Consider the following 288,358-nt stretch of genomic DNA (forward strand, 5'->3'; position numbering starts at 1 on the left):
ACAGTACTATCATATAATATAATATGTAGCAAGTACACAGCATCTTAATAGATCCTCAGTTCTTGTGAAATTATATGTTCTTTCCAACATAAATCTATATTACCTGCCTAGTGAATCTAGCATAAATGCCGGTAGACCAAAATTGGTCTGTCTTTGCATGAAATTGTCCCCACACCTTGACATCAGGTGTGACAACAAATTGTCAATCTTGGCGCTGACCATGGGGTCTCTTTTTTATAATTTATTCATTCATTTTTTTCTCCCAATTTGGCTATCCAGTTGTCCCACCCCTTTGTGCGTTCAAATCACCAGTGGTGCCTGGGATCCTAGGAGGATGCTGACGAGCGCATGCCTCTTCCGAAACGTGTGAAATCAGTCATCCCTTTTTTCGAGCTGCTGCCAATGCATCATTGCCTGAGTGGTTAGAGCGCTCGGAGGAAAGCACAGCTTTAGGTTCCAATACATCTGCTCACAGACACCTTGTGCCACCCGGTGCCACCTTTTGAGTGTGATGGAGAGAGAGCGCCATCTACCCACCCGGAGAGAGCAAGACCAATTTTGCTTCCTCTGGGCGCAGGCAGCTGATGGCAAGCTACATCAACAGGATTCGACCTGCAACCTCCTGTTCATAGTGGCAGCGCATTAGCATTAGACTGCTGGACCATTATGGTGTCTCTTAACACAAATTGTCATCTCAAACAGGACAAAACTGAAGATGACCCGCTCCCAGGTTTCATTCCTGTTGGTTTTATTTATTTATTATGTGTGCAAATATTTTTCCATGACAAGTGTACCAACATCTAGTGTAATAAGGGAAAATGGACAAGCCTGGAATTAATATCTCTGATTTCTATACAAAGTGATAAAACAGGTCTACAGTCTTTTAGATGTATTATTGTATGACACTGGACTTGCAAGAATTTCACAATTTCTTATTCTGAACGTCTTCTGATTCAGCAGGAGGGATTGGTGCAGATCTGTACCTGGAAATCTGAGTTGAGATTCATAATGATTGTCTTTTGTTTTTAAACTCCCAGCTGTTGCACACTGTTTTAACACGTCATCAGAAGTCTTAATAGAAGACTGATAGGCTGGACTGCGACTTGCTGTTTCTCTAAGGAAACAGACTGAGTTGTTTATGACCATGAGCCGTGTTTGTGTCAATGACGTTTTTTTAGAGACAGGAGATTTACTGATATTTCATCATAGTGGAAAAAAGGTTTGTGTTCCAGCAGCTGTTGGCCTCTGATGGTAATATTTGACTCCATTTTTGTTTACTTTCCCTTGCACTGTATCAATTGCACCTCCAGAGTAAAATATAGCTCACTTTGGATTGCTGCAAAGCTCGCCATAAAATTATGTCTCAAGCTGATATACTACTACTTGCAACCAGAGGGCACATGAGCGCTCTCAGAGGCTTCTGTTGGCTAGTGTACCTCTTGGTGAGAGATTGGTGACAGCTTGAGTAATACAGTATATCATCGCTTTCTAATGAAAATCACTTATCTCCAAAACAGCAACTTCACAGTAGAGAGACAAACACTTATAAACCTTCAATGGAAGTCAATGTAAAAAGAGTTTAATTTAGGTCATTTTGAAGAGTTCCTATTGGTCCGTTCATCAAGAAATGTTGGTACAGTGTAAGGGACAGTTTGTCTGTTCAAATTCTGTAGTAAACTAAAAATCGACACAAAAATGGAGATAAGTGTTTTTCATAGGACAGCGACAATATGGAATATAGTCCTGTGCCACAAAGATACTGTGGCAAGAACTGCAAGTCTCACGGAGTCCCTCAGGAATGTAGACATCTAATGTGAAGCAAATCATTGACATGGTTTGTAACTCGTCCTCTCACTCACTCACTCACTCACTCACTCACTCACTCACTCTTAGCATGCTAAAAAATCTCCACAAGGGAGCGCAGTAGTACTTATATAGCCTCCAGTTCTGTTTGTCCTTTTTTCAGTGTTTGTCCTTGTTTTTTATAACCCAGTGCACACAGTTCTCAACAAAAAAAACCTGGCCGCCACAGAAATATAAAGAGATTCCAGTCACCCATTCAGATACTATTCCACCTTGATGGAAACTGATCTGTGCAGTGGGTCCAAGATTGGGAGTAGAATAATAAAATGTGATTCCCTTAAGAGCCTCCCAGGGGAGTGCTGTGTGAGGGATATTATTTTAACCAGGTGTGATTACACGCAGGTCTTCTTTCTCTGGAGGAAAACTGAGCTGGACGGGAAGAGGGGAAGTCAGAGTGTGGGAGAAGAACTAAATGGATCAGACAAATATAACTCATTCAACTCCTCATCATTTAATGCATCTATCACATACATTATCCTCCTGGCAACTTTCACAGAAACCGAGACAACACATTCCACTTACACATCCATTACAAAGAACAAGCTGGAGATGTTAGTACAGGTGTTAGAATAGCTACAGAGTTCTGTTTAATAAGGTAACTTGTCAGAAAAAGCCCCTGGGAATAGGTGGGAACTGGAAAATGTTTGGGTCATATGTAATTTTAACACTTTTACTAAATGGCTATACTTAAGTATTTCACCCCGATCACTAGATTGCTTTTTTTGGGATTTATTCTTGTAATATCTTTTTTTCCTGGATCTATTGTTGTTTTTATGTTGGATAATAAAAAAATATAAAAAAAAGCTTCTCTGGCGAGCTTTTGTTTACATACCTTCCCTGTCTCTCAAACTTAATTTTCCTCCTATTCTCGTTTTTGCACCCATTCTTGGGCTCCCTATCTCCTTATACGGGCCGGCCTTATCCAAGTTCACTAGCTGGGGCAGCGGTAGTGTGTTGGACCACGACCCTTATGACACATTTTCAATCCCCCATTAGCGGTGTGTTTATTTATTTATTTTTTTCTTTCTTCTTTGGTTTACCTGCTTTGAGATCCACTGTTCTGCAATCGGTTTCAACAACCATCTGGGCTGGAGAGCTACTAGTCTGTAGCACTCCATCCCATTACATTTCACTTTCCAAAACTTTTATTTTTGTGGCCCGCCATGTAATGGCTTGAAAAATATCTGAAAAACTTAATTGCCAACCCCTGATCTATATATATATTTTTTCTATATAGAATCTGTTTTTTGTTTTTTTTTTTGCATCTATCACAATGTGATAACCACCAAAAACATCACCCTCAGACTGCAGTGCATCATCGGGTCTGCAGAGTGGACCCTTATAAGTACTCACAGGGCCGGATCTGCACACCTCAGAAGAAAACTTCCTCTAAAACTACCGATATTAAATAATAATAAAAAAAAACATGATGTAGTCAACACCACTTAAAGCTCCACTAGGTAGGATTGAGATTTTGTGCTCGTGGGCTCCCCCTACAGTTGTAGAATGTAATAAATTTTTCAGGCGGATTAGTTTCTTTTTCTTGTTTTCTGGCTTTCACAGACATATTCGGTCTCTTTCCAGCTTCTGCCAGAGTGTCTGTATGTTAGTTTGTAAAGAATGAACCAGTAGTCCTTGTAGAACTGTTAGAACTAAAGGTCGGAAAGCAGGTCGCAGTTCTCGCGAGCGTTGGTCGCGGCCACCTTGTAAAACTTACAGAGTCTGGTTTGAGCTCAGAGGAGCTCCGGCACAGACACGAGAGAAGTGCTGTTCCTCCTATTACGCCTTAATGGAGCTCTGCAGTGAGTTTCAAGCTGTAATTTCACTTCTTTAAAAAGATCAAAAATCAAGGAAATCCTACCTAGTGCTGCTTTAAAGTTTTCAGTTTAGAAACGACATTGTACCTTAAAAATTACAAGCCATACTGGTTTAGTTGAATGGTTTGTAATTAGTCCATATTAGTTAATCTGACATTAAAGGGTTAAAGTTTACATTCTGCTTAAATCTGAGTACCACTGTTGCATTTTAAAACAAGTGCACTGACTGAATGAAGAGCTGCACAAATTGTTCTCTCAACTACTTACATAATCACATCCTTAATCTTTAGATTTATTGCATTCATTTCAACTGTGATAGTTTCACAGGGAGACAAAAGGTCTGGCCAAGTTCTGACAGTGGATCATCATAAATATGGGAGTGCGCCAACCACAGTGTCCAAAGAAGTGTCGCCCCTCAGAGAATACCAGTCTGCTTTACAACAGACTATCTCTGAGAAATCTCATAACAAGATGTTAAGGACGGGAACTTGAGTTATGCCGAAGAAGAGCCGTCCTATTCTCAGGCTGGTTATCTCCTTGAGAAGAAGTGAATGCTGAATATGTGGCTGCGTTTCAGGAAGGAGAGCCAGCGCCACCCAGATTCTTTCCTTCCAGCAGTCTGCAGCTGTGGGCCTGACACTGAAGGCAGAGCAGGAACAGCTGTGGAGGCCTCTGGCCTTCTGCACAGAGAGCAAGCAGTACTCTGGGTTTGCAGGAAAGAGTCACATATCTCTGTGCTTCCATAGCTCCATCATTATCAGCAGAATGACATTTCTCTGTGAACCGCTTATGCTCCTTACCTTTACATTATATTTGGCAGACACTTTTGTCCTAAGCAAATTACAATAGTGAAGTACAAAAGTAATAGAAGTTTAAAGGTAAAACATCTTTAGATAGGGCCTAAAGGAGGTCAAATGGAAATAATGGGATAGAGGAGTGAAGGAGGGGAAGAAGGATATGAGGTTAGAAGTAGTTAGTGTGTTAGAGGTGTTAGGAGAGTAAGTGCTCTTTGAAGAGCTCTGTCTTCAGGAGTTTATTAAAGATAGCTAGAGATTCTCCTGATCTGGTAGTGGAAGGTAGTTAGTTTGAGGTGTTAAGGGAGTAAGTGCTCTTTGAAGAGCTCTTTATTACATCCTAAGGTTAAGTTATTGGTAAATACACTTATCAACAAAAAATTGTTGCACGCTGAAGGAATCACAAAAATCTGAAAAAAAAAAACAAAAACATGAAACCTGATGGACAGTCATGTGGAGGCATTGTGGGCAGTGCTAAGATCGACAAATTGTTGTCCTGTAGTGTGATTTGAACAGGACAATGCTTGTCCACATACTGATGCTGTCTCAGGAGCATGCCTTGAAGACACTATGCCATGGCCTTTCACATTGCTGGACTGAAAATGCGTGGGATTCTGCTATCAGACATGCTATTAACACTACTGCAGCACAATCTGCAGTAACTGCATGAATATTTAAGCTGCATGGTATGTATTATTGCTGGACAGCATTAGGAACCTCTACAACTCCACAGCTTTTTGCTTTTTTCTTGCTATGATCGGGTTGCTGGTTTGAATCCTGATTATGTAGCTTGGCATCAGCTGCTGGAGCCCTGAGAGAGCAATGAATGGAAGGGAAAAGCGACCTAGCTAAATTGGGAGATAAATGCTAGAAAATTATAAATAAAATTCTAAAAAAAGAATGTTATAACGTTAAGACATAAAAGACATTAAGAAATAAAACTGGTGGAACATTTTGGTGGATATCCTCAGACAATCACCTTTAGAAGACCCAACAATGGTATGGTTCTATATTACGAGCAGCTTCATTTCCCCCTATAAGTAAATACAGTAACAGCTGTCTTGTGGCAGCACCAGCTTTTCTAAAAACAGTTTAGCTACGCATTCCCTATTTTTTAGGGCAAAGAGCAGGCATACAAACTGTGTAATGGAAATTTACAGGAAGGAAAGGTTTGGGTTTTGAGAAAAGCAGGTATTTGAACCATAGCTAGGAATGCATTATGCGCTCATTCCCCAAAGCATGGGTTAATCCATTATAGCTTACTTCTTCCCTGAAAGAAAAACACAAGATATTTTAGGATTACTCAGATGCATAAAAAAATTCAGCGGCTGGCAACTTCAGAGCGCTCTTAAAATGTCAGTTTATTCAGCGGAGCTCGGTTTGGACGCCATTCATGGAGGCCTGTCTTTTGATTGACTCGTGTACAAGTTTTTACAAGGTTTTAATGCTTTACTAACTATGTATGTACATGAGCTACAAAAATAGCTGTTAATAGTGTGTTAATTACATCACTTGTTTAGGGTTATATAAGGCAAAAGAGTTTGAGTGAGTGACTGAGTGTGTTTGAGACTAAGGAAGTGGAATGACTTTCTGAAAGGAAGAGACAAGTTTGGAAACACTCTATTTGCAAATCCGACCGCAGCTTTCTGGAAAGGAGACCGGTCAGCCTGACATGCCAATCTTAACCCTGGTTTGTGTGCCTGCCTCTGTTCAGGACACAGTCATCCACATCAGCAAATCCACAGTGGCATTATTCATCAAAACCAGAGAACCAGCGAAACCATCTTTTCAACACAACTTCTCTATAACCATCGACTCTCTCTCTCTCTCACTGACAAAGGTTGCTAGGAACCTGGGTGTTATGGTTGACGACCAGCTCTCCATCATGCACCATGTGGCCTCAGTTGCTCGATCCTGCCGCTTTGCGCTTTATAACATCAGAAAAATTAGACCATTTCTGACGCAACAGGCCAACCAACTCCTGGTACAATCAGTGGTACTAACTGGCCTCCCAGCCTGTGTAGTAAAACCACTCCAGATGATTCAGAACGCAGCAGCACGTCTGGTCTTCAACCTGCCAAAACGGGCACATGTCACCCCACTGCTCATTGAGCTCCATTGGCTACCAGTCCTGCTCGTTCCAAATTCAAGGCTCTTCCAATCGCCTACAAGGTGATGACAGAACAGCTCCTTCCAACCTGCACTGATCACTCCTGAAGGCTTACGCTACCTCCCGGCCGCTGCGCTCCTCCAATGAACGTCGCCTCGCTTTACCAAACAAACATTCACACACAGCCAAGAACAATTCAGACTGTTCTCATACAGAGTTCCCCAATGGTGGAACAAACTTCCTTCCACTACCAGATCAGGAGAATCTCTCACTATCTTTAATAAACTCCTGAAGACTGAGCTCTTCAAAGAGCACTTACTCTCCTAACACCTCTAACAAACTACCTTCCACTACCAGATCAGGAGAATCTCTCACTATCTTTAATAAACTCCTGAAGACAGAGCTCTTCAAAAATCACTTACTCTCCTAACACCTCTAACTAACTACCTTCTACTACCAGATCAGGAGAATCTCTCACTATCTTTAATAAACTCCTGAAGACAGAGCTCTTCAAAGAGCACCTACTCTCCTAACACCTCTAACACACTAACTACTTCTGACCTCTTTTCCTTCTTCCCCTCCTTCACTCCTCTATCCCATTATCTCACTTTGACCTCCTTTAGGCCCTATCTTAAGATGTTTTTACCTTTAACTTCTTTTACTTTTGTAATTCACTATTGTAAGTCGCTTTGGACAAAAGCATCTGCCAAATGTAATGTAATGTAATGTAATGTAATGTAATGTAAAAACAACAAGAAAAACGGATACTAACATGTTTTCACTGATAGAACCAATGGTGTTACAATGGTCTCTATAACTGCAACTGTACTATATGTTTAAATGTTAATCTAATGATTGCTTTCCCCCTACTTTATAATGCACTCAAATACACACACAGAGCTTGTCTGTAGAAAAATACTGCCAATAGAATAGGACTCTCTAGAGCAGATGAACCTATGAACCCATTATCACCATGCCAAAGCCAGGTGTGGGCTAAAGAGGTACAGTGAATACATAAGTGGAACTGTGTTTTACAGAAGGATGGTGATTCATCCAATACTTTTGAAAGGAGCTGGGAACTGGTGATGAGGTGTGTGTGTGGGTGGGGACACTCTTGTCCCAGCATGCAACCAAACCCTCACAGCAATGCTTCAAAATCGAAAAGGCTTCGAAATAGAAAGTATTTTCTAAATGGTTACTGGAAAGTAACAAGTTGCTAATGAAAAGTTGCTTAAATTCACAAATAACTTGTTTTTAGCCATTTCTAAATCTTATTTGTTCTCTGAGTTTAACACATTGGACTTAATTTCTTAGTTTTTTATAATTATAGTGTCTGTAGAAGGTGTGTACACATTATCTCTCTGGACATTTGTTCACACCTGCACTTTGATGTGGACCAAACCAAATGCACCCAAACCCTTTAAAGGAAGTGAACTATGGAGTGTTTAATTAGAGTTACAGTTAGATACATGATTGTACCTCGATCTGACCCAACTAGTAGGTTTACTCCATGAGTATAAATGAAATCGCAATGCAGGTGTAGTTTAACCTGATATATTACCCAGATAATTATTACAGCTATGTAACTTATGCAATCTCTGCGGATGTTCTACGCTAAATTACAAAAAAATATATCCATTAGTTGAGAACGCATGACCTCTTTCCTGCTACTATTCCAAATAGTTCTAGCCAATAACTAGAGAGAACATTTTCATGTGGTTGATTGTGATGCATTTTGGTCAACTTGAAATTGAGCCTGTCTAAGTAAAAAAAAAAAAACAAATCAAAGAGAAAATGCTTCAAGTTCACAAACCTAATTCAAACAGGAGCAAGCAACTGGGGCAAAGTGCCCTTTGAAACTTAACAAACCATGTATTTGGACCTACTAGGCTCTAGGTAGTTTTAAAATCAAATCTGTTTAAAAGAGTTATTTTCAGGGATGCACCAAAATTATTTTTTTTGGTCCTAATCGAACAAAATAAAACATTAGAATTTTTATCTTGCTTTTCAAAGAAAAAGCAAGTACAGCTACAATTTAAAAAATATATATTTATTGAATTTGCATTATTTTTAACATCACAGCAGATATACCAATAAAGCGTAATATGACCAAATAAATTGGTCAATGTTGTTGTAAATTATTCTGATAACAAACAAAAAAAACAGCTTTTTTGCTTTTTTAGCTGAACGATTTCAGATGCTAAATTTTTGTTGCACTCACTTCTCTCTATTTCCAAAAAAACATGTGGAAACATATGGGACTTAAATATAATATAAGGGACATTCCAGGATTTTGGTACATTTCCTGTCCCACAGCTTAAATTTCAAATGTACATATCCAAAATATCTAAATGACTATTTTTTGTGAAAAATGTACTTGTTATAGGACAAACTGTAAAATATGATGGAAACATAAGCTCCTTAGATATTATTCAAAAGAACGAATACCTTTGGACCACATCAAAAAATGTTCGTTTTCTTTTGTGCCACTCATTGGGTGACCAACTCCTTTGGCAATTTAACAATTAAAATAAGCTCTAAATAAATGACTTCCTCTTGTATATTGTTGATGTGCATCTCCTTTACTCATGAAAACAACTTCTTTGGTCTACATTGTTTTGCATGTTACAGTTTTTATGCTATTAAGTTGTGTCCCACAACATGCGCTCAACCCTGTTACCATAAGGAATTTTACCTGGCAGAGAAAGAGTTAAAATATTTGTCTACTGGCACAAAGGAAGTTACATCACAAGAATATTTTCTGCCCACATGGCAAGACCAAGAGTCTTCCTCTAACAATTTTCAAGTTTTTTTTCCAAATATGTTTGTCCAAGTTGTGTGCGTCACTCAGTGAACGCAACCCTGTTACTCATATTGTAAGACTAATAATGAGTAGAGTCAGAATTTACTTTATATACTTATATAACCATGCTTGTCCTTGATCTTGTATACATAGCTAAATTTTACAGTTAGCATCTGTTCCTGGGGTAAACCACAACTGAGCCTAGATTTGCAACCCTGTTACTCGCAACCCTGTTACTGTAAGTTACCAAATATATTGCATAATCTAATTTAAAAAACTGCTTTGATACCTGAGCTGGACTAATCAAACTTTGTGATAGTCTATTACCTGTATTTTATAAATATATGACTAAAAATCATCAAATTGAAGATCAAATTTTCAGAAGTGACCACCCCTGAAATGTACCAACATCCTGGAATGTCCCATGAATTAAGTATAATATCATTTATTTTATGACTTCAGTAATAAACTGTCAATACTTCAGAATGTGCTTATTACTGTTAGTAATGTGATTCTTAAATGACTGAATGAGCCTCACACTGAACATTATCTCTGTCAGTTAAGCCAATATAAATCATAATATTTGACGTTTTTTTGCCATTATACTTGTAGAGTACAGTTAAACTTTTCTATTCACTAATCCAGATTAGAAATCTAGGGTCATAGCTCAGGGTCAGCCATGCTACAGCTCCCATTTAGCAGAGTGCACTATAAAGGCCTTGTTGAAGGACTCAACAGTGACCTTCCTCTACGTTTGGTGCAGTTTTTAGAAGCTTTACACTTCAAATCCAGAAAAAAGACTTTTTTCTTAATGTAAAAATGCTTCAGTTGTTTGCCACACATTTGATTGGGTGGAGATGCAGTGCTTGCCAAACCCTAGTCTACTGTTCCAGTCTGCTACAGTTCTCTGTTCTTACTGTAAAAGCATGGTAAGTTAACTGACTGGCTGAACTAGATAGACAATGACTCCACTTTGACTTCTGACTCCACTTTAGCCACAGATTTGGAAAGAGGCACTTTGAAAACAGAAAATATGACTTATAAATAATGATGATCGCTTTATCATCCCTTACTACCATAAAAATCCCAATTCTTTCATGACAGTGGAAACTGATAATGTGATAATCTGAAAAACTTCCAGCCAATTTCGATTTCTAAAAACATGGGCTTAACTGAAAGTGAGTCTAATGACTCACATGAGTCTAATGACGAGATTCCATGGTGTCTGCCAAAATTTGTCTCGGCTTGAACTGAGAAGGACCACAAACAGAAACCCAGTGACGTAAAAACAATAATTAACACATCGTCCTGGTTAGTATTGCAACAGATTAGTAAGAAATAGACTTCTAGCCTTTTACCACCAAACAGTGTTGCCTGGGCAAGCAGCACTACAACACAATCAACACTCTTTTTAGTAGGAGGACTGTTTTAAAAAGCTAAAAAAAATATGGTATTTATAAATGAAACTTCATATTAAGCTCTGTCCGGATGGAATTGTTTTTCTCAGGGGGTTACAGGCTGAATTACCTACAGTTTTTAGCTGAACTCTGTGATTCTTTCGGTAATTTTATTTCTGCCTGAACGCTTTGAGGACACGTTTCCACAGAGATTTGCGTAAACACAACAGCGAGTGGAAATGGAGGAGCTACTGAACGCAATGTCATGTGACCGAAAAAAGCCTAAAAACCCACTGGTCCTCCTGTTTTTTCAGTTGCTGTCCAGATGCAGGAGTTTTATCACTGAGTAGAAGTGTGAAATATTTTTCACAGACGTCCCACTGAGAAATTATTTCCGTCCGGATAGGGCTTTAGGGTGTTTGACAAATGACAAATGTTTGCCAAGCTAACCCCTTGTACATGTGGTTCTATCAGGCTCTATCAGCTCTATTAACTTTTTATACGAAGATAATTGCCAACCGCCTGTTTTTTTGTATTGTGTTGTAGACCTGAAACACAGGAATAGATGTGTCTTTTCAAATTGAATTGATTTGACCAGACAAAACATGCAATAATTTGGGCTCATACAAATTTATATAATAATACAGCTCTGGTAAAAATTAAGAGACCACTTCTTTTTCTGAACCAGTTTCTCTGGTTTTGCTATTTATAGGTTTATGTTTGAGTAAAGTGAAAATTCTTTAAATTTAAAATTTTTATTCTATAAACTACGGACAACATTTCTTCCAAATTCCAAATAAAAATATTGTAATTTAGAGCATTTATTTGCAGAAAATGAGAAATGGCTGAAATAACAAAAAAAAAAATACAGAGCTTTCAGACCTCAGATAATGCAAAGAAAACAAGCTCATGTTCATAAAGTTTTAAGAGTTTAGAAATCAATGTTTGGTGGAATAACCCTGGTTTTTAATCACAGTTTTATGTATCTTGGCATGTTCTCCTCCACCAGTCTTACACACTGCTTTTGGATAACTTCATTTCACTCCTGGTGCAAAAATTCAAGCAGCTCAGCTTGGTTTGATGGCTTGTGATCATCCGTCCTCCTTTTGATTATATTCCAGAGGTTTTCAATTTGGTAAAATCAACGAAACTCATCATTTTTAAGTGGTCTCTTATTTTTTTGTCCAGAGCTGTAGAAGTATTCTGTTACATCTCAAACCTATGAAGAGTAATCCATAGGATAGGGCAATAAACTGCTGCTTTTAAGGGGTTACTGGCTAAATCTTTGGCTTTGTGCCAGCCACACTCAATGTCACCGCTATAAAGCAGCGATTAGGATAAGATTGAGTGTTGTTTGGAAAGGCCGCTGCCTGAAAGTGGCTATACAATGCAGCCGGGCTGCTGTTTCTAAGAGTGTGTCACGAGCTTATCTCATTAGATTGAGCAAACCAAAGCAAAGCAAACACAGACAAGTGAGCCACAGCCAAGCCACCCCAAGACCTACACACACTCCAGACAGCAGTAAAGCACGCCGAGGTTTATCTTGGACAGCAGCTGCTGCTAAAGAGGTGAAGCTGGTTACTCTAAAAGAGTTTTTTTTATGTGTAGATGGTGCTCTTCAAGGCAAGCTTATCTGTCTGAAATAAATCATCCACATATTTTAGGTTTCTTCCAAGACATACAGTGCATACAGTCATTACACAGATTACAGCAGCTTTGAGTGAAGAGCATTGCACAGAGCAGAGGTGGAAAAAGTACTGAAAAATTGTAATTTAGTAAAAGTACCTTAACTTTGATAAAATTCTACTCAAGTAAAAGTAAAAGTACCCATCTAAAAATCTACTTGAGTAAAAGTAAAAAAGTACTCAATTTAAAATGTACTTTGAGTAAAAGTTACATAGTTACTTTTAATTATGTGATGTAAAAAAGTTTGGATCTTTCAGGCAGTGTTTGTTCAGACCACCCCATAAAACATTTTCAAAAACAAGTGGCATAGGTTTCTCTAATCCATTTTTCTTTCTTTACTGTTAAAAATGTATGGTCATATAGGTGAATATAAACTGTATTTTTAAAAAATAAAGTATTACTGGAACTTGACTATAATTTACAATGAACAGTTTTACAGAATACCTCAAACTTGGCATAATAATACATTTATTACACATTTTAAAGCTTCTATTACATGGTGTGTATTTGTTGTCTGTGACTTTTGTATATTGTGTGTAGGTACTTTGGTATTTCAGTATTTTAAACATATATTTATATTTTGTTGCTGTCCAATCAAAAACATGTATCTCCAAAACAGCAACTTTACAGGAGAGAGATAAATTATTAACTTTCAAAGAAAGTCAACGTATAAAATGTTTATTTCAGGCAGTTTTGGAGGATTTCTATTGGTTCTTTTATCAAGACGTTTTGACAAGGTATAAGAGACAATTTGTGCATTCAAATTATGTAGTAAACTCAAATTAACAAAATTAACAACAATGATTTACACTTATTATTTAATTTATTTGTAATATTTACATTTATATTTTTGTATTTCATTTGATAGTACCGCAGTCTGTCTGTTATATTCATTATGTATACTTTCATTGTGAATCTGATTTAGAAATATTTTTATTTAAACAATAAATTATTTGATTATGACGATTATCATGTTATTACTACTACTACCACTACTATTATACTACTGATATATTATCATTGATATATACTAATATTATTAATTACTCTTATTATAACTACAGGGGTTGGACAATGAAACTAAAACACCTGTAATTTTAGTGTGGGAGGTTTCATGGCTAAATTGGAGCAGCCTGGTGGCCAATCTTCATTAATTGCACATTGCAGCAGTAAGAGCAGAGTGTGAAGGTTCAATTAGCAGGGTAAAAGCACAGTTCTGCCCAAAATAATGAAATGTACGCAACATTATGGGTGACATACCAGAGGACAAATTGTTGGTGCATGTCTTGCTGGAGCATCTGTGACCAAGACAGCAAGTCTTTGTGATGCATCAAGAGCCACGGTATCCAGGGTAATGTCAGCATTCCAACAAGAAGGACGAACCACATCCAACAGGATTAACTGTGGATGCTGTAAGAGGAAGCTGTCTGAAAGGGATGTTTGGGTGCTAACCTGGATTGTATCCAAAAAACATAAAACCACGGCTGCCCAAATCACGGCAGAATTCAATGTGCACCTCAACTCTCCTGTTTCCACCAGAACTGTCCGTTGCCACAACACATTATTGTTGTCTAAAACCAGGTGTTTCAGTTTCATTGTCCAACCCCTGTATATAGGAATGTAGCAAAGCTTCAGTGTGCTTCTGGTAAGGAAATGTGTGAATGCTTCCTTACTTCTGATCACATACTTTTATAAGTGTTTTCTGAAGTTGATACTAATGATGTTTACTTAGATCTTTTTGATTGGTATTTTACCCAGCTGTATATTAAATTGTGATGAAGGTAAAGGCCCTAAGCAAAAGCCTCTTCTGTCCTCATGACTCCAGTGAAGGTGTGCTAAAGTGACACCTCAAGACTCTAGATAGAAAACGAGTGCAGTAAAACAAATGATTTCCTGCTGGTTCTTCCTGAAAAACTGCCAGTTGTTAGTTCAAGGAAGGAGACATGAATGATTCTGTAAATCCTTTTATTCTAATGGATTAAAATCTTACCAGATTACTAAAAGGTATGAAGCAAGAATATCCAGGTTTATAGGAAGACACCTGTAAGCAGAGAAAAAGATGACTGTATCAATAACTCGGAGAACAAGTTGATGCATGACGCATCCAACCAACAGTCCACATCAAGCTCTTCCATAGAACAGTTGATCTATCCTGCAGTGCAATAAGTCCAGTTGTGAAATTGACTCAGTACTAAATATTCCACAGCCAACGGTCAGTGATAAAATAACACAGTGAAAGTGACCGGAAACAACAGCAACTCCCTCTGTCTGGAGTTGCTGTTGATAACATAAAAAGTGGGGCATATTTTGGTTAGATTTGCCATAATGCAATGATTGTTTAACCAGTAGCACTAAACTTAAGTCTTTAAATAACTTTTTTAATATTTACTAGAGAACTAGAGTAGAGTACTCTACAACAGTCAGGGTAGTGGTACTTCTGGACCAGGACTGAGAATCACTGGTCTAATCATCCATTTGGCAAATAGTGTACCCTGCTCATAATGAATGTGCACACAGTTTATTCAGACAGAGGAAAGACATTTTGGAATCTGAATCTCTGAATCAGGTGTGAATCATTGACGTATGAGGATGACAAAATCAAATACTTAAGTCATTTGTATTGAAAACCCAGAAAACGAAAAAAAAAAAGTCTGGGTTTGAGGTCATAAGTGCTCTTGCTTTGTTGATACATCTCCGCATGACTAACAGTCAGTCATCTGTGCAGCAGACACCAGGAGCGTGACATGGCCGACTAGTGCTTCCACCTAGAGGAAGCCCAGTGTACTGTGATGCATGTATAAAACCACATTAAAGAAAGGGCTGTTATGTTTTTTGAGAAAACACAATTTTATAGACTGAAAATGACCAAGTATGAAGCTTCTAAAATCTACAAACTACAAAATCAACAACACAATTAATTATAAAAAAGTCAAGGTCAGTGTCTGCTGAAACACCAGAACTGCCTCTGTGTTTAGCCTTCAAGTTGTATTTGTTTCTTATCTTTACACAGATCTTTTTATCTCTCTCTCCCTCTCTCTCTCTCTCTCTCTTTCTCTATCAGAAAACATGACCCTTTACGAGGCACAGAGTTACAAACTACACATACAACACAATATTTGTTCAAAATCTCCAGAAGGAGTGCTCCAGATTTCAGAAGAAAGCCCTATTGTTTACGGAATAGTTTCAAATAGCAGGAACTGATACTCTCCTAAAACACACACCTACTGTTCTACTGGAAAAACAGCTCATCAGAGGCTTAAATACGCCTCCCTAAAAATACAACAACGGATTAACACACACACGAGGACCTCCTGTTCCTGACCTTTCTGCAGTTTTTATGGTTCACACAGCAGCAACTCATTTGCCATTTTATCAGACTTTGATAAGCTGCTTTCAACAGCTGAGCTGCGGAGATACAGTAAGACAGAACAGTGCATTAACACTGGACTTTCCTTCATTCCTGACCTTCACAAGTGCAAATATCACAGCGACTTGAGCAAATCAAGTGCTTCCTGAAAAAATATATTTAGGCCTCATTTACTGTGCTTGGATTATTTTTAATTTAGTTTAGCTCAGTACACTGAAAAAAATATTTATTGGCTCAACCTAAATCAGTCAAGTAATCAGATTTTAGATTTGACTCAGTTAAGTTGTAAATATATAACATTTTAAGTTCATTCAACTTAACTCATTTAGATTTGACTTAGATATGCTGTAAATATATTACATTTTAATCTATATTCAACATAACTGAGTTAAAGTTAGATGATAACTTAAATCAGTTAAGTGGCCACACCCCAGTAGGTATAGATCCCTCCCTCAGACGAAGCACAGTGCTTAAAAAATTATCTGAAAAGGTGGATCTCCAACTAATCTAATGAGTGTGGTTGTGACATCTGATGTCACAATAAGAAAGACATCCAGATGTCTCAATGATATATATGATTCTTGACACTCTCTTTACTGATTTACAGAAAACAGAGGGATGTATTTTTCTGAGTTTTGAGTGTTTATAGGGGCAGTCGAGTCCCAAGTGGAAATACAAAAGTGTACAAAAAGTAATATAAGTGCTAACAAACTGTGTAGCATTATTGCTTTTACTAGTGCTGATGTGCAGAGCAGCCATCTTGGATTCTGACCCCGTGGTTGGTGAGACTTGCTTTCCCAGAACTTTCCGAGAATCAGAGGCATCCCAGTATCAATTGCGGATGCGTTCCATATGTGATTTTATACTGGAAATTAAAGGTAATTAAACATTAGTTGATAAGAGAATGTTACCACAAGTTGACAGATAATGCTGATTAATTTAAGATTAATAAAGCATTTTCCACTTATTTTAAATTGACAATTACTTGGACATCTGTTGCATTTTATACAAAGTTCTGTTGTGTCCCACTTATAAAAAGAAATTCTGCATTTCTTGGCAGAATTTCTCTATATTTAGTCTATAAAAACATATCTAAACACAGTAAAAAAAAAAAGCTGTTTATTTCAAGCTGTTTGCATGTTTGCATCCTGATGCATCTTTCCTGAGGCTACAGAAAGGTACAGAGGGTCTATTGTAAGAACAGCACTGACGCAAGACATCTCGTGCTGTAGATAGAGGTATCTCTCTGATAGCAGCCTGCCCTTTCTCTGTTGATAGCTGTGACTTTTCCTGTATAAATACACCAGCAGCACTGCCTCCTGTGATACCAGCAGGTGGGTGTAATTCACATTCAGCTGCTTCCATCGTTACAGGAAACCCCGCATGCTCATTAAATGAATCACTCTCTCTGTAACAAACACAGACGCATAAACACAAAAACACAGATACACAGATACAGTTTATTGGTTAAAGTCAGAGGAGTTTATTTAATGGCAGGCTGTGTTTGGAGTGTTTGTAATGATGCTGCTGGCCTTGCCCTGTGCTGACGCACGCTCTATTGTAGTGGAATGCTGCAGCTGTAGAGCATGGAGATGTAATATTACCTTGTGATACCTGAACAAGGACATTTTGAGACATTGTCTTAAGTAACCCATATTAAAGTTTAGGAACCCAAACCTATGTTTTATCCTTTTTCATTTACATTTCCATTTTTTCCACACTGGAAAAGTTTTTAATGGTAAAATACTATTTGCCTATAGTAGAGTTTGTCCACAACCTTCTGACATGAAAAAAAGAACCAAAAGGGCCTCTTAGATAGGCAGGATCAGTATCAGAAAGGCAGCAATAGGCAAGGCAAAAAGAGTAGTCAAAAAACACAAAATGGGTCAGTAGCAAAGGCAAAAACAAATGAAACACGTTGCTGAAGAGCTAACAAACTAGATTCAACACTCTGGAATCTAGGAAACAGAGAGGTATTTATACTAAACAGACCAGGTGTGAGCAATCAGAAGCTGGGAGAGCGCGAATGCCGTAGAACCGAGGTCACTAATAGGCGGGCCGCGGTCCGGGTCCGGACCAAAACGTCGTCCAATGTGGACCCAAATTGACTGAGAAGGATTTAATTGTATAAGTGCTTTGCGGCGCAGTAAACTCACAGACCAATCACGTGTGGTGTAAGACCACCAAATGCTCTCCTCTGCCAATCAGATCTGTGTAGACACGGTAAGGAAAAAAAATAAATAAATAAACACACTGCTCCTCATGCGGGATCTAATCCGTGTTGTCAGGGTCGCGGTACCGCTGCTCCGGCTGTTGAATTGGGAATTGGGCCGTGAAAAAAACGCCTTTACATGGAGAGGGAGCCCAAGAAAAACACCCAAACGGGTGGAAAAACGAGAACTGGCAGAAACTAAAGTCACGCTGAGCGCAGCAGAGAGAGAGACAGGTAAGGAATGTAAACAAAATCTGGCCAGAGAGGCATAATTTTTTTTTATTATTATTATTATTTTTTTTATTATAGTTCAGACAACCTTACAGGATATATCACTGAATCATAACACAAGTAAAACATCGGTCCGGACCTTGGCCTGTTGAAATTTTCTCTAACTAGACCATACTGAATTCTAATTAAATACCCCTGCCGTAGCATCACGTGATCAGCAGAGTCAGAAAGGTCCAGCGTAAGTGCATGCTGGGAATTGGAGTCTTTGTTGTGTGAAACAACAAGTCGGGAGAAGGCAGACTGACAACGTCAGGACTTACAGGCTTTGCTGCATTGCTCTTTAGCAGCTCGATGTAAAATCACATTTTATACTCAACATTTTATTGTATTACATTAATTAAGTATATCCAACTTTCCTTCTGTTATGTTGTTCATATTTTACATTCTATGTTATTGTTCAAATTGGAATAAATGTAAGCATTAAAGAAGCAGACAAACTTTAAAATGATGTTAATAGATACACACCAAAAAAAATAAACGTCCCTGGGATTTACAATGATATCCCTATTTTTATACTTTTTTAACATTTGCTGTAGGACATTTTTATGATTAAATTTCTTAAATTCTTATCCTAATGAAACGTTCCCAACCACCTCTTTTTTAGGACATTATTTTTTAACCATAAGAGAACATCATGATTTGATTCAAAAGTATTAGAAAAATGAAGTGGAATCCTTTATTTTAGCTGTAGAGTGAAAACATTTAGACTGTGTGTGTAGACTGAAAAAACATTTCAGACATTTACAGTTCATTTACAGTTCAGCAGGGGTTTAGACTGACCTAGTCAATACTTGAACTTAAACCCTATAGACATAGACCCTAAATATCTTACCTGCTAAAGAGGAGACTGGAGGGAGTAAACCCCCAAAACAAAGATTAACAAAAGAGAGGCTGCAGTGAAAGCCTGAAAAAAACACCACAGAAGAAGAATGCAAAAGTTAAGTGATACCATCGGCTCACAGATTAATGCAGTTATTCAGGGAAGATAGTTTATCTGTTCCAATATTTTTGCTCCTAAGAAAAATGGGTGGGTTCAGACAAAACGTGCTGAATCTTCTGAACTATTGATCTTTTGTCTTAACCATTCGTATTATTTGTTTTCTTTATAGTTTAAGTTGATATATGAACTGTCCATTAGTCCTGTTTCATAACAATAATCTTCTTAATAATCGTCACAGAATAATGAGAAATAAACTCAGACCAGTCCATTATAATACAACAAAAAAGACAAATCTATTTGGAAAAAAAAATAATGTAGCATAATCATCATGACTGTGAAAATGAAGAGTCTTACACATTCTTCATTCATTTAAATGGAGGATTTGGCGTACGAATACAGAGGTGAATCATGTAAACACCATGGACGTCAATCTTGTTTTGAAATCTGTTTTATTGGCAGCACAACTGGAAGCAGATGGAATCAATGAAATTCACTGCCACTGCTGATTCATTCGTGTGTGACTAACAGAGAGTCATCTGTGTGGTTAACAAGAGGAGCATGTCATGGTGTAGTTCACAACTGGGGTCAAGGCTCCCACCTAGTGGCATCACACTGTACTGGAAATGCTTCAGATCAAAGCCTCGAAAATGCAACATCTGCTGATTGGCATATAGTCACTGATTTGAAACCTATACAAATTAATTGGCTCAACTTAACTCAGTCATGCAATCGTTTTGCTTTGGCCCAGTTAAATTGTAAATATATATCATTTTATGTTTATTCAGCTTAACTCAGTCAAAGCAAAATGATAACTTGAATCAGTTAATTGAGTCCTAATAAAACACATTAAATGAGAAGAGGTGTGTCCAAACTTTTGACTTGTACTGTATAATAATGTTTATAAGAACACATTAAATTAACACATATTGTGTTTTTAAACTTTAACCTCTACTGGTTTATTGACCTGTAACATAAAAGTTGAAGACCTGTAGGAAAAACTGATTTAGTGTTTTTCTGAATTCAGGAGCTCTTTTCCCATCTTCTACTGTTTTCACTGAAAGTAGTTTAGATTGTCTTCATTTAATAAAAGACTTTATTTTAGATCAGCTGTTTAGCATCTGTATGTACTATACATATTAAATTATGGGTGCGTTCCAATTGAGTACATATACAGTACATATACATATAAGATATATACTATATACTTATCTTAATAGTGTGAGTTACACTAAACTACCCTAAATATTCTTGTACTAATGGTAATAGGACATGACCAACCACTGCTATATTAACGTTCATAACTGTAGCCATTTGTTTCCTAATTTCCTAATTCATACATAGTAGCTCCTCTCTTTCAGCTTTACACTCTATTCTACTCCATTATTACTGTGTATACTGTAAGTATACTGTATATACTCTTGAGACCCTGCTTGCTCATAGGGGGACATTACATTTAAGCTTTACTGTACCATTATACTTTTTTGGCACCTTTTTTAAACCTTGACCCTTTGACCTCATATGAAGAGACTGCCCATACCCTCTAATGTCCAATGACAACATTACACTCAATCAATTGAATACAAGAGGGCAGGAATCCCAGACAAAAGTTTTTACAGCCAGGCCTGACAGAAATGTGGGTCAGATAATAATCTCATCCAATTTTCTGTTTGAAAATAGTTTATTTACTTACTGTAGGAAGCTAAAATGTAGTTTTTGAACTGTTAATGGGTCCTTCTGATCCCAAATGGCGAGAATATTTTTAAATGATAAAATAAACTACTGTCTCCATATATGGGCATTGTTTAAAAAAAAAGGAAAGAAAAGGCTACCTGTACAAAAACAGTTTAAGATACTTGTTAGATCCTATTAACCACAAATTTAAGAGAAATTAAAGGTCAAAAAGTCTGGGTCTCAGGAGGATATACTTATATCTGACGCTGTTATCTCTATAACATACTTCACACTCAAGATTAGTCAGTACCTACGGTTATTGGATCCCTAATCATAGTGCTGTTTGAGTTTTTTAAAGCTCCTTTATTTAGTTAAATGTGAGTTGAAATCAAGCTGAGATCTTCCCTCCACAGAGTATGTTATCAGTGATGGGATCCAGAAACCCATTAGATGACTTTTAAAGAGAATAACTGGGCCCAGCCTGATCATATCGCCATGATCTTCAGCTCATAAAATGCGCACACATCCCTATTCCTCCCTAATAGAACTGACAAGGCTTCTCTGTATCAGAAACAAAGCAACAGTATCCAGGTCCGGACGTCATCCAGGAAAGGAGACGCCAAGTTCCTCATTCTTTTCTTAATCAGAGGAAAATACACAACCAGCACTAGCTATAAAATCAAAAAATCATACTTTATTGGCAAGTATTCCAAATCATCCTTAATTTGTAAGTATTGAACATTTACTTTATGAGATTCATCTAAAATAAAATCAACAATATGTTTTTTTACATAAAGAGTGCAGTAAATTTAATTACAATAATTTCCCTCCAAAATAAATGTTAAACAACAGTACAAATAATAGCAGTGAAATAATTGTAAATGTATGGACTGTAATTCAGTTTATTCAGTTGACTGAATATAAAAAAACTACACACACACACACATGTTGAATTACTGTAAAAGTTAGTTTAGTTTCTCATGCATCTCATACAAAAACACACCAATAACAGCACAGTTCTTTGTAAAGAGGATGGATCCTTCATAATGCAGGAAAAATACATTTTTTGATAGAACTTTTCGGCAGATCTTGCTGTACAGCAATTCCACACTCTATTAGAGAATACAAATGACTTTTACCCAGCAGTCTGTGCCTCGTTTTTTCAAACCTCATCCATAATTTATAGACTTATCACACAGGAGCTTCTATCTTCAGAGCTAATGTCAAAAATAATGTAAAGCATACTACGACCTCCACTGTCTAAATTATTCCAGGTAATTACACAGAAAAATGATGGTCTGGATGAAATAAATACAATCTCTAATGTCAGGACAGCACTTAAAGAAATAATTGTGTGTGTGTGTGTGTGTGTGTGAGAGAGAGAGAGAGAGAGAGAGAGAGAGAGAGAGAAGGAAAGCCAGGTTTGGAATCATTCTCTGCCATGCTACATCAAAGCAGCAACAGAACAGCATACTGCAGACATCCCAAGTTGCCCCCAGGCGGCAAAAAAAAAAAAAAAAAATTCAACCAACTCACCAAATGATAACGAAACTTTAATTTTATATTAATTAATTTTACGTTTATTTATTTTATTTTACTTTTTTATAAAATTTAGAGTATTCAGAGTTGAAATAAAATGAGTTTTATCTTTGTTTCTTTTTGGAAGGCCCTGCCTCTGCTTTCCTGCCTATGCTTTTTTTTATTTGACAAAAATTGACAGTAACAATACCACAAGAAATTGCACAAAATCAAAAACATTTCATATCATATTACAATAATTATTAATATTGCCTCCGCCATGATCTGCTTTCTCTCACTCTCTGAACAAATCCCGTCCGGGAGGGGGGAAAAACACTGCCCGCCCACACTAAAAACTGATTGGCTGTCTCGCAGACTCTTTGCAGAGAACAGGCCAATCAGAACCCTCTCTGTTTTCTCTCTCTCCTTCCCACACACGATTAGAGAAAAAAAGTCTGTCGCCTGTGTGCGCATTTGGGGCACTCGTTCTGAATTCCGGGAGATTATATGTGACTCGCGGGCATCGGGGAGCCACTACCGAAATGCGGGAGACTCCCGCAGCTTCAGGGAGACTTGGTTTGTCTGCTACTGATTAATAATGATACACCTTAACCCAGTTAAAGTTTTTTACTGGTTTATTAATTCATATAATATGTGCATTATCAAAGTGAAGCAGATAAAACATTTAAATGGCTAAGAAAATGCAAATACAAATAAAAAGGTTTATTGACAAAAATAGCATTACTGGGAATATTCAGAACATTCAGGGTAAATACAGTCCTTTTCGCCGGAGTGCGCACATGCTACCTAAAAATGCTGCCCAGTTTTGGAAAGCTGCCTTTATAATGGGCCGCAACTAATATCACATTGTATCAGTGTATATTAGCACCTGAGTCACAGTCTGTACTGTATATATGTTTATTTCCCTTGTTTCTCCAATTGTACTAAACCAACAGCTATTGGCACTCAGCTACTATGCTTAACCCTTTAAACATTAGGCAGTTTTGGTGTGTTTTTTCTTCGTTTTTGTCAGGTCCTCTTTCAGGTCTTATAACACAGTAATTATAGATGGCAGCCACATGCCATAAGATCTTTTACTCCAGAAGACATACGGCTGCTCAAAAATATAATCATTTAAAATGTAAAAGGAAGCAGAATTGTTATATTTTCCTGGAACTGATCATGTTTTGGTCAAAATTTTACAAAGCTCCTTATTTTGTTATTTATATTTGAATGTATAGACTTTAAATATATTCAAACCTAAGATATCTTTTCAAAAATTGTTAGACTAGAGTGTATATGAGTTAAAAGCATAATAATATTAATGATAGTTCATTTAATGGCTTATTACAAAATACATGGAGAAGCAGCATCAGGCGGATTTATTTTTCTTGATAATCACACCTCTAGGATACATGTAGATTATTAAAAACCTGACACTCAAAGCAGTCTTTGCCTTTCAGTATTTTGAGGATCAGGACACACAAAGAAAACTACAATATATACAAAAATTTAACCTTTTTAGTCTAAATAAATTAAAATGTTTAGTGCCAAATAACTACTTAATAAAAATGTGCAAGTAAAATAAAAACTATATAAAGTAGTGCGCACACCATACCTAGCTTTAGTTTGAGTAAAACAGGTAGTGCACACTTTTGAGTCTCATATTTACTGATATTATTTGGTTTGAAACATCATATAAACATGTTTGAAGCACTAAAGGTAATTACTATTGGTTGGGGAAGGAGAGCTTACGGTTTTAGGTGTATTCTCTCGCAGATGCTTTACTGCACTGGGATGTGATCACTATTTTTAGAAAGAGTAAGTTCCACCCTTTCTAACCTTATATGGATTATATTTATGTGTGAAGGGATTCCTGAGTAATTAAGCTGAGAACGCAAGGTGCGATTTTGGACGGAAAATCCGCCTGTAGGGTTCTAAGGGTTAAATGTGTAAGATGGACAATAAAAAAATGCAAAACAAAATGCGAAGGGGATGGATTTGTAATTAAAGCAGCTTAAAGTGAAGAACATACTGAATTACAGCCAATATCAGACATTCCTCATGTGTAAAATATACAGCTAATCCCAGATATTCTCCACATGAAAAGAAATACATCTAAGCCTCTGTATGTTCATCTGAAAGCTGCACTGGTATGTGGAGGAACAAGAAGGTCTGAAAGTTATAACTGTCACTATGAAAGCACTGCTGCACTGTGGAGTTTAAATAAAGTGGGACTGAAGTAGAAATAAAAAGGCAAGAATACAAGAAGCATTTGAGTGTATCCAGCCATTAAGTACACATAAAGTACAACTACTAAATTACCTACCTGCACTTGAGTAATACTACCGTTATTGGCATAGGCTACTGCTTGTGCTTTTAGCATGAGGACCTGATTCTTGGTACTTGATACTTTATTTAGTTCAATTTAGTTCAAAGTCTGAATGTAATAGTATTGAAGAATGTGTGTTTAAATGGCTGATGCTTTTAAAGAGATTTTGATGATGTCACTTCCTCAAAGAAGTAAAAAAGGACGGCAGAAAATATTGCAATATTTAGAACAATTATGTTATTAAAAAAAAAAAAAAACAACAACATATGTTTGACAAAAGTTAATTATAATGTTATTAAAAATATAGTTCACCGAAAATCTGCTTAATTCTAATGCCAATTAATGGGGACAAGCCACCTTACTGATGTTTGTCAGGAAATAAAAGCTTTATTTTATATACGGCACCAGTTAAATAAAGAAATAGAGGATCGGTAAGTGTCCTTTAAAGGTGCAGTCCCAAAGACCATCAAAAACGTTGTGATGAAACTGGCCCTCATCAGGACCACCCCAAGAAATGAAGAGCAAGAGTAACCTCTGCTGCACAGAATAAGATCATTAGAGTTACCACTCTTGGAAACCTCTAATTAACGGCTCCCCAGATAAGAGCATCTAAATGCTTTAAAGAGTAATTTGGTTAGTTTAACACTTTTTTTGTTGCCTGGGTATGTTAAGATCTGGGGCTCAGCCCAGTTCAGTGGCGTGCACAGACATTTTGGGGGGCAAGTGCTTTTTAGTGCACTTTTAATTTTACTGCCCCCACAAGCAAATCAGTCCAGAACCAGGGCTGTATGTGGTCGTCCTCACGTTATCTATCATTGATTTGGGCTAGAGCGGCTAGTTTATCTGGTGACCAGTCGGCTAAAGATGCTTAGTATTTTGGTGCTGTATGAGACATTTTACTGCACAACAAAATGATTTCACGTTGGGCTCAGAGGGCAAACGGTAGGATTTTACTTGATGTGTATGTTACCTGGCTGGTGGCCGTGCGTGCTGTGCTGAAGACTTGCTGAACTGAACTGCTGCTGCAGCGCATCTTAGTGTGCCTTGCACGCGTCCGCGTGGGGTCACGTGACAGAGGAAGAGGGCATTCTGTTTTCACTCGTTTTTAATCGCTGAGGTTTTCAAAAGATCATTTCAAACCGGCCTCAGTAAAAATCTTAATAATAATAATATATTTTAAAAAAAAAATGGTTGATAAAGGGCAGAGTTGGTGGGCACCACCTGATGTCTATGTCTGCACGCCTCTGGCCCAGTTAATTATATATATATATATATATATATATATATATATATATATATATATATATATATATATATATATATTTTTTTTTTTTATAGCCCACAGCGCTCCGCAAAACCAGCCAGCTGATTGGCTGTTTTCTTGAAAGGTGGGACTTTTTATCCGTGATTAGCGTTAAGAGATTTTAACTGTCTCCTTATTAATAATACAGCTGAGCCACCGGTTTTTGGCAGCTTTTTTTCCAACCAATGAAAATGCAGAGCTTTGGGGAATTTAAGTGCGCGCGCACGCTCTTAAAACATTAAGAACAGACAGATAGTACACGAGAGGATTTATCCGAGGGAGAGCATGGTAAATTTGTGTGAGCACATCTATATTTTACACGTGAGCAAATAAAATCCGTAAGCGTTGCATGAAAAAGACTCTTGCATTCAAAAACTTCGCTATCGATTATTGACAGTAAAATAACGCAATAAAATAGAGCCTGCGTGAGGTGTCTGTAGTGTCCTGCCACAAGGGGGCACTATGTGAACAGCTGTTTTAGGGCAGATCTTTGGCTGAGCTGAAATGATTTCGTTATTCAGTAATATAGCGTGACAGTGGGCGGTCAGGAGTCAGGTGCACCACACCTGTACTTCACATTCCCAACCACAAAACCCCTCCAGTGTAAACAACTATTTCCTGCACTCTGAGGACTGTAAAACAGATTTACCAAGAATCTGCTTTTACATGATCAGAACTAGTAGTTTATGGTTGTGGTATTGATCTAAGTTTATCTTATTTGTCATATGTACATAATTTACAAATATACAGCTCTGAAAAGAAATAAGAGACCACTTCAGTTTCTGAATCAGTTTCTCTGGTTTTGCTATTTATAGGTTTATGTTTGAGTAAAATGAACTTGTTGTTTTATTCTATAAACTACGGACATTTCTCACAAATTCTGAATACATTTTTGTCATTCAAAACATTTATTTACAGAAAATGAGAAATGACTGAAATAACAACAACAAAAATAATAATAAATTAAAAATGCAGAGCTTTCAGACCTTGAATAATGCAAAGAAACAAAAAGTTCATATATATAGTTTTAAGAGATCAGAAATCAATATTTGGTGGAATAACCCTGGTTTTGTAATCACAGTTCTCATGCATCTTGTCATGTTCTCCTCCATCAGTTTTACACACTGCTTTTGGATAACTTTATGCCACTCCTGGTGCAAAACATCAAGCAGTTCAGCTTGGTTTGATGGCTTGTGATCATCCATCTTCCTCTTGATTATATTGCAGATGTTTTTAATTTGGTAAAATCAAAGAAACTCATATTTTTAAGTGGTCTCTTATTTTTTTTCTAGAGCTGTAAATACAAATGTAATGTATCTAGACATCTTATCTAAGTAAGATATCTGCTTTGTCTGGAGTGATGCAGCCCCACAGAATACCACTGGGAGGCGATGTTTATCGTGATGTTTATTCTGCTTTGCTGGAGGAGTGGTCTGGTTCTACATGGGTTAATGCACATGCATGCAGGTTAATGTGCAGGTTGTGAAACTTTAATGTGAGTAGTCTGGACTAATGGAATATGATCATGGCTATTCAGATGTTTATAGATTTTCACAGAGAGGCTGTAAGAGAAGCTTCCACTTGGGTGTTTCCGAAGTATTTTGGATTGTTCTTCTTATTCTTCTTATTGGCATTCTTTGATGATTGGACTCGTTACTAGCTTATCATGTCCAAAAGCTTCTTCCATTGTTTCTTTGGAAAGTAAGGCCTTTTATCTTTACAATCTTGAACAATAAAGGTCTCAAATGGTACAAAAAGAAATAACAAAGAAGAACCACTTCTGGCCCTGAAAAAAACTATGTTTGGATAAAAGATATGTGAGTGTGAAGAACCTTCTGAAGGTCTAAAGAACCATCACTTAAAGGTTCTTTACACACACACCTCTGCTACAAACATGGTTCCTTTAAATAAAGGTAATATAAATAGTAGTTTATAGATTTAATGAAATGGCTTTGCTTCAAAAATCATTTGTAGCATATTTTTTGTAGCATATATGTTTTTTCAGAATCTAATCTAATGTTGAGGTCTAAAGAACCATGTCATTAATCTGACAAGGTTCTTCAGACCTTAACGTTAGATTATACTCACAGATATACATTAGTTGTCATAGAACCAAAAGTGGACATCTTGGTTAGTTTTGGATCACAAATGGCACTCCCACTTATCCCAAACATTCTTAAATCATCACTCCAGAGATCACAGGTCTATTGCTTTAAAGCTCAGTGGCTTAAAGAGCTGGAGATGAGATGCATAGATAATCATACAATATCCAATATCTAAAATGCAATCAAACCCTCACAGCAATGCTCCAAAAACTGGTAGAAAGATTTATTTGGGCAGCAGAGACAGGTGCTTGGTGGTATATAGCAACCAGGTGTGGTTGGGTGGGTATTAGGGGGCGAGGCCAAACTGAATTGAATGTAAAGTGAACTGAACTGAATCAGATGAGTGATTCGCAACACGTGTGATTCTGGATCTGAATACATATACAGGTAATAAATCAAATGATTACAGATACTGATACATGTACTGGATCTGACACAGTCTCTGTTCTGAATTGGCTTTTTTCACTGTCTGAAGAAAATACAAGGGCGCAAAAGTGAATTAATTGAATAATATGTTTGGTTGGTAGCCAGACTGAAGTGCAGTTAATACCAAAGCGTATCTGCAGGAAGCATTTAGAGTTGCTTGGTTGTCAATAGCAACCAGGTATGGGTGGGCGTTAGAGGGTGGGGTCAAACTGAATTGAATGTAAAGTGAAGTGAACTGAATCAGTTAAATGATTCGGAACACGGGAGTCGATCTGAGACAGACTCTGTTCTGATTCTGCTTTTTTTTCACTGTCTGAAGGCAATACGAGGGCGCAACAGTAAATCAGTTCCCTGCAGGCACGTAAAAATATTAGTTACGTTATCTGACGTAAATGTTTTGTCATCTGATGTCATGACCAACATTCAACCTGAAATTAATGTCTATTGACGTTGGTGGCCAGCTGGATTGAATCATATTTTTGGTTGAGAGACTAATAGACTGAACTGCAGTTATTACCAAAGCATATCTGCAGGAAACATTCAGAAACAGGTGCTTGGTTTGTCAACAGCAACCAGGTATGGGTGGGCGTTAGGGGGCGGGGCCAAACTGAATTTAATGTAAAGTGAACGGAACTAAATCAGATGAATAGTTCGGAATGACTCGTGTGTCTGTTCTGATTTGACTTTTTCTTCACTATCTGAAGAAAATACGAGGGAGCAAAAGTGAATCAATTTCATAATATGTTTGGTTGATATGTGAACTTAACTGAATCAGAAATATATATATGGAATCCTGTTCTGATACAGGTTCTGACCCACGTTCTGGTTTTGCTCTTTTTTTGTCGTCGTCTGGAGAAAAAGTGAGGAAGCGCAAGTGAATCAGTTGAATCAGACGTTTGATTCAGATGAATCGGTTGGACCACTCGTTTAATTCATAAAGCTCGATTCTCTGATTCAACCTGTTCAAGTGAACCGGCTCGGCTGAAAGAATCGTTGGATCGAAGACTCGAACTTGCCTTTACAGTAAAATCTATCGCCCTGAGGAAGAGGAGCAGTAGCCCACCCCGCCCTTGCTGGAGTCGCGAGGCGGAAGACAGTCGACCCTCGGCGTCACGCGAGTTGCCGGGAGGAGTAAGAAGAGGAAGAGGAGGAGGAGGAGGGAGGACCGCAGATCTCGGTATGGTCGCTGAGTGACCGCTTGCCTCGCGCACTCGTTCCGCCAGGGCAGGGCAGCTCCCCAAAAATACGCACAGGTAGGCCGGCCGGTCCTCGCGCCTCACACACTCATACAGCCCACCGCAGGCGACATGCACGCGTTGCGAGAGATGCAGACGCGCGCGCAGCCTTCACTGATCCATCCTTTAGCTGCATAGTATGAAGCCCCATTCTACACGCAGGCGCGCGCAGCTCAGAAAGCTCCAAACGCGTCGGTTGCACTGTAGTAAACCGCTGCGTGTTGCTGCTGCATGTTACAGAAGGAGAGACCGACCCTCAACGGTAGCCCACTGTCACGCCAATGATGCATGCGAGGCTCTCGTGCCAATACATGCATGCAGATGCAAGGTCGTACAGAACCGTCATACAACCTGGCATCTCGCGCTCTAGCCCTCAATCTGCCCACAACAAAGGCCAGCCGCCTTCCTCCCGCTGCGCGCGCGCGACTGTCTCCTCCACCGCGCTCTGAAGGGTTAACGCAGCATCCAGCAGCGCTGGAGCTCACACACACACCCCACATGAATCACTGTGTTTTAAAAAAAGAAATGCTGCGCGTGGAAATATATGTACAAGCAGCCTTATGCAAACTGTGGCATACTCTACTATATACAAGGGCTGCAACTAATGATTATTTTGTAGTCGACTAATCTTTTAAGAAAATTTCCAATTAGATGATAAGTCAATCTTTAAAATTATCATTATATCTGCCATGTAGTCCACCTCTGCATCCTATGAGTATGGATCCTGTTCCTAGCTTTCTCTTTTGCTACAGAAACAGTAACAGAAAATATTTAATCTGTAGTGTTTGGCTACTTTTGGCAACAAAACTGAATGTAATTAAGCAGCCCTTAATTGCGTTTCTGTCCCCAGCTTGTTCTTGCAATCCTACTATATAATGCCATGCCTTTCTCTAGTTATCTGAAAAATCTCTTATGGATCGTTGACATCTCTAAAGTATAAATGGTCAAAATTTGATTGCCTTACCTCCTGATAATATACTTGTTGCAGTTTAATCTGGTGTTTGTATGGTTATTTCGGGGCTAGAAAATTCATGCTGGGTATACCCAGTAATACGGGTATAGGTATTGGGCTGAGGTCAGTAGAACATTGTGGATTGGCTGGTAGTCCAACCCATATTTTTTTTTACTGATCTTTTACTTTTTATTTTCCATGGAACACAGTGTTTTTAACTCTGAGCAGGAACACAGTTGACACAGTGTCCCATGACTTTTGCCATGCCCCCTGGAAATGCATGTGGGTCCTTCCAGAGTTAAATGCATGTCTGTTTGCATGTACAGTTCTAGCCAGATGCTGCAGGTCACGATTCTTACCACCCACGGAGCTGTACACTGTAAGTGGCATTGCCTTCTCACACAAGATTTCACCTCACAACTTATACAGATGTGAGCAGTCCCAAGCTGCCCTGAGCTAACACTTCATGATCAGTTTAAATATTGCTATCCCATTATTTTTGGCATGTTGGTATATGTCCACATGTTTGTGAAGTTTATAGTCATGAATATTGCTTCTCTCCACACTGATGATCATTTTTCTTTTTTAACTGTTGAAAGTTAGAACTTCCATTCTGTAGTTATTGTTCTAGTATAAACGATACAGAGTGAATTTTCTGATTTCCTGCACTTTCTCTGGACGTCTGGGCCTTTGCAGATGCTTCTGCTACCCACACATTTCCCTAAATATAGATCCATACGTCAACACATAGGGCACAGCGTGGCTTTAGGGTAAGTGAGTGGACAATTACAGCACATACACTCCCTCTGTATAGTGGTGTGCATCAGAGGCTTTCAGTGGGCTCACATGTGGCTGATTATTAAGTTTTGCTTGCTCAGAAATGGCTAAAATTCATAAATTTAGGTCAGTGTGTTGAAGCTCCATGGATGGAAACAAGTACTGAACAATATATGTATGTAAACAGTAGTGTCATGTGATATGGGACTAAAATTAGTGGTTATGGTTGGTGTGGCAGTGGATAACACCACTCACTCAAAGCATTTATTTGCAGAAAATGAGAAATGGATGAAAAAACAAAAAGATGCAGAGCTTTCAGACCTCAAATAATGCATAGAAAACAAATTTATATTTAGAAAGTTTTAAGAGTTCAGAAATCAATATTTGGTTAAATACTCCTGGCTTTTAATCAAGGTTTTCATGCATGATGGCATCTTCTCCTCCACCAGTCTTACACACTGCTTTTGGATAACTTTATGCCTTTACTCCTGGTGCAAAAATTCAAGCAGTTCAGCTTGGTTTGATGGCTTGTTTTCATCGACCTTCCTCTTGATTATATTCCAGAGATTTTTAATTTGGTAAAATCAAAAAAACTTTTCAGTTTTCTTATTTTTTCCCAGTGCTGTATATATTTTCAAATAAAATAGTATGTTTAGCATGTATTACAAATACTATGAAGTATTTTTCATCTGGTTGATGTTTACAAAGGGTGTAAAGAAAAGTGCCTATGGTGCAATACTTATAAACGGAACCAAACAAAGCAATCTAATCAGTGTAACTTCTGACAGATTTTTAAAATATTATTTAAGCAAACACTACCAGTACTTAGAAAGAACAGGGCCATTGAAGTTTATAATGCAAACGTAAATATCTACTAATACCTTAATATATTTAAAACATATCATTGATTTTCATTAATAAAATACAGGGGTTGGGCAATGAAACTGAATCACCTGGTTTTAGACCACAGTAATTTATTGTCTCGACGGACAGTTCTGGTGGAAACAGGAGAGTTGAGGAGCACACTGAATTCTGCCGTGATTTGAGCAGCCGTGGTTTTAGTTTTTTTGGATACAATCCGGGTTAGCACCCGAACATCCCTTTCAGACAGATTCCTCTTACAGCGTCCACAGTTAATCCTGTTGGAAGTGGTTGTTCCTTCTTGGTGGTATGCTGACATTACCCTGGATACCGTGGCTCTTGATACATCCCAAAGACTTGCTGTCTCGGTCAAAGATGCGCCAGCAAGACGTGCACCAACAATTTGTCCTCTTTTGAACTCTGGTTCACCCATAATGTTGTGTGCATTGCAATATTTTGAGCGAAACTGTGCTCTTACTCTGCTAATTGAACCTTCACACTCTGTTCTTACTGGTGCAATGTGCAATTAATGAAGATTGGCCACCAGGCTGCTGCAATTTAGCCATGAAACCTCCCACTTTGTTTCATTGTCCACCAACCCCTGTATCTAGCACAGGCAAAATGATCCTAGCTTTAGATGTACATTGCCTATTAAAGAGCATTGCACTTGTGTAATGTGTATGTTTAGAGATTCTAGAGGATCGCCTACTTTAACACACGCACTGCAACTCTGAAATGACTTGTTAAAGAGGTGATTAGTTGACTGTGTCAGCTCTGTTGGGAGAAGAACCAGCCATAAATATGCAGCACAGTAGATGCCAGAACCAAAATTGCAGAACCTTTCCCTATAGGATTAAAAGGGAATCAAAACAACTATGTCAGTATTGGTTAGTATTGATTCTAATGCCAATAATTTAGACTCATAGTCACAGTAATGGAAATGCTCTGCTCAGTGCTCAGACAGTATGATACAATAGCTCCACCTGGCTTCTCTAAAGAGGGAGCTTTTATGCAGTATTGATTATGGCTCTGGGGATATATCTTGTTTGTAAATGTGACAGAATAGAGAGAAAGGGCAGAGATATTAGATACTTTAGACTAGAGATGCGCCAATATGGGAAATCTGGGCTAATGCCGATATGCGATATTACATGTGTACATATCTGTAGATGCCAATGCCAATTTTGCTAGTATTGAAGCACGCCCTTGACTGGGCAGAGAAGAAGAAAAGAGGGGAAAGCGTAAAGCGTGAAGCTGAAGCCCCCCTCATACGAAGAGAAACATGAGGAAAAATAATAAAATTAAAGAAGGAGGAAGATGGGGAGGAGGTGGGTGCAAGGTTGTTCAAGAAGAGAGAACAAGAGAACAAGAGAGGAAGTGATGGTTTAAATAGGAAAGGAAGTGGGAGAAGTGAGGGCGTGGATCAACTCTCAAAACTAAGCTATAATACAAAGCTCTACGTATAGTGGCATGAAAAAGAATTTGCACCCTGCAGACATTTTCCATTTTTGCTTTTTTGTTGTACTGATATTTTTCCAATTATCAAACAAAATTTAATATCAGACAAAGATAATCTGAGTAAAATTAAAATAATAATGTTATTTATTAAAGGATTGGTTGTGTCACTTCTGGGGGCAACATCTGCAATCAAGCTTACCAATAACTGGCAATAACTTGGTCCACTCTTATTTGCAGAACTGTTTTAATTCAGCCACACTCGAGGGTTTTTATTTCGGGCATAAACGTAATGTTTAAGATCATGCCTCAACATCTTAAACAGACTTTGACTAGGCCATTCAGAGGTGGACTTGTTTGTGCGCTTTGGATCATTGTCCTGCTGCAGAACCCAAGTACACCTGAGCTTGAGGTCACGAACAAATGGCTGGACATTCTTCTTCAGGGTTGTCTGGTAAACAGCAGAATTCCTGCTTCAATGTATTACAGCAAGTTGTCCAGGTCCTGAAGCAGCAAAGCAGCCCCAGACCATCACACTACCGCCACCATGTTTTAAGTACAGTACGATGTTCTTTTTCTGAAATTATGTGTTAGCTTTCGCCAGATGTAACCTTCCAAAACGTTCCACTTTTGTCATGTCAGTCCAAAGAATATTTACCCAAAGTCCTGCTCTTGGTCCACAGCCTTAGAAATGACTTTGTAACCATTTTTAGACTCACAGATGTCAATGACTTTGTTTTCTAATTTGTTTTTGAATTGTTTTAAATCAGCTTAAAACAATGGATTTTAAAGTAGCATGGCAAATATCGGCCAAGTGCTGTAACGTGAATAGTAAACCATTCTGGATGCAGCTATCAAACAATCTATGTGTATGAGGTGATTGTCTTTGAGTAATTGTTTATTATCTTTATGACAAGGAGAGTATATACAGAGTGTTAAGACTACACAAGGGATAATGTGTCTATTCTCCCTAGTATACCTGACTATTTTTAGGCCAATGGTGTAATACTGGTGTAATGGTGTTACATTTTCTGTAAACCTTTGGTTGAAGAGGTTTCAGCGCAGCTCGCACCACCACAGATACCAGCGTCCAGTACCAGTTGTTAGCTGGAAGTCATGGTTAAGAATACGAGTTCATGTCTATAAATGAAATAGAATCATGTAGGCTTTGTTTTCAGCGCTCAGCTGTTGTGGATGCTGTGGATGTATTCTGATCTCAGTGTGGATAGCAGGATGTAGAGAGTATGTTGAAAGCACTTATACACATTTAGAGTGAATGAGAGCCTGTTTCTGCACACTCAGGTTACAGTGCCACAGAAAACAAGTGCTTTTAGTGTTTCCTCTTCCCTCTGGGCATTTGGAGATGTTTCGATATTGTTTAAGTTCACTGATTTCTGTTTAGAAATGGTCAGCGATGTGTTGCTGCTTTGAAATTATAGACGTTACAGTCATTACTGGACAAACATGGAGTTTTTAACTGTTATTTCTGAGGATGTTTTGTGGTTGTAGTTTGATTAGATGCTGCAGTTCTCCCTATTAGACAGTACTGCCTGCCTGGGCCACTTTGTAGATTTAACCCTTTCAGACCCTGCATCTGTTACAATGGACATCATGCCTTTTTTTTCTTTTTTGTGTATTCTTGCACTGAACACAGATAGAGACACATTGCCCATCAGCTAAGCCCCGCCCGCTACATTGAAAAAAAATAATCTTCATGCTAATGTAAAGTATGGCAGCATTCTAGCTAAAGAGTCAGAGTAAACACTTTTCCCACATGATGTCATGCATTTTTACTGCTTAGTAATTTTTTAAAAGTAAAATATGTTTTAAATTTTAACTAAAAAGTTATATAGAATAGAAACAATCACAGTTTCATCACATAATTCAGGTCTGAAAGTGTCAGGCAGGGCAGGCAGGGAGACGAGGAGGTGGATGTAAGTGGAGGTAAGAAAATATTTACTAAATAAATAACAAATAAACAAAGAAACAAGGAACAAGTAAACACGTAACAAAGAAATAACAAACACAAACAAACGAGGGGGTAACGATAACATAAAACAGGGAGGCTAAACAAAGAAACAAACGAGTAACTGAAACAAGACTAAAATAAACAAACAGGGCAAGGAAAACAAAGGAATAAACAAAATACTAACAAGGGGAATACAACTAGGATAAACAAGAAATAAACAAGAAGATAAATAAAGAACAAGGACAAGGGCTAAGGCTATGAAAAACGAGGGCTAGATAGAGAACACAAGAAACGCTGAGAAAGACAAACGACAGGAGTTGGTGCAAAGACCGACAGAAAACACTGACACAGAAGGACTATTTAACACACACGGGAAGTGGAAACACCTGGGGCGAGGGGGCGGAGCTACAAATTGACACAGGTTGAAAAATACTGGGACACCCATGCATGAGGACAAACAGGAAACAGGGCCAGGACATGACAGAAAGCGTTAAAGTCTAAGACATAAGCTCTAAAAGTCCTTTACCAGTGGTTACCGGACACTGCTCATAGGCTGCTGCTGGCTGGATATTTCTGGTTGCTATACTATTTTTAGTTCAGCCTTAAAACTGAGGTGTTTAATAACTCCAGCAGCACTGCTGGGTCTGATCCACTCGTATAAGCACAACACATTCTACTAACACACCACCGCTATGTTAGTGGCACTGCAGTGCTGAGAATGACCAACCACTCAAATTAAACCTGCTCTGTGGAATCTCCAAAGATAATTTGGTCGGTTGCAAACATCTCAATTTTTGAAGATTGATTACACTTATCAGAAATGCAGTTGCACTTAGAAGGAAGTTTCTGATTGTAATTGCATATAGAAGGAAGATAAAAGTTGCCAGGAACAATTTGAACTGATTTGGGCAATATTTATTAGGCTACACATACAGAAGTAGTGTGTAATGCAACATGACAGAGTTGTAGAGGTTCCTAATGGTGTGTCCAGTAATCCACCCCATACAGCTTGAATATTCTTGCAGTTTCTGCAGATGTTGTGGTGCAGTTGGAGTGTGTCACATCGTATCGTATGCAATAATATCGGCAACATTTTTGAATGTCGTGATTGATACATTGATATATTCTGTAATATTGTGCCATATTATCCCCCTAATTATCACATCAGGGTACTACTTTTTTACTGTTTTTGAAGAAGAAAAAAATCACACTGTTTTCATTTCCCATTACACATCTACTAGAGACTTATTATATATCTACTAGAGATTATATCTGTGCAGATATCATGACATTCTGGATCATTGACTTCAGTTAAAAATCTAATGAAATTCTTGTATTTTTAAATATCTCAGTTGGGGGTGTAGTGTATCATATCGTATGCAAAAATAATGAATGTATGTGTAAATGTATGTGATGATGAAAAAGACCCCTAAAAATCATATTTCTATCAAATTTTAATGTCTATTTTACCATTTAAAGCCCTATCTGGACGGGATTAGTCTCTCAGGGGGACGTCTGTGAAAAATATTTCACACTTCTACTTAGTGAAAAAACAGGAGGACCAGTGAGTTTTTTAGCTTTCTCGGTCACATGACATCGCATTCAGTAGCTCCTCCATTTCCACTCGCTGTTGTGTTTACGTGGATCTCCGTGGAAACGCGTGCCTGAAGTGGGGGTGTAACGTATCATATTGTATGCAAAAATAATGATTAAAACTTCATTTTAGTGCAGTAGCGTACTCTTGAAATATATATTTCTTTTAATTCAGTGTTTTTTCATATCGCCAAGAGTATGGTTATTGCAAAAAATACCATGAAATATTGTGATATTATTTTTAGGACCATATCTCCCACCCTTAGTGTACAGTGTTAATTTAGCAAAAACAAAGAATGACTTTTGAGTTCTGGATTTTGAGTTCTGTTCTGTTTTGAAACTTCTGGATCTAAAAACTCAGTGCAGTCATGCCAGTGGAGCAGTTTTTTGGAATTGTTCTTTTAAATCAAATATTTTTCAATTTTTTCTTTTTTAAGGCAGGGATCAATCTGTATGTAGCACACTTCATTTCGTCTGTTCAGGCATGAGCATGCATGAGCCTTTACCGTGAACTCTGTGACCAGTGCCGTGACTGGTTCAGAAAGAGGCCAGGCCAATAATTGCACTTCTCCTCTATCATTATCACAGCGAGTGAAACAGAGCAGCCGGGTCACAGATGACGAAGTGTCCGAGTGCACAGCTGGCCTCGGCCGCTGCTGTTGCTGCATGACGGAGTGGGTGCTAGCGCGCTAACCCATGCATCACTCAGGATGAACTGAGCTCCCGAGCGCATGCAGAGGTGCTGTAATCCGGGATGTGTAGGCACTGTGCTGTCATCACACCTGTTAGAGACTCCCAGAGGCTTCTGCAAGCTGTGAATATCACACTCCTTCCCTCAAGACCAGTTCAAGGCGAGCGAGGTTTGCCGTGGGGAGATGCGCAGCATTCACTTTGGTGTTTGCTGGAGATGATGTGATAGATTAAGATGAAAAGGCTGTGCGGTGTCTAAACAACATTTCAGATTTTATTTATGTAGATTAAGATATTATAGGGATTTTGTCTTTTAAGTTATAAATTAGGGGTGGGCGATATGGCTATAAAATAATATCACGATATTTCAGGGTATTTTTGCGATAATGATATACTTGGTGTATATAGGAAAACAAATAAATAATTAATTAATTTCAGGAATATAGTATAATAGTATAACAGTATAATCATAATGTGGCAAAATAAATAATATAGCATACAATAATATAATGCAGCAAATAATATTGCAGAATATTTAGTGCATGCATATAAACTGCAAACTAAAACAATTATACAATAAATACACCTAAAGCTTCACAGTAAATAATAGACCACTTTTAAGACCGAACAGCCCTATTATCACGATATGGATTTTTAATATCATGATATTTCTGTGTCACGATATATTGTATACGATATAATATTGCCCACCCCTATTATAAATTATACATTTATTTTGTATTTCAGACTTTCATCTATCTATCTATCTATCTATCTATCTATCTATCTATCTATCTATCTATCTATCTATCTATCTATCTATCTATCTATCTATCTATCTATCTATCTATCTATCTATCTATCTATCTATCATCCATCCATCCATCCATCCATCCTGTTAAACCTCAAATCTTAATTACTAGATGTTTATCTTACTTTGTCTTTTTCATCATAAACATTTCTGTTAATACCTTTATTCTTTCAGCTATAAGATATTATATAATTAAACTGACTTTCTATATTATTTTAATACTTATGTTAAAAAGTCATTGTCACTGTTGTTCCTTCTATTTATGTGTTGTAAATGCTTATTCATATTTTATAAACTCCTTTATATATATTTTATAAAGTATTTATAAACCCCTTTATAAAGGAACCTTATTTTAAAGTGGTACCTAATGTTCTGTATATTCTTCTTTTCATAAAGGTCAACAAATACTTGAAGACAATTAATCTGGTAGTATACAGATTTTTATTTGAAGTCACTATTAAAAAAATACTTTTATTTAATTTTAATATCCGCTACAGAAAGTCCTATTCTTTTGGCAGTGCTTTTTTACAGGGACTTAATAATGCTGTGTGTGAGTATTTCCCCATCTGAGCAATAGGAACTTAAAGTAGCTGAATGTATTCATTGCAAGAAGGTGGACATTTAGTGTGGTAGAAATGGTTTTCCCCGATAATGTGAGTGTTGCACTTTTTTCTATTAAACAAAATGGTGATAATTATATAATATATTATGGTTGTTTTGTGGAGCGATTTCTTTTATGGACACAATCATGTCAGAGAGAGAGAGAGACATATACAGGGTGTTGACACAAATGTGTAAATGTATGTGATGATGAAAAAGACCCCTAAAAATCATGCCGCATCTATGCGCATTTTACATGCGCACATCTGGGCGCTACAAGTCTGCCCTGTCTTTACACGGGCAATTTATTCAGATTTTGAAATTCTGAATATGTTACAAAAATAATCAGAAAGACAGACGGACTTTGAACATTCTGATGAATATTTATTGAAAACACGTGCCACACAAGTAGTACTGTTCATGCAAGATGATGCAACAAAACAAAAGAAATACAGCATTAAACTAATAAACATATTTTCGTTTCTTTTGGAAATGTACATAACGAAAAAAATTATGATTGCTGTAAGATTCCAAAGATAAATGTTTTAAGTAGGCCTATGCCTTAATTAAAAAATAAATAACCGGCAATCGGTGAAACGGAAACACTTGAAACTCTAATAAACAGACCAAAGGGCAACCCTGATAAAACAAAAACTCAATGTGATATAAAATAGACAAACATAAATAGCCCTAAACGAATAAATAGGCCTAGCCTAATTTGAATCAGTGCAGATTAACAGACCAACGAGGTAGCGTTGCATAAAAAAAAAAAACTGAAACAGTGATTTGTCCTCAGCTCTGAGTTTTCTCAAATTGTGAGAAAGGAAGACCAATTTGTCAACATTGTCAGGGAGAAGTGAACTCCGCGTCTTGCTCACAATGAAGCCGGCCTTAGAGAAGATGCGCTCCGATGGTGTGGACGTGGATGGGATGGAGTGAATACGCATGGCTGCTCTGGCCAGCTTCGGGTAGCGCTCCTCGTTTGTTTTCCACCATGCTAGCGGTCCCGACTCAACTTTTGTTTTATCCTCCAAGTACCGTTTCATTTCACTGTTCTGCTCTTCTGCCTGCTGCTCCTCATCTGTACCCATCAGCATGGATATTTCGTCCTGCTTTTCATTCTTTTTTGTTTTCTTCTGTGGTACAGGCCCGGGTTCGTTGTCGTCTCCACTGGCGTGCTGTCTCTGGGCAGGCTCTTCTGCTGGAGATAGACTCTCAGCCAAATCCAACACTGTAGTATATGCCTGGTCGCGTTTCTCTTCCTCCATGAACGATAGGCTTTTAAAGCGTGGATCCAAGACAGCAGCTTTGATGTATATGCTGGACTGCAGCTCCTCATTTAGCTCCCACCTCTTGTCAATTTCCTCACTAAGTGTTTTCTTCAGTGCTGTCACGGCCGCACTGTCATCCTCGCGCAGCATCAGATGACGTCTTTTCATGTTAATGAGCATGGGCAGCGTGGCAGAGAGAGATGCATTAACATCTTGTGAAAGCAACTCGGTAAGTGTGACCATCGGCTTCAGCACCGACACTATGTCTTCTGCTATCCTCCATTGGACCGTGGTGAGATCCAAAACGCGGTCAGATCTGTGTGTGGTAACGGGGTCGGAAAGTACAGCGGTGACCGGCCACCTCTGTTCCAGAAGGCGCTCCAACATGCAGTGAGTGGAGTTCCATCTCGTGGAGACATCCTGGATGAGTTTGTGTTCAACGACGTTCTGTTGTCTTTGTTTTTCAGTGAGAGCCGCTGTAGCCTTGGCACTTTTCTTAAAATGTCCAACAAGACGTCTGGCAGCTGCTATGACACGGCAAATAGGGTCTTTTTTAAGAGCCGCATTGATGCACAGCTGCAAAGTGTGCCCTGCGCAACGAACTCCTTGGACGTTACCCCAGGACGGGTTACGAGATAACTGATCGGCGCACAGCACCATGTTCGCAGCATTGTCGTGTACAAGAGCGACCCTTTTTTCCGCGGGGATTCTAAACTCTGCCATTACTTCGCTGAGTCGCTCTGCTATGTTAGCAGCTGTGTGGCTAACTCCCAACTCTTCAGTTTCCAGCACGAATGAATGCAGTCGCCAGTTATCAGAAATAAAATGCGCTGTGACCGTCATGTAACTTTCCATCTGGTTAGACGTCCATATATCCGTTGTGAAGCTGAGTGCTTTACAGTTTTCGATCTTGCCCAGAAGTGTTTGTTTTGTTGTGCTGTATTTGCTCTTAACCGCGTGCATCACTGTTTCACGTCTTGGCAGGCTGTATCCGGGCTCGAGGCATTCAATTAGATTTTTAAATCCCTCACCACTGACGATATTCACAGGTCGCATGTCCAGCGCTATGAAGTCAGCTATTTTGTCAGTTATGTCTCTCTTCCTTTTTTCAGACAGAGGGGCTTTCATTACGAGCTTCTGCTGCGTTAATGATGAGGAGGATGATGATGAGGATGCCGTGGAGGTGGAGGGGGATAGATCGCAATAAAGTGGCGCCTGTACAGAGATTTAAATAATAAGTGACAGTGAAACAGTGCGCTGGATAATTTAGCCTTACCAATACTAGCGACAAAACAAAATGTACTTAATTATTTATTGCATTCAAACTTCAGTTCGGCATAGGATAGCTAGGCTAGTAAGCTACTTACATTTTTGAGGTGGTAAAGCATGTTCGTGGTGGACGAATGATAGGCGAATGTTTTCCTGCAAATTCGGCAAGTAACCCTCTTTGAGTCATCTTTATCCTTTTCAAAATGTTCCCATATTTTAGAGCTCCTTCCAGACATGGCCAGAATGCCTTCTGTCCTTGTCAAACAAATCGCCAACGGTAAATTCCTGTCACGTCTTCCTTTGTCACGCCGTTGAAATTAAAAGTCCCAGAAGCCCTTTGATGAGACGCAGCTTTTTTTCCTGCGACCAATCGACCAATGGAATTTGGTCGACTAGTAATTTTTTGGGTCGACCAACGATTAATCGATTATTTGCCGTCAGCCTTATTTCTGTCAAACTTTAATGTTTATTTTACCATCTAAAGCCCTCTCTGCACGGGATTAATCTCTCAGGGGGACGTCTGTGAAAAATATTTCACACTTCTACTTAGTGAAAAAACAGGAGGACCAGTGAGTTTTTTAGCTTTCTTATTCACATGACATCGCGTTCAGTAGCTCCTCCATTTCCACTCGCTGTTGTGTTTACGTGGATCTCTGAGAAACACGCGGCCAAAGTGTAATTACGGTGCATGGCAGTGGATAAATAGCTATTTTATTAAACCCAAGGTGATAAAACTCTTGAGATGAGATGAGAGTCCGGACGGGACTAAAATTACCGGAGGACCGGAGGAGTTCAGCGAAAAACAGTTGATAAGTCAGCCTTTAATTTTCTCAGAGGACGTCTGAGAAAAACACATACATGGTTGTTCTGGATGGGAATAAAATCACAGAGGAACCCCTTATAAAAGAGGAAATTACCCCAGGACTTCCTAAGAAACTAATCCAATTATAAGACCTCAGAAGACATTCCTATGTTTACTGGTTGTGTTGGGTCATAGATTAAATGGCATTATGACCCATGCTTCCCATCTATTTTAAAACTGGTACCATTTTATACCATAAAATCACTGTAGAAGGCCCTGGTTTGCATTTGGCTATAAAAGCTGTTTCACATCACAGTTTTTTTTGCATAAATGTGAGACACGTGTCCTGGTCGTGTTGGAAACTGGTGAAGTGTAAAACAGATAGCTTGGTTACCCCGTCAACCAGACAGCCATTAACCAGGCGCTTGCTATATTAACCACGCGTAATGCCTGCAGCTCTGGGGACGGTGAGAGTTGAGTGAAAGCAATAGCTTTATTTAGAGCATGGTGGCATGCCTGTCATTAGGCTGTGGATGAGCTTTATTTAGATAACCCCGGCTCTCTGCGTTACGGAGAGGCCGCGGAACGCTGAAACAATGGCCTGCTGGAGGCGAGCTAACGAGCACATTCCCTCCGGATTCCAGGCGCCTTATCTCATCAAGCTTTTCTATAGACTGCGAGAAGCATTCAAGCTAGCAACGGTCACCCACGTAACTAAGCCGGTCCTTCTGTTTGTTAGCTAATAGCATCACTTTTGAAGACAGAATGGATTCTCAAGGACTCATAGAGGTGGACTGTAGCAGCAGTTTCAAAAGGCTAGCGGCAGTGAAATTCCTCAGCCACGAGGGAATCATTTAAAACCATTACCTGAACCTGTCTTCGCTTTCACAGCCTAATTGTTGGTGTTAAGAAACCATTAGTACAAACATTTGACCTAGCAGACTGGAAAGAAGCCTAATGTGTGCATGGTGGATGATTTACAATGGGCTTTAAAGGTGATATGTGAGCTCCGGGAGGAAGTATCTGGCTTATTTCCTTTAGCATGCACATTCACAAAGCTAATAATGAATACATACATCTTGAGTGACTGCCAGTCTGTGCTGCTGACCCTGCTCTTGCTGTGCTGTACACATATATGGTCTTTATAATGTTCCATAATATAAGCTCTGAAATATTTTTGTTTTAGAGTAGTTTACATTGTTCACCACTTATAGTGTAGGTAAGGTTAATATGAACATGAAATCACAATGCATAGTTTTACAAGTATGTGACACTTTAAATGGTTTAGGTCATTAAAGAAATCTGGTTATCCATGTGGAAATGTAGCCTGTGCTGGACATAGCAAATTGTTGTTATGTATACTAGTGCTTTTCTAAAAAAAAGCAGAATACCACTGAAAAGTTACTTTATTTCAGTAATTCAGTTTAAACTGTAAAACTCATATATTATATAGATGTATTACACACAGAGTGATCCATTTTAAGTGTTTACTTATTTTATTGTTGCTGATTATGGCTTGCAGCCAACAAGAAACCCAAAAATCAGTGTCTCAGAAAATTAGAATATTATATAAGACCAATTGGTACTTTTCGCAAGTTGTGGACAGTGTGCCAAATCCTGCTGGAAAATGAAATCCACATCTCCATAAAAGTTGTCAGCAGAGGGAAGCATGAAATGTTGTAAGATTTTTCGGGAAAACACTGCAAAGACTTTGGACCAAACCATTATTGTTCATCAGTAAATTTTGCATTTAATTTGGATAATTGAAAATTAAGGATCAGAGTCTGGAGGAACATAAAATGGATAACTCTATGTGCAATACATTTATATAATATATTTCACATTTTGAACTGAATTACTGATATAAAGTAATTATATTAGGCCCACCATGCTAACCATTTTTGTTTGGTTGATATTTTGCCCCCAAAGTATTTGTGATAAACAATATAATTTCATTATATAACAGTTATACAGAACAGAACAAATATTAAGAAAAATGATTTTGTTTAAAATAATAGGTGTGCCAAATAAAAAAAAAGCAAATAGAAATTATCATAACAACACATTTCTACCTCAAAACTAAAGTGCAGCATATTTCTTGCATGCTTAAATTAATACAGAAAATAGCATTACAAACAAACCAGAATTTACAGTATATTAGTATATCACGATATAGAGTTTTGTGATATTATTGCGTATGATATGATATAGCTTCATATCTTTGGTGCCAACATACTAATGTGGATACTGAGACAATAACAGCACATCTAACATGCTAATATTTTGCTAGGCTTTAAAATAAGCATTAAAAGCATGTGTACGCTGGACTGTCTTGTGGCTGACTTGCTGTTAAATATAGGTATGCAAACGCTTGTTTATCTGTGCTGTTAATTAGTAGTGCATGTCCATGTCCACCTACTGTGAGCTCCATATTAAGAACACTTGGCTCGTTGCCTGACTTTGCAGAAACTGGAAGCATTGAAAGGAAAGATGCTGAGGCATTGTGGGAAATGTAGTGTCTGGAGTGAATTTTCATGGTCATAATATTGTGTGTAGTGAGGTATAGTTTAGCTTCACAATCAAACGACAAAGTGTATTTAAATTGAGTGAAGAACACTCCTCGATAAATGGGGTGCCATTGGTTCTAAGTAGCATTGTGCTAGAAACTCCTTTGTTAAGTCTTTGACATCATCAGTTTGAGAGAAATTTTGGCGGGAACTCTGGGATATTACATAACATTTTTTTTTATAAATATTGTAGATAAAAATATATTAAGGCTATAAAATGTATTTAAAAAGTAGCAAATTAACAGAAATCCTGTTAAGAGCTGTGTTCAGTACCTAGTCTTTGCCAAAAAATTACATTTTGTTTAGTTTATTCCAAAAATATTTATTTAAGTGCATCACTAGTACAGAGCAAACAAAACTATATTTGCAAAGCATAAACAGATCAGACTTTAATGACCAAAATATTCAAACAACCAGGCAGACAAAACAAACCAGAGAAAACTACTGAAGCCAGAATACACAGCCAGTTGGGTTGGCAATACTTTGCAAAGCACAGTACAAACTAAAGGGGTATTTATAAAGGTATATACCATATTTTATGGATTATAAGGTGCACCATATTATAAGGCGCACTGTCAATGAACGTCTATTTTCTGGTCTATTTTCATACATAAGGTATACCGGATTATAAGGCACATTTAAGGGACAATAGTAAGGGATAAGGCTGTTGTCATGTTTCCCTTCTAATTCAGCAGGTCTTGCCACTGAGGGGGTCTAAGTAAACAAAACTGTAATTCTTAAAAAAAAAACATTTTCTTTCAAACTCAAACGAGGACTGGATGTTATTCTACACAGATTTCTGAAAACTGAAACTCCTGAAAACTGTTTATTTGGGTGAGTAAAGCACTTCCGTTCATTTACAGTAAGCTTAGATTTCCAATATTTTAGCACTGTTAGCAGCAGTGCTAGCCGCAGTTAGCAGGGCTTAGTGCTAGTAAACACCGCCCGTCAGCGCTACACTGAGGAACCCTGAGTGTTCCGGTAAGCCAGCGCACTATTAGCTAGCAGTTTGTCCCACGTAGATAGTTTTAACAGGGTAAACACACAGACCACAGTCGGATATACTCACCTCTGAACGATGAAAGAGCTAATGCTGCAGTTAGCGGCTAATGCTAATACTGCTCCAGCCTTTGTGCTGGAGAAACTTCACTGCAACTCCTGTATAACGCTGTAATTCAGTGGAGTGGCTTTACTGCTCCTTAATACCTGACTAGTAGAATTCATACATAAAGGATTTTAGGTGCGCCTTATAGTGTGAAAAATACGGTAGATTAAACACATGTGAGTCAGATTTTAGGACTCTTTTAGATTAAACATTAGACAATGATTATATAAACAGTTTCTGACTGGATGTGGAAGAGACATGTAACTGAGTTGTAAGTGAGCGGTGGATGATGGGAATAATAGTCTATGATGTTGTGACTAGGGGTGTGCCATATCGTATCGTACGTGATAATATGGCAAAAAAAATTGAATATCGTGAACAATATTATACCCTGAAATATCGTGCCATACCACCCACCCCTAATTATCACATCAGATAGCTACTTTTTTGCTGTTTTTAGCAAAAGAAAAATTCACACTGTTCTCATTTCCCACTATATATCTACTAGAGACAGATTATATCTGTCCAGTATCATTTACTTTACTTTAATTCTGGATATATGGACATATTTCGAGTGCTTTATTGGTATCATGACATTCTGGATCATTGACTTCTGTTACAAATCTAATAAAATTATTTTTTTAATATCTCAGCCATATCATATTGCATGCAATAATTAAATTCTAAATCATTTATCTAATTCAGTGTTTTTTCATATTGCCAAAAGTATCGTTATTGTGAAAATACCATGAAATATCGTGATATTATTTTAGATCCATATCGCCCACCCCTAGTTGTGACAAATATATTCTATATATATAAAAAAATATTGCAATGTCAGTTTTTTTCCAATATTGTGCAGCCATTATATTATATTATATATTATTAAATTATTATTTGTATTTATATGTATTTATATGTATTGTTTAGTTGTTTTGACATTTATCAGTTTTGTAAAGTAACAACAATGCATGTTTACCCAAAACCCAAGCTTTGGTCTTGGCTCTGCTCGTTCCTTTATGTGATTTTTTGAGTGACCTCAGCCAATCTCTTTTTATACGCTCAGCTCAGCAGTGGGAACTCATGCTGACACGCCTCATAAATCATTTGTGGCTCTCTGATGGAGAGAGAAGGGAGGAGGAAGTGAAACTGAAGCAGTAGTCACATGCAGGAAACAGCTGTAGCTCTACCTCCATTTTTAATTTAGCTGTATTTAAGCCAGACCTGCACAGTTGTTGATACACTGAGTTGCTGGAGGCTGAGGAGATGCCTCAGGGCCTTCAAGCTGAGAAACACACGCACTGACTGGGGGTCGAAAGTGACTGAAAACTGGGTAACATCCAGGAAAACAGTTCTCATGCTTTTTTAAGGGGGATGACCTGCCCTCTCTCCTATTGCCCCACTGAGTAATTACAGACCAGAAATCCCCGGCATGTTTACATGGACGCAAAGCACCTGTTCTTTTCCCAGGCGAACACCAATCAGATCTGTCCGCTGTTGGTAATGCTGGGGTTATTAAATGTTCCCAAGATGCCTTGTGCGTGCATTGGTACATTAATAGCAGTTTTCCACTTGGGTTAATTGCGGAAGGCAAATGAATCATTTGAAAGAATCGCCTGGCCTATAAATACGCTTGCTAGATGGTGTCCCTGCTGTGTGTATCTGCTGGTGGCATTGAGGGATGGGTGAATGCCTGAAAAGAGAAGCTTCCTCCCAGATCCAGTTCTGACAGGAGATGCAAAGCAGGATTGAAATGAAGACATGACAGCTTTTATTGGAGCGTTTTATGTAAGCAGATTAATTTGATTTTAAAAATGCCGTGTTGTATTTGGAAGCGTTTGTGAATTAACCACATAATGCCATTTTAGCATAATAATTTCTATGGCTGTTAGAAAGTATTGAACTTTTGAAGTATTGTGATATTTTGTTTGTGGTGCGATACGATATATTGAATCTCTGAAACACGAATGATTTTTAATTGATAGATAACAGGTAGATTGGTGTTAGACAGTGAGTGTGTTTAAATATACTTCATAAGCCAGTTACTGCAGAACGTTGCATTTTGTCAGCAATGTGATTGACGCATGATTTGCTTAATTATGATGACTAGGGTAATCAGATAAAGGAAATGCTCAGAGTCGGACCATAATCGGATTATTGCTTCCCACCCAGCCAGTAAACTCACAGAACACGTTTACAACTCAAACTTCATGTTGCATCAAACAACACTTGTTTAACCCGATTATTTACATCTTTTAGTTCCATTTTCATCTCATCTCATTTTCCGCTGACTTATTTCTATATCTGTTTTCATGCATGCTTAATCTTAATATGATTTTCATACCTTACTTTGATATAAGAAATTGATTGTACCCTTTCTTTCACTCATGGTGTATTCTAATCACAATTCTAGTTCCTTTCTGAAGTGATCTACACAAGAAATGTGGACATGTTAAATGAGATATCAAACTATTTATATTGAAAGTGCTGTTGGATGGAAACTTCATAGACAGGATTAAAAACAGAGGGCCCTATTTTAGCGATCTATCTATAGCGCACTGGTCAATTGTGCGTCACGCTGCTTGATTTAGGGTCTGTGTTTGGGCCAACAGCTCATTTAAGGAATGTTATTTTATTCTTTATTCTGTTTATTGTTGATGTAAAAGCTGGATCATTTGTGTGTAACAAGTGGAGATGTACGTGCGCTGAGGGGGTGCAACTCCCAGAAGCGGCTGACTGTTGACTGTTGTCAGGGTTTTAATCGATCAGTGGCGCACCTGTATTGCCTGCTGCCAAGATAGAAACACTCCAGAAATTAACCTGAACACACCTCAATTTCAGACCACCACACCCATCAGCTCAGATATATATTTAGAAACTCTGACACTTTTTTAACAGCTTGTGCACAAGGCGTGAAAATAGACTGTTGACAGGGTGTAAGATAGCAATAACCATCTCAATGTGCCTTGTGCAGGGTGTACCATAGTGTGGGGACAGTTCCTCATTGGCTGACTAGAAGAGGAAGATTAAATGTACAGATGTAAAAAGAACATAGAAATGTGACACTATTACAGTTTTACTAAAATTGAATTCAAAACATTGCAATGTATTGCCTTGCTCATAGTTATCCATTACATTACAGTAAACCCTGTGTAATATGTATTGCATCACATAAAGCCTATAGATTCATCATATTTACATCACCCATACTGGCACAGTTGTGCAATAACCAGCTGAAAGTCACTGAGTGCGTTTTCACAGCACCGACATTGACATTTCCAGACTGAACTGTACAGTCTATATATACACTATACATGTATGTTATAGATTGTCATATGCGGTGCCTGGCTTTTGTTTGTCACTGATGACTGGCTTGCTGAGCTCCAGCAGTTATCCTGCTGTACGGCTGTGCTTTTGGCTGCTGCCACTGCCACAGAAACAGAACAGAAGCAAGACATGAGTCACCGGCAGCAGCAGCAGCAGCGGCACTCCCATCAGGGCTGTTTATCATACTGAGAAAGATGACACAAACGCACACACACACACACACACACACACACCGCCAAGTTTATGTACCCATCTATGAAATGGTATCTGTATAAAAAAATGAAGAGCACACTATTAACTTTGATCTGTATTAATACAATGAGACTTTATTCCAAGTCATTTAAAACTTCACTTAAAAATATTCAGCAGAAAATGATGTAACTAAACACCGTGAACACAGGAGGCATGTTTTTAAATGCCGTAAAATAGAAGTTATATTGCATCTACTCACTCAGGGAAGCAATATTCAGCTTGGGTTTTGCCCACTGGGCTCACTGTAATGTGTGGGGAAGATCAGTACTGTACATTACTGTACATTATCAATACAGTATCAGTACATTTTACTCCCATAAATGCTCAAAAGACATGTACTATATCCCTTAATTAATCATGGGTGTGTTTTGGGTGTGCAGCGCATCAGTGTAGCCAAGATAGGAACGGTTGGACGTCTGATGGTTGACCGTTGTCAGGGTTTAAATCAGTCAGTGGCACACCTGTGTTTTTCGCTGCCAAGATAGCAATACGGCAGAAATGTATCTGAACACACCTCACTTCCAGACCAACATGCCCATCAGTGTAGATTTATTCCTGAACTTCCTGTTGCTATTTTACCGGTGCGAGTACAAGGTGTGAAAATAGCCTGTTCACAGGGTGTAAAATAGCAATGAACATTACACGGTGTAAGATAGGGCCCAAAAGAGAAATCCCGGTCAAATCCTATTTTGATAAAGCCAAAGGTGACAAAAACAGTCCTCTAAACTAAAAAGAAGAAACTTTACAAGGAACCAAAACTAAAAGGGGAAATCATTCTTCCCTGATTCAGACCAGAATGGCTAAAAGTTTCTTTTCCATCCAACTTGGAACATGTCCAGATGTGTGAATGTAATGGATTTGTACAGGACAATTTGTATAATTATTACATATTGCTTCGGTTAAAAATAACAAAAACTAATTATGGGAGTTATGAGATTTAAAAAACTGAAAATATTATTCCCATTGCTCCCATTTGACTACAGTTTTTTACATTTCCTGTAAATTTCACTCATTTTCTAAAGTGTGCAACATTATGCAATAAGTGTCACAGCAGGATTTACATACAGAACGAGTGACTCACATCATTATTACATCATGAAACTGATTAGTTTTACCAGGCAGAGTAAATGCAATGCATGTGATGCATCTGTGTGTGCATTAATGTGCATCCCTAATACATCACCCCACCCACCCTCCCACACACACAAAGCTCAGACCATAACACAGTGACGGTGTTTTATGCATGTGTGTAATGTGACCCAGATTGGCTGGACTGAAAATAGGAACAGATGCTCAGTAGGCTGAGGTACTATTAGAGCCTTACCTTTTCTTAAGTGTTCTATTAAACGTGTGCATGTCTGTTTCCTCCAGGTTAAGGAATCATCTGATACTATATAATATTGTAGTGATTAAAACTGGGAGAGACCTGTTTTGCTTTGATTTCAGCTGCCAGACTGTTCCAGTTAATCTTGCTGGGACCCGGCCCTAGATTAGCCCTTGGCTCACAGGTGTGCCTGATAGCCAGACGACCAGCACCTGCCCAGGTGTGATCTGCATTTCAAATAAATGCCCTGCCTGTGAAGCAGCTGTGTGAAAAATGAGTAGTTTTATGGAACAAAACTTATATTTAAGACGAGAACAGTTGGCTTGACTCAAAATGTGTAAAAGGCATGTATTAATTATCTTAAATAATCATAAATGTGCTTTGGGTGTGCATGGGTAAAAATGTATTTTCTCTTGCCATTCCCTTTAAAAGCCAGGTGCATTCTGACTTTGGTGCACAGTGCAGCATTTCTGACTACTGTGAAAGTGTGCAAGCAGGTCATTTCAATGTTATTTCATTTGGTATTTTGTTTATTGTTGATGTAAAAGTTGGGTCTGTGCACTGCTGTGTGTGTCTACACAAGATGAACAAGCAATGAACGTCTGATGGTTTACTGCTGTCAAGGTTTAAATCGGTCAGTGGCGCACCTACATTTTCTGCACATTTTCTGTTAGTACAATAAACCTCATTTCAATCCTGAAATATTACTGTGTCCATCAGTTATTAGATAAATCAAACTGAAATGGCTGTTGCAAACACACAAATATTTGGAACTAAAAATGATTAAGATTAATAGGGGTGCCCAAACTTTTTCATATGACTGTACATTTTGTAAGATCACAGCTGGTGCTTTGCAGGTGATTATATACCAAAGACTAATGTCCTCTGCTTTTGGGTCACAGTAGCAGAGTAGCAGAGACATATTTGGTTTGGTTTGGTCTGAAAAATGTCCGTGGTGGTCTGAGTCACACGTCCTTGCTGTTTTCAGTGTTTTAAGGGCTGTTAGTTCTGGATATGGAGGAGCCTCTGCAGTGACTGTATATGTATGTGTGTGTTTTTGCCACCCCACAGGTTATGCCACCCCACAGGCTGACTGGAAACCCAACCGTCAAAGAGAAGGGCTGATCCCAGACCCCCCACACTCCCGCTGCTGTGCCCCTCCCTGTCCCCATGGCGACAGGAGGCCATGCCCCCGAGACAGATGTGTTGATTAACCTGCATCAGGTAAGACATAAAGAGGATGAGCATATTTACTGTCATTAAATGTAATCATGTGACTAGGGTTGAAACTGTATGAGATTTTCTTGGTATGATAACCTTCTCAGAAAATATCATGATTTTACTATACAGCTCTGGAACAAATTAAGAGACCACTTCAGTTTCTGAATCAGTTTCTTTGATTTTGCTATTTATAGGTGTATGTTTGAGTAAAATTAACATTGTTGTTTTATTCTATAAACTACGGACAACATTTCTCCCAAATTCCAAATAGAAATATTGTTATTTACAGCATTTATTTGCAGAAAATGAGAAATGGCTGAAATAACAAAAAAGATGCAGAGCTTTCAGACCTCAAATAATGCAAAGAAAACAAGTTCATATTCATAAAGTTTTAAGAGTTTAGAAATCAATATTTGGTGGAATAACCCTGGTTTTTAATCACAGTTGTCATGCATATTGGCATCATGTTCTCCTGCACCAGTCTTACACACTGCTTTTGGATAACTTTATGTCTTTATTCCTGGTGCAAAAATTCAAGCAGTTCAGCTTTGTTCAATCGCTGTGATCATCCATCTTCCTCTTGATTATATTACAGAGGTTTTTAATTTAGTAAAATCAAAAGAAACGCATCATTTTTAAATGGTCTCTTATTTTTTTCAGAGCTGTAAGATGCTTTGTCAGATTTACCCTAAAGCATTAACAGAAAAATGATAATGCGCAGAATTTTAAATGTGATTAATCACAGACTAGTACTTATCACATGCACTGTAGGATTTAAGACTTCTATTGGATTTAAAGTGGGATTTAATTCCTGTGAACAAGTGGGATTTAGTGGTTTTACTGAGCTGATTATCTCACTAATACTTGTTGACAGACTGAGTGGGTTAGCTGCAATGATAACAGTTGACAGTTGGGACTAGCACAATGCAAACTGTTTTTCTGAGCTTGATTACTTGCTGATAGTTGTTGATAGTGTTGATGATCCATGCATTAATTTAGTGGTTATGCAGAATAATCCAACACTGCTGTTTTAAGTTAGCCTTTTTAGTGGTTTGGAGGTTAAATCAGTTTTGCCTCTCTTTGCTTGCCTTGTTTCACCAATACCATTAATAAGCAAACATGCACAGCATGATAATCATGCATTTCTTACTACGGTATACCACAAAACAAGTTACTGATTCAAACCTATGTAATGATATTATAATAATGAATATTTAACATTTTATGATTTGCATCAATAAGTGTAAAGAAACATTTAATATTGTCTTGATTCTACAGTATATTGAACTATTACCTTTAGTAAAGAGAGCAGTGGTGTCTCAGTGTTTGGAGTGATGGGTTAGCGATTACAGGGTTGAGGGTTAAATACTCAGGTCTGATAGGATGCTACTGGTTGGCCTTTAAACAAGACCCTCAAGCCTCTCTGCTCCAGGGGTGCTTTAGCATGATTGATTTCAGCTGTACAAGCTGGAACAATGAGAATACTATAGTACAGGTCAATCACATGACCCCACGAGTGGACCCAGGAGTGGATAGCTTAAACCAAACCCCAGACCAGCGATGTCAGGAGGATCAGAGATTGGTTTTCTGGATCGTTCCACTGCTTAAAAACAGCTTTCATGGTTGACACTCCCAGGTCCAGATAAAAAAGGCTAATGTTGTTAATGTGAAATATTTGAAAGAGCCAATGGACACATTTATATTAACATTCATGGTGATCTTATCCATTCCAGAGTAACTTGTAGAACTGCTCATCCATTTATTCAGAAAGTGTAAAGACCAATAATATCTCATAAAAGATGGTGTAAAAGCAACCTTATATCAAAGGAACCAATTGTTTTGCCACGCATGGTTGTCCTTGGGATAGAACCAGCAATCTTTCAGGCCCCTCATGCTTCTCTAACCTTTAGACAATGGCTGCCCCTAACTGTGCACAAGTCAGACACTTTGGTGCCAGGGCAGAAAAAAGTCTAGATGCTTGTCTTTGATGTATGTCTGGATCTTGAATGTCTTTTGATCACTGCATCAGATAGGGAGGGTCTGGTCCATTTTGTCTTTGTAGACCAGTGTCAGCATTTTATATCTGATGCATGCAGCTATGGAAGCCACCAAAAAGAACACATAAAATGATAAAATGGCTGCATTTAGGAAGAATGAAAAGTATATTAGTGGGATATAAAATAATATCATAACATTTAATGGTATTTTCGGCAAGGACGATACTCTTGGCAATATGATAAAACCTTGAATAAAAAAAAACTTTTTAGCATACACTACTGCAACAAGATGAAAATTACATTTTATTATAGCATTCGATATGATATGGCACATCCCTAACTGAGATATATAAAAAAATAAGATTTCTTTTATATTTGTAACAGAAGTCAATGATCCAGAATATCATGATACTAATAATGCACTGCATATATCTCCATATATCCAGTATTATATTAAAATAAATGATACTGTAAAGATATAATCTGTCTCTAATTGATATATAATATAATGGGAAAATAAGAACAGTGTGAATTTTAAAAAGTAGTACCCTGATGTGATAATTAGGGGTGGGTGATATTTTCACGATATTTTCAAAAATGTTGGTGATATTATTGCATACGATACGATAGGGCACACCCCTAGTAAATTATACGTTTTATTCAAAACTTAATAAATTGAATAATTACACATGGTTACACCATAAAAATAAAAATAAATATTGAAGAGACACTGATATTGGATTGAAAATCAAGCTTTTAAAACTCAAAGCAATGTATGGCTTAAATCAGATTGAATAAGTTAAGAAAGATCTCTAGAGGTTATGTCCTTTGGCCTCGTATTTAGCCAGACTTTTCTACTTGGCCCTCGATGCTTCTGATGTTATCTCTGGGTCATGAGTGGCTTGACATAAGTAATGCGATAGTTGTAGCCCATGTCCTGAAGATGTCTTGGTCTCGTGTGGTGGCTCCTGAAGCACCGAATCCTTGTACTCCTTGTAAATCTCCCTAAAATTGCATTATTAAATGGCATTTTCTTGACAATTCTTTCATGTCTATAGTTATCCCTGTTGCTTGTGTCACTTTTTCTACTTTAGGTAGTAAAAGGTGCTGAAAACAGCACTCTGTGAACAGCCAAAGACTGCCTTCTAGACAACTGTCAATAGTCAATAGTCTGAACCAAACTGAGATACCAATAAAAGGATTAGGAACCCTTTGCAGGTGTTTTGTGTTGATTGGTTGATTAGAGTGTGATACCATGATGTAACAATATTGAACTTTTTCACAAAATTCAAATTTTCTGAAATATTTATTTTTGGGATTTTATTAGCTGTAAACCATAATCAGCAACATTAGATTAAATGATTATAATTTAATTAGATCACTATCGATGTAAAAAAAAAAAATCTGTATAATACATGATTTTTACTTTTTAAATTGAATTAGTGAATTTGTGGAATGCTTTGTTGAATACCCCTCTGGAAAGGCTCTAACAGAACAAAAGTGTAACAGGGCTCAAGATTGAACCCTGTGGTACTCTAGGTTTTGATATCCCAAATGGTTACCAAATAATTTACTATAGTTTCTGTATTCAAATTAATGTCTAAATAATAATAATAAACCTATTTTTGTTTTTTCTCTCTGTAAACCCTCTTCTTCGCCTCTTGATGTAAGAAGTGAACGGGTTGGGTGTATCTGCCGGCTCGCCATGCTCGCGTTTTCTCCAGTCTGGTCCGTCTCAGCCAGGTTAAGTGATACTCAGTGGCTTGTGTGTAATCATCTCATCCTGAGAGTGAGTGAGAGGTTGCATTCATGCTGATAAAGTGGAATGACTCAAATATCTCCAATTAGAGCCAGGGCTGTTTCTGTCTCCTGAGAGACGCCAGGGGAGCGCTGGGGGAAGGGCCGCTGGCAGTGTGCCTGATGTGTGGTAGAGGTACTGGGTTAGCATACGGTACTATGCTGTGGACAGTACACCTGTCATGGCGCTGTGTAAACACGGGGAACCAGATTATCAAGGTCCCTGTGCTCTGTTAAAGGTTACAGCAGTATAAACTTATGTTACTTTTTTTTTTCAGTCTGATTTATTTAATACAGCTCCTGTTTGAGTTGACCATTGCTCTCTGCACCGGATGTCTCTGGAGAGGAAGCAGTAAATAGGATTGTGTGTTCATTAGGTGGTGGAGAGCAAAACAGTGGCTGTCACAGCACAGACATGGCTAAAAACACAATTTAAAAATAGCAACTTTTCACTTTTTTCTTTCATTTACAAAAGTAGAATGATGTATTTAGCTAAGCCAGGTTTTCCTTTAATTTTCAAAAGTAGAATGATGTATTTAGCTAAAAAAGCAAAGACAGCCTATATATTTTAAGTTTTTCTACATTAAACAGGTTTTAGGCAGTAAAGATTGAGCAGAGCTTGAGCTGAAGCTGGAGTTACAACTAAAGCATGTTTAAAGGCTTATAACTGGAGTTTAAAAGCTTTACACATTGCCCGTAGTTCTGAACATATTGATATTATTCTGTTTAAGTAATGGTTTTGGTATTAAACATTTTTGGTGGTATATATATATATTTATTTAGTGAATTGAAAATATTTTTGGGGGCTTCTATTGAAAAAAAAATGCAACCTATTTATTAAGGGAAAAAAAACTATTTAACTTGAACTAAAAACTAATGAATGTAAACTAGTTATAAACTAGTTGAACTAGCTGTACACTTAATTTTAATATAATGAACTATGGACTTATATTAACTAATTTATTCAAATTAATATGAACTGAACTTCAAACTAGTTTATTTTAAATGTGATCTGGCACAACACTGGAAACACCTTCAAACAGTGGACCTAATGAACCTGGTGCCAGCCCTTTCAATTTACAGCCTACGTTAGCAATGTTGAAAGGTTTCATGTAGCTCCACACAAGATACATAGTGCTGCACTATGTGTCCATTTTCAAGCTGTTATTTTAAGGTACAATGCTACATAATGGAGTAATGATACAAAGTGCTGTTTGAAGCATTTTCATCTGTTCATATGTTACATTTTCCATGCAATCGCTGAGTTTTCATCTTTTTAGATTGCATTGATTGTGTATAAAAATATGTAGATCAGCTGTGCTAAAGAATCAGGAAAACAAGAAATTAACCAGAGAAAAATAAACACTCTGACCTTGATAGCTCTTATAAAAGGAACACTCTCAAACAGTACGATTCACACAAACTCTAAGACAACAAACAATGTTGCAACAAGTTACATCAGCCTTTTATGTCTTTTAACAATTTGAAGTGTATAAAGTGCAAGATTTCTTTTTTTATATCCATAGAAGAAATGGAATGCATCTAATTTCTCAGAAGCTGGCGATATCCTGCCACACACGTGGCTCTTGATAAAAGAAATTGCACTGATTTGGTGATGCATTCAGGCAGATTAGTTCCTGCGCTGCCAGTCAATGAAATACCTACAATCAAACACTCCGACACTCAGCAGTGCTGCGATTTTGGTCCTTATTTTTCTGCCTGTTCTATGTCCTCAGTAATGGGGTCTTTTAAGCCATTTTTTGGGGTTCAATACGTCCTTTTGTGCTTGTAATGTACCTGAAATGTAGCCCAGATACAGGAGGTTTGTAGAAAATGGGAATGTGTAATTGCACAAGACTAAAAGCTAAACCTGAGGGCCAGTTCTTCAAGGGCCAGGACTTCAAGGTACAGCAGTGGTGGGAAAGTGAGGACAGGTCTGGAAACTCTGTGGTTCTCTAAGATTTCTGCCTTCTTACAATCTCCTCCCATATTATTGTATGGTCTGAGTTAGTGCTGGGCGATATAGGAAAAATCATATATCAGGGATATGGAATTTTTTATATCACGATAACGATATATATCATAATATACCACATTTAAGTATGTTTTCAGTTAATCTTCGAAAAATATGACAAAAAATAATATCATTGCTTACTTTTTTCCAACTTTATTTCACAGTGACATCAAACCCAACTTTCACAAATGAGAATTACTACCTTTTACAGCAGCAATATATAGGTATCAAATGAAAACGCGCATGTCCGTCAAATAACGTAAAGCAACATTTTTTTTTTGCAAAGATTACTTTATTATCACTTATATAAACCGAGTTTATGCAAAGTGACCACGCCAATACATTTCATTGCAGCCTGCTTTATATATTTGCATGAATAATTGATGAAATTACTGTAGAATTGATAGAAGGTAAGTAGCACGATAGACACTTTTCTATCGTCCCCACAATATTTATTGTCATATCGCACAGCACTAGTCTGAGCTTGCAAACCATTAATTAGTTCAACTAGGTGTGCCATAGCAAAAAAAAAGTCATGAGAGTCTGTCCCTTCAGGACCTGTGTTCCCAACCACTGTTTTAGGAATTGGTGGGCCAAATAGCAGGCCAGTGTTCCTTTAATCATAATATGATTACATTTCAACACAGAATATCTTCACTTTTGTAGTAGTAAAGTCGGGCCATGAGATGAAAGCTGCGTTCATGTAAAACAAAAAGCTCTCAGTGTTTGCAAGCTTTTTTGAGGATTTTTCAAATGAAAAGTCAACTGAACAAACCTCTAAATCATCTTTCCAACAGGCTGGAAGACAGGAACTCTCCCGCCAGGCCACATACACAGCCTCTGCCAGCGCTGAAATGGAGCTGGCGCAGGGTTCCTGTAGAACACAAAGGCAGAGGGGCTTGTGTGTGCTGAAGTCTGGGCTTCATGTTTACCTGATGCATCTCAGTTGTCTGGCTCTTCCTGAATGATTCACTATTGCTCTAAAACATCGCTCTCCTCTGCATTCAGCTGTCAACTCCTTTCATCTTCCCTTCACTCCAAAGTGAGCTGAGTGTCCTACTCCGAGTGCTTGCTGTATCATCTTCTAAAAGGAAGACAAATGCTCAGTGCGGCTGAGAATGTGCTAACTGAAAGATGAAATGGCAGCTATAGAGCTTACAATGATTGTAGAGGAACCTGAGGTCAAATATTAGTTTTAATATTTAATTTACTTGATGGAATAATTCTGTTGAGATGAGTTGTGTCAGTTGGAGCATGGTATGTTCTTGATCTGTACTGCTTGACATTGATAGATGCAGTTCTGAAGTGATGTTCCAAACAGATTTTTTTCCAAATCATCCCAGTGTTTCTCACAATCAGCCTTTTAGCTCTCGCCATTCGGAAAAGGCTTGCCCTTTTTCATTGGCTCCGTTATGATAATGTCACGTCTGGTGCTGAAAGCGCTCCTGTTTCTCCCACACTCAGCTCTAACGGAGGTTCTTAGCCTAACAACTACACTACCCAGAACGCACCACCTGTGACATCACACACACAACCGATCACATGACACATCACCTGCTTCCTCCAGGAAGTCCAGAATACTGATTACCTGCACTATAAAAGAGCACACCACGCACACACCTGTTCCGAGTATTGTTGGTTCTACCTCATTACAAAACTTTCTATCTCTAGTCTCTGTTTATTTTGTGTAGACCTTGCTTTTTGTTTTTTCGATGCAGATTTCTGCCTGTTCCTCTGATATTGGATTTACTGTGTTTGACCTGGACTGTTTATCGTTTTCTGCCTTTTGGATTATCTCTGCTGCTGGATTCCCTGTGTACGATTCTCTGGACTGTCCCTGGTTATGGTATGCCTTTGTCTACGTGGTTCCTGTTTGCGGTGATTACCCTGTTTACGTTTCTGACAGACCTTGTACCATCGTTTATTTTTAATAAACAAATAATTAGCATCTGTACGTGTCTGAGTCCTATCCGCACTATGACAGATAAACCTACATGTCTACAGTTATCAGCATCGTGATTTCGTAGCCATAAGCAACTAGCCTGCCTCTCCCTATCTGCATGTCCCTAGTATTTGCTGTAAAGCAAGACTGACTCCAGATTCCATGCTGGAGACTTGTGAGCTGATGGTTTTTACTCTACAGACCACAAGAGAACTGTCATTTGCCCTGTAATGACTCATTTAATCATCTAAAACTGTATGAAGCACATTGAACAACTGAAAAATGTTGCCCATTGTGCCTTTAATACTGACCGTAGGCCAATAGCCATCCGATTTGAACATGCTGTTCTGTGGATGGTGTAGAATCAAAGAAAGCACTGCGGGTAGAACACAATACACACAATAGTGGGCACAATAGCGGGCATAATTTAAAATTAAAGAATAAAGATGGAGTGGGATTACACGTCCCCAAATGGATATAATACAACCCAATATTTTTTTCCAAACTGGGTGGATTTGGTGGCATGGACTAACACACATAGACATTTTAAATTTTTTTTACAGAATCTTAATCATTCTTCTTTGTAAATTAAGAAATGCTTTTAACTGCTGTTCTGTGTCTGTTGTCACTTCATCACATTTGCAACGAGGTTTTTAGCAAAGCTAATCTCAAGTTGTTTGTTTACTTAAACCTTTGGTTCCACCTTAAATGATGCAAGAGTTATATTATTATGTTGATGACATTTCGACAGAGCAATTGCTATTTAAGGTGGAATGGAGACTTAGAATTAGAAGCCAGTTTTGCAATTGTTTTGACGTCTAGCAGAACCAACACAGTAAGATGAATACAAACTTGATTTATGAAATAAAGTGAACAATTAAGGATCAGAACTGGTTTGGGATTCAAAAGTCAATACCTGATTAATTAATCATGCCAAAATTTGTCTCAATCCTGATTCACTCTATTGAATCAGGTCATTACTTATCTTCACATCTCCTACATTTTTCATGCAGTGTTAAAAATAAGCATTAAGGAATGCATACCCTAGATGTTCAGATTTTCAAAAATTGCAGTTCTGTATAATTATGAGCAGCAGGTGTGTGTGTGTGTGTGTGTGTGTGTGTGTGTGTAAGAGTGTTGGGCTGGGCTTTTTGTATTAATAAAGGGCCGTTAATCATCTGAAATGACCGAGCTCATCAAAGCCAGACAAGCCGGAGGTAATTGGTTGATGTTCATCCCCAGATCTCTGCTGCTGTCAGTATTGGACGCCCCACTGACACTTCTCATATTGATGTCAGGCTCTCAGAGGGCTCTTCACTTGTCAGAGCTGAAAAAAGGATGGGGATGGGGGGGGGCATCAATTCTCCAGTCCAACATAGCACTGAACTGTTCAGAAATCGAAAAGACAAAGACTGCAGAAAAGTGCCAGACAGAAAACACCTGCCAAACCCACCTTTCACATTTACTGCAAACTGATATGTCAGCTGTGAAGTCGCAACAGGTGTAGGGTTTATTCAGCTGGATTGGGGGTTGGAGTAAGGCAGGTGGCTGGAGAAGAACTTGATGTTGAGTTATTGAGTTAAATAATGAGCACTAACTTTGTTAAAAAAAAATCCATCTCAAGATCCGCTTTTGCTTGGCGCTGGTTTTGGATGGTTTGGATAGAATGGCTGCACACTGCTCTCAAAAGCATGATATACAGCTCTGGAAAAAAAATAAGAAACCACTTAAAAAAATGACGAGTTTCTTTGATTTTCCAAAATTGAAAACCTCTAGAATATAATCAAGAGGAAAATGGATAATCACAAGCCCTCAAATCAAGCTGAACTGCTTGAAATTTTGCACCAGGAGTAAAGGCATAAAGTTATCCAAAAGCAGTGTGTAAGACTGGTGGAGGAGCACGTGCCAAGATGCATGAAAACTGTGATTAAAAACAGTAAATAAATAACAATTTATTTGTTAACTGGAGAAATATAAGAATTGTGGGTGATTTTAACACTGTATTGCCTTGGCACATGGACCTAGTTGACCTAAATAAACTAAACTGGACTGGACTGATCCTGCCTGGAGAGAAATGAGAACAGCACTTTATCTGAGGAGCTCCTGTTGCTGTTCCTTGCAATATTGATTGTTTTATCTAATAAAATAGAAAAACAACATCACAAAGCAAATATTCACTCAGAAAGAGTTTAATGGAATTGCGGAATCAATCTAAAGCCTGAAAATTAGTTCCTCTTGCCCCCCAGATAAGCCTAGAATCAGTCCTGGGTGCAAAATCCTTTATTCAGCACAAGTGACAAAAATCCATTATATATTTATACTCTGGATACGAGGTGAAATGGTTCAAGAGCAGTAACTATAGCCCTTTTAAATATATTAATACTGTAGCTTAAAGTATAAAATAATGCACACTGAATTTAATTTATTTGTTAACAGGAGAAATAAGAGAATTGTGGGTGATTTTAACACTGTATTGCCTTGGCTTCAATAATAACATGGACCTAGTTGACCTAAATAAACTGAACTGGACCTAAATGTCACCTTCTTGTTATGGCGCTGGTTAGGCAGTTAGACAGTCTCGCTCTGTCCTGCCTGGAGAAAAATGAGAACAGCACTTTATCTGAGGAGCTCCTGTTGCTGTTCCTTGCAATATTGATTGTTTTTATCTAATAAAATAGAAACAAAACAGCAAACAGCAAATATTCACTCAGAAAGAGTTTAATGGAATTACGGAATCAATCTACAGCCTGAAGAATAGTTTCTCTCATCCCCTTTCAAGAGCCTAGAATCAGTCCTGGTCGAAAAATCCTTTATTCAACACAAGCGACAAAAATCCATTATATATTTATACTCTGGCTACGAGGTAAAATGGTTCAAGAGCAGTAACTATAGCCCTTTATAATGTAATAATACTGTCGCTTAAATGATAAAATAATGCATACTGAATTTAATTTATTTGTTAACAGGAGAAATAAGAGAATTGTGGCTGATTTTAACACTGTATTGTCTTGGCTTCAATAATAACATGGACCTAGTTGACCTAAATAAACTGAACTGGACTTAAATGTCACCTTCCTGTTATGCAATAGTGATGTGGCTGCACTTTCGATCAGATCACATTGCTGTTAAGCTTGTAAAGAGAGCATTCACTCAGAATAAAAAGCCTTAAGAGGAGCAAAATCTTTAGAAATAGAACAGGATTTTTCTTCTTAAGGCCCACAGAGAATCAACTTTAATCAGGAGTTGTAAACAGGAATATATAGGACAATCCCTAGTTTCAGTGTGTGAACTTTTTTTTGGCCATAGTTTTTTTTTTGTCCATTTTCCATGAATGTATTCCTAGAAATCGTAAGCAGGTGTTCAGAGATTTACACACACATTCTCTCTGTACATCCCACACCAGCAGTGTGAAATGCCTGTATGCAAATATTTGCATGAATGTAAATTTTATATAAATCAGGTGACCACATGGAAATCCAGATTTATTTCTTGACTTCAGTGTTCCAGTCCAAAATATCTGCAGGTGGTGATTCATTTTTCTGTGCAAAAATTAAACAATGTATATTACATGGACAAAAGTGTTGGGACACCTGCTCATTCATTGTTTCATCTAAAATCAAACATAATACAAAAGAGTACATCCTGTTTTGATTTTGGAACATAGATTTCAGGATTTGATTGAATTGTGTTCCAGGAAGTATTAGTGAGGTCTCCAGCTCATTCCAAAAGTATCAATGGGGTTCAGGTCTGGGGATTGGGCTGCCCATGACAGGGTCTTGCTCTGGTGGTGGTCTGGTGGGAACATTGCTGGAGTAGAAGGAAACAAGTTTCTCCCAGTTGAATTTTGAATGTGGCTTGATTCATGCGTCTTTTTCAAAGACGAATCTGCCTGCTTTCAGCCATGCTGAAATAATTAGATATCGTTACCGATCTTCCACGAAATTTTACAGCGGGTGCTAGACACTGTGGCTTTTTAGGTCTACGTCTAACCATTACAGCTGTTTCCAACTGTTTTCATGCATTTCAGTCCAACTGCTATTTGCCATTCTTTTTGTAGATCACTTTATGTCATCCTGTGGTTGCAGATTAACATTTAATTAAGTTGAGGATCAATCTCAAGACCTGAACTTGTAATAATTTGAAATGTAATTGAGACGGATGGTCATAAGCCATTAAAAAGGCTGAACTGCTAATATTTGGGTCCAAGGCGTGGCATAAGGTCATCCAAAAGCAGTGTGAAAGACTTAATAACTGTATTACTTGAGGTCTGAAAGCATTGCATTTTTTTGTTATTTTGAGCATTTCTCATTTTCTTCAACTAACTGCTATTAATTACCATATTGTTATTTGGAATTCGGGAGAAAAGTTGTTCGTAGTTTATAGAATAAAAGAAAAAGGTTTGTTTTACTTAAACCTATACGTATAAATAGTAAAATCAGAAAAACAGATAATTTTGAAGTGGTAAAAAAAGAACAGCTCTGAAAAAAAAACATATTAGACAACTTCAGTTTCTCTGATTTTCTATTTATATGTATATGTTCAAGTTAAATAAACATTGTTGTATATAAATATATTGTCATTTAGAGCATTTATTTGCAGAAAATGAGAAATGGCTGAAATAAAAAAAATGCAGAGCTTTTTGACCCCAAATATGCAAAGAAATCAAGTTCATATTCATAAAGTTTTAAGAGTTCAGAAATCAATATTTGGTGGAATAACCCTGGTTTTTAATCACAGTTCTCTTGGCATGTTCTCCTCCACCAGTCTTACACACTGCTTTTGGATAACTTTATGCCTTTACTCCTGGTCAAAAAATTCAAGCAGTTCAGCTTGGTTTGATGGCTTGTGATCATCCAGCTTACTCTTGATTACATTACAGATGTTTTCAACTTGGTGAAATCAAAGAAACTCATCAATTTTTTTTTAATTGTCTCTTATTTTTTCCAGAGCGTTATAAATACACAATGCTCTAGGTTATGAATGTTGTAAAGTGCACAATGACCTTTCTTGTGTTAAAATGTGCTGCAGGACTTAAAAACTGCAGTTTTTTAGCTTTATTACAGGCAGTGAAATGAATAAAACATGAGTATAGAATGTTGGCCTAGATTCCTGAGCATGACTGGCTCTGACAGTGGCTTAGTGCAGCTTGCAGCATGTGCTTACTTCTTAGCCAGTGCTGCATGGTGTTCATTCAACAGTAACGACACTGCAGAAGCCCTGACGTTGAATTAGCACCTACAGCATCCTGCAGCTGGTCACAGATGACACTTGGAGTGGAGAATTGTGGAGGATTATTCCCTCGCTGAAGGGAATGTCTCCGGCAAGGAAAGAAGCTTTGAAGTTTTTTGCTTATTAATGACAAATCAGCAAATTTCAGCATTTCAGTCTGTTGATGTTGACTAGGTGTTTCTTTTGTATGCAAGACACAAGATTAGATGTCATACAATCTAATGCATCTAGTGTAAAAACGTCCAGAAATATCACACCCTGACACGCTTGGAGGAGCAGAGCGTGAAGAATGTGGAATTAGAGACAGTCACAGTAGCAGCAGCTCACGGGCGAGTGAACATGACTTTGAGCATGTCTGAGTCAGCACAACTGTAGATAAGCACGGCCATGAAACTCTTGTCACTAATGCATTGTTTTCAAGTGTGTGTTACAATAGAGACAGGGCAGGGTGCAGGTTTCTGTTTGCTCTCACATATTTTGAGACCTGATATTGAAACCTGTTCTCTTAAATTACATAAATGAGCTTCAGATTGTACTTCAGGTGATGCTATAGAACAGGGGTCACTAATAGGCGGACCGCGGTCCGGACCCAAACGTTGTCCAATGCGGACCCAAACCGATAAAATACAGAGAAGGAGGTACCACTTTAAAATAAGACTACCTTTATAAAGGGTCTATAAATGGTTTATAATTAGTTTATTAATGGTTACTAATTAGGTTGTAAATGCCTTAAAATCATTAATAATTAGTTATAACGCATACGTTGAAAGGGCATCAATGACCTGTTGTTTGCCAAATAGTGAACCCACAGCCATCTATATTGTTGCCCTTTCTACATATGTGTTATAACTGATTATTAATGATTTTTAAGGCATTTACAACCTAATTAGTAACCATTAATAAACTAATTGTAAACCATTTACAAACCCTTTATAAAGGCAGTCTTATTTTAAAGTGGTACCGAGAAGGATTTTATTTTGACAGTGTTCATTTAAAGCGGCGGAACATTCCTCGTTCACACTGCAGCGACGCGGCATCGTTCCCTCTCGCCGCTTTGGGGCGTGTCGCCTGAAAGAGCAAGCAGTTTATCTGCCACTAGCAAGAATGTGTAGAGTTGTAGTTCAGTGCTTTGTATGAACCAGACGCTGTTCTTTTTTTTTTATCGCCCGGCGAACCCTGCTAAACCATTCAGTGCTCCCCTCTGCCAATCAGATCTGTGCAGACCGCTGCCCCACCTGCTGAATTGAGATGCGGCCGGGAAAATCCGCCTTTATAAAGAGAGCCCGAGAACTGGCGGAAAAACGAGAACGGCGGAAACTTAAGACACGCCGAGCGCGAGAGAGAGACGGGGAGGAATGTACAAAAAATCTGTCCAGAGAGGCATTTTATTATTATGAATTCTTTATATCGTAGTTCAAACAACCTCAGAAGTCAGATGTATCATACATTTATATATATATACAGTGAGTCCAAGAAGTATTTGATCCCTTGCTGATTTTCTTTGTTTGCCCACTAATAAAGACACTATCCTTCTGCACTTTTAATGGTAGATATATTCTAACATGGAGAGACAGAATATCAAGACAAAAATCCAGAATATAATTTTAAAGAATATATTTTAATTAATTTGTATTTCAATGAGGAAAATAAGTATTTGATCCCTCTTGCCAAACACACTCAATACTTAGTGGCAAAGCCTTTGTTTGCAAGCACAGCGGTGAGACGTTTGTTGTAGTTAACCACAAGTTTAGCACACACACCAGGGGGAATTTTGGCCCACTCTTCTTTGCAGATCCTCTCTAAATCATGAAGGTTGGTGGGCTGTCGCTTGGCAACTCTGACCTTCAGCTCCCTCCATAGATTTTCGATCGGATTGAGGTCTGGTGACTGGCTGGGCCACTCCATGACCTTAATGTGATTTTTCTTGAGCCAATCCTTTGTTGCCTTTGCTGTATGTTTAGGATCGTTATCATGTTGGAAGACCCAACCACGGCCCATTTTCAGATCCCTGGCAGAGGGGAGGAGGTTGTCCCTCAGGATTGTGCGGTACATGGCTCCATCCATCTTCCCAGTGATGCGGTGAAGTAGCCCTGTACCCTTGGCAGAGAAACACCCCCAAAACATTATGCTTCCACCTCCATGCTTGATGGTGGGCACAGTGTTCTTGGGGTCATAGGCAGCATTTTTCTTCCTCCACACATGGCGGGTGGAGTTGAGGCCAAAAAGTTCAATTTTGGTCTTGTCTGACCACAAAACCTTCTCCAAATAACTTGGTTCATCTTTCAAATGATCATTGGCATACTTGAGGCGCGCCTCCACATGTGCTCTCTTCAGCAGGGGTACCTTTCGGGCACTGCAGGATGTGAATCCATTGTTGCGCAAAGTGTTGCCAATTGTTTCCTTGCAAACTGTGGTCCCAGCTGCCTTCAGGTCATTTGCTAACTCCTGCCGAGTGGTTGCAGGACGATTTCTGACCGTTCTCAGCATCATTGCCACCCCACGAGGCGAAATCTTCTTTGGAGCACCGGGCCGAGGTCTGTTGATTGTCATGTTATACTCTTTAAACTTTCTGATAATTGCGCAAATAGTTGTTACTTTCACATCCAACACCTTACTAATCTTTTTGTAGCCCATTCCAGCTTTGTGAAGGTCAACAATTCTGACTCTGAGGTCCTGTGACAGCTCTTTGGTTTTACCCATGTTGGAGACTTGAAATCTGTGTGATCTGTCTGATTCTGTGGACAGGTGTTTTTCACACAAGTGATTAGTGAGAACAGGTGGCTTCAGGTCAGGTAACAAGTTGATTGGGAGTGTCTAACTGGTCTGTAAAAGCCAGAACTGCTAATGAATACTAAGGGATCAAATACTTATTTCACTCCATGAAATACAAATCAATTAATATATATTCCTTAGATTTATTTTCTGGATTTTCTTTTTAATATTCTGTCTCTCCATGTAAGAATACATCTACCATTAAAAGTATAGAATGATCATGTCTTTATTAGTGGGCCAACGAAGAAAATCAGCAAGGGATCAAATAGTTCTTGGACTCACTGTATATATATATATATACATATATATGTATATATATATGTGTGTATATATATATATATATCTATATATATATATATATATATATATATATATATATATATATATATATATATATATATATATACACACAGGTTATAGCACTGAATTATAACACAAGTTAACACTGGCGATGGTCCGGACCTTGGACTGATGAAATTTTCTCAAACTGGACCGTACTGAATTCTAATTAAACACCTCTGCTATAGAAGAACAATAGGGATGTTAATGTGGACGTTTAAACAGGTTAAGAATTCTTACATCAAATAAGATTTTAAATAAATAACATGCCATCTCTCTGTAGTATTAGTACTAGGGGTGGGCAATATTATATCGTATACAATATATCGTGACACAGAAATATCATGATATAAAAAAATCCATATCGTGATAATAGGGCTGTTCTGTCTTAAAAGTAGTCTATTATTTACTGTGAAGCTTTAGGTGTATTTATTGTATAATTGTTTTAGTTTGCAGTTTTTATGCATGCACTAAATATTCTGCAATATTATTTGCTGCATTATATTATTTTATGCTATATTATTTATTTTGCCACACTATGATTATACTGTTATACTATTATACTATATTCCTGAAATGAATGAATAAATTTTTTGTTTTCCTATATCGCCAAGTATATCGTTATCGCAAAAATACCCTGAAATATCGTGATATTATTTTAGACCCATATCGCCCACCCCTAATTAGTACTCAAATTTTGATATTGTTATCATAATACTGACTTCATCAATTAAGTATCAATGTACCATGTATCAATATGGAAATCTAATTGTGTTTTTTTCTGAGATAACAAAACATTGTTTTTCCGAAATTATCTCGAGTTGATATCTTACAAGCATTAGTACAAGAAATAATACATCATTTATTTTGACGTTAATACAGTTTTTAGTCTTCATGCCTGACTTTTTTTTCATTTAGGCTGACTTTGAAAAGATGCTCAGGGCTCATTTTATATAATTTGTCACTAATAACTGTGTAGTCACATATTAACAGCCCTCATTAACAGTAAGTGTTTATGTTTGCAGATTATAGGCAGCAATACATATTTTATAGGGGTGTAACGAGACAATAATATCTCGAGACGAGACGAGACATGATACTGGGTTCACGAGAACGAGACGAGACGAGATGAGATTTAAAAATACAATTTTAAAGTTAAAAAGTTTTAAAGAGTTTTATTTGACAAAATTTATTTTTATAAAAAATACAAATAAAAATAAGAATAAAAACTTTTCTAGGTCTTATATAGTGCAAACAACCACAACCAGTCATATTAAGCCTATGGTTTGTGTTTTTTTCTCCTACATCTCTTGTAATTTAACTATGCATAACCATAACCAGTCATATTAAGACTATGCTTGAAGTGCAAACAGAGACAGATCATGTTTTTTAATACAGTACAGAGCTAAGGGATTAGTACAACTGCCTATGAAACAGTCACGTGTAGGATTTACTTACAGTATTTATATATGGTTTGTGTCTTGTTGGTCACTCTGTTACCGTTTATTGTTTCCACTGGAGCCAAAATGCAGCCGGTCATACAACTTAAAAGTAGCAGAAGCATCTTCTATACAAATGCCCAAATTTTCCTCTTCTGCTGAGAGCTGCTCTCACTGCTCAGCCACCACACTCGCTGCTTTCGCTACTGGGTTGCCAGATCCCTCTTAAAAAGTCCACACTAAACTGTTTTTTTCCCCTGCGAGATTTAAGATTTAAGCTTGACGAGAAATACCGTCGAGTTTTATTCTAGCGAGATCTCGTCACACCCCTAATATTTTATACACTTTATTTATTATTTTAGTTTTGTTTATTTTGTTACATTGTTATTACACATTTATTACACAATTTACACAAATATTTTTCATCACATATTTTTTTATTAAACCAAAATATTGTAATAAATCGTTATGATCATATGGCTTTCCCCTAACCCCTACAAGGCATATCACAATCCTAACACCTATAAATGAAATTGAAATAAATCAGAATACTCATACTATTCAAGATCCTTCACACTTGAACACAGCCTTAAACACGCTGTCTCGTTCCCTCTCCTCTTTCCAGGTTGATGCTACATTCCTATATGTACAGCTAGAATTGGGCGCTAAATCGATTTTATCTAATAATTCGAATTTACAGTTAAGGACGATGTGTTTTTATGAAAATCGATTTTCTCTGAGGTTTCATTTTTACCACCGACGCTCCCCTGAGCTTAGCCCCGCCCCTCTATCCGGCACGCAGCCCTGCCCCTCTCTCCCTCCCTCCCTCCCTGCTCTTATAATATCATTTAACAACACAGCATTTATACAGATTTATGTAATTTACGTAAAAATAAAGTTATTTTTAGACGGGACCGTCTATTTAAAAAGCAACAGAAGTTGTTCATTTGTTGGAGTTCATTTGTATAATTTCTAACATATTTAGGGTGTTTTTTACTCACTTTTTTCTCTCTCACAATGTTAATCCTTTACAGCTTCAAAAACATGTATTATGCAAATTAGGTGATGACATCATTTAGCCACTTCTAGTGACTTTTAGGAGATTTTATTAGGGGAAAAAATCGATTTAAATCGAAAATCGGATTTAAAAAAAAAAAATCGTAGATTTGTTTTTTTGGGCCATATCGTCCAGCTCTATGTACAGCTATAATCATTAAACATCAATCACTTCAATTCATGCCATGAACGTTTGCTACACTTAAACACTGAATGCTGCTCAGCATGACTAGATTTAGAAAGCGATGGGTGTCTTTAATTTGCTGCATGTAATCAAATCAGTCGTGAACGAGCCTTGATGTAATTGAATGGATGGAGTCACTCCGGGAAAGAAATGAGGGATCACTGTCGGAATCGGAATATCATGAGCTCACAACTCGGTTTAAACATGCTGAATACACAAGCATGCAAATCAGTCTGCATCAGATTAAGTCAGATTGTCTTGCTTTCTGTAAGTATCTGTGTTTTTTTCCACTCATTTGATCTTTTTTGATGCTGATGGGCTGTCTTACAGAAAGAGAAGATTAGTTATTTTCTGTCTTTGAAATCTCTTCTTCATCGTGGGCTGGTATTAAAAGAGCTGGTAATGAAATTTTGTCGTTTTCACAGTGAGTCATCAGGAGCCCTTGAAGGAGATGTAGCTCTTCTGCTCAGTCAGCGGAGAATGAGAGCGATCTGTTGTGGTTTAGAGGTGGAATAATAATTGTTAGACCTGGGTAGAAGCAGATGTGCATGAAAAGTTGTGTTTTGAATATGTTGACAGGCACAGTCGTGAGAAATTGGATGATATTTATAAACAAATAATAACGATAATCATATTTGAGTCACAGAAAAAGGTTGACATTTACTGTATTCACCGACACAAACACTGATTTTTAATCCTTCACCAATAAAATCTTAGAAAAATGTTTTTTTTTTTCTGAATTTAGCCTTTACCATGGAAGCAGTGAGGCTCATAAGAAAAATAAAAATTACATTCAGTCATTTTTTTCTTTTTTTTAATTTTTGCTTCTAATTATTTTTATTTATTTTTCTCCAAATTTAGCTAGGCCAATTGTTCCCCCTATTCAGCTGCTACTCAGCTGTATATCCCCTATTACTAGTGATGCCTCAACACCAGGAGGGTCAAGACTAGCACATGCCTTCTCTGATACATGTGAAGTCAGACTCCGCCTTTTTTTAAAACTACTGCTGATTGCTGTGTAGCATCACAGCGCATTTGGAGGAAAGCACTGTGACTTGGTTCTGATACATCAGCTCACAGACGCAGCCTTGTGCTGATCGACATCACCCTTTGGAGTGATGTAGGGAGAGAGCGCCATCTAATGTCCCCTTCCAGAGAGAGCAAGGCCAACTGTGCTCTCCCAGAGCTCCGACAGCTGATGGCAAGCTGCATGACCAGGATTTGAACCAGCAATTTCTCAATCATAAGTACCTGCCATGTGGTCTAGCTAGCCTAGCTGATGCTAGCATGTTCTTATGTGTCTGCTTGCACCACCGTAATATCTGCTACCTTCTTTCCAGAGGTTTTCCCATAAACATCAACCTCTTACAGCCTCAGCCCAGGCTTCAGCTGGGATGGCGTTGGCATGACAACCAAAGTGTGGCACTGGTACCGGTAGCCAGCTGGAGCTGCAGTGATGTGAACAGAGGTCATATACTGTATGTAGGACCTTTCTAAAGGGCTGATCTAGGTTTAGTTTTGCCATCTATGCCTCATTAAAAACACTTACCATTATAGGCCATACGATATTGGTTCTTCTTTGGTTTAGTTTTTTTTACTGCTGGTTCTGCAGTCTAGCACATTGGAACAACATTTTAATGCTGAATTATGAGGATAAAGTGCAGTCTGTCATTTTTACTTGGAGGACAAGTACCTTATTAAGAATTTGACAGTTAGGCCTTTAGTTTGGGGGCTTTGTGTCAGAAAATGTCAAGAACTGAAGAAAGAAGTAACCTTTACAGTCCCTTCTGAAAATCCCAGCTATCATCCAGCTTTAGCTGGTAGCTGGTTTAGGCAGGCTAAGGTGGTTTTTGATGGTAAATGTGGTTGAAAAGCTAATTATCCAGGCAAAACCTTACCCTGTGCTGGTAAACTAGCTTGTTAACCAGCTCAAGTTCATCATTTAGTCTTACCCTTCTGGTCATGTTGCTCGGCCAGTGTGGTCCTGCAACCAGCATGGTCTTGGTGGTCATATTGGTCTACCAACTTGGTATATATAAGGTATATTTCACCCTATTATAGAGTTATAGACAACTCAAAGAGCTCCTAGCACTTTAAAACACTTGTTCGCTTGTGATGAGAACGTGATCCGGTCTCGATCTGACCCAGCTATTAAATATAGTCCATTTATTTGAGCTAAACTGCTGATAAGGCGCAGTTTAAACTGATATATTAGCCAGATAGCGCTAATTACCACAGCTGTGAATAAACGCTGTGCACTCAGAGGACATAGCCTGCTCGCGTGGTTTATTGGAGGACATTTTGGTGCGTTTAGATTTATGCCTGTGTGAAACCAAACCAAACAAAGGGAGAAAACGCTCCAAGTAACGAACTCATCAACTGATTCTGACCAGAGAAACAAACTACAGGTGTAAAAACTCCCTAAGAAAGAAACTAAACCAACTGAACTGGCATTCGCAGAAGAGCAGCAAGACAGAAATCACTACTGTGCTACAGATGCAGAAGCATCAGTGCTCATCTGACATTTGCAGGAACGTGTACCCTGACAATCCCAAAGTCTTCTGGGAGAAGGTTCTGATCCTGATTCTGATCTGTAAGGAGGACAAGTGTCTGTAAGTGATCTCAGAGGCTTGAACAATCAGGGGAGTAGTGTTGCTCTCGGCGTCTGGAGCTTTCCAGAGCACCTGCTCCTGCGACTGTGAACGAGCACACACACACACACACACACAGCACTCACAGCTCTGCACAAAGAGCTCAGGAGGGTGATATGATACCCGCACCAGCGGCCTTGTGGGGGACACCTGCTCTGAGTGAGAGCGCTCTCACGCACTCACAATGGCTCATTCAGCGCCCTACTTTTTCCCTGTAACTTTACAATTGTAGAACCAACACAGCGTCTAGCTTTCAGGAGAACTTTCGGCCGTGTCAGAGGGCTACTCCTGCCTCTGCTGTACATCCCTGACATCCCTGTGTCTTCTGCAGCCGGAGACGGAGAAGGTCTGGATCTGTAACTCTATCTGCAGTTTACCCAGCCCGATAATGAAGAGCGAACAAACACACATCTGTCAGCCGCCCCTGATTTCCCAGCCCCGTCTCCTCGTGTTTGCCTCAACGCCGCAATGAATAGAGAGGTGATCCATAACCTTTACAGCCGCCGCTTGCTCCCGATCGCGCTCGGGCCATTAACATTTGCACAATGAGACAGCACAGCAGCGTCTGAAAGCAAAAAGCAGAAACAAAAACACTGTTTCGGGCCCCCGTGCTTCTCCGTGCTCCAATACAGTAAAGAGAGATAGCAGGAGGAGTGGCATTTAAAAAGCAATCTGCTAAAAAAGACCTCCATTGTTTTTATGTTTGTATGTTATCCTTTGTTGTTACATGATGGTAATTAAGCTGCAACAATTACGGTTAGGAAACAGAGGAAAAGCCTCAGAGAACTGGCGAGGGGATAAAGATGAAGAGACAGAGTAGGAGAGGGAGAATGACAGTGAGACAAAGAGGACATAAAGAGAAATGAAAAAGAAAAACACTGAAAATTGTGCTTTATCAAAAAAAAAAAAAAACATTCTGGCTGCATTACACTGTGGCTTTATTGGCTCCCAAATAATAGGTTAATAGATCATAAGACAGATTATTGTTTTTTTTGTTCATTTAATATTTTCATTTAAAAAAAAAAGGCCCTATGAACCACGGAAATGAACTCTATGATGAGTACATTATTATTGTTGAATTGTTTAATCAAAGCATTAAAGCACACACTGGCCTTTAGATTTAAATGGTGGCTAATTTTCCACTTCCAATCGCTTCAAAATGATTATTACCAGGTTTGGGACAAAAGATCAATATTGGGAGTCGTATTGTTTTTGTTTGTGAAACTTTATTGATACGTTACATCAAATATTTCTATTTTTATTGTTATAATTATAATTATAATTGTATTAGGCGCTCTAAACTCTCTAATACTCGCTTGCCAATTTGACTTAAAATTAAAGTTACTGCTTCATTACTCTACATGGTGCCGCTAATCAGATAAATAGGGTAAACATGTGGTGAAGTAGAGTTGCAACTAGTTTCTTTTAAACCACTAGCTCTTGTTTTTTTTAACTGCTTCTACTGCCAGTGTGGCTTTTCACCTAAATATATACTAGACCCTTCTGTTGCTTAAGGGGAGGATTTGATAGTTGAAGGTAGTTTAGGGTAGTTTAAGGTACATGTGAGCCTTGGTTTCTTCCTCCTTCAGCTCTGAGGGACTTTGTCCTTGCCTCTTTTGCTCACTGGGAGTTTTGTGTTTAATGTTCAATGTTTTGTGACACGGAAACCAATAAATTTCAAATTCCTGATATTTGATTATTCAGGAGTATTTTATGCTCAACACAAGGAAGGTGAAGACTAGCACATTCATCCTCTGACATCAGTAACAAAGATGCTGTGAAGGATCGTGGAGAATTATGTTGAGATACATCTAATATGTATCACATTTTTTTTTCCTGTTTTCTTTCTATAATGGTCTGTCTCTGTATTTTTTTCCGGTCTTCCCCACATGTGTTTTGCTTCGTTTAGATCATGTCTCCTCCCTTGTCTGGCTTTAGTCATTAGTGTTTCAACCTGTTTCATTGTAACAATGCAACGCCCCTTGTTACCTGCCCCAGGTGTTTCCTGTTTCCCGTCCCAGTTCCATGTGTATAAATAGCTCCTTTGCCTCAGTGTTCCAGTTTCTGTGGTTGTACGTGTTTCACATCTGTACGGTTGCTCCTTGTTTAGTCCTCCGTTTTTTTTTTCTTCTTAGTTCAGTTAACTTGCTTTGTGTTTTTTTTTTTGGTTTGTTTCTCATCATTAAAATATTTTGCGTTCTTGTGCAGCTCCTTATCCTTGCTGCAACCGTGACAATATCACAGAATTACAGTTGTCAGTCTGCCTGCCATGGACTCTAGGACACTCACTAAAGACTTCAAGTCCCAGCATGCACCTGCGCCAGAGCTCCCGAACATTGGTAATCATGTGACGCTTCGGTGTTCTGGCTCGCCATCGTCTAGATTACTCACACCTGCTTCCCCTAGTAAAAATACCCCTTGTTTTTTGTCATTCCCTGCCCGGTATTGAATTTAGTTCCAGAGCTCTTCTACCTCGCGTTTCTTTTGTGTTTCGCTTCTTTGATACCGACTCATTTTTGTATATATTTTTTATCACTTTCTTGTGTAGCTCTTGTACTGTTTGTTTATTTGTTGTCGACCCTGTTTTAAATCTTCTCCCTTTTCCTAGCACTTCTACTCGTTTTGGAAATCCCGTGTATTACCCTTCTGCCTGCTCATGCTCTGGTACTTTGTTATCTTTCACTGCCATTTTAATTCTGACCCCGCCTGTCTCTGACCACCTCTATGTGTATGGCATGATATCATTATTATTGTAGGGAATGTATGGTGATAATATTGTATTGTGAGATTTATTTTTCAGTAAAATAGTGTATATATGGTGTTATAACACACTAGTCTTTCAACAAGTAGATAGAAAGTAGATTGGCTCAACTTTTCCTCCTTACTTTCAGCTGAGTGAGAGAATGAGATCATTCTGGCAGCTTTCTAAAGTGCCTCAAATACAGCTCATCTCATCAGCTTCCTCTGAGAGGGTTTATAAGGTGAGGATTCCAAAAATACTGGAGAATATGCAGCGGATCCCCTGGAAGGAGAAGCATGATATAGTGGTTTAATATAAAACAGGGCGAGTTCGGGGCATCGTGAGTGCTTTTACACTCTCTCAGTTTTACTGAGCTGCCCTGTGTGCCCAAGCCTGTTGTGCCTTTCAGAGGGTGTGATTTATCGTTTGACTCCACAGGTCGGCCATCTTTATGAAAGTCAAGCGTTTGAGTGGAGATGAAACAGCGGACGCACGGGGGGCAGGCGCCCAGAGCTTAATGAAATGTTGTCCTGATTAATTCACGCAAAGCCGAGGGACACGGACGACAAAGAGGACTTTGTCTGCCTTAATTAGTGGCTTCCAGTTCTGCCATCGCTTTCACGCTTTGCCGTGTTTGGCCCATCTGCTCTGATTAATTATCAGTAGGCACTTTAAGAGGCCAGCTCCATGAGGCCCTCTCTGATGGAGAGAGACGTTTAAGAGGGAGCCTTGTTAAATCCCCATTCGTCTGCAGAGCAGAGAATGTGTCACTTTCTGTGGCGTCGATAAACGCCTTGCAGCACTCTGGCACTTCTCCTCCATTTCCTCTTAAACACCAGCACTGTTGGTTTAAACTCTGAGAAGTCTGGAGTTATTATTATTGTTAGGCCTGTCACAATAGGAATTTTTTGTGGGCGATATATCGTCCCAAAAATTATTGCGATTATCGATATTATTCTCATTTTAATACCATTTTATGTCACTGATATAATGATAATAGAATATTAAACAAAGAAACAACTGACAACAAAAACAACAAAAAATAAATTATGCCATTTTAAAGAAAACTACATTTTAATAATAATAATAATAATAGTCTTGGAAATAAATATTTTTTCTTCACCTACTGCAGTACAAACATACAAATATACACAATAGACAATATCACGATATCACATAATATTGAGGTCATGTCCATTTATTGTACGATAAGTTGATAATGTGTTCATTGTGACAGGCTTAATTATTGTTTAGCTATAAGTTTTATTTACAGTATATTAGATAATTACACTTGTGTATTTACATAATGCCTTTTTATAGTTTAGGCAAGAATACACTGGAATAACTCTACATTATCTTCAGTTACGTTAAGTACATTATGATAAATACTACAGCAAGAGTCCAATAAAAATACATTATCAATAATTTGGAACATTTCAACAGTGCATTTTATGGTTAAAAATATTTTTGCTTTTTATTATTATTATTATTATTATTATTATTATTATTATTATTATTATTATTATAAATAGTAGTAGTAGTTAAGCTTCAAAATTAGGTTGCTACTGACTAAAAAAAGAGAATAATATCTCAATGTTTAACCATGAAAATATAGGTAATTTTTTCTACTAATACTAAAAAAAAAAACAGTTGCAAATGTCATGGAAAAGTTGCATGTAGAAAACCTTGCTTTTAAATATTTGTATTGAAGAATTCAAAATATAATAACATATCAAATTGTGCTTTTCTATATGTTCAAAATATGCACTTTCAGTAGATATCTCCACCTCTTTTAATCCACTAAAAATAAGAAATTATTCAACAAAATTCAAGGCACATGGTTCATGGGGAGGCATTTTTCTAGATCTTAAAGAGCAGTAAGCTATTTATTTATTTATTTTTATTCCTTTTGCTTTTGGTGACCAGCGGATTTTTGCACATTTTTTATTGTTTGTCTGAGAGTGGAGCTTGCGTCTGTGTGAGAGCAGTTGCGATTGTTGATGGCGAGGCTCCAGGCTTGCCGCATGCCTCCCACTGGGCGGGTGACATTTACTCTGACTGATCTGTCGGCCTTGTAGCCTGTCATCCTGCTTCCCTCGACCCGCCCCATAGCTCCTGGACCTCTTCAAACGCTGACATGAAAGCATTCGGGGCTAAGAGGCCAACAGATACTTGTCTCGCTGTTACCAGCGTAGCTGCTGCAGGGAGTGTTACTCATGATGAGGTATTAGGCTGGTGGTAAACTGTACTGCAGTATACGCTCTAGTACTGGGCCATAAAGTACTGTATGTGTTTGCCCAAGCTATCACATCTGTCCGGTGAACTGTATGTAGCCTAATACACTGCCTGTCTAAAAAGAAGTCACCACCTGGATTTAACTAAGTAAATGATGTGGGGATGATGGTTGATGCTGCAGTTGGTCTGCAGGTCTAGGTTCAGCAACAGTATGTGCTGAAAGAATGAGGTCAGCTGACTACCTGAATATACTGAATATAGACCAGGTTATTCCATCAATGGATTTTTTCTTCCCTGATGACATGGCCATAATCCAAGATGACAAAGTCAGGATTCATGGGTCTGGAATTGTGAAAGAGTGAGAATTCAGGGAGCATGAGATCATCAGTTTCACACATGGATTGAGAGAGTTCACCACAGAGTCCAGATCTTAACCTCATTGAGAATCTTTGGGATGTGCTGGATGGAGAAGAGCTGCTTTGTGCAGCGGTCAGACTCTACCATCATCAATGCTGCTGCAAGATCTTGGTGAAAAATGAATCCAGCAACACTGGACTGAAATAAATCTTGTAAGATCGCAGAAGCTTATTGAAACAATGCCACAGGGAATGCGTGCTGCAATCAAAGCTAAAGGCGGTCCAACGAAATGATAGAGTGACCTTTTTTTTTGGTGCCGACTTTTTTTTGGCCAGGCAGTGTACCAAACTCAGTTTTTTTTTATTTATTTTTTTATAATTTTTCCTATTTTCTCCCCAATTTACACGGCCAGTTACCCAACCCACTCATTAGGACTCCCCCTATCACTAGTGATGCCTCAACACACCAGGAGGGTGAAGACTAACACATGCTTCCTCCAATACATGTGAAGTCAGCCACCGCTTTTATGCTAATGCAGCATTGCCGAGCAGCATCACAGCGCGCTTGGAGGAAAGCGCAGCGGCTCAGTTCTGATACATCGACTCACAGACGCCCTGTGCTGCAGACATCACCCTAGGAGTGATGTGGGGAGAGAGCGCCATCTACCCACCCAGAGGGAACAGGGACAATTTTGCTCCCTCTGAGCGCCGGCAGCTTGATGGCAAAGCTGCATGAGCAGGGGTTCGAACCTGCGACCTCCAGCTCATAGTGTGCTTTAGACCGCTGGACCACTCGGCGCCCCCCCAAACTCTCAGTTTTGACTCAAATGCAAATCAAAATCAAATCGATCTCTTGAGACATCACAGATCAACATTTGAGCCATAAAATTGTCCTATGGGAATGTACAAAAGGTGTAGAGCATATTATTAGAAGAAATTTAGTTTACCATTAAATATAGGAACTTTACAACTAGAGACACAGTTACTCTTGTTCAGAAGGAGTATATCATTTATATTGTGCCTATTATGCCTATTATATTGTGAAGCTTTTAAGAGTATTTTGATTTACCGGGTTTTTACCAACAATGCCTGTCATCAAGCCATAGCAACAGAGGAACAGCAGCATCTGTAGGACAATCCCTTTTAACCCTTTATAGTTCATAACCAGACTCTGTTAAATGTCAGATACTGACGCAGTGGTTGTGTTTGTTCTGTGTTCTGTTCTGCAGGTTCTGGCTGAAGAGGAGAAGGGCTCCACAGAAGGGCTAGAGGATGAAGACTGGGAGAGGGCTCTGTCTGTGGAGCGGTTCGGGGACATTATTACAGAGTCAGGCACCAACGGTGCAGACAAAATGGGGCGCAGCTACAATGAGAAGGACTTTGAATGTGAGTCAGTGTGTAGTACAAGGGTGGGCGATATGGTTTTAAAAGCGATATGGCTTTTAATATCATCATATTATGATACTATAGTAGTTTTATTACTAGAAGTATTTTTGCTAGGCAATATGATAAAATACTGCAAATAATAAATGTTAAAATTGTTCCATTGTAACAGTTTCAAAGATCAGGTAGAACCAAAACAATAGTATCTTACCAAGACTGTGTTTAAAACTAAGCAAAAAAACATGAGAGTGAGTGCTATAACATGTAATATTGCTACTGCTGTGCTGCAGCCGTAGATCAGCAGAGCAGTGCCAATATTACACATTATAGCACTCCCTCTCGTGTATTATTGTGATTATACCACAGTTCCATTATCAATATTTAAAGAAAGATTTTGAGTTAAAGAGGAAGAGAAAATTAAATCTGTTTGGTTATAAACACTCAGTGAGTTAAAATAGTTCCATTGTTGCTCCGTGTGTAGCTTCGCTCGCTGTTTGGCTTGTAAGCGCTGCATCGTTGCTAGGTTACCTGTACGTGTCGGAGTAATACATGGAGAGCTTCGGTTACAGTGCATTACCGGCTGATAACGGCACTCATAGAACGCCTCTCAGCCAATCACATTGCAGGGTCGGAACTCAAACACAGTTTGGGATTTGAAATCAACCACAGCCCTAATTACATACCAGATAAGAGCTGTTGGAGAAACAGAAGTTTATGTACAACTAATTACACACACGTACAGACATACTATTACACATATACTATTACACATATGAAAGTACACTTACACACAAGACACATGTGCAATTACTTAAAGCAGCACTAGGTAGGATTTCCTTGATTTTTTTTCTTTTTAAAGAAGTAAAATTACAGGTTGAAACTCACTGCTGCGCTGCATTGAGGTGTAATAGGAGCAATAGCGGTCCTCTTGTGTCTGTGCCGGAGCTCCTCTGAGCTCAAACCAGACTCTGTATGTTTTCCGAGGCGGCCGCGACCAACACTCGCAAGAACTGCGACCTGCTTTCCGACCTTTAGTTCTAACAGTTCTACAAGGACTACTGGTTCATCTTTCAGACACTCTGGCAGAAGCTGGAAAGGATCGAATGTGTCTGTGAAAGCCAGAAAACGAGAAAGAGAAACTAATCCGTCTGAAACATTTATTACACTCTACAACGGGGGAGCCCACAAGCACAAAATCTCAATCCTACCTTGTGGAGCTTTAACCTGTACAACTGTAATAAATCTGTACCAGTGTGTTCTTATGTTACAGTAGTTAAAATGTTATTATAAGGATAGTGAATGTGTAACTACACAATTATTAGAGATATGTATTATAAATTTGAACCAAATAAATTAATATAACATAAAAAAAATTTATCAATGCTAAAGTGCAGAGTCTATGTGCATAATATACAATAATTACAAACAAATATACAAAAATACTCTTAAAGCTTTACAGTAAATAGCGAAACTTGCTAAATAGACTGATATTAAAAGTGATTATTGTTACTATTTAATTATATCAATTCTGTGCACGATATGACAAAGCACACCCCTAGTGGTTTTGTGCAATTAAAAAATGACTGTATATGTGTTTCTGTGTGTGTGTGTGTGTGTGTGTTTAAGGATGGGAAATCAGTGAGGTACTTTAGTCCTGACTGCTTTCCCAGTCAAATAGTGTCTGGCCTCGTTTGCTCAGCTTGCACAGAAACTTGCAAATGATCAGCCATTGTTTTTTATAATCCGCCCGTGTCACAGAGAGCAATCTCCTCTGAGAAATGTTGCACCTTTCCAGCACTTGGCCTCCACTGCCATAGCACTGGAAAACATTTAGACCTGAGGAAGAAAAAAAAACAACATGTCATACTGAAGCTCATCCTGAGATGGATGGGTTTCGCTCTCCCTCCTGCTTTTTCTGCGTCTTTCTGTTTCCTCCACTGGTGTCCTTTGGGACCACTTGTAAGCCAGTTCCTTCCAAAAGCCCTATAAATCATAGCGTGGCTGTCCTCTTACATGTTGGGACAAATGTGTGATGTGGGAACCAGGTTGTGATAAAGGAGACAGAGAGACCAAGAACAGCACTGATAAGAAACAAACATAAAGGTGTTTTGTAAAACATTTAGTTAAAAAAAAATATATATATAATAATAATAAGGTTTTAACAAGGATGTGTGTCTTAAAGATCTGATTCCATATTTTTTTCATTCATTTTAAAGTGTCTAATTGTGGTCTCTAGTATGAATGAATGCGTTGTGAAACAAAAGGTGCTCCGGTGTTTCTGTATAGCCCTGTTTCATTTCACTGAATTAGAGGTCTCTGAAGAAATACAGGATGTCGGCTCTTGCTCATGAATATTAATACATGCAAACATATCGCCTCTGGCTAACAGCACTGCAACAGAGAATGCCTCTCAAATTCAAATAAAGGCTCTGGTACTGTGCTTTGCTTGAATTGTAATATTAATAATATTATAGTAATATTAGAAATAGAGATGAAAACTTCACTCTAGACGTGCTATGCGTGGGTTTTGGTCAATTTTAGGTCAATCCGGAGAGCTTTGTCAGTCTGGACAGTTGATCAGATTACATAAAAAAAATAAAATAATAATAATAATAATAATAATAATAATCATAGCAGAGCTGCATGAGGCCCCTGGGTTACAACTGCAGAAACCAATTAAAGCCAGTGTTGTACTCCTGTAGAATGTGGAAAACTAACTGTGCCTTGTGGAGGAAGCCCTGAACACCACTATAAGTCCATCACTATAAGCAGTGAGTATCACGACAAACAGTTCATACCACATTTTATACAACAGTTAGTTCCGACCTCACAATCTGATTGGTTGAGAAGTGTTCTAGCCGTGTTGATATTTGTGATAACATCAAGCCTTCTCACACTAAACCTGTATTACTCCATCGACACGTTGCAGAGTAACGGTGTATATACACAGTACAGTATTGAATCACCGGCACCAGCAGCAGCATTAGCTTAGCACAGGCTAGCGCTCAGCCACGGCTCACTCGCCTGCAGCGGTGGCTCGTCCTTTGTGGAAAAAAGGGAAGGAAAATCGCTCGGTTAATGCCGTCTGACAGCCAGAACGGTAACCAGCCAGGCTAGGCTAAGCTAAGCTAATGCTGAGCTAAAGCAAGCAACGCTAACCTAACCAAAGTCCTGCCAGCTAGCTAAAACGAACACCACCCAGCAAAACAAGCAGAAATGCTCAAAAAATGTGCAGCGTTCAATGGAAGACGACTCCACGGAGCAGGAGAGGAGAGCATAAGAGTTATTTCACAGTCCTAATGTTACCATTTTCGCGTATTCCCAACTTTGCTTTCAAGCTAACTTTCGTGGTGTTAGTCTATGTAAACCATACACTGTAAAGTTAAGTTTCAGTTCCGTTACAGTTGTTGTGGAACTACTTTTTGGCGGAAGGCACAGTCCATATTAAAGCATATTCACTCTTAATTTCTTAAAGTTCTTTGATTTATTTTCTTAATTCATTTTGTAAAAAAAAACGAATGTATAAAAGCAATAGAACACTCGAGTTTGTGTGTTATCATGAATTACATCACCGCTGTGAGGATCTACGACAAATCCTAGCCGTGATGTTATTCGTGATAACACACTCCCTCTCGTGTTCTTTTGCTTAATAACGAATCATGTCTAAATTTATGGAATTGTTAGCGTTTTAAATGACCTTTCATCCAAAAAGAAAAGTGCATTTTTTTCTTGAGGGACAAAATGCAGAACATTCCAAATGCCCTTTATTATGATTCATTACTAACTAAATGTAGCATTTAGCTCCACCATTGTAAGTCTATGTTTATTATACATAGAAATGTAATAATTTACACAACAAAAAAAGAGGAGAAAAAAAAAACTATATAACATACAGGCATGCACCACGCATCTATTTTTTCCGCTACTGTATATTTACTCAGTAGTTTGTAAATGGAACAACATGGTCTACACAAACAAACTCTGATTGGCTTGACTAATATACTGATATAATTTCACAGTGCATTACTTGCACTCAAGGAAATAAATAAATAAAACCTTCTTGACCGACATAGTCTTGTAAATGAAAGCTAGCTGTCCCTCCACATTATCGCTAATATGGTATATACAATTATGAACTACAGTGTGTTTATCTCTCTTGGCTCTGGCCGTACACCAAGCAGCCATAACATTAAAACCTCTGACATTGGGTATGAACCGCTTGATTATCTGATAGCAATGGAAACTGTCAGGGGGTTGAGATATACAGCTCTGGGAAAAAATATGAGACCACTTAAAATGTATGAGTTTCTTTGAGTTTACCAAATTGAAAACCTCTGGAGTATAATCAAGAGGAAGATGGATGATCACAAGCCATCAAACCAAGCTGAACTGCTTGAATTTTTGCACCAGAAGTGGTATAAAGTTATCCAAAAGCAGTGTGTAAGACTGGTGGAGGAGAACATGCCAAAATGCATGAAAACTTTAATTAAAAACCAGGGTTATTCCACCAAATATTGATTTCTGAACTTTATGAATATGATCTTGTTTTCTTTGCATTATTTGAGATCTGAAGGCTCTGCATATTTTTTGTTATTTCAGCCATTTCTCATTTTCTGCAAATAAATGCTCTAAATGACAATATTTTTATTTGGAATTTGGGAGAAATGTTGTCTGTAGTTTATAGAATAAAACAACAATGTTCATTTTACTCAAACATAAACACTATAAATATCAAAATCACAGAAACTGAAGTGGTCTTCCAGTCTTCCAGTCTTCATTTATTAGCATGCTCATATTGTTTAACAGTTTTATAGTAACATTAAATCATTTAAAATCTTTCCTGTTATTGTCCCTTTCTTTTTTTTTTGGCCAGACCACCGCCATACGTTCCACCACACCCACCACCCCCTGTCCACCCACCTCCCCCCACAGCGCTTCAGGAAGAGGGTGCTCAGCATGGACCGCCGGCGCAAGAAGAAGCGCAAGAAAAAGAAAACCTCCATGCCTCCCTCTGAGGTCACGCCCACCATCCACGAAGTAGATGAAGAAGAGGTGGAGTCTGAGATGGAAGGTCAAGGCCTGGCAACCACACCCACTGAGGCTGCTGTGCAACAGATGGAGGTAATATATTATAAGATACAGGTGATATATTTTCACAGATTACTTCGGTCCACTTTAAAACTGAATGAAACGTGTTAAGATGCGTGTTTGGATGGCTGTTACTTTAAAACTATGAAGTTACTTTCACTCAGTTTATTAAGATGCCAGTTAGTCCTAGTACTAAAAAGTACATTATAATTCTTAAAGTACATTATAATACTAAAAGTATGAATGAAAGCTAAATGCATGTATTAGAAATGTGTCAAAAATCTGGAAATGTAGGGCCCTATTTTAGTGATCTATAGGCAAGCAGTCAACCGTGTCATTAAAAAATAAATAAAATGTCATTAATAAATCATGTGTGTGTTTTGGATGTAATGTGCTATAAATCAATAAGCTTGTCACTTACCATTCCCTGTAAAAGCCAGCTACGCTCTGACTTGGCGGATCGCTATTTCAGGGACGCAGTTACCTGGACATGCCCAGGGCTTCTTAGCCTAGATTTTAGACTAGCACAGATTCTCATTTCACAACAAATTTGCAACCTCTCTTGTCCACATAGCTTGCAGAGTCTGGAGGTGATGAGCTGCTCTCCAGTATCAACATCACCATATTTTCCTTAAGTTGTTGTCATTTTTTACTTCTATTCTACTTTTGACTTAGACTTTTACTAGTGGGCTGGGTACATATACATTTTGTGGGTATAAATGTTAAAATCTCAATAGATAGTAATGATTTATACAGTGGTTTTATGTTTTATGTGCTGTTTAATCCTTTAATCCACCAGATTTCTGTGCCACTCTCTTTCAAGATCACTTGTAAAAAGCACTAAATAACTGAACTAATAAATAAATAGATTTTTATTATTATCAAGGGTCAGCATTCTTTAGCCAATGATAATATCCATATGCTTTAAAAGTATGATGTGTATCATAATTAGTCATGATACAACAAAATACTGTCATATTGTCCAAACAGATATTGACTTAAGACTGGGGTTTTAAAGTTGGCCTCTTTTCCAGGACTTTTATTAAATTTGCTTAATTGTAACAGGATCCAGAAATAAATATTTACTAGTATACGACAGTTAGTTCTGACTCTGCAATGTGAATGGCTAAGAGGCGTTTTTTATAAGTGACATTATCAGCTGGTAACCGAAGCTCTCCATGTATTACTCTGCCACATACAGAGTGAGTAACCTAGCAACGAAGTATAATCACAATAATACACTCAAGGTTTGTGCTATAACGTGTAGTATTGGCACAGCTGTGCTGCGGTTTTAGAGCATAGACCATAGAGCAGCACAGCAGTGCCAATATTACAGGTTATAACACGAAACCTTAAGTGTATTATTGCTTAATTAATAATCTCTGGCACATAATGCTATTCACAAACCCATCACAGTCATTAGATTGCAGTATAAAAATGTGGAAATGTGATATTCTACAGAAGACAGTTAGAAACAGTTCCCAAAAGTGTGCAGTAAGTGAATGACAGAGGACACATTAGAACAAAGCCCATCTGAGATACGAGCACTTAACAGCAAACAAACAACAAATGGAAGATACAGATCTGCTGAATGTGTGTGTGTGTGTGTGTGTTTGAGGGCACTGAAAGGTGTGCAGGAGGGAGCTGTTAAATGGCAGATATAGATCTGCTTACAGAACATTGGGCAGCCGACTGTCCTAAAAGAGCAGCAGAGTGAGAGCTTATCAATATAATCAGGTGAGGGAAACGGCTGGCTGCGTGTGAGGTGATGAGAGGGTAACGTAAGTCGTCTTCTCTCAGTTTAGTTTGGGGAGTGAAGAGCAGCTGGTGCCCTCCCTTCCTCTCTCCAGCTTCCACGTGGAAAGTGAAACACCCCCCACCCCAGAGCAGCCCACCGCCAGTACTGCAGGAGCACAGCAGGAGGTGCCACATGACAGGCAGGAAGAAGAGGAGGAAGAAGAGGAAGTGTCCATCAGGTAGGCTGAGCTGCACCAAAAAAAAAACAAAACGAACTAAAAGTATTTACTGGTTATTCTATATTACCATATTATGGTGCACTTAAAATCCTTTAATTCTCCCATAAAAAATCGATAGTGCGCCTTATGTATGACTTTTTCCAGTCAGGTTGTAAGGAGCAGTAAAGCCACTCTGCTGATATGCAGCGTTGTACAGGAGTTTCAGTAAAAAGCTAGTTTCTCCAGCACCAAAGCTGGAGCAGTATTAGCATTAGCCGCTAACCACAGCGCTAGCTCTTTCATAGTTCGCATTTACTGTGTTAAAACAAGCTACGTGGGACAAACCGCTAGCTAATAGCGCCCTGGCCTAGCAAAACACTCAGGGTTCCTCAGTGTAGCGCTGTCAGGCAGCTTTTACTAGAGCTAAGCACTGCTAATCGCGGCTAGCGCTGCTGCTAAGCATGCTAAAATACTGGAAATCTAAGCTTACTGTAAAAAAAAAAAAAAACAGAAGCACTTTTCTCACCCAAATAAACAGTGTTCAGGAGAGAAATCTGTGTAGATTGACATTCAGCTCTTTTTTGACTTTGAAAGATTTTTTATTTTTTTATTTAAGATTTTTTGTTTTGTATACTTAGCTTAGCTTACATAAAAGTTGTCAGCAGAGGAAAGCATGAAGTGCTAGAAGATTTTGCGGGAAAACACTGCTTGATATAACACAGTGGATCAACTTTTATGGAGATGTGGATTTCATTTTCCAGCAGGACTTTAAGCACACTGCCAAAAGTATTAATTGGTCTTATACAATATTAAAATTTTCAGGCACTTATCAGCAATAAACGAAATAAACACCTAAAATAGATCACTTTCTTGGATATCTGTGAAGAGAATTTTATAAGGACTAACACTTCACCTTCAAGCATACATATCCTTTCACAGTCTCTAGACAAGAACACACTCAGCCTTGGGAAATAGAGAGGCTGCACCGTGAAAGACTGTAAAAGATTAACACAATATATTAAATCATTAAACTGCATGAAAACAGCCAGTGGCCTTTTTAGACTGACGCTGATACCTTGGAACTAATGCTATACTCTACCTCCCTCTGCTGGCTGCTAATGGGGATTGTCTTTTGCTGTTACTGCTTTACTGATACACTTACAGCTCTGGAAAAAAATATAAGAGATTTCTGAATCAGTTTCTCTGATTTTGCTATTTATAGGTGTATGTTTGAGTAAAATTAACATTGTTGTTTTATTCTATAAACTACAGACAACATTTCTCCCAAATTCCAAATAAAATTATTGTCATTTAGAGCATTTATTTGCAGAAAATGAAAATTGGTTAAGATAACAAAAAGGATGCAGAGCTTCCAGACCTTAAAGAAAACATTAATTTGAGGAGTTCAGAAATCAGTATTTGGTGGATTAACCCTTGATTTTAATCACAGTTTTCATGCAACTTGGCATCATGTTCTCCTCCACCAGTCTTACACACTGCTTTTGGATAACTTTATGCCACTCCTGGTGCAGAAATTCAAGCAGTTCAGCTTGATTTGATGGCTTGTGATCATCCATCTTCCTCTTGATTATATTCCAGAGGTTTTTAATTCGGTAAAATCAAAGAAACCCATAATTTTTAAGTGGTCTCTCATTTTTTTTCCAGAACTGTATTTCAGTCAGTTAAATAGGGTTTTAAAACATTTGGAACATGCATGGTGTTTGCATCACCTTTAGCGTCTATGATAATGTATTGTTTCTGCATCTGTTGCATCTGTGTCCTACAGGTTTAGCCCGTCTCCAGAACCGGCCAGCGTGAGCACGAGAGGGTGGTTCCGCCGGAAGCCCGTCCACCGGCTGACCGGAGCCCAGCGCACCAGCTATGACCTGAGGGAACGCATTTGCATCGGCAGCATGACGGCCATAGAGACGGCAGTGTACCAGAAAGTGCCCACAGATGAAGCAGAGGCCCAGATGCTGGCCACCGCTGACCTGGACGACATGAAGAGTAAGACGCCTGGCTCTCAAACAACATCTGCGCTTCTGACTCACTCGAGAGAAATAAAAACTATAATAAAACTAGAAAAGGTAAAGTTCGTGAACGAACTTTAAGTTGGCTTGGAAAAGAACGCTAATAACGTTAAAAAGTTAAAATGGTTGCTAAGCTTTTTCCGTCTGAAGAGTGTGAAGACTCATTGATTTGCTGTTAACGCTAAATGCTAAAAACGCTGAAATCTAAAAACATTTGGTTAAACGCTGAAATCTAAAAATGTTTGATTAAACGCTGAAATCTAAAAACGTTTGTTTAAACGCTGAAATCTAAAAACATTTGGTTAAACGCTGAAATCTAAAATTGTTTGATTAAACGCTGAAATCTAAAAACGTTTGGTTAAACGCTGAAATCTAAAAACATTTGGTTAAACGCTGAAATCTAAAAACGTTTGATTAAACGCTGAAATCTAAAAACGTTTGGTTAAACGCTGAAATCTAAAAACGCTTGTTTAAATGCTGAAATCGTAAAACTTTTGGTTAAACTTTTGATTGCTAATGTGTTGCTAGGCGGTTGCTATTATTTCTGAAAAAGCTGCTAAGCTGTTGCTAGGCAATTGCTAATGTTTTCCAGGTGGTTGCTAGGCAGTTGCTAAGTGGTTGCTAGGCAGTTGCTAACGTTTTCCAGGTGGTTGCTAAGTGGTTGCTAGGCAGTTGCTAACATATTCCAGGTGGTTGCTAGGCAGTTGCTAAGTGGTTGCTAGGCAGTTGCTAACGTTTTCCAGGTGGTTGCTAACTGGTTGCTAGGCAGTTGCTAACGTATTCCAGGTGGTTGCTAGGCAGTTGCTAAGTGGTTGCTAGGCAGTTGCTAACGTTTTCCAGGTGGTTGCTAAGTGGTTGGTAGGCAGTTGCTAACGTTTTCCAGGTGGTTGCTAAGTGGTTGCTAGGCAGTTGCTAACGTTTTCCAGGTGGTTGCTAGGCAGTTGCTAAGTGGTTGCTAGGCCATTGCTAACGTTTTCCAAGTGGTTGCTAGGCAGTTGCTAAGTGGTTGCTAGGCAGTTGCTAACATTTTCCAGGTGGTTGCTATGTGGTTGCTAGGTAGTTGCTAACATATTCCAGGTGGTTGCTAGGCAGCTGCTAAGTGGTTGCTAGGCAGTTGCTAACGTTTTCCTTGTGGTTGCTAAGTGGTTGCTAGGCAGTTGCTAACGTTTTCCAGGTGGTTGCTAGGCAGTTGCTAAGTGGTTGCTAGGCAGTTGCTAACGTTTTCCAGGTGGTTGCTAAGTGGTTGCTAGGCAGTTGCTAACGTATTCCAGGTGGTTGCTAGGCAGTTGCTAAGTGGTTGCTAGGCAGTTGCTAACATTTTCCAGGTGGTTGCTAAGTGGTTGCTAGGTAGTTGCTAACATATTCCAGGTGGTTGCTAGGCAGCTGCTAAGTGGTTGCTAGGCAGTTGCTAACGTTTTCCAGGTGGTTGCTAAGTGGTTGCTAGGCAGTTGCTAACGTTTTCCAGGTGGTTGCTAAGTGGTTGCTAGGCAGTTGCTAACGTTTTCCAGGTGGTTGCTAGGCAGTTGCTAAGTTGTTGCTAGGCAGTTGCTAACGTTTTCCAGGTGGTTGCTAAGTGGTTGCTAGGCAGTTGCTAACGTATTCCAGGTGGTTGCTAGGCAGTTGCTAAGTGGTTGCTAGGCAGTTGCTAACGTTTTCCAGGTGGTTGCTCAGTGGTTGCTAGGCAGTTGCTAATGTTTTCCAGGTGGTTGCTAAGTGGTTGCTAGGCAGTTGCTAACGTATTCCAGGTGGTTGCTAGGCAGTTGCTAAGTGGTTGCTAGGCAGTTGCTAACGTTTTCCAAGTGGTTGCTAGGCAGTTGCTAAGTGGTTGCTAGGCAGTTGCTAACGTTTTCCAGGTGTTTGCTAAGTGGTTGCTAACTGGTTGCTAGGCAGTTGCTATAATTTCTAAAGTGGTTGCTAAGTTGTTGCTAAGTGGTTGCTAGGCAGTTGCTAATGTTTTCCAGGTGGTTGCTAAGGTGTTGCTAAGTGGTTGCTAAGCAGTTAATAGGTGGTTGCTAAAACCTGGCTGGGGTGCCGGGGTGTCCAAACTTTTGACTGATAGCTGCTCCATACAGCAGCTCCTCCATACACTCACAGTACTGGAGGAGCAGGGGAGAGAAGGGGTTCCGTGCGCAGAGCTGCTCGTGTGTGAGATGGAACTCTGGGCCCCCCATTCATTTCTATGGGAAAACTTCGTACGACAATTGTACGAAAACCGTACGTTGTATCACTTCGCAACCTGCTATTCATTTAAAGATCTCGATAAGATCTATAAGCTCGCCGAATTTGGTGTTCGTATCTCAAAAATTGTGGCGGTTACGGACATTTAAAATTTGGCCCCATTCATTCCTATGGGAAAAAAATGCGTACGTTTACGAAGTTTTTACGAAAACCGTACGATGTATCGCTTAAAAAAGCACAAGCAACCTATTCGGGTATAGGTCCTACGATACTGCAAAGTTTCGTGGTTCTACGTCAAAAGCCCTAGGAGGAGATAGTGATTAAATTTTGCGAATAGAATAATAATAATAAGAATAAGATTACGAAGAACAATAAGTTGGCTTTTCCAAGCCAACTTAATTATAATTAAATCACCACAAGACAGAATTCACTAACATATAAAATACAGATGGGAAGCGTATTATTCTTTAAATACTTAGAAAACAATGATCAGGTCTGCTCTTTCTCCCCTTTTCTCCACTCTTCTTTATTTTTCTTATCAATTCTTTCAATTTGTTCTCTTTTTTAATGTTGAATTCACGTATTTTCTTACTTTTCCATTTGTTCTCCTTTATTGTTTAATTTTGTTCAGTCCTGATGTCTTATCTTGTTTTCCATTTCCATTTCTCATCTCTTTTATCTTTTATTGATCTCTTTTTCTTCTTCTTATCTGTCCAGTTGTTCTTTGTTCTCTTCATTTCATCCCAGTATTTCTCTGGTTCTATTTTATTCTCTCTACATTTCTTATGTCCTTTTCAATTATTGACTTCTCATTTGTCCTCTACTGGTGTCTTCATGTTTGGTGCCCCTTACTTCATATGTCTTTCATTATTTTCCCTGTTGTGTCTTTTGTCTCTTCTCGTGCACTGTAAAAATGAAAAAGTTGTGAAAAAAAAAAAAAAATCAAGGCAACTTACTGCACTAGATTTTTGAGTGTTGAGGCCAATTAAATCTTTTAAGTTTTGAAGAAAACCACATTTTAATGTAGTTCTTAATCTGCCTTTAAGTTCTACCAAATATGTATTGTACGTTTTGTTGACTATCCATTAGGGTCAACTAAAAATATTAAGTTGTGTCAATGAAATGTTTTACATTAATCAAAATCATTCAGTGGGTGCAACATTATATTTTTGTTAATTAAATGTAGCAACTGGGAATTGAGGACTTATGGCTGTTACATATATGCCATATTGCCAGTTATATAAGATTGCAATTAATGCAAATGTAACCAGCTGGACCCACCCAGCATATAGTCACACTCAGCTGCACCAAAAAAATCGTAACTTACTCTTATAGCCTACAACACTGAGACCAGACAGTTACTATTATATAACACATGCAAATTCCAAGAGAAGGCAGTCTGTGGGGAATGACTACACACTGATGGTGAGTGAGAGGTGGGAGGACACGCCCTATATGCAAATAGCGTGACAAACATCAGTTGAAAAAATCAGATTCAAACTGAGCATGTGCAGTAGTGCAGAGTAGTGCAGAGTAGTTGGCTAGGCCTCGACTAGAGTTCAACTGCAATTTGTAAATTTTGCAACAGAGATTATGTAGTTAGATCTTTTAACTTTTAACAAGAATTGTAATAATGTTAGTTGGGCTGATTAGTTTGCTTTATTTTAGGGTGCAATTCAATATTTTTTGTACAGCTTCCTTAAAAATTGCAATTTTAGGATAACAATTTTAACTTTAGTTTTTTACAGTGTGTATCTATTTTTTGTTCTCTTATTTTTCTCCAATTTGTTTTTTTTTGTTTGTTTTCTTAGGTTCTCTTGTCTTTCTTACTCATTCCTTTTTATCTATCTATCTATCTATCTATCTATCTATCTATCTATCTATCTATCTATCTATCTATCTATCTATCTATCTATCTATCTATCTATCTATCTATCTATCTATCTATCTATCTATCTATCTATCTATCTATCTCTTGGCTGTGCTGGTGCTGGGAATGACCGTTTGAACAGAAGACGTGCATGCTGTTTCTGGAATTTAGCATTTTTGTTGTATCTGTTTCTGTGCACTGCCACTAAGATCAGTGAGTAAGATGAATGCGAGCAGTAGGCCTGTGTTTTGGTTGGGAGGCGCTCCAGCAACTGGCTTTGCTGTGTCTTATTTTTGGTTGTGTCAGCTGTTCCTCTGCCATAGCCAGAGCTTTGTGCTGCAAATGATATCAGACCAAATGCAAATAAATATCAAGGATCTGGACGGCGATTTATGGACGGTATTTATCAATTAGGTTGTTTAGCCTGTGCTGCAGTACAGATACAGTACAAAATATTTCATAATAGTTCAAAATATGATCAGGTAGAATTTTCCTTCCTTGAAGTATTTATGTTTTTTTTATTTTTATTTTTTTGAACATAATATCTTTTTAATGGTTTTTGGAGGCAGCCTGTGTTCTCTGTGAGGCCCTGCTTCAGCAGCTCTCTGGTGGGCTGTTTGGAGAGCTCCTGCTTTTTTTGTATGTGCGTGCCCATACTCATAAACGTGTTTTTGCAGAGAGTGAGGCCAGTGTTGTGCTGGTAGTAAACCTACAGTGGGTCGATGATGGGCCAGTGTGACTTGAACTCCATTATAATACTGTAGTAAACAAGTCCAGAGAAGTAGAAATGTGGTCGGATCACTGGGACTGGGACATGCACCAGTGAGCCTTCTGTTATTTTTCCAGCAATTATCCTTAATAAAATCAGCCCAATTGAGTATAAAGCATGAGAAAACAAACCCCAGATTGCTCCCTCTCACTGCTTTGGTGCTCGGCCTGAGGGAGCGTTCGCTAACCGCTCGCCATTCTCCTTTATGCTTTGGGGAGAACATTAGAGTTTGAGACTTAAAGAGCAGAACATCAGAACATCAAATGTAGCTGTTATGATTTGGGTTAGAGCTTTCTGAGCTAACTGCTCAGAAAACAGCAATCATTTTTGGAGTATCTTCTCTTTTCTTCTCATGCCGTGCCGCTAATGGCTGGCAGAAGCTCCTGCTAGCAGTGTTTATAAAGCGTGTGTGTGGGGGGAAAGATCGAACAGAATATTTTTTTTTCTCTCTTTTATCTTTATCTCTCAGCTCTTGTACTTGGACTGTGTGTTAAATGTGTGGTAACCCTTAAATCCATTAGAGCAAGAGCACTGGGTGATCTATAGCAGTCAGCGTATGTAATTAAGTGTTTGTTTGGATATAAAACCTTTTAGTGCACCTTTAAAGTGACATTAAAAATAATTTAATGCTGTAAAACCTTTACACTCACAGTGTACACAGCAGTGCTGTGCAGTGAGGCCCTTCTAACCCTTCAGAGAAGGGGTGACAATAGGTGCATGTAAATCATTACATAATATTTAATTAGGAAATATATATATATATATATATATATATATATATATATATATATATATATATATATTAAAGTTATTGTAAACTGTAAGCATATATTTTATAAATTAACTAAAATAAAAAACAGCAACTAATTCAAAGCATTAGTCTGCGTTTTTCAGTTGCTACAGGACTCTTATCTGACTGACAGCTGTTTTAACCAATCAAAACTGCTTTTTAAAATGGCTTTGGCCCATGTGTCTGCGTGACCCTTTTCTTGATTTTTTGAAGGGTGTAGTAATGAGTATGAGTATATTAGCAAAGTAGCAGGACAATATAACCAATCAGATTCATGATTCTCACTCCGTGGGGCGGGGCCATGGCTGTCTAATCCCTTCTCTGCACTCTGCTGAAGGGGCTGGTTAATGTAAAACGGAGCGCATGCTGGATTAATATTGTTGCCGTAAGGCTGACTCAAAATTTTATGGCAATAAAAATGGTTTCATATTAAAACTGGAAGGGATAAACAGAAAATGACCATATTTGACTAAAACTGAACAAAATAAGCCTTTTGTCCAAACATTGTGTTTTTTTTTTTGCATGTTGTCATTCATTTTGTCACTTTTCTCACAATTTAACAAATTAAATACTTTAAATATTGTATTTTGTCTTACTATTCAGAGAAAAGACTATTACAAAACTTTCGATTAAAAAATGTTATTGAACATTTTTTAATATCCACTTATTCAGTTGAGTACAGACATGCTTTTTTTGCACTCTTCGACCAAATAATTTTGGTTGCCAGATCCTCTATCAATTTATATTGATAGAGGATGTGTATTGTGATGTGATGTGGTAAATTGCATGGTAGTATGCTCGATGAATCTCTGCCCTATTTCCCCATATGAATGCATGAATGAAAAAGAGAGAGAGAGAAAAAGAGAGGGCACTTCTAGGTAAGAGAGTTGTGGATAGGGTCCTCAGGCTGTAATTAACATAGCTGCTCTGATCGATTATCCTTCCCAGCACCCCAGCCTGTGGCTCTTCCTGCTTACATAGAGTAGGAATCATTGACTGCAGCACTGCAGTGAATTACAGATTTGGGCCTGGAACAAGCCATTGAATTTTTAGCTCTGCACTGAGAGGGAGGCCTGTCAACAACTCCTCTACACCCACTGCTTCACTTCCATGCTAATGATTTCATGTTGGCTGCTTTCATCTCGAGTGTGCTTACACTATATTGCTGTATGTGTTGCCATATCCAGCCTTTTAAAGGCCTTGAGATGCGAGAGATTAACTCCTTTTGTAAAGATTCAAAAAGACCTAAAGAGAAAATACAGCACTACATAAGTTGTGTAGTCTGATTAGATTCTGGAGTTTGCCTCAAGAGGGTGTAATAGTGCTTCTCATGTCTTTAAACTAAACTACTTTTGGCTAGTGTACTACTTGGTGAGAGATGATTAACTGCTTGACATGCTAATAGGACACTCTAAGACTATTTGTCCCTTTTTAGGCAGATATTGAGAGCGGGTCTCTAAAGATGCAGACTGAGAGCAGAGATTGAGATTCAGGATGGATGATTTTTCATTAGAATAATGCTTGCCCACACAGAGATGGATGTATTGCCATTTGAGCATTTTTGGGAAGAGCTGGGAGTAAGTGTGCAGGATCTGCAGACCCAGCTGCAACATCTGCAGGATGTTGTATGGAATTTGTAGGCCGCCGTACCCAACGTATATAATAATCTTCTGTCCAGGTTAGTGGTGCTACTTTCAGCTGTAACGTTTTCCCCCAAAAAACTATCCTTTTATTCTAATATTGTAACAACTTACATTCACACATACAAACTATTCTTGCTGGAAAAAAATTAAGAGACCACTTCAGTTTCTGAATCAGTTTTTCTGATTTTGCTATTTATAGGTCTATTTTTGAGTAAAATTAACATTGTTGTTTTATTCTATAAACCACTGACAACATCTCTCCCAAATTCCAAATAAAAATATTGTCATTTAGAGCATTTATTTGCAGAAAATAAGAATGATGCAGAGCTTTCAGACCTCAAATAATGCAAATAAAACAAGTTCATATTCATAAAGTTTTAAGAGTTCAGAAATCAATATTTGGTGGAAAAACCCTGGTTTTTAATCACAGTTTTCATGCATCTTGGCATCTTCACCTCCACCAGTCTTACACACTGCTTTTGGATAACTTTATGCCTTTACTCCTGGTTCATCTTCCTCTTGAATATATTCCAAAGGTTTTCAATGTGGTAAAATCAAAGAAACTCATCATATAACATTAAGTGGTCTTTTATTTTTTTTCCAGAGCTGTATTTAAACGTGAAAATAATGAGAATATAAGTACTTTAGCTCCTCCTTCTTGTAACAATGCAAGTTGCATAATAGTTACATAACTTCCAAATAATGCAAAATTGTAAAATCCTAAATCTTAAAAGAGTATAGCTTCATTTTTTTGGTCCTCTTACATTTTGAAGTGTGGGTTAACTTCTTGTTAGTGTAAGGAACAACATGACTGCTTCTGTATCTTAAGAAAAAGTTCTAGAAGCCCCTTTCAACCAGTAGAGGCTGGAAAAGTCCTTTTTTAGGCCCATTATTTAGAAATAGACATGTTACTGATGTAATCATAAACAGTGTGGGGAGCAAGGCAACAGATCTCAGGTAGTGGAGTGTCAGAGATGCGAGTGCATCAGAGACGCGAGAGCGCTAGGAGCAATCAGGGTTGCCATGGCAACCCAGCGAGGTAGACGCGGCGCTCTCCAGTGTGTGGCTGCATGCCGTGCGTCTGGACGTCGTCTGACTAAGTGTGATGTAGGAGCCGACGCCTCCACCTCCTCGATGCTCAGCTGGCGAATCCTGCGCCGGGTGCGTTCATCATAAATCTGGCAGCCTGGCGTCATCAGCCTCCCTCAGCGGCGCTGCTGCTGCTGCTGATGCTTCTGATGCTTCGGGGGCTTTGAGCGCTCTCTCTCTCTCTCTCTTTCTCTCTTGCGGGTTTTTTGGCCGGTAGACGCAGGGGCACAGGGGACTAGGCTCCAGGCCTCTGATTCATGGCAGCGGATGCGACAGTGAGGCTGTTGGGGGGAAAGCAAGGGACAGAAGGGCAGTGCCACGACCAGCAGCTGAACGATCAATCAACGACGTAATGGAATCTAGGCAGGGGAGCCAATAGAGTCGGAGAAGAGAAGAAAGTAGATCATTCGTCGCAACTTTTTTCCAGAACATGCTGAACTGAATCCAGCATGTCCAGCATCCCTTTTTCTCACGTTTGCTAAGAAGAAACAACAGCACGTCCCCTGAGAGCAGCACATCCTCAAGTCGTCTTCTGTAGGAACCCTTGTTGTAGCAACATCTGCCCTGTGCATCTGGATGCAACCCAGGTGGATCTAACTGAGGAGCGTCTTGATTTGATTTGATGACTTCTACTTCTTGACCCCCTACAGAGTTCCCATTTATTTCCCATTTCTCTACTTGCTGGCCTAATTTCAACTTGTTTGAAAGCTTATTTTTCGTGCTGAGTGCAGGATATGCTTGGTGTTCTCCCAATGGAATTGCTGAACCCCACCCACCGGATGCAGAGGATCTAAGAGGCTTAGACTCACATCATCAGTGTTTGATCCAGCAGGGGTATGCTGAGGGTGACCGGCTCATCTGCTGCATCCTTTTAACTACATTTAAGGACATTTAAACCTGCCTGTCTGCCTGTCTGTAGGAACCTCCTTGGCGCACATCTTAGCAAAGCCCAGAGCGCTGCACTGCGTTACAGTAACGTTATTTGGCCCTGAGCAGCAGTGTATAAGAGAAGCACACTGTGGATGACCAGGGCACCCCCCAGGGCCAGGGTGGGGTGGAGGCATCGGGTGTGGAGATGACAGACGTGGGGCAGCATGAGCATGCGGGCGTAGCAGCCAACCAAGATCACCAAATGGAGATGGAGACTGGGAGAACACACGGTGGAGAAGAGGGCTATCCTTCTCGGGGCTTTCCAGTGGAAGGGTTTGAAGACTTTGAGGAGTTTGTGCTGGACTTTGATGACTATGACCTTCTGGAGTCCATCCACAGCCACCTGGGTTCCCCCCTTGAACCTATTCGTGAGTATGGTACGAACTGCACAGTTTATTATGAAGTGAGAAATAAATGAATTGAGAAGAAGTTGTGGGTCGTGCCCTACAGGTTAATGTCAGTGGTTTTTGTAGAGCATTGAAGTTGCAGAGCTGCATAAAACAAATCAGAGCATTTTTAAATGTCACCAAAATGACATTTCCACACTTTCCGTTTGGCGCTGGACAGAATCCAATAGCTTTTTCCGTTTAGCTGACTGCGGTTACAGCACAATGAAAACTCCCTCCATCCTTTGGAGATTAGAGTGACACAGGAAATTGATCAGTGGGAATTTTGAACTGAGTTGTTTTATTGATCCTGTTGGGGAAACACAAGCTAATTAATGTGGAGCCCAGGCCTAGCACAGGTCTCAGTGCTGTTGCAATCGAAGTGGCCCAGCAACCGCAGTGATGTGGGATTGGCATGGTGGGCAAACGGCAAACCTATCGATCGGGCACCTCATCTTTTTTATCTTTTTTTACCCCCCAACACACACACACACACACACACACATGCGCATCCGTTTTAGGCTCAAGCTCACTGAAGCATGAACACATCTCATTGAGTGGTGCTGATATATCTGATACATCTCTCACCTTGTACATTTTATAGAAGTTGACATGATCAAATGTTCACTCAAACGGTTAGAAACTTTTCAAACTACTGCTTAGCAATGCAGATTATAAAGGTTTAAAGAAATTCCAGTTATCCAAAAAACCTTGTGTCTTTAAAATAGTCAATGTAAGATGTTTTTATTACAAGTAATTTCTTAGTCAACCTAACATTTTTACATATTTTAAGTAACAACTGCCAGATTTGTCTAATGTCAAAAAGAGGAAAATATATAAAAAAAATTGAGATACAAGGTTTTTGTTTATGATTTATTGTTTGGCAGCATATTATGTATTGATTAGGGATGGAAAAAGTGGATTTTTTAGCCAAAACTAAAGAAATATATTTAAGAATATAAAACTATAAAACAACAAAGCGCAAAAAAATTATACAAAAAATATAAAATAAATATTTGTCTGTTTTGTTTATTTCGCATTTAAATATTTTTGCACTATTTTAAATAATTGAATAAAAAAGGCTAAACGTACTTTTATCTTGCTTTTCAATTAAAATGTCCATTTTGTTTAGTATAAGTTATTCAATCTTCTCACTTTTTTTTTGGCAAACACACAGAAAATTATTATTATTCTTTTTTTTTTGTCTTTTTCAGCCAAATAGTTTTAGGTGCCACATATTTGGTGCATCCTAGTTTTAACAGTATATTTGCTCTATATCTAATATTTTAGACGTTTGAAATAAAAAACAGTCAAAGTAAAAGCATCCAGGCATGCTAGGTAAGATGTGGCACAGGCAGTTCTGTTAATGAGCAATCACCCAGAGATATTCTGGCATTCTTTTGAATGCTCACTGGGACCTTTGCATCTTTATAGACAATAATGGCGTCCTTGAGCGTGGTGTGTTTTTTGCCTTGCCGTCTAGACTGTGTTAATCAGTGCTCAGCCCCTGAGGCTTTTACCTCTCAGCACTTATTCAGCGGTTGAGCTCCTCTGCTTTCTCTCAGGGGCACCTCTGTTTGCACTGCAGCCGGGTCTCCCCATCCCCAGCCCTGTGTGACAATCAACAGAAAGCCTCCGTCTGAGACGCAGACACAGAGCGCGCTTTGTTGTTCAGAGCTGATGAGTTTATTCAGGTGGAGAATAAAACAATTGCTATGATTTCATTTGTTTAACTCAACTTGGCAACTCATCTGCCTCAGTCTCAGTTATTTTGAGGCCTTTCAGTTTGGAAATATTACGCTGCATAAATCATTCGTGCAACAACCAGGTTTTATAGTGTTATAAAGTCAGTGATGGATAAGTCCTCTACTTGAGTAAAAGTAGAAGTGGAGGCAATATGCAGTAAAACCTGTGTGCCATAAAAAGCAATTTTTTCATAAATTCCAACTGCTTTTCAATTTTGTGTAATGTAAAAGAGTGCAACAGTGCCAAAGCCAAAATTGCAAAAACTCGCCAATACATTTTAAAATGGTACAATAGTAGACTTACATATAGCTTTGGAAAAAAATATAAAAGACCACTTAAAAATGATGAGTTTTTTATTATTTTACCAAATTGGAAACCTCTGGAATATAATCAAGAGAAAGATGGTTGATCACAATCAATCAAACCAAGCTGAACTGCTTGAACTTTTGCACCAGGAGTAAAGGCATAAAGTTATCCAAAAGCAGTGTGTAAGACTGTTGGAGGAGAACATGCCAAGACGCATGAAAACTGTGGTAAAAAAAACAGGATCATTAGATCCACTAAACTCTTAAAACTTTATGAGGAATATGAACTTGTTTTCTTTGCATTATTTGAGGTCTGAAAGCTCTGCTTCTTTTTTGTTATTTCAGCCGTTTCTCATTTTCTGCAAACAAATGCTCCAAATTACAATATTTTTATTTGGAATTTGGGAGAAATGTTGTCTGTAGTTTATAGAATAAAACAACTATGTTATATTTTACTCATAAATTTACCTATAAATAGCAAAATCAGAGAAACTGATTCAGAAACTGAAGTTTTTTTTCCAGAGCTGTATTTAGTCAACCTGAAATAAATTAGCTAAAATTACCTTTTTAGCTAATTACATTTTGATTACTCCACCATTAGAATAAAAATATAGATAGTTAAAATATATGTGTGCATATTATTGAATGCTATGTCTGTTGGATTGAACATGAATGTGATTTGTATGTTTGCACGGACAATTCTAGGCAGACACCGCTAGTAACAATCATTACAACCCACTTCTCTACCTTCTTCCTCACTGTGGGTGGGAATGCCCACTGTAAGTCAGGGAATAATAAATGGAATGATCCACCTATCTTACACCCATTTCAGGAATTTTCACTAACCTGTTTTTAAAGGTGCAGTAGAACACATTTATTGTTTGCATTTAAGTTGTTCAGAAGTTTGTGACTTTGTTCGGGGGTAAAAATGCCCAGATGTGGTTTTACAGGCCTATTTACAACCCTGTTGTTTTGCCTCTAAACGAATCTGGCTGACTTGCTTTTATGACGGGATTGTGGAGGAGGAAGCAAATCTGATATCTGCTTCTACTGGCTGGTTTACATCACTGAAATGGCTAACAGGATCAATGCTATTTAGCATGTAGCGTAGCTTTGTTTTTAGCACTGTAACAAGAACACTGTGGTTATATTTCTGCTGATTATACATCAGAGAGATGTTATCCTTACAGAAGGTTATTGCTGTAATTTCTTTCTCTTCTAAACATGTGTCTGTGGTTAATAAGCGTGATTAACAGCTAGATTGTATCCAGGTCATCTTTTAGCCTAGCACAGCTACTTAAGCTAACTTCCTTGTCCTCACAAGGCGGTGGTGATGTGCTGCTTCTGTCTAAAAAATTAATCAAGTATTAAAAACTTCATATTCTGGTATGAATATAATTCATTGTTGTGAATCAATTTGAAAGAATCAATGTAGAGTTCAAATGTTGTATTATACAGATGGTTCATTTGATATGGGTGACTCATGATAATGATGACATGAGTAGGTGGGTTTATAGCATTACCTGCATCATTTATAGCTTTTATGGCCTGTGAGCTAAAACCATCTTAGTTCAATAAGTTTTCTGTAAATTGTGAGTGCTGACCTACTTTTCACTTTTTGTCACCATGCAAAATTAACAATATATTACTTTGCCACCCGCAGTCTTTACCAGTTACACATTAAAATTAAGTGCATTTACACTTCGTGTTCCGATTATTGCAGAACATTGTTGTTTGTTATTAATCCGATCAATGCATTTATGTTCCACATTATTCTACTTGACACTGTGGAATAAGGAAAGTTAAACGACTTGCCATGAGCATGCAGGCCAGTGTTGAGCCTCACCCCTCAACTTATGCACGTTTGAGCATTTTTGAACCATCCCCTGTGTTATTGTTCAGTGATCAATTTATACACTGTTATTCCAGGACTTATTATTGTACATTGCACACTTCAGTTTCTGAATCAGTTTAGATAGATAGATAGATAGATAGATAGATAGATAGATAGATAGATAGATAGATAGATAGATACTTTATTGATCCCGAAGGAAATTTAGCAAGAGTCTTAAAACGAAGTAAAAGTAAGGAAAAAGGCTAAAAAAAAGTACACAAAAGACGGAGCTACTGGAAAGGCTGCCGCTCAGTACGGCGCCGGAAGTAGATGTCAAGAAGATGTCAGTTTCTCTGATTTTGCTATATATAGGTAGATGTTTGAGTAAAATAAACTTTGTTGTTTTATTTTATAAACTACAGACATCATTTCTCCCAAATTCCAACTAAAATATTTTCATTTAGAGCATTTATTTGCAGAAAATGAGAAATGGCTGAAATAACAAAAAAAGACGCAGAGCTTTCAGACCTCAAATAATGCTAAAAAAAAAAACAAGTTCATATTCATAAAGTTTTAAGAGTTCAGAAATCAAAATTTGGTGGAATAACTCTGGTCACAGTTTTAATCAAAGTTTGCATGCATCTTGGCATGTTCTCCTCCACCAGTCTTACACACTGCTTTTTTTGATAACTTTTTTTTTTTTTTTTCTACTGGTGCAAAAATTCAAGCAGTTCAGCTTGGTTTGATGGCTTGTGATCATTCATCTTCAATTTTCAATTTGGTAAAATCAAAGAAACTCATACGTATTTTTTTACAGAGCTGTATAGTATAATATAATATAACGTACATACTTTTAGCCTATTATACAGTACTATGCGCACTGTGTGGAAGCTCCCCATACATGGATTAGGCCTAGTCTTGGACTACACAGCATTTAAATGGAGTTTTTTAATTTTTCTGCCACATTACGTATATTTCAGTCACATATGATTTGTATAGAGAAAGAGAGAGCGAGACTGGTTTATAACCTACTACCCACAAACAGTGCTAGAATATGTTTAATGTGGAATTATGGGCCAAGTTGGTTCCAGTCTCTTGTGTTTTGGCCCAACTTGGCTTAATCTCTCCTCTTTCAGAACTATAGCTCTTCTGTTACATGGGCTCAACCGAAGTCCAGCCAAAGGGCATGGCTACTGAGTCGTCAGGAGTCCCTTTAGGCTGAGATGACCACAGAGCCCGCAGAGTTAGCGAGCATTAGCCTGTGAGGAGGGACGAAGGAAAACAGCTCAGGGTAAAGGGGAGAGGGAGCAGAGTGAATCTGGGGGAAATAAAAATGTGATTTCACTTCTGTGTACAGCACGTCCTGTGGCTACAGTGACAACCCGATGCAGCAGGGCCCGTTGCGGCTTGGCCAGGCCCCATCCCTCGGGCCCCCGGGCTCTGGGCTGGCACACGCTACAGCTGCAGTGGGCGCGGGCTCCCATGAATGCACGCCTTCAATTATTCCAAATTCAATAAAATCCTTGGTCTGTGGGTTGAATTGATATACAATATTAAATCATGGTCAGTTTTTTTGGAAAGGCCTGCAGGCATAACGGCCCAGATTCATGTGCTGCTCGTAGATTTGAAGATCTCTGTGTTTCTTCGCTAATCGATGTATTTGTTTTTTTTTGCTCAGATCAACACTATTTATTCTAATTAATTGAACTTCCATTTTAAAGTGGTGGTTATTTTTTCTCTTTTTAACATTTAATTTGTTTGTTTTGATTATTGTAATTTTTTTTGATGACCCTCTCTAGGTCACCGGTTCGAGGACAACCCTGGGGTGAGACGACACCTGGTGAAGAAGTCGTCTCGCTGTCAGGTCACACGGACCGGCAACAGCTCTCCACCTTTATCCAGCCTAAAGAAGAGGAAGAAGATCGACAAAAAGACTCATGAGGTGAGGACTATCCAAAAGTGCTTTAGATGTAGATGGATTGGGTTTACCATCAGTAAAGGCTGGTGCACACTACGTAATTTTTAGCCTCATTTTAACCCAAATTTTGCCATTCCAACAATTTTTCAGTTGAAAGCGATTTTCTAATCATGATGAAAAGTGCTTTAGAGGTGTCCACTCACTGTCCACTCTATTAGATGCTGAGTGCTGTTGGATGGATATTTCTGTATGGTTGTATTCTCAGTCCAGCAGTGTCACTGAGGTGTTTAAAAACTCACTTATGCCAGCACAACACATACTACTAAATACACGATTACCCTGATATTGCATTCACTGCAGTGCTGAAACTAACCCTAAAAATACAGCAGGCCTCATTAACCAATAATAAAGAATTTTCATAGATTTGTTCTGAAGAAACCTCCTAAGAGCAATCTACGGTAGATTCACAAAATGTTCTTATGCAGTAAAATGTTTTTTTTTTTTTCAAATTAGCATAAAAAGGGCAGCTGCTTTTGCGTCCCATAAGGAAATGTAAGGTGAATCATTAACTGAATTATTACATTCACAACTTCTGGGAGCAGAAGCTGGACAAGGCTGGATTTTATCAACCAAGATTGCTGATTAAAAAAAAAAAATCATAATTTATATATAGGCTGCTAAAAAAAAGACCTATGCCCTACATATGAAATTCTTCTAATGACTTCTGATAAACAAAACACCTTGCAATGATGCACTGTATAAATGTGTGGAGGCCTCACATGTGAAATTATGAAAATCCTGTAGTGTGTACCAGGCTTAAGGGATAATAATGTGTAATTTGCCCAGTTTAAAAGGTCATAGCCTGGTGGTCTGCATGATTGTGATGCCACAGGCAATGCGCAGGCGTTGGATTAGAAAATAGCTTATTACTGAAGAAACCCAGGTTCAGTGAATTGCAGTGTCACATGTGGAGGGAGCTGAGGGTTAGTGGTGGAGATACAAGCAGAAATACAGTTATTAAGAGAAAAAAACAAACCTGAACACAGAAGGATAACAGGAAGAAGCATAGCATACCTGTGCAACAACAGACAAAACAGACAAACTGAACCACAGGGAGAAAATAAACACCTGATAAGAGATAACAAGGGGGCAGGGCTATAGAAAATAGAGAACACCTAGGAAACCGATAACAAGCTGGGGCAAAGGCGGAGACCAGGACCAAACAAAGACAGAGCCATGTTCTGGGAGAGACATTTTCTTGACAGTTATTGCTATCAGACTTGTTTATTTACAGTAAGCTTAGAATTATGGTATTTTGTCCAAGGGTGAATGCTAGCCAGATCTGGTTAGCAGCTCTAGCCAGTCATGGTAAACAGCGCTAGCCAGCCCTGGTTTGCAGTGAGTAGCGCTAGTAAATGCTGCCCAATAGCGGTAGACTGAGGAACCCTAAATGTTCTGGTAACCCAGGGCGCTATCAGCTAGCAGTTAGCGGTTAACACGACAAACAAGCAGACTACAGTTACGCTATGCTAGATATGCTCACCTCTGAGCGGTGAAAAAGCTAGTGCCGTGGTTAGCAGCTGATGCTAATGCTGCTGAACTTCACTAAAACTCACTTATAAGGCACGCTGTACATTTTTGGGAAAATTGAGATTTTAAGTGCGCCTTATAATCCGAAAAATACTGCACATATCTTTTATGGGGAAATTAATCCAAATGAAACAAGCCTTGAATCCAAAGTCTATGTTTATGACCCAATCCACAGCATGAGCTATGGTTCATATAACAGAAAGAATCAAACGTTCTGGACTTCACATACAGCAGAAAGGGATGAAATATAAACTCACCCACATGGATCAATGCGTGCAGATACATTTCCCTGTAGGCCTTTTCCCACTTTATCCTGTCCAGGTTCATCAAATCACACAGACATCAATGTTTGTAATAAAAGGAGATGAAAGCTTACATCCCTGCCCTATCTTTATCTTCTGCTCCCTACTGATCTGATCTGTTACCACCTCCAGTCATGTCTCTAACTCACACTTAGATCTGTGTAATGAATTAATTACATTAAATCTGCCAATTATTCACAACTGGAATCGTGTTATTAATTTACCAGTGATGATGGTCAAGCTGGTGTAGGCTTTACAAATGTTTGCTGCTTGCAATGTAATGTAAGATCTAAACTCCTCAGAGTAAAAATAATGATCATATGTCAGAGTTGGAGTTCAGCCTAGACTTTCTCTGTTAAACCTTTTATCCAACCAAACCTAAGCATTACTGTCTGTAGCAATGTTACATAAAAAAAATGTTTAAGAATCATTGTGATGCTCCACTAACTGTAATACAGTGATTGGTTTGTAATACTCCTGGTTTGGCATGCCAGATACTGCGCTATGTAACTTTGTTGGAGCTGCATTAGACCTCGAGTGAGAACTGTAACTTATTTTTAACTAGAATTATTCTACCACCTCAGTTCATGTGCTTTTTCACTTATTATGCTATTTTTGTATATCTCAGCTTGTCCAGAAATGCTTGTGTAAAGCATGTCCTTCAGCTGTACTACAGTGTAGCTGCCTCAGTGTAGCTTTCCATTGTTTTCTGTAGATACCACAAAACTGAATTAATATAAAAAATGTGTAAATGGAGGCTTTTAAGCTCTTATTTTTTTTTCTTTTTTTTTTACAAGTATAGAAATCTTATATTTTTTCAATTTTTCATTTATCCAAAACACACCCTTCACATCAAGGGACAAACTTTAAGGAACTTGTAGCTGCTATTAATAAATTAGTATACAAGTATTAATAAATGGCTGCTTCGTGTCACCATGAACTCTTTTTTCTTTAACTGAAAAATAAAGAACCCAGGAGCCTTCAGCTAGCTGGTGAAAACACATCATTCAGCAGTACAGCCTGACTCTCTGCAGGGGAAAGGTTTTATTTTGGAATATGAGGTCGATGGTAAATTGAGGTTTGTGGTTGGCGTTTGCTGGAGAGCTTTATGATGTGACTCTGGAACTGTGTGGTCAGGTTTTTGTGGAGCTGAATGAGTTGATCGTGGACAAGAACCAGGAGATGCGCTGGAAGGAGACGGCTCGGTGGATCAAGTTTGAAGAAGATGTGGAGGAGGAGACAGACCGCTGGGGGAAACCCCACGTTGCCTCACTGTCCTTCCGTAGCCTGCTGGAGCTCCGCAGGACCATCACACACGGTGAGTGTCCTGCAGTGTGTTTATGAATTAAAGCACATTTAATACACTGAAAGGACAGAGATCATGGGATAGCAGTATGTAAATTAATCATAAAGTGGTTTCCCATTTTCTCCCCAATTTACGCGGCCAATTACCTGATCCACTCATTAGGACTCCCCCTATCACTAGTGATGCCCCTACACAAGGAGGATGATGACTAGCACATGCCTCCTCCGATACACATCTTTTTCGAACTGTTGCTGATGCTGCATTGATGAGTAGCATCACAGCACACTCGGAGGAAAGCGCAGCGACTCAGTTCTGATACATCAGCTCACAGAAGCCTTGAGTGACATCATTGTTTGGAGTGATGTTGGGGGAGAGAGCGCCATCTACCCACCCAGAGAGAGCAAGGGCTCTGGCAGCTGATGGCAAGCTACATGAACAGGATTCGAACCAGCGATCTCCTGATCATAGTGGCAGCACTTAGAGCGCTGGACCACTCAGAGCCCAAAAAAAAAACATAAGCCAACATGAATTATCAGAGTTTGAGTGATTGTGCCTGATTGATTGTTGATGGTAGATGGATGGGCTGTTGTGTCACATGTGTACAGGGAATACATTATAGAAGGCATTACCTCCCATAATTGACAGTGCTACAAGTGGTAATGATCGTGACAGGTAACATCTGGCTAAAATTGTCCATGTGACCAGATAAACGACTCAGAAACTACATCCACATTTAATACTGGAGGCCCCCCACACATACTGACTTACAGCTTAGTGCAGCATTCTGTAGCTTCTGTAAGAAAATGCCAAAAGTTATTGGACACCATAATAGTCCAATGTCTCATCTACAGGGGTTGGACAATAAAACTGTGTGTGAAGGTTCAATTAGCAGGTTAAGAGCAAAAGTTTTGTCAAAATATTGCAATGCACACAACATTATGGGTGACATACAAATTGTTGTCTTGCTGGCGCATCTGTGTCCAGGACAGCAAGTCTTTGTGATGTATCAAGAGCCACGGTATCCAGGGTAATGTCAGCATACCACCAAGAAGGACCAACCACATCCAACAGGATTAACTGTGGACGCTGTAAGAGGAAGCTGTCTGAAAGGGATGTTCGGGTGCTAACCCGGATTGTATCCAAAAACATAAAACCACGTCTGCCCAAATCACGGCAGAATTCAATGTGCACCTCAACTCTCCTGTTTTCACCAGAGCTGTCTGTCGGGACAATACATTATTTTGGTCTAAAACCAGGTGTTTCAGTTTCATTGTCCAACCCCTGTATATGAAGATTAATGTAATACCTCTCTTTGGAAATTCCTCATTTAACAGACAGGTTTAAAGTGTTCCAGTATGCATCATTTTCTCTGTTTAACTCACTCAGGTGCCATCATGTTAGACCTGGACCAGACCACAATGCCTGGCATTGCCCACTTGCTGGTGGAGACCATGATCATCTCGGACCAGATCAGAGCCGAGGACCGGGCCAACGTGCTGCGTGCCTTGCTGCTCAAACACAGGTCAGAGAGGCACCAATCAATACTGCCAACAGGGCGGCCATCGACCTGCCCCGCTGCAGGCCTGACGGTCAGCACCATTTATCACACTCCCTGCCTCCATCCATCCGCTAACAGATTGAACAGTGTGATTACGCAACAGCTAAGCTTTTAAGGTAAAGAACAAGAGTGATAATTAGTGATAAGGACAGCTGTCCCTAATTAATGCCTAATTTGACAGTAAGAGCATTAAATGTTTAATGTTTGAAAGGATACGGTGGGTTTATTTAAATCTGTGGATTTGTGTGACTATGGCCATGCCCACCTGTATCAATATATATATACATTAAAATCAAAGCCCGTTCTCTGTGTTTTGGCCTCCTTTTCACACAAACATAACATTTTGGGGCACGTTTGTGTGGATGGGAGAAGTAACTCTTCAAGTTTAAGTTTTTAAACTCTTTAAAACTCATCAGAAACACCGGTGGTCCCTGTCTGTTTTCCACTGGTATCAATCAATCATTTAATCAATTAATCATCCTTTATTTTCACTCGGTAATACATTGAGGGTAATCCTCATTTTCAGTGGAGCCAAGCACTGAAATTTACAACTTAAAGGGACTGAAAAATAAATTAAATTAATTAATTAACTATTTAATCAGGTGAGCTAAAATAAGGAACTTCATAAACAAAACAATAAAAATAAATAATGGTAAAAGCATTAAAAAAACAACCAATATAAGATTTAATTAAGAAGAAGTAAAATAATTTAGAATAAAAGCAGAAGTGGACAGGGTAAAATGTGAAGCAATAAAATAAAGGGATAAACAATAGAATAATAAAATATAAACACAAGTAAAGAAGTAGAGTGCTAAAAATGGCGAAGTAGCTAAAATAACACAAGTGACAGAAATAAAATAAAGGGGAAAACTGAAGGACAAAATAAATGAAATAAAAAGGTAAAAGGACAAACATAAAACAGGTAATAAAATAAATAACATCATGAAATGAAAAAATAAATTAAGAAATAAAAAGGCTAAAAGCCAAAATAGAAAATTAAAAAGTAAAAAGACAAAATAAATAAAATAAATAAAAGGGAAAAGAAAAACGCAGCTTAAACAGTTACAGGCTGTCTAAATTTATGAACAACTCCAGTTTGCCAGTTAGCATTGCTTTACGATTATTTACCAAATACTAGGGATGCACTAAATGTATGGCAACTTAAAAATAAAAACACTTTATTGTTTGGACATGTAAAGACAAAACAATGCCTAATTTATTTTTAGAGTATAGTAATATTTCAGCATTAACTCTAACATTACTATTGTTTTAGCGGCATGCTCACACTGCACCTGCAAAAAAAATGAGTTTAATATTCTGTATTCAGCCTTTGGCCAAAAGTATCTTTTTAGGCAGTTTTGACTGGGAGATTGGGAGATCCAGTTATGGAGACCTGCTGCTTGAACAGTATACATTGAAAAATCACGTGCATATTGTATTTAGGTCTCTATTGGCTGTTACCCTTGTTTTTCTGTTTTTATTTTGTTTATCAGGTTTTAACTTTGTTAAGTGTTATAGCGTCTTCTGATAGGCTGGCCATGTTATTGAGTTGTTTTTTGTGGTCATTTAGCTGGATATTTTCAGAAATGCTGCAAGAGATTCCCAAATATCCAGATGTGTGTGTGTGAGTGTGTGTGAGTGTGTGAGAGTGTGTGTGTGTGTGGACAAGGCTTAAGAGTAAACAGTCTTTAGTGCTTTTTGAGTGAATTAAGTGAATTAGCCTCTCTCTAAACTGTGTGTTTGAGTTGTAGCTTGTGTGCATTCTTTTCTATTTGCGCTGGACCTCTGCTGCTTTTGGTTTAGAGTGTCCCTCAGGGCCTTTTTGGTAAGGTCAGGGCAGCACCCTGCTTTAGGACTAACAGGATAAATATTGCATGCTACAACCACCCCACCCCCCCCCCACACACACACACACACACAATCCCCCCCCCCCATCCCCCCCACACACAGACGATTAATGATTTGCAGAGGAAGCGGTGACCCTTTTAGAGAATGTCCTCTTTTTAATAAACAGCAGAAAACACAAAGCTGACATATGAGCTTAATCAGAGGTTGTTTAAAAACGTCTGGATTGGATGACGTCGTGTTTTGCTATTTTTCATTAAGATCGCAACCCTGTGATACATCAGCTTCTCTGTGCCGTGCCCTTGGGCCGATGCTCACACACGCTCACGGTGCCTTCATATTTCAACGCACTTCATATTTGGAGCTTGGTAGTTGGTGTGAGGAATGACCAGGCTTGCCGTGTATGGTTCTTCTAAAGATTTACAAAAGGCTTGAGCCCCTTGCGTGTGTGGGGCGTATAACACTGACTTTTGAAATGGTGGATTTCTCATGCAGGAGGTTTGGGTCAGTTGTGGTATTGTATACATCTGTACGGAGTTTCCGCGTTGGTAGATCGGCTCCAAAACCCCGGTGGTGAAGCAGTGAATCCTGCATAACAAGGCTGTAATCCTTTTTCCTCTGTGGGCACTTCTGTTTTCCCAGACATTACACTTGTTTACACATCTGATCTAAACGTCCACAATTCACCAACCTGGTCCAGAGCCAGATGGCAGGTAATTTAGTTAGGTTAATGGCAAATGGCTTTAAAAAGTGGCTGTGTGTGCTTAAGCAAAATCCAGGCGCACACAGAGAACAGACGTCCTTGCCCACAAACAGAACAGACCAGTCAAAACAGTCATTAAATACTAGTTACTACATTTGGTTTAGGAGATATTTCATGGGATATTAGATATTAGAAGACGGCAAAAAGGAAAACAGCAGTTTCCAAAACACAGAACTAAAAAGGATGTGTAGCTAATTGAAAAGATGTTATGAAGAAAAGGAAACAAATTAAAAGAAGGACAAAACAGAAGCTGCTGGCATATTTTACAACAATAGTCCAGATAGTTTGCAATTACTTTGATCAAGTTAAGCAGAAAATGTTCTAGTTTTGACCGTAACGGCTTAAATAAAAGGATCGAGCCAGAAGGTAACATAGACACAAGTGCACCCTGAAACTCTGGCATCCATCCGCTCTATCCGTTTCACTCATGCAAACAGCGGGGCAACAGCACGAAACAGCTCCAAAAAAGCTCAGATTTCCACAATTTCCTATGTCTACGAACCCCTGGTTCTGCAGCCTTTATGTAATAAGAAAGATTAATTACTAAAAGCTAAATTAAACTATGTTTTCAAGCTAGAATGTGTAAGTTTATTCCAGAGTTGTGGGCTAAAAAAAAAGAAAAGGCTCTTCCCCCTGAAGCTGAAGCTAAGGAAGTGAACGCAATTAATCAAAGAGGAAAAAATTATTAAAGGAACATTTTAGAGAGGACTAAATAACCTTCAATTGATGTAAAGGATCTTTACCACTTAAAAGCTACTCTGCTGAAATGCACTGTTATACATGAGTTTCAGTTTAGTTCTCCAGCAGTATTTCGCATTAGCCGCTAACTACACTAAGCACTAGCTCTTTTATCATTCAGAGGTGAGTATATCGTATCGACTGTAGCCTGCTGCTAACCCCTGCTAGCACTGCTGGAGTAGCATTAGCATTAACTGCTAACCATAACCCGCGTTAAGTGCTAGCTATTTTGCCATTCAGGGGTGAAAAAATTATCGGCCTGTAGCCTGCTGCTTACCCCGGCTAGCACTGCTGGAGCAGCATTAGCATTACCCGCTAACCGTGCTAAGCGCTAGCTCTCTCGCTGTTCTGAGGCGAGTATATCAGACTGTAGCCTGCGTGTTTTAAAAATGTGTTAAAACAAGCTACATGGGACAATCCGCTAGTGAATATCGCCCTGGCTTACTGGAACACTGAGAGTTCCACAGTGTAGCATTATAGGGCGGCATTAGACGCTAAGCGTGGCCATGCACTACAAAAACCTTGAACAAACATGTGAACACATCACCTATGTTATACATTTGAATTACTATAATGCGGTATACTGTATTATCATTAGACTGCCCAACTCTAGGTCTCAACAACAGCAAAAAACTTAGTTGTTGCTGAACTACAAAAAGATTCTACAGTTATCAAGTCAAATGACCAAGTCTGAACACAATCAAGAACCTGTAGTGCTGGTTACACCCTGATGTCGGCCTTACACCTAACGATTTTCAAACGATTTCACAGTCACAGACCAATTTCCAGAGTCGGGGTAAAATTACGAGAGTCTGGCTAGAGTCGAGCTGCAGTCGAGTCGTGGTCTATCATCTCGATCGTTCAGTGTGGGGTGGTTACGACTGAAAGTTTTAGTCAGTTGGGGTTGCATCCTGTCGCTCCAAAAACCTTAGCTGTTTTTATTTTTGAACTGCACACACCAAGGCAGCTGAGGCCGAGTGCTTCCGTTTCTGCTCCACTGTTAAACAGCTTCTCTTTCTGTTAAACTCCACCAGAAGCATGATGGGAAATAATCTTAGAAGAGTCTAGTTGTAGTCTTGTAAATAGGGACCCCCAGTCATTGCAAAATCTTAGGCTGTGACGAGCAGGGGCGCAACTACATACTTTTTGGGGTGTATGCCAAAGTAGTATCTGCGCCCTCAGGGGCAGAGACACGTTTTTAAATTGTCAAGGGTGGGGGGGGCGCAGAGAGACACGTTTTAAAATCGTCAGCGGTGGGGGGGAGGGAGGGTGTGTGTGGTGGTGAAACATGTTTTAAAATCGTCATCGAGGGGGGCAGAGATACGTTTTAAAACGGTCAGCGTCCTGTCATTCCTTTCCCACCGCGCTCCGCAAACCAGCAAGCTGATTGGCTGTTTCTCCGGAGAGGAACTTTATTTTGGGCCTTGAATTGGCTCCCCCTCTGGTGCAGCGCCCCTATGTGTCGCATAGTCTTTACATGTGAGAGGGTGTCAGACTTTAGTCTGTTAAAAGTCGTGTAGTGTATGGACAGCTTAAGATCGTCATCCTCTAGTGTTCTTCAAACAACCCGACCAACCTGGAGCACTTCTGCAAAAACGAATGAGAAAAAATCACCCCCAAACTTTGTGCAAAGACTTGAAGCTGCTGTTGCAGAGGAAGGTGGTTCTACAATTATGAGTCTAAAGTGTTGTCTACTCTCTTTTATCTAATATTATTTTTTTCCTAAAAAGTCAAAACATGAATATGATACACCCTCTGCAAAACGGTTATTAATAGTTACTTTATCCTTTAGTCTAGCCATTGGTGACAGACCCCTCTGCCACATTTCCCATCAGCTCAGCTGCGGCTTTCCATGGGAAAATGCGTCTAATTAGGCCCTCCATTCCAAGATATGTATTTATGAAGTGGAAAGAAATACTTCAAGGTGCAGTATAATTTTGTTCACCGGTTACTCATTCTATAAAGATCCTCGAGAAACTCTCTTGAACACAATTCACTTTCTGTCACACCTTGTCTTTTTTTCTGTAGCCTTTCGTCCATATAAGTGCTTTGGCTGGGCTCGGGCGTAACAGGGGAATTGATGTCACCGGCTGGACGCGGACACAGTAACGACAGCGTGTGCGTGAAGTGTCCGGGGTAAAGGAACACACTGCTCCGCTTGTTCCTCGCGTGGACGACGTGTCCTTCAAGATAGAATCATTTTCTTCTTCTTTTTCCATGAAATAATAGCTCTTCTCAGAGCCAGGGTGCAGTCAGATCGGTGTTCCTGTGGACACAGAGCTCAGGTTCTCTGTTTAAATAGTCAGTGATGTTATCAGGCTACACGCTGCTTTCTTGTTGCCTTTCGCATTTCTTATTGATTGCCTTGGCGTGTATTCCTTCGAGCGAATAGCGAGTGTGGTTTGCTTTGCAATTTGGATTTAGCTATCTTGACATGTGGAGCTCTGTGTTTGGTTTGCAAATATTGAAACCCAAGCTGGAAGGCAGCCTTTTTGGACATTGATAAGTGGAGAAATTGCAGCGCTCGCGCACCTAAATCAACACGACAGCATATTTGTTCTCTTGTCTCGGAGATCAAAACAAATGTTTCCGAATCGGTTTGGGGATTAAACAAAGCATAACACATTACTGAACACATGGGACAGTGATACAGTGCAGTGCTGTGGCAGCTGTCAGCACAGTAGTTCCCAGTTCTGGTCTTAGCCTGTTTTTTTTGCGTTTTCCAAGATTCCCGCTTGAACTCAGGAAGAGCTTGTTGGTTAGTTAATTGGTTGATTACCGGATTTTTGAAGCAGAGAGAAAACTAAATTATGCTGTGCAAGGGTAATTCTGCGTTTGACAGAGATGGACAGTGTTGAGTGTTTTCTTCAGGATGAATACACTTACCCTCGGCTGTAGTTGGGTAAACTCAGTTAACTAATTAACATTAATTAGCTAACATTGTTATGAAAACCATTTTTTTTTTTTTTATAAATTAATTTCTAATTTTTCCCATTTTCTCCCCAATTTACACGGCCAATTACCCAACCCACTCATTAGGACTCCCCCTATCACTAGTAATGCCACAACACACCAGGAGGGTGAAGACTAGCACATGCTTTCTCCGATACATGTGAAGTCAGCCACCGCTTCTTTTCGAGCTGCTGCTGATGCAGCATTACCGAGCAGCATCACAGCGCGCTTGGAGGAAAGCGCAGCGACTCGGCTCACAGACGCCCTGTGCTGCAGACATCACCCTAGGAGTGATGTGGGGAGAGAGCGCCATCTACCCACCCAGAGGGAGCAGGGCCAATTTTGCTCCCTCTGACGCTTGAAAACCATTTTTGAATCTGGGCAGAACAAAATTTGTCAATAAATAATTTACATTAAACTTATTTTTAACTTTTGTAAGTAATGTGACCCTTAGTTTGTTGCAGCCACCCAAACCTTGTATATCAATTTTTGAGATTTTTTTATATTTTGGCATTACTTTAACTCTAACGGTGTAAAGTTGTTATTTTTGTTATTTCAAAATTACATGATGAATGGAGCAATATAAATGTTCCTAAATGTTTTATGAAATCTACATATGCTCAGATTTTTTCTTAATATATCTTGATATTAGTATGTTTTGCAATACAGTAACAATTTTCCAAGAACTTTATACTATTGATTGTTTATTAATAGTTTTCATGCAAAGATTGATTACAGACAATGATTCATATGGTGTTGTGTTTGAAGCTTGACTGGTAGGTAGGTTGTTGTTCTGATTGGATAAAAAGTAAACTTTTCTTTTATTCAGTTTTCATGCGTATGATAAATGTGTGTACGTGTGTTTTAATACTGTAACAGTTATAAAAGTTGACAAAAATTATTATGCTTACGGTATTGCAATATGTCACCATATATATGAAGCGTATATAACGCATAACGCAAGCATAACAGAACTTTGTGACAACAAATACATTTACAATATCAAGTGACTTAAACTTGAACTTAAAAATGATGAGTTTCTTTGATTTTACCAAATTGAAAACCTCTGGAATATAATCAAGAGGAAGATGGATGATCACAAGCCATCAAACCAAACTGAACTGCTTGAATTGTTGCACCAGGAGTAAAGGCATAAAGTTATCCAAAAGCAGTGTGTAAGACTGGTGGAGGAGAACATACCAAGATGCATGAAAACTGTGATTAAAAACCACCAGGCTTATTCCACCAAATATTAATTTCTGAACTCTTAAAACTTTATGAATATGAATTAGTTTTCTTTACATTATTTGAAGTCTGAAAACTTCAAAAGTCTGCATCTTTTTGGTTATTTAATATTTTTATTTTATAATAAAACAGTAAAACAACATTTTTTTTACAGAGCTGTACATTAACATACATAGATAAAGAGCAGATAATCCAGTAATATCCATCATGATATGTATGTTATTTTTCCATGTTCTAAACAATACATTTAACATGAATATATATATATTTTTTTTATCCAGTCATCCAAACGACGAGAAGGAGGGCCTCTTCCACCGCAACCATTCGGTCAACAGCCTGGGAAGCCTGCGCCACAACCACAACCACGTCCACGACACGAGCCTGCCACTGGTGGCAGAAGACCACAGCGTGCCACTCGACACCAAAGCTGCAGAGCACGAGGTGTTTATAGTCTTGTTTGTGAGTTGCGTACCGGCGGCTACCATACACATGTGCTGTGGAGGAGGCTTCACTTCTGCTATTTATTAGAAGCGCTTTGTGGAACGCGCGACATCTGGATGACAATATCCACGATGCCGTGCTCTGACATAATTGGCCATATTTCAGACGACGCATTGTTTGAAGCTTGAAATGCGTGCGTGACCTTCGAGTGCTGCGTTTCTTCAGCGTTTCACACGGTCCAACACATACATGCGCGCGGCACAGGCAGTAGGATGTGAGTGTTCACTGCGTTAGGAAGACTGGTAATGGCCTGGGCTCACTTTAGCACATGTGCACGATTAGGACTGGAGTGAGTGTGCAGGTGCTTCTTGTTAAAGCCTCCTGATACAGTAACTGTGAAACGTTTAGTGCTCCCAATGGCTGGAAGTGTTGGCAAATTTAACCCCTTAAACCTTGAAACCCCTTGAAATCCTGTGTGTAGGCTGACACTTTATTACTATTGTAAATTACATCATTTTAATGGACCCTAAAGTAGAACCCTGTGGTACTCCACGAAATATGGTTAACCGAGCATCTATACAATGGGTTTGCTTTACGATTTAAAAAAAAACAAAAAAAAACAGAACCCTCGACTCAAGGGTTTAAGGGGTTAAAGCACAGCAAGACGGAAACGGGGATCATGTTAAATTGATTCAGAATGATTTACCATTTGGCGACTTTCTCACCTGGTTCTGTAGATTGGTGTCTCCCGATAAAACACAGGCAAAAGTGATTCATTAAAATCCAAAACCCGTTGCCCACATGTGGAACAGTGATCTCTTACACAGCCATGGGGAGATGTTTGCATGCACTGCCTGCCAATAATCCTCAGCCACAGCTCGGATCCAATGTTTAATGTTAACACAGTGCTGTTTTCTTCTGTTAACAAAAGAAAAACCTGCACTCCACTGCTGGCGAGCCCCACGCTGCAGTCAGATCTCTGAAACTGCTGGCAAAAATCCCCAAGGATGCTGAGGCCACGGTGGTTTTAGTGGGTAAGCTAAAGACTGACTGCCTCGTTCCAGTTTTTTCCCCTTTCTTTTTGTTTCGTTTTCAGGGCCAAAGATTATGTTTAGTCATCACATCCCAGTTTTCCAGTAACACTTTCCTCTGACCGTGCTGGATTACACAATTCCATTCAGCAGGGTCTGATTTTAATTTAGAAGAGTTTCATGCTCTGACTAATCAAGGCTTAAACGATAAATTTGTTTTGTGTTTGTATATATGTGTGTATATGTGTGTATGTTTGTGTGTTTGTGAATAGGCTGTGTAGATTTCCTGGAGCAGCCTGCCATGGCGTTTGTGAGGCTAAACGAGGCGGTCATGTTGGAGTCGGTTCTGGAGGTTCCAGTTCCAGTGCGGTTCATCTTCGTGCTCTTGGGCCCGAGTCAAACCAACATAGACTACCATGAGGTTGGACGCTCCTTCTCCACACTCATGTCTGATAAGGTTTGTCGTCAAATATACTGGACTTCTTTGTGGAAAATCATTTAAAAATGTTTTTTTTTCCATTTTTTTATTGTATAATTTACAAGATGCACAGTTAAGATGTTGCCTCTGAAATTTGGAGGGATCTTCGTAAAACACATTTAAAGACCGAATCGGTCATTTTAAGTTCAACATTTAATTAAGTTGAGGTGAATAAAAAAAACAATAGTGAGTTGAAGCAGCTGAACTTGCTTTTGATTTTTTTTGTTTGGGTTTTAACAAAACTTTCTCCCCCTTAATATGTTCATGGTTAGTTCCCATGTAGCTAACTTGCTAGCGTCGTTATGCAGCATTATTTCTAGGGGTAGTGTCAGGTCAAATAAGGTTAACACCTTATTTGGATGGTGCATTGTAGATGCTTCAAAGATAAATCAACCCAAAAACCCTACACCAATCCAAACCTTAACCTCAACATTAGATGTAAACATTGGATGTTAAGTTTTGAGTTTGGGTTAGATTTGTGTGTAGGGTCACATTCAACAGAGAATCATTGATGATGATAATTTCCTGTCTAATGACAATCTATACACTGGTATAGTTTTCCCTAAACGATTAACTGTGAAAACTCAGTGCCATATGAGCTTGATAACGTGTTTGGGTACAGATTAATGACAGATTTGTTGTTCTTTCTAGGATACAAACATTTATATTCATTCACAGCTACAGACTATGTTTGGGAAGAAACTAATGACAAGTTCAAGAAAACATTTACTTATGCCTTTTCAAGCTATTTTGTAGAAAGGGGGTGCATTCGCAGTGGATTTTGCATTCACTTTACTTGCATTGTTGACCTTTGAGTGCCAAGTGGTTCAACAGTTTAGTCTAAAGCTCTGCCACTATGATCAGGAGATCGCTGGTTCGAATCCAGTTAATGCAGCTTGCCATCAGCTGCTGGAGCCCAGAGAGAGCACAATTGGCCTTGCTCTCTTTGGCTGTATAGACGCCGCCCTTTCCCCTCATCATTTCAAATGGTGATGTTGATCAGGACAAGACGTCTGTGAGCTGATGTATCGGAACAGAGTCGCTGCGCTTTCCTCCGAGTGTGCAGTGATGCTACTCTGCAATGCTGCATCAAGCAGCAGTTAAAAAAAAAGAGGTGGTGGGTGACTTCACATGTATCAGAGGAAGCATGTGCTATTCTTTACCCTTCTTGTGTTGTGGCATCACTAGTGATAGGGGATATACAGATAAGTAGCAGCTGAATGGGTGGGTCTTGCTAAATTAGGGAAAAAAAAGGTAAAACATTTTTTATAAATGTGTATATATATATATCTCTTTCATTTTATTAATGATCTGAAAAATGTGTTAATGCTGCCTGATTTTGCCCAGCATAAGTATCTAAAATAAATATTTTTGATGAATTATTCAAACAGAACTACTCACTATTATGTAATTACAGTGTAATTAAAGTACAGTGATTGAGTAAATGAATAGGACTCTTCTTCACTGCTGTCTTTGACTCCCCTCAGAACTTCCACGAGGTGGCCTACTTTGCTGATGACCGGCAGGATCTGCTAAACGGCATAAATGAGTTTCTGGACTGCAGCATTGTGATTCCTCCCTCTGATGTTGAGGGCAAAGACCTGCTGAAGACAGTGGCCTCGTTCCAGAAGATGATGCTGCGCAAACGCAGGGAGAGAGAGAACAAGAAATGCATGAACACTGTGGTGGGATCTGATCAAGAGACTAAAGGTGAGAGACATACAAATGAATGGATCAGAACTCATACAGTTCCATTCATACTGAAGATAAATACATCTGTCTCAGTGACAAATGTGAGAAGTAGAAGTATAGATACTAGTGTTTAAAACGTTTCTGTAGAAGTTGAAGTATTAACTGAAGCTTTTTACTCAAGTAAAAGTTTAAAAATACTGGTTTCAAAACTATATATTTATCATAAGTATAAAAGTAAAAGTTATTTAAGGGGAAAAAAAAAAATTACCTCAAGAAGTAAAAAATTGTCTGAAACATAATTACTTAAGTAAAGTGTAGATACCAACATTTTTAGTTAATTTAGTTACACCTCTAGTGGGTCCTCTTTCTGTGTCAGATCTGTGTCGAGAAGAGCAGGAGGAGGAGGAGTCAGAGGTGGATCCTCTGAAGCGCTCCGGTATTCCATTCGGGGGAGTCATCCATGACATCCGCCGACGCTACCCGCACTACATGAGTGACCTGAAGGATGCGGTGGACACTCAGTGCATTGCTGCTGTTATTTTTATCTACTTCGCTGCCCTCTCACCCACCATCACTTTCGGAGGACTGCTGGGTAATGGAAGAGTGACATCATACTGTTAAATATAAATCCATAATAATTCATATCAGATAGGGGTGTAATGGTACGTGTGTTCTTTGCGAACTGTCACGGTATGGTTCACGTAAACACACACAGAATACACGGTACAGGTGCGCCCTCTCTCTCTCTCTCTCTCTCTCTCGCCCTCTATCAATCGTGCTCTTTCTCTTTCTCTCTCTCTTGCATGTCTTCTCTCTCTCTATTTCTCTCTTACACACCCTCTTTCTCTCTCTCTTTCTCTCTCGCCCTCTCTCTCTCTCTCTCTCTTGCATGCTCTCTCTCTCACGCTTTCTCTCTCCCTTTTTCTCTCTCTCTCCCATGGCCTCTCTCTCTCTCTCTGTCTCTTTCTCTCTTTCTCACATGCCCCTGTCCTCTTTCTCTCTCTTGCATGCCCTCTCTCTCTCACGCTCTCTCTCTCCCTCACTCTCTCTCTTTCTCTTGCATGCCCTCTCTCTCTCACGCTCTCTCTTTCCCCCTCTTTCTCTCTCTCTCTCGCCCTCTTTCTCTCGTGCGCTCCATCTCTCTCACATACCCTCTCACTCTCTTTATCTCTCTCTCACACGCTCTCTATCTCTCTCTCTTACTCTCTCTCTCTCGCCCCCTTTCTCTTTCTCTCTCTCTTTTGCACACCCTCTCTCAATATAATTAGGAAACAATATTAGTAGTTTAAGCTGTTAAAGTAATGCTGTTGTTTTTGTTTTTAATAAAGCGCCACAATCACCCCTAATATCACACTATGTTTTAATCTGCTTTAACTTCCAATGTTTAATCTGTAATCAGTAATGGAATAGCGCAATGTGATCGGACAGTCTGTTTATATGTTCTGTTCTATTTAGGGGAAAAGACTCAAGGTATGATCGGGGTCTCAGAGCTCATTATTTCTACGGCTGCAGTCGGGGTGCTGTTCTCCCTGCTGGCAGGACAGCCGCTGCTCATTATTGGCTTCTCTGGGCCTCTCCTAGTGTTTGAGGAGGCCTTCTACAAGGTACAGTCCCTCTGGAGCACGCAGCTGCTGAAACTACCCACAGCTCCATCACTGTTCAATACTCACTTCTTACCAGGCTTTGATAGGGAAGGTTTCACACCTAATTAAATTTCTCCACACACTTACTCCACACGAAATGAATTGGGGTTACTGTAACCTCTTGGACCTTGCTGTGGTGATTCACTCCTTGGATGTTGTCCAAGGGTATTTTTGTGCAGGACGAGCGGTGAAAGTCTATACCCCATCGAGTAGCCTTGTACAAATTGCATGCATTGATTTTCACACTCAAACCACTTAACTCAGACCATTAAAGGGGAATTGCACTGATTTTTAAAATAAAAAATAAACTGTTGCTCTGCATTATTGTTCAGATCAGTGTCTTTCAAAGTCTGTCATCATGATTTAAAGTGAGATATTAATATTATTAAGTTAAAGCTTTCGGTAACACTTTCTATGAATGTCATCTTTATTAGACTCTATAACTACATTCATAGTATATTATAGTGCATTCATAAGGCATTATAAACATTGCTATACATATATATATATATATATATATATATATATATATATATATATATATATATATACATATATATACAGTGCCCTCCATAATTATTGGCACCCCTGGTTAAGATGTGTTCTTTAGCTTCTCATAAATTGAGTTTTGTTCAAAATAATATAGGACCACGATGGGAAAAAAAAGTAAAGTCCAACCTTTAACTCAAGTAAATTTTAAGGGGGAAATAAAATCCCTGACTAAGAAATAATTATTCTTCATAAAATCACCTGTTCCACAATTATTGGCACCCCTAACAATTCTTAGGAAATAAATTTAATAAAAGTATTTCTGTCACTTCTACAGTAGTTTACGAAGTTGATCAGAGTATGTAGGAACATTTAATTAGTAATTCACAACTTCCTGTTTCCCTGGGGTATAAATATGACGTGACCTAGAGGCCATTTATCTTCAACATGGGAAAGACAAAGGAACATACCATTCAAGTGAGGCAGATGTGTGTTGACCTTCACAAGTCAGGCAATGGCTACAAGAAAATCGCTACTCGCCTACACCTGTCCATATCTACTGGCAGAGGAATTATTAAGAAGTTTAAAACAACTGGAAGAGTGGTAAACAAGCCTGGACGAGGACGCAAGTTTATTTTGCCACCACGCACAGTGAGGAGGATGATAAGAGAAATAAAAAGTTCTCCAAAGCTCACTGTTACAGAATTGCAACAAATGGTAGCTTCTTGGGGTCACAAAGTCTCCAAAACAACCATCAGGCGCTATCTACATGCCAACAAGCTGTTTGGGAGGCATGCACGGAAGAAACCATTTCTCACTCACAATCATAAACGCAAACGTTTGGAGTTTGCTAAGCGGTACTATGACTTCAACTGGGACCGTGTGCTTTGGCCAGATGAAACAAAGATAGAGCTTTTTGGCAACAAATGCTCTAAGTGGGTCTGGCGTAACACAAGAGCTGAGTATGCAGAAAAGCACCTCATGCCCACTGTGAAATACGGCGGGGGATCAGTGATGCTGTGGGCCTGTTTCTCTTCTAAAGGCCCTGGGAACCTTGTTAGGGTGCATGGCATCATGAATGCTCTAAAATACCAGGACATTTTAAAACAAAATCTGGTGGCTTCTGCCCGAAAGCTGAAGATGGGTCGTCACTGGGTCTTTCAGCAAGATAATGACCCTAAACATGTGGCCAAATCTACACAGAAATGGTTCACCGCACACAGAATCAAGCTCCTCCCATGGCCATCTCAGTCCCCAGACCTCAACCCCATTGAAAACCTGTGGGGTGAGCTGAAGAGGAGAGTGCAGAGGAGAGGACCCAGGTCGTTGGATGATTTAGAGAGAATGTGCAAAGAGGAATGGTCAAAGATCCCTCTTTCTGTATTCTCCCATCTTGTGAAACATTACAGGAGAAGATTAGGTGCTGTTTTGTTGGCAAAAGGGGGTTGTACAAAGTATTAACATCAGGGGTGCTAATAATTGTGGCACACATGATTTGATGTTAAATAATTATTTCTTAATGTGGGATTTTTTCCTACTGAATAAATTTACTTGAGTTAAAGGTTGTATTTTACTCTTTTTTTCCATCGTGGTCCTATATTATTTTGAACAAAACTCAATTTATGAGAAGCTAAAGAACACATCTTAACCAGGGGTGCCAATAATTATGGAGGGCACTGTAAATGCATAACCCACTATAGCCATGTTTATTAAGCATTATGACTTGTGATTATAATACATTATAAGCTATGCTTATGATATACATGTTAAAATAGTATATATCTATCGTTAATAATCCAGTCCTGCAATGAAAAAGTATGTCACTTTACTTAGAGCGCACAAAGACCTGTTATAATACATCATAATTGACTATAACTAATATTATATTCAAGACAAGTATAAGTCATAAGTGGTTAAAAAGATATTTATGGGATTACTGAGGGTGTGTTTATAAGTTGGAAGCTGTTTTAGTCATGATACAAGTCTACAAGCTGGGACTAAGTTTCTTGGTATTGACGTATAACATGTTATAAACACAGCTATTAATGCATTATAATCACAGTTCACGATGCATAAAAAACAGGGCTATGATGTATAAATATGTATAGCCATGTTTATAATGCCTTATGAATGCATTATAATGTGTTATGAATATGTTTATAGAGTCTTTTAGAGATGACATTCGTAGAAAGTGTTACCAAGCTTTCTTTTGATTACTTTATTGGTGATAGAACCATTAAGAACATACTGCAATGCCTACAACACAAATCTAGCCTTTTTATTTACTATCCAAAATGATGAGGAAAAACAACAGATCTTTTCTGAGTTTTTAGAAACAATTTTAGTGTGCATATATAGAGATAAAACCAAAAGAAAACAATACATTATTTTCCTTGCTATGATTTTAAAAACTGCATTTGCTTACGAATTAACTCATCTTAAACAGACTTCCTAACATCTTTCATCTCACCGTCTTCTTAACTTCCCTGGATCAGTTCTGCCAGGCGCAGGGCTTCGAGTACCTCACAGGTCGAGTGTGGATCGGCTTCTGGCTCATCTTCATTGTGCTGGTGATTGTAGCAGCTGAGGGCAGCTTCCTGGTACGCTACATCTCACCCTTCACTCAGGAGATCTTCGCCTTCCTCATCTCCCTCATCTTCATCTACGAAACCTTCTCGAAACTCTTCAAGGTAATGATTCAGTAGATAAAATCACAAGACTAGTTTTTTTGAAGTGGTTTGCAAGAGTATTAAACAGTCTGAATTTGTAAGTCACCTGTATTTAACTAAGTAAATGATCTGGGGACTTTTAACGTTATTTCTGTTACAGATTTGGGTCAGTGTAGTGTTAGGAGTCTTGCCCATGGACTCATATTAGTGTAGAACAGTATAGTCACCCAGATTAGGAATTGAACCCCAGTCTCCCACATGATGCGGTAGATCACTGGCACGCAGAGTTGTTATCCACTGCGCCACACCAACTACACAGCAAAAACAGGAGAGTTGAAATTTCAGAGTTAAACAGCTGAATTTGAGAGTTGATTTTCACTCTCAAAGTGTAATTTTAACTCTTTCAGAGTTAAATGATGTTCAGTGTTGGAGTTATTTGACAGAGTTGAATATGTCCGTGTTAATCTCACTTAACTCCACAGAGATTTAATTAAACTCCGCCCAGTTAAACATGTTATTTGCATAATGGGTGTGTCCCTCAGATCCTAACTTACCATCAGTGTGAAAGCTTGCCCACCAGGGCTACCTTCCATTGGGTATTGTGTTATATTTTGTTTAATGGTTGTTTGTCTAGCCAATATGTTGTAGGCTATAAGAGCAAGTTACCACCCTTTGTACAGTAAGTTGTGATAAAGTGTTATTGGTAATGCACTAAGAAATACAATGGAAAATTACACTCTAACCTGTCCTGAATAATAATTAAATAATAAAAAGTCATATCAATTGACTAATCTTCTTCTCACTTATATATTTTTTAACTCTTTTCTGTGTTAGGGTAACAATTTAGGAAGTTAAAGAAACACAAATGTGAGTTGCTAATTTTACTGCGTACGACACTCAGAGATAAAGGAGATGTTATGACCTTGCCCTGGTGAAACAAATCTATACTTAATATATACATAATTCATACTTAAAACATATTGAGAGAAATGTCTAAGTATGCTGTAAATATACTAACAGATTTATGTACTTACCTAAAATATATTTAAACTACATTAATATTATGCTTTCATCAAATGTATGAAAGTAATCTTTTATCATACTTTTCAAAAATACAATATATTGTATTGTTTAAAAATTAGCAGACTACTATGAAGTACACTTTTAGTTTAATGTACAATGTATCATGTAACATTTTAGAAATAAACAAAATTACTACAATGGTAAAATGTTTTAAAAAATATATTTAGGTGTTACATTGATATAACAGTTAAATATATTTCAATGCTCTGTAATTATAATTAGGAAAATAAGAGTATAAGTAAATTATAGGATACAGTGTTAAATAACACATATAAATGTCCAATAAAAAATGTAAAGTAAATTGGTAACATGCTAAAAATTGTAGTACATTTTAATAAAATATATTTTTACACCCAATGAAGTATACGAGAAGTGTGCTACTTACAAAAGACAGGAACAAGAAGCATATTTTTGTACTCTAATGTAAATATATTTAGCATCAATTCTTAGTACATTTCTAATATACCCGGTGTATAATAGTGACATAGTTGTAACACTCATTAAATGTATTGTATTATAATTTTACTTTAAGCATATTTAAAATATGGGGTTACATATATGAATGAATGAATATGTATTATGTTTAAATGTTACTTAAGTATATATTTTAAATAGTTCCATTTTAGTACAGTAAATACACTTTGTTAAATAAGTAGCACAATTTAAGTAAGACTTTTGGACTATTTTTATACAATTAAAGTATAATAATAAAAATAATAATAAGTAGACAAAAAGTTGTTTAGTTTTAGCACTCTTTAAATATATTGATTAATAAAGTGGCTATAAGTACACTTTAGTGCACTAAAGCATAATAATGCTAAGTATTCTACTTTAATTTACTGTTTTTCACTAGGGTGATTTGATGATCAGTGCATATGTGTGAAAAAGTTCAGTGCAGAAAAACATGCTTGAATTTGAAACAGTTTTATGCCGTTTCTACGCAATGTTTTTGCCGAAGTGTAAAAAAGTGAGTAACACTAATTGGTAATTACGACAGATTTATTGTTACGCCCTCGCTTTGTTCCCCTGTGTTTCTCCTGTACTTTTCCATCACGTGTGTGTAATTTGTAGCTCCGCCCCTTCCCCAGGTGTTTTAAACAATAGAGCCAAACAAACAATAATCTCACCAGATACAAAAGACGTAGTCGTATAAACAGTCCGTGTTCGAAACCAAAAGACAGTCCAGCCAAGCATTAAATCCAAAAGGGGCAAATCCAGAGACATAAACCAATAAACCAAAAACCAGGGTCGTAACGAGAGATCACACAAGAAAAACATAGAAGAACCGCTTAGTATGCAACAAAAGTCGACACTACCTCGCGAAGAATGTTTACATGGTGCTGCCTTAAATACATAAACATGATCAGCATAACCCGGAACTTCCTCAGAACACAGGTGAGTCTGAGCGTCGGAGCGTAACGTGATTGGGCGAAGGAGAGCGACTGACGGTAACGTCATAATCCAAAGGATTCTGGGAAATGGAGTCCGGCGGTGTGGAAGGAGAGTCGGGCTGCATGACATTTATGTCATAAAACCTTGTTAAACTGAATCTTTCTGCTGTAGAGCCAAGTAAACTAAAACCCACGGAGTGAAAGTGCCAGAACCGTTAAAGTGGGTTTAAGCTCACACTTTGAGCTAAACTAATTGGTTCCCGAAATCATTAAGCTGAATATAACTCATCTCCTCAGCTGGAACATTATGTGCTGGCTTCTTCTGTGTTCAGCTGGAAATGAGCCTAGAAGCTGCTCAAAACTCATACGAACTGACCTTCTCTGAATGTGCTCATGTCGTTACAGAGTACTGTAAAATAAAATGATGTATATTAATCGATCTGTTTTCGGGGCAGAAATCCTCACTTATTAAGTAGACTTTGTTCTTTAGCTTGTCGGTCGCTACCATAATGCTAATTTCTCTCTGCTATGTTGCTTGATATTGACTGTATTTATTTATTATTATTAAGGACACTATGATTTTATTCACTTTTATTCTAGAGAAATAAAGCCAAACATGTCCACTATTTTTGTCCACAAATTTGCAGGCCTCATTAAAGAACTATGTGTGGATCATGGAGTGAAAGTATGTGTACACACAAAAGACATGAAAATAAGATTTATGGAACTGTTAATACACACAACCACCTTGTGTTCCACCTTCGTAAACCCACATTTACCCATAAAAAGTCCATGCAAATCACTTAATGAATATTTAAATGTGGGATTCCCCATTCATTTTTGAATAAACAATGTAAGAACAAAAGTCAAAAAAGAGATAAACTGTGGAGCGTAAGTCCATACATATTTACTGTCTTTACTATTGAGCTCAATTTGTTCTTATTGCTTGTTCAAATTACAGTACTGTTAAGTTTTAATTGCCATTTGAACAAAATATTTGACATCAGTAATAAGATATAACAAAAAAAACTAATGAACAGTTTGTAACATTTGGCTCAAAAATGCACAAAAAACAAGATTTTTTGGCTTGTTATGGCTACTGCGCCTGCGCTCATCTCCACCACCAAGACAGAGCACGCTAAATCTCCTCAACTTTCTGCACAAGCAGCAAGCTGATTGGCTCGTTTTTTTTTGAAGGGCAGGACTTTATCCTTTTTATTGGCACAAAGATTAGCAAGAAATCCATGAAAAGGTCTCTGTTTATATACGACCCGAGCAATCAGGTTTTTGTGGACTGATTTGAGCTAAAAATGTATCCTCGTAAGCTTTCCCTTTAGTAAATAGATTGTTTAAAGGGAGATCCAAAATTTTGAATGTCTTAGTCAGAATGTAACATTTACCTGAGTTTGGTATTTTTTTTTTTTTGTTACAGGATTTAAAGTATTTTGTATACAGTATTTCACTAATTGAGATATATAGATGCACCAGCCTTGGATGCAATGTAATTAACCCTCTGGATGATGATGTGTTTTTTTTTAATGTCTGTTTTAGGTGTTTCAAGAGCATCCGCTGATGAGGAGCTACCCAGCCTCTCCAAACCCTTCGGCCCTCGGACTCCCAGGCGCAAATGAGGACAGTGTGCTGATTGAGGGGCCTATTCTAAACCAACCCAACACAGCCCTGCTTTCCTTCGTACTGATGCTGGGAACCTTCTTCGTGGCCTTCTTCCTCAGAAAGTTCCGCAACAGTCGCTTCCTTGGCGGCAAGGTAAGACGGTCCTGCGTAGGATCAGTCTTGAAACACACTGAGATTTTAGCTAATCATTTTAATCACACGGTTCTTTTTTTGTTTGTTTGTTTGTTTGTTTGTTTTTGGATTGCTTGAATCCAAAGGCCAGGAGAATCATTGGAGACTTTGGGATCCCCATCTCTATTCTGCTGTCGGTGGTGGTGGACTATTGTATCCCTGACACTTATACACAGGTACCACAGTGGAGTCTATGACAGCGTTCACAATAGAGGACTTATTTGCTATATGCTGTACTTATTTTCATTCAAATCCATTCACACAAACACAGCCCGTCTATTCCCTGTGGAATAAATCTCTAGAGCAGATAAACATGCACCTGTTGGCATATCTCCTTTGGAACAATGGTGCTCTTCAATCAAACCTTAACAGCTATGCTCCGATATCTAGAAGGAAGCCCTTCCTAGTCAGTACACAAATCTATGTGATTTGAGAAGAAAGAGTAATTGAGCATGCATCCAAATACATATACAGCTCTGGAAAAAAAAAGAGGCCACTTAAAAATGATGAGTTTCTTGGATGTAATTAAGGTGAAGATGAATGATTACAAGCCATCAAACCAAGCTGAACTGCTTGATTTTTGCACCAGGAGTGGCATGAAGTTATCCAAAAGCAGTGTGTTAGACTGGTGGAGGAGAACATGCCAAAATGCATGAAAACTGTGATTAAAAACCAGGGTTATTCCACCAAATGTTGATTTCTGAACTCTTAAAACTTTATTTGAGCATTATTTAAGGTCTGAAAGCTCTGCATCTTTTTTGTTATTTCAGCCATTTCTCATTTTCTGCAAATAAATGCTCTCAATTACAATATTTGTATTTTGAATTTGGCAGAAATGTTTTTAAAAGTTTGTAAAATAAAACATATACCTATAAATAGCAAAGTCTCTTCATTTTTTCCAGAGCTGTATATATATTGCAATATAAGAATTTCCCCCCGGGGATCAATAAAGTATCTATCTATCTATCTATCTATCTATCTATCTATCTATCTATCTATCTATCTATCTATCTATCTATCTATCTATCTATCTATCTATCTATCTATCTATCTATCTATCTATCTATCTATCTATCTACTGCTGCAATACTAATGCAAAATAATACATAGAGACATTGTAAAAAAGTGCTGTCTGTTCACTGTAACAGGGTAAACCCAACACACACAAAATGTCGTGTACCTCTCCTCAGAACAACAATATGTGCTCAGATTTCCTCTGCTTGCTCATAGTCTTATTAAATGCTTGCCTATAATTGAAGCCAGCTTTCTCTCAGAGTGCGTATTAGAGTGCGGTTGAAGGCTTGGCGTGCTGCAGTGAACAGCGAGGACTGGGATTTGAACACTTGTGTTTTGTGGTTGCAGAAACTGAACGTGCCCTCTGGTTTCTCCGTCACATCTCCCGACAAGCGCGGCTGGTTCATCAGCCCGTTCGGAGACAAACAGCCTTTCCCCGCGTGGATGATGGGAGCCTCTGTGGTGCCCGCCCTTCTCGTCTTCATCCTCATCTTTATGGAAACGCAGATCACCACGTGAGTTCAGCCTCGCGTTCAAAACATTACGTCACGGTCACGAGAAAACTTAAGTAACAGTGCTGTTTTACTGTTTGTCCTTTTTATTTTGTGTGGATGTTTCACGACAAATAGAACACGAGAAATTTTTAATTGTCCAATAGAAAGAAAAAAACCCTGCAACTAATATCCTAACTTTTTATGAAATGTGTATTAGGAAAAAGCTAGAGTATTCCTTAACAATTTAGACTGATACACTTGACCAGATTTGGTCTAAATAGGTAGCATATATCATATTTCTTATAGGCAAGTCAGTTCACTCTCAGTTCCATCTTGGCAATGAGGCCTGGCGCTTAAACGAATGGGGAAAGACCAAAATATTCTAAACGGAAGGACCAATTACCATTTTAACAAAATGTTTTCATCATTGATAAGATATGACAAAAAAACTCATGAATATTTTGTAACATTTAGCTCAAAAAAGCACAAAAGACACGATTCTTCAGCTTGTTATGGCTGCTGCACCTGCGCTCATCTCCACACCAAATGGGGAGCTTCCCCGCCAGCAGTATACCAATGTCCAAAAACACTAAAACACTGCACTGAACTGTGGGAACAGTCCAGGTCATTATAATTTATTGCGCTGTTCGCTGTGGGTGGTAATGAATTCTATGGTATACTATTTCTAGTACATGTCATGGATCGTACTGTGAATTGAGGAATGTAAATATCCGTTCAATTCAATTTTATTTTCATTGCGCTTTTTACAACACATGTTTTTCACAAAGCATCTTTACTGAGATACAGGTCCAAGCCTCTTGTGAGTAAACACCACAGTGATAGATAGTGCCAACAGTGGCAAGGAAAAACTCTCTTACAGTAAGAGGAATAAACCGTGCAGTGTCACTTAAGGCAATTAAATCAAACACATCATGTTGCAATGTTTTGATTCTTGGCACAAGAAATAGATACACAGCGCTGTCTCTGTGTCTGTGTGAGTGACCGGCTGCTGCTGCCTGAGAAGCACGAGGGGGAAAGGGAGCGTGAGGGGGGGTGGGATAGGGCAGAAGAAACACGAGTTAACCACATGGCCTCCATGCTTGTCGAAAGCTGTGCACCTCAGTCCTGCACAGTTTTGCACAGATATTTCCAGTTACAGTTGAATTCACACTTTTAATCCCAGAAAAACACTCTTTTAAAAGCCATTTAAATGCCTCTGCTCTTGATCACCTAATATCAGTCCTCGCTCCAAATTTGATCATGAGCACACTGGCCATTCAATGTTTGCAAAAGTATTCAACCTCACTCACAAGATAACACTCTCAGGGTCTTAGTGAATCTTATTGTTAGTGTAAGTGTTAGTGAATAAAGCTAAAAAACTTTTTATTTGATATTTCTCCCTCTCTCTCTCTCTCTCTCTCTCTCTCTCTCTCTCTCTTTCTTTGCAGTCTGATAGTGAGTAAGAAGGAGCGTCGATTGGTGAAGGGGTCAGGCTTTCACCTCGATCTGTTGCTGATCGTGACTCTGGGGGCGATATGCCCACTGTTCGGCTTGCCCTGGCTAACGGCCGCCACGGTGCGCTCTGTGACCCACGTCAACGCTCTGACCGTCATGAGCAAGGCTACTGCCCCTGGAGAAAAGCCCATGATCCAGGAGGTCAAAGAGCAGAGGGTTACTGGGATGTGCGTGGCCATACTTGTGGGTAAGAAGCAAACTCACACCGGCAGGATCTTACAAAAATCTTACACTTCTATTGCTTACAGTATATTTATTATATAAAATATTACAAATGCACATGAGTTTCTACTTGTGCTTTATTGCTGCATTAAGTATTGCATGTATTGTAGTAAATGGCTGAAAATGTGAAACGAAGTGTGTGCTATTTACAATCTTTGTTCATTTCAGGAACAGAACTTCCTTAGTTTTTATTTTAGCTTTAAAAAGTTGTTATAATAACCTGATAACCTGTTACAATAAATGTTTGTCAATATATTCAGTACTACTTTAAAATAAGACTACCTTTATAAAGGGTTTATACATGTTTTTTTACAATACGTTTATTAATGGTTACTAGTTAGGTTATAAATCCCTTAAAATCATTAATAATCAGTTATAACACATACGTAGAAAGGGCAACAATGACCTGTTGTTTGCCAAATAGTGAACCCACAGCCATCTATACTGTTGCCCTTTCTACATATGTGTTATAACTGATTATTAATTAAATTAATTTTTAAGGCGTTTACAACCTAATAAGTTACCATTAATAAACTATTTGTAAACTATTTATAACCTCTTTATAAAGGTAGTCTTATTTTAAAGTGGTACCATATATATTCTACCAATTTTTTTTTTTTGTAGATAAAAAGTGTGTCCTAATCTATACCCAAGGTTTCCATATACACTGTAAAATCTGGAAAAACCTAGACATTTTTTATTTTTATTTTTTACAAATACTGAGAGTTGGAGCGTTTTTACAAATTTCTCTAACCCGCAGGCATGTCCATCGTGATGACGGACCTGTTGCGACATATTCCTCTGGCTGTGCTGTTTGGAATCTTTCTATACATGGGTATCACTTCCTTGACTGGCATCCAGCTGTATGAACGCATCACACTTATGGTCACCCCTGCAAAACACCACCCCGATCACATCTACGTCACCAAGGTGAGAAGATATGACTGTCAGAATTGATACAAGCTTTCTATTTCTTTTTTCATGACTTTAGTTGGTTTAATGAAATGGCAGAACTTAACGAGGGAGAAGATTTAAAGTGCAGCATCTCTTTGGGGAAACTAGTGATCTTTGTGGTTCATCCACTAGGTGGTGCCCAAACCCTCAATTTCTTTGTGCTTCTTTCAGATAATCCCACAAATTCAAAAGGGAACCAATGTTCAAAATCAGTTCAAAAACTTATAAGGCCACATAGAGATTTCTGAAGGTGAAGAATGCCAAAATCTACTCTTTCCTTCTCTATATGTCCATCTAGGTAAAGACATGGCGTATGAACATGTTCACCATCATCCAGCTGTTGTGTATAGTGCTGCTGTGGGTGGTGAAGTCCACTGTGGCATCCCTGGCCTTCCCCTTCATCCTCATCATGACCGTGCCGCTCCGCAGACTCATCCTCACCAGGATTTTTGAGGAGAGGGAGCTAGCGGCGGTGAGTAAATATATATATATATATGTATGTAAATTCATCATCAAACATATACGAACTCAACAACTCACATGCAACCAATTTTGTATCTATTTACACTAATTCAGTTTAAGATATTTTGTTTTCCATGACTATCTAGTTCTCTAGATTTGGACTATATACAGGAAAGAATGTGATCCTAAATCTATCAAAATCAATGAGACTGTGAGTTGTAACTGATTATAAATGAGATCAAAGTCAATCAGAATGTGATCCTGAATCTACCTCAATGTCGGTTGGCCTGAAATCCTGCATCAATCTAAAATCTGTGACAATGTGATCCTGGACCAACCCAAAATCCATGATAGTGATCCTGGATCCACTCAAAATCTATGAAAAGTTGATCCTGGATCCACTCAAAATCTATGAAAAGATGATCCTGGATCCACTCAAAATCTATGAAAAGGTGATCCTAGATCCACTCAAAATCTATGAAAAGTTGATCCTGGATCCACTCAAAATCTATGAAAAGGTGATCCTGGATCCACTCAAAATCTATGAAAAGGTGATCCTGGGTCTACCCAAAATCTATAGAAAGGTGATCCTGAATCTACCTCAGTATCGGTTGGCCTGAAATCCTGCACCAATCTAAAATCAGTGACAATGTGACCCAGAACCAACCCAAAATCCATGAAAAGGTGATCCTGGATCCACTCAAAATCAATGAAAAGTTGATCCTGGATCCACTCAAAATCTATGAAAAGATGATCCTGGATCCACTCAAAATCTATGAAAAGATGATCCTGGATCCACTCAAAATCTATTAAAAGGTGATCCTGGATCCACTCAAAATTTATGAAAAGGTGATCCTGGATCCACTCAAAATCTTTGAAAAGGGGATCCTGGATCCACTCAAAATCTATGAAAAGGTGATCCTGGATCCACTCAAAATCTATGAAAATGTGATCTTGAATCTACCCTAAATCTATAAAAAGGTGATCCTGGATCTACCCAAAATCTTTAAAAATGTGAACCTGGATCAACTCCTAAATCTATGAAAAGTTGATCCTGGATCCACTCAAAATCCATGAAAAGGTGATCCTAGATCTACTAAAAATCTATGAAAAGTTGATCCTGGATCCACTCAAAATCCATGAAAAGTTTATTCTGGATCAACTCAAATTCTGTGAAAAGGTGATCCTGGATCCACTCAAAATCTGTAAAAAGGTGATTCTGGATCAACTCAAAATCTATGAAAAGTTGATTCTGGATCCACTCAAAATCTGTAAAAAGGTGATTCTGGATCAACTCAAAATCTATGAAAAGTTGATTCTGGATCAACTCAAAATCTGTGAAAAGGTGATCCTGGATCCACTCAAAATCTATAAAAAGGTGATCCTGCATCAACCGAAAAACTATAAAATGTGATGTTGGATCAATTAAAAATGAATAAGAATGCGATCCTTGATCAACCTTTAAACTTTAAATGACTGGAATGTCAAATTGGTTTAACCCAAAATGAATGAAAATGTGATATTTAATTAACTAAAAATTAAAGTAAATGTGATATTGGATCAACTTAAAATCAATAGGAATGCGATCAGTAAGAATGCGATCCTTGATTAACCTTAAAACTTAAAATTAATTATAATGTCAAATTGGTTTAGCTCAAATAGAAAAAAAATGTCATATTGGACATCAAAAATCAATAAGAATGTAATTGAACTTAAAAATCAATAAGAATGTGATTGAACTTAAAAATCAATAAGAATGTGATCCAGGATCAACCTTAAAATCTGTTGGCATGTGATCATGGATTTACTTAAAATACAGTATACAGTATAATTTTCCAAATCAGAATCAGAATTGGATCCTGAATCAAACCAAAACCAATAAAAATGTGATCCTGGATCAACTCTAAATCAGTCAGAATGTGATTCTGGATCAACCTTAGAATTATTGGGCATGTGATCATGAATCTACTCAAATGACAATGTGATCCTGCATCAACTTAAAACCAATGGAAATGGGATCCTGCATCAACTTAAAACCAATGGAAATGGGATCCTGGATCAACTCAAAATCAATCAGAATATTTACCCAGAGAACCAGAAAATCAAGGGAAAATTTACTGGATCAACTCAGTATGAATGAATTAATGTGATATTGGATCAACCTTAAGACAAAGAGAATATGATATTGGTTAACCTTAAAATCATTTGGAATTTGACCCTGTATTCTCAAAACGAAATTAAATGTGTTTTAAGTTACATCATAGTTATAAGTGATATGTGAAATGAGTGAAGAGTTTATTTGTTTAAACGTTTAATTGCCTCCTCTTACAGCAACACGGCAACACAGGAGGTACACATTATCATTTGTTGTGGATACAGGCTCGGATTCTGAGATTCTGTCTGAACAAGTGTCTCTGTTTCCTTCCTGTCCTCCGGTGTGTGTGTGTGTGTGTGTGTGTGTGTGTGTTTGTTAGCTCTTTTGGCTGACTTTGTGTCTGCAGGCCTATTTCAGTTTAGTAATGCTTTGTTGTTTTGAGGCAGGCACGTTGCACAACGCCTGTGTTGGGAGTTGTTGCGTTGCTGTGAGATTTGCTGATACGAGGCATGTGAGGTTGGGAGAGGAGGCTGAGAGACTCGTGCTCGAGGATGTGAGGTGACTTGATGTAACGCAGCTTCTTCTTGTCTTTTTTTTTATCTTTTCTTATTGCAGTTGGATGCAGACGAAGACTCGCCCAATTTTGACGAAGACGGCCGTGACGAGTACAACGAGATTCACATGCTTGTGTAGAAGCTGCTATCGGAGAGCTGCCTTTGGGGTGGCGTTTTTAATTCACCCTTTTACCACACCAACCAGTCTCAACGCACTACCAGTCTCAAAAAAAAAAAAAAAAACACACACAGGATAAACCACTTCTCTTCGCTTTTGTCTGTAAAGGTGACACTGACTGTGAGGCTTAGTGAGGAACTGATGATCCACTTCTTCATCTTCAGGATGTGTATATTGAAATATTGTATTTATTCTATACATGTAAAAATGGAGATATTGATGCAGATGATTCACGCGGTTTAGATAACGTTTGTTGATGTCGTTGTTCTTATTTATTTCTTTATTTATTTAATATTATTAATATTATATATATTTTTTAAAAAGAGAAAAGATCTCTCTTTGTTTCCTCAAAGAAGTGGCCTCCCTGAGTCTTTGCTGATGCCCGATGACTGAAAGACACAGAATGGACCATGCACCTTAAAATCCATGCCATGTGAGAGACTGGTAAGGAAGTGAATATTCTAGTCCTGTACAGCTCTGCGTAGAGCCTGTGCGTCTCTCTCCCCCCTTTAGAAGCCCCCATTGCCTGTAGATCTAAGTTGCCTTCTTTCTCTTTTGTACTGTAGGCATTTCCACAGGGTCTGAATCACTTTTAAGTAGCAGCACCTCAAGTACAGGACCCTCAGGGTGGATGATGATGCGTTTCTCTGTGCAATCCTTTCGCTTGAATGCAGTACTGCTGTCCCTGTAGACGTGAGCACACAAGTGAGGTCCCCACCCCCTATCCGGATGGACTGGTTGGGCATAGAGGGTTGACCCTAAACCTTAATCTTGTTGTTTATTTTGTGTCCTTTTGTTGTGTTTGTTTGGCCAGAGTTGCTCTCTGGTGGACGACATTATTCGTTCATTGTCCAGAGCAGAATTTTCCTTCTAAACAGAGATGCACTGATAAGGGCATATGTTATTTTTTTAAAGAGCGCTCTGCTTATAAGATGTAGGATATTGGTTGGAGATAATTGGTGTTTAGAAGATGAGCATTAGGGTGATTAGGATATACTACCCTCATAAATATTTAAATATTTAGTACTGAGCAAAAGTCCTGATTACTAATTTTTCTTTTACTATAAATGCAAATATACCATATTTTTCGCACTATAAGGCAAACTATCAATAAACGTCTCATTTCTGGTCTAATTTTACACATAAGGCGCACCGGATTATTAGGCGCGTTATGCAACACTAGTAAGGAACAGGGTGTCGGCATGTTTTTCTTTCTAATTCTGTAAAGTTAAGCTAAGCTAAGTAAACAAAACTGTAAAAGTTAAACAAGCGCTGGATGTTAATCTACACAGAATTCTCATCTGAAAACTGTTTATTTGGGTGAGTAAAGAGCTTCCATTTATTTACAGTAAGCTTAGATTTCCAGATTTCCATTAAGGCTGGGTACAGTAGCATTAGCATTAGCAGCTAACTGCTAGCACTAGCTAAGGTTAGAGGCTAATGCTGCACGACAGCGCAACGCTGAGGAATCCTGAGTGTTGTGGTAAGCCAAAGTGATATTAGCTAGCGGTTTCATCCCACGTAGCTTGTTTTAACATAGTAAACACACAGACTACAGTCTGATATAATCCCCTCTGATTGGCGAAAGTGCTAGCGCTTAGCGCGGTTAGCGGGTAATGCTAATGCTGCTCCAGTCTTGTTGCTGGAGAACTAAACTGAAACTCTTGTATAACGCTGCAATTCAGCAAAGTGGCTTTACTCCTTCTTACTCCCTGATTATAAGGCTCAATTACTGTTTTTTCTCGTAAAATGAAAGGATTTTAAGTGCGCTTTATAGTGTGAAAAATACAGTAATAATAATAATTAAACAGTACATTGTAATTTTGCATTTCCAAACATTTCCAAAGCTTTCCTCAACAAGAACCAGTATTTCCAGTTACATCCAGCACCTAGATTATCTAATTCCTCCTTCATTAAGTCATTAAACATTAAATCAGGTGAGCTGCTGGTGGAGAGAACAGTCATGTTCACTGCACACAGATACAGATAGACAGCATGGGAAGCTTACAAACTGGGCTGGGCCTGGTTTTCTTAGCATGGTTAGCTTACAGCCACAGAACTGTTCGGGGGCAGGGCTTCTTGACACTTGCTAACTTGCTAACCCTGCAGTAGACTGGTAGCTTGTGCGCTAATGCTGTGGTAGTGATGTGAGATGAGGCTGGTGGTAGCAATGCTAAACAACACCTGAAAAGCTAGTTGGTATGCGCCGTTTCCAGAGGTCCCACCTATCACTCAAGTTCCAGGAGTCTTCCACATTTTCATAGGGACTACCTGATAACGGTAATTTACATACAATATCCCAGAAATCATCTTTTTTAGCGCAAGTGAGACAGTGCATACAAGACAAAATGGAGAGAGACAAACACACACATTGTGAGAGAGTGACAAATCCTGAGCATCCTGATTGGCCTATCCTCATGCTTTGTTGACCAGTGAGGTTTCTGTGTGGGTGCTACCTCTCTGAAATATTTTATTTTTAAATTTTTTTTCAGAGTGGGATGTCTGCATTTCGCAACTCATTAAATCTCATTATAATTACGAGATCAGCGCACCCTAAGTTACAAGCTAACTTTATTCCGACCGAGATATCAACCAATAACTTTACTAATAAAAACTTTATTTTTTTTTTATTTCTACTCTCTTTTAATTATGTTTATATGTAAGAGTTAAAAGTGTTATATAGTGTATTTACAGTCAGAACACAAACGTACTTCTGAAGTTCATAGTTTCAAACAGTTTTCTTGACTTCCTAAGACTTTTGCACAGATTCTTATGTTGATAATGTGATCTTTTTAGAGACTTCTTACTGTATGCTCTGTTTCCTGTTGCGTTTTTGTTTATTCTGGGAACAGGTGAAGCCATAACACACTGGAATACGTTGATTTCAATTTGTATAGACTTATAGACTGTATTTCAATGGTAACCTAATGGCTGTCAAACTGCCAATGTCTGTTGATGCACTTAACTCTTTATAGCTTGAAATAGAAGCAAGGAAGTTTGACTCTACTTTCAAAATCCACTTTTTTTTCATTCTGCTGCCAAATGGGTGGATGGGGTCACTGGGGTTATTTGGTTTTGGTCCCGTCCGTCAAACGTTAACTAGTTTAAAGGAAGTGCATGACCTTTTAAAATCCACATCGTACCACAGGAGGCCAACAGAGCATTGCAGTGTTGCAATATCCAGCGTAATTGCCTTCCTCACTGTTTGTCCTGTATACAAAAAAGGAAGCTTCTTGGGAGTCGGTGGAACCCAGCGTTGGAGGTGGGTTTACTGGACCTCCTATCGTGTTTTTGTAGGTATTCCAACTCTTGCCTACTATCTCGCTGAAATAGTAAGGCTGGTCTATGAATTCCGAACCACAGTTCCCTTCAGAGAGAGCGAGTGGAGAATGGCATTAGAGAAAGGTGCCCTTTAGACTGTAAATAACGTTCTGTCTATGTACTCGTTGATTGTGTTGCGTGACTGTGTACATTACGCAAACCTCAAGAGCTCGGCTTCCCAGACCTGGTTCACTTTCCCACAGGCCATTACACTGAGGGTTGCTGTTTTTTTTTTACTTCATTTGTACTAGTTCTTTGTGTGGGCATTGTGTAATGAAAATATTATGTATTTCTCTAAATACATGTTTTAGTAGAACACGAAACCAAATGCTGCTACTCACTCTGCCAGGTTGCCCAACGAGGCCATGGTGAGACTTTAGATCAGACTTTAGGTGAGATTTTCAGAGAATTATTTCATACTCCTCAAACTTGCTGATCACTCTGCTGATGCCAAAATCTGTAGATTTATTTTATGCTCACCAGCTCCCAGATCTTTAGATCTTTTGGCATGAGGAGTATGAGGTGACCAGCTGGTCTGTGCAGCCATTGTACATCAGATAATACAGCGCTTATGGATGGTTAGGACTTTGTGTGCTCCTTCAAAGTCAGTAGAGTGATCAATGATGTTAGTATGGCATTTGAATAATGTTGCTGTTTGGTTTATTCTGGTTTTTGGTTTCTGCTTTTGCTGAAGGCAAGATGTTTGGTGCTTTACTGCACTTGCACTCTTACAGATACAACACTGCCACCACTTTGCCTCAGCCAAGTTCTTGTTGGCTTGTTTTTCGTTACGAGAAACACTGAATTCCGCAGAAAGAGTTGTGGTCAATGACTCTGTGAAAAAGATTCCCTCCCATCGCTCTACCGAGAGGCACCATGACATACAGAAAACACAGCACGTCCCTCACAGAGATTATCTACCCAGCTTGACCTGTGCAGTTTTCTAGTTTCTAGTTGACAATGCAGAGATGGCTTATATATATATATATATATATATATATATATATATATATATATAGGGCAGAAGTGACCAACTATAGAGCTCTGGTGAAGCTTTTAATTGAAGCATGTGAATTGTCCTGCTAAAACAACACACACTTCGTTCAATTTTTTTATTTTTTTACATGGTTTGGTCTAACAGGGAAATCCCAAAATCTAAAAAAAATCCAGGAAGTCCCCTAGATATCAGTGATATAGAGAATAAAATAATGATAATAATTGATAATATTGGTTGCTAATATTTAACCAAGCCCACTAATTTAATTTAGCTTGGCCTCACTCCCCCTCCAATTATTCACAATGCCTTCCCATGTGCAGAGTGTCCAGTGTTCAGCCTCACATTTTGTTTTTCCAAAAAAAATGGTAAAGTGGTTAAAGGAAAAAAATGGCACTGCAGATATTATGCATTTTCATATTGAGTCATATTGAGATATCACCCACACTTCTGGACATTTTTAAAAGGTGAAAATTTTCCTTCTTCCGTTTTTGAAAATATTCTTGAGACAAAAATGCTTGCATGAGCATGCTACCCCTGTATTTGGTGACAGTACCTCATAAAAAGAGACATCAAAACCACAAAGAAAGAAGAAAAAACAACACCAGGGGTTCAATCCCAATTTTCTCACTACTCCATAAGTTTTATTTGAAAATGTTCTGCACTGTAGATCAATACTAAAGTCATTAAAAAAGTCTAAAAAAGGAAATAATTTAACACTTTTTAACTTTTTTTAACACAGGTTTAATCGGTACTGTGCGTAGTTCATTATATAGGGAGGAATTTTTCAAAAATTACAACCATGTTTGACAAGATTTTAGTGAGTAAAAAGAGTGTTTTCTTGTGGACTGGAGGCCAAAATGTTTGAAAAGTTTAGACTTGCGACCTGCACCCCTCAATGGACAGAGGGGAACAAAAGGGGCTCTTGAGGAGGCGGCTATTGTGAGCACAGCTGACATGGCTCAGGCGGTGCTGGTGGTTACCGTGGCTGCAGACGGGTTGCTCATCCAGACGGCCAGACGCTCGATCTGCCGGGCTGGTGCTCGGCGTGGATGTTTTACAAGCTCAGTGAGGGCTGAGAATAGCACCTGTGCAGGCATGCAGGGAGTTCTCTTTCTCTCTCTCTCTCTCTCTCTCTCTCTCTCTCTCTCTCTCTCTCTCATTCTCTCTCTTAGTCTTCTTTTCAGGGTCATGCTGTATAGTGTGTGCATGGAATGTGGGGTGTGTATAAGTGTGTGTGTGTGTGTGTGTATATGAGTGTATGTGAGCGTGTGGACAAGGGCAGGAATGGTAGGAATACAAGCAAAAAGTTAAAAAAGGAAAAACATTCAGCCTTCAAAAGAATTCGGAAGTGAGGGTATTATTTAAAATAATATAAAAAGGGAGCAGGACTGCCACTTTCTACCTGTGGTTTTTCACATGTTGGAGAGAAAGAGGAGATGAAAAATAAATAGCTTAAACGACGGTTAAAGGACTTGGCGCGGCAGACATCGAGGCGGGTTTCAACGGCCCGTACCACCCGAGTCGCACGGACCACCCACTCAAACCCTTCAAGCGCTGTTATTGTTTAACATTATGTCTGAGGCGTTCTTTCAGTTCCCTCTCATTTCCTTTAAGCTCCGTGAACGCCGAACGTGTGCACCACTTTTCATAGAGCCCTATTGACCATTAATAGCAAGTAATGACAATCAGAAATGGATGGAGTCAGATTGTATTATTCCCACAGGTAGCCTCCAACAATATAACCCACAGTCAAAAACCTCCACCAGGCCCAGAAGCTAAGAAACTGTAGAAAGTGCAAAAGCAAATGTGGGTGTGTTTTTTTTTTTTCCTCTAACAGCTTTTTTTTTTTTGGTTAACTCTATAACAAAAAAACAGTGCAGTCGACTGAATGTGGATGGATACAATACATGGCAATACTAAGATTTTAACTCACAAATATACAGTAGATTAAACTCTTCTTCACATGTATGTACCTTGTACTTCATAAACAGTCTCCCTCTGTTTAAAGCACTTTCCGCACCGAAACGGGAGCAAACATGCCTAAAGACATGGAAGTGGAAATATAAATTAAAATTTCTCTGATGTTAAAAAAAATAGATTTGTTTTTTTAATACATGCAGCACTCACATGTACTCAAAATCAAAATGTCAAAATGTCACCACTCCCAAACAAACCTCCCGCAGAGCTCCAACCCAGAAAAAATAAATAAATAAATAAAAAGGTGTTGCCTGGTTGTAACTAAATAAATAAGACAAACCATGAGTTTTACATGAGTTCTTATGGTAAATAATGTATTATGTTAGCTTTAGCAATACTGAAAAATACAGATGTGGATATTTTAATAGCAGTGCCCATTGCTATTAATGTATAAAAAAGAGGGGGGGGGGAGAGTTTTCAAACCACTGTAAAACAAATGGTTATTTTTTTGTCTCAAAATAAATATTTAATATGTGTTTCACTCGCTTTTGTCAGAGAATATGTTTTATATATTTGGAGTTTTATTTTTATGTACACATGTGTTTGGATGCTGTGTTTGGTTATGTGTTGTCTGATAAGGAGACCAAATATGGCTGTGTCTCAACCGCAGCCATGTGGATCAACACCAGCAGATGACATCTCTCTCCAAACCATCACTGATTGGTGGAAACTTCACACCAGACCTCAAGCAGCTTGAACTGTGTGTCTCTCTCTTCTCACTCTTCCTCCAGACTCTGCTCCCTTGATTTACAAATGCAAATGCAAAATGCTAAATTTACTGATGATCAGTGATGTTTTGGAGAGACATGTCATCTGCTGCTGTTGATCCACTGTGTTATACAGTATCTAGTCTAAAGTCAGTGCAGTTTTGTTTTCCCAGAAAATCTTACAGCACTTCATTCTGCACTCTGCTGACAACTTTTATAGAGATGTAGATTTCATTTTCCAGCAGGATTTGACAGACTGACAAAATGTTTTGTTTTTATATAATATTCCAATTTTCTGAGACACTGCTTTTTGGGTTTTCATTGGCTGTAAGGCATAATCATTAACAATAAGAGAAATAAACCTTTAAAATAGACCACTCTGTGTGTAATACATCTATATAATATATAAGTGTCACATTTTGAACTGAAGATGCATCGTATTAGTGTCCTTCACCTGTCAGACCTCTAATTCTTATCTTCACTGCTAAGCTTATCTTCAATGTTAAGCTGAGCTAAAGGTACTTTTGCCATGTGGATCAGCCAGACATCTTTCTGTAACAGTTACTTTAATACTTGTAAGTAATTTTTGTTTTAGTAGTTACTGAGTTCTCTGCGTTTCTGTGTCTTTTTCTAGTTATTATGATGAAAGTGTAAATGTGCTAAAACTAAGGATTTGTAAACAGACATTTTTTTACTCAGTTTACTGCTGTTGCAGCTGTAAGCTGTTACCCAATTAATTGTTTTATAAACAATATATAAATATAGATTTTTCAGTGTTTAGTCCTTTTGTTTTCCTTCCTAAAGTCCCTGGCAGATTGCCCTCTGTATTTTGTACAATTTCCGGTTACTGACTGGACCTGAAGAGTTTAAATGATAAAAATAAATTGGAAAAAATTGCGGTGTTTTAAAACGTTAACCAGTAGTGTATGTTTTACAAAAAACTGTTGTACAGGTTGCCAGATTTTTAATGAAGAGCAGTCACAGAGTTCAGTAGTACTCCTAATATAACAAATATAAAACTTGGACTCTTTAATGCAGTGAAAAACAAATACGGTGTGATGAGTTCGGCAATGGGACCTCGAAGGGTCTAATTAGACTGACCTGAATTTTCAATATGACTGTGTTTACCTTTCCAGAACAGTTCAGTCACACAAAGGTTCAAAATGTGCTTCTATTCAGAAACGGCAAACACATAAGGCAGCACAGGCTCTAACTGCAAAGACAGCCCACAGTCTAGCTAACTAAAACCCATAGTCCACAGATTGTTTGGTGTTTTTTTGTCCATTTTAATGCATTCGGTGAAACGCTGAGAAGTTGATAAGTTGTCCAGGTGTTTTTCTCTCCACAGCCCCAAAGATCTTCCAATCCAGAACAGGGTGGGTTTCCTGTCGATTCGGTTTGTCCAGAAGTAACTGAGGTACAGTCAGAAGTCTTTGAGGCACACGCAGAAGAAGGGCATGAGGAAGGTGATGATGATGCAGGGCAGCGTGAGCAGCAGCAGGACGTGCAAGCCTGGGTCCTGCATGAAGAAGCAGAGGGGGAAATAGGTTTGATGGAGCTTCAGGAAGATATCGTTCTTCAGAGAGGGTTCTCCGCAGAAGGAGCGGGTTATCGCTTTCTTCACGCAGTCGTCCAGTTGGACATAATACCTGAGGACACAGAGACAAACAACGGAATTAGGACGTTTCAGAGCAAACAGTGAAACTGTAGTGCAAGTGCAACGTTCAGCCAAAATCTGAGATCATTATCTTTTTAAAGTTGTTTAAAGTTGTTTAAAGATGTTTTTAATCATTTTCTCTGATTTTGCTATTTATAGGTTTATGTTTAAGTAAAATAAACAGTGTTGTTTTATTCTATAAACTACGGACAACATTTCTCCCAAATTTTCAATAAAATTGTCATTTAGAAAAAAGATGCAGAGCTTTCAGACCTCAAATAATGCAAAGAAAACAAGTTCATATTTATAAAGTTTTAAGAGTTCAAAAATCAACATTTGGTGGAATAACCCTGGTTTTTAATCACAGTTTTCATGCATCTTGGCATGTTCTCCTCCACCAGTCTTACACACTGCTTTTGGACTTTTGAACTTTATTCTACTCCTGGTGCAAAAATCCAAGCAGTTCAGCTTGGTTTGATTTATTGTGATCATCCTTTCAATTTCATCTTCCTCTTGATTATATTCCAGAGGTTTTAACTTTTTTAAGTGGTCTCTTATTTTTTCCAGAGCTGTATTTCTCCTTTGATGTTATATACTAGATGTTTGTACACTGTTTAAATGATAAATTCCTGGAGGTGTTTTAGGGGGTTATCAGTTTGAAACAGGAGGAACACTTTAAAAAGCGATTTGAGGTACAGTACCTTTAAGAAATGTATTTTAGAAGCAAAATTTCCTTAAAGCACCTTAAATAGAAGAACCCCTAAAATGTACTCAAGAACTTGTATGTTTAAGTGATTTCTAAAAATAGCGCATTTTCTCCACTCCCTTGGGACAGAAATAAACTTAATATTTGCCTTTATGGATGATCTTGATTATTATTATTTTTTTTTTTTACAACCAAATTGACCGGTGGTCAGATTGTGAGTCTGCTTGAAATACTGTATGTATATGAGATTAAAAACAAATATGATTGAGAGATTTTACTAATGACTTTTTTGTGCTGGATGTCTACATTTTGAAGCAAAAAGCAATGATTCTCTCTGACCAATCAGAGCACCTACAGGTCACCTCTGTTTCTGTACTTCAGTTGCTTTGAACGTTCATGTACAAGATACCAAGTTTCTTCACATAAAATTTGGGTCACATAATGTTATTTTTATCCAGATTTTTCAGCATTTTGAAAAGTCAGTGCATGGTTAGTCACCATGTACAAAAACTGGAGAGTTAAAATTTCAGAGTTGATTTTCACTCGCAAATTGTAATTTTAACTCATTCAGATTTAAATGGTGTTCAGTGTTGGAGTTATTTGACAGAGTTAAGTATTTCAGTATTAAATCAAGTGTAAAGTCTTGCCCAGTAGAGCTCAATTGACTTGGGAATTTTAGTGAACGAACTCAACTGTTTTTGCAAGTGTTGTGGGCTCAACATGTGCCACATATTGTTATAGAACTGTCAATACAGACAGCACAATACTGGAACAGCGTAACAGTGAACTCTGCAGCTCCAAACCAACATCCTGTGACAACCAAGAACACAAAATAAAGGTAACTTGTTCTTACAGCCTACAATAACCTAATAACCAACACAAATATTACAATGAAGCATGCCTAGGATAAGGTAGCTTTGGGCAACAGATAACAAAAGGATGCTAATTAAGGGAGAGGCCACACCCAATATGCAAATATATTGTACCAGGAGCCTATGGGAAAGCTGTTTGAACCAAAACTGTAGAAAGAGCTTTGACATGTGTAGTTTACTAAAAGTTGGTTCAAGTCCTGTTTTTTTTCTTTGGCTCAACAATCATTTTTTAAGGTTTCAGCTTGAAGTTCTCTGAACTCATTTTATAGAGTTGTACTGACCCATAAGTTCACGCAACTTAATAATATTAATTCTCCTGAATAAAACACAAAATCACATTTTAGAGTGTAGGATCCATGCAGTGGAAAATCACTATAAGCTAAGCTACCATAGTAGCTTAGCTTATAGTGCTTTTCCACACTTCTATAGGAAGTGTACAGTAGACAGTTCCCTGTAGCTCACACACTACACTATTCCAAAGACCCGCATCCAAAAGACCTCAACAGCTACAGGCCAGTGGCACTTACATCTCACCTGATGAAGACCCTGGAGAGACTGCTCCTCATCCACCTTCGCCCCCTGGTGAATTCATCAATGGACCCACTTCAGTTTGCCAATCAACCTGGCATTGGAGTGGAAGATGCCATCATCCACCTGCTACACAGATCTCTGTCCCACCTGGAGAATGCTGGGAGTACTGTGAGAATCATGTTCTTTGATTTCTCCAGTGCTTTCAATACCATCCAACCCATGCTCCTGAAGGACAAGCTGGAGGTCACAGGATTGGACCATTACCTCACCACCTGGATTCTTACTAACAGACCGCAGTATGTGAGGACGCAGGGCTGTCAGTCTGACATGGTCATCTGCAGCACGGGGGCTCCACAGGGAACAGTTCTTGCTCCTTTCTTGTTCACCCTCTACACTGCAGACTTCAAGTACAGCTCTGCCAGCTGCCACCTGCAAAAGTTCTCAGACGACTCTGCTATCGTCGGACTCATCAGTGATGGAGATGACAAGGAGTACAGAGAACTGACGCAGGACTTTGTGAAATGGTGCCAGAGGAACTGCCTGCAGATCAACGCAGGAAAAACCAAAGAGCTGGTGGTGGACTTCCACAGGACCAAACACTCTCCTCCGGTGCCTGTGAACATCCAGGGCTCGGATATTGAGATAGTGAGGTCCTACAAGTACCTAGGTGTCCACCTTAACAACAAGCTGGACTGGACTGACAACACGGCTGCTCTCTACAGGAAAGGTCACTGCATCTCCTGAGGAGACTCCGGTCCTTTGGCGTGCGGGGGACACTACTGAGGACCTTCTTTGATGCCGTGGTGGCATCAGCCATCTTTTATGGAGTGGTCTGCTGGGGCAGCAGCATCTCCACCGCTGACAGGAAGAGACTGGACAGAATCATCAGGAAGTCCAGCTCTGTCCTGGGGTGTCCTCTGGACCCAGTGGAGGTGGTGGGAAACAGGAGGATGAGGACTAAGCTTAACAACATGCTGAAGAACCTGTCCCATCCCATGCACCACTCTCTGACAGCACTGAGCAGCTCCTTCAGTACCCGGCTGCTGCACCCACGCTGTGTGAAGGAGAGATACCGCAGGTCCTTCGTTCCACACGCCATCAGACTTTACAACACACCGCGCTCCCAGTAAACACTAGTTTACTATCTCAGGACTTCATACAAACCTACATACTACTCAGTGTAGCTGTAATGCTTACCGTGTGCAATATCCATCTCACTACGAGTACTGTGATCATCATTTGTGCAATTTATTTAATGTGCAATATTTTTTTTCTCACTTTAGTTTTTATCTATTATTTATTTGATATTTATTCACTGTTACTCTTGTGCAATAATACTGGTCCACCCTACCATAATCATATCTCTATGCACTAGCACTTTTTTAAACTATCTTTATATATTTTCCTATAATAGGTTTTCTGTATATATAGATTTATCATTATTTGTATTTACCTTTTCCAGACCTGTTTCTCTGTCCTTTACTCTGCACTGCTGTAACATGGTAAATTTCCCCATTGTGGGATTAATAAAGGATTATCTTATCTTATCTTATCTCACGCTGGCCTAAGCTAATGAGTGTGTTAAAAGCTGCCACATGTCCAAACGTCTATGCGTGAGAGTGCTCTACAGCCAAGGTGAGCTGTGTTGCATTCATTTATCAACGTGAAAACTTGGACTAGCAGCAGAGCGTTTTGGATTTTGTTTTGTTTTTTTGTTTTTCGTTTTCCACAACATCTGAGCTGAGCTAAATGGCTCAAAACGAGAGTCTAAATAGTGCAGTCAAGAGTTTGGTGGGGCTCTAATTAATTAAAACCTGAAGTAACAAAAAGCACTCCAGGGAAGCCGCGAGCCACTGCGTTCCCATGACTGCAGCCCATAGATCTTACAGGAGGAGTCTGTAAAAGCTGGAAGATTGTTATTTTTAGTCCATCTTCTCCACGCCCTCTTCCAGCAGAGAGATGTCATTGTGAGCTCATGGTCCCATCCATAACGCCATTAATGAGAGCGAAGACGGCGGGACTTATAGATAGAAGATAACCTCTATTAAAATGCCTGCAAAAATATACAAACCCAAACATGTACACGCACACACCCTTTAGTGTTGGGCCAAGGGCATTCCAGCTGGTAGTTGCTGGTTGCCATTCTTTGCCTGTACAGCGGTATGCAGTGGTTGTAGACCTCGTTGTCAAACGTAAGCCGGTCACAGGGAGAATACTTGGCTCCATCCAACCCTGGGAAAAAAAAAGAAAAGAAAAAAAGAAAGAAGAAAATCAATAATAAAATAAAATAAAAAAACAATGAGCAAAAAATTAGATGTGCCCCAAAACGGCTGGAAAAAAACACCCATTAGATTAGAGCAATAAATTACAGACAGTGGGTGCATGATTTCATGTCTGTGAAAGGCCATTTCCTCTATAAACAAATTACTTTCTGAATAAATCACACTCCATTACTAAAGCAGGGAAGAGGCACTGAAAATCTCCTACGACTAGCGTGCTGCGAGCTGCTTGCTGTGGGCGACGTTCAAAACGTGGTTTCAATTATATTTAGGTGGTACGAAACCCAACAGCATAACCGAGGAACGTTTGAACCAAGAGTCAGTCCTCTCCGCTCATCCAAAAGACTGCTTACTCGTTCTTACTCTCTGCCTCTGACTCTCAGAGCTCATCCCACATTTCCAGCCGTCTGTTTGTAATTACCTGTAAATGCTAGGCACATGATTAAAGTGGTAGAAATCACTGAGGTCACGCTGCCCTCCATCTCTCCACGCTTCTAGGGCGAAGAAACAAAGAAAAGAGAACGTCACAGTTAAGAACTCGCAGCAGTTACAGGAAGCTGATTTCATCTTCTGCTCGTGTTATTTATTTCGCCTCGTGACGTGCCTGATGGTGGTAAAGTCAGTGTGTGTGTGTGTGGTTGGGATGGTGTGGGGGTCTGAAGCTTCAGGGTGGTGTAACGCAGCAATATCTGTGCTGGCCTCACATGGTCATGGGCTTCCTCCTCATCACATTTCAAAAGCTCCCCGTTTTACTGTGCATTTGATGAGTCTCCCATGTTTCATGATTTATACCTCATGAATAGGCCTGACTTTTATTGACATTGGGAAGATGTGCATTTATGCTTGGCGGGCGGATTTTTATTTGGAAGAGTTTTTCCATAACTGTACTCTGAAGATTAAGGTTCTGATGCACACAAAGAGAGACAAATACATCAGTTTTGGATTGGAGCATCTTCTTATAAATATGCTGACTATGTCATATTTATATACAAAAATAATGTTGCACCAAAACATAACGCACCACAAAGGAGTGTCCGGAACGGAGCAAAACTTAGTTTACATGTATATATCAAAATATATAATTAACAATAATGCAAACATGACCAACTGGATCCATCCAGCATAGAGTAACATGCTCTTACAGCCTTCAACATAGAGGACATAGAGTTATATAAGTATATATTACACAACAAATATATAACTTCCAAGAGAAGGTAGCCTGTGGGGAATGACTACACACTGATGGTGAGTGAGAGATGGGATGACACACCCAATATGCAAATAATGTGACCAACATAATTGCTCAGTAGACCCCATTTAACTAAAGAGTTCAAATTGAGCACGTGCTGTAGTGCAGAGCAGTTGGCTTTTCCTTAACTAGAGTTCAACTACAATTTGTAAAAACTTGCAACACAAATAATTTAGTCAGGCCAACCTTTAACAACAATTGTACACTGTAAAAAAAAACATTAGTTAGCTCAACTTAACTCAGTCACCATTTTGCTTTGACCTAGTTAAGTTACGAATACATACAATTTTGAGTTCATTCAACTTAACTGAGTTTTTCTCACAAAACAAAAATTTAACTAACTCCACAGTTTTTTTTCAAGTTTTGTGGGCTTAAATAACTTAGTTTATATAAACAAAAGAATTCTCAACGCATTTAGTATATTACTATTGAACTTCCAGTACTGATAGTATAAGACTGAGACAGTATAGGAGTGCCACTGAGGTCTAACGAAGAACACATATGTTATGTTACTGCACACATAGGCTTGGGCAACAGACAACACAAAGATGGTAAGTAAGGAAGAGACCACACCCAGTATGCAAATACATTTTGCCAAGAGCCTTATGGGAAAGCTGTATGAAGCAACACTATAGAAAGAACATAGACACGTGTAGTATAACTAAAAAATAGGTTGACATTACGTTTTTCCATTGGCTCAAGAAACATTTTTACGTTTTTAGGTTGAAGTTCTCTGAACTCATTTTACTGAGTTGTACTGGCCGGTAAGTTCACTCAACTTAATAATATTAATAATATTAATTATATTATAAGTCCTCCAAAGAGGAGGGGTGGTGGCAGACATTCTAATGAAACTCATGCTGTGTGGGAGAGTATTATCCTGCTGAAAAAAAAAGCCAGAATGAAGCCCTGAAATCAGAGAAAACAGATGTGGCCACAGGATGTCCAGGACATGGACATCTGGACATCACTGAGCTGTTGGGGTCCCTTGTATCACTGCTAAAAATGACTGACTGTCTTTTGCAATGGATCCCCAGATCATCACACTACAGCAGATGGGGCAAGGCGTTGCTCCACAACAAGACACTTAAACCCCACCAATTTTTCACCAATACAGTTTCCTTGCCAATAGCCCTGCGATTAGCAATTGACAAATCATGACTATCTGTCTGTGAATACATATATATATATAAACATACATACTATTATCAGTCATACAAGCTTGCAGTAACACAAACACAACCAGCTAGACCCAACCAGTACATAGTAACAAAAAACAAAGCACAAACCGCAAAACCACAGTAACTTGTTCTTATAGCCTTCAACACTAAAAGCAAAAGAAGTAACTATCATATCAAGCATACCTAAATCCCAAGAGAAGGCAGGCTGTGGAGAATGACTACACACTGATGGTGAGTGACAGACGGGAGGACACACCCAATATGCAAAAAGCGTGACCAACATCTGGTGAAAACTAGTGGAACCCTGTTTAACTAAACTGAGCATGTGCAGAGTAGTTGGCTTGTCCTCAACTAGAGTTCAACTACAATTGGTAAATTTAGCAAACACATGATTTAGTTAGTTGATGCAATTAGTTTGATATAGTTTATGGTACTATTCATATTTCTTGTTCAGCTGACTTAAAAACCATTTTAAGTTTTATTTTTTTTTTACAGTGTAATAATAACCTCCAGAGGACGAAAAGAGCTGAAGGAAATCTGCAAAGAAGGCATAATGCTTCAAATGTTATATGTACACACACACCCACAAATACCCATATATACACGTACCTTGTAGATCCCCTTTGCTTCCTTCGGGATTAAAAAACACAAAGACTCTGGAAGCTTCCCTATCACTGCCTCATTAGATACCCCTACCTTGTAGCTCCACCTTGTTGGCTAACAGTCCATCTGTTGCTTTGAACACATCCACAAGCTCTTCCTTTCTGACCACGAGACCCTCTGAGCAAGAAACTGTCCTGTTACAGACCACTCTCAACCCACCCTGCTGTGACACTAATGGATAAAATCAAGACTGATGCACCTGGTGCCGTCGCATTAATGCCACTATGTTCTATCACATCACTATGTTCTGTCACTGAGTGCTGAGGTGCCTACCACCCAAATCTTATCTGCTTATCAGATCAGAAGACCTGTGATCAGAAACGGAACTGAATCTGATTGATAAATACAGGCATATATTTAAAGGAAATATAGTTGATTTCAAATGGTTTGATTATGGTTTGAAGATATAGAGGTCTTGGTTCTGTATTGAGCCATGTAATAGGGAGGTAAATATGAGTGTTAAGAAGATTTAAATTAGTTTAAAAAAACAAAAAAACATTTATATTAACTAAAGGTTTTTTACACTCACTTAATTCCTAGTCCCAATATATCATCACATCTAGGCCGTTCTATCTAGGCTATGTACAGATAAGTAAAAAAGGTACTTTATATAATCAATGAGAGACAAAATAAAAAAATAATTACAAAAAGCACTACAACACCATAATTAGATTTACAAGACTGTATGTGATTTAAAATATCTAATATTAGAAACTAAAGTAAATAAATTGAAGTAAACATGGAATTAACGCAAAATTCCGGTTAGCCAACCTTTTAGTACCATCCATTCTATCTATACGCTGAAAAAAAAAAAGTGATTGGCTCAACTTAACTCAGTCAAGCCGACATTTTGCTTTGAGTTGCAAATATATATAATTTTAAGTTCGTACCAAATGAACTGAGCCAAAACTGAATGACAATTTCAATCAGTTACATTTATTAATATAAATAGTTAAAGTCTTTTTCAAGTACTGTGGGCTTAAGGAATTCAGTTTATTCAAAATAAATTCTCAACATACTTAATTTTTTTAAGGAACTGCAAACACTGTAGTTCCAAACCAACATACTGTGACAACTAAGAACACAAAACAAATGTGATTTGCTCTTACAGCCTACAACAGTCAGGCCTACCAATCAAAACCAATACAACACTAATGCATGCACAGGATAAGGTAGCTTTGGGCAACAAACAACACAAAGATGGTAAGTAGGAAAGAGGCCACACCTAATATGCAAATATGTGGCACCAGGAGCCTATAGGAAAGCTGTATGAAACAACACCAAGGAAAGAGCTTTGACATGTGTAGTGTACTAAAAGTTGGTTAAAATCATATTATTTTTTAGTGGCTCAACAAACATTTTTGCAGGTTGAAGTTCTCTGAACTCATTTTATTGAGCTGCACTGACTGGTAAGTTCACTCAACTTGATAATATTGGTACTTCTGACTAAAAAAAAAAAAAAAACACTCTTTACAGGATTACTCTAAAAAGTAATTCCGATGGCCTTTAGCCAATAGTTAAATAAGTACTCTGTGTAACTAATATTGTTAATTTTCTTGGAAAATGTTGGTGTAACTGAATCATTTTTTTGGGGTAAAATGGACAAATTGTAGTTGAATTCTAGTTTAGCCCAAGCCAACTACTCTACTGCACTACTGCACATGCTCAGTTTTACTCTTTAGTTAATACTGACCAATGATGCAGGTGTTTTCACCTGATGTGGGTCATGCTATTCGCATATTGGGTGTGTCCTCCCACCTCTCACTCACCATCACTGTGTAGTCATTCCCCACAGGCTGCCTTCTCTTGGGTTTTTTAACATGCAAATTATGTGTTATGCAATTACTGCTTAAACTTCCATATTGAAGGCTGTAAGAGTAAGTTACTGTGCTTTGTGTTGCTGGGTGTATGTAGACTGTGTGCTGTCTGGCTTTAGTGAGTTATATTACTGCAATACTTATATGACTGACCATAAGAAGCATAAACAACAGTCATAAGTTCTTATTTAAACAAAAAAAAATAGTGTTGTGCTTATGTGAGCTTGGAAACTTTTCGTAAAACACATTCCATAGAACCTAAATGAGTCCAACTAACAACATAACGTGAATTATTAAGTTGGTGAGATTTCATATTTGAAGTTTTAAGCATATGAAAAATGTATTCTTTTTTTTTTTTTCAAAAAGTTTGAGTTGGCCTCAAAACTGCTGAAAGTCTAGTGCACTAAGTTGCCTTGAAAATTTGAGTTTTCTCAAATTTGACATTTTTTACAGTGTACAGATGTACAATTTACAATATAATTAAATATAATTGTATTGTATTTTTTATTTATTATATAAATAAGGCAACTTAATTTTTTGTGTAGTTAAGGTAAAAATATCTGTTGATGATCACAGTTATTAAGTTCATGCTATTTAAAAATGATTTCTACTATAACTGGAAAACTAATTCACTAAACTTAAAACACTTTTTGTGGATCAATGTTACAATCTACAAGAAGTTGACACAACTCAGAAAGTCTAATTTTTGTTGACTCAAGGCTTTATTTTTTAGAGTGTACCATAAAGGCCATAGAGCATCTAGAAGAGTAAACATTGCTCATGACTGAGACACCAACAGTCTGTGTTCTGTGTTTCAGTGTTAAGATACAAAGATTTTTTTTTATCATCAAGTTATTGTTATTTTTTTCTTCTTCCGGAGGCTCTGAGCCAGCGGTCCTCTGTTGGCATGGTAATAGAAAGGCATTAATTTCCCACAGCAGATGGCCATGTGTTTGCTCTGGTTTTACGTTTTCTCCATTAATGAATTTATCCCTGGAGACGGCGTTTCTCCACGAGAGCAGCTGTGCAACTACAGAACATTCCTGAAATACATTCCCGCGTTGAGAAAGAAAAAAGAAAAGATGCTGATGTGATGAACGAGGAACATGCACGAAAAGTCAATCAGTGAAATCAGGTTCTCTTCTAGACTACAGTCTAATATTACTTAATTCCCAACAAAATAGCATAAATCACATGTGACACTGCAGTGTCTGCTTTATTTCAGCTTCCATTACAGAATGACTTTTGGAAGGTGGAGCCGTGGTTAAAGCCCCCTTCAGTCCAGTAACTGACTGAAATGTGGGATTGCAATTGTGGGATTACTGCAGAGAACATTCAATACACTGCAATACATTGATCCATAGCCAATTCATAGCCAATTCATGAGCCAATTCATGCCATTTTCCAACAGCATTTAGCAAAAATGATCCTGTCAAAGTTTTTCTACACTTACCTTGAGCTTGAGAATCCTCTTTCTTTCCCTTATAGATATACCACCTGTTGAAGACTTTGAGGTGAAGCTCCTACTCTCCTCATAAGCTGCGGTGCATAAGAAATGTGAAATGCCGTGGCACTGCAAGAGGCACTTGGTGGGAAAGCGGTCGCTGAAGCCCTCTGGCAGTCCCTTCTGTTATCAATGGGACTGGGAACTCGCTTTCGCAATTACCAGCTCTGAGCCCCTGGACGTCTGCTTCCTTTCCCATGTCCCTTTGTGGCGATCTCCTTCTTTTCCAGGCATGTTCTAGCCTCTAGTTATTCCCAGCTGAATAGGACAATGTGGACCTCTAGCCTTTTACTATTTTCATAAGCCAACACTGAGAGAAACATTGTAAAAGATATACAAGCAAGATATACAAACGAGAAAAGAAATTCTACCAAGAAAAGAAGAGAATCCCTGGCTCCTCAACTACAGAGAAGCGTCTACGGATAAGTGGCTTCAACAGCTGTGTTTAAAACCCATTTAACAGCCCTCCTCTTCCACCCCTGACAAACAGATCCACCACTCACACACTCATGCTGTATGTCAGATATTTGACAAATGTGGACACAAGTGGTAAACACCACACTGGTTAGGAGAGCTTCATTGCTTTCGCTGGTCTGAAAACCGTTTGGACGCGACGGCTGCTACCTCGCAGAGGCTTGAGAGAAGTTCTGCACTGTGCTTTTCCCACTCGTGCCATCCCCTGAGCTTTAACATCCCATAAATCTGTGCTTTCAGGAGACCTCTCCTTGACCTACAACTCTCAAATGGGGGAGGTTCAGAGCAGTGTGCGAATGCACGAGTGTACGAACTTAATGTGAGAGAGTTTGGACATGGATGCTGTAGACGAGTGTGTGCGTGTGTGTGCAGTAAAAACACTTTGAAGGCATGTCTAAGATGGAATTTGAGTGAAATTGCAGAGAAAATAAGAGTGCCAAATCATGCAGGGCACTTCCTAGAACCACTTTCATAATAATTTCCCCAAAACTCCACTCACGAAACGTTCGGACAAGGCTGAGGCCAAGCCCTCAAGTGGAGCAAGCATCCTGTCTTTTGTTTCACTCTGGAGTCTTTAAGTCAAAGGCCCTCAGACTGGGATTAGCCACGGAAATAATGACTGGAGTTAGGCTGTCCACAGAATAACCCCCAAAATTGTTCGGTGATAAAGAAGTGAATGGAAAGAATTGGCCTTGACAGACACTAACCGTTACACTAAGGAGTTTACATCACTTATAAGACTTATCAGATTTATGCTAAGCAATGAGAAATGACTTTTTGAATCTAATATTTTATTAGAGATTATGTAAGTCTGCAGTATTTGACAGATAACATGCACTGTAAAAAATAAAACTTAAAAATGTTCTGCTTTTTGTGAATTTTAAGTCAGCTGAATGAAAAATACTGAATTGCACCATAAAATATTGCAAACTAATCACCTCAACGTACTTTATTAAGTTTCTTGTTAAAAGTTGTCAAAATGTACTAATTGTAGTTGAACCCTATTCAAGGCCAAACCAACCACTCTGCACTACTGCACATGCTCAGTTTGACCCTTTTTTTAAAGGGTTTTTAATCTGCAGGGGTTTTCACTAGATGTTAATCATGCTATTTGCATATTGGGCGTGTCCCTCCACTTCTCACTCACCATCAGTGTGTAAGCATTTTCCACAAGCTGCCTTCACTTGGACTTTGCATATGTGTTATATAATAGTATCTGTCTGGTCTCTGTAAGAGCAAATTACTATATTTTGTGTTGCTGAGGCCATCTGGTTACATTTGCATTAATTGCAATTGTTTTATATGTCTGACAACTAGGTGGTTATGTAATAATCTTAAAATCCACATAAATTTCAAATACCCAGTTGCCATGTTAAAGTAACAAAAATATAGTGTGGCACCAGCTTTCGATTTATGTAAAACATTTCATTGGTGCAACTTATTTTTTAATTGGTCCTAAAGGATAGTCAGCAAAACTTGCAAAACACATTTTGTAGAGCTTAAATCAGGCCTACTAAAGACACAAATTACATTTTGAATTTGGTGAGATTTTATATTTGAAGTTTCAATGCATGTGAAAAATGAATGATCTGAGCTAAAGATTTCTGGTTGGCATAACTGCATGTTGCTACAAATGGTTTTCTTCAAAACTTAAAAAACTGAGTTGGTCTCAAAACTCAAAAATCTAGTGCAGTAAGTTGCCTTAATATTTTGAATTTTCTCACATTTTTTATTTTTACAGTGTGGGGAAAAAGGTTGTATAAGCATATCGTCGCTGTCCAATGAAAAGCACTTATCTCCAAAACAGCAACTTTAAAGGAGAGGGAAAAAACCTTCTTCAATTTCAATGGAAGTCAATGTAAAAAAAGTTTATTTCAGGTCGTTTTGAAGAGTTTCTATTGGTCCGTTCATCAAGAAATTTTGGCACAGTGTAAGGGACAGTTTGTCTGTTCAAATTATGTAGTAAACTAAAAATCGATAAAAATGGAGATAAGTGTTTTTCATAGGACAGCGACGATATGCTGTTTAAATTTCTGAAGCAGCTGGACATAAATACAATACATTTTCCTGTAAAGCCTTAAAGTCTACACTGTAAGCCAGGATAAGTTAAATTGGTAACACTTTACTTGGATGGTCCATTTTATGGCCTTGTTGATCCTCAACTGACATTTAACTAACACTGAATTGAATGTCCATTAAATTGAACTTAACCCTATGTTGAATGTAAATTATTCAAAATAGAACCTAACCCTACACCTAACCCTAACCTTAACCCTTAATCAACTATAAAATCAAACCCTACACCTAACCCTAACCTTAACCTTTAATCAACCATAAAATCAAACCCTACACCTAACCCTAACATTAACCCTTAATCAACCATAAAATCAAACCCTACACCTAACCCTAACCTTAACCCTTAATCAACCCTAAAATCTGACCCTACACCTAACCCTAACCTTAACCCTTAATCAACCCTAAAATCTAACCCTACACCTAACCCTAACCTTAACCCTTAATCAACCCTAAAATCTAACCCTACACCTAACCCCAATCTTAACCCTTAATCAACCATAAAATCTAACCCTACACCTAACCCTAACCTTAACCCTTAATCAACCCTAAAATCTAACCCTACACCTAACCCTAACCTTAACCCTTAATCAACCATAAAATCTAACCCTACACCTAACCCTAACCTTAACCTTAACCTAAGTTTAAGATCTAAGCCTAAACCCAATCCTAAAATATTAAGATAAGCGTTTGGGTTAGAGTTGAATGTAGGGTTATATTCAATAGAGAATCATTTACTTTCACCTTTTAGTTCATTTGCATTTAATAGACATGTAGTTGAATGCTAGTTGAAAGTCAGTTGAGCATCAAAGAGGCCATCAATTGGACCATCCAAATAAAGTGTTACCGTTAAATTTACTCCAAACATTTAAAGAAAACTGGTTGCCTTAAAAATGTTAAATAACGGGTAATGAAAACGTATTAGTATTACAACTAAAGGGAAAGTTGACAACATTTTTTTTCTTGTTATACTGTAAGTTGAGTTTAATTTTTTGAAGGCAGCTGTTTTGCGTAAATGTTTTAGGTGATGGAGAATAAAGTTGACTGAACATTTTTGTTATACTGTTATACTGTAAGTTGAGTTTACTCATATTTTTTAAGTAACAGGGACTGAAAACCTGAGTTAGCATAAACTAAATATCAAGTTATTACAACTAAAGGAGAGCTTGATTTATTTCTAAGGTAGCCCAGGGGGAATTACTACACAGTGATGGTGAGTGTTAGTCAGAAACTGTTGGACACGCCCAGTATGCAAATAGATTGTGACAGAAGCCAATGGAAAGAAGCAACATAGTTAAGATTATGAACTCAGTTATTATAAGTTGGTTCAATTCAAAGATCTCAGTTTGAATGTATATTTGTGCCCACAAATGTTCAACTGACTCAAAATAGATGAGTTTTATTTAATAATCAATCCAATGTTATGTAAAACAGACCATTTGAGTTCAAACATTTGGGTCTGTGTTTACGGTGTATAGTGGACACAGGGTCTGTCTGAAAAGATTAGTAAAGGTTTAAGAGACTTTCCCACTAAAAAATATGGTCCACAGTTTCAAGTCCACAGGGCTCGACTTGACCTGAGTTGATTTAATTAGAAAAGAAAATTCATATTTATCAACATCATAATTTCATAATGCAAATGTGCTAGATTTAGCCAAATAGCTAATTTTCCCTGAGCAGGCTGAAATCATCTATACAAAAAAAATTTCAATTTAAGGGGCTACAGTTTAAGGGCCTGTGCTGGCCGGCTGGACTATTCTTTCCTTTTTTTATTTTTATGGATCTTGGAAAAACACATTTTATTTTAATAACTTTGAATTAAATTAAATTAAACAAAGAGCTATGTATAATGAAAACAAAACAAAAAGGCCTGTGTAGACTAAACCACAGAGGACATTATAGACATTTGGATGTTTTGGAAAGACTTTGTGTGCTTAAGTGTTAAGATAGTGGAAAATTTTCTGCATAGCAGGGCAGCGAGAGGTGATCCAGGCTTATCAATCACTGGAAATGTTTCTTTTTTTTTTTCTTCTTCTTCTTTTTTTTTTGAAAGAACAGGACTCTAGCCATTTATTTTAGAGAACAAATGGAGAAAGAATGGCGACAGCCAATCAGCTGACGGCGCACCACAGCACACCACACCATGTCTCCTCCTGCGCTGATGCAGGACCACCACCACACTCCAGTGCAACTCCTCTGAGGGCTCCACAAGAGGCCTGCTCTGTTGTGGCTCCTCTTGGAGCCCACAACTGAGGAGACTTGTATTGTTTCTTTTAAGCTAAGCAGCAGTTAAAGTGGAGCCGGTAACCGCTGCCCAGGCCCGTCGTCTCATCAATCCGAGCTCAGTACTGAGGTACTTTGAGCAGCCAAATGAGTCTCTATTAGCCTCGCTTCAGTAACATTTCAGCTTGAGCGATGGGACGCGCTCGGCAGCGTGCGGTGGCGCTCTGTTTAATTTGCTTTGACGAGACAAGCGCTTGAAAGACGGGCCTCTGTAAAAGCTGTGAAAAATACCTTTCACCACCATTTGGTACCCCTCAGTGTAAAAATTGAATGTTTCTGTGATTTAGCTAATGTACATCCATCTCGAGTTGCCAGGCAACATACACATAATATAATCACAAGCCATTTGTAAGGGCAGAAATTTCCAAGAGTGCTGGTAAGAAAACATTTCCATTTCAGCCAAAATGCAGGTGTAATCCTGTTAGCCACTGAACAAACAGCAAGCAGGCTGGATCCACGTTCAGAGCTTTTGTGATCCCGAACGTGCTGTTTGTACAGCGTGTCTCATGTCTGGAATGGAAACGGCTTCCTCCATAGTGTAGACACAGACAAAAAAAAACAAAAAAAAAGAAATGCCACCGTGGAGCCACGATCCATATAAGGCCGAATGGCTTTGTGTGAGTTATGTAGCCAGAACTGTAAATGGCCCTTTGATGTGGGCAGTTGCCACATTGTCCTCGAGGGTCCGACGTGCAGTCATTTCAGTGAAATTAATAGTTTGGAGGCTTTAGGGGAACTTGATGACTGCTGTGGAAAATTGCAGAGTGTATCCAGGTGTGAAACCCTAAAATGAAGCTCTAGCAGCTCCTCCACACACACACTTCTATACACACACCATCTCATTACAGAATGCACATGCTTACTCGTCTGAGACGGAGACAGGGGATGACACCATTGGAAACGGGCTCCATGATTCAGCACAGGAGAAAGTGCCAGAAGACTTGGCAGTTTGTTCCACGTTAGCTCATGGGACATAATACTCCAGAGTTCTGGGCTCTCCAGGGCACGCAGAGACTGAGGCGCTTGTTGAAAATTTTTGTTTTTTACCGGGAGAGTCTGGTTGTTTTGGTGGTTGTTTGCGTAGCTCTTTAGGTGGTCAAGCAGCACATGTCATGAGTGGCCTTCAAAAGGTTACTTGACAGTCTTACTTTTACTGTTATTGATTATTTGGGGTTCCACACATTCAATCAAAACATGTTTATTATTTCCTGGCAAAAAAAAGTTCAGATAAACAGTCTATAGCCAACAACAACCTTTTATTATAATTTTCTTTTAGATTTCTTTCCCATTTTCTTCTCAATTTACACGGCCAATTACCCACCACACTCATTAGGACTTCCCCTATCACTAGTGATACCCCAACACACCAGGAGGGTGAAGACTAACACATGCCTTCTGCAATACATGTGAAGTCAGACACTGCCTCTTTTTTGAACTGCTGCTAAGTAGCATCACAGTGTGCATGGAGGAAAGCGCAGCGACTCGGTTCCGATACATCAGCTCACAGGCGCCATGTGCTGATCGACATCACCCTTTGGAGTGCCGTCAGGAGAGAGTGCCATCTACCCACCTAAAGAGAGCAAGGCCAATTATACACTCTCGGGGCTCCAGTAGCTGATGGCAAGCTACATGAACAGGATTCGAACCAGCGACCTCCCAATCATAGTGGTAGCGCTTAGCTCGCTGGACTACTCGGAGCCACAACAACAACCTTTTACAAATTACATTAAAAACATAACGTGGAGATTTGTCTGAAAAGTAAAAAAAGCTGATGGGATGTGTAGATCAAAATGTTCTTCCCATATCAATAACCTGCAAGTATTTTGAATTTGAGTGATCAATTAATTTCTCATTTCTAAACAGCAGTGATTATGTTAAAAATAAACATGAAGCCTAATTAAGATTCATACACAATATTTTTGGATTTATATGGCTATGGGTTTAATGCTGACAAGGGCATTAAATTTGGAACCATCAGACAGACTAAGCAGTCCAATTTTCCATTACTTTTTTGGGCTAAATAAAGGCCATGAGGGGCCAACCATATTTAGCCCAGAAGATAACATCCAAATGATACACTATCGGTTTGGTTTCCTGGAAAGACTAGGATTAATCTTTCTTTTGGAAACTGCCTCAGAATCTCCAAATGTTTGTAGGCACTTCTTCTTTTGAATAAACTGAGCCATTTTAAGTAGCACCCCATGCTCACACAGTTGTGCAAATACACATACAGCTTGTCTAGTCTCGTAGAGAAATATTCCCAATAGAATAGTGCATTATTCTCCAGAGCAGAAAGGAGAATAGATCATTTGTGGCTACAGGTTTAATGCTGAAAGGGTCAGACAGCCATCTTGCATTTAATTTTTGAAACCATCAGACAGACTAAGCAGACCAATTTTCCATTACTTTTCTTGGGCTAAATAAAGACCATGAGGGGCCAACCATATTTATCCCAGAAGATAACATCCAAATGATACACCATGGGTTTGGCTTCCAGGACAGAGATAATGCCTACTCTAGCCTTGACTAATATGGCGATAATCTCTTGTGCAGAAAAATAATAAACTATAAGTTGTGGGCTAGCAGGATATAAAGCCATCCCAGAACTGTGTTCTCGGGAATGGTGGTACTTAATTAAATACTTTATAGATGAGTTGGAGAGGTCTTGTCACTGAATGCAAATAAATGCTACAAAATCTAGTAGAAAGTAATTCCTAGACAGTAGAAACAGTTACTGGTCTAAGCTGGTGCTGAGTAAGACATGAAGTTATCAGTAGGAGTGGCTTTCAATTCCTTTTTTGGGGTTCCCAGACTCAAAGTGACTTTCAGGCTGTCTACAAGTCTCAAAATAGTAATTGTTAACCAGCAATGCTAATGCTAATCAACTTAAACCCGGTTACAAAACAGATGCTTATTATCAACAGGGCAAATCTGAAGCCATGTCAAACCCTCACATTTTTATCCATGAGAAACATCCAATGTGACCATTGGCTACTCTACAGGTTAAGAAAAGCAAACCTGGCCCCCTGCACAGACCCAGAAGGCCTCAAAACCCTCTTTAGGACCCGTTTCTGGGAAATGCTCCTGCAGGTGGCAGCCCGAGACAAAAACAGCACCTCGGTCTGCTGTTGAAGTGCTGCACAGCCCTTCATGAAAAACTTCCTCAACAATGTAAGGTCTGTCCCTCCACTCTCCAAAGTGCCTGAGAAAGAGGATGTCCAGACAATTCCCCACACTCAGCAGAATTATTTATATCCGGATACAATAAGGCAACTGTGTACTTTGGCATGACAGAGAGGTCACACTGATTCCATGCCCAGTTCAAAGTCGGCTGAATGGCCACAGCAAAAGTGATGTCAAAGCAATTATTCTGCGTTGGGGAAGGATAATTACTGGAAAATTATGTGCGGTTGGTGTGGCATAATGGGCAACAACACCATAATCAACGGGCCGGACTGGGGTTCGATTCCTCGGCTGGACTATCACACCATACTGTACCAATAAGAGCCGTTAGGCAATGCCAAAAACTCAATGCCAAGTTCACACTACACGACTGGTTGTGCTGTACTCGCAAGTCCATCAGTTGTTGAGACTCTCACACTACATTACAACATGGGGTCAAAAATGACTCGTTTTTCTCGCTGTGGGAAACCACAGACTCACCTTGCTGCTCTCCAGAAACATGTTTATCATAAAAACACGCCAGAACTCAACACAGGAGAACTAGCGATGCCATGCCAGAGAATCTCTATAGAGGTGAATACACAATAGCAATGAATCCAACCCATATGAATGAGTTAATATGAAGCAACTGTGCAAAATTAGAGCTTATAAATGTCTAATTAGTTTAAATATGTCCTCAATACAGACCTATATACCTATACAAAATGTTTCAGTACTGCAGACATAAACTTAAATATAGACTTAAATATGCCCTACCTGTATCTCTGATAATGCAGGGGTGCATTTTGGACCCATGGTTCTTTCTTTCTCCGTAATTCCATTGGCAGTATGTAGCCGCTGCTGCTGACTCTCAGTCGTTGACTGGGTCAGATATCTAGCATGCCAAATATATGCATATGGCTTCCAGCATATTCCTCTTCCTAACATTTGCTATGTCAACACCATTAAATGAAAATAAAAAAGTATCGTATGCAGATTTTCTAATCTCAATGAAAAAGCCCAAAAAATTGGGTGCCCAAAAAATTGGAACGCACTGCCACAGCATAAATATCAATCTTTTTCTAAGCCTTTGGATAACTGGTGGGCTTACTAGCCATAAAGCAACCAACAGGCCAATACACCTACTGCTGATGACATTCTCAACCTAATGAAGACAAATCCCTATCCCACTTTTTTCAGTGACTTTGGCAGAAGACTTTATAAACAAAAATACAAGTCAAAAATGCATAATTAGCTTAAAGTTTGTTCAAAAGTACTTTAAATATCCTGCACAGTTCTGGACAGTTTACTCAAAGATTAACTTGTTTGAAAGTGATTAACTCTAAGAGCAAAGTATAAAGGAACTGCTCAAGATCTAAAGCATTCCACTTCATCTGTGAAACATGGTGGCGGCGGCTTATTATCTTCACTAATGATTTACCGTAACTCCTGAAGGCACTTACCTGTGAGATATGATTGTGGGGCTTTTTGAAATTAATGTTGATGTGATTTCTCTCACTTTTATGAACAATTCTAGTCAGATATTGGGAATTATGATCATTTGCACCCACTGTGCTGTCCATTGTGGGTGGTAATGCCTTCAATGATGTATAACCAGTAAACATATGACATTGTGAATTAAAGAATGTCATGATATGCTCTAGTTTTTTGAACTTTTTGAACAATCCTACAGCAAGATGTTGATCCCAAATATACCTGTTTTACTTCCATAATCTAAAAAAATGGAAAAAGTGTGGACTGTTTAGTAACTTGATAAAAAACAGTATGTATGAACCTGATGTTTGTGTGACAGCCTTTAAGCACTTTGTAAGTATACTTAACTTTACTTGATTTATTCCTCTGTTTATATGGTACCACTCCAATGTCCTAAACATTGTGGAGAAGTAAAATGAGGGTACTATGTATAAATAGATTGTAAATCTGGCATGCTAACACTGTACAACATGAATTATTTAAGTACAAATTTAGACATTTGATATACTTAATAGGAGCATGGTATCTTTAGACAAGTTAAAATCATTGTTTTTATTGGACAGAGAAGATGGCGTATTTTGGAGAAGTGGATTTTTGGAGAAGTGGATTTTTCCCATGCTCTAAGGCAAGCCAGCGCAGAGGAAGTGTCCGGTCAGACATTACGTCACTGCGCAGTCGGAGATGGCCCGAGCGCCGGCGTTCGCTCTGCCACATGGCTCAGTGCTGGGTAGCCTAGACTTTACCCATGGGTCACAAGCAGGAAGCTTGTTAAGCATGGAAAAGTGTAAGAGCGCTTTTTCCCCCATGTTCACTCGCCTCGTGCTCTGGGAGCGTCACATGAGTGGGCCTGTGCCCCGCTGCCAGACCGCTCCGCCCCTGGGTATCTTCGGAACGACTCTTGGTGCGGCTGGTCGGGTTGAAACCGATCACGGAATATTTTAGCAAAGACCAAACAGGAAACTTGTCTCAGACACTTGCTCCAAGAGCTATATTTAGGCTGAATGAAAGCTGCATATCGGAAGTAGTTCCATGCTATTTCTGTGGTCATCTATGAACAGTTTATGTTTATTCACCTGGGTGGTGGGAATTTCTCCAGTATTTTGGAAAACACTCGACTTGGCCACAAGGGTGGTGGAGAGTTAGAACTGCACAGCGTGGCTCCTCTCTGTTTGTTCTCTCTCTTTCTCTCTCTCTCTTTCTCTGATATATGGGGCAGAGGCCACACTGCATTCCAGAGCTGTACCCAAGTTAAAAATTGGTCAGTTGAATCAGATTTGGCCAATTAGTATTAATATTTAACTGTTGTTTGAAAACATATTTTTAAAAGTTTATTTTTGTTCCATGTATAATTATCTAGCAATCACAAAATCTCAATTTGACCCCATTCAAAGTTTAAAGTCTCTAAAAAAAAACTTGACATTCGTTTGGGGTTAATATTTATTGTCTTTTATTAATTTAATGAAGACAATACATAAAACATAAAATGTTCCAATGTTTAATTTTCAATGTCTGTTTTATTAAGGCTGTTTTATTGGCATAAAACATAAGAAATATCAATATTTTACAGACATTTGCATAGTAGTAATGTAGAGGTCAATATGACATTCAGTTTTATAACCATTTTTTAAATGTTCCTTTACTTTAGGCCCTGACTTATAAAACTTATATAATAATAATATAACATTAAAAGAATGCCAGAACGGCTGACAATTTATCAAATAACCATGAAGTAACTGGCGAATAAACTTTTCTAACATGTTTATTTAAAGGTAATTATGTTCATTTTCTGGAGTTTTAAATTGCTGGGATCATGTCAACCCCGAGAATAAAGGTGTTAATAAATTTAGAGATATATTAAAGATAGCAGGAGGGTTAAGTTACAGTGAACACATTAAGTAAGTCAGCATTCACCGCAAAAAAATATTTCTGAGCATTCAGTAAAAGATTAAATATTTACCCACTAATTTAATTACAGTGATGTAATGTCAGGCCATCATACTGTGGAATAATTTGTGGAATAATGAGATAGACAGCACATGTCTACACTAAATCTGTTTAAAATAAGTTAGCAAATGTTATATTACATTTTAATTTTGATTTTACTTGAAACACTAAAATTGTTGAAAAGCTTGCCATCAGCAGCCGGAGTCCGAGAGAGCATAATTGAGAGAGCATGCTCTCTCTCTGGGTGGGTACACAGCAAAAACAGGAGAGTTTAAATTTCAGAGTTAAACAGCTGAGAGTTGATTTTCACTCTCAAAGTGTAATTTTAACTTTTTCAGATGGTGTTCAGTGTTTGAGTTATTTGACAGAGTTGAATATTTCAGTGTTAATCCCACTAAACACAATAAATAATAAATACTGGCCAACTCCACAGAGATTTAATTAAACTCCGCCCAGTTAAACACATTATTTGCATAATGGGTGTGTCCCCCAGATCCTAACTGACCATCAGTGTGAAATCTTGCCCACCAGGGCTACCTTCCATTGGGTATTATGATATATTATGTTTAATGGTTGTTTTTTCTAGCCAGTGTATTGTAGGCTATAAGAGCAAGTTACCATCCTTTGTACAGTAAATTGTGATAAATTGTTGGTAATGCACTAAAAAATACAAAGGAAAATTATACGGTGACCTGTCCTGAATAATAATTAAATAACAAAAAAACATGTTAGTTGACTATTCTTCTTATTTATATATTTTTTAAACTCTTCCCAGTGTTAGTGTAACAATTTAGGAAGTTAAAGAAACACAAATATGAGTTAAAAAGGAACTCTGGCAAGATGTTAAATGTTTAACTATTTCGAAAGTTTTGATTTAACTCCAAAGAGTGTGGAGCTGTATAAACCCTGAAAAAGAGTTAAAATTTAACACTTATTTAACACTTGCCTTTTTGCTGTGTAGATAGATGGTACTCACACCCCTCATCACTCCTAGTGTGATGTTGATTAGCACAGGTGTCTATTAGCTGATGTATCAGAGCTGGGTGACTGCGCTTTCCTCTCAGTGCACTGGCTACCCAGTGAAGCAGTGTAACTTCTTATGTATCAGAGGAGGCATGCATTACTAGTGATAGAGAGAGTCCTATTATAGTGGGTGGGGTAATTGACCTTCCAAATTTGGGAGAAAATGGGAAAAATATAATAATAAATAATAAAAAGAATATCTAAAAAGAGTCCAAAAAGCCTTAATTGACAAACTGATCTCCAACTGATGATTCAACTCGTTGACTTTCTGGAGGCAGCCCTCCAGCATTCATCTTCAAACAGAACAAATTTACAATAGGACTATTGGCCTCAGATAAAGCTCTCTCCCAGTCAGTGGAGGCTGAACTGCAGCTGGTCCAAAATCATAGTTACTCCAAAATCTACAATTACAACAGCATGTAAGAGACAGAACAAAAGTAAGCAACTTCATACTAGTCCACTAATCCACCCTGACAACTTGAACTACAACTGGAAAAAAAAAGCCTCTGCCCATGTTCTGTGTCTACGAGGCAGTGGAGCTGGCACCTTCACAAAGAGCTTCATCAGAGCTGACTTTGAAAATAAACTTGTCAAACTTCTCTTGTTCACAGTTTCTAAACAGTCAGACAAGCTTCTGTGGTCGCGCACAGCCTTCCATCAAACGGGAGACGGCCCACCAAACAAAATCATTTCATCTCCATGTGCCTGTGTGTGTGGGCAGTGATTCCAGCGCTCGTAAATCAACACAGAACTTCTCCAAGGCAACTCGGAGAAACAAGCATTGTGCACAGGTTGAAGGAAAATTCCTGTTTTTCTCCAGAACCATGTTTTCCCAGTATTGAAGCTGTTTTTGAAAGTACGTTTCTGCAAAAAAAATAACACGCAGTTCTACATCTAGTTGATACTCCCCTTATAATGAATGCATTCAGCTAAATTGCAAAGTTGCACCCATTGCCCTTTGACAAAGATGTGCACATGCACACAAACACAGCTTGTTTAGTCCCTGAACACTCTGAAAAATAAAGTCTTGGGTCAACAAAAAAAATCAACAGTTGTGTCAACTTCTTGTGGAATTACGTTGATCGAAAAAGTATTTTAAGTATGGTGAATTTGTTTTTCTGTTATACTAGAAAGCATATTCAAATAGCATAAACTTAATAACTGTCACCATCAACAGACATTTTTATATTTGCAGTACAAAAAAAAAATCGAATTACACAAACCAAACTCACATAATGAGCACATCAATGCATTAATTTTTGGTTAATGTAACTTAACAACTGGGAATTAATTCTGACTGTCACTTATCTATCTTGTGATCAGTCACATAAGTACTGCAGTAATCTAGATAAGACCAGCTGGATCCAGAAAGCATATATTGTATACACATTTAGCAACACAAATCACAGTAACTTCCTCTTACAGCCTTCAACACTGAGACCAGGCAGTTACTATATAACACATATGCCAATCCCAAGAGAAGGCAGCAGTCTGTGGGGAACGACTACACACTGATGGTGAGCAAGAGGTTGGAGGACATGCCCAATATGCAAACAGCATGAACAACACCAGGTTAAAACCCCTGCAGAATTGCTCAGTAGACCCCGTTTAACTAAAGAATAAAACAATGACTTAGTTAGACCAACTTTTAACAAGAAACTTAATCAACTGAGTCAACTAGTTTGCTATAGTTTATGGTGCAAGTCAATATTTCCTGTTCAGCTGACTTAAAAACAATTTTGTTTTTAGTGTAGCCTATTATTACAAAAATTAATGTATTAACCTTACTGATTTGAACATATATTACATTTTCGTAACCTTCTCTATTGTCCCTATAATGTAAGTTTTTGTCTAAATAAAATCAAACAATGTCAAGTAAGATCAACTTTATTCAATACTTTGGTCACACAGCTCATCCCTCACATACTTAAAACTGGTGCCTGGCGGATCTTCTCTACTTCTAGAAAAGGATGGTAAAGCATGGTAGACTCCATCAGATTTTTGGTTTAAACGTGCGTAGAATCTACAAGATTCTCTGGTTTAAAGGATGGTAGACTCTACCAGGTTCTCTGGTTTAAAGGATGGTAGACTCCATCAGTTTTTCTGGTTTAAAGGATGGTAGATTCTACTAGATTCTATAGTTTAAAGTATGGTAGACTCCATCAGTTTTTCTGGTTTAAAGGATGGTAGACTCCATCAGTTTTTCTGGTTTAAAGGATGGTAGACTGCATCAGTTTTTCTGGTTTAAAGGACGGTAGAGATTTTACTTTTTTTCTGGTTTAAAGGACGGTAGATTCTACCAGATTCTCTTGTTTAAAGGATGGTAGACTCCATTAGTTTTTTTGTTTTAAAGGATGGTAGATTCTACCATATTCTCTTGTTTAAAGGATGGTAGACTCCATTAGTTTTTTTGTTTTAAAGGATGGTAGACTACATCAGCTTTTCTGGTTTAAAGGATGGTAGATTCTACCAGATTCTCTGGTTTAAAGGATGGTAGACTCCCATCAGTTTTTTTCTGGTTTAAAGGATGGTAGATTCCATCAGCTTTTCTGGTTTAAAGGATAGTAGATTCTACCAGATTCTCTGGTTTACAGGACGGTAGACTCCATTATTTTTTCTGGTTTAAAGGATGGTAGATTCTACCAGGTTCTCTGGTTTAAAGGATGGTAGATTCTACCAGATTCTCTGGTTTAAAGGATGGTAGACTCCATCAGTTTTTTTTCTGGTTTAAAGGATGGTAGACTCCCATCATTTTTTTCTGGTTTAAAGAATGGTAGATTCTACCAGATTCTCTGGTTTAAAGGATGGTAGACTCCATTAGTTTTTTTAGTTTAAAAGGATGGTAGACTACATCAGCTTTTCTGGTTTAAAGGATGGTATATTCTACCAGATTCTCTGGTTTACAGGATGGTAGACTTCATTATTTTTTCTGGTTTTAAAGGATGGTAGATTCAACCAGGTTCTCTGGTTTAAAGGATGGTAGATTCTAGCAGATTCACTGGTTTAAAGGATGGTAGACTCCCATTAGTTTTATTCTGGTTTAAAGGATGGTAGATTCTACCAGATTCTCTGGTTTAAAGGATGGTAGACTGCATCAGTTTGTCTGTTTTAAAGGATGGTAGACTCCATCAGCTTTTTCTGCTTTAAATGATGGTAGAATCTATCTTTTTTGCAGTTTATAGGATGGTAGACTGTATCAGTTTTTCTGGTTTAAAGGATGGTAGACTCCATTAGCTTTTCCGTTTTAAAGGATGGTAGACTCCATCAGTATTTTTTCCGGTTTAAAGGATGGTAGACTCCGCCATATTTTCTGTTTTAAAGGATGGTAGACTGTATCCGTTTTTCTGGTTAAAAGGATGGTAGATTCTACCAGATTCTCTCATTTAAAGTATGGTAGACTAAGACATCAGTTTTTCCAGTTTGAAGGATGGTAGACTCTATCAGTTTTTTCTGGTTTAAAGGATGGTAGACTGCATCAGCTTTTCATATTTAAAGGATGGTAGAGATTTTCCCTTTTTTCTGGTTTAAAGGATGGTATATTCTACCAGATTCTCTGGTTTAAAGGATGGTAGACTCCATCAGTTTTTCTATTTTAAAGGATGGTATACTCTATCTTTTTTCCAGTTTAAAGGATGGGACTGTATCAGTTTGTCTGTTTTAAAGGATGTTAGACTCCATCAGCTTTTTCTGCTTTAAATGATGGTAGAAACTATCTTTTTTCCAGTTTATAAGATGGTAGACTGTATCAGTTTTTCTGGTTAAAAGGATGGTAGAGATTTTACCATTGTTTCTGGTTTAAAGGATGGTAGATTCTACCAGATTCTCTGGTTTAAAGGACGGTAGACTCAATCATATTTTCCGTTTTAAAGGATGGTAGATTCTATCAGTGTTTTCTGGTTTAAAGGATGGTAGATTCTATCAGTTTTTCTTGTTTAAAGGATGGTAGAGATTTTACCATTTTTTCTGGTTTAAAGGATGGTAGATTCTACCAGTTTCTCTGGTTTAAAGGATGGTAGACTATCTCTCAAATCTGATTGACGCCACCTTTCACACTTGATATTTGGGTTTGAACCAAATTGAAAAGTCAAAAGCTCTGGACCAAACAAGGTAGAATTTAATATTTTTAAGGTCAGCTATCATTCTGCTCAAAACAAGCTGTATTAAATCAGAAAGCAAATATACTCTGTATTTTGTTCATTACCCCCCCCTGGTGTAGTTGTTAACCTCAGAATAGGTGAGAATATTGCATTGCTGTTTCAGCAGTACTGTATATCCACTTACATCTATGGCTGTTCCCCCTCAAAAACAAATCTGAAATAACACAATTTTTATTTTAATGGAGGACAAGCACTATATTTCAACACCAGCACACCACTAATCATGCTAATCAATAGGCCACACACAAGAAAAAACAAGGCCATGGATGTAAAGTGTAGATTTAATTAAGTGTTGAGAACAGGCCAGGAAGGCCGGCGGGCCTGTCAAAATACATACCCCATTCTATTCCCACAGTAAGTTCTGTTCCCCTGCCCTGCTTTATGGAGAGTAAACATTACTTATATGACATTCCCTACATATCAGACTCATGTAGTTTCCAATACATTACAGTCTGCCTCACACAAATAATGGTTCACATGCACATATTTTCAGCCATATGCTGTCCCATGTATCCAGGGAATGCAGTAGATCAGAGGTTCTTAGATCCAGGAGTTCTTAGATTCTGGAAAAAAAAAAATTCATACACTCTAAAACATAAAGCCTTGGGTCAACAACAAAAAAAAAATCTTGTAGAATTATGTTGATATAAAAAGTATTTAAAGTATGGTGATTTAGTTTTTCAAGGATAGTAGAAAGCATTGTTAAATAGCATGAACTTAATAACTGTCTTAATAACCATCAACTTATAACTTTACATTAACTGTACAAAAAAAATATTCACATTAATTAAACTCACATAACGAGCACATTACATTTTTTTGTTAATGTAAGCTGGCAACTAAGAATTTATGTCTATTACTTACTTATCTTATGATTAGTTAATATGCAAATAGCATGAACAACATCAGGTGAAAACCCCTGCAGAATTGCTCAGTGGGCCCTGTTTAACTAAAGAGTAAAACTGAGCATGTGCAGTAGTGCAGAGTAGTTGTCTTGGCCTCAACTAGAGTTCAACTACAATTTGTAAATTTTGCCAAAACCAATGATTTATTTAGACAAACTTTTAACAAAAAAAAACTTAAATATGGTAGTTAAGGCTATTAGTTTGCTATAGTTTATGTTGCAATTCAATATTTCTTGTTGAGCTGACTTAAAAAAATCACCTTAAGGAGAAGAATTTTAAGTTTTGTTTTTAGTGTAGCCTATTATTACTACCAAAAATGTGTTTATTAATCTTGTTGATTTGCTTATATAGTATATTTTCTCAATTTTCTCTACTGGCCCAATAATGTCAGTTTTGCTGAAGTTGTCTTAATAAAGCCAAACAATGTCAATGTTCAACAGTATGATCAACCTTATTTAATACTTTGGTCACACAGCCCATCCCTCACATACTTGAAACTAGTGCCTGATAGAGCTTCTCTACTTCTACAGAGTAAAATCCAACACGTCCAAGTGGATGTAAGAATGCAGACGGATGGGAAAATCAAGTTGAACACTACAGCTTTAAATCAACAAAAGCAACTTGCTCTTATAACATACAACAACAAGGTCTGATAACCAACATTTTCATCACACTCATACATAGGATAAGGTAGTTTTGGGCAACGGACCCCACAAAGATGGTAAGTACGGTAAAGGCCACACCCTATATGCAAATATATACTGCCAGGAGCCTTATGGGAAAGCTGTATTGATCGTGTAATATACTAAAAGTTGGTTAAAATCACATTTTTTTTATGGCTCAACAAATATTTTTAAGTTTTCAGGTTGAAGTTCCCTGAACTAATTGTATTGAGTTGTTCTGGCTGGTGAGTTCACTCAACTTGATAATATTAGTTCTCCTGACTAAAACACAAAATCACTTCTTAGAGAGTGGTCAGTCCTCTCCAGTGTTTCCTAAATGTCCTTGAGGCCCAACTGCACTTTGTGGTTCATGCTGTTCCTCATCAAACGTGAATGATCTAGTCCCCGAAAACCTGCAAAACATTTGTTGGAACAGAGAATACACTCTTGAAAATAAAGTATAGCGTAAGTGGGAATTGGCTTGGGATCTCTAAGAATACGAGGAAACTATTGTGCTTATAAAATCTTTACAATATGTTGAGGTTCTTTGAACTTTAAAACGGTTCTTCACACCCTCACACATCGCTTATATAAAAAAGTTCTTTAAAGTAGCCTACAGCAGATTACCACCACCAGTCTTGCACAGTTTATGTGATGCATTATGCACTTTTTTTTTTACTGCATTTGCAACAAACACGCTTGGCACGCTTGGCTTCAACCAAACACTTCAGCTTCACTCTGACTGATACAGAGAAGGGTATTTCTGTCTGCAACTGCACAGTGATGCTTTGGTGAAGCTGCATGAAGCCTCTTGTAAGAACTGTGAAATAATGTGTAATCTGTGAGTAATATTTGTGTTTAATTCTGCCAAATGCGAACATCTACTTACTTTTTGTCACTTCTGATGCTGTTGTCAACAAAAACACATACTAAAAGTATGATCTGTATTTTTTCCTGCAGTGGAGTAAAATTAAATCATATTTCACAGCTATAAGAGGAGCAGAGAAGCAAAACAAATCGAAGCTTGCATAATGCTGCTTTACTTAAGCTCTTTTGGAAGACAATTTATTCAAATCTGACTAAAATTAAGGACTGGTCTAAAAAATTAAATCATGTTTTCAAAAACAGTACACAAAAGCTCTATATCTGAAACTATTTGTCTTGTGTGTATTTTGCCTTCAATCCTCTTTAATATAATGCTGTTCAGCAGTTGAACTACCACATCTGAGAAACTTTAATGCTAGATTAACATGCTAAAAAACGTAAAATGTTATTTTATTTACTCGTACATTTATAAAATAGGTATAAATTGGGTTGCTTTGTTCAATTTACAGTGAGAATTTATTTGATGCAAACTTTCTCAGCTCTTAGACCCTTCATTATCAATATATGTGGCATATTTTTAAAGATACTGCAGCTCTAAGCCAACATACAATGAGAAGTATGAACACAAAATAAAGGTACCTTCCTCTTACAGCCTAGAACACAAAGGTCTGGCAATCAACACATATATATCACACGTACGCATGACTAGAATAAAGTAGCTTTGAGCAACTGACAACACAAAGATGGTAAGTAAGGAAGAGGCCACACACAATATGCAAATATATATGTTGCCAGGAGCCTATGGGAAAGTTGTATGAACCAACACTGTAGAAAGAGCATTTTGGCATTTTATCTGAATGCCAGGACAAGAAAACGCCTGACTAAAACCTTTAATCTTGACCACCTTACACTGAACCATCGAAATGAAGCGACCGCAACACGACTCTACCAAGACTCTCATGCTTTTATCCTGACATTGAAAATGTTGTCTGTCACAACGAAATTGCTTGAAAATCATTTGGTGTAAGGTCGGCATTACTTCAATATACTTTATATAGTATATTTTTATTGATTATTTCGTGCTCTTTAGTTCTTCACTTCAGTTGAGTCACATTTTGACCCAACACCTGATTCAACTCCAGAAAAAACAGTGAGGGGGAAAGAGTGAAATGAGCAGAACAGCTGGGCCTCCACAACTGCGTAGTGCACTCTTGCTGGAGAAGCATAGGCTGCAGCGTAGATAGGTTCAATGAATCAGGCTTTACACTAAATGATCAGGATGATGTGACCTCAACTCGACTCTGTCAAGACTCTCATGCTTTTATCCCGACACTGAAAATTTTGTCTGTGAAAAATGAAATTGCTTGAAAGTTATTTGGTGTAAGTTTGGCATTACTTTATACTTTATATAGCATATTTTTATTGATTATGTTGATTATTTCATGCTCTTCGGTTTTTCACTTTGGTTGAGTCACATTTTGACCCAACACCTGATTCAACTCCAGAAGATCTGGAGAAAACAGTGAGGGGGAAAGAGTGAAATGAGCAGAGCAGCTGTGTTCTCCACAACTGGAAAGAAAACAAACAGTGGAAAACACAGATCTGCCAAACACAATAGGAAAACAAGGACGATGTACAGCACGCGCACGTTTGATTTTCAACTTTTTCCCCCTCACTGACATTGACATTGTTTTCCACGTGTGCGTTTGTGTGCGTGCGTGCGTTCACCCAGGGTCGTCCAAAGCTAACAGTACATGGTGCTTGTTTGAGCAGCTCTCTTTCTCTCTCTCTCTCTCTCTCTCTCTCTGCTGCTGCTGCTGCACATGTGTTGTTGCCTGCGCGCGCGGTGATGTCAGAGAAACATGGCAGCAGATAGGACCCAGCAGAGAGCGTCCCCTCGCGCTCGTCTCACCTGTGGCCGGCCGGTCTGCACCGCTCTACCTGCAGCTGCAGCTCCCCCTCACACCGCTCTCAACCCCCAGCCCTGAACCCTGCACCCGCGCGCTTCGCTCTCGGCTCTCACTGCACGGCAAACGGCGATGTGGTGGTGGTGGTGCTCGCGCTCGCTCTCGTCGTGCACGCGGAAGCCGCAGCCGCTGGGCTCGCTGCTGCTGTCGCCGCTCCTGCTCGCGCAGCTGTTGCTGCTGCTGCTGCACGCCTCGGGCGGCGAGCTCGTGTTCCGCTGCCCGAGCTGCACGGCCGAGCGCCAGGCCGCGTGCCCCAGCCCGCCGGCCGCGTGCGTGGAGATCGTGCGCGAGCCCGGCTGCGGCTGCTGCCCCGTGTGCGCGCGCCTGCTGGGCGAGCCGTGCGGCGTGTACACGCCACGCTGCGCGAGCGGACTGCGCTGCAGCCCCGTCCCCGGGGAGCCGTACCCGCTCGAGCAGCTCATCCGGGGATACGGGCGCTGCGAGAGGAGAGTGGAGCCCACGGTCAGCCACGAGCTACCGGACATGGACACGGATGACGGTGAGTGACAGGGAACGTGAGCTCTTCTCCCAGTGATGGAGGGACTCCTGCATGAACTCTAGGTAGACTTTAGGAGCGATTGTGTTCATTCAGCACAGGGAGATCACGAGCATCACGTGTGCGCGTGCAGCTGTGCATTAAGTGTGTGTGTAGTGATGTGTAAAGTGTATAAAGATGCAAAACGTTTAAAATGTGCATAGTGTGCACAATCACAAACATAGTGTGTTTATGCACGAAGTGTGGGTAGTGATGTACAAAGTACATAAAATATGCTGTTGTTATTCACAAAATGCTGTGCGTTTGTGTGCACGTGCATAAGTGTGAGTGTGAAAAACGACCTATGCATCAAAAGTGTGTAGGTGTGCATAGTGTACACATGCATAAAGAGTTAGGCACAGTAAGGAGTTATGCACGAAGTGTGAGGAGTTGTGTTCAAAGTGCATAAAGTTGCAAGTTTGTGCTGTTATGCACAAAATGCACTGCATAACGTGAGCATGCACAATGATGTAAAGTTAGTGTAGGTATGAAGTTTGTAGTTATGCATAGGGTACACATGCATAAAAAGGGTGGAGCCATACATAGATAAAATATGTCTTCCTAAGCATTAAGAGTTTGTAGTATGCATAATTCTATAAAGGGTTTGTCTGTAAAAGCGTGTTTGTACTGAAAGCGTGTGGATAGCATTTGGGATAGTGTTTATATCTATAAACAGTTTGTAGTTATGTGCAAAGTGTGTTCAGATGCATAGATTGTGCTGTTATGCACTGTGTGTGCATGCATAAAGATGCATAGCTAGTGTATGTATAATGTTTGTAGTTGCATAGTGTACATGAATAAATGTGTAAGTGTGTACCTTCAGAGCAAGATTTTGTAGTTATGCAAGGGTGAACATGCATAAAGAAGGTGGAGCTATTTATATGAAGTTGATTTGTGTTTAAAGTTTGTAGCTATGCTTGTTGCATATTTATAAACAGTTTGTATGCAGTATGCATCAATTATATGTAGTTATATGTATTGTGTGATCATGCATCAGGTAATGCATGTATACAGTTTGTAGTTTTACACACATGCATAACAACTTTAAGAGATTTAAAGAGTGTCAAACTGGGGATGGTGTTGATATGAGTGTAGTGTGTGGAGTTATGCATACTGTGTGTGTATATGCATAAGAGATCTTTTGTATATATATATATATATATATATATATATATATATATATATATATATATATATATATATATATATATATATTAGGGGTGTCACGATTCTCTAAATCCTCGATTCGATTTCATTTTCGATTTGAGGGTCACGATTCGATTCGATTCTCGATTTTCTTGTTTTTTTTTCTTGTTATTTTATGCCTCATAAAATTTAAATAATATATTTATTATTATTATTATTATAAATATTATAAATAGTATTATTATTATTTATTAAGATATATATGGTAATGCCATCTAGTGACTTTTTTTGGTAGCAACAGTGTGCACTATTAAAACAAGCAGTTTATCAGAGCTGTGTGTGGATGGCTGGTGAAACTGCTCACTTACATGAAGCTGCAGTTCTTCATCCAACCACTAGTCGGGGCTGCAGCAGCAGCTCACTACTTCAGTACAGCCCAGCCACGGGCTACAGAGCTCAGCCAGTCCGTTTTTACTGTTTCTGTAAACAAATAAAGGTTTTAACCCCACTAACCGGATAATACAGCTCACTACAGTTCATCTTTCAGCCCAAGCAGCTAACAGCAGCAGGTTAGAACAGCCGACACGGAGGCACTGCTCGGATTACATTATAAACAGGTCAGTTAGCGCGCTGCTAACCTCAGGATGTTTATAACTACGGAGTTTAGTGGACACACCACGGCCGCCAGGTAAGTCTTTTAAAGGCTACTGAAGACTATTAAAGGCTATTAGAGTGTAACCCCTGGCTCCCAGGGGTTACAAGAGGTTATTGAAAGCATTATTGGGGGGCAGAAATCAGTACAGGCTGGTTAGATAAGTGATGTGGGTATTGTCTTATAAATATTTACACATAACTTATATCTCTCCTGAAAAGCTTTTATTTTAGTCAGAAACACGCTTGTGTTTACTTTATCTGAGAGAAAGATGTTTTTTTAATTCAATGGAAAGCAACAGGTGTAGTCAATTATAAGTTTAAGATTTTTAATCCACCTCACTGTGATCTATAGTCAGTGTTCTCAAGTCACACTGACACACGCATTTCAGCGAGTTCACACGCTCTCACCTGCGCGCACCCACCCCTCCCTTAGATACAGATACAAAACCTGCGCGCCCATCCCCCGCCCCCCCTCCCCCGTTGGACAGATAAAAAACAGTGATCACACTCCCGCCGACACTCAAAACTTGAGAGCCCTGTCTATATTTCTATAAATCCGTTTTCAGTTTCTCCTCCGTGGTTGAAAGGCAGCTGTCTCTCACACAGCAGAACTGAGTGCGGGGCTGCGCTCATGCAGCGGCTCTCTATTTAAATGAATAGGATGCGCTGTGTTGGTGCCGCGCCATTTGCGTAGCGCGCTGCGCTATTTGCGTAGCGCGCGCGGGAGGGATCGTCGATCCTCTTTTTGACTTCGATACTCGAGACCATGACCTCATTTCGATTCGATTTCGATAAAATATCGAGATCGTGACACCCCTAATATATATATGCCTAAAAGGGTGCAGTTATACATAGTTTGTACATGCATACAGAATAAGGAGTTGCACTCAATGTGTATATGTCCACAGTGTTAACATATGCATGCTTCAAGTGTGCATATGTTACAAGTGTGCATGGATCTATGCAAGTGTCTATGAATAAAGTGTACGTAAGGGAAAGGGAAGTCATGCATATTGTCTGTTTACAAAGATATTACAGTCATGCATCACATGGAAGCGCATACTGTGTCTTACATAGTGTGTCTGCACGTGAATAAACAATGTCCATATGCATATTGGTAAGTGTGCAGTTGTACATAGTTTCTATACAACAAAAATATATAAAACCTCATGTCATTGTATTTCTTAGTAGATGCAGAAAATGTTATTACTCTTATAAGCACTAAAATAGAAAAAATAGAAAAAGTTACAAAGCAGTTAAACCGTATATGTGCAACAGGCATCTATACATGTGCAACAGTTCAACCAAATGGGAACAGTGTCATAATTGGTTTGCTTCAATTTGAAAGTGCATTAGATTTTTTTTATGTATTTACACAGTGCAATATAGGCTGTTGTACTCTGAAATGTGGTGAAATCTGTGTAAAAAAATCAGAATATGATTTTTGCTCGTCATAATAGATGATGAAGAACTTTCGAGTTGAATGCCTTTGTGCTGCTGCTTTAAGGCTGTGGATTTTGAAAGCTATATTTAGACTTCTCCGAGCTCATGTTGGACAGCTTGTCCTGTCATTTGCTTGTACTAATAATTCAGCACGCTTCTGTTGGCAAGAGTGTCGGAAGCTTCCTGAAGGACATCTTTAAAACATTATATTACTGTGCCTGATTCGGCCACTGTGGAGTTCCAGAAGGTGGCTCGCTTGATCAGTTGACACAGAGGCTAGCAGAATAAGATCATCAGCTGTAGAGCTCAGTTCGAACTCTTACACACAACCCTTAGTTTTACTTCGTAGGCTTAATAACACAGTTATGACCTGTTAAAGTCACAGTCAATTAACTGTAATTGCACTATGTGTAGTAAATAAAAGTAAAAGTAAACTCTAACCCCAGTTTAAGGCATATTTTAGAATATACGTTATTTTTGTGTGATTTAATGTTAAAAGCAGGCGATTAGCCTATATTTTGAGCAGTCCTCACTGCCTAATGAGCAGCCAGCTCTCATTATCTTGCGTTTCTGTGCAAGCTGAATGTGCGATCTAATGAGAAAAGCCTCCTTTTTTGCTAATCACAATGACTGAGCTTTGCCAGAGGCATTTGCTTTGAAACAAATTGGCTGCCATTATCATAATGTGCAGCTGAATTTCCAAGAAATCAAAGGGGGGAAAGGCTAATGTAGTTTGGCAACGATTAGCACAGTGGACTTTGAGCTCGGTCCAGCCTCTCATGTGAATCTGCCCGGACGCCCTGGCCGCGATGTGTCTGCACGAAACAATGTATTTTGGGATGCCCGAGAACTGAAGAAACTGGAGCTGCCAGACCTGCGGGGGTAAATAATCTGGCCCCATCAGAGACAGTGCCTAAAAGCCGAGGCGTAAAAAAAGCTGTAGCAAGGCCAAACAGAAACACAGAGCCTGCTATGTAAATTACAGATTAGATAAAGTTAAAACAAATATGCCGAAGGACAGTTAAGTGACCTGAAACCTCCTGTTATCATCTTCGGTCCATTGAAATTGATACCTGCAAGGTTGCCAAAGCTGCCAAATCTCACTCTGAAGGTTTTTTTTTAAGTAAGTAAAGTAAGTATGTAACTCAAGGTTGGGGTAAAAATTGCCAAACACACTGTTTCACAAACATGTTTACAGATCTGTTATTTTGCTTTGTAAGGAAACCCCACTTTATGGAGGGGGTTTGAGGAGATAGATAGATAGATAGATAGATAGATAGATAGATAGATAGATAGATAGATAGATAGATAGATAGATAGATAGATAGATAGATAGATAGATAGATAGATAGATAGATAGATAGATAGATAGATAGATAGATAGATAGATAGATAGATAGATAGATAGATAGATAGATAGATAGATAGATACTTTATTGATCCCTGAGGGGAAATTCTAGCAACCCTTTTCCCCAATAACTTGCTAAATCTGATGGTGATGTACAGCTTATCGTAGTAAACTGAATGAAATGGTCAATAACATCATATTTCATCCATAGTGGTTGTTGTGTTTTATCGCATCACCATTTTTGACGGGTGCTAGCAGGGCTATCAGTAGTACACTTGGATAATGCACATTTGGGAGTGGAAATTCTTTGCAGTGATAAGACAACAGTGTTATGCCAAGCTCAGACTACACAAATTTTTGTCCCTCACAATGTTCACTATGTCAGATTAAGCAGTTATTTTCGTTTTGCGTCGTTCTCGGGGGACTGGCAACACTACACGTTAGTCACCGACCAATCATCGTCCGCGTCCACGCGTGAGTTCGTAGGTCATCGCGGGGGAGAAGCATAGAATCTGGAAATCACGGCTACAGAAGCCCTTTGCGTGATGGAAGTGCTTTTGTGGGCAAAAGCGACTGTGGGCTCGTTCCTGGGTGACCCAAATGGACATTACATGTTTTTGTACTCCAGAGAGAACTAAAGGTATGGTAAAGATGTAGCTACTTAGGTTTCAGTGAATGTAAACAGAATATCTCATGAATGAAGTAGATTATTAGGTTATTATTAGATTATTCTTCTGTTTCTCTGGTCCAGCGAACTTCAGGAGCACCGTCCTGCTTTCTTCTCCCATGGTTTTATGGTATTATTTAGGCATGTCAAGATAAATACAGTTTTCCATTGTAGGGCACCTTTAAAATAATAGATCCCTACAGTTCACAGTTATCTCTGTCACATTAGACAATACTTGTTTGGTGTTTCAAGTGTTTTCCCTTAGTATTGCACTAGAGCAATGTGGCTAATGTAGCTAACAGTTAACAGAATGCCATGTTCCCCAAATAAGCCACGTTACACAAGATATTCCTTGGTTAATCAACTATATTAGAGTTTTGGTTTAATAGAACAATGTGATCAAATTGATTTAGAAGCAACTACTTCTACTAGAAACAAACGTGTGTGCACCTATCATATCTTGCCAGTCAAAAGCTTTTACCCACCATGTGACACTATATTCACTAAATGGTACGTCATTTCCCAACTGGGAATCCTAAAAATGTATTAGAACAGAAATTCAATGGCTATGTGCCCCGGCTGCTATTGATAAGGCGTGTTTTTGCTACGCTTGTCTTACCAGAAAGGATCGATATTTAGTGGAAGCGGAAATTGCCACACTTGGTTTGTGTGGTGCAGTTCAGTTCAATTCAGTTTATTTAAGTGCAACTGTACTGACCTTACACTGTAGAACATGCTCTCTAGTTTCACAGTGCAATATGTGCTGACCACGTAACAATACAGATAATAATATTTGAATAGAATGATTTGAAGGACAGCACTAAAACAGTAGTAATATATGCGTAATAAAAATTTTGTGTTGTGTGTTATAACAATGGAACATAGTCTTGTAAATCCTGTAAAACACTATACATATATATAATGTGCAGTAAAAAAAAACTAAAACTAGCTGATTTTAAAATGACATTTTTTTTCGTTACATTTAATGGTATAGATAACTGAGATCACCTTTGAAAGTATTCTGACAACTAGAGGTAAGCAATGAGACAGTACAGGGGATGGACAATGAAACTGAAACACCTGTCATTTTAGTGTGGGAGGTTTTAATGGCTAAATTGGAGCAGCCTGGTGGCCAATCTTTTTTAATTTCACATTGCACCAGTAAGATCAGAGTGTGAAGGTTAATTAGCAGGGTCAGAGCACATATTTGCTCAAAATATTGCAATGCACACAACATTATGGGTGACATACCAGAGTTCAAAAGAGGACAAATTGTTGGTGCACGTCTTGCTGCAGCATCTGTGACCAAAACAGCAAGTCTTTGTGATGCATCAAGAGCCACGGTATCCAAGGTAATGTCAGCATACCACCAAGAAGGACCAACCACATCCAACAGGATTAACTGTGGACGCTGTAAGAGGAAGCTGTCTAAAAGGGATGTTTGGGTGCTAACCCAGATTGTATAAAAAAAAACATAAAACCACGGCTGCCCAAATCACGGCAGAATTCAATGTGCACCTCAACTGTTCGTCGGGACAATAAATTATTGTGGTCGAAAACCAGGTGTTTTAGTTTCATTGTCCAACCCCTGTAATTCAGTTACAGAGAGTGTAATCAGTCTTGGTTAACTGGATACAGTGCAGCTTATGTGGAAAATATCTCTGTACTAAGCAGTTAAATGTTGTATCATATATCATCTACTGTAAAGCCTTCAAAGAAGAGTTAAGACTTTTACTGCAGCAAGGTGGGGCCAAACACCATGTTAGTACTATTAAGAGTTCAGAAGAAGCAGAGGAAGTGAGCAAGTGCCAACTTTTGGATGTATATAGTGTGGACTAGTGCTGGACAGCATGACCAAAAAAGTGTATATCATAGTATATTTATTATTGTATTTCTTTTATTTTGCGTGACTGGCCTTTAATATAGGGTTGTGACTTACTCTTATGTTAGGAGTACATATAATATTAAACATTAAGGCTTTAAATTAAGAATTTGATTACTTTACTTTGCTTACTTTGTCCCACAGAAATTACACAATATATGAAGAAAAAAAAAGAAAAAATGTTAGACCAACAATTTTAACATGGCTTCCTTTTCAAAATTCAAGATTTTAAATATAAATGGTCCTACAATATTTAAAATATAAGTATTCAAAAATATATTTCTCAAAAGCTGTATTGCAAAAGTAAGACACAAGTTTCATTTCAATTTACAATATGTTATTATTAACATTATTACAAATATTATTTGTTAGTTAACAAATAAATTCAGTTCAGTGTGCATTAAAATGATCATTCAAGCTACAGTATTAATATACCTAAAAGAGCTATAGTTACTGCTTTTGAAGTTTATTTGCACCTCGTATCCAGAGTTTTAAGGAGTTTTATCACTGAATGAATGATTCTGTACCTATAGGACCGATTCTGGGCTTGTCTGGGGGACAAGATTTAGTATTTAGTATATTTAGTATTAGCCTCAGTATTAGCTTATTTTGCTAACTGGCTAGTGATAGCTTCTTTGGTGGTGCTGTTTTACACAGTGCTCAGCAGTGCCTCTGGTGGTGTGGCAGTATGTGAAAAATGCATACCGGTTTTCCCTCTGATATACCGCCCAGCACTAGTGTGGACCATGGAACAAGGACAATTAAACAAGGATTCCACTTGTTTAATTAATCGATCAGTCTTCAGACAACGGATGACATTTGTTTATGATTGGCTGGCCACTACGGACCATTGCAGAAAAGATTGTACCCCATGCTCTAGTGAAACTAAACAAAACATTTGAACACTTAAATACACTGGTTTATTATTCAGATATTGGTCCTAATGCAGAAAATGTGGATTATTTTGGTATCCGTTTAGTTGAACACAGTTTATGGAGTCCAACATGGTTCTGTGTTAGGGTTTGTGGATTTTTTCGATAATTGTATTAGAAATGAAGTTATGAGAGTTAGAGAATAAAATTATGGAATGAAAGACATTAATGACAAAAAATCATAAGCCAACGATATGACCAAAAACTTTAAATCACAATACATGTTTCTTAATTTCCAAAATTGTGATATAAATCTGAAATCAATATTAAAAAGGAAAGCTACAAAAATGCTTATAGGGGCTATGTGCCAATTCATGTAATGAACACCAGTCAGTGACAGATGCTACTTTCTATGAATCCTGTATTCATAATGCAATATAAATGCATTATATAGCATACACCATACCTTTAATGACGGTCATGAACTTCCATAATAACTTATAAATACTTATAATGATGCAAAACACATTTTAAATTACATTTTAAATTACAAGTCATGTTTAAAAATGTCTTATATTAGTATTTCTGTATTTTTATAAAGTCATTATGACACCTGTCTTTATAAAATTACTTTATAAAGTTATAAAGTACTTCATATTATGCTATATATGGTGCCTTAAGTACTTATAAGTTATTATGTAAGCCTATCTATGACAGTCATTATAAGGTACTATGTATGCTGAAATTGATTATTGATTGCCCAGCCCTACTAGTTTTCATGATAAGAAACATATTTTTCTTTTTGCTTTCTCTTCATCTTTAATTATTATCTCACATTTTACATTAATATTAATAATCATAATCAGTCCGTAGAGCCTGCCTACAGCTTTAATCATGAACAAACTCTGCTCTCCATGTGTCTGAATCTAATTGTGAGCACACTGCTCCACCTGTAGTCAGCTTTGCTTATGTGCCAGACTGCTGAGCTGAGCAGGACCCAACAGGCAGTGTAGTCTGCTGGGAGTGATGGCTCCAGCTATGATGTGATTCCTCTCAGATGCTGGTTTCTTGGCCTTCGCGTTGACTTTTCTGACAGGTGATCAGTCGACCACAGTCAAACAGTGATTATGAACGCACGATATGGCCTTGGAGTGAGGGGATGAGGCAAGAGCCTTGGCTTTCTGCCTTGCCGCCGGGAATAGAGCACTGTTACTTGCATGCGATTGATAAATGCTCGTTGCCGTTGCCGTTGGTAACTTTGAAATGTAATATATGTATGATAAATATGAAGTGACAGATCTGATGGATTATATGTGAACTGCCAGATCTGTCTGAAGGGTGTTTTTGTTGTTATTATTATGCAAGGTGTGAGTTTGACAGCGCCACTGATATGTTTGTTGTAGGTTACGGGAATGAGGCCTTGACAGTGCTGTTGTAGGTATTAGATCATCTGTGTTTTAATAGGTGTTTACAGAGGAATTATCTCTTCATTGTCTATTCTTTAGAAGTTTCCAGCAAGATTATAGAATTAAAAATTACATTTTTCTCTTACAGTTCCTTGTTTAAAGAAATTTTACAAAATTTAGATTATTACTTATTTTAACGAGAATGAGATCATGACTTACAGCTCAGCCACTTCAGTTTTTAAATCAGTTTCTCTGATTTTGCTATTGACATTGAAATTAACATTGTCATTTTATTGTATAAACTATGGACAACATTTCTCCCAAATTCCAAATAAAAATATTGTCATATAGAGCATTTATTTGCAGAAAATGAGAAATGGATTAAAAAAAAAAAAAAAGATGCAGAGCTTTCAGACCTTAAATAATGCAAAGAAAACAAGTTCATATTCTTAAAATTTTAAGAGATTTTTTTGGGTGGAATAACCCAGGTTGTTATGCATCTTTGCATGTTTTCCTCCACCAGTCTTACACACTGCTTTTGAATAACGTTATGCCTTTACTCCTGGTGCAAAAATACAAGCAGTTCAGTTTGGTTTGATGGCTTATGATCTTATATCTTCCTCTTGATTATATTCCAGAGTTTTCAATTTGGTAAAATCAAAGAAACTCATAATTTTTAAGGGGCCTATTATTATTTTTCTAGAGCTGTTTATGCAACATATCTAAAGTTGACTTTTTTAGTAAAGGAAGGAATAGGAACACCTTCACAGAAGTTTATTGTAGATTTTAAGTGAGAAGAGCATGATTTTCTCTTTACTCTTAAAGATGTTGTTTACAGTAGTTATAGTTATTTGATGGTTATCTGGTAATTAGCTGATAGTTACTTTATGGTTATCTGACATTATCTGATGGCTGTGTGATGGTATATTGGAGTTATCAGATGAAGGGCTTTTTTGGGTGTCTACCATGTGTTTTGACTGCACTTCAATTTTAGTGATTTTTTTCAATGGTAAAATTGATCCAAAGAAGAAAAATTGTTACATAGCACATGGCGTGATATAATGTTTCCATATGATCAGTGATACAGAAATAAATTAACATTGGAGTCATTAAGCGCTTACGTATGCTGTTATGTAGCTATTTGCACAAAAAGTACCAGCTTGTGCTTCACGGCTTGTGTAGCACTTTGGTAGTGTACGGTTTGGGATGCAACCCTTGTTTTTAGTGGGTGTGGCCATTCTCGTGACCCATCAACACAACACTAAGCAAATTCATATATACTACATTTGTTCCACATTGTTTAACATCCGGTTTTAGAAACACATTTTCCTTAGATCTTCATCTTTTTTCTTATATCTAGATGATCATATTTTATTTCTCCAGCAGTATTTAATTAAAAAAATCAATGAACATTTTAAATCTTAAAAATAATAAAGTTTTAACTTGGATTTGCTCTAAACTTGAGTCAGTGGTGATTCAGTAACTGTGTTTTTCACCACATGTCTTCCTAGCCCTATTGTTGGGCCCTTGAATGAGGCCCTTAACCTCAAATGGTTCAGGCATGGCTGTAGCATGTTTTTTTTTTTTTTTTTTGTATTTTTGCTGCTTTTCATTTTTTGACATAATGTGAATCCGGCAGTTGTTTTTACGTTGTTTTGAGATTTCAAGGTGAATGGACCAATAGAAATATTGCAAGTTGTTTTACATTTTTATTATTTTAACGTTTGCATAGTAAACATCTCCCCCAATCCCTGTTTTAAGTTTCTAATGTGTACGGTCTGTTTGCCTTTCTTTTTTCATTGTTTCTTTCTTGTCGTGTGTACTGTGATTGCCCTCTCAGGCCCGCAGGGGGTGTGATGTGTTGGCGCCTGTACCCCCCCTCCCCCTCAGCACCCCCACAGAGACTAATTAGAGTGGGGATGCCTTGGGTGGCGGCTACGTGTCAGTACCTGTGACCCCGGAGAGGCTCCTCATGGGCGGCTTGACTTTACCTTTGCCTGAAGGCGCTGGGGGCGTCAGGAGTGTCAGTCATGCGATGAACATAAATGCCGGCCCTCCGTCTCTTCCCCCCCCAGCCCTGTCGTGCAGCACCCCCCCCCCCCCCTCACTTACTCATCCGCAGACTAGAAAAGAGATTGGGGTGGGTGTGTTCAAAGAACAGAACTTATAGAGTGACATATCTAACTGTCTTTCACCTCCACTGTAAACCTGACACCAGGCCTCGGGTGCTGTTACTCACACAGAAGACGGGATGAAAAGTTAAAGAGTAAGCAGAGCAGGCAGGCTGAATTTACAGTAACATACTCTGGAGCTTTTGTCTAGGTATCTGTGTACACCAGAGATATAGAGTAATGAAGTGGAACTACTTCACTACTGTACTTAAGTACTAAAATGCTGTATCTGTATCTACTGGAGTATTATTTGTAGTTCTCTACTGTACTTAAGTATTAAAATACAGCATCTGTATCTACTGGAGAATTACTTTTACTTAAATACTGTACTTAAGTACTAAAATGCTGTATCTGTATCTACTGGAGTATTATTTTTACTTCACTACTGTACTTAAATACTAAAATACTGTATCTATATATACTGGAGTATTATTTTTACTTAACTACTGTAGTTAAGTACTAAAATGCTGTATCTGTATCTACCGGAGTATTATTTGTAGTTCTCTACTGTACTTAGGTACTAAAATACAGTATCTGTATCTACTGGAGTATTATTTGTACTTAACTACTGTACTTAAGTACTAAAATACAGTATCTGTATCTACTGGAGTATTATTTGTACTTAACTACTGTACTTAAGTACTAAAATACAGTATCTGTATCTACTGGAGTATTATTTGTACTTAACTACTGTACTTAAGTACTAAAATACAGTATCTGTATCTACTGAAATATTAATTTTACTTCACTACTGTACTTAAGTACTAAAATACAGTATTTTTATCTACTGGAGTATTATTTTTACTTCTCTACTGTAGTTAAGTACTAAAATGCTGTATCTGTATCTACTGGAGTATTATTTTTACTTCACTACTGTACTTAAGTACTAAAATGCTGTATCTGTATCTACTGGAGTATTATTTTTACTTCACTACTGTAGTTAAGTACTAAAATGCTGTATCTGTATCTACTGGAGTATTATTTTTACTTCACTACTGTACTTAAGTACTAAAATGCTGTATCTGTATCTACTGGAGTATTATTTTTACTTCACTACTGTAGTTAAGTACTAAAATGCTGTATCTGTATCTACTGGAGTATTATTTTTACTTCACTACTGTAGTTAAGTACTAAAATGCTGTATCTGTATCTACTGGAGTATTATTTTTCTCTTACTTTCACATTTACTTCACTACATATTTTCAAAGAGTTTACTCATACTTGAGTGTACTTTCATACTTTTACTTTGAGACAGTTTCTATATTGTTATAGAAACTGTATGTATGTGCTATATCGTTACTGATTACAATTCTAAAAATGCCACACTATCCCTGAAGCCAGAGTGGTAGATGCTCTGCACTGTCACCGGGTTTGATAAAGCTTCTCATTATTAAAGCTGATGTCCTTGAGTTTTGGGTAATTACACCAAGCATGCGTAAGAATCATTTAGAACTGGGCGGGTGTGATGTGGTCTCCTTTCAGAGCGGATGAATCCGATTCCAGGTTATGTTCAGTCAGAGAGAGAGAGGATGAAAGAGAGTGCTCACTCACAAACTTCACTCCTTCGTTTTGTTGTTTTTACTATGAGTAAATGAGCTAGGTCTGAGTTTCCTCTTCTGAAGTCTCCATTGCTCCACCAGCCGCTCGCGTTTCAGATGCTGTACATGTGACATAAGTACGTAAAGATGCGTGACGTGGCCAGAAGAACTCTTTAGAATATATTGGGCTTAGCTGGGATGGTCATTCCAGCGCACTGGAACCATTAAACACAATATTTTATCCCTTCTCCACTCAGAATTGAATCTGATTTCAGTTTAGAAACAAAATAATATGAACTGCCACTTTAATAGATATCAGTGCTGGTCACAAAACTAATATTAGAAAGTCTCTTAACACATTTAAAGATGGATTGAATAAAAAGAAATATATGATCCATTGCTTAACTCTATTTACTGTAGCTGTGCTGATGTTTAAACTTCTCTCCTTGTCTTCCTTGATTGCATAAAAAGCTGTGAAGCAGTCTCCAGGTTTATGTTTTGTTTTGAGTCTAGGCCATACAATTTAAAACACTCGTCTTAAACAAAGAGTAGCTGAAAGAAATCCTTCACATTTACAGATCTCCGTCCACACTAAGAGTACTCACTTGTAATGCAGCGTACTTATTAAGTGTTTTTTGCACCAGGAGAATGCCTTATCAACAACATTCACCAGACTGTGCTTGTTCTTTTGCGTATTTCTGTAATGGCAGATTTTGAGATGTTTACAGCTCTCGTTTGATTTAGAAACCACTGTATATGGCAACCTCAGCCCCAAATATCGGATGCCTAGCAACATCTCCAACGTGTTATCTGCTCGGAGAGCTGGGTGGGTGTGATGAAGTTTGTTGCTCAACAGCTTGTTAAAAACCTGAGCTTTGGCAGCTTCTGACAGGTAGAATACAGTTACTATGGTGCCAGAAAGAGATCAACACCACGCTACACAAATGAATCCAGCAAGCTGATGGGCATTTGGCTTTATATCCAGATGTTTCCCTCAAGAAATCTCGAAGCGGTTTCCTCCTCCGAGGCATATCACAGGGTTGAAACTAGGTCACTTGTATTTACCTCATCTTGACTTGTTTCACGCATGTTTTTTTTTTTCTTTTTTGAGGTTTTTGAGAAGCACTAAACACCTTGTTCTCTGTAACCTTGGACGTGAAACAAGAGCAGCTCCCAACAGACTGAAGGCAGGGAGCCACTGTGTGACTGCATTAGTTTCACAAAAGTTTTTGAAGAGTCACATGTACAGTCATGTGAAGCTATTTGAGCAGCCCATTAAGCCTATTTATGTATCTGCACATTTGATTATTAATTTGAAAAGTATTGAGTAATAATGGAGTTAAAACACTGACACAAGTAATGTCATGGGAAAGGAACTACCATTTTTTTCGGACTGTTAAGAGTACAGGATTAAAGCGTGCTCTATCTATGAACGTCTACATAAGGCGCACTGCCATATAAGGCACATTATACCACAGTTAGTTCCGACCCTGCAATGTGATTGGCTGAGAGGCATTCTATGAGTACCATTATCAGCCGGTAATGCACTGTAACTAAAGCTCACCATGTATTAATCCGCCACATACAGGTAACCGAGCAACGATGCAGCGCTTACAAGCCAAACAGAGCAGCAACAAACAGAGCAGCAATGGAACTATTTTAATTCGTGGAGTATTTATAACCAAACAGATCGTATTTTCTCATCCTCTTTAACTCAAAATCTTTCAATAAACAGTGATAATGGAACTACAATAATACATGCTATAATGTGCAATATTGGCACTGCTGTGCTGCAGTCGTAGGCACAAGGCCGCTATAATCTCTCTTGTGTATTATTGCTTAATTAAGTGACACTAGTAAGGATGCATACATCGAAGTAAGCAAGGGTGCTGCCATGTTTTCCTTCTAATGGGGAAGCTGGGGGAAACGCCCCCAGTAATGTAAAAAATAAATAAATAGTAATTTAAAAAAAAAGTGTGAGTAAAGCACTTCCTTTTATTTACAGTAACATTAGATCCAGTATTTTGTCCAAAGGTGAGTTTCAGTGAAGTTTCTCCAGCACTAAGGCTGGGTGCAGCAGCATTAGCGTTAGCCGCTAACTGCAGCCCTAGCGGGATGTAAATGCCACACAACATATGTGGGTTTTCCCAAGCTGTCTCTTGCACAACACTATACATATTGATATCTTATGACTTTTGGCAAGTTAGTGTATAAATTAAGAAAAAAAAATGTCTGTCACAAGTCATTTGTAAAATATACAAGATCTCAGACAGAAGGATCATGTTGTACCTTTAAGGGTATGTCTGCTAGGAATGGGCAAGTGTGGCCCTTAAATACTGGTAATCATGATATTTCAGGGTATTTTTGTGATAATAATATTCTTGGCAATATGACAAAACATATTTTGTATAAAAATAATAGTAGTGTAACAAAATAAAGAATATAATCATGTGATGTAACTAGGTGTGGGCGATATGACTCTAAAATAATATCACGATATTTCAGGGTATTTTTGATATACTTATACGATATACTTGGCGATATAGGAAAACTAAAATAATTCATTAATTTCAGGAATATAGTATAATAGTATAACAGTATAATCGTAATGTGGCAAAATAAATAATATAGCATAAAATAATATAATTCAGCAAATAATATTGCAGAATATTTAGTGCATGCATATAAACTGCAAACTAAAACAATTATACAATAAATACACCTAAAGCTTCACAGTAAATAATAGACTATTTTTAAGACAGAACAGCCCTATTATCACGATATGGATTTTTAATATCATGATATTTCTGTGACACGATATATTGTATACGATATAATATTGCCCACCCCTAGATGTAACAACAAGAAACTACCACAAAATTAAAGCATGGCAACTTAAAGTGTGTATATAAACTGCAAAAAAAGAATTAAAAATTATTATAGTAAAAAGCTAAATAAATACAAAATCTTGATATCACAATAATATATATATATATTTTTTTTAAATCAGGTTAGAATTCTTGGCAATATTATTTATGATGATACGAAATGGCACATCCTTGATGTCTGCACTGTTTGTACATGGTGAACAGAAATGTGCAGTATTTTTTTATATTGCAGAAAGAAACAGAAAGTTTAGGAGATGTGCGAGAGAGGAACGCTTCATGTCAAATAAAAACAGATCATCAGGACAAGAATAAAGATATGCCAAAGAACACCTAGACAAAGTCCAGGATGTCTGGAACAGCGTGTTTTTGGACAGAACTCGAGTCTTGGCCTGATGTTCTTTGCAGCTGATGTGTTGCACCTGATTCTAATTTTATCTAGAAGAGATGCACCAAATGTTCAGCAACTAATTTTTTTTTTAACTTTTTTTTTTTATTAAAGTATAACAGTTACAAATATTTAGTAGAAACAAAACCCATGTACATTTTAAAACAGTAATTTACCAAGAATGTGATTTTGTATAAAGTAAGAATAATATTATAACAAAATAAATTATGCAACAAACATAGTGTAGCAAATTTAATCTACTAAAGTGCAGAATATCTAGTGCATGCATTCAAACTGAAAAACAAAAAATTATACAAAAATACAAAATAGAGTGATTCCAAGACAAACACTGCTATTATCACAAAATGGATTTTTAAATCATGGTAATACTGTGTGTAAAATATATATTGTAAAATGCAGCCATGGCCATGTCAGGGAATGAGCCAAGAATGGTAGTTTAAAGACAAAAAGTGACAAAGTTACTGAAAAACTGCAAAAGTCGCACATTTTTGGGGGTTTTCATCCTTCCAAAATGTTGTTTTTTGTCGTTAAATCGTTTATATGGAATAATTTGAATTTCACATTAATTTGTGAAAAAATTCATTCAGTAAGTCAACTCTAAGGGAGCTCGCTAACCTTAGCTGCGAGCTAGCTAACATACTAATGTTAGCATCGAGTTAGCTAATGTTACGTTATTAGGAGAGTACTAAGGATAGCAGAGAGCTAGCTATCATTAGCACTGAGCTAGCTAGTATACTAACATTAGCAGCAAGTTAGCTACGTTAATGGGGAGAAAATACAGTTAGCAGAGAGCTAGCTAATATTTTACTTTATCCACGAGTTAAATTACTGTGGGCTTTATTCTGCATCACATTGGAAAAAATAAATAAATAATAAAAAAAACGTTGACAACAATATTGACAATAAATCAAAACAATAAATGATTTTCTACCAAAGAAAATATGACAACATTTTGGGTCTTAAATTATATTTATTAAGGTCTCAAAAATGTCTTTAAAATGACTAAATTAGACTTTTACTGTGGTCTGCAAGCTTGTTTTTGGTTGCACCTGAACCACAAAGGAGAAATTATGTGGGGAAAAAATAGATTAAAATGAAAAAATATGTTTTTTAGGCCATATCACTCTATTTTCATTATTTTAAAATGTAATTTTATTACGGAAGTTTCGGTTCCGTCGTTACAAATGTTTCATTTTGTTGCATTTTTATTACCTTGTAATAGAAGTGGGGGTGTCCAAAGGTTTTCCTTACAAGAAAATATATTTTTTTTGTATAGATTATATTTTACATATTGTTTTAAAAAGACATATCTTTATGTTGTATACATTCAGTTATATGATCTATAGAGCTACTATTTTTTAATACTAGTCAAATGAAGAGCATGTTTAAATAGATTTTTCACTAAGGTTTTCACTAAGCATCCTAATAGTTACAGAGTTAAAACAGCCACTCAGACAAGCACACAAACACAGTTTGAATCTATCCGTCATGTGCCTGCACACACACACAGAGACACACACACGCACACACACACAGCTGACTCATCACTCATCACTTCTGCCTGCAGCCAGTTTCTGATTTATGACCTCATATGGCTGCTGCTGTTTCACCTTTTGCATTTCTAATTACAGACAAAGCCAACACAAAGCAGAGCAGCGTGCTGCTGGAGAGGAGAGGTGCTCAGCAGGTAGCTCACCTCCTGAAAAACCACAGACCAGCAGTGCTCTGTCAGCAAGAGCTACGGAACGTGCTTCTGTAGGCCTGAGCTGGTCATGGAGCGTGATCTGCGAACTTGCTTTTGAGCTGCCATTCAGAGTAGCATTCTAAAATAAGTTCAGAAAAGATGGCAAACAGATTATTTGCTGCATTATACAGCTCTTAAAAAATAAGATATTACTTAAAATAATGAGTTTCTTTAATTTTACCAAATTGAAAACCTCCGGAATAATAATCAAGAGGAAGATGGATGATCACAAGCCTTCAAACCAAGCTGAACTGCTTGAATTTTTGCAACAGGAGTAAAGGCATAAAGTTATCCAAAAGCAGTGTGCAAGACTGGTGGAGGAGAACATGCCAAGATACACAAAAAACTGTGATGAAAACCAGAGTTACTACACCAAATATTAATTTCTGAACTCTTAAAACTTTATAAATGTATTGCATTATTTGAGGTCTGAAAGCTCTGCATCTTTTTTTTGTTATTTCAGCCATTTCCCATTTTCTGGAAATAAATTCTCTAAATGACAATATTTCTATTTGGAATTTAGGAGAAATGCTGTCCATAGTTTATAGAATAAAACAACAATGTACATTTTACGCAGACATATACCTATAAATAGCAAAATCAGAGAAACTAATTCAAAAACTGAAGTGGTCTCTTAATTTTTTTTCCAGAGCTGTATATTATATAATAGAGTATAATAGCAGTGTGGATATCCGGACTCCATCAGCAGTATAACTAGTCGTTATCAGCCGGTTGATTACTCTGTATGCTCTGACCATTAAGAAGCCACAACCCAAAGTGCTGAAGCTACATGGACTTCTGCCCGAAATATACTAATTATAGCTTTAAGGTCCAGACGGCCTCATGGTTCTCCTCTTAAAGCTGGGATACAATATCGAAAGTGCATGTTGGCCACAGCAGGAGGGCTTCCTGTGCTGCTGCTTTAGGGGAACACACGTGGGAACACTGCTGCCTTTCTTCCCATTGTAGATAACCACCCTATGGAAAGCTGGCCAAAAGCAGTACTGTGTTACTAATTCCAAGTCCTGATATCTCTTCAGAAATCAGTGATGTTGTGCAGTAATATAATATATATAAGTTGCTTATACAAAAAAAAATCCACTAAAGCATTTATTTCATTAAAAACATTTCATGTGACAGTGTGTTAAGTCGGAATAATGAGTACTGCACACAAATCATTTTATTTTGCACTTCTTGCTTAGATGTGTCAAAAACTTGATGATCCAATTAAAATAGGGCTGTACGATATATATTATTTAAGCATCGTCATCGCGATGTGCGCAATGATCACAACACAGGACGAGCGATGTCACTTAAGGCAATTGAATTAAATACGTCATGTTGCAACGTTTTGATACTTGACACAAGAAGTAGATGCACAGCGCTGTCTCTGTGTCTGTGTGAGAGACAGCTCCTGCTCTCTGAGAAGTAGGGGGGGTAGGAGGGGGAGGGGAAGCGCGAGGGTGGGGCAGGAGTAAACACGAGGTAACCGCATGGCCCTTATCCACATGGTTGAGCACGTGCTTGTAATGCCGGAAGCTGTGCACCTCAGTTCAGCACAGTTTTGCTCAGATATTTCCATTTACAGCTGAATTTACACTTTTCATCCCAGAATAAGGCTCTTATTTACCTTTTAAAAAGCATTTAAATGCCTGATTAAAGGGCCGATTACTGTTGTATTGCTGTTTTCCTCGGGTTTTGAGTGCTCGGCCCTGACTCAGCTCTTGATTGGTCCAGACACGAGACATCACACGGGTGGGGGGCGAGGCTGGTTGACATCATGGGCCATGCATTGTTTAATATTGTGATATATATAGTGGAAAAAAAGAACATTTGCAATGTAATTTTTTTCCATTATTGTGTCGCCCTAGTATATATTGGCGGGTTAAATGTTACAAATATTTACTTTCTGCTGTAAGACTTCAGAGGGAACACATGTGACCCTCTAAAGACCAATATTAAACTTTTGAGGGTACAATTAGGAAAACTGATAATGTTCCTCAGTTTTTTTGTGTGTATACTGGTATAGGTATTTCCAAGTTAGATTTTTACTGCTGTCCAAGATTTTTTTTTTTCAGCTTTTGCTATAGTGATACTGGTAAAATGCTTCAATAGTCAGCTCCTAGTGGTGAAGAAGGCACATTATATTAGTTATAAGCTTCTATTTACTATTTATTGTTTTTTTCTCCTGAGCTGCTCTGGTTGCATTTCCAGGGTTTTACAGTACAAGGTGTTTAGTGCTCCCATTACAAGGCCTATGTTTCTACTGCTAGCAGCAGAGAAAAGCAGACTGCGACAGTAAAATGAGGCAAAATAAGTTGATACAAAGGCCTATACAAACAAGGCAATGAAACAAAGCTTAAAGTGAATAAAGTAGGGTTTAAAGACTTAATGAAGACTATTAGAGAGCAGATGTTTGAAACTGTGACGGAGTACAGTGCTGTACTGTTCAGTGAAAGTGGTGTGTTGTGACTTTCAAGCAGCCATGAAGTGTGTCAGGAGAGACAGAGAGACAGATGCCATGACAAATGGACCTGTCACACACCTCAAGGATACAACCCTGCGCGCACACACACACCGACACACACACACAGAAGGAGAATGTGTTTTACCAGGAAGACGAACAGTTTAGTTTTCCCAGAAGAAAAAGAAGTTGTATTAGCTTGTACTCTTTTCTTTAGTGCCTCCATGTGTACCGTGGATCAAAACCCTCACTGAAGTCGTATGCTTACATAACTGCACGAGCCAGGAACCAGCCAGCCTTTCAGGCATCCCAGCTGTCTGTGTTTTCCTTCCATTACTTTTTCACAGTACAGGTCTGGCAGAGTCCGAGACCTCACTGGAGCCTGTTGAGAAAAACAACATGGCCGCGCCACTCTTGCTCCATAACTTGTTATTCTGACATACAGAGCTCCGCAGGGTGGTAAAGAGTTTTCTTCTGTCAATGTTTTACCAGTAGGGTAAACTGTAGACAGGTTTCAATCAATGTCGGTGTCTTCTGGTTGCTTTCCCAGCATGCAGTGCGGAGGGAATTGTGGGCAAGTCTTTCAGCGCTCTGGGCTTCAACAAACCAAATGTGACCATGTGTCCATACACATGTACTTTTAGTGTATGTTTTTAAGGGCGGCACTTTTAAACATAACTAGCTCGTAACTAGCTAAATGTAAGCATGTGGTTGCACCAAATTGGTGTCATTTCTCAACATCTTGGGTGGAATTTTAAGTTTAGTAAACACTGCTCTCTAGCAGACATATCATGCGGTTGGTATACGGCGGTGGCTAACAATTGGCCTCCACTTGGCAGGCTAGAGTTTGATTCCCGGACTGGGCGAGCACACTACACCGCACCACACCTCACCACATCACACCGCACCAATAAAAGTCCTTGGGCAAGACTCCTAACACTACATTCAACTATTTGAAGTCAACTGTATTAATACGAGAGTCAGAGAGTGTTTGCTGCAGCATCAGCTATTAGCTTATAAACTGCCAGAGCTTTAAAACAGTCCTCAGTAATCTTTTTTTTGCTGGACCTCTCAGCCGCCTTTGGCACTCTTCGACAGTCATGACTTTCTTTTATCTATACTTTCAATCATGGGTATCTCAGAGAATGCGCTATCATGGTTCAAATCATATCTTCGTGGGTGCACATTCAAGATGTCAAGGCTAAGACAGCTGTCCACAGCTCAATTGATTCCACTGGAGTTCCCCAGGGCTCGGTACTGGGACCCCTTCTTTTTCCATCTACACCACTTCTCTAGGTCAGGTTATTCACTCACCCCACTGCTCATAAAGCTTCACTGGCTGCCGGTTGCTCCTCGTATTAAATTCAAAGCCCATACAAGGTTATGACGGAGCAGGCTTCCTCCGAATGGCACCTTCTTCTAAAGGCTTATGTTATCTCCTGGCAGATAGCACCTACTCTACTAACATCTCTAACAAACTAACCACTTCTAACCTCTTTTTATGCTCTTCCTCCTTTCTTCCTCTATTCCACTATTCTTCTTCGGCCTCCTTCAGGCTCTGCCAAAAAAAATATTTTGCCTTGGACTTCTAGGTCCTCTATTGCTAATGCAGCTCATTATTATAAGTCGCTTTGGATAAAAGCGTCCACTAAATGCTATGTAATGTAATATTATGAAAAGGATCACCAGTGGATGTTGGAACTTTGCTACAATTCAGATTTAGTTGGATTTAGCATCAACAAAAGCATTACTGATGTCGGGTGACTTGTTTTGGATCATAAACACCATTCCAAACAACTCAAATATCTTAAATATATTGGATTGTCCTTCATCCATCACTCTAAAGAACAGTCAGGCCTGCCATGGGTTTCTCCTAGTGAAAGATCATCCGTGACCTGTGTTGCTGAACCGTTGTGTTGTGTCCAAGCCACAACCAACAGAAGATTCCCAAATACAAGACCAACCGTATAGTATGAACCCAGCCAGCCTTACTTGATTGGTCAGTGTTCAGTAATAAAATTACATCTAACTGTAGTATTCCACCATCCCCTCTGAGCCACTGCTAGTCTCGGTTCTTAGTCTCTACTTTTAAACGTGCAAAGGTACAAGATAATCGTCCTTTTTATAATATCTCACCAGGTTTTAGGACCAGCATGAAAGCCAGACTCGATTACAGCCTCTGCGATCCTGCAAGAATGTCATTTGTCCACACCCAGACCACACGGCCCACACACAGAGAGGAAGAGACTTGTGGGAGGTGTTTCTGTTCCAGGCCTGAGAATGTGAGCAAAGACTGGGGATGCTTTAGTATCTACGTAATAGCAGGTGTCCACCACCAGGCACTCTCGCCAGAAATGTCTGAAATGAGGCAAATTCTTCTTTTTTGTTGGCTGGGCATAAAAACTCTAGGTCGAAGGGACCGTAGCTGGACGACATGCGAAGCAAATCGCGCTGAGCTGATGTCATGAGCTGAACATTTTCAGTATTATCTATTTAATGACACTTTCATTCCATTTTTTTTCTTTTTTGTGCATAAAGCAGGTTAACAGCAACTACACAAGGGCAGACACACAATGAAAAATTGGATAATGAGAGAAACATTATGCTTTATAGTAGTAGTAGTAGTAGTGCAGTCTGACGTAGGGTATAGTTATTACATTATGGTCAACAAAATATTCTTAAAGAACATCTGAGACCAAACTCCAAAATCTATCCTGAAAAAGACTGTATGTTTTTGAGTATGTAAGTATTCCTATCACTAATTCATTTTAATATACCATATTTTTTGCACTGTAAGCAGACATCCCAAGTTGCAAAAGTTACCACCCCCTGCCCTCCGCTAAAAAAAAAAAATATTGGACACACACCAAAGGATAACGAAATTTATCTTTTATATTAATTTATTTTAATTATTTTTGAATAAAATTTAGAGTATTCAGAGGTGAAATGAGTTTTATCTTTTTTCTTTTTGGAAGGCCCTGCCTCTGCTTTCCTTTTTTTTTTTTTTTTTTTTTTTGGAAAAAAAGCCTTTATTTGACAAAAATTGACAGTTACAATATCACAAAAAATTGCACAACATCAAAACATTTCATATCATATTATAATAATTATTAATATTGCCTCCTCCATGATCTGCTTTCTCTCACTCACTGAACAAATCCCGTCCGGGATGGGGGGAAAACACTGCCCGCCAACACTAAAAACTGATTGGCTGTCTCACAGACTCTTTGCAGAGAACAGGCCAATCAGAATCCTCTCTGTTTTCTCTCTCTCCTTCCCACACGCGATTAGAGAAAAAAAGTCTGTGGCCTGTGAGCAGTTTGGGGCACTCGTTCTGAATTCCGGGAGATTATATGTGACTCGCGGGCATCAGGGAGCCACTACCGAAATGCGGGAGCCTCCCGCAGCTTCAGGGAGACTTGGTTTGTCTGTGTAAGGCATATTTAAAATCCTTTAATTTTCCCAAAAATCATCAGCGCACCTTATAATCCAGTGCATTGTATGTGACCCTCTGCTGAAGTACAGTGTTATAAGGTTGAGTTTTCAGTGAAGTTTCTCCAGCACTGAGGCTAACGCTTTATTAGCATTAGCCGCCAACCACAGCGCTAGCTCTTTCACTGTTTAGAGGTGAGTATATCGGACTGTAGTCTGTGTATTGTGTTTACTGTGTTAAAACAAACTAAATGGGACGAACTACTATCTGATAGCCCCCGAACTTACCAGAACACTCAGGGTTCCTCAGTGTAGTGCTGTTGGGTGGCGATTACTAGCGCTAACCACTGCTAATTGCGCTAATTGCAGCTAGCGCTGCTGCTGTTGAAAATATTAGAAATTTAAGCTTGCTGTTAATAAACAGAAGTGCTTTTCTCACCCAAATAAACAGTTTTCATGAGAGAAATCTGTGTAGGTTAACATCCAGTGCTCCTTTGACTTTAAAAGTAAAGTTATTTAATGGGTTTTCAACCTGTTTAACCATCTTCTGCTGGCCACGTTGTTGTTTTTTTCTAGCTGAGCTATTACTAAAGTAAACAAAGAGTAAAAATATACTAAATATAGTTTATATACTAAATGTACTAAATGTATATAAATATAAATATTGTGCAATAAAATAGTCTAAAATTTAAGCGGAAAGCATTTAAATTAACCTTAACCTAGCATATTGTAGTATTGTGTTCAAAAATAGATGAGAATAATTGTGCTTAGGTTTGGCATGAAATGAAGTAATACAATTTAAATGAAACACTGGTAATAACCCTTATGGTTCTTTGTTATATAATAGACAAACTACGTCTGTGCACTCTGGCACTTTACACTCATTTCCAGTTTAAGCAGTTGCCCCTTTGATGTGTGTCCGATTCCAAGTGCAAACACAAATAATGTTATCTGCTGAACAAATATATTAACAGCAGCTTCTTGGAACATCCCAACTTCCTCGGCTCAGAAAGTGACTTTGAGTGGGAGGTGCTGCTGGACCTGGTCCAGGAAAGAGAGAGTGTAGCCATTTGTGACTAGCAAAAAATATGCTTTTTCGAAATAATTACCCTTTTCTATTTGTATTTTTCTCATTCGTAGACATCTAAAGTGTGTAAAATTCTATTATCTGTTCAAAGAGACCAAATGCAGTTGTCTTGTCACATGAAACTAAGGGCCCTATTTTAGCAATCTGTTGTGAACTGTTTTGATTAAGGGTTAGGTCGTGTGTCTTTAGTATCGTGGGGTGCAAAAAATACACTTTGTGAGATTCATATTATTTAGTTTTGGGTGTAACATTAAATAAATAAACCAAACAGTGTGCCAGTTGTCATTGCCTTTAAGATCCAGGTGCTCTCTGACTTTGGCACGTTGATATCTTAACAGCATAACGTTTTTTGCACGGTGTACGTATTGAAAAAAAATGACATTGCAATATATTGTTGTTATGCCATATATATGGAGCAATATTAAAATAAAAAAATAAGGAATTATTTTTCTCTATTTTTTTTGCCAGAAATCAGTTTAATGCCAGAGTCAGTATGAAATTAATATTATCATTATACTACTAATGCAATCTGTGCAACAACAAACAAAACATAACATAGTTTGTATTGGGTAGGTACTATCTGTTATGTAGAATATGAAGCGTGTGATTTTTTCTTTATCAAGCAGCAAAAAAGCTTTAAGAAATATAATTTAAAATGGATTAAATGGTCCAAAAAGTGCATCTAGGTGATGCTGTTTCAGCAATGGAAAATTAAAAGCTTAGAGGGACACAAACCAAATCAGTGTCTGTGGATGAATAAGGTGAGACCAAACTACTGTGATGCTGGTGAAAATGAAACCGAAACTTCATGTGAAGCGCTGCCGTTTTGCGCATGCCCATTAGATTAGGCACACAAACTGTTTAGAAAAATGTGTTATATAGGTCATAGCAAATTTAAAGAAAACTTTAGATTTTATGAGAAAAAATGATTTGGGCCGCTTTAACCTGCTGTTTAAGCGTAGTTTAAAATCTGCAACATATAAACACTGAGCAAAGCAATTTTCTTAAAACTCAAAACAGTTCAAAATTAAACCAATATAAACCTACACAAGCGTACTTAAACTGGAAACAAAACAAAAAAACGTATACTTGTCCAAATGGGTTGCAGAAGCTCACCTGTGCCTGGCTGAACTTGCTCTCTGCAGATGAAAGACTGCTATCTCCTCTCTGGCCTCTCGAAGTCAGGAACTGTCATTAAAACCCAACTATTACTTTGTTTCTGCTGTGCTCTGATGATCTGCCAGAAACCCCCTAACTCTGATTTGAGCAAAAATGCTTCCACTCCTCCATTAACGTTACTGTCTAGGTAGCAAGGAGTGAGGAGATTGACTGCAGGTTCTGAACCTCCATATTCTTTTCTTTTCTATTATTTTCTGGCTTTTTTGTTTGAGGTCTTTAAACAAATTAATAGTATGTTTTTTTCTTTAATTCTGTTAGTAGACCTCTCTGGGACAAGATCGCCGTTTTTGAAGAAGCCGACCAAAGATGCTAACTACTGGCTGAAGGAGACTGCTGTTAGGCATCACCAGAATGAGCAGAGGTCCAAGATGATGCTCAACCGTGTGGAGGATCTTAAGACACCTCGGCCCAGACAGGTGAGATTCTCTTGGAATGGAGATATTAATATGTATTTCAGCCACAAATATATATATCAGTATCAGTTATCCAATGGAAAAAGTGACCGAAAGTCCAGCTTTATGCTTTAACTTTGCAGAGGCAGTGAAACAATGTAAAAAAAAAAAGCTTTGTGGAGAGTCTTGTACTGACCTTAGCTGGCATTGTATTTAGAACTTTAGTGCCCTCTTCTGGTTATCACACTCACACACACACAAACACAGTGGACACACACTTCCCTCTTGCTCACTTTCTCACACACCTGTACATAGTTTATGCAGTTTCTGAGATATATAAATCTATATAATTTTTTTTTGATAATATTAATGATCAGGATTGTGCCTTAATTAAACTTAAAAAAAGTAAAAAAAAACAGCTGTGCATGCTCTTTAGATGATTAAACTGCAGCATTCAGGCTGCTCTCCATAAAATATTTCAGGGAGGTCTCCTTCGTTACTCAGTAACTACCGGCTGGTGACAGCAGACAGTGACGAATGCATTGCTAAGGGAGAATAAACACTTGGCATCCTCGCGGAAATTATATGAGCTGGGCCCTTATCACGCTTGTATTTCTGCAACTCTGCCTTTATCAACTTGGCCATCACACGTAGCTACAGCAAGTTAATTAACTTTTCTTGGAAAAGTACCATGTCTTACCTGGACCTTTAAACCTCCAGCCAACTGACCACTGCTGCATGACTTCATCCTAAAATACGACTCCCGGCTCCCCCTCTACCCTTCCCAACCTGGCCGTGTCCAACTTCTTTCAATCATTTCTTGCACAAGCCTTTATTTGTGGCTTTCTTACTTTTCTTTTTTTTCCTTCAAATAACTATTTGGGCAAAAATCCTCCTAGTGCTTCATTCTCTGAGATATGGCCTTGCTCACTGAATTGGATAATTTAGTATTTGGAAAAATGATATTTTTTATAATTTTATGATAAATCATTGCACATAAACTGAGGCTCAGCCTGAAGTTACCAGTGCTGCACTCACAAATTAGCATAGGCTCTATGGCAGCCCTTTAGCCTTTAGAGATACCATTAGTATTGTTAGGATCGGAGAAACAATGATATATATGTCCATATATTTTCCCCTTCATTTAACCCTCTATAGGTCAAATCAGCATCACTTTAACAATGAAGTTACTTACGGATGGATAACGCTATAGCACTGCATTGATACAATAGGATTTGGTATCAGCTTTGAGAGAGTCATTCGCGAGATTCCAAAAGCATAACTTTTTGTAGATTTTAAGAATAAGTAATAAAATACTGAGAGAGTATATAAATAAAATATTCAAATTTTGAGAAAATAATTTTCATATCACGGTTTTTAAAATTGATTATATCTGATGATTCATCTTTTCCCTTATTAGTCACAATTCTATAGTAGTGCTTCTGATTTAAGAAGTTTAAAAGCTTAAGCCATATCAATTTTGTGAAAAATATATACCTTATTTTTCGCACTTTAAGGTGCACAGGATTTGAAAGCAATGAACGTCTATTTACTGGTCTTTTTTCATACATTATAACAGAAAAAAAAAAACGTCCAGTTAAGGAAACATGCGTTCGAAGGCATATTGTGCAACACTAGTAAGGAACAGGGGTGTAACTAAGTTAAGTAAAACTAAACTAGGTAAACAAAACTGTATTTCTAAAAAAAAAAAAAAAAATTAAGTCAAACGAGTGCTGGATGTTAATCTACACAGATTTCTCTCCTAAAAACTGTTTACTTGAGTGAGTAAAGAGTAAAGCGATTGCGTTTATTTACGGTAAGCTTAGATTTCCAAATTTCCGCTAAGGCCATGTACGGCAGCATTAGCATTAGCAGCTAACAGCTAGCCACAATTAGAGCTAGTAAATGCCGCCTGACAGCACTACACTGAGGAACCCTGTGCGTTCCGCTAAGCCAGGACGATATTAGCTAGCGGTTTGCCCACGTTGCTTGTTTTATGATGGTAAAACACGCAGGTTACAGTCCGATATACCCACCTCTGAATGGCGAAAGAGCTAGCTAGTGCTTAGCGCGGTTAGTGGCTAATGCTAATACTGCTCCACCCTCAGTGCTAGCTGGGGTTAGCAGCAGGCTACAGACCGATGTTATTTACCTTTGAATTGCAAAAGAGTAAGCACTTAGAGTTAGCAACTAATGCTAATACTGCTCCATACAACCTGACTGGTAAAATTCATACATAAGGCACACCATATTATAGATATAAAGATGATAAGTTTTAGTGCAAAAAATATGGTATACATTTGGATTTACTGTCCCAAATACAACAAAATTGACCCAATTTTACCAATATTATGTTAAATCCTCTAACTAGCACTGTTTCTACAGTCATGCTTGGAAGTTTGTGAACCCTTAGATCTTTGAATATTTCTGCATCCATTAGCTGTCCCACGAACAGCAGAAACTCTATGAGAATGTCAGGCTGACGTAATTTGTGTTGAGAGCTGGGCCCTGAGTGCAGTGAGCTCCCTGCTGGAGAGCTTTTCATCCACATGATACGGATAAGATCCCTGGCAGAGCTCGCTGCCTGTGCCCTCTAATCATGGGCCAAGCAGCGAGCAGCCAGAATAAGAGAGGAGGAGAAAGAGAGAGAGCAAGAGAGAGAGGGGAGGAAGATAGGTAGGGAGAAAGTGAGAGAGGCCCTTTGATGCAGCTGCCTTCCCTCATAGAGAGAATAAGAGTGAAAGAGTAGAAAACTAGGGCTAGCAAGAGATGAATATCAGCTATGTTTCATGAGGCTGCCAAACTGGTTCTTATCTTTCTCTCTCTCTCTCTCTCTCTCTCTTTTTCTCTCTCTCCCTCATGTGTGTGTGTGTGTGTGTGTGTGTCTGAACAGAGTCAGTGTGAGCAGGAGCTGGATAAAGTCCTGGAGGAGATCTCCAAAATGACCTTCCACAACAACAAGGGACCCCTGGAGAACCTCTATGAGCTGAAGTTCCCCAACTGTGACATAAAAGGACACTATAATCTAAAACAGGTACGTGGTCACTACAGGCATCTACCCAACCTGCTGGTCTGTGAAGCTGTCATGAGGGTCTTTTAGTACAGTAGTGGTCTCAACAGTAGCCCTAGTGTACCTCTGACTGGTATTGTCTTGCTCTGACACACCTGATTCAACTAATGAGTGAATTAAGTCCTTCCTGTCCTCGGCTCAGTGGCTCTCTCCAGGGCACCACTCGCACCACCCCAACTCATGTGGCACCTGAATAGATCATCTGCTTATCAACCTGGGTGTTGGAACAAGTCACACAGGCAGGTTGTTGTATTATACTCTGCAGCCGGGGTGTTGGCATTTGCAGCTCAGGCAACTCAGGCTCAGCGTGTGATATTCTGTCCGAAAATGTCCATAGTGTTTTTGCTATCTGATTCTATCTTTATGACCAGGAAGATTTAGAACTTTTAAGCTGCTGGACACTTCTTAATGGCAAGATGCAGCTGTCCCTGGTCAGGAGAGGGCACCCAGCACAAACTGAAAAATGAATCAGTGATAAGACCTTTCTCCCACCTTGTTTGTTTCAGGGGAGATATGTTGGTGTAAAGCTTGGTGTAGGTTGTGTCAGGGGAGACATGTGAAGATTGGTGTAGGTTGTGTCAGGGGAGAAAGGTTAAGAACTTTTTTCTGTGGTTAGTATTTTTAGGCTTAATCAAGAAAGAAGGGGTTATGGATGCATACATCCTAAATTTTAGTTTTGTAACTCTGAATTTGTAACAATTGAGTCTTGCAAAATTTGCAAAACCACTTAGTCCGTTTCTCTGGTCCAGATCAGTTGATGAGTTTGTTTATTTTGAGAGTTTTCCCCTTTGTTTGGTTTAGTTTCACACAGGCATAAACCCAAACAATGCAGCACACATGGCGTGTGTAAACAGCAGGAAGCTGAGACAGTGTTTGTTCATAGCTGTGGAAATTAGTGTTTAAAATGCACCTTATCAACTGTGTATTTGAGTATATTTGATACAAACACAAACTAACCGCTCTAGAGTTTGTTTGGGATCCTCTAGCTGGTCTCGGTCCGGTTGATTTGATCCGCAGTCGAGTGCGATTACTGTTTCCACACCTGCTCAATTGAGTCCATTTTAACTGGACCAAATAGTGCTGGTGTGAGAACAGAGGTTTTTATTGTTCCCAATTTAACATGGGATTGATTAAAAATGGTACTGATTAACAATCTGTTCAATATGGTGTGTCAGCAGGGATCATATTATAACATGCAGAGCAGTGGTAGCTTGTATAATAATAAAATAAATGGTTGCATAGTTGCATCCTTCCATACATTTCTACCATGTTACAGCCCAGCTCCACGATAGCTTTTAAAGAAACACATGCTCTTGTTCTCACTGCATTGGTCTCGTTGAGTTAAGTGGAAAAAAAAAAAAGGCCAAGTTAAGGTGACCCCAGAACACGTTAAGTCACAGCTTAATCCAATCAGTGCAGCAAAGACATGCACAGCCTACGCAGCTTTCATCACTCTAGTTAGTGCAGTGTTAGCATGAAGCAACGCGCAACCTCTCATCTACACTGGTTGCACAATTTGGCACGAAAACACGACAGAATGACACAGAGATTAGAGCTGTCTGAGAAAGCAGCTCCCACACTTTCGGAAGTAAGGGCGTTTCGTCGACGCCAAGGTGACAGCGTCTGAACCCGGGAGTTGCAAGGTCATAAAAATGTTTGCTAACTGACTGTCACCGGCCTGTGGGGATGGTTAGACATTGTTTTGCAATCAGGCTCTATTTTCTTTTTCTCCATCGCTCGCACGGCCTTGACAGAGCCCTACTTTATTTTTAGAGTCAAAACAATGATATGAGCATCAACGTGACAGCACGTAGCATTACATGGCGGAGGTAAAACGGGGACAAACCCGCCCAAGAGAAACGAACGAGCGCATTGTTTTGATGCAAAAGCGCTGTTCCCAGGGCTCGCAAACCTTTACCTCTCCACCCTAAATTGTTCTGTAATCATCTTGTTCCTCTTGTAATTACTGTAACTGTCAGTTTTTGTTCTTTATCACTGAAGGAAAAAATTGGAAAGTCTGTTTTTTTTGCTTATTTTGGGTCCCTGTGTAAGCTACGTCCAGTTCAATTATGACCTCATTTTGGGAGTGCTCAGTGGGGGTCGGAGAGAGACATGCTGTGACAAATGAGGCGGGTATGGTCGCTCCACCCTCCACCCCTCCCTACTGATCACTGCACCAAGTGCTCCATTAACCCTCTCAAATTTAGGCCTGTTATTTAGTTATTAATCTTAAGGTTTATTTACTGCTATTCATTATATAACTATAACTGTTATAGAAACTAATGCACCGTGCTAAAGTTTTAGGTGCCTGCGGTAATTTGCTCTTTATTTGGCTAGTATGTGCTGATTTATTCAGGAAATCAATCTAAATCTAATATTAGAATAAATACAAAAAATTGCATCCATACAAAAAGCAAGGGTTAATTTACGTCACTTTATGAGATGGTTGCTTCAAAAACTGTTTTTGGTACAAAAACTGGTCTTGGTTTCAAGGAAAACTTAAGGGGTTCATTCAGAAAGTGTTATAACAGCTTTATCTTACCCAAAAATTATAATTGAATATGGTATAATATGACAGTTTGGTTTGGTAATTTTAGCTGCAAAGGGAAAAAGACAAGCTTATAAGAATATTGAAGATTCGTATGGAATTTGTACAACAAATCAGGTATATGAAATCTCTGTAAGAAAGTCATTTAAGATAGAGGATTAACTAATATATTTGAACAAAGATTTTAACTGCTGCCACAAAGCAGACATTTGGATGTCAGGAACGACTATAAATATTTATAGGAGAACATTTTTACTATGAATGTGTTAATTTATATAAATTATTTTGTGTTTTTTTTACATTTTTGGCATTTTTTATGCCGTGATTCAATATTAATTAATTATAAAAACTTATATTGTATTTTATTCCAATATATATGTATGCTATTCTTTGTCCAGTAGAAATCTGGAACCCAACTGTATTCTTAAAACTAGCGTAAGAAATTTCAACCCGTTTACTTCAAAAGAGAAATTCTTGTTGCTTTTTACTGTATTTATGTTTTTTACGTCTATTTTCTGTTGCAGGGGAAAGTATGAATTTGTAATTTTATAAGAAAAAAATATATGTTTTACATTATTGGCATTTTTATGCCATAAGTGATTAAAGAATAATTTACACATTGGAAACAATGTGTAAACTGATTCTATTTGTTTTTCCTTCCTGACCAGGAGAAATTTGGAACCAAGCTTTATTCTTAAACCTAGCTCCTTAAACCTATTTCACAAAACTAATTACTTCAAATTAAGAAAAACTTGTTGCCTTTTACTGCATTTATGATTATTTCATCTGTTCTGATTTAATCTGAAGTAAAAAACACTTATTGTCCAGATAACACTGTTATCACTGCACTATACTGTATCATGTGACTTATGACCATGAGGAACTGAAACCTGAAAACATATCCATATACAGCTCTATATCAAAATAAGAGACCACTTAAAGTGACAATCAAACTGTGATTAAAAACCAGATTTATTCCACCAAATATTGATTTCTGAACTAATTTTCTGCAAATAAATGCTCTAAATTCTAATATTTTTATTTGGGATTTGGGAGAAATGTTGTCTGTAGTTTATAAAATAAAACAACAATGTTAATTTTACTCAAATATATACCCATAAATTGCAAAATCAGAGAAACTGATTCAGAAACTGAAGTGATCTCTTAACTTTTTCCAGAGCTTTACATCTATATACAGAAAACTTAAGATTCAAGACATATTAAACGTAATAATCCTTAAACGTAAGACATATTATTTAGTATATTTATGATATATATCTGTAGAACTGCTATGAAATCTTCAGTAATTACTGTATGCACTTTACTGTATGAAGGAATAACCCTCTAAACCCCGCCCCTTCCCCCACTCTCTCTACCTCCCTCTTGTGTTCCAGTGCCACATGTCCACCCATGGGCAGCGAGGCGAGTGCTGGTGCGTGAACCCCTACACCGGCATCCAGATCCCCTCCTCGGCCCGGGTGAGGGGCGACCCCAACTGCAGCCAGTACACCGGCGGGCCAGAGCTGGAGCCCCCCACCGACCTGCAGAAATAGACGTGCTCTGTCACCCGCGGAGGGAACAAGCAGAGCTACACAACAATGAGAGACGAAGCTGGAGAGAGGCGTGCATGCTTGTATTTTTGCGTGTATAAAATGTGTATAAAATCAATCTTACGGTCCCAGATTTTAATTTCTAATCTCAAGTACAACAAAAAAAGCATGTTAAAAAGAAAAACAGCTCATGACAAAAAATAGAAGACAAGGACACATTTGTATCCCACCCTCCTGCATTTCCATCATTCTTTCTTTCATAACTCATAAATTGATGCTAATTTGACAGTGAGAGGCAGACAGGCATTGTGTCCTCCTGTTCACTGTAAATTACCCAGTAAGCACTGGGCCTACTTGTGCCAACTTTGAGCCCAGTGTGTAACACAGTGTGGGCTGCTGTCTGACTGAGTTTGGCTACGTTCCCACCTCCATTAAGTCAGGCAAACATACTGTATTTTTTGCACTATAAGGCGCACTTAAAATCCTTTAATTTTCCAAAAAAACAATGAACAGTGCGCCTTATAATCCGGTGCACCTTATGTATGTAAAAGCCACTCTGATGAAGTACAGTGTTATAAAGGAGTTTCAGTGAAGTTTCTCCAGCACCAAGGCAGGAGCAGTATTATATTAGGATTAGCCACTAGCCACAGAGGTGATTATGTTGGCTACATTGTAGCCTGCATGTTTTCCATAGTTAAAACAAGCCACGTTTAAAATAAACAGTTTTCAGGAAAGAAATCTGTTTAGATTAACATCCAGCGCTTGTTTGACTTTGAAAGACAATGTTTTTTTTTTACAATAAACCCGCCAACACATCCCACTTACCTCACCCGTAATAATACAGTGCGCCTTATAGTCCGTAAAAATACGGTACACTAAATGCTGGGACTGCTTAGTTCATATATGCTAAACCGAGCTAAGCGCTAAATGTTCAGCTAAACACCAAGGGATGTATGTATGCTATGCTAACATGTATAGGCTAACATATAAGCTAATTTCTAGATGGAACAAGGTGCTTTATGTACTCGTTTTATTATTTTCTTTTTTTGTTATTTTTTTTTCTTCATTATCTACAATGAACCATCAGTGCTATGTACTTGTATTCATTATGATTAATCTTTCCTTCTTTCCCTACCGCTGCCTCCCCACTCTCTCTCTCTCTCTCTCTTTCTCTTTCTATAACACCCCACCTTCCCCATCTTCTTCATAAGCCTGTGGAGCTGCATTCTCTGTAGTGGAGAGGCCTTGTCTCCTGTCTGCAGGGTGTCCACAGAGGGTCGGTTTGTGTGGTTTATGTGGATGAGTATGAGTGTGTGTGTGTGTGTGTGCCTGTGTGTGTTAAGGGGATGTAGCCACTGGTAGCTTGGCAGCTGATAGACCTCTGCCTGCCCCACCCACCCACGTTTGACCCCCCCCTCCGCCTCCACCACCTCATCCCATCCCATCCAATTCTCCCCATCCAGTTATGTGCGGGGGAAAAATGGGGTGGAGTGGTATGATGGGCAAGGGTGGAGGGGGCACACAAGTGGTTACTAATGACGTGCTGACAGAGGTCGAGATTAGGACACAGGCCTGACATTGACAAATGTGATATTAAGTGGGTTAAGGGCCTATAAATAAACGCAGGTTTGCGAATGTATGCCTGCAATGCAGAGATGGGTCAGGCTTTACCTAGCTACTCTACAGTCTCTCGAGGGGGTGGAGGGGGAGGGGAAGGACCTGAGAGAGGAGGGCTTTTGGTGGTGGCTGTGGTCGTGGTGGTTGTCGGGGAGGGTGTACACAGTCGTGTGAAGGCAAGCCAAGGAGCGCACAGGTTGAGCGCGAGTGCTAAGCTTGCCCTGTCAGCAGATTTCCCACCTGGTGCGATCTATTTAGTACAAGTGGTGCTCAGCAGGTATGCAGGGATTAGAGCTTGCGATTGTGCTTAATGAGAATTCTGCTCACATTTGCTCAGCTAGCTCGTGAAATATGATCTTGCTTGTTGTCCGTCAGTCATTCACACACACATACACTCACTCTCTCTCTCTCTCTGTCTTTGTCTCTCTCCGATCGTATAGCATTGAACAGCTCAAAATGACTGCATCCAGAAATAGCAGCTGATTAAGCTTGATCGATTGTAAACAAATGCAACGGCGTAGGCCACAAAAGCTCTGTATGAAAACCGAACAGCTTCAACAGCTCGGCTAAGCTCGGCTCGGTTGAGACCTCTGCGAGTTCGCCTCTCAGATAACATATTAACCTCCAATAACTCACATGGCATTTCCATGTCCAGCGCGGCTTTAAAATTAGCTTTCATAGATTTTCTTTTTTTAGTGTGTATTATGGTGCTACAGAACGGCTCTCTTAAAACCCCCACCCACCCAACCCCCACCCCACTGGACTGAACTGGACTGGACAGGGGGGGTTGGTGCCAGCAGAGAGAATGCTGAGACACTGGCTGCGAGTTTTCCGTTTGGGTTGGTTTCCGAAATAGATTGCTGCCTGCCCTCCGGTGGTACAGTAAATTTTACGGTACTTTGAGTCTGGCCTAGTTTGAAAACAAAGCGAAACCAATCCCTGTGGTTTTTGGGCATATTGATTTTCCACAGTTGTCCTAAAGGGCTGAAAGAATGTGAATGTGTGTGTGAGCGAGGGAGTGTGATGGCATGAGAGTGTGTGTGTGTGTGTGTGTGTGTGTGTGTGTGTGCAGAGGGGGTTGCTGTGCCACGCCTGCAGCCTGAGGACAGAGGAAAGCAGTGTTTGCCATCTGCTGCAGTGTAAAACTGTCAGGTCTGCTCTCTCTGTGTTTGACGAGGCTCACATAGGCCACAGAGGGAATTTCTTAAGCAAATCCAAAACACCATGTGCCATGTCAGTCTTTCTCATGCACTTACTCTCTCCCCCTCCTCCTTTTTTTTCTTTTTGTCGCTTTGCATGTTATTGAGTACCAGGAGGCGCACCTGCATCTGATAGTAAAGCTTTACTTTTAACCACCAAAGAAAGAAAAAAAAACAATGCTTGTGGCGTCTTATAGAAATGGTCAGTGAATACAACAAGTGCCTGCCTGTAATTAAAAAAGGGACTAAAAAAAAGCCATGAATGCATGTAAAGCAGTACAGTTATTGTCATTTATTACAGGATTAAATTACAATACAATTAAACATGTTACCTTCAACAATGTTTGTATTTCTTGTATTTCTTTTTTTTTTAATCCCTTTCACACCCTGCATTTATTGCAGTGGACATTATGTATTTTTGCTCTTAACACTGATTGAGACCTAGTGTCCATCAAAATAGACATTTATCAGCCAAGCAAACTGCTGTTTAGCCCTGCCCACTGCATTAGAAAAAATAAAAGTCTGCAAACTGAAGTAAAGCATGGCAGCATCCCAGATTAAACACATTTTTTATTCTATAATGTTATAAGTCTTAGTTAACTACTTAGTTATATAGAGGTGATATAGGATACAAATAACATTAAACAAATAATTCCACTGGAGTGAACATAGAAAAGACAAATAATACATATTAATTTGATTTATTTATTAAATTGACCTTTGTTTTTGAGTGCATTACATACATTATATATGTTATCATTACTGGAACATAATTTAGGTCTGAAAGGGTAATGTTGAGTTAGGAATTTTACATGTATGTATAATGACTTAATTGCAGCTGAGCTGGCAGCAGTATGTTGGAAATGCTGTAAATGATTTGTCTGCCATTACATTACTATTATTAGACTACCAAAAACCATGTAATTATGTACAACATCACAGATTGGTCTACATACACAGCACAAGGTAAAAAAAAAAACTGGTAAAATGTTTGTTGTTGATAGGCCACATAAGAGATAATATCTGTACAAATGTACAGTTGTATTCCTGGATTGCATTGCTCTCTGTACAATATATGGTAGGCTTGGGTGAAAGTAGCTGGGTTTGGTGTGTCTGTGTGTGCCCATAAGCTTTTTCTACACAATCCTACAAAAATCCTTAGCTCTGGGCTTAAAACTACCTTTAAGTACCTAGCTAAAACATTCCCCACTAAAAGAAAGTAGTTAACATTACCTAACCTAGCTAAAGTTACCTAAAACATTCCCCATTGAAATAAAGTTGTTAAAATTAGCTAATCTAGCTAACAATAACATTCCCCAATGCAATAAAGTAGTTAACATTAGCTAAAACATTCACCACTAAAATAAAGTAGTTAACATTCGCTAACATAGCTTATATTAGCTAAAACATTCCCCAATAATATAAAGTTAATATAGATAGATAGATAGATAGATAGATAGATAGATAGATAGATAGATAGATAGATAGATAGATACTTTATTGATCCCCGAGGGGAAATTCTTGACATCCAGCAGCAGGTGTGTATAGTACACAAAGTTACAAAAAGATTAAAAAATATATAAATGATACATATAAATACAACAAAATAAAAAATAAAATGAAATTATAAAAGTACAGTCTTTAGTGTGTGTGTGTGATGTAAAATGGAGGTAGTGCAGTTGAACACAATAGACAGCGAACACCAGTTGATGTGCATAAAGTAAGTATAAGGATAACTGATGTCCGCCATACAGAAAGTGCAAATACAGTTATATAATAATTTAAATTTAGCAGTGCAAATGATACGTAAACAGTAGATGAATGAACTAGTGAATGAACTACTAGTGCAAAATAGGGTAGAACTATAAAAATAGTGTTATGGGCATCAGCAAGATAGTGTGACCATAGATGGGGGTATGTCCATGGTGTGGCCAGAATTGCTGGAAAGAAAAGGTGTCACAGAGTCTTCAGTTTGCTGTGCTGAGATTTGAGTTGAAAAGTCTTATGGCCTGAGGGACAAAAGACTTTCGAAGTCTGTCTGTGGAGCAGGACTGGGACAGCAGTCTGCCGCTGAATGAGCTCCTCTGCCTGGTGATGGTGCTGTGCAGAGGGTGGTGAACATTGTCCATGATGTTCAGCAGCTTGCTGAGGGCTCTCCTCTCTGCCAGTGGTGTTAAGGACTCCAGCTCTAGTCCCAACACAGAACCAGCTTTCCTCACCAGCCTGTTCAGTCGTCCAGCGTCCCTCTTGCTGATGCTGCCTCCCCAGCACACTACAGCGTAAAAGAGGACACTGGCTACCACAGACTGGTAGAACATCAGCAGGAGTTTCTGGCAGATGTTAAAGGACCCAAGCCTTCTGAGGAAGTACAGTCTGCTCTGGGCCTTCCTGTAGAGGGAGTCAGTGTTCACTGACCAGTCCAGCCTATCGTCCAGGTGCACACCAAGGTATCTGTAGGACTTGACCACTTCCACATTGACCCCCTCGATGGAGATTGGCTGCTGAGCAGAGGGCCTGGACCTTCTGAAGTCTATGCACATCTCCTTGGTTTTGGAGATGTTCAGCTGTAGATGGTTCGTTTTGCACCACACCACAAAATCCTCAACCAGGGTTCTGTACTCCCTCTCATCACCATTACGCACACACCCCACGATTGCAGTGTCGTCAGAGAACTTCTGCATGTGGCATGACTCCGAGTGGTATTTGAAGTCTGATGTGTACAGTGTGAACAGGACTGGAGAGAGAACAGTCCCCTGTGGTGCTCCTGTGCTGCTGATCACTGTGTCAGAGGAGCAGTCCCTGATCCTGACATGTTGTGGTCTCCCAGTAAGGTAGTCAGTGATCCAGGTGACCAGGTGCATGTCCACCTCCATCTTCATCAGCTTTATATAACATTAGCTAAAACATTCTTCACCGAAATAAAGTAGTTTAAATTAGCTAACCTAGCTAACAATAGCTAAAATATTCCCTAATGAAATAAAGTAGTTAAGATTAGCTAACCTAGCTAACAATAGCTAAAACATTCCCTTATTAAATAAAGAAGTTATAATTAGCTAACGTTTGCTGAAACATTTCCCACTGAAACAAAGTAGTTAACGTTAGCAAACCTGGTTAAAACATTCCCTTATTAAAGTAGTTATCATTAGCCAACATAGCTAACATTAGCTAAAACATCCCCAATTAAATAAATTAGTTAACATTAGCTAACGTTAGCTAAAACATTCCCCACTGAAATAAAGTAGTTAAAATTAGCTAACCTGGCTAACAATAGCTGTAATATTCCCTTATTAAACAAAGTAGTTATCATTAGCTAACATAACTAACATTAGCTAAAACATTCCCCACTGAAATAAAGTAGTTAAAATTAGCTAACCTAGCTAACAATAGCTGAAATATTCCCTTATTAAATAAAGTAGTTATCATTAGCTAACATAACTAACATTAGCTAAAACATTCCCCACTGAAATAAAGTAGTTAAAATTAGCTAACCTGGCTAACATTAGTTAAAACATTCCCTGATTAAATAAAGTAGTTATCATTAGCTAACATAGCTAACATTAGCTAAAACATTCCCAAATTAAATACATTAGTTAACATTAGCTAACGTTAGCTAAAACATTCCCCACTGAAATAAAGTAGTTAAAATTAGCTAACCTGGCTAACAATAGCTGTAATATTCCCTTATTAAACAAAGTAGTTATCATTAGCTAACATAACTAACATTAGCTAAAACATTCCCCACTGAAATAAAGTAGTTAAAATTAGCTAACCTAGCTAACAATAGCTGAAATATTCCCTTATTAAATAAAGTAGTTATCATTAGCTAACATAACTAACATTAGCTAAAACATTCCCCACTGAAATAAAGTAGTTAAAATTAGCTAACCTGGCTAACATTAGTTAAAACATTCCCTGATTAAATAAAGTAGTTATCATTAGCTAACATAGCTAACATTAGCTAAAACATTCCCAAATTAAATACATTAGTTAACATTAGCTAACGTTAGCTAAAACATGCCCCACTGAAATAAAGTAGTTAAAATTAGCTAACCTAGCTAACAATAGCTGAAATATTCCCTTTTTAAATAAAATAGTTAACTTTAGCTAACCTAGCTAACAATAGCTAAAACATTCCCCAATTAAAGTAGTTATCATTAGCTAACATATCTAACGTTTGCTAAAACATTCCCCACTGAAATAAAGTAGTTAAAATCTGGTGCTCACCACTTAGTATAAAACAAAACTACATAAAACAAAAAATATATAATCAGTCAGTGCTACAACTACAAAACTCTTGAGGTTTTTATGGACAGATAGTGAGTGTGCAAGAAAGCTCCAGAAGCGTGGGGTTGTGTGTTTGTTCCCTAGTGCGAAGATTGTCCACATAGGGTTTTTTATGGATAATCTGGTTTCCTCCTGTCTGGTCTGTTCAGTGTATTCTCCATGCTAAATTGCCCAAAGGTGGTTGCTGTGAGTGCGAATGGTTGAGTGTTTGGTACTCTGGCACTGGCATCTTTTGCACAGGGTATTTATGAGTTGTTTCCAATAATTCTGGTTAGCCTCGAGACCTACCGATTCCCTGAACAGGAAGAAGCAGATAAGAAAAGGATGCTAGATAAAATATGAATGTTTTTATTTACTTTTATTTTATGAGTGTTTGGAGCTTGTGTCCTAGGACCATGAGTGGGGTGACAACTACCACCAGCCTGTGATCATCATCATTCTCTCAGGCATGGTGTAAAAAAGGCACATGTAGCCATCCATAGCTGGCCTAATTAAGTAATAAAAGAGGCATGAATGCTTTGAAGTCGAATGTGCAGTTGTTGGATTCTTTGAAGGCGGTTGTAATTGTCATGTTCACTGCCTCACAAATCAAATCCCCATGCACACGTTCCATTCTCAGTCTGGCTCTTGAACGACTGTTGTCCCATCTTTGGGTCAAGTGGGAGTGCTGTGATAAGTCACATCTGGATTTTGTAAAGCTCAGTTATCAGTTGTCCCAGGACTGAAGGCACTACAGGTCTGACACTGTTAGCCTTCCTACGCATGGAACAAGGTGAAAGCCTGTGCTTAACACTGAGCCAGCCTTGATTATGCCCTAATAAGTTTCACTGGTTAACCCTTTCAGGCACACATAGAAATGTTCTTTATAAAAGTTAGTTTTCCTTGCTTAGGTGTGAAACAGGACTATTTATGTGCTCAGAAAAACATCATCAAATAAGCACATCAAATGTTCACTGATAAGAGAACACATAAAAATGATGAGTTTTTTTTTATTTTACCAAATTGAAAACCTCTGGAATATAATCAAGAGGAAGATGGATGATCACAAGCCATCAAACCAAGCTGAACTGCTTGAATGTTTGCACCAGGAGTAAAGGCGTAAAGTCCAAAAGCAGTGTGTAAGACTGGTGGAGGAGAACATGCCAAGATGCATGAAAACTGTGATTATAAACAGTAAAGGGTTATTCCACCAAATATTGATTTCTAAACCCTTAAAACTTTATGAATATGAACTTGTTTTCTACAACTTTTTTGTTATTTCAGGCATTTCTCAATTTCTGCAGACAAATGCTCTAAATGACAATATGTTTATTTGGAATTTAGTAGAAATATTGTATGTGGTTTATAGAATAAAACAACAATGTTGGACATGCGGACAAAGATAAAAACACAAGTGAGTATATTTGAAACGTCTCATTTAAATTTGAGTTATGGGGTCGGCCTTGTTGTATTTATCACCACAGGGTTAGATGACCACTGATTCTCGCTGTGGCACTAAAGTAGCCAGTCTAATCAGTGAAGGCCTGTGGTGAGAGGCTATGCTATTGCCCTGAATCTCTGTGATAAAAACCGGAGATTTCCCCAGCATGGCCTGCACAATCTGTGGCCACCATAATTTGAATGGTGGGTTTGTCCCTTGGTGTCAGTGTGGGTTTCCCCCTTGAAGTTGGGGCGCAATGTTAAATGACTTCCTTGTTCCTGTGCAGCCTCTTTGACTTCTTCTGGAAACCAGGTGACTAGCCTCCGGGCAGGCCTTTAATGTAAGAAGTCTTCACCCAAAATAAACCTGTATCCTGCAATGTTTAGTCACTCCAGGCCATTTTACCACCCGAAGTCTATCAACAATAACAGCAACGTTTCATTGATTTAAACAGCAAAGCTTTCTGTATTACCTACACATAGATATAAAAATAATAATTAGAGAGGATTATCTTCACTGTTTTGTTGCTGCACAAATTATAAAGTAACTTATTACAGACAATTTGGTGTTTATTCAACTTGGTTTAATCATGATTTCCTCTTAACTCCTATACTTATACATCTGTGTCTGTCCATATACAGCAAATTAAAAACCTCTGGAATAAAATAGGAAGATGGATGATCACAAGCCATCCATCCAAACTGAACTGAATTTTTGCACTAGGAGTGGCATAAAGTTATTCAAAAGCAGTGTGTAAGACTGGTGGAGGAGAACATGTCAAGATGCATGAAAATTGTGATTAAAAAAGAGGATTATTCCACCAAGTATTGATTTATGAACTCTTAAAACATTATTTGAAGTCTGAATGCTTTGCATCTTTTTTGTTATTTCAGCCATTTCTCATGTTCTGCAAATAAATGCTCAATGCTTTTATATTTGTATTTTGGAGAAATGTTATTCGTAGTTTATAGAATAAAACAACAATGTTCTTTTTACTCAAACATATACCTATAAATAGCAATATCAGAGAAACGGATTCAGACACTAAAGTGGTCTCTTAATTTTTTCCAGAGCTGTATATTAAGTCGAGCCACAGAATCATTAATAAATGAGCTGCAACTAAAATATGATGTAGTAGGTTTAGTGCTCCTCTTCCTCATTTGTTTACTGTTTATACAAGATGTTCCCATATACAGGAGGGCAATGGAATAGATGGGATTTAAACATATAATTACTGCCCCCAAAATCCTTGTATCTCTATTTTTGTTTTACACTTTTTGACAAAATATGAATCCACTTTTTCGCTGATATTGAAAATGACCTGCATATCTGTCCTACGAAAACCTGGTATGTCCATTTTTTTTTTAATTCTTTACACTGTATCAAAATGTTATGATAATTATACCAATAAAAACTCTCAGAATTAACTTGGAATGACAAAATAACATCTGTCCTTTGAAACCTTGTATGTCCATTTTTGACATTTTTCACTTTTTTGTTCAACACTGACCAAATACTTAAATTGCAGATTAAAATACAGATTTAGAAAATGAACGCAACACAAGTGCTTAAATGAATACATAACTTTATTTAAATAAATGCTTTGTCATAACAAAAAAAGACAAAGGTTAAAAGAGTACATAAATTACAAGTTGAATAAATATTACACAGTGATATTCACTTTTTCTTAATAATTTGAGATTTTTTTTTTCTTCTTTTATTTCTTTTAAAATATTTGAGTTCCAAATGCTGTTTTCACGGTCCTCCTGCCACAAATGGGTGTTCTTTGTTTTTTTTGCCTTTTTTTCTTTTCTTTTCTTTTTTTTTCAAATGCCGAGTTAGGCCACATGTCAGGGTGATTAATCGTCAAGTCTTTTCTCATCCACAAAATAAAAAAAAAAAAACGAAAAAGAAATCGACAAGAAGAAGAAACTGTTATGCATTCAGAAAGATAGCTGTAATACTACTGTATCATGAGTTCTGAGTATTGTATTCAACTAACCATGGTGTAGATTCGGAATCTGGTGGAGGTGCTGGACAACACTGTTACTGTTAACGTTACTGTTCTCCTTTATCGACAAGTATAAGTACAATATATGATTGAAAAAAGAGCCTCGGAAAATCGCGTTGGCTCTCTTTTGTCTTTTGACCAGATTATACAATAATGAAGTTCTCAGTTTTGGAGTGCTGTCTTTGGTTGATGGAGAACATTACTTACTACTGTTTTTGATTACTGGGTTTTGATCACTTGGCATTTGGTACTGAAATGGTAAAACAAAGCACCAGCAGTATAATTTGACCAATTTTACCATACAACCATGCTATAGCTGCAGTGTTACACCATTAGATCATTGGATCATAAGTTACGAGAACAGAAGAATGGCAAAGAACTTGTCTGCTTGTACCAGCCTCACCGATTCCGAGAAACCCCTTAAAAACCTAGCCTGCTAGCGGTATCTACTGTGATGTGTTCTGCTTTGTATGTGAGTGTGTGTTCTTGTTGCGTCCCCTGATGGGGACACAGTGAGGGCCCAGGACGAGACCACCCGTCTGGGGCTCTCACCTTCTCTCCCTCTCCCTGGGTGCCACTGAGGGGCGTAGTTCTGCTGTAAGCTGTAAGAGTAGATGGAGATTGGACTGAGATTAATAGTTTCTGTAGTGTTCTGTTACTGTTCTTATATTTATTTATTTTTACCCCCACCAGATGAAGAGGTGGTTGTCAGGCATGGGCCACTTAAAGCCCCTGTCTAAAAAAAAAATCCCAAGCAGGATTTTTTTTTCTTCTTTTCTGTGTGTTTGTACTTGTATGTGTGTGTGTGTACGTGTGTATGTGTGTGTACCTGTGTATGTGGGTGTGTCTGAGGCCTGCTTCCTGCTCCTCCTAACACCTGAACAGAGGTTTGCTTTCGAGTCGGCACTACTAGGAGGAAGCTGTCATGTGGCAAAAAAGACGTATTGTAAATACATAAGTGCAAGCTGCTTAAAAATAATAATAAAAAAATAATAAAAAAAATAATAATGTGGGAGGGGGCACTGAGCGTGGGTACATATCTGACAGAATGGATTTGCTCTGCCTTGCCCTGCACTGGACATGTCTTTCAAATAGGGAGGCCAAATGCAGGCTCTGCAACCTCCTCAATGAGTGTGTTTACATGCACTTCATAATCTATCTGATTACTATCTTGTTTATCTTTGTTAGTTAATCTGATTAACATGCTTACAAGAACTAAGGTATTTAGACTTGGTTTACACAAATTCTACACGAGTTCCATCGTCTTTATGCAGATGCTGTGTCAAACTCTGGTGCCAGGGTCTGTTTTCACTTAGGCACACACTGGGAAATTATTGATATTTGCAGATTAATGCAATAAGATGTAATGTGCGATGTGACGTAAATTTAAATGTAAGCGTAACTAACATAAGACCTTAACTTCACGCCAAGTTATTATTGACATTGAGTCACAATATATATGAACATAAATCAGATAGAGGATAAGGATTCAATTATTCAATCCTTCAGTTTTAGCGTCACCCCAAAAGGGTTTTGTCATTATCTCAAGGGTGCTGTGTTAAATGTAAAACATAGCTGGTTTATATATTATATTATTAATCGTATACATGTACTAAAAATCCAGCTCTCATTGGATTGAATTGGATTCAATCAAATAATCAAATTTTTTAGACCTCAATCCGATCGACAAAATCAGAGTACACTGTATGTGTTCACCAATGAATGAATACTTGAATAATCTAATCAGATAACTGCAGAAATGATCTGATTTATAACTAGATTACGAAGTGCACCTAAACACACTCATTGACTTACTCCAAACACACCAGTGAAGGTCTGATTAACTGATTAACCCACACCTTGTAAAAAAAAACAAATACAACATGCTCACTTCCTCTCTTTCTCTTATTTCTCCACAAGTTCAGAGAGTCCCTCACCACTCATTATTTCTACTCAGACACACCCAAACCAACCATTGCTACATTCTGTAGACCTGTGGATCTTTGTCTACCTGCGAGAGAACACGCAAGAGTGCTGAGTTAACTGGAAAAATAACGCAGCATTAAGAACGAAGGAAAGAAGCAGCACTAGAGGCCAAGCTCTCTCTCTCTCTTTTTCTCGAGAAGCGGAGCCTCTTCTCAATCTCATTGTGTCGAGCGTTACTGGCCCCCTCCCAGCCATGAAACTATGATCACACAAAGCTCTGTAATAAGATCTGAGCAGACCCACTGTGGCAGGGAATGGCTTTTCTTACTGGTTCCCTCTGAGGGGAAACTCCAGCAGGAGCTGGCCTGCCGAGGCCTCTGTGTATCCCTGTTTATATGTAGCTTCACTGGAAAAAAAAAATCAAAAATCAAACAAAAACAACTTAAATTACTTTCTTCAGCGATTACATACATTTGCAGTCTCTGTCAAATCAATATTCAGCTTATTCATAGAGATAAAAACAAAACAATTAAAAATACAAAAAAAAACATTAAGAGACAGAGGTGTACCCACTAGCTTGAGCTGTTAGTGAAAAGTAGCTCTCGCTCCTATCGTTGCCTCATCACAGGGAGTCATTTCAAGATTTTTTTTTTTTTCAAGAAAAAAGGTTCTCAACCTTTAATTGCCGTGGTACGAAGAAATATCTCATTACAAGCATTTGTTTTATTTCAATGTGACTGAGGTCCCTCGTCAATACAGAACGAAAAAAATAAAAAATAAAATAAAATAAAATAAAATGTTTAAAAATCAAAAATTGACCTATTTTTATCCCCTTGGCTACGGTGTAACGTTCACGTCACTATTCAAATGTATTTGTATGTAGAAAGGCACTGAGACACACACAAACTCTGACACTAAACCGATGCACTGAACGACAGACACAGCAGTAAACTGTGACTTAATAACTGATTTAATGATGACGTCCCTTAAAAGAGAACGTGCAAAAAAAACTGTGAGCACTTCTCGTACGTGGCCTGAAAATAGACTTAGACGTAGGGTGGTGAAGAAGAAGTGGATTTTTGGGAACACCTGAAATTGACCAATTGACCAAATGACCAAAGTCGACCATCGTCCCCCAGCGTGACGGGGTGGATGGAGCAATGACGCAAACAGGTAACACTCTAAAATGCAAAATGCACGACTCCTTTTTTTTAAAATCCCAAAATCCTCAAGCACCAGTTCTTTGTAATCGTTAGAAAAAAACAAAACATTCATCGATCTACAGTTAAAGGTAACGAACGCACTTGTGCCAAGGGCTCATGCCTAGTTCATCAGTGAAAAAGCACTTGGTCTAGAAACAATGGCTCATAAGTGGGCAGTCGATCATCGATATACTTCACTGAAGGCTAAGAAAAAGAGCACAAGACACGGAGGAAAAGAGAACGAAAAGACGAGAGAAGCTACCGCCCTCAAAAAAATAAAAAAAAGTAAATGTTACTTCAAGCAGAAATTCTGGGGAGACTCTATAGTGTTACGGCACTGCTGTCTGCTGCCTTGAACCTCAACCAACACCAAGCGTCCCACTTCTTTTGTTTTCTCGATAGTGATACTTCCGCAGAAGCCTCTCTAGACATTTTACCGCCGAAAATGGCCGCTAACTGATTTCGGGTCTCCTTTTTCCTGCCTCCCTGCAAGGAATCTGAGAAGATGAGGACGTGACTGGACCGCATCTGGTCCACAGTCAAGAGTGGGCAGCCCGCCGGCTCTCCGTTCACCTGGGTCACTCTGCGCAGCAGCGGCAGCGTCAGGTTACATAGGCACAGTTGGCATTTTAGGCAAGCTACAGAGAGTCACGGAGCCACAGAAAGGTCTGTGGGACGGGGTTTCGTTTCTCCACCATCCTGCTCCCAAAGACATGCTGTGAGTGGGCCAGCGAGAGAGAGAAAACCAGCTTTGAGCTAGTCTGTAGCTACTCCCGTTGGGTAGGTGAGGGGTGGGGTGGGGGTGGTGTGCCATTGGAAGGTTAGGAGGGGGGGTTGTTTAAGCCACCAGCTCTTGTGGCATGAAAAGAGGGGACATTCTTTTCAAAAAAAGGAGATTTTCTCTTTCACACGTGCAGCACATCCACTCACACAAGCACACACACATACATACACTGAACTTGGTGAAGTTACACGTTTCCAAGCAGGTTCCCCAATGAGTAAGAGTAAGTGCTCTGATAGGACCAAACTAGCAAGATAGAGACGGCTGCATCAGCACATCCCTATAACTTGTTTTTTTCTCTCTTTGTTTGGAAAACAACAAACAAATAAAAAAAAATAAATAAAACAAAACCAAAAAAAAAAAAAAAATGAATAGTTCCAATAGTACAAGCTCAAGTTCAAGCTATCTTCTCTGACACCTCCATCTCAAAAGATGTAAAAGACCAAAGATAGCCCTCTGTTAATAAATCAACATGCCATATACATTTTGTTTTCCTCTGTATGTTAACAGTATGGTGCTCGAACCCCAGCTTCTATAAAAATATATAATTGTACGTATATATTTTTAAAAATCATCGTTTGCCGGGACCCAGCTCTTAAACCGGACGCCACTGAGGCCCTCTGATCGGCTGGGTCCCCTGAGTTAGAGATGAGAGCTCAGTCAGAAAGAGAAAGTGTTTGTTTGTTTCCCCTCAGGTTTAGCTTTTTGTGGTTGTTCTATTGGTGTTTCTTTTTTTTCTTTTCTGTCGCATGGAGAATCTCAGAGTGACTGGCGGGTGGACAGGTGGGAAGGAAAGAAGGAGGCGAGCCTCGGGTCAGGTGATCAGGGCAGGTCCCTCCTCACTCGTTGTTGTTGCTGTTCTCCAGGTCTTTGCACTGGATGTTCCCCCCGCTGTAGTTAGTCCCCGGCAGCTCCTTGCCGTATTTGTCCACGCACCAGCAGATGCCTCGTTTCCGGCCGCGGGAGGGCTTGCACTGCGGGGCGGGGGCAGGGGGAGGGAGAGAAGAAGAGAAGAACAAGACAAGTGGTTATGTGAAAGCCGTCACTTACAAGAAGACCTCTGACCACAAAGACCAAAAATAAAAAAGCTTTATTAGACTGAGGCAAATGCACACCTGCTTGCGTTTGAAGAAGCCCTTCCTGTCGCAGTTGGGCAGGTAGAGGGTGAGAGCCATGACGCGGGATGTGTCTTTCATTCCCTGTATGATCCCGTCCAGCGATCTCCTGCAGGGACCCTGCGTGATTCAGCACATTAACATACATTAATATTAAGCATACATAAGTGATTACTTGTAGCTAGTTATAGTCTTTGTGTTAATTTGTATTCTTTATTCTAGGAATGGGCATTGTAGGCACACTCTGTATCTATGTAAGCCAATATATTTTATATTTATGCTTTTTTTGATGGAAGTCAATCATAAAAACTTGATTCCAAAAGTAATTTATCAGCAACATAGAACCTGTTCTACATCATAAATAACTGCCATGCTATAGTTTGTAGTACTTCCATATACGTATAGCTCTGCCTACATCTCACCATGTCTACGTCTTAGTATGAGGCACAGTATTAGCTGCTTCTTAACCAAATCCTACCTTATCTAAGTTTCTGATTTAACTAGCTAAACCTCAAACGATCAGTTTGCTAGACATGGATTAAGATTAGTTCCTAGACTAAATTTTCCTTTCAATGGGAATTCTCCATTCAAAATATTGCGCAATTTAACACTAGGCCTAATCCTAATCCTAAGGAAACTGCAAATTCATGAGCACACTTACAAATTCTGGTTCATGCTTGTCGACCGGGATCGGTGAGTAGTCCACTGACCCAACGGCCCTCAGCTTCTCCTGCTGCTTCCTCTTGTCTTTGCGCATGGCAGCTTGCTTCTTGCTGTTGATCAGATCAGGCTTGGGGTAAATGGGCACTTTGGCTGGAGGCAACTGCTCCTCTGTCGCATCAGGCTTCATCGTCTCCTCGTGCTCTTTAGATTCACGATCTGGGATATGAGACAGAACACAAAGAAGAAACAGTGATGAGCTTTCTGTCCATATATACATTTCATATTTACACTGTTTCCATGAGTTTTCAATGCCCAGGAATCATATTTGTAGAAAAGGCTGCACCAGGTTGCTTCTTTTTTTTTTTTTTACAGCCAAGACACCCACTATTTGAGTGCTGTCTGAAAATAAATGGGGAACCAACTGCTTTCCCACCAAATGTTTCCCGTGCATTTGTTTACAGAGGGGGAAAAGGGATCAACAGGTGATGACAAGACCGACCCCCAGCTATACAAATGCCCAATCTCCTACACAAACCTAGACACAGTGCCTGAAACAGGATTACACTCTCACTGTTCCTCTGTGACCAACTGAACAGCCAAAATTTCTTAGACAAACGCCCCAACAATATGAGATAACCAACTCATGACACTAATTTTGATGAACGTGTACCAATGAGCAAGAGACCAAAGACCAGAGAATTGAGAATTTCTATTTTTGACACAAAACCAATGTGTCAAAAATAGGCACTAATATCTTTCAGTTTGTTTTCACAGGGTTTTCCACAGACTGTTGCACTGAACTGTGAAAGTTATGACTGCAGGCTTTTGTAGTGGAAAACAGAATCCATTTTCAAAGGCTCTTTTTTCCCTCCTTTAAACCAATCTTGCACCCTTTGAAGTCCCTGCAACCACACGTACCCTGGCAACCAAAAGGTTTTAGCGAGGTGGACGAACCTGAGGCATGATGGTAACCCTACCTTTTGAGTGTTGGGTTCTAAAGAAAACAACCAAACCTTCAAACTCTGGTGAAGCTACTGCTACTGAGCAGAAATATGGTAAAAGCCCAAAGCGCTTCAATGAAACCCAACAAACAAACCGTGAACAAACCGTGTCCTGACTTGAGCCAGACCTCGACTAACCTGGAGACAAAGATTATTAGGACAGATGGCTTAGAGAATGTGATCAGACACCATTTCTCCAGATGGTTTTACAGTATAGCGGGTGCATAAATAATCCCTGAACCCACAGCAGGCCAAGGCACTGTTGCAGGGCCGCGGCTATTTTTATCCAGTGCAGAAATTTAACAGAATGGCAGCGAGTGCTAAAGTCAGGGTCAAATGTTTGGATGGAATGTGCCACGTATTGTTGAGAACACAGCCACGAGGTGTCATAAGGCAGCTCTGGAAGAGGGGGGAGATGGAGGGGAGGGGGGGATTAAAAATGGTTGAGCTAGTTTCTCTTATAGAGCCCACCGGTTCACAGTGATGCCATGTAAAAGAGAGGGGTATTCCTAGCAGACTGGTGTTGAAAGAGTCTGTCTGATACTGCAGACATGGGGACATGGGGGAGGGGTGATTACTGGAATTGGGTTCCTGGCTTCTGAAGTTGCTATCAGAGCCATGGTTGACTCTTTGAAATTAATCTTGCAACTCATGACTTGGCAGACTGATATTTCTGTACAGAAAAGCTCCCAGAGAGGCCAGCGGGCTGGCTGAAGCTCATCTATCTCGCTCGACGTCTTTCTTTTAGACTCTGAAAGGACTTTAGAGACTTCAGAGTTTAGAAAAAGGAGTAGAAAATGGATTTAGAATTAGTGATCATGCAGCTAACTTGTTCTGGAGAACACAAATATAAGAGTTTGATGAGCTCGTGTTTGAGCCATTGAGCAAATAAATGTCTAACAAACACTCACTCACAACTCGACTCTGGTAGAGTCCTGAAGACATCTACTGGCAAAGTGACTGGCTTTTCTTTGTTTTTCTTCATTCTGTCAATTCATAATATACTTTGATATAAATGTTCAAAATGTTCTCTGCTAAGAATTAAAGACCAGCTCAATTATTCTGGAGAATCCAAGCATGGGTTTGACATGAGCCACAACAAATGTCTATGGCAGTTTGCAGCATGGGCTTTGCATGCCAGCAATATAAGTGCACCCAGACAGGACAAACCCATTCAAAAAACCAAGTCAACAAAAGTCCAAACCCCTCCTAAGGACATATTCCGACAATGTGACTTTTCCTTATTTTTCTCCATTCTGTCAATTTCATGTTTTTTTGTGTGTGGGCCAGCCTCTTCAGCGCGAGGACAAACCTCACTTTTTCCATGCGCAGGGTCCCCAGCTTGTAAAGGAGGCTTAGCAAGTCTGTGTTTAACATCTGAACCCCTGCCAAGACACTGGAGCAAGGCCAAGCCAGACATATCACGCGCAGTGTCTCTATTCAAATGAGCTCTGGAATGAAAGCTGAAGAGGTATTGGTGTCTCTCCCCTTAGCCTTGCAAAGTTTTCATTAAGACGAGAGGACCTGAGCAGGCAAAGGAGGTGCATCTGATAGGGCTCTGTTTAAATATTAACGCCCGCGCAGGGCAATTATACTTCATCAATATCCAACGTTTCTTGCAGTCTGAACGCTAATGATGAAATCAGATCCCTCTCCCAATCTTTCCTGCGTTGACAAGAGGGTCCTGAAATCGTCACGATTCTCGGGTCAGGCTCTCGATGCGTGCTATGCCGAGCTACGCCGAGTTTAGCTCCTCGTGTCGGCTGCCCATATGGAGCACAAACAGTGAGGTTTCATGCCACCGTTTCATCATTGTGGTCAATTACGACAGGCCGCTCCAGAGTGAACGAGCTGCATTTTTAAGCAGCCGCTGCTACTGGCCTAGTCTTTCGCTCTTGCATTCATTGCTTTGTTCGAGTCACTGGCCAGCCACGGCATCCTAAGCCAGATTCCGCTGCTCAATATTTAAAAGCTGGCCCAAATCCACAGCATGATCGTGCAACTGCAATAGAGCAGCCAGCACACAATAGGCTTAAGAAGGCCAGGGCTGAAGCTGCTGTCTGACACATCCAGTACAAAAAAAGCACCTGTTGTGAATTGAATATAGAAATGAATGCAATATAAGTGATGAAAAAAAGAATTAAACTAAATACCGGGTACAAATATTAGAAACTAGGAATCATGGGTAATGGGTGTGTGCAATTAAATTTCTTGATCAAGAGTGTTTGTTACGTGTACAGGGAATATACGTAATCATAGAAGGCATTGCCACCCACAGTGGACAGTATAGCATAAGGTGCTAATGATGCATATTTCAGTCAGTGCAAAGTTTAGTATTCTTTAGCTTGTTAGCGTCTTTAGCTAGTTGATTGAGCAAAAACATAAAAAAGTGGTTTGAATAAGAATAACCTTTACATTGCAAATCATCTACCTTCTAGTTTCCATTGACTTAAGAATTACAAAATTACAATATTTTGAATGAAAACTGTGTATCCTAATATCCTAATAACACTCTAGCCTCAAGCTAATATGATATGTTAGTAACAAGCTAACATACTTTCATGCTAGCCACAGTATTATAACTATAGAACATGCTATGCTATACTAAGCTGCTGTAAACAACTCAAACATCAATGATATAAGCTCTCTCAATTCAATCTCTATGAAGTGTATGTTTACAACAGTGTATGTTTATTAGCAGTGCACCTACCGAACCAGCATAGCTCTCTTTTCTCAAGCTTCTATCACATGCTACACTATGCTAAGCTAATTTACCCTCACAATTGGCTTCTTTATACGGACTAGACTTTCTGAGAAGCTGCAAAGCTGCATGTCTTATAGTTCATGTGCTTTCAGGTTGATGCAGATGTAATCATTGCATCATCTGCGAGTTCGTATAAATAGAAGTGCCTCAAAGAACCGAATGTGTTGGAATACAACAGACTGAGGTGACCTTGTTGCCTTCACTGGAAGTCGCACGGTGCACATTAAAAACACTGGAAAACCCAAGGCAAACACAAGCCACTACCTAATTTTGGTCTGAGGTCTCACCCAACATTTGAGCTCAGGTTTTGTCGAAACCACTCGGTCACAGGCTGCCTTGTCTATTACATCTATTCCAACCTGAGACAATTGCTGGGTGTGACAGGGTCCTGACTCCTGACACAAAAGTAACAATTTTGAGCAGTGTTGCAACTCCTGCACGTGGCTTTTCCACTAGTGCTGAACCATGTGCCGCAGGCATTAAATTAGGCACCTTTTGTTTTCCTTCCTTGGAGGAATGTGACACTGAAGTGAGCACCCCCCGGCCCAAGACAGGATGTTTCAGCAGACTGGCACCTTAACCACATGGTGCTACCACAACGTCTGCCGGTTTCTGCTCGGACTTTTAATTTTCTCGATGCGAACTGAGAACCTGTAAACGATAAGATTGCGGTGGTGGTGATGGAGATGGAGGAAAGGGTGGGTGGGTTTCAGACTCCACAGCTTTGGCCAGCCACACACATGTTCCCACTTAGGCCGGCATGAGGATGTCACAGCCCAGCGATCCCATACAGATCCTGACAGAGGCGGCTACTGTGGGAGCAGGGTTCCTCCACAGCTGTTACCCACTAACCCTCCAGGTGCCACTGACAAACACACACCGCACCAATTGCTGTTAAAACTTTATTGGAAGAAATCATTCGAGCGTGCCGAATAGGATCTCTGCTTGCATACCTCTGCTGAAGGTGAGTGGATGGATGTCTGAGACATGTGCTGCAAACCCAAGCCCGATGGCATTTTGGAGCATGGTGGAAATATGCAGTGAAATACAGCCGAGGAAACCAGCCTAATGATGGAAAACTGAGTGCTGGATCTATGGCTTATGCCAGTGACAATTTTTACAGATCACTGCTAAACAAGTGACTGCTTTTCTCTCTTGTGCCTTGTGATTGCAGTTAAATCATGGACAGGCTCCAGTAATTAGACAAGTCGCTCATAAATCAGAGCAGCTCTTGTACAAAACCAAATCATATCCAAATGTCAGCTTTTGGCTTGGCCGAGCATCCATTAATTGAAGCGCCGTTGCCAATGTTCAGCGTGCTTGTTCATGTGCAAGTCAAGCTTTCTAGATTTGGGCCACTATTACTCATCGTTCCTGGTTCAGGCCTGTTCTGTTTTCTTGGTGGAGAGATTTTTTTTTTCTTCTGATATTTAACACAAGTTCCCTTGAAGAGGCAAACTTCCTATACTTCTGTTGTGCAGTATCTTATGTATCATATCAAAATCAAATCATTAATTTGAAAGCCTCACCCTGCCTTCCAAACCACAAACTGCTTAGTCAACATAGGATTAAATCACAAATTGGATGGCCAAATACTTAGAAATGGACAAAATAAGAGCAAGAAGTCACTATTCTGACAGTGGTTGTTGGCAAACCCAACCTGATTGGCTTGTAACTGGCAAGTGCATGTAAATGTGTAAATATTCAGGTGTCCTGGGACTAGTTTATAAAAAAAAAAGTATTCCAGAGAAAAGACCTTCCAAGCAGACAATGCACAATGTGTGACCATTCATGGTGCTTAATGGAAACCAACCCATTTGCACTTCATTGTGGTGGTGGCAGCTCACAATCCAGGTGTGGGCAAAGACACTTGTTGTCTCTTTCTGTCAATTTACCATTTTTACCACTGCCCTTCTGGTAAAATCAGTGTGGAACCACAATGTAACCAAACACCACAGTAGATGAGACCCCCCCCCCCCTATCTTCCAAATCCATCCCATGCTTGATAAATAGCTCTTCAGACAGTGGCTCCAAAATGTATTCTGCTGAATCACTGTGGCACGACTATGTGCCCAATGCAATCACACGCTGGGGAAGAGCTGCTCCTGTTACAGCACAGCTCCACACACACACACACACACACACGCACACTCATGTCAAGATTCTGACACAGCCAGGCTTTGAAGTGTCTCTGTACGAATGTGCATGTGTTTAACCTACAAAAGCCACAACGAGGCACGTTTGCAGCGCATGAACTGTGGAGCGGTCCTTCCCTTTTTCCGAACAATGCCTGTAGAAGAGCACAAATTCCATTCTCATGTTGTACCATGGATTGATGTTGCCTTAGGGAGCGAGGGGGTGGGGATAATTTAGCATTAAAACTGACAAGTAGAAATAAGCCTGCCATAAAAGAAAAAAAGTCCCAATCCCTGACATCATAAATTTGTATACAATGTGTAGCGTGAACACAATGCACGAGGGTGGACTAAGATAAACATTCAGGGAGGGTGGAAAGAAGCATATTTCACCAGGCTTTCGGGCTGAATTCAGCACACATGCCCCAACCACGGCCATCCTCCTCCTCCCCTTGGATTTAATCTTTGAACGGTAATCTGACTCTCTGCACCACCCCCAGATGTAAACCTAAATTCAGACTAACCCAAATCTACTGGCTCACCGAGCTCCCCTCACAGTCTCCACTGTCTTCTCAGGGGAGGATCAGGTCATGATCTAATGAACCAACCACTAAACACCACCAAAGGATGAGCTTTAGTGAATACATCAACAGAGCTTGATGCCTCACCACAAAATGAACTAGACTATGAGAGCAGAGGCACCGGCAGTTGCACCTTGTCTCTGTCACAATGCTGAACAGATAGATCTTGATCAGGAGGCTTTACCGATTTCTCACCACCTTCAGCAAGCTCCCCAGACACCCAACAGGGTTGCACATCGTCAACACTGAACATGTGCTCTTTGCCAAAGAACTAAAGCACTTTAACCACACTCAAACACTCAAAAGAAGGGTTTCTAAAAGGTTTCAAGGTGTCTGCATGCATCTTGAGGATTGCAACTGTGTTAGACCACACTGGACACATGCAGGCGTTTATGTGCAAATTCAGTGGAACCAAAAACTTGTGCACAGAGCTAAACATTAGGGTTTTGCTTGACAAATGTAGTGCACATGAACAGCCTGTGCACTGCTAAAACTGAGAGCACTACACTGAGGGTTGCAGCATGGCATTGGAGACTTTGGCTCAAGGCAAGTGCTCTTCCAGACTGCCTCAGATGCATTAGCTTGTGCATTTAATTCAGTTTAACATGATTCAATTAATCTACCACTAGACCAGCCTGATAAATCCACTATTTACTCATCATGCAAAATATAAACATAATGACCTCAATCATTTTAGCTGACCTCAATATTGCATTGCATTTCTCAGACATTGCCCATTATCAGGACTGAGCTGACATGCAACTTTTTGTTTACAAACATTGTTTTATTTTGTGTTATTTCCTAATAATTAAAAGTTCACTGCTCTTTAAAGAACAGTAAATTGATTTCTATGCTATTCTATTATCACATTGAATCAGTGGCACGAAATGTGAATAATATCCTAATATCAGAATTATTTTTGCAACAACATATTGTCCAAACAAAAATAGTATGGTGACTGCTATTGTGACATGTACACAATACGCAGGCTCGAGACACAGCATTCAGCATTTTTGTATACAAACACGCACCGACACATGCAACATTCAACACCACGCCACGCACACACCCACACACACACTCACGCAAGGCAAACCAAGGCTCAAACTCACCGGCGGGCGCGAGCGGCGCCTTGTAGCCCTTCTCGTTCGTGCACACCCCGCGGCCGTGTAGCAGCGCGTGCAGCGGCTTCTCCTCGCCGTCGCGCGGCAGGCAGCGCAGCCCGTGCGCGCAGGTCCCCGTGTACACGCCGCACGCGTGGCCCTCGGCGAGCGCGCACGTCAGGCAGCAGCCGCAGCCGGGCTCCTTCACGAGCTGGCAGCCGATGGGCACGGGCGGGCACATGGAGAGCGCCTTCTGGTCGCACGGCTCGCAGGGCACGTACGAGGCAAAGCCGCGAGCAGCGGCGATCATGAGCACGAGCACGAGCCTGAGCATCGTCTTGTCTTGTCTTGAATGTGTCCTTAAAAATCAAGCAATGTCTTATTTACCTCCGGTTAGAGATTCAGCACGAGCGTGCGCGAGAAACAGCGTGCGCAAAAATCGGCGTGCAGAAGTTTGCCCGTGGCGCATCCGATACGGAGAAAAGCCGGGCGAGGAACGGGTGAGTCGGGTGAGGAAAGCGCGCGCTGTTCGGGGCTCTACACAGACATCCGCGCGCACGGTGCAGCGAGTGGCACAAGAACCGGGGGGCGGGAGGTAGGGTCTCTGTCTCCACGCGCTCTGCCCGGTTTCTCCTCTCTGAGAGCTGCTGCTGCTGCTATGGTCCGGTGCGCGTCTTCTCTCTCTCTCTCTCTCTCTCGCGCTCTCTCTCTCTCTCTTTCTCTCGCGCTGTGTCTCTCTCTCCTCCCACTAACACACACTTACACTCACGCACACACGCTCGCTCGCTCTCACAGAGAAGAGACAGAGACACACACCACAGCGCTACCGCGCGCGTGCACGAGTGAAGTTTTGGGAGCAGACTGACGGAGCGCGGGGACGGGCTCGCCTTTTTAAAAACGGCCAAACCCAAAGAGCGGCGGGGAAGGGAGGCGCGCTCGCTCGCGCTCACCACAGGCTTGGCCGCGCGCCAACGGCTTCCTCCAACCACCCCCCCTCCCCCTTCCCCCTTCCATCACCCTCCCCACGCACCTCCAAACACACACACACACACATACTCACATGCATGCATACTCCCAAACACACACATACACACACACACACACATACTTCCAAACACATACATACTCATACAGAAAAACATAGATTCCAAAATACACACATACATACTCATACAGGCACACACATACTCTCCAAACACACACAACTTAAAACAACTCTCATATTTTACCTCATTTACATGCTTATAATAAACTAATTAAGCATTTGGCTGATAATCTTACAATGATAAACATGCTCACTAACATGTCTTGACTGATAGACACTAAAACAAATGCCCAAACTGTGCTGAATGGAGCAAGAAAGAAAAAAAGAAAGAAAGAAAGAAAGTAAGAAAGAGAAAACCCACCCTAACACACACACACAAGGGGTCCCTAAATAAGAGATTTCTGCATTCGAACATCAGCTTCTAAACCACCAGTTACTGGTCCTAAATATCAAAGCCATCCCTGTATTCTGTTTACCACTAAAAGTGTATATGTATGATTAATATGCTAATAAACTTGTTTTAATTACTCACTCAGTAAAACATACCAAAGTGACACTGTAGTGGTACCCTGAATGAAATGAAAGTTTTAGTACCATACCTAGTTAAGGGATAGAATTGCAATGCATTGCATTGCAGTTGTATTTATTCTAACTTTAATTCAAACAATTGGACCTTAAGTGGCGAATTGTATCTATTGATGGTATGTTTACATTGTTTGTAACATTAAAGAACAAATATTTATCTGCATGTTACTTTTTGTTTCTGACAGATGAGAGTCTAAAATGCAGTAACCTTGAATTATCTTGAGTTAATAATTAATAATATGGCTTTATTAGTGCAAGCTACTGAATCATTCAGTAGATTCAAGATTCTGATTAGAGTATAATAAATATCATAATCATGGTCTGCATGATTGAACCAACTCAAGCAGCTCAACAGCTCCCTATTTTTCCCCACATATGAGAAAGCATGTGCCTCCCGAGGAAAGATTTCACTCACTGTCTCTTTCTTGCCATTTTTTATTGCTTATCTGAGACCCGTGGAGCCACATTGTGTTTAGTTGTGGTGAGCATGAAAAAAAAAAGGCAGCACCGCTTTAAATCTAACAGCCAAACCCTAAAGTTAGCGCAGCTGCTCTGATACGAACGTCTCCCCTGTTTTCATGTTCCGCATTTATGTTACAGACTGTCCGGCAATGGCTTTTACACATGGCCCACATGTGCAGTCCATCAGAGACAGGGCAGAGTAAAGAGTGTGCTGTCTCCATCACTGCTGCACTGCTACCTTTCCCAAATCCTGTTTCGGGAACTATGTCAAGAGTAAAGACAGGAAAAAAAAACCTCTGCAGTTATCATCTCATGTCCCACGTATCCTTGTAAATGCCCCCCATGCTGGTTTTTCACAGAGTCCCTCAGGCTTTTCCAGGCTATACTTAGTTAGGATGCTTACTGCTCTCTCTGTGTGTGTTTGAGGTTTCGGGCAGTTCGACAGATGTCCAGTAGAAGGAGCTGTTAGCAACGATTAGAGCTGTTTGAGGACAGGGCTGCAGTTGCCGAGCCTCTCCATGCTCTATGCTGTGAGGGGCACTGGCAGGTTTCTGTTAATAACTCTACAGGATCTACAGTGTTCAAAAGAGTACAAACGTTTGAGGCCGCAATTAAAAACCAGCTTGTTTACTGTTAAACCTAGAAAAATGTACAGAATTATTATTACTATTATGTTTCAAACAGATGATATGAAGAAAAGAGAAGAAGAGATATTCTTGTGGGTAAATTTGACCAAGGTAATAAACACTCTTTAAAAGGTCTCATTCCATCGTTTTTTTTTTTTTTTTTTTAAATCATTTTACAATGTCTAGTTGTGGTCTCTAGTATGAATGAAAGAATGACAGGTGAGTCTTTTTGTTTTTTTGTTACAAAAAGTGTGCTCAGGTCTTTCTATTTAGCCCTGCTTTAGTTCACTGAATTACTGGTCTCTGAAGAAAGGCAGGTTTTGGGCTATTGCTCATGAATATTTATACATGCAATATAACATATCGCCTCTGATTGGCTAACAGCACTGCAGCTGAGAACGCGACTGGCCTCCAGATTCTCTGGAGCAGATATAAAATCGTGTGAAAAACTGTTTTCCCCCTTCGCAATTTCTTATTTCTTATTTTTTTTGCATGTTTTTCACTCTTGATTGTTCCAGATAATAAAAAATGAAATATTAATCAAAAGACAACACGAGTAAACACCAAATGCAGTTTTTAAATAAACCTTTTTGTTATTAAGGGAGAGAAAAACTGCATGGCCCTGTGTGAAAAAAAGTGTTTGCCCTCTAAACCTAATAACTGGTTGGGCCACCAGCAGCACAGGGCTGTGCAGGGATTGTGGACCACTCATCTTTGTAGAATTGTTGTAATTCCACCACAATGGAGGATTTTCCAGCATTAACTGCTTTTTTAAGGTCATACAGCAGAATCTCAGAACTTGACCTTGACTGGGCAACTCCCAAGTTTTCACTTTGTTTTTCTTTATCAATTCAGAGGAAGATTTGCTTTTGTGTTTTGGGTCATTGTCCTGCTGCAGAACCCAAGTTCGTTTCAGCTTAAGGTCACAAACAGATGGCTGGACAATCTCCTTCAGGATTTTTTTTGTAGACAGAGGAATTCATGGTTGCATTTATCACAACACAAAGTCTTTCAAGTCCTGAAGCAGAAAAACAGCCCTAGACCATCACACTACCACCACCATGCTTTACTGTAGGTATGATGTTCTTTTTTTTTAAATAAATTGTTATGGGGTCACACCTTCCAAAAAGTTCATTTTTTTTTCTTGTCAGTGGACAGACGAGTATTTTCCCAAAAGTTTTGGGGACCATCAAGATGTTTTCTGGCATCATTCCTTATGCCAGGCATGGGCTAGGTGGGTATAAAGCCTGCCAGACTGAGCTGTGGAGCAGTGGATCTGCGTTGTCTGAAGAAATGATGGTGCTTCATTCAATCCTTTGATATAAACTTTGGTGGGCATTTTTGAGTTGGGGAGTTGGGTGGTTTGGTGAGGTAAAGCATAAAACCTGAACAAGCTGATCTCACTAACACTCTTGTCATTAAAGGCAAACCAATCCTCACAGCAATGTTTAAGGATCTAGTGAAAAGCTTTCATTGGACAGTAGAGACAGATAGTCCATCAAAAGTAGAAAAAACTCTGTTATAATTCTCTTACTTCTGGGAGAAACAAAAAACGAGCAAATGTCCCAAAACTTTTGTCCATATAGATACAGTACACAACACGCAGATTATAATCTGGTACCATTTTAAAATAAGACAACCTTTATAAAGGGTTTATGAATGGTTTATAAAGGAGATTATTAATGGTTATTAATTAGGCTGCAAATACTTTAAAACGCATTAATAAAGTTAAAAAAATGGTAAAGTAGGGATTTCGCATTCATTTCTACTGTAAAACCTCTAGATACTGATCTTACTTTGTGTTTTCCTTCAATCAGCATTAAACTTGTCATATCATTAATATATTTGTAAGTATGTTTAACTATTTACTATAAATTAAATGACTTAAGAGTTGAATAAAATGATTATGCAAACAACAGATCACTGTTCCCTTTTTAAATGATGTGTTTTAAGGCATTTAAACCTAATCAATAATACTTAATAATCTAGTTTATAAACCATTTATAATTACTTATAAGGGTAGTCTTATTTTAAAGTGGTACCTATAATCTTAACATATCATAGCATTCTTAGCTCACATCATAATGAGAGCAGGTGAAAAACATGCTTTGATACGTTAAGCGTATTCTTGAGCGTGAACAGTAGCATGAAGACAACGATGAGCTCAGTGATCTGGGGAAAGACCTCTTCATCTCTTTAATATCTCATGAGTTTGTGAGTCATCTGCGAGCTTCTGCTTCGGACCATAGACAATAATAATCCAGGAATGAAGTCACACTCTTCGGTCACTAGTGACTTGGTCATATAGTTGGTCTCTAATAGGGTCAGTGATCTTCGTAATCTACGGGCCTCTCTTGAGTTTTTGAGTCATCTCTGAGATGGACTTCTGGATCTGAACGCATAGTACTTACGTTCTCTTTCTACAGAACGGGTGCCGTTTTGCGTTCGTAATGGTTGAAGACGTGCAATAAGCACAACATTTTTTAAATTAGCACAAGGCCATTTTTACGTCTGTATTGACTAACATGACATTTTTATGATTTGTTTGCACCATTCTCTGATGTCTTACCCCTCTGTCACACCATTCTTTGACTTGTTGTTTTATTCTTGCCTTTTTGTCTTAAACAAAGGCTCAATCCCATTTCTGTTTTGTACCCCTACTCATTGTTTTTAGGGGTAACCCATCACCTTGGAACAGAGTTACAAGGGGAAGGAATGAAATCCACCACCCTTAGAATTGGGACAACCCTAAATAGATATATAGCATTGGAGCGCCAAAGATCAGCAACTTAGCTGCTGGTTAACTAGTTAACTTCAGGGCATCTTATGCCTTCAGAAATAGGGCATGTGGTGCAGAAATGAATAATTATTGTCTGTTTAATAATTATTGAATAATTATTGTCTCACCTGTGTGATGGGAGCTTAAATTATTGTATCTTTTATTTTATTTAATTTTTTCTGTTCCACCTTAAATGGTACAACAAATGCTGCAGTCTCTGCCCCAGCTGTTGCACCTTTTAAGGCTAGCTAGCTACTGAGATGAACTTCTAGCTATTCTTTTCTTTCTATGTTCGTTATGAAGAATATAGCCATAAAACATTGAAACTACACATTAAGCTATGGTAATATAGTGGTTATTTTAATTTTAACAAGGAAAATACTCACATTTGTGGGAGTTTTTTGGTCGCTTGTGCCACACCATCTTGCCAGTGATTCTTGTAGCCCTCTGTGTTGAGTGTGCCTCTGAAAAATCTCAGTTTGAAAGGTCACATACCCATAATTTTACTCATCATTTTACTCTACCCCTGGGGTCAAAATAGAATCGGGACACTTTGCCCCTATAGGCGTGCATGGGCAAATCTCTCTGTAACACAAACTGCATAGATTAAACTCCTTTTATAATTTGTATACTACTAATACAAAGATTATATATTATAGTTTAAATTGATTGGCATGGAACTGGGTTGGAAACTTTACCAAAGAACCATGGCTATTTTAGGATAAATGCACGATTGGTCACGCTCTCTGGGTGTATAAATGATGACCTCTCCCCCACCCAATCACTACTATTGTGATAATGGCCAAAACAGGTGTCTGTTGGCTGTTGTATTGGAGCTGGGAATGCAGCTTCCCAATGGCAGCAGTTTCAATACTTACTTGTAATATTGCAATGAAATTACTTGAAACTGTGTGTGATTATGTGCTGTGGAGAATGTTTTTTTTTCTATTATGCATGAAAGCTAATATTGGAGTTTTGGAGTATTTTTTGAACACAAAACTTGCTTCCTATGTGTTCCCTCCAGCTCTAGATTTATTAGTAGATTACACAGTATCAGGACTGACTGTGAAGGCCTTTGAAGTTTACTGGGGAGCTCCCAGCACTCAGCATTTTTAACCTCCTGAAGTTGGGGTGCTGGGTGGATAAGAGTCTCCCCAGGTGGATCTGCCATTTAAAGAGGCTAAAAGGGGAATTACTGCTCACTGCCAGTTGTTTTTGTGCTCTCTCTCTTTCTCTTTCTCTTTCTCACTCTTGCTCTCTCTCTCTGTTAAAATGAAGTTGCTAAGCAGAACACAGCACGTATCATTACACTATTCATTACTTTGATCATCAATGACACACTGATACAGTATCTTTTTTGAGCTACCCTTCTGTGTTATCCCTCGTTTTTTCTCTCCATGATCCTGAGACATCAATGAGCTCCACTTCTTGTCTGAAGCTGGACTGGTTTCCACTCGTATAAGGTGTCAGATTGCCTCAGTCTGCCTTTCTGTTCTTTTACCCTGGAAAGAAATTAAACTCGCTAAGGGATGCAGGTTACAGAAGTTACTGGAAACACGCTGGAAATGTAATCCAGTTCCTAATGAGGAAGTAAACTGTCACAAATTACCGTTCGAGATTTTTTGTTTTGGGGTTTTTGATGATGATACAGTTCCCTGATGCATGTGTCTACTGGTCTGATGTGCTACAGAGTAGAAGCCTCTTTTCCACATGTCCGTAAATCTCAACCGCACTGCTCTGACTGTCTTTGGAGGCTCACCTTCCATCGTTCAGTCTTTTAGCTTTAAATGCTTAATAGTACATTAAGCTCCTCTAGAAGACTATAGGTTCTCTTCTGGCCTGAGCGTTTTATGCACTGAGAGAACATTTTCCATTGTAAATGTCAGTTCCAGTGAAGGACCTTGTAGAGTATCTTTTAAAATGTCCCTTTTTCCACTTTTACGGCCTTGTGACACAGCACAGCCTGTGCTGCGCTCACCATGGTGCAGTTTAAACTGTTCACCTTCGCTTTAATGGAAGCCAAACACAGCTTAATTGGAAACAAACAAAGACACAAGGGTAGAGCGTAACAATATCTAATGTCGCGGATCGTCTCGGGATGGGCTCTGTCGACGTCAGTCACTTTGATTACTCATGTCTAGGAAATATTTACGCCGTTTGACAATATTATTTTCTCCCTCTTCAGTTTGTTTATACAGTCACCCACATACATGACCCCCTCTGTCTAACATCCCTCACTTCCACCAACACCAACCAACACACACACACAGGAACGGACAAAAGAGAAGGCAGGACTTTTAGACGTCAGCAGGGTAGATGAGTAATATCTACCCTAGTGTTTGTGTGCAGGAGCTGAAGGTGGAGGAGGACACTAATCTCCTCATCACACTTTTATTAAAAATGATGTCATTTAAAGGGTTTTTTGAGTGACTCTATAGAAGAACCACATCGACCCATGCTTGAATTTGTAAAGAACCCTTTTAATATTAAGTAAAGGTTCTCCACATGTTATACAAGCAAAAGTGGTTAATACATGTCTGTTACCATTCTCTTCCTTTCTTTACCAACTTTTAACATCAAGGAAAGTTTGTTAAATGTTAATGTGCACATTAGGGGTGTGCCATCTTATCTTATATCTTATATTGTGTACGATATAATACCCTGAAATATCGTGCCATATCACCCACCCCTAATTATCACATTAGGGTACTACTTTTTTGCTGTTTTTAGCAAAAAAAAAATTCACACTGTTCTTATTTCCCATTTTATATCTACTAGAGACAGATTATACCTGTCCAGTATCATTTATTTCACTTTAATCATGGATATATGGAGATATTTGGAGTGTATTATTAGAATCATGACATTCTGGATCATTGACTTCTATTACAAATTATTGTTACTGATTAATTTCTTGGATTTTTTTTAAAAATCTCAGTTAAGGGTGTGCCATATCATACCGTATGCAATAAGAAAATTTAATATTCATTTTGTTGCAGTAGTGCATTCTTGAAATAATTTAGTTTTTCATCATATTGCCAAGAGTATCGTTATCGCGGAAATACCATGAAATATCGTGATATTATTTTAGGGCCATATCGCCCAACCCCTAGTGCACATTCTTCTAAAACCTATGGATATATGGATGGATATAAAGGAGGGGTACCACTGGAAAAAGTGGGGTCAGTTTCGTCATGACAAAAAGAAACATTAAGAATGCACAGACATGTGTGGGCACTGATAATACAATGTCTAAAATGGATGCATTTATTATTGTGCAGTAAAAGGAGTAAAAATGAACCTTTAGTAGGTTCTTCACGCTAACAGATCTCTATTACAAGTTGGTAATGGTACACACCAGCAGAGAATCCATCACTGGATAAATTATGAGTTACAGTAATACTCAAAATTGGCGATGTCTGAAACTTAAGAAATGCTGCCTATCAGGAAGGAATCTGAGGCAGAAAGGCCCAGTAGCCAAATAATCTAGTAAAAATATAGTTTGTGCCATATTTAGCAAAATACTAAAAACTCTAAATAAGTTTTTATCAGATTTATCAGAAACAGTGATTTACTTATTAAATTGACATTCAATTTTGAGTATTTTGGAGCCTGGAGCCTGTAAAGATGGCCTATAAAGACATTGGTATTGGCCCACTTCCAGCCCTGTTCTTACATATTTATAAAACCTTTAAATTCTTTAAAGAAGAACCTTTAAATGTGTTAAGGACCCTTCAATCAACTGAAGATTCTACAGATCTTTATAAAGTTCACACTCACATCTCTAGGACATGAATGGGTCTTCATAGGAGTTCTAAAGTGCATGTAATATGTTTGCAATAGATGTGTACAAGTGTGAAGCTTCTTCACATATCACTTATCAGATCTCTATCACAGACTTTTTGGTTCTTCATGGAACCAAAAGTGGTTCTTTGGAGCATCATGTTAAGCGCCATTTGAGTTTTATTTATTTATTTTTAAGAGCGTAGTCACTGGGTGGTTCGTTTGTATTTTTTTTTTAGAGAGAGCATTTGGACGTCTTGAGCTTGAATACAATATAAATAAATAAAACCGCAAAAGGGCCTGGCGTAGTTTACACAAGTAATAAACTCATGTCTTAAATACACAAACTCATGATGTAAAATGTAATCTGTGGGCGCGAGTTGCATCTTCTGTATCTTGAAAAAAAAAACCCAAAGACTTTTTTTTTAGGTCAAATGAAGAAAATGAGGCAACGGTTAATAGTTGTGTTCATTATACGCTGGGCTAGCGCTCACAGTCGCAGGCTGTAATCTGAGTGGCAAGAATAAAACATCTGTCCTGATGACTTTTTCTTTGGGTTTGGTTATATTTGCACCATAAAATTAATGGGACGCAAAAAGCTGAAGGGGACACAGCGGGTCAGCACGTTCCAACTGTCAAGGGCCACGCCGAGTTTGACAAACAACCCTCAATTTTGGACTTGGGTTAAAAGCAGTCAGCAATATTCATAAATTATTTCGCCATTAGGTGTCTACGGCAGGCAGTGTGCAGACGTTTCTGGGCACGGCTGCTGTGTGTTATGCCCCAGGGGCAGGCTGCGGTGCTGGGTTTCAGGGATCCCTGTTTGCCTAACTCATCCAGGCCCATCTCCCGGGATTAAACAGTGCGCCTGCTGAATGAAACACTGCAGCTGCTGAGTGCCTTACAATTACACAGCTCATTCTTCTCCCAAATCCTCTGCCTCTTTCTTATCCCACAGTCTGCCCACTCTCTCGTCCCTCGCTCGGCAGGCCCGACCCAGCTGTAGCACCTGTATGGATACGAAGGCTAATGCATTTTTCATTTGAATCTGTTTCACTTTAGCCTGTAAACAAATTAGCCAGATATAAATGTGGAGGCAATTTTCCCAAGAGCTGATGTTCGCAGGTCAAGGTTTCTGTTGGGAAACTGGGCCCTGGATGTTTATAACTTGCCATCAACCATCACACTGGTGTGTTCCACCCAGACAAAGACAAAGAGGGGTGTATACCAATCGGCAGTTGGGTAATGGGATACAAGCAAGGAGAAGGTCTAAAAAAGAAAAAGAAAAAAAAAAAAACGAAGAGGGGATATAATTGGAACCTAAAGTGAACTTTTAATATACCATATTTTTTACGCTATAATGCACATTTAAAATCCTTTAATTTTCCCAAAAATCGTCAGTGTGCCTTATAGTGCTGGGTGCTATATTGTTCATTTGGTATACCACGGGGTGAATTTGAACCTGTATGCCTTTCTCTCATACCGCCATACCGATAGAGGGTGCTGCAGAGCACCGTGCGGCACAGCACCGTCAAAGAAGAAAGTCAAACGCTGGTCTAGCTCCATCCTGCAGATAAATCAGTAACTAAAGCCCTTTTAAATATATTAAATATTAATACTGTAGCTTGAAGAATGATATATTTGTATTTGTTAACTGGAGAAAGAAGGGATTTGTGGCTAATTTAAATACTGTAATGCCTATAATGGCTTCAGGAGTAACATATAGTAAATATATATTAAACTTGTATCTAACTTGTGCAATAGAACTTTTGAGAAATATCTTTTTGAATACTTAAACATTGAGTATTTTAGGTTTGTTTATAGTGTTTATGGAAATATTTATTAAAATATTTAATTTTGGTAATTAAAGGGAGCCATGATAAATTTGTTAACGTATCTCTTTTTAGGGTCTATTGTTCACATTCTTTAGCTATTTTTTCTGATTATAAAGTCTGATTTCTTTATTTATTGTGTAATTTTGTGGGACAAAGTAAACCAATACTAATCAAAGCCTTAATTTAAAGCCTTAGTGTTTATATTATATTATATGTACTCTTAACAGTACAGTAACTTACAAACCTATATTAAAGCCCTGTCATGCAAGAAATAATAATTAAAAACCTGAAAATAATAATAATAATAATAATAATAATAATAATAATAATAATAATAAAACATACAGTGAAACCATCATAATCTTGAAAAATACTGTGATATGCATTTTTGGCCATACAGCACTAGCGCCTTATAATCCGGTGCGACTAATGTATGAATTTGTAAAAAGCAGTAAAACCACTGCGCTGAAGTGCAGGAGTTATACAGGAGTTTCAGTTTAGTTTTCCAGCAGTATTAGCATAAGCTGCTAACCACGCTAAGTGCTAGCTTTTTGGAGTATTATCACCCTTTAGTCTGCTAACCCCGGCTAGCAATGCTGGAGCAGCATTTACCGCTAACCGTACTAAGCGCTAGCTCTTTGCAAGTATATCGGGTTGTAGCCTTTGTGTTTACCATCTTAAAACAAGCTACAGTATGTGGGACGAACCGCTAGCTAATATCAGGGTTCCTCAGTGTAGCACTGTCGGATGACTTTAGCTGCTAACCACTAGCAGTTAGCCGCTAATGCTTCAGCTTTAATGAAAACCTGGAAATCTAAGCTTACTGTAAATAAACAGAAGCACTTTACTCACCCAAATAAACAGGTTTCAGGAGAGAGGTTTCTGTGTAGATTAACATGCAGTGCTCGTTTGACTTGTCTGACTCGTCTGAAATGTTGTTTTTTAAGAATTACAGTTTTGTTTACTTAACTGAGCTTAGTTTACAGATCAACAGATCACTTAGTTGTGAGACTTGCTGAATTAGAAGGAAAACCAGCGACACCCCTTTTCCTACTGTTAGTTACTAGTGTTGCATAAAATGCAGGTTATAATCTGGTGCGCCTTATGTATGAAAATAGACCAGAAAACAGAGGTTTATTGAAGTGTGCCTTATATTCCAGTGTTCCTTATAGTGCAAAAAATACAGTATTGTAAATTAAATGAGATAATAAAGAAAGCAATTCAGATTTAAATTTCGTTTGGTCCAAACATGAAACTCAACACAAGCAATAATAATAACAATATGAAAATCCAAGAGACAAAGAAACCAACACTTTCAGACTTTCAGCTAGAAGTTTGTTCCCAGCTGTGAGTCACCTCATGCAAGCCATTTGCTCAGAATACAGGTATACATACTGTAATAATTACAGATTTGGTCGTCCCGGATATAGAAATACCGGAGGTTTACATGTATATTGTGTAAATATGCGAAGATGCCTGAGACTTTCCTGCTGCCTAAAAAAAAACTTAAACCATAATCAAACCAATCCTACTCTTACTAATAAACAGAGTGCTACGAGTGTTTTGTGCTTAGTAATGTTATGTTGTTATGGTGGCTGAAACTGCAAAGAAATTTGGACCACTGTAAAATGACTTTCTGTTCTACCACAAAAGATCTGTTATACAAGAGGAGTCAGGACACAGATTTGGTATTTGGCTTACTCTTACATTAAGTTTACCCACAGATATATATCAGGACAATAGCACCAAGTTACCCCTCAAAAGAGCCAATTAAAGTGTGACTATTGGCAACACCAAAACAATGACCACACTTTGTAAAAAAGAGAATGTATCTCAACCCTTAAAAGGTTCTTCACATTCATACATTTATAACAAAACCATGATTAGTTATGGAAAAAATAGTGAATTTAATTTATTATACCATGTTTGAAAATAAACTGTGGGAGTGGGAGTGTGAAGAACCTCAACACAAAGTGCAGTTTCTGTAGACGTTATTACAAACACAGTTCTTCACGAAACCAATGTTTCCTCAATAAATTTGTGGCATGCGTATTTTGTACATACAACAAACAATTTTCCACTAGTGTCACAGTTTTGCCAAATACACATAAGCATGACGTCTCCATGAACTTGAAGAAGAACTGAGTAGATACATTTAATTTTTGGGCTGCTTTTAACAGCTCCTTCACTTTGGAACAATCTTTTTCAACAAAGATTTTAAAAAATGAATAAACATTTCATTTATGGTCAAGCTTAAGATTAGGGGCGCCGAGTGGTCCAGCGGTCTAAAGCGCTGCTGGAGGTCGCAGGTTCAAACCCCAGCTCATGCAGCTTTGCCATCAAGCTGCCGGCGCTCAGAGGGAGCAAAATTGGCCCTGCTCCCTCCGGGTGGGTAGATGGCGCTCTCTCCCCACATCACTCCTAGGGTGATGTCTGCGGCACAGGGCGTCTGTGAGCTGATGTACCCGAACCGACTCGTTGCACTTTCCTCCAAGCGCGCTGTGATGCTGCATCAGCAGCACCTTGAAAAGAGGCGGTGGATGACTTCACATGTATTGGAGGAAGCATGTGCTAGTCTTCACCCTCCTGGTGTGTTGGGGCATCACTAGTGATAGGGGGAGTCCTAATGAGTGGGTTGGGTAATTGGCTGTGTAAATTGGGGAGAAAATGGGAAATATTTGAAATAAAATGATATAAAAAAAAGCTTAAGATTAGGGACAATGTAAGGTCAATATAAAGTAGGTTAGGTTTAGGTTGAGGTACAGACAAGGTAGAGGTTTAAGTTAAGGAGTAGGGTTACTTTAGGGATAGGTGTAGGTTAAATTTAGTTTTAGTTTGAGGTGTAGGAGGTTAAGTTTAGCTTTAGGTTGATGTATAGGCAAGGTAGAAGTTTAAGTTAAAGTGCAGGTTAAGTTTAGGTTCAGCTTGAGGTATGGTTGGGTGAGTTGTAGGTTAAGTTCTATTTTAGACTGAGGTGTAGTATGTTACATTTATAGGCTTAGGCTGAAGTACAGGCAATATAGAGGTTTAAGTTAAGGAGTAGGTTTTTATTTTAAGTTTAGGTTTAGTTTGAGCTGTAGTAGGTTACGTTTAGGTTTAGGTTGAGGCATAGTACATTAATTTTGGGTTGTGGGTGAGGTGTAGGCTAAGTTTATATGTAGGCTAAGGTGTAGTATGTTATATTTAGGCTTAGTTTAAGGAGTAGGTTTACTGTAGGTTTAGATTAGGGTGTTATATTGAGGTGTAGGCTTATGTTATGTTTAGGTGTAGGTTAAGTTTAGATTTAGATTGCAGTGTATGTTTGGGTGATTGAACTACACTGGTTGCTTTGTCACACATTTTTATGAGCATGTTTGTGGTATGAAAGATCTTTAAATTTTGAACTTTTTTTTTCACAAAAATATCTTTTTGTTGGGCTAAAAGTGGTTCTTTTATGGAATTGCTCAAAGAACCATTTGTAGCACCTTTACTTTTAAGAGTGTTGCTGTCTCTGTAGTGTTTTCACTCCTGAGAGGTGGGACTAGAATGCAGATGATTGTGGTTCACATTCCAATCCTTTCTTTTTTTTTCTTCCAGTGTTGTCAAGCATCCAGCCTGTACCAACTGACGCATGTTTGACATGCCCCGTTGTCGTTCACGGTGTCGTCACTACTTATGCGCAACTGCTTTTTTTTTCTTCCAGCGATCTGTCTTTTCTGACGGTGCTCCACCAAAACTATGCAGCATGAAAGCATTACAATAGCAGTATTGTTGCAGTCTGTGTTCATCCATTCAGAAAGGTAGTTGTGCTTCAACCGCATTGGGGAGCGGGCCATAACCGTGCACTGTTTTTGCCCTCTGTGACCCGGCCAAGTGCAATGACAAGACTTGTCTTGTAAGGATCAGCAGTAACAACGATCTATTGTCTTGAGCCAAAATGAAAATGGTGACCGAGCTGAGAATTACACCCAAATTGTTAGTTTTGAGGTTAGCATTCGGGAGCAGATAGAGGACCTCTAGTGCGCTTGGTGTTGGCGTCCTGCTTTTTGATTAGAGGGTGGGTAACATTTTGATTTGGTCAAGGATCTCACTGTGTCCACAGCTTTGAGATGCTCAAATAGGCCTAGAGAGGACATGGCGGGACTTTCAGCGTGTGTAATTATGTAGTAAATTTTCCTGAGGCAAGAAGGGATTTAGTGGAAGGTAGTCATTTCCAAACCCACATGCTGGAAGCTCCTGTCTCTGCAAAGGGTTAAGCCAACAACTTGACCAAAACACTATCGGCCATAAACCTGGCAGTGACCTAATTCCTCCCTCTGTGTAAAAATGTGTCTTTAAATCAACATTATGTAGCATTTGTAGCCCTAAAATAACAGTAGATTTTAACTCATTTGATGCTCCACTGACTAAAATTAGCAGAATAGTGTCTTCTTTTGTTTCTGCACTTCGCTTAAAAAAAAAACAGTGCTGACTGCACAATGGAACTCTGGTGAAGCATGTGAATGCAGGACATCACTTGCAAAAAGTGTTTGGTGCTGCATAGTTATGAAAGCGCAGCGAAAGTTCTACTAAAGACTCCAATGTCACGTCACCTAATTACCTATCCAATCAGCTGTTCCCTCTGCCTTTAAATAAGATCACTCATTCAGTAACTTTGCTGCCTTTCAGACGCTGATGGTCGTTCTTACCCTCCTCCTTCCCCACCGCCTCCAGGTTGGTCCCGTTTGGTTGCACAGGGGTTGGCTCCGCCCCTGTCTCCAATGTACGACAGGATCTGCAGAGCCCAGATGTATCAAGTCCTGGGCCGATGACGGGGCCTACGCCAAAGACTCTACTAGAAGAGACTGTTCTTTATACCCTCTTTATAATATGTATACTTGTTTCGCAAAAAATGTTAAAACATTAAATTGTTCAACCAACATTTTTTCCGGAGTCGTAATAGTAGAACTGTAGTTCTCAGCTTGTCCAGAAATGCATGTGTTCACGTTTTTTTTTTTTTAATAGCACAATTACACTTGATTACACCCAATATGGAATGTCAAAGAGCAAGAATTGGCAATAATTCTTGCATAATGCTGTTTAAACTTCATATTCAATTAAACAAGAAGAAATATGACCACTGCTACACACTAGCAACTACAGAGACTACAGTGCCAGCAGCAGTTGTATGCCATACATTAAATAGGAGCGTTAAACAGAAGTTTTAATTGGTTGCAAATCAGTCTTAAAATCACAAACTATAAAACACTCACCAAAAACGATTTTGTAGATAGGTGCTGTTCTCCTCATTAAGGTTTTAAATGCAGTGTTTTTTTGGATCACAGACCTGCAAGCTGAGCAATGGCACCAGAGGAACTCAAGTCAAAAAGTATATGAAATATTCTGAATGAATTTATGCGAAGAACTGGAGCCGTAAAAGAAACATTCTGGCTCTGAAAGCTGCTGACAGGCAAGACGTCTCAACACTACTGTCAGTGTAGTTTTGTTATTGTTACTTCAACAATACATCAACTCCACCATCCTGCTCCTTGAATTATAACCTGGGCCTCACGCCTCCTTTTTTTTCCTTTTTGAGAGAAAGAGAGAGAGAGAGAGTGTAATAGCAGTGGCCAACTGTTCTATTTTGTCAGTGAGTGTGAAGCAGGGAGTTGGCAGATACACCAGAAGTGAATTCCACGGCCGGCTTTAAAAAGTTAATTATTAAGTGGACCCACGCACAGACCAATGCACAGGTTTAACTGCTTTGTGATTAGATTTGTCTGTTAATTGCCCATTGTTGTACAAGTAAACTTGGTCAAAGGGCAAACTGTGGTCCACTTCTGTCTTTAGGTCAAGCTATTTATGTATATTTAGTCTGATCTGTATTGCAATGGAAAAACATTGACCCATTTGGTTGTCTTTTTTTTTTTTACAGCTAATTGGTTTGTCTGTTAATATACCTTTATTGTTTATTTCCGAGTCCAAAAATCAATATTGGTTGAATAACCCTGTTTTTAATCATAGTTTTCATGCATCTTGGCATGTTCTCCTCCTCCACCAGTCTTACATACTGCTTTTGGATAACTTTATGCCTTTACTTCTGGTGCAAAAATTTAAGCAGTTCAGCTTGGTTTGATGGCTTGTGATCATCCACCTTCTTCTTGATTATATTCCAGAGGTTTTAAATTTGGTAAAATCAAAGAAACTCATTTTTTCCCCAGAGCTGTATATAATACACATAGGACTGTATATATCTTTTTAAACCTACCTAACACATATCTAATACATATAATCAATTTGCCTAAATATATATTTTCCAAATAGGTGATTTTAAATGCAAGTAAATTTAAATAAGAGTTTATTTTAGAGAATTTCTTTTGGTTTATACATGCAGAATTATTTACAGAATAACTGTACAGAGTGGTTAAAGGGGGTTATACGGATGGAAAAAAATAAAAACAGACATGATGGTAGATGCATTGTTTTCACTGGAGAGAAGCTATATAAGGCAAATTTGCTTAAAAACATAAAAAAAGGATTTTATTATTTGTAATTGTTTACTGAATGATCAGAACTCCTTTTTAAAAGGAAAAACAGCTAAATGCAGGAGCGCTCCAGTTGTACTTGAGTTATTCTGTGGTTCTGATGTATTGGGATTTCTTTATAGGGCCCATTTATTTTGATATGTACAGTATGGGTAACCTTACTTCCTATACATATAATTTAGCTCTAAACCACACTAATTACTGCTCTGGCTCAGCTCACAGCTCAGGCCCAGTGTAAGCCTGGCTCTTACTTCATCCAGCTGATCTGCCAGCTCTGATTTTATATTTTAATTATTTAGCTTTTGCTTGGTGCAGAGGGAGAATTACAAGTCACATAAAACTTTTTTATAGCTTGAAAAGCTATAGTTAGGCTTTTATTGTTAGATGTTGTGGTTGTTTACCTGTTCTTCACTCTTTTCTTATTTCTGCACATTTTTTTTGTATATTCTTGTGGCAGTAGGGAGGTGGGACTGCGATCAAAGATCAAGGACATGTGCAGGGCTCCACCCCTTACAATATTAAGGGGAGGAGTTCAGACTGCAGACACAACAGATCTGTTGAGGTGACTATTTCCAAGCAATTAGATCGGATTTGCCTGTCTGGTCACCACAAACTTATGTTACGACTTGCTATGACAGTAAGGTCATCATCAGTAACTAAGGCTATGTTTGTTTCTGTCTGTAATGTTATTTACAAATGATCAGATTGGATTCCTGTAATCAGATCAAATTTTAATGTGGACATCGCAAACCTATCTGCACTGGTTGCTGTGATAATAAGGTCAGAATCAGAAACAAAGGCTTTGTTGAGCCTGCACGCAAAACAGATTGGTTTTTAAATCAGATCTGAGACTGAGGTGATTGTTCACACTTGTTATTGTTATGCAAGTGATTAGATCAGATTTGCATGTCATCAAATGTATCTACATGCATTGCTATGGTATTATAGTTGGCAATATTTCAGATTTAATGAGGTCCTTGGTTGTCAAGTTGTAAATGGTGCCAAAAACACATCGAAATCCAATCTAGATCTGGATGAAAAATGAATCTGGATACAATCTAGATATACCAAAACCACATTTGGTCTTCTCATCCAGTTTGGGGGAGATATTTGGTAAAGATGACCTTGGCTTCCCATCAAGCAACACGTTGTCTTATGCATATATACTGTAGAAGCGATCCACTGTTTGCGCTGTGTGTGGGTCACCAGTTAGAACACTGTATATCGTCGCTGTCCATTGAAAAACACTTATCTCCATTTTTTTAGATTTTTTGTTTACTACATAATTTGAACAGTCAAACTTTCTTGATGAATGGACCAATAGAAACTCTTCAAAATTACCTAAAATAAACTCTTTTTACATTGGCTTCCATTGAAAGTTTAAAAGGTTTTTTTCTCTCTCCTGTAAAGTTGCTTTGGAGATAAGTGTTTTTCATTGGACATCGACGATATATCAATGACAAGGTTGTTGGTTTAATATCCAGGTTTGGTAGGCTGCAACTGTTGGGCTCTTGAGCAAGGCCCTTGACCCTCACTGTTCCCCCAAGGTGCCGCAGTGTCTTCTAAGTGTACTCAGTAGTGTGTATGCATGTGTTCACTACACAGATTCCATCTGTGCCCAACAAAAGTATTTTATATATGGTTGTTTTGCATTCTTAGGACTTGGATTGCATGATTGGTTCAACTTGGTCACATGACTGCAGGTGTTCCTGTATGGTGCAATGCCATGACTCCAAAAAGCACTGTTCTACTTCTTTTAAAATGTTTGAATCTACAGAAAATCCATATGTCACCGGGGAAAGGATGCACACCAAATGACAAAATACTGTTTTGGGGTATTTTATTCCGATAGATCCCACATGGGATTTTTATGAAATATAAAAATGTAAATGAAATAAAACAAATATGAAATAAAAGCAAAATAAAAACAATCAGCACTTGCTGAGCAGAAATATTAGTATCAATGCACAACCACACTGCACCACCTATCTTTGACTTACTGCAACTGCAGTGTACAGATTTATAGACTTTTACCAGAGCTTGTACTCAATTGTACTCAAAATAACAAAAATAAAATGAATACACTGTAAAACCCTAGCTTAGAACACAGTACAGTATTTGGTAGTGGCACTAATTACAGAAAATAGATAAATAACATTAATACCACCTTAATACCATTAACAGAGCTCTTTTTATATTTGTTTTTAAGCTCACCTCGATTTACTCAGCTTTACTCAACAAGACTTGAGCATTTCTTTAAGAGAACTTGGATAAACAGCTTCTGTAACCCAGAAAAATACAAGGCTTGAACATGAGGAGCACACTACCCCACTGAAACAATGCCATCTGCCCACATCTGGTTGTGATTCATCCAAAATACATGTTTAGAAAGGCAATATAGGCATCTACTACTGTTATAGGCCAACTAAACCTTATATTGTTCAGTATTTCCTGATTGTTACCTCTTATTTCATTAGGATGGCTCTGGATGGTTCCTAAAATGGAGCACCACCATTCACTGCAGCTTGAGCCTCCTTCTCTACCATGCTCTTAGCTCCTCCCTTTCCTCTCTCAGGGTGACAACACTTCTGATTGTGTTTCTTAAAGTTACAGACACACATTTTAAAGGTGTATTCTCAATTCACCACCTGGCTACACATAAATAGATGAACCTCTGCAATACTAATTTTGCAAAAACATCACAAACTGTGATGTATGTAATATATGTAATTGAGCATTTCAGCCATGATTCAAATGGAATGGTTCAACAATCCCAGAGATCAGTCCTGGGTGTACATTTATGTATTGAAAACACATATGAGAGTCGAGCCAGCATAGGCTACATGCTATTATTTGTTTTTTATGTTCACATCACGTTCAAAATAAAGTCTTCACCTCACACCCCCCCCCCCTCCCCCTGGTTTCCGTATGTGTGTTTTGCTGTTGAGTTTGGCTTCCCTTCCAGTGTGCGTCAGTCCCACCCCAGGCCGATGTCACGCTTTATATCCAACAGTATCCAGACACTGCTTGCTCATGTCCTGGGGATCTACTACTCTCATCGTTACAACTTTAACCATTCCACTGCAGACGTGCTGATCACTTATGTATCTCAATGTTACTGAACTTTCCTAAAGCATGAGTAGACTGATAAACCACTGTGATGATCAGTTATTTATCACAGTGTTTCTAAACTTTACTAAAGCATGAGTAGACTGATAAACCACTGTGCTGATCAGTTATTTATCACAGTGTTTCTAAAACTTCTACTAAAACATAAGTAATCTGACAAACAACTGTTCAAATCAAGTATTTATCTCAGTGTTTCTGAACTGTACTAAAACATGAGTAGACTGATATATTATTGTGTTGATCATATTTATTTTTACCAAGTTATTTAATGGAAATTTAAGAGTTTTGCCTTAATGTGACATGGAATATATAATATTTATTTGATTTGTGGGCATGCATCATAAATATGAATGGACAAATTGGATTTCATGCATCTTTTTTGCCTGTATACACATGTGTTTCCCCTTCATGTACCCATTTATCTTGCAGCAGTATGGGCACAAATATAATTCCTGCAATTCCTGATGTATTTACTTATGAATAACTATTTACATTTAGTTTTCCTTTACAATAAACAACAGAACATCACTTAAAGGTAGTCAGTCTTTAGTGCAACACTGGAAAAATAGGGCATGGCAAAAAAGAAGCGACATATTTAAACACAGATTTTTGTATGCATATTGTTTTAATGTGAACAGTCAATACAACCAAATCTGATATAATGAGGCTTGTAATTTAATCATAGCCATAAAGCAAAATGCTCAATCAGCTACAGTACAGACTTCCCAGAAGTCTAAATCCTGTTACTGCAGTAAAAAGGAAATAAAATCCCAAAACACCCCAAAAATACCCTGAATGGTAGGTATCAGCAGTCGTTTGGACACACAGAGAGCGTGTTTTCAGTGTATTTTAATGGGTTTAAAGTGGGTTATTGTGTAGATCCAAAGAAGGAGCAGCCAAATACAAATTTTCTTTTTGTCAATAAACCTAATCTAATCCAAGCCTTGGGAAAGCAGTGGCATTTTGACAGCATCTGCAGAGACGGAGGCAGAGTCTGGTGCTTCAGGGAATTGTTGCACTCATATACCGTAGCCATGGTCACTGATGTTTTGGCTGACTTACCGATGGATTTTTGCATGTTTGCACATTAATTTGGCTGTAACCATGGTTTTTGTAACCATGGCAATAGGGATAGAGCAGATTTAAAGGCTGCTGACATGTCAAGTTCCCGGAGGCGATGGGCAGAGTATGAGTGCTGTGTTGGTCACTGACAGAGTCACCATACAGTAAGTACAGCATGCCCTTCTCCACCTCTTTGTGCTGAAGGCCTGCAGGTTGTGGCATTACTCGCAGATCACCCTCGGTTTGCCATGCTTACATTTATTGTCCGAAATGTATTGTAAGAATGTGATGCTTACTGTTCATTCTCAGCTGGATTACTCACATATATTTGATGGCAGTGTGCTGGTTTGCTAGGGTTAGTCTTGCTGCTTGATATGATATGTACATGAGGTCTATATGAGGTCTGTGTGTCCTGTTCTGATCTTGAGTTATGAAACATGTAGTTACCTGGTACCGGGCACATTAAAATAAATAAATCATTGTTCGGAATAAATTTAGCTGAAGTTTTAGTTTTCATTTGCTGGAAATTTGGTGCATCCTTACTTCTAATGCAAATTGTCACATTTTAAAATTTGCTAATATTAAGGCATTACACTACACTATTCCACTATGCCACTCGAAACCTATTTGTCTCTGTGTGTAATGCAAAATGTCTGTGCTGCTGATTTTATAGCTTGCCAAAACAGGGACCAACATCCCAAATTATAAGGCGAACTTAAAGCACTGCGATTTTTAACAGTTGCTGCGTTCAGTCAAATGTCTGGAAATTCCAAAGTCTCTGGGGAAAAAAAATAAGACACCACTTAAATTATGAGTTTCTTTGATTTTACCAAATTGAAAACCTCTGGAATATAATCAAGAGGAAGATGGATGAAGTCATCAAACCAAACTGAACTGCTTGGATTTTTGAACCAGGAGTAAAGGCAAAAAGTTATCCAAAAGTAGTGTGTAAGACTGGTGGAGAAGAACAGGCCAAGATGCATGAAAACTGTGATTAAAAACCAGTTCTATTCCACCAAATTTTGATTTCTGAACTAATAAAACTTTGTGAATATGAACTTGTTTTCTTTGCATTATTTGAGGTCTGAGAGCTCTGCTTCTTTTTTGTTATTTCTGCCATTTCTCATTTTCTGCAAATAAATGCTCTTAATAGCAATATTTTCTTTTTTGGAATTTGGGAGAAATGTTGTCTGTAGTTTATAGAATAAAACAACAATGTTTATTTTACTTACACATATACCTATAAATAGCAAAATCAGAGAAACCTGAAGTGATTTATAACCTGAAGTGGTCTCTTAATTTTTTTTCCAGAGCTGTATATTCCCAATATGTATTTGGGGCAAGGGACTGGTTGGATGCTGAGAAAACTCTAAAACTCTGGACTCTGGATGGGCTGGATTTGGCCCACATGCTACTGGTTGATGATCCCGGAACAAGACTATCGTTCCAATCTGTTTTCTCAGCTTCTACTTGTCATTTCAGCTACACTATGTGCCAAAGCAAAGCATCTTGCAAGACAATTTGGCACAAAGGTTAAATGTTTCTTTCAAGCTGACATTTCTTTTTGTTCTTACTTTTCATAGTTTGAGTTGTATGGATTAAAGAGAACATACATTTTGTCCTAAACGTCATGTCCAATTTGCTTTACAACTTTATTTAAAGTTTCTCGTCTTTCTTTTTTCCTTCCCATTTCAGTTTTGCAGCTTTTCATAACCCTGCCTTCTCATGAGCTATCCCACTAAAGTAACGTCTGATATAATCCTTCCCTCACAAGCAATGGGAATGTACTGGCACGGGGTAGAGCCGGTCTGGAAAGAGTGAGGAATGAGCTGCATTATGATGATGAAGTATGCGTCATCCCGTAACATTATGAAAGCGCAATATTGTAGTAAACTAAGGAGTGAATATTTGTGATATTGTTTATTGCTAAAGGCATTTAAATGCACTTAAAATGTTTTAGCAACCCAGACCCACATTTTTGTACCATGTACTTTTGTCCTTGTGTTTTTAGGGCCTAATTTAAGAGTGTAATGTTGGAGATATTAAAAAGTCAGGGGGAGAACCCAGGTCCTGTTAACAATTGGATATTCTCATGTCTTAGTATTGAATTAAATCCATGTTTTTCATGCCTGAGGGGCAAATTCATGTTGGGCAAACAACATTACAGGACAATAGATGAAAAATAGTTTTTTTTTTTTTTTTACCAAGAGTAAATATAATGTCCAAGGAATTAATAGGAATGCTCCTTTAGCATTAGTCTAATGGCTTTAGGAAGAAAGGTCACAAGGGACAGTCTTACATCTAAAACAGTTCAAACCAAAATGAAGAGCTCATTTTTGCAAAGGCTCATTTATGTCTTTTTAACTAAGAGACAGAAACCAGCAAATAAGAGAAAATGGAAGACTTTCTAAGAAGCTTTCTAAGAAAATACATACCATGTTGGACTATGGGTTTGTTCTCTACCTTGTCGTTACAGACTCTTCGAGAATTAGAAAATGCTACCTCACTGCTAATTAACTTACTACTTGCCCATGTATGCAGCTATTAAAACACTAATATTAGCCAGTATTGAGGCCTATATGCATCGATCTGGGTACTATTCAGCAGACGTGTGGACGAGAGTCACATGATTTGGAACCACAAATCCGAAAAAGACTTATGACTCCACTTTGACTTTACCATTTATTAGACTTTTTTTTATTTTTCGACTCAAAAAGACTTGAGCTTTGATTGCAGCATTCGTTTGCTGTGGCATTGTTTTGAGAAGCTTCTGCAATGTCACAAGATTTATTTCAATCCAGTGTTGCTGGATTAATTTTTCACCAAGATCTTACAGCATTGATGATGGTAGAGTCTGACCACTGCACAAAGCCTTTCTTCTCCAGCACATCCCAAAGATTCTCAATAAGGTTAAGGTCTAGACTCTGTGGTGAAAACAATTCCAGACCCATGAATCCTGACATTGTCTTCTTGGAATATGCCCGTGCCATCAGAGAAGGAAAAATCCATTGATTTTTCAGTATATTCAGGTAGTCAGCTGACCTCATTCTTTCAGCACATACTGTTGCTGAACCTAAACCTGCAGACCAGCTGCAACAGCAACCCCACATCATTTGCTTAGTTATTTTTTTTAGGCAGTGTATGTCAGTCAATTTGTTGCTTGTATGCTTCTTTGTATTCATTACCCAAACAAGAGTTTCTTGAAAGAAATAAATTACATTACATATGAGCCAGACTACAAGAAGTGAAACATTATTCGAAATGATGTAATTCTTGGTGTTAGATAATGAAACGGCATTACATTTGGTGACTTAAGACTTGAGACTTGCTTGTAACTTGCAAATTGGTAACTTGTTCCCACCTCTGCTATTGAGATTTATTGCTGTTGCCACAATAGGAGCCAGTTAATCCTTATTTGGGGTTTTTCAGGAACTTTAGCGAATGCTAAATGCTATTGCCTACACGAGATCAGTTTTACCGGGTGCAATCAAAACATCCCAGCAAATAAACACGCTCCATCTGGTTGCAGTGTTGACATTACTGATTCCGAAATGGTTCAGTATGGTTGGGTTGTGTTGGAGGCCTGACAGCGCATCTGGTCTCTTTCAGAGCAGAACTGTTGTGAAAGATTTATGTCACAGACCTGCCATTAGCAGGCCTTGTGATGAGTTGCCATGGAGCTTCCAATTAGCGGTTACACATCATCTCGCTGCAGATATGGTAAGATAATGGATTTGGTCCACGGTGAAATCACGGCAGGAATTAGGAAACAGGCCAGTTTTTAACTTTTCCAAGTATTACAGCATTTTTAATGAGCTGGAGTCAAAATAAATGTGTTTCTTGCATGTAATTGTATGTCTATAGAAACAGAGCTCAGCTTTGTTAACTGGCGAACCGAATCGTGAGTCATTAGTCTTCCCGGCTCTCATGTGTTCCGTCCTATGAGCGAAGGAAAACGAAGATCAATCAAAGTGTCTTGTCAATCTATGACATCTAGTGCTAAATCCTTCGCGATGTGACTCATTTTGACGGGATGAAGTGTGCACAAGTGTGTGTGAAAGTTAATAACTACACTATAATATGAAGTGCCACGTCAAGCCAGATATCTTGATTCAGGATGTGTGTTTTAGACATTTAGATTTTTTGAGGAATGTGGAAAAGGGCACTCTACCCAGGCTTTTATAAATCCCTCTTTTTAAATTGCCCATTATTTATGACTTATTGTAAAAAAGTTTAACTAAAATTAAGCCTACTTCATATTAAAAAAAACAAAACAGCATAGCAACCACTTTATTAGCAACGTTTTAGGAATAAGCTTAACCCTTTGATGTCCTCACCAGGAAAAATGCCGTTATTTTTTTCTTTTCTTTTTTTTGCAAGAGGCAATGATAAAAACATAACACATAATAACACACCAAACATAACAGTGTTTAAGATGGCAACTTATGGCAAAATCAGAACACAAACCACAAAAACTAATTTAGAGTGCAAAACCAACATGCTAACTTTGTTAACTCTTGTGGCTTTTTTTTAAACAGATACATTCATCTGTACAATGGTGCGATAACAACAATATTTTTGTTATTTAATCCAGTTTATTTATTTTGGTATCCTATGAGGCATTGCTGGATTTAATTCATACACAGAGACACAAAATATCCCATTTCACAATGACCTTTTAAAAAATGTTTTGACCTCTTACACATCTGCCACCTCTGGTAATCAAGTGTGTAATCAAGTCAATTTAAAGTTCAAAACCTTCTGCAATAAGATGTATTGTGACTCAAAATCTATGTTTAGACTATTAGTCCATATCTAGTATTCATATCTTGTATTCAGATTAATTTTTGATAGTCTGGACAGCCAATAACCACATAAAGTCAAATTTTGTTAATCAAATTCAAATCTCATTTGAAAGGTGGTTTTATGGAGTGAATTTTGTGCCAAAAAAAAAGAAAAATCTGCAATTAAAATTTATTAGAATCAAAAGAAAAAAAAATATGTTGCAAATTTAAAAGAGAAAAAAATATATACTAAAAATATAACTAATATATATTGTTTTTAAATATGCTTAGTAATAAACGGTCAAATGATTATTCTATTATTAATCGTATATGTCATTTAAATGTCATTTTACATTTTAATTGCAGTTCAGTGCATTTACGTAAAAGTTGTAAAAGTTTTACAAACTTTGTATTTCATATTTTTAGCATAGCATAGCATAGCATATCAAGCAGCTAGCAATGTTTTAGAAATGGGATTGACCCTTTAACATCCTATCCAAGAATAATATAGCATAATTGATTATTATTATTTTATTTTATTTTATTTTTTCTTTTATTGCTTTTATTTGCATGGTGCAAATACACACCAGTACTTCATGTTCAAGATGAGACTTCAAATCTGGACATAAACCACAAATATAACAAAAATAATAATTAGTGCAATTATTGTACATTTAACTTTTATTTTTATTGCAGTCCTAAATACAGTATGTTTTTTCTGTACAATTTAATAAATTGCAGCTTGTTTCAATGGATGCAGTTTCCCTTCTCTCCACATATACAGCACAATGAATAGCACTTCACTTCTTTCGGTTTAGAAAGCTAATTCATGGGCTTCCAGCCACCAGTGGCCCCCTGGGCTTTTTTGGCAGCATTGATCCACAGATAAAACTACCAATAAGCAGAGGTAGAGTTAATGTGCTTGAGTGTGTTTATGTGTGTGTGTGTGTGTTTTGGTGGGGGAGGGTGTTATTACACGAAATCTGGCTTTGATAAAAGTCTCTATAACATGCTGTACACTCATTGGCCCAGGCTCCAGCTCTTCACATGGACATTCCAGCTGCGGGGCCTGTTTCTGAATTATGACACAAACGTCCACGTCGCTGTGTATCGGTCTAGCAGACATTAGCCAGCGTTGGCCAGGAGGTGCGCCTGGCTCCAATATGGCAGCGTTAACCTCAGAGTCACATCACCTTGCAAGTATTTAAAAGGTCACGACAGAGGGCACCTAATGCCTTTTGCCACTCCTGACCCCTCACCTCGGGAGACACTTGTTCAGTCTTAATATAAACAAAAGGGTCCATTCAGCCGGTAGCCCGCAGGACATCTGCAGCTGAAGAGTGGTAATTGCTCCGAGGAGCACGTTTGTTTTTGCTTGGAATTCATTAACAGGATGTGAATGTGTTGATTGTGTACTGTCCACTTGAAGCCGTGCCTGTTCCCCAGTCTTGAACGAGGCAAGATGTGCTGGAGTAACATAATAATCGTACAGGCTGTTCTCTGTCCGATTGGCCTGGAGATGGGTCAGTATCAGTATAACGTGCCTTTTGTTTCCTCAGTACGGTTGTTTAAATTTTATACAAACACTGCTTTCGCATGTTTCTCAAGATTTACTCTGAATAAATACATTCAAATACACATAGAGGAATTTTAATCATCATTTTAAAGCACTTTTTCTATATTTAATACAATTTTCTTTGATGTTTTGTGCCAAATGGTTAAATAACATTTTTATGTAATTTTTAATAGGCATTAATCAATCATTTAACTATTCTCATAATAATACCAACTGTGCCTTCCAAAAAAATAATTTTTACATCAGTGACATCACAACATAAAAAGTTTTATTTTCACAGTACTGAAATATTAATAACTGCACCTGATATTTACAGTATCATATTGTCTCCATACTCTGCTAAGCTGAGACAGAACTTAAGCTGCCTCCCCTAATCTTAGAAACTCTAGGTGAACTACAATTTCATCCAGTGCCAGCTTAGATAAAGTTTCATGTAGTTAAAATAATATATATGATAGGAAAATATAATTTTAGAGATCTATAGGCGAGCCGTCAACCGTACAGCATGATTTAGGGCGTGTCAGTGTGTATTTGCAATTGTAACAACGGGAAAAGTACACTTTGTTCGACTCAAAAAACTTTTAATTATACATGGGTGTGTTTTAGGCATAATAAATGTAAAATAAACCAAATAGCATGTCACTTGCCATTCTCTTTAAGAGCCGGGTGTGCTCTAAAATTTTGGTGATTGGTATTTTAATGGCGCAATGCTTCTCTGCTCCTCAGCAGAAGAAACAGCCCTGCAAGAAGGTCATTTACAGGAACAGCAATGTAAGTTTATCTTGCATTTAGTTTGCTATGAATGCAAAAGTTGGGTTTGTGCACTGCTGTGATGATACTCGGCAATGCTGCATCAGCAGCAGTTTAAAAAGAGGTGGTGGCTGACTTTACATGTATCTGAGGAGGCGTGTGCTAGTCTTCCCCCTCCTCGTGTTGGGGCTTCACTAGTGACAGGGGGAGTTATTATTAAGTCATTTTATTAGTTTGAGACACCAAAGAACAAGTTTTCTGATAATGACCCAGATATTCAATGCATTCACATAAAAAAACAGAGCTGTTGTGTAGAAACAACAGTTTTGACCGGTTCATGTCCTGTGCCCACTGCTGGTGAAACGAAGCACGGAGCCGACTGCTGACGAGAGACGAAGGCCAGGCCCGGCTTCTGACAGCACTGAATAATCTCTCGCGTTGTGACTCAGGGCAGAGATTATTCAGCTTCTTACATGGACACACAGCTCTGGCGTCACAACAGCCGCTAGGCGGACTGGGGCAGTGGGGGTGGTGATTGGGTTGCTAGTGAGCAGAGCATGCTTTCAAATAAACAAAAACAACATCTGAAATTATTTGTAATAAGGATATTACTGCTGATGTTCCTAATCCGGACACCTCACCGAATATGGGCATAGTAAATGACTGACGGCCTAATGGATTCGAAACTGGCAAACATGCCTCCTTATTCATGAGTAACCCCTACCCCATGGGACCCTCTTTTGTTTCTGAGAGTTTTGAGGTAAAAAGTAGTAAAAGTGAAGAGCACCAGCTTTTGCTTGGTACACACTATAAATATTAGGAGGATAATTTGCTCTTCCCAACAAACCTAAAAAGTCTCCTGATTTCAAGGTGATTGTATATTTGATGATCCTCCCAGATTAGCCAGTAGTTTGTAATCCAATCTTTAGTCCTCTGGTCTTCTCCCAGCAGTCAGGCAATCTTGTTTGTAAATCGTAAATATGAAACGATTAATATTAATGACTCAATATTCTGAAGTGTGCAGTGAATAAAGATTCACTGGTGGGAAATGTGACTTTGACCTCATACCTGAAAGACAGTCAGACACTGCCTGGCCAAAAAAAAAGTCTCCACCTGGATTTAACTTAGTAAATGATGTGGAGTTGATGCTGCAGTTGGTTTGCAGGTCTAGGTTCAGCAACAGTATGTGCTGAAAGAATGATGTCAGCTGACTACCTGAATATACTGAATATAGACCAAGTTATTCCATCAATGGATTTTTTCTTCCCTGATGAGCACGGCCATATTGCAAGATGACAATGTCAGGAATTGTGAAAGAGTGATTTAGAGAGAATGAGATCATCATTTTCACACATGGATTGAGAGAGTTCACCACAGAGTCCAGACCAAAACCTCATTGAGAATCTTTGGGATGTGCTGGATGGAGAAGAGAGGCTTTGTGCAGCGGTCAGACTCTACCATCATCAATGCTGCTGCAAGATCTTGGTGAAAAATGAGTCCAGCAACACTGGATTGAAATACTGTACATTTTGTGACATTGCAGAAGCTTATTGAGACAATGTCACAGTGAATGCAAATGCTGCAATTAAAGCTAAAGGCAGTGTAGCTATGTAGCTATAGCTCAGCTTGTGTTGTAGTACTAAAATGCCTTATTGACTCCTTTTCAGCCATGGTTTTCTCCATGTTTTCTTTTGCTTGGCTTTCTTTTTTAGCAGAAAACACTTTGCCATCAAAAACAATGGTTTCTCCATAATCCACCATGCTTGTTTACATCCAGTTTGTGGAAAAAAAAAACTCCCAGTAGATTTGAAAGGATAGGACAGTGGTGGCTGGCTGTGTATAATCGTAAAGTGGTGTTTCATCCAGGGCAGATTATGTAGTGCGGGGAGTTTGATGACTAACAATGATTAAAGACGGTGCACAAAATGGCTTAGTGTGTCATGTTTTCATTATCTGTTAAGATTTTCTAAATCCTGCAGCATGGGCCAGGCATACGGGATAAATCTGGGATATGGCATAGTCTTCTGGCTGACCGCAACGGAGGCCTGGCTGGTTCGAGTCTCGTGAATGGGCAATACTCACCCCTCAGCGTCACGGCGCAGCTCGGCGAGTTTTACAAGGCTATTGTGATGCTCTGCAGCGTCTTGTTAAAAAGGCGAGATGGATGGATGTGTCCTCGATGGCGTCTCGGAGGGAAACGGGCTGTGACACAGCGAGATGAGTCACAGAGAAGAGTGCTGAAACACTCGTTTTTGAAATAAATGAGAAGAGAGCCACTCTGTCTGTAAAATGAGTCAGCAAACTATTAAACCCAGTTCCAGAATCCTTGTCACTTTTTCAGCGAAGGCGTATTATTGTTCTTAGTGGAATGCAAATTGCGGGTTTCTGTTAGCGAAGGCTTTGGTGGGTTGGGTGTGGGATCTACGTCTAGCTGTTAAACTGGACAGCAGTAGCCAAAAGGTACATTTACCATTAAAATGTTCAATGGGTTGCTCCTTATAAAGCCATGCTGTGCTGATTAGAATCAAAATACTTGAGAATTACTACAAACGTGGGTGGCACAATGACACTGCATATAGTGTGTGAGCTGTACAGCTCTGGGGGCATGAGGTTGTGGGTTGAATTCTTGCTCTGGTTGCTTTGGTCACTGTCTGGGAGGAGTTTGGTTTGTTCTTTCTATATCTATGTGGGTTGGTTGGTGTATTGGCTATAGTAGAAGCTGCTCCAAAGCCCCTATAGGTACAAGTGTGACACTCTAGGGTGTAGTATTCCTACTTTGTGCCAAGAGTTTCTGGTTTGGCCCTAAAATCACATGACAGTGACACAGGCATGTGGATGAAATGGAAGAAAGAGGATCAAGACATTGTCCAGAACATTTTATTAAGAAAAAGAGAGAGAGATTTAATAACTGCAGTAGTATAATCAGCAGTAGTTCTAATATAATTTTATTTCTAATTTTAATCCCATTTTCTCCCAAATTACACAGCCAGTTACCCAACCCACTCATTAGGACTCCCCCTCCCATCACTTAACCAGGAGGGTGAAGACTAACACACGTCTTTTTCAGTACATGTGAAGTCAGACACCGCCTCTTTTCAACATTGCCGAGTAGCATCACAGCGCGTTTGGAGGAAAGCGCAGCGACTCTGTTCTACCAATAATTCTAGTAGTTCTAGAGCAGTAGTTCTACTAGGAAGACTCCAGAGGCAAACGTGCAAGAGTAACATCTTTAATTTGATTAGAATTAACAATGTGATAGATAACAATTATTATAAAGTTATTCTTTGTCGTTTGCCCCATTGTTGGCCCAGGTCTAAATCATCTGGACCCTTGCAGGTCCTTCTGTATGTAGGAGGCAGGGGCAGAGCCAACTCCTTGGCAGGGGCGGGACCAAATTGGAGGTGGTGAAGAAGAAGAAGAAACGAAACAGCATCTGTCAGCAGAGAAGGTTGTATAAGGGAGGGTATTAATAAAATCAGGTGGATGCTGGTGATTGATTGAGATACGAGTGACTAGGTAGGTAACTGAAGCTTATAGTACACTCGTAATATAGCAGGTCACCTGTGGAGACCCTTTTCCACCCTCCAACCCAATACCAAGAGGGTGAAAAAAGCCACCCTAAATAAACTCAATAAGAGAGAGGGGGCGGGTGCAGAGCATGCCAAGAGTTTGCTGGGGTCAGAATTGTCTCTACAGTCTGCAGAGGCAGTTTCATACTTTTCAAGATTTGTTTTTCACCTCAAGTGGTACTGCAGAATAAGACATGTACTAGCACCAAAATGTATTATGTAGCTAAAACGTAATATTAAAATACAAAACTGCCTATTAACTCCCCTAGAACTGCACTTTTTATGCTATTGTTTATTGGCTACTTGCTAGACCCTTCATATTGAGCCACTGACCAATTTACAGCACTCCATTGGGTTTCAAATTTTCTAGACCAGCTACTACCCATAATAAACCAAAACCTGCAGTGATTTTCCCTTGAAAGTTTAGAACATATTGACCTTCTCCTGTAAAGTCCCCATTCTGAAGATCCAGAGTTTTCATTGAACATCGATGACATGGTCTGACTAGACGGAATCACTATTAATAAGACAGAATTACTTACTCAAATTCTACTGAATTCTCTCTCCAAATGACGAGAAATTGACCTGGACTGATGAAATATCTACTGACTGGAGCCAACTGCAGTCAGACTGAGAATAGGGCTACAATCAGGGTAGGAATTGCCTTGTGTAACCCCAGCTTAAGTAAAATTAAGTGAATCAATCTTCAACAGGAAACAAACGTACATGTAAAGATTTTGGGTGGATTACTCATCCTAGGCTGAGTATTTATTTGGTTGTGTTTTATTCTCCACTGGCACAATATACAGGACAAAATCATCATAATATAACGTTACACTTCAAGAGAGAGACTCACTGAATATTTGATTCACTTTTTCTCTGACTGAGACAAACTTCGGCACAACATAATACAAAAAAAAATACATAAAAAAAAATCAATGAGCTCATGCTGTTGTTCAGAGAGAGAGAGAGAGAGAGAGAGAGTTTCTAGCCTGTTTTGAATTATGTTATTAAGTTATTGTGTAAGGATATTTGAATCAGTTTGAACTAGATTTACAAATTAGCCTTCCTCATTTGTCTTTGCTGCACACTGCCTTCGAAATGCATTCATTCAGCTCCGTTTCATCCAGCTGCACCACAAAGAGTCCTCACACATTCGGGCACGTGCCGGAGCCACGTCTTTCCACTGGCCTCGGAAGTCACTTTTTTTTTTTGTCCGGAATCTTCCACAACAGATCTTCCCTTCAATGAGCGCAGTATCTATAAACCTAGTCTCCAGCGGAGTGAGATACGCGTACAACAGGGAAAATCAACTTCAGGAGAAAGAGGAGAAGAAGATGGTCAGGCCTGTGCCCAGATGTCCTCACATCGCACAAGCTCACCGGGTATGTAGGTGCAGTCTTCATCGCACGGGCAAGGTGCAGGCTAACACATGCCAAGATAACATCTCTTGTGCTGGTAGGACAGAGGAAGAACCTGCAGAGATAAGCAGAACACGTCAGTACCAGCAATGTATGCGCCGCTCTTTTTCCCCTTTGCCACCTCCTCCACTGATGTTGGCAGCATCCTCGTTGGGTTGGCGTGTAACGTGAGCACAGATAGGGATGGCAGGTTCTTATCAGATCAGCCAGTCTGTCTCAGATCACGCTGGATACCAACGAGTACAGAGAGGTGATCCTCTGCTCGGTTGAATGATGCGATTTGTGACTGCTTCTGACTCATCCCCGTACATATAAATCCACACAATGCTAGTTTTGCTAGTTGTCACCAATTCAGCTGTTCCTTAACTTATATGATCCTTAGTTACAGTACATCTAAACTCAGCACAACGTCAATATCAGTAAGAAACTGAGTTATCCCTGCTTTGCAAATATTGGGAAGGAAGAACTCTCCCCAATTCCCACTCTTCAATTGTGAAAGAGTGATTCAGGGAGCATGAGATCATAATTTTCACACATGGATTGAGAGAGTTCACCACAGAGTCCAGATCTAAACTTCAATTCAATTCAATTCAATTTTATTTATATAGCGCTTTTTACAACAAAGGTTGTCACAAAGCCGCTTTACAGGTAAAACAGGTCCACGCCTCTTATGAGCAGCACCACAGAGATGCCAATTTTATGGTGACACAGTGGCAAGGAAAAACTCCCTTTAAGAGGAAGAAAGCTTGGAAGGAACCAAGACTCAGTCCGAGGAACCCATCCTACTCGGGTTGACCCGCTCAGTACAAACAAACAACAAACAAATAACAGAACAAAAACAGTACAGAGAATTAATGTGAACTATGGCTAATATAACAGGTACTAATTTATGAATATAAGAATGTGATGGGTATGAGCTATGGCTAATACAGAAACAGATACTGAGTGTGCTAATGTTAATCAGTGCAGGGTTGCAGAGCCGAGTGCAGGGTTGCAGAGCACTATGTTAACCTCATTGAGAATCTTTGGGATGTGCTGGATGGAGAAGAGAGGCTTTGTGCAGCAGTCAGACTCTACCATCATCAATGCTGCTGCAAGATCTTGGTGAAAGATTAATCCAGCAACACTGGCTTAAAATAAATCTTGTGACACTGCAGAAGTTTATCAAAACAATCAAAGCTAAAGGTGGTCCAACATATTATTGGAGTGTGTGACCTTTTTTTTTTGGCAGTGATTTATTTTTTGGTTAGGGCACTGTAGCTTGTAAATGTTAGTTTGATTAGCTCTAGCAGGTTAGTTAGCCAGCTTGTCTTCAGTCAAAACTGCCATTTAGACAATATAAGAACATTAGCTAACATTACCAAATAAACAAACCTAATGCATTAAACTACGTTAGGCTGCTTTTGGTTGAAAGGCTGGTCATTCAAGTAAAAACAAAAAAAAAAAAACAATAATAATAAATTATATATATATATATAAACTAGTTGTCAAGGTGGTCACAATGGTTTACAATTTTGGTTAGCAACCTCAGCAACCATCAAATGAAAATTCATGCTGATCTAGAGCTAATCTAATCAACCAACTTAAGTTTTTTTTTTCAGCTAGGATTACACAGTATTTAAAGACATTGATCTTATCATTGAACATACACTATATTGCCAGAATTATCCTCTCGCCTGCCTTGCCTTGGGTGATTTAAAAGGCTTGGATGGAGCTGCTTGGTCCATTCATGACCCATTTCACAAGGCTCTCCACACTCTACAGTTCTTGACCTTATCTGAACATGAAGTTTGGACATCTGTAATAAATGTGATTGACTCTGCAGAAAGTTAGAGACCTCTGTGCACTATGTTCAAACCCTTTATTTTTACATATTTCCGCATTCATGTGGACAGAGTGTTGGTCTGTTCACACTACACATCTTCTCCTCTTGTAGTCAGGAACCTTTTGTGGTTGGGGTTTGCATTTGACATGAATGATCAGCGACACACGGCCATAAATTACATGATCTCTCACCAGGAGAAACCCACAATGAGTCTGTTGCTAGTTGCTGCACCAACTTTTAGTCACTAAAGTGTCACCAACAAGCATGCGAGGCATCAGTGATTCACATTTAGCGACGGTGCCAACACAAACCAAATTTCGATTTCTTTCCTTGCTGAAGATTTTGTCATTCATTTCCATACACAGTCAGGTTCTAGCAGGAAAACTCTAGAGACAAAGTGCGGCAAGAAAGATTTAATCCCAATAAACACGTATGATAATTGTTAATAGTGAATATAGTGTATATAGAGTCTTTGGGGAAAGCCCCGTTGAAAGCCCAGGTCCGCAGCATCTGGAACCTCGCAGATCCTGCCGTACAGTTACGGCGGGGGCGGAGCTTATCCTCTGGGCAACCGGCGGGACCGAACTGGAGGCGGTGGGGAAGGAGGAGGGTGAAAACGTATGTCAGCGTCTGCAAGCAGGGGAGAACAGGTATGAGGGAGGTCTTATAAAGGACAGGTGGGAGTTGGTGATTGACTGAGAAAAGTGGCGTGATTTTGAGTTTTCCGCTAGAACATGCGCGGAGCTTTCAGTTCCCAACATCTGGACTAAAATTGTAATATTGTAATAGTGTGAGTCTGAGTTTGGCCTTGGTGAGGTCATTTATTAGTGCTTTGTATGTAATGTCCGCATGTGTGTTTAATTAATTACTTAGCAAACAACTACAGTTGTCCTCACCTGACATTACAATACATGTTTTTAAAGATTTGGAAATAATAGCTTCTAGTATATGTTTGAGTAGATGTTGGAAATGATTACAAGTTCACTTCAACTTTCAAGGCCATGTGCACACTGAACACTGGCTTGTATTGTGAGTCTAAGGTTGCTTCAGAACTATACAGACATTAAAAGTCCACTTTATTATAGTGAATTATAGCGGGGAGTTGGCCCGAGTTAGCTACAAACTTACAAAATAATACATAGATCCATATGACATTTTCATGTCTTTTATATACTGCTTGGTATACTTGGCAAGTAATGTTCGGACTGGGATCGGCCAGTTCCATTTTATGCCTCACTAATCCACTGTCCAGGACTGTAACTACAAAATATATTGTTCATGGCTGTGGAAAATTTCGTTTCAGTGGGTGTGGGCTGATGTAGCTCCGATAACTGGCACTTAATAAAGTATTATCAATATCAATATCATATATTGTAGCGCCAGTTCTCTGGCTGCGTTCGTCTCCAAACCCATGAGATTTGATGCGTGACTCATAGAATAATAATAAGTGCTATAATTCTGTTGGCTTTGGCGCTAGACCTCGGGGTGCCTATCAACAAAAATGTGCTGAGCACCAATGCGCTGACCCAGGTCACCTGTTGCTCCAACATGCAGAGGAATATTTCTCACTTATTGACTTTCTCAAGCTTCTTTCAAGAGTCAGATGCCACAGGGTTTGGTTTCCAGGTCTCGGAGCAGATATGCGTGCTCTGACGAATCATTGTCAGCAGATAAAATATCACAAATCACTTCGCAAATGGTGAGAACACAATCCCTTTTGTGTTTGAGATAGTTTCTAGACAATGGAGGAGGGGTACGTTTTCATTTTCATGTATATTCATCTTTGTATTAGGTTGCAGGAGAAAGCTTAAATATGCACTTGGTTATTTTTCCATTGCCTCCTACAGTCTCAAAATACCGTAAAACACTGCGATTGTTGGCAAGATTGTTTTGTGATACATGGCAGAAGATTTCCATTTTCTTCAGGATTTATGAGGATTTGAATTTAGATTGCAGCGAAATTAGATTTGCTTCTCAAATCAATCAGATCGATCTGGACATCACAAACCTATCTGCACGGGCTGCTGCGGTAACATGGCCAACATGAATAACTAATCTTTGGTGTTCTTTTTGGACCCTCATGCTTATATATCTCCAGATTTGATGAGGTTGTTTGTTGTATGTCGCATTGTGATTGATGCAAACACATGATGAAACCTGATTTGAGCAAAAAAAAGCATATAGATTAAGACAAATCTGTGTCAATCTGATTATAGTAGAATTTTTGCAATTTCTGGCTGTACAGACTATTAAAATTCAACCTGGATACAATCTAGATATGGCAAAAATTTGGGTCGCAACATATGCAATGGTGATCCAGGACAGTGAAGAACATTTTTAGTTTCTTGTATATTTTTTTTGTATTAAGTTGCAGGAGAAAGTTTAAATATGCACTTGGATATTTTTCCATTGCCTCCTACCATCTTAAAACGACATAAACAATGCAATTGTTAACAATGTTTTGTTATTTTGGCAGAATATTTCCATTTTCTTTAGGATTTATAAGGATTAGATTTCAACCATGATGCTGGTTGGTTTGGTCTATGTTCAGACTGCAAGTAAATCAGATGTGTTTCTCAAATCAGATCTGTTGGGATGATGGAATGCAGTGTATTGTCCCTGGTGATCAGATTAGATTTGTGTGTCTGTACTTAAAAAAAATAAAAATAAAGTATCTGCATGGGTTGTGGTGGTTTTGAGGTTGGCGTTATTAAACAACCTTTGGCACTCTTCTTGGACACCCACAGTTTTGTCACTCCGAATTGGATGAGGTTGTTTTTTTGTCACTGACACAGAAGACAAATAGAATTTTGAGGTTCCAGAGCCTTCAGACTGAGACGAATCTGCACAAATCTGATTATGACTAGATTCTAAATTCAAAAATAGGATTTCATGTGGTTTCTGGCTGTCCAGACAATCAAATATCAATCTGGATACAACTTAAAAATCTTTGATTTGGCCATGGTGATCCAGGCTTATCTTTGGAAGCTCTTAAATGATGCATGAAGTGATTTAAGACTGATTAAAACAAAGCACATAAGCACTGAAAGCAATAAAGCAGAAAATAAAGCTGTTGCCAGTTTGATGACAAATCCTTCCAGCTTTGACCTCTAATGAGTCACGGCCGATACTGGAAACAATAGGGAAATATCAGTTCTGAGTGAGGTGTGCTGCTCATCTGTATTGGTGGAGTGAAAATGTTCCATGTTTTCCTCTTCGGATGTAACTAAACTCTGTTATTGTTTAAGGCGAGGGAGTGGGAGTGTGTGCGTGTGTGTGTGTTTTCACCGTGATGATATAAGACTTGAGTGGCTTTGTCTTTGAATCACAGTCCCGCTGAGGGTCCATCCGACACCTCCCCGAAAATGACATATGAGGAGAGGTGTTTCAGAGCCAGCGTTTCAACCTTTCCTCTTGCATTAAAATGTTCTCAAAACACAACATCTGAAAATGGGAAGAGAATCAATGAAAATCATGACCTCATTCTGAATGACTCAGAAAGGTTAGGCCCCCCAGCGATAAAGAACCATTTAAGCTTCAAAATAAATCACTCCTCATCAGCCTTTTAACTTCGCATTAAATTGCCTGTGACACTTTTTGGCAATTTTTGCAGCAATGGACCAATTATTAAAATAAAAATGCAACAAAAAGGTTCCAAAAAGAAGTTAAAGACCTGATAAAGATTTAAAGAAGGGAATTTTAAACGTTTGTTTAATTAAATGTTTAAACAGTGTTTTTTAAATATAAGCTTTTTGTGCACTTTTAAAGTTATTAATTAATGCCTCGTTTTAAATGTCAGGGCTTTCCGGCTTCTACCAATGAGGTGAGGAGCTACTTAGAGCCTGGATAACGGTGTAAAAAGCTATTTACCTGCAGGGGCAAAATATGCCCCATATCATTCATTATAAAGCATGTTTGGAGAAACTGCAAAAAATAACTGGATCTCAGAAAGCTGTGGGAGAACGGAGGTGGATTATTAAACAATCTTTACCATGTTTTACTACACCAATCAATTTTACTAAAATCAATTTTACACCAGAGTTCTCCTTTAAAGAGACTGTGGACAAGACCGGCTGAGTCTAAATCCTTTGTCTGAGGTAAAGTTTATTAGAAACTGATTTTTTTTTTTTATATTGTTACTAAAGAGCAACAGTACATTTAAACAGACTGAATCAGTTCTTCCTCGTAAAATCTGCACACAGATTCACTAACAGAAGAAAAAAAAAGCTATTCTCATCTCATGTCCCGTTCTTGGTCTTGACTACAACACTAGTCTCTGCCCTAGCTCCGCCCTGTCATCAGTGTTAACACCTGTGGTCATTTGTAACTCCGCCCCCTCGTTACCTTTACCTACCTATCCCTGAGTAGCCTATATAGAACCCTTTTGTTTCAGTAATCCGTTTCTGGTCATTTGTGTGCCATGTTGGTTCAGGTCTGTTGGATTTTTGTGCGTCTTCTCTTATAGTTGTTCTGTTGTTTCTTGCTTGTTCAGTCTCGTCTTGCTATCTTTAATCTGGTCCTTGTAGTTAAGTTTTTATAATTTTGTTAGTTCTGGTTTTACGCTTGCTTTCTGTTTTGCATTTGGTTTATACTTGTTTGTTTAAATAAATCTTATTACTTGTGTTTACATCTGCTCTCATTTTAGGCATTATTTTAAATAAATAAACATGAAAATCTTGCTGTGTGTTTGTGTTGAAGCATATAGCTGAAATTCTACCTTAAATCACCTCACCACAGTTACATTCTACCTTGTGTAAGTTCTTAAATGTTTAAGGTAGAATTAATTAAAAAATTAATAAAAAATGTAACCCAGCTTTGCTCATATAGCAGTGAGTGTTTAGAGTGTTTATAATAACACTCAGTGTGACTGTGAAGATTTCCATGTTTTAGCAAAAAACAAGGGGAAGGCACCAAATGTTTACATGTTTAAGCACTGAGCTTTAGCTAGCCCAAGGAACCAGAGCTACAACACAAGTTAGCAAACAAACCAAAAGCTAGCCAAAAGTGCCTGAGTTAGCAGACAAACCCAAAAAGCTAGCACAGTGCTCAATTTAGCAGATGAAACCAAGGCTAGCTCAAATAGCCAGAGCTAGCACACAGTGCTCAAATTAGCAGCAGACACCAAAGATAGCCCAGGAAGACAGAGCTAAAACACAGTACTTGAGTTAGCAAACAAAACCAAAGCTAACCCAAGTATCAGCTGTAGCACACAGTGCTGCAGTTAGAAGATGAAACTAAAGCTAGCCCAAGGAGACAGAACATAATGCTCAAGTTAGCAAATTAAACCCAAAACTAGCTCAGGAACCTAGAGCTAGCACACAGTCCTTGAGTGAGCATACAAACCAAAGCTAGCCCAATGGGCCAGAGCTAGCACACAGTCCTTGAGTTAGCATACGAATCAAAGCTAGCCCAAGGAGCCAGAGCTAGTTGCACACAGTGCTTGAGTTAGCACATGGAGCTTGCGCTAACCCTCAGTTTTTTGGCTAACACAGAGCTTAAATTAGCAAAAATGTGGCTGATATGACTGATAAGCTTACAGTGACTAACATAGGTGTTTGTAAGCTGCTAACTGTGTGCTGGGGAAAGTAGGTTAAAATAAAACTGTAGAATCAAAGCTGATTGTTGTTTTTTTCAACAATTTGAGGTCAACCTTAATCCTGCTCACTTTAAATTGAACGACAAAAAGGGAAAATTTAAATTAAATACAGGAAAATCCAACATTTTTACTCTACCAGTTCATAGTACATTGATCACAAAAGCTTTATTTAAAGAGAATCATTAGATTTAGGTGGTAGATTTAGATTTTTTTTTTGCAGTTGTATGCTTTAGTTTATGTTATTCTATCCCACTCCTTTTCACCAGATCTTAGCAGGAGGCCACAAGTCACATTTTTTAAATTTAAGACTATTAGAAAAATAGAGCAAATTTATAGAGTAAATTAAACAATGTGAATTCACTTTAAGCTGCTCATGATCACAGTTCCCCTTTAATTTCTCTCTCATTCCCTCATCACTCTGAAACCTTCCATGACGCTTTATGCAGGTGCCCTGTGATGAGCTGTGTTTTTATAAGCTTCCCTGGTCAGGGCTTGAGATTGGAATCAGGTGTGCTCCATCAGCCTATGGGCAGGGACTCCTTATATGGCGCGTCAACTCAGTGGATCCCTGCCAGCATGTTATCTTTGGTAGATTCCATCTCGCTATTAATTATGTCTTTATTGCTGTCAGTTTCATTACAGAACACACACTCACACTTCTTTCAGTTTTGTTTCGCGAAAGCAGGATGATGCAACTCCCCATATATCAGACTTGTCAAGTTTGGGGACTATACTGAGAAAAAAAAAACTTGTTCTCTTTATTGTGATTTTAAAGTCAGCTAAACAAAAATATTGAATTGCATCATAAACTATAGCAAACTAATAACCTCAACTAACATTATTGAGTTTCTTGGTAAAAGTTGCTGTAACTAAATAATCTGTTTTGGCAAAATTGTGTAGTTGTAGTTGTAGTTAAATTGTAGTTTTTATGTACAGCTTCTGATTTTACTATTTATAGGTATATGTTTGAGTAAAATGAACATTGTTGTTTTATTCTATAAACCACAGACAACATTTCTCTTAAAGCTCACCTTCCGCGAAAATCCGATTTTTCTTGTTTTTTGTGGAATACAGTAGGTCTCTCCGAGTTGAATGTGTACACCTGCACATTAAACTGTTTTGCAGCCCCCATTGTCTGCAGGAGCTAAGCAAAGAAATCCCCCCTCCCCCCTCCGAAAAACGGGTGAATTTTGAATTATCTTTCTGCCTACGTAGGCAGAAACTCACAGACCAGCCCACCTTGGCTCGAGAAACTCCCAGAGGCGGAGCTGAAGCGACGCAACATCACCGCTCATCAGTTAGGAGGTGGGAGGCAGTGAGCGGCAGAGCGGTGGAGGGGCGTCGCAGTGCTCCTAGCCAATCAGAGGAGAGATATTTGCATGCTGTTTGCATGTATGAATATTCATGAGCAAAGCTGGAATCAGGTCATTTTGGACACACCCCTAAAACAGTCCATTAAAAAAGAGCTATACAGAGACACCTGAGCACTTTTTTTTTTACAAAAACGGCTCACATGTCATTCATTCATACTAGAGACCACAACTAGACATTTTAAAATGAAAGAAAAAACGACGGAAGGTGACCTTTAAATTCCAAATACAAATATTGTCATTTATTTGCAAAAAATGAGAAACGGCTGAAATAACAAAAAAGATGCAGAGCACAACATGAAAACAAGTTTATATTCATAAAGTTTTAGGAGTTCAGAAATCAATATTTGGTGGAATAACCCTGTTTTTTTAATCACAGTTTTAATGCATCTTGGCATGTTCTCCTCCACCAGTCTTACACACTGCTTTTGGAAAACTTTATGCCACTCCTGGTGCAAACATTCAAGCAGTTTAGCTTGGTGTTTGTGTGTGTGTGTGTGTGTGTGTTAGGCCTAACAATCTGGTCTCAGTGTTGAAGGCTGTAAGAGAAAGTTGTTGTTGAATGTATGTAGACTATATGCTGGCTGGGTCAGCAGAACTTATAATACACATATATTTCATCTTACATTAGGCCACCTAAAAACATATATATTTAGTTAGTAAGACTTACCTTTTACTTTTGTACAAATGAAAAAATAACTAAAGATTTCTAATTCAAAAATCTAATGCATTAAGTTGCTCATTTTTACAGTGTAGCTTTACTAGTTTGAATTAATTAGAATATAAATTGGAAATTGACTGTTACTTAAGACTAGTGTCTAACTATATGTTTTAAAACAAAAAATATCAGTTATGTTACATTAAAGACAATACTTATGACATGCTATTTTGGGAGAAAATCAATATCTCTCACACAAAACCACAATTATGAGCTAATTAACCCTTTTTTATCTTTTTATTTTTTAATTTATGGATTCATTCATTATTTAATCCAACAAACTAGCCTAATGAAGAGCTCTGATATTTAAAAGTGCTCTCTCAAAGACTTAATGCATTCACTACAGGAAAAAAAACACAGTGTATTCAACAAGAACAAAACAAGTCTTGTAGATCTTTTATACAGAAAACACGATGGCCTACACAAATGGTAAATTTTACATGCTGTTCCATTTTTCTATGTGCAGCGTGGACATGCATGCGCCCTAACTTCTCCAGCAGCAGATATTAACTATTCAACCCGTCGATTTCCAGTCAAAATTGGTTAACCACAATTGGGGTGAAGGATTTAAAAAGGAACAACATGTTAGAATAGAAAAGAGCCTAGTCACGACTGGCAAAACCTGCTCTTCTCACACAAAAAGATGTTTTGTTGAACATAATGCTGAAAAGTGCTTTGTCTTGTAAAAGTTAGTTTTGCTGTTGGTTTTTCTTCTCGACAGCAACGAGAAAGAGTCCCAAATGCTTCAAAAACAGTTTACTAAATATCTATTTGCAAAACCAACCCCCAGTAGACTAGCACAACTTGTTGAGTCATTGACATTTAAAAAAGCTTTTAATTGAGGGCTCAGAGAGGTGGTCCAACCATTGCAACAATCATCAAACCGCAAGCCACCAGGAAGCCAAAACCCCACCTGCACTCTACAGTCTATCGTGCACGGAGACCCCCCCTTTATTCTGTCTTTCTCAACAAATCAGCACCGCTGTGCATGGAACAAATTAGCGATAGCTAGCATGACGTGCTGACTCACATGTACCTCTCAGCGAGTGGACTTGATGAGGTTCTGGGATCAATAAAACTGCAGGGGAGACGAGCGAGCCGAGCCGACCATGGTGGGCCTCTACATCTCAGCATCTGCCAGAGAATGATCCTGCCCAGAGCGAGCAGCCACGCTCTGGCCCAGCAGATAACACTGTGGAATGAAGCTTTAATGATCGCGAGCGTTCCACGGACCGTCTCTCGGCCATACAGTAAGGAACAGATGGAGGAGCTCCAGTCCAACTGTGATCAGTAATGGAATTTTAGAGCCCTTAGCTGAACGCTGCCTGGCCAAATGGCACCGTCATAACAAGCTGCTAATATGACTTAAGCCTGACCTCGTCATGTTGGAATTAATCTTTTGCATCATCTGGACTGGACTCCCTGATTACTGACGTACTGTGCACGATACGTATTATGCATTCCAGAGCGCTGTAAGTAATCTGGGAACAAGGGGGGGAAATAGCAAAACAAACTAATGGGAACAAAAGTAACACTCATTCCGACACGAGTTTACACGTTTAATAGGCGGAAGATATTGATTGGTCATGAACACCTTATGCAGCTTATGGGTGTGAGGTTTTTACGAATTTGTACGAGTGATAAATGCTCTTATAAATACAATATACAGTCCTTGCAAAAGCATTCATACCCCTCAAACTTTTTGTTACCCTTGAACTGCAAAGCTTAATGTACTTTATTGAGATTTTTCAAGTGCTAGACCAACACAAAGGTAGCACGTAATTATGAGGTGCAGGGACGTGCACAGGAATCTTGAAGGGCAGTTGCTCTAACCTGAAGAAAGGGCACAATGTTATCAGCTGCATGTAACTTAGTTTGGTTAGCCTCCCACAAAACAACCTGAGCCATGTAAAATGTTGACTGCAAGCTAGCTGGCTGTCAGGGTTTTTTTGCTACCTAAACGTGGCACAGTAGGTGGCTGTCAGATTATTTAGGATCACTAAATGTCCTAAACTTGACGACACCGGATTTTAGAGAAGTTGATTGTGATCATGTCTTGTAATACTGTGAAGGCTACATTTCAAGCTCACCTTCAGGGCAGTCGCTCTACTCCCACGGTCTCTGCTAGTCGGCTGAAGCGCCGCCCGGTCGTAGTAAAGCGTGCTGAATGATTGACTCTGAAAACTTTGTTTTAAGAAACTTCAATCAAAATTACGAATTATCAAGAAAATCTTGTTGAAATATGAAATCATATTTTCCTATAATATTTTTTCCCCTCCCTCGGAAAGGCAATATCAGCCAAGGATGGCGAAAGGGCAGTTGCCCAAGCACATTGGGCCATAGCGTCTGCACGTCACTGATGAGGTGGTGGATACAAGAAATATGATACATGGTTTTCAAACTTTTAATCAAATAAAAAATCTGAAAAGTGTGACATGCAAAAGTATTCAGCCCCCCTTAGTTGAACCACCTTTCACCCATCTCTACCAGCTTTGCACATCTAGAGACTGAGATTGTGGCTCATTCTTCTTTGCAAAACAGCTCAAGCTCAGCCCGGTTGGATGTAGAGAGTTTGTAAACAGCTTTTTTTTCCAAGTTTCCCCACATACCATGCTTGGTATATTATTGTATGGATTTGTTGATGGCTAATTTCGCTGCTACTTGTGACCATGTGACAATAAAGGCAATTCTGATCTGATTCTGATTCTGAGAAGCTCACTGTTCTTGTTCTTTGTTCTGATCTGGCTGTATTTTTAGGGTCATTGTCATGCTGGAAAAAAACTGTTAAAAAAAACAGTTAAAATTAAACTAAAACTAACTTTTACATAATACAATTTAAAAAAGAACTGCAAAAAAAAACCCAATAATATAATAGTAATAATAATACAAGAAGATCAAAATAAGTTAAATATGCTACTTTGTGTTGGTCTATTATTATTTAAAATCTCAAAATAATACATTTAAATTGAGAAAATGTGAAAGAATTCAAGGGCTATGAATACTCTTAAAAGCCCTTGTAATTAGTTACTAATGTAACTGTTTACTTATGTGCAATATCACACTTATATATAACACTTATGCTGTCCTGTTTATTGGGAAAACAAAAACATTACAGGTGCCTCTTTATGACCTTTTGGGCAGAAAATGGAACAATGGTAAAATGCTGACGCATTAGAGGTCAGAGCATGAGCAAACTCATTCAGAGAAGCCATGGGTGATCTGCTCAGTCTGGCCACACCAGGCCTGTCAGCACTGAGTCCTGCAGATGAGGAATGCTTGGCCTCATTGTGCAAGAGCAATGGTGTGGTGATGTGTAACAGGTCCTGTAATGCCATGAATATTAATTGCTGTCTGTTGATCCAAGGAATTTGGGGAAAACAAAGCTTTACAACAACAGGTGCCCGGAACATTTATAGTGTAGCTGAAGAGTTTATTTGTTCCCTGGCGTATAAAGCTTTCAGCATTGTCTATGGCTTTTTTAGAGTCTCAGAAAATGAGAAATAACAAAAAAAGATGCAGAGCTTTTAGACCTCAAATAATGCAAAGAAAACAAGTTCATATTCATAAAGTTTTAAGAGTTCAGAAATCAATATTTGGTGGAATAACCCTGCTTTTTAATTACTGTTTTCATGCATCTTGGCATGTTTTCCTCCACCAGTCTTACACACTGCTTTTGGATAACTTTATGCCACTCCTGGTACAGTTCAGCTTGGTTTGATGGCTTGTGGTCTATCTTGATCATTTATCTTCCTTTTGATTACATTTAAGAGGTTTTTATTTTAATTTGGTAAAATAATTAAAAAAAACATCATTTTGAAGTGGTCTCCTATTTTTTTCAGAGCTGTATGTGATGTCACTCTATTCAGTCCTTTACCTTAGGCATGTCACAGTAACAATTGTTTTGTGGATGATATCTTGTCTACGAAATTACAAATCGCAATAGACAATGTTATTGTTATTTTGAAACAATTTCTGCCACTAATATAACGATAATATAAAACATCATAGTAATGCAATGACACCCTTTTTCCTTTTTTTATTTTTTGTCCTGGTTTTCTCTCCAATTTAGCTTTAGGAGGGTGAAGACTGGCACATGCTTCCTCTGATATATGTGAACTCAGCCACCAACTCTTTTCAAATTGCTGCTGTTGATGTAGCATTGCTGAGTAGCATCACAGTGCACTCGGAGGAAAGCGCAGCACCTCTGTTCCGATACATCAGCTAACAGACATCTTGTGTAGATCGACATCACCCTTTGGAGTGATGTGAGGAAAGAACGCCATCTACCCACCCAGAGAGAATAAGGACAATTGTGCTCTCTCAGGGCTCCGGCAGCTGATGGCAAGCTGCATGTCCAGGATTCAAACCAACGATCGCCTGATCATAGTGGCAGCGCCTTAGTCAGCTGGACCACTCAGAGCCCAATTATACCTTTTTTAAAGACAATGAACTTCATTAATAATTTTACTTACCCATCGAGTCCATTGGTAATTGCACAACTTGATAAAATGGTTATAAAGTTCATTTATACGTGAACAAATATGCAAACAAACACAACAGACCAGTGATTCTTAACCTGGGGGTCTTCACATAGTCCTAATGAGGTTGAGAGAGTGATGTACAGAGAATCAGATTTCGAATTTTCCCGACCCATTTACTACTAGATACGTAGTCTTGGCTTATTCAGGTTTAGTCATGTGTTCTGTGGGTCTACAAATGTAGCTTTTGGCTTAAAAAAGGAACACTTTCTAGAATGTAGATCTGGAAGTGGGAATGCAAAAGATCATGTGGATAAATGTCTGAATCCAGACACTCCAGCAAACTTCACAACAACAAAAAATACATTTGATAAAAAGTAAGTTCTTGAGATTTATTAAGCCACATGTGGAAAATCTTTGTGTCTCAGTGCAGGCCCAACCATCACAAGCAATACTGCCAATCACTTGTTTTTGTGAGGGGGGGCTTAATATCCTCTCTAATAGACGGTCAGATACCATCCTCATTTCTTTTATTATTAAGTAGATTAAAGTGTATATATAAATAGCAAAGAAAATGTTTATTTAATCAACAAATGTAAACCTGAACAGAACATCCTAAGGCCTGCCTGTAAAGTGGTGAATGTTACTTGACCCTCAATAAACAATAGTAAAAAAAGAAAAGAATAAAAAGCTTCTACATGTCAAGCAAAGGACTGATTTGATTTTAATAATAAATAACACCTAATTTTCCTAATGGATGGATGGCAAGAATTGGACATCCAAACTAAGCCTCACAGCTGCCAAGTTTCTTGTTGTTACGGCACAACCTTTAGGCAGTGTCCGTGTCTGATAAGGGCAGGGTGCTACCGGATCTCTTTAATGACAGACAGAAGATGAAGAAAAAGTCCCTACCCTTCCCGTGGTGTCGTCTGAATCACTGAATCACTGCTGCCTGGCAAAGGCTTGACAGGGAAAACCACTGACCAGAAGGGGAATTCTCAGCGCGATGAGTGACGAACATGATGGAGGCTTTCTGGATGGTGTCAGGCTTTTAGAATCAAGCTCTCGGTATTCAAATTACTTTCCACGTCAGCGGGACAAGGTGAGCCGGTTCCGAAACTAATTATTTCCAGTTTGCTGGAGGAAGTGCTCTGTAATAGGAAAGCCCCAGTTAGGGAATTTTGGTGGCACATTCCAGAAACAGAGACAAAATGATGCAGGTTGTGTTTGTTTATTTTCAGTCACTCAGACCTTCCAGTCATTTTCTAGGGCCTCATCCAGCCTCTGTGTACACGAGGATCACCATGGATTACCTGAATTTTCCCTCAAGTTGTGGATGGCATTAAGAGGTTACTTGGTTTTCACTTGTGCTTGTCAGCCTGACAGCTTTAGTCCACCCCTATTTTCTTCCCCTGATTCCAGGATGATTGATTCTACATGTTTGCTGTGTGAGTCACTCGCTCATTTATTTATGTGAGGCAAGACTTTGTCCAGTTCTTCGATGACTGAAATAAACCGAACGTTTCATCGACTTGAAGATGTTCTTTTGATTGAATGAAGAATAGAACTGAATGCTCAGTTTGGTGATTGAGATGGGTGTTACTAAAAGACCATTGAAGCATTTGCTGAAAGAGTTTAAAACACTTTCCTACAGTTCAGTTTAAATGTTGCTAATTAGCCCATGCTAGCTGCAGTAGGTCCTTTTCTTCCCACAGTGCTGCTAACACTGTGAATTCAAGCATGTGGTTTCTCTGAGGTGTGTGAAACCTCATTACATCTCTTTGAGCTGTGTAACTGTACATCTACTGTGCTTAAGGGAAAATGCTTATGACCATTTCCATCATGCCTATATACAGCTGCAAGAAAAAGTAAGTAAACCCTTTGGGATTACTTGAATTTATGCATACTTTGGTTCTGATCCTTATCTAAGTCACAACTGCTGTGCTCTTACAGTCACCTTTACAGGACGACCATGACTAAGGAGAGCAGCAACAGTGCTGAACTTTCTCCATTTGTAGACCGGCTGTCTTACCGTGGGCACATGAACCTCAAGGCTTTTAGAGATACTTTTGTAACCCTTTCCAGCTTCATCCAAGCCAACAATTATTGAACGTATGTCTTCTGAGAGCTCTGATTCACATCAAGCAAAGCATTTTAAGAACAGCAAACTCAAAACTGGTGTGTTTTTTTAATAGGGTAGGGCAGCTTTAACCAACACATCTCATTACAACCTGGCTCATTACATTAGCTCTTAGAAAAGTCATTAGCCTAAGGGTTCACTCTGCACTGTGAATGTTAACATGTTGTGTTCGATAAAACCATGCAAACATAACATAAACATATAACTTTTTGCACAATATTGGTGTAACACAGACTGTGTTTGTCTATTGTTGTGACTTAGATGAAGATCAGAACACATTTAATGACCAGTTCATGAAGAAATCCCAAAGTAATCCTAAAGGGTTCACATACTTTTTCTTGCAAATGTATACCCCAAAAAAATAAGGATGCTAACATAGCTTTTTTGAGCATTGTCACAGAAGAACCACTTTAGCGTTCAATGGGTTCATAAGAAACCTTTCAAAAAGTGTTTGAACATTTAAAAAAGGTTAATATAAGACTTATTTACCAATGGAAAGATTATGTTCACACCTCACTTACCTCAATGTACCTATTGCAGTAGTGTAGAGTACAGAAATGAAAGGGAGCAAAAGTGGACAGGGAACAGAGAAAAAGAAAGGACAGATGTTTTTGAGAGCTATGGATTTTTAAGTCCCATTTCAAAATGCTGTGAATGTTCCACTACGCTAAAAATCGCATCTTGGTGTTGTAAAATTGCTCCAATTAGAAACCCAGTATTGATACTTCTGCAACATACAGTATTTGATGTGCTTTCTATTGACAAACTCCGAGCTGGTCCAGGGCGTTTTCACACCAACACTATTTGGTCCGGTTAAAACGAACTCTGATTTGTTTGTACCCTTCGTGTGGTTCAAAAGAGCAGGTGTGAAAACAGTAGTCGCACTCGGATCAAAACAGCTAGAGGTGGTGTTCTCGGTGCATTCCCAAATGAGCTCTGGATCGGTTGGCCTGTGGTGAGAACATGATCTGGTCTCGATCCGACTCAACTATAAAATATACTCCTATAAACTTTTAATTGAGCTAAACTGCTGATAAGGCACAGTTTAATCTGATATACGTCTATTAGCCAAAAAACGAGAAAATGCTAATTATCTGTTTCATGCTGTTTACACTCCGGGTCTGTGCTGCGTTCACTGCTCCGTTTACCTTGTGTAGTTCTGCGCTGGGCGTCCAAACACTAAAGAAAATGTTGAAAAGTTGTTGAAAAGTTTAAAAGTTCTAGTTTAAATCATCTATTTAAAGAGAGAGGAGAAAAAAAACACTTTAATTCTGTCATTTTATCATTCCTGAGCCATCCTTCATGCTGACAGGTTCCCGCACCTGTTGAATGTCTAAAAATATTGTGTTGATATCATATTGTACGCCATCTGCTTCCCATCTCTCAAGACGGTGATTTGTAAAATATAATGTTCCTTGTTGGCAAACGCAGCTTTACGTGATGTAACCGCGAGATCGAGCCGCTTACAGACGCACAGAGCGGGGTGACTCGCAACGAACGACTCGGACACACATCGCCACAGGAGATGGTACGTGACGACCTTTTCGGCGGAACCCGGGCCTAGTGTTCCCCCTTTGGGCGTTCAATTAATTTTTCAACATTTGCTTTGACAGCTGAAGTCATGGCAAGATGTGAAGAGGATCTGGAGCGGGGCTGAGGGGGACAATTAGGGCACCGTCACCGAATCACGCCGCAGCTGTAAATAAAACGTCTTCTTTCATTAGACTGTCGGCCGACGGTATGCCTTATATCAGCGGGTTTCCTTCCTAATCAGGGT

The 288,358-nt window shown here is 38.7% G+C and overlaps 4 protein-coding genes across 9 annotated transcripts; 2 read left to right on the forward strand and 2 right to left on the reverse strand.

Moving 5' to 3' along the window:
- The first annotated feature begins 29,625 nt into the window (after positions 1-29,625).
- On the forward strand, positions 29,626-137,959 carry slc4a3 (solute carrier family 4 member 3). 4 transcript variants are annotated; one of them, XM_022680181.2, is made up of 23 exons: positions 29,627-29,888; positions 52,567-52,719; positions 80,697-80,853; positions 85,724-85,971; positions 87,739-87,914; positions 89,680-89,900; positions 105,263-105,405; positions 108,411-108,591; positions 109,966-110,101; positions 117,962-118,121; positions 119,053-119,155; positions 119,425-119,609; positions 121,118-121,340; positions 121,699-121,914; positions 122,778-122,926; positions 125,950-126,144; positions 130,149-130,364; positions 130,490-130,579; positions 131,766-131,932; positions 133,360-133,613; positions 134,409-134,578; positions 134,901-135,074; positions 137,775-137,959. In XM_022680181.2, exons 2-23 carry the CDS (start codon positions 52,666-52,668, stop codon positions 137,850-137,852), a joined length of 3,696 nt encoding a protein of 1,231 aa, XP_022535902.1. In that variant the 5' UTR covers positions 29,627-29,888; positions 52,567-52,665; the 3' UTR covers positions 137,853-137,959. The 4 variants fall into 4 exon arrangements, with proteins under 4 accessions (XP_049340845.1, XP_022535902.1, XP_022535904.1 ...); XM_049484888.1 differs by lacking the exons at positions 134,901-135,074; positions 137,775-137,959 and having other exon boundaries at positions 29,626-29,888; positions 134,510-134,578; XM_022680183.2 differs by lacking the exons at positions 29,627-29,888; positions 52,567-52,719; positions 80,697-80,853 and having other exon boundaries at positions 85,762-85,971; positions 87,744-87,914.
- Positions 137,960-145,837: 7,878 nt separating this feature from the next.
- LOC103024790 (receptor activity-modifying protein 1) lies at positions 145,838-157,951 on the reverse strand. Of its 2 annotated transcripts, none has more exons than XM_049484889.1 (4): positions 157,302-157,951; positions 151,360-151,429; positions 150,753-150,891; positions 145,838-146,542 (listed from the first exon to the last, which is right to left on the reverse strand). In XM_049484889.1, exons 2-4 carry the CDS (start codon positions 151,418-151,420, stop codon positions 146,317-146,319), a joined length of 426 nt encoding a protein of 141 aa, XP_049340846.1. In that variant the 5' UTR covers positions 151,421-151,429; positions 157,302-157,951; the 3' UTR covers positions 145,838-146,316. The 2 variants fall into 2 exon arrangements, with proteins under 2 accessions (XP_049340846.1, XP_007256433.1); XM_007256371.4 differs by having other exon boundaries at positions 151,360-151,432; positions 157,302-157,949.
- Positions 157,952-178,172: 20,221 nt separating this feature from the next.
- Positions 178,173-215,900, forward strand: igfbp2b (insulin-like growth factor binding protein 2b). 2 transcript variants are annotated; one of them, XM_007256369.4, is made up of 4 exons: positions 178,173-178,820; positions 205,445-205,599; positions 208,469-208,609; positions 212,588-215,900. In XM_007256369.4, exons 1-4 carry the CDS (start codon positions 178,394-178,396, stop codon positions 212,744-212,746), a joined length of 882 nt encoding a protein of 293 aa, XP_007256431.3. In that variant the 5' UTR covers positions 178,173-178,393; the 3' UTR covers positions 212,747-215,900. The 2 variants fall into 2 exon arrangements, with proteins under 2 accessions (XP_007256431.3, XP_007256430.3); XM_007256368.4 differs by having other exon boundaries at positions 178,174-178,820; positions 205,442-205,599.
- A 6,931-nt stretch (positions 215,901-222,831) lies between these two features.
- igfbp5b (insulin-like growth factor binding protein 5b) lies at positions 222,832-237,424 on the reverse strand. Its single transcript, XM_007256370.4, has 4 exons — positions 236,555-237,424; positions 228,960-229,177; positions 228,299-228,418; positions 222,832-228,157 (listed from the first exon to the last, which is right to left on the reverse strand). Exons 1-4 carry the CDS (start codon positions 236,877-236,879, stop codon positions 228,023-228,025), a joined length of 798 nt encoding a protein of 265 aa, XP_007256432.1. The 5' UTR covers positions 236,880-237,424; the 3' UTR covers positions 222,832-228,022.
- Positions 237,425-288,358: the final 50,934 nt, after the last annotated feature.

The sequence above is a fragment of the Astyanax mexicanus genome, chromosome 11, assembly GCF_023375975.1.
Source record: "Astyanax mexicanus isolate ESR-SI-001 chromosome 11, AstMex3_surface, whole genome shotgun sequence".
In the NCBI taxonomy this organism is placed as follows: domain Eukaryota; kingdom Metazoa; phylum Chordata; class Actinopteri; order Characiformes; family Acestrorhamphidae; genus Astyanax; species Astyanax mexicanus.

Excerpts from the sequence above, each read along its gene's own strand:
- slc4a3 (XM_022680181.2), top strand. The coding sequence starts at position 52,666 with ATGGCGACAGGAGGCCATGCCCCCGAGACAGATGTGTTGATTAACCTG. Across the intron at positions 85,972-87,738 it reads CTGCTGTGCAACAGATGGAG|TTTAGTTTGGGGAGTGAAGA; the intron begins GTAATATATTAT and ends GTCTTCTCTCAG. Across the intron at positions 119,156-119,424 it reads GGCCACGGTGGTTTTAGTGG|GCTGTGTAGATTTCCTGGAG; the intron begins GTAAGCTAAAGA and ends GTTTGTGAATAG.
- LOC103024790 (XM_049484889.1), bottom strand. The coding sequence starts at position 151,420 with ATGGAGGGCAGCGTGACCTCAGTGATTTCTACCACTTTAATCATGTGC. Across the intron at positions 150,892-151,359 it reads CATGTGCCTAGCATTTACAG|GGTTGGATGGAGCCAAGTAT; the intron begins GTAATTACAAAC and ends TTTTTTTCCCAG. Across the intron at positions 146,543-150,752 it reads CCTTGGCCCAACACTAAAGG|GTATTATGTCCAACTGGACG; the intron begins GTGTGTGCGTGT and ends CTGTGTCCTCAG.
- igfbp2b (XM_007256368.4), top strand. The coding sequence starts at position 178,394 with ATGTGGTGGTGGTGGTGCTCGCGCTCGCTCTCGTCGTGCACGCGGAAG. Across the intron at positions 178,821-205,441 it reads GGACATGGACACGGATGACG|TAGACCTCTCTGGGACAAGA; the intron begins GTGAGTGACAGG and ends TAATTCTGTTAG. Across the intron at positions 208,610-212,587 it reads GACACTATAATCTAAAACAG|TGCCACATGTCCACCCATGG; the intron begins GTACGTGGTCAC and ends CTTGTGTTCCAG.
- igfbp5b (XM_007256370.4), bottom strand. The coding sequence starts at position 236,879 with ATGCTCAGGCTCGTGCTCGTGCTCATGATCGCCGCTGCTCGCGGCTTT. Across the intron at positions 229,178-236,554 it reads GGCGCCGCTCGCGCCCGCCG|ATCGTGAATCTAAAGAGCAC; the intron begins GTGAGTTTGAGC and ends CTCATATCCCAG. Across the intron at positions 228,158-228,298 it reads GCTTCTTCAAACGCAAGCAG|TGCAAGCCCTCCCGCGGCCG; the intron begins GTGTGCATTTGC and ends CCCGCCCCGCAG.